This window comes from Elgaria multicarinata, chromosome 13 (assembly GCF_023053635.1).
Source record: "Elgaria multicarinata webbii isolate HBS135686 ecotype San Diego chromosome 13, rElgMul1.1.pri, whole genome shotgun sequence".
NCBI lineage: Eukaryota > Metazoa > Chordata > Lepidosauria > Squamata > Anguidae > Elgaria > Elgaria multicarinata.
Window position 1 is genome coordinate 19,950,614 of NC_086183.1, and position 288,358 is coordinate 20,238,971.

Sequence of the window (288,358 nt, forward strand, 5' to 3'; positions counted from 1 at the left end):
AAGTTCTGATTAAAATGCAAGCCAAATGAATTTTTCCCACCCCTAATCTTTACGTCTGGCATTAGTCTTATAAGGAATGAAAACTGAATGGAATGTGTTCCCTTGCAGAACAACCTACTGTACATGTTACCTGCAGATGTGGACAAGGGCCAGTTCTACACCAAGCAGGATATAACACTTTGGAAACGGTATATGTAACGTGTCCTGAGACCGAACAGTTGTCAAAAACCATTATAAACCATTATAAAACAGCAGTCTAGATCCTGCCAAGGTAGCCCCATGTAAGGGTGCATGTTATTTCATAGAATCATAGAATCATAGAATAGCAGAGTTGGAAGGGGCCTACAAGGCCATCGAGTCCAACCCCCTGCTCAATGCAGGATCCACCCTAAAGCATCCCTGACAGATGCTTGTCCAGCTGCCTCTTGAATGCCTCTAGTGTGGGAGAGCCCACAACCTCCCGAGGCAACTGATTCCATTGTCGCACTGCTCTAACAGTCAGGAAGTTTTTCCTGATGTCCAGCTGGAGTCTGGCTTCCTGTCACTTGAGCCTGTTATTCCGTGTCCTGCACTCTGGGAGGATCGGGAAGAGATCCTGGCCCTCCTCTGTGTGACAACCTTTTAAGTATTAGAAGAGTGCTCTCATGTCTCCCCTCAATCTTCTCTTCTCCAGGCTCAACATGCCCAGTTCTTTCAGTCTCTCTTCATAGGGCTTAGTTTCTAGACCTCTGATCATCCTGGTTGCCCTCTTCTGAACACGCTCCATTTCAGAACAAATGGAAAATAAATAAATACCACCACCCTAATTTGTTCTGAAACAAATACGTTCTGAAATAAACATTTACACATGGCTTCCATATGCATATCTACCTGTAACGTATATCTGGCCCTTTCATGTCGAATTTCACATCTCTTGCATTTCATACAGGCCCCTAACAACCTGTAGTTGTGCTTACAGGTAAGAACAACCAGGCTGGGGGAAGAAAGAAAGGAAATGAAGACCACAACTGTTTTTGGGCCCAGAGGCAAGGCCTGGCATTCCAGCAAGGATCTGGTCTTGGACAATCTGTGCACTTTCAGAATAACGATCTGGCCTTTATCAACTTGAGGAGGTGGGAGAAAACGATGCCGAACGATAACTCACACCGTTCACATGACCACCGCTTGGTGCATCATCATGGAGCATTGAGGTGGGTTGGCCCATGCTTGTATCCCCAGTGCCTGTCCATACATTTTTAAAAAAGAATGCATTTTATGCATATTTTTCAAATGTACATCTGCTGTCAAAAGCATTTCTTTTGGTCAGCGAATCACATTTCAAGCTCAGGGATGTATGGACTTTGACCACATCTGAGGCCTTATTTGGCCCAGAAGGTGAGAAATGGGTAACACCTGATCAAAAACAAACTGAAACAACTTTCTCAAACATTCATACTTCGTTGGTAAAACTACTTCCCAGCCCAGACAAATGGTGGCTAACATTGGATACATTTAGTGAAAGACAGATCTGTCATTCGTGATCTCACTGACATTGTTGGGTGCTGATGTCAAGTTCATTCCATTTATGCATAAGCTTTTGATACACGCGCGCGCGCATACACACACAAGTTCCATACACATTTTTGGAATGTATGCATTTTTGGCAATTAACATATGCATGTTTACATTGCTAAAATGCTATTTGTGTGCACATATATAGGCATTTGTTGTGCAAATTTTTGTGCACATTTTCCATCAGAAAGCTCGCAGAACTGCAGATTTTGGAACACAAGCTCTGCCCTAGGTCACTGAAAGGCTCAGGAGGTGCAGGAGGAAAAACTCAATGAACAGAATTTTTTGGCCATCCTTAGGTACGGCTACTTATCTCTCACAAAGTGCAGAGCGGCTGGTGTGGTGTGTCATTGATCAAGTCCCCACTGGCTTAGCTTTGACAGCGAGGAAGCATCAGGTACATCCACAGTATTCAGGTGTCCGCAGTAGCATCTGTTCCCCAAAGATGGGAGAAGAAAAGGGGAAAAAACAGAAGACCCAGCACTTAAAGTCCCTTTCTCGGTTATGATCCAGATGCCACAATGAAAAAGAGCAAGGAAGATGGTGAAAAAACTTGGGTGGGGGAAAGAGAGATGTTGGTGTTGGAAAAATTACTTTTGAATCTGCCTTTACTTACGTAGAAAAACTGTTCAGTGTATAGCACAAAGAGGTTCATTAATTTCAGCAGGTTTTGTGGTTCTTGAAGCTTTGTTATTTTTAACATGTTCTGCCATCTGGAAATGAAAATTCAGTTGCTGGAAACTGAAAAGAAAAGAAAAGCAGATAACAGTTCCAGAACCGGGGGTGGGGGGGGGTTATTGGCAAATAATAATAATAACAACAACAACAACAACAACAACAACAACAACAACATGATGATGATGATCATCATCATCATCATCTTTGGCTATTGGGTGATATAGAAATAAATAAATAAATAAATAAATAAATAAATAAATAAATAAAATGATAATGATGACAAGTTTTTAAATTAATAATGTTAAAACTTGAGAATTTATGCAGGCTGGCAGCGCTTTCCTGATGCCAGAGAATTGATACACACTCTCCATTTTGCCCGTTTTCAGAAGGCAACACTTTCTCATGTAGAATAGGGATGTCAGAAGAATCCGTTTTGGGGGTAGAGCCTGGCAACTTTTCACCCTCTTGATGCCCCTCCCCTCACCACCACTCTCAGACTCTGGCTTGATCGTTTGCAAGTTGGCCTGACTCGGTTGTGCTATTCACGGCCGAGGTTTTGTGCAAATTGGCTCGCAGTTCTGTGTAAAATTAAAAATTCGTCAAAGTTCCCAGGTTTCAGAAACTATCGCACAGCTTGGCTTGCGAACTGAAGCCGAGCCGAATCTATTGTGGGGATCTGCCAGGCCCAAATGGAATCCGAGCTGGGTCCATGGTGGGAATCCTTTGGGCCCCAAAGGTTTCCCCGCAAGGAACAACCCTAGAATAGCAACCAAATGCCTCTGGGACCCCCACATGCAGCATTTGAAGACCATCGCTCTTTTCCTGCTGACGTCCCCGCCCCATCTCCAGCAAAAGGCACTGTCCTGAATACAAGCGTACAGCTTCCCACAAGAGGGACCCGCAACAAAAGCTTACAGTATCAATTAATCCAGAACCAGCCCAAGACATTTTTTCTGCCTGAGAAAAAGGGCAAAGTTCTGCCCCCTTGCCATACTCTAGGCTTGCCACGTAGACATTGTCAAAACAGAGGAAATGTGTAGCCGAGAGAGAGAAGAAAGGAGGACACTGATTTGCATAAAATGTGTATATGGATGGATGCAAATTAAGACATAATTATTACAATTTCAGAAGAGATACAATACATCTCATCACGCCATAGGGTGGAAAATTGTGACCGGGTGACCTGTGTGGTTACCTGCACAGTCTGCTATCCAGGTGCTAAGTGTTGATGGGCAACTCGAAGACTCCTGCTCTCCTTTCTTAACGTTCTTTAACGAGGTTGCCTTCAAACAGAGGACTGTCCTCTGTAAAAAGTGGACATATGGCTATCCCACCTCCCCTTCCCCCAATTCCACATACAGAAGCTGACTGGGCTAGTAATTGAATCCTACTTCAGTCCTGGTGACAGAATAATGTCCTCTACCTCATCTGTAGGCAAGAGGTTAGCTTAGGGGACAGAAGACGGACCCTATATCTTACCCAGCTCTGCCCTTCAACACCTGGTTGCAGCCCCCTATGCTCCAGCATCTGCCTGAGGCAGTTGCTTCACTCTACCTCATGGTAGGGCCGACTCCAACTGTGCTCCTTTGTTCAGAATTTCAGCCAGCTAGGAAGGCCCTTTTCAGGGACACTGACTCTAAGCCAAACCTACCTCACAAGGTTTTTGTGAGGATAAAACAAATTGGGATATAAATGTAATTTTAAAAAGCCCTAAACAACTTGGGACCAGGATACCTGAGAGAGTGCCTTCTCCCTTACCAACCTGCCTGGTCACTGAGGACTTCCGAGGGTCTGCTCCTGGTGGTTCCACATAGATCCATCCTCCGATTGGAATCCACCAGGGAAAGAGCCTTCAGCATGGCGGCGCCCCTCATGTGGAATTCCCTGCCTCTGGAGGTCAGGCAGGCTCCGACCTTGTACTCCTTTCGGCGCCTCCTGAAAACATCTTTATTCCAAGAAGCCTTTCTTTAATATGCAGCCTTGGATTTCTGTTTTTGCTTCTTTTAAATTTTGTTTTAACTGTTTTATTCTGTTTTTATTTTCATTTTACCTTGTACACCGCTCCGAAATTTTTCAATGGGGAGTGGTATATAAATATTCTAAATAAATAAATAATAAATAATAAATAAATCGTGTGTGCAAATTCCATGCTGAAGGAGCCTGAGCAGCATGGAGGAGGGTCCCAAAGCCTGAGCCGCTTGCACTTCCTGCTCCACATTCATCTGAAGCTTCTCTCGAAAGGCCCTGTTTCCCAGCAGGGTTAAGTCTTGGGGTCCAACGTCTCCTTGCTTTGGAAGCCCCGCCCCTGCTCGCCCCACCCCCTGGACGTCCCACAGCTCATGCACCTCTCAACAGCATCAAAAGAACTGCCCTCAGGCCTGCAGCTTTCATGCCTGGCGCTGCGAATCCCTCAGAGAAGCAGAGATTGGATCCATTCCCAGCTTCGTCTCTGAGTGCAGGCCGGGCCTTGCTGCTTCTCCCCCGCTCCCCCCCCCCCTTTTCTCCCCAGGGGCTGGCTGTTCATTTCCAACCCCCATAAGACAATGCCCTCTTTTGCAAAACAAAGAAATTATAAAGCGCACAGGACCATATGGTAAAATATAGCCAAAGCCGTCGATGTGGCCAATTTTCTGTATGTTACCATATGGTGCTGCGTATTTAGCAAAAATATAACTTGACTGTTTCTCTTTCCATATGGGGATTCTTTTGCCTTAATTAATAACATTGAGGAGAAACGCTTTCAAAGGCTTCCAAGATTCTTGCAAATGGAATATTTTCTTCTTTTTTGATGACGGAAACACGCCCCCGTCAAGGCCCTCCAAGTCACTGGGAACGTGCCCTGCAACCCTAACCCTTCCTTCCACCACCACCCTAACTGCCTGAGGGGCAGCATTAACAGCCACTGAGAACCTATCACAAGCTCCAGGCCCCCTGAATACTGTGGGGAAAGGCAGCGCTGGTGCCAGGCTTTGGGGCTCGCTCAGGCAAGACACTCTCCATGGGTCTCTGCCACCATCAAGCACCCAGTCAGCAGTTGCTGCTGCCGCTCCTCATGGAACAGGATCAGAAGAGGGGAACCAAGATGATACAGGGACTTGCCAACATGCCCTGTGAGGACAGGCTGAAGGAATTTGGGATGTTCACTCTGGAGAACAGAAGACAGGGGGAAGACCAGCGTTAGCAGTGTTCAGGTACATAAAAGGGTGCCACAGGGGAAATTATTTTCCTTGGCCACAGAAATTAGGATCCGAAATAATGGGCAGAAGTTCCTTTGAAGGGAAAAGGTGGGGTAAGTCCCCAACTTTTCTAATGCACAGCTTTTGGGAAAAGCCTTGCAGTGGCTGCAAATTGGCAGCTGCATCATATAACCAACACAGCACCAATTTGCAGCTACTGCAGGGCTTTGAAGACATGCAGTATAGGCAGCCCCTGGGACGGATGTAGAGAAGCCACCATTGGCACCACAGGGCAAGAATGCACAGTTGCTGGTTGGACATCACAGGCAGGTTGGAGTATAATCTGTGCTTCGCCTCCTCCCCTCTTAACATATTGGCACCGTAACTCTCTCTCCACCTAACCTACCTTGCAGGGATGTTGTGAAGTTCATGGGCAGAAGTTACAGCTACCTAGGCTTCGATTAAATATAAGGAAAAACTTCCCGACAGTAAGATCTGGAACAGTCTATCTATGGAGGTTGTGGGTTCTTCATCTCTGGAGGTTTTTAAGAAGAGGCTGGACAGCTACCTCTTATGGATGGTTTAATTGGTTTTCCTGCACCTTGCAGAGGGTTGGACTAGATGATCGTCATGGTCCCTTCCTACTCCACAATTCTATAATTCTACAATCATTTCTACAACCTGCTTGCTTGCCAGGCAAAGAGCCAGCAACTGCTGCTCCTTATCACCACTGCAGTTTCCTTCTTGGTCAGCTCGCTCTCTTCGGATCCGAGCGAGAGGCGGATGGAGAGGTTATATACACACGCACCATGAACTTCACAACATCCCTGCAAGGTAGGTCAGGTGGAGAGAGAGTTAAGGTGCCAATATGTTAAGATGCCAGCTCTCAATCTGAAGGGCAGTCAGAAAGCTGCTCTCTCTTTGACGTCATCCTCAATTTGAAAGACTCCCTGGTCCACATTCGACTTGAAGATACATTTCTTTTATTTATTTTTATTTATTTTATCAAATATATATCACCTTTCCTCCAAGGTGCCCAATACCACATACACAATTGTCTCCTTTTCATCTTCACCACAGCCCTGTAAGGTAGGTTAGGCTGGGTGTTGATGACTGGCCAAAGTCACCCAGTGAACTTCATGGCTGACTATTGGACTTCAGAGTCAGATCTACACCAAGATCTGACTTTTTTCTTAGTCCAACACTCTAACCACTACACAAAAGTGGCTTGCTAAAAAAATGCAAAGAATGTGCATGATGACAATATGCACACATTTTTGTGTGGACAAAAACATTTTTTTTAAAAAAAAAAACCCACACACCAATCTGATTTAGCACTGGAAAATTGAAAAGCTGAATGAAATGAAGTTTGACAGGTACAGATACACCCATCCCTAAGTGTACATTCCCTTCTTGCTAAGGTAGAATGCAGGTTGCAAGTTTCCCCATAGGGTCAAACTAGAGATGATGTTTAATGTGTACATGCACAGAATATGCCAAGTTCCCCCCCCCCCAAACACACACACATACACACACATACACACACTTTTCAATAACTGCCATGATTAGGATCATGAAAGCAATAGGACAGGAGGAGTTTTTATCACTTCCTTCCCCCCACCACCACACACACACTGTGGTTCCACAATAAAATGACACCCCTAAAGCTACATATGGCAACAAGAAGCCAGCTTCCATTGGTCCCAAGGGTAGATTCCCTTCTGTGGCAAACAGCACATGGGGGGAGTGGGATTGTGATGTGGGAGGAGGGCTTGACCCTCCCCTCCCCTCCCCTCCCCCTCCCCTCCCCCTCCCCCTCCCATTCTTGGTCAGCCCCTCCAAGACTGTTAATTAAAAGGGGAGAGAGAGAGAGAGATGCTAAATACATCTACACACTTAACTAGGGTGACCATATGAAAAGGCTCCTGTATTTTTAACAGTTGTATTGAAAAGAGAATTTCAGCAGGTGTCATTTCACCTGGTGAAATTCCCTCTTCATCGCAACAGTTAAAGCTGCAGGTGCCCTGCCCTCTTTTAAATCTGCTCACTCTAGTATAGCTCCTGCAGCTTTAACTGTTGTGATGAAAAGGTAATTTCACCATATACAAATGACACCTGCTGAAATTCCCTTTTCTATGCAACTGTTAAAGATACAGGAGCCCTGTCCTCCTTTCCATATGGTCACCCTACACTTAACACCATGTCCAGTGGTATAGCAGAACCAGGGTTTGCAGGGACACCGCACTAGCACATTTTTATTAGCAGGGACAGAGACATCCTCTGCCATCCCATCCCATCCCAGAATTCCCTGTTCCTTCTGACCATAGCAAGGGAGGGCAGAGAATATTTTCCCCCTTGGTCTTCAATGGGCAGTTAAGACGCATGAGCTTTACCATAGACCAACTCCTGGTGGAGGTGAAAACGCCTAGAACCGGTTTGTTGACACAGGTCGCCACAGCGGCCTGCATTTTGGGCCTTTCCTGGGGGGACGTGGCTATGGGGACTCTCCTTCAGGAAGTGGCTATGGGGACACTCTTGATGAGCGTCTGCACTTCAACATTCGCCACAGCACCAATGACCTTACCTTTCCCACATACACACACACATACACACACATGTAATTAATCTCCTGCAAATCTGCAAGTTACAAATGTAGTGCCAGCACCTGCTTAGGAGGGGTCTTGGGAGGGGGTACAGTTGGATGCTTTAGGGGGCATGAAAACCAGCATTTATGCCACTGTCTTATGCTGCTAGCAAAGGGTAAGAATAGACTCACCTGTCACGTTTGGCCAAACTTCGACACAGGTTGCAAATGGGGGCCCAGCCGTGATGCAGGCAGCAGTTCTATATATAATTAAAGGGGGGGGAGGTGTGGGGGGAAGGTTGGGTTTTGTTTTGTTTTTGCTGCAGACCTTTATTACTTTTGGAGCGATTCAAGTTCTTAACATTGCTGTTCTTTGCATCTGCACTTTTGCCTCTATTCTTGCTTTGCTTTCATTTTCCTTTTAAAAAAATAAATATATAAATAAATCTATAAACCGACGGTTAGGGGTTTTTTTTCTTCCTGCATTCATTTGCCTATATATAGAAGGGTTTTTTTAATTATTATTATTTTCTTCTTCTCGTCTTTATTCTTTGGGTCTATTTTTGTTTCCTTGTTTCCGTTGCTATTCTCCTACAGAATTTTCAGGTACAGATATCAAATCCACAATGAGTCATTTGCCCGGAGTCTACTTCTTTTTTCTTTTCTTTCTTTTTTTTAAAATGCTCAAAATGGGCCACGGCACTGCGGCTGGATAAGATTGTGTTGTGCCTTTTCTCTACTCACACCTTGAAATGAGTTTCCTAGAGCATGTGCTTCTTAGATAACACCTGGGTTTTCTTCTAGAGAGCGAGGAACAGTGGTGGCTAAGGTCAACTGACCTGAAAAAAATGAAACAGCCCAGCTATTAGAAACCCTCCACCACCCTTGTCCACCACCCTGGGCCAGTTGCAATAATAATAATAATAATAATAATAATAATAATAATAATAATAATAATGCCTTATTTAAAAGAAATTTTGAGCTAGTTGTCAAAGATGTCCATTTATCTTCTTCTTCTTCTTCTTCTTCTTCTTCTTCTTCTTCTTCTTCTTCTTCTTCTTCTTCTTCTTCTTCTTCTTCTTCACCTCCTCCTGCTCCTTCTTTTTAGTAAAGACAGGTTAGTTTATTTCTTTGAGCAAAGGTGGGAAGCAGCAGCATTTAGCATGCATAGTTGATCAGTGTCCAATATTTCATAGTTGGAACTAGAATCAGAGAAACAGAACTTTATAGAGTTGGAAAGGTACTTTGGAGATCATAGTAAAGCTCCCATGTCCTGCTTTGGGGCTATCTAGAGGCATCTGTTTGTAGGACACACGATGCTGGTTAGATGGGCTTTGTCTGATCCAGCAGAGCTCTTCTGATTTTACCTCTAGGATTGGATTCAGGTTCTGTAAATTGGATGAATGGGTGAATGCTTTTGAGACTTAAATCCCATTGATTTCAATGGGAACTAAGTTGAAGGAAGTTAGCTGGGGTTACGGCAACCACTTACGCATCACCCAAAAAGAGGTTACAGATTTTTTATCAAATTTGTATATCCTAATTTATATTGATAGATGCAAATTTGGAAATAACTACTACCATTTAAACAGAGATGCAATGCATCTCGGCATAGTGTGGAAGACTGTAAGCAGTTGATGGGAAATGAGAAGAGCTCTTATAGTTTTTATCTTTAAATGAGACTTGGGCTGGAGTGGACAGTGCTCTAAATAGAGGACTGTTTTCTGCAAAGTTGGATTCATGGCCACCCTAGCCCTGAATGCAACCCAGAACCTCTATTTATAGCCAGCCTTCAGTGCCCTCTGGTTCTCATGACTCCAATGACCCACGTAACACAACATGCCCCTTCTTGTCATATTTAAAACAAATTTTATTCATGAAAATATGCTGTACAATGCACTATACACAGTTCTTTACATTGCCACATACACAAAAACTAGAATAGCACAATCAAGAAGGTTACATTGCGTACAATATATGTGTGGTGAGAGATAACAGCCTGTTGAAAACCCCTAACCCCCCCAGGAGTCTGTACAGTTATAAATACGAGGAGGGGGAAAGACACATCGTTTTTTAATGGTTGTTGTCCTTGTTTGAAAAAGTTTGGTTTGGCCCAACCTCTTTGCAGAGCCTGCTGGCATAGAGCCACTTCCCCCCTCTCTGTGGGCCTGCCGTTTCTGATGAGAAGAGCACATCACGGGCCTGGCATGCGGTCCCACCCTAAGCAACTGTGCACTAGGCTAGGTGGTGTGAATCGGTTCTCCTGGGCAGGGCTGCGAACAGCAGGCAGGGCAGAAACACCAGGCCTGGGGTGCTAAGTCTGTGCTTGGTTCATGGATGGAGAGGAGAGGAGTCATCAGTTCCTTCCTGCCGGATGAGCTGTGTTTGAATTGGCAGTGCTGAAACTGGGGAATAACTCAAAAGGTATTTGCTCCTTACAGTGATTTACACACACACACACACACACACACACACACACACACACACACGCAAATAGATGGCATCCTACCGACTCTGGTGTGAGATAACTTTGCACTGCAATTGTTGGAATCACAAAACCTCCAATCTCAGCATCCACACAACACTGTTCGTGCCCGTTCACACAAAATCACTGCCTTCCTTTTGTTTGCCTTTTACCATCCCAAAAGCACATTAATTAATCAGTCTTGCCTGGAAACACATCCTTTGGCTTAGAAGTTCTGCCCCTCTATTCCATTATTTCTAAGACACTACGTTGTGTGAGGGAAAGAGAGTCTGTGCATGCCCCGGAGCACACTTTTCTTTGCGTTTGAAAATTACTTTGGCAGAGCCTTGGCGCCAGCCGTATTATGCAAGGAGTTGGGCAAAGAGATTTTTTTAAGAAGAGGGGGTTGGAAAGACACCCAGGTATGTGACTGGGATATTGGCTCTTTTGCGGCAAACCACTGGTCAATGCGCAAAAGATTAGTGACACAAGTGGGAGTCTTCCTAGTGAGCAGAATAAAACCATCTTTCTATTGAAGAAGAAATTTTCATTGTGCCCCACAAAGAAAAAGGTGTGTGAGTTAAATTTGGATTCAGGGAAGCAAACGGGGGGTCACACACCACCTAAATATAGGCATTTTAAAGAAAAAAATGAATTGTTTATATAGGGGGAAAATAATTAAGTTTTAATGGGGGGCTTTAAAAAATAACAACAATTTGGCTTGAACAAGAAACTGAGCCCATGCCACGCTTCCCTTTTCCCTTCCCATCTTGGTGTCCAGGCCACAGAGTCAGAGGCACATCATTTCTGGCCACGGAGCACCCGGGAAGTCTCGCTTGCTTGGCGGGGCCAGTAGCAAGCTGTGGAGTTTTACGATTGTCAGCCGCTCGCTATCTTGAGGTGTGCGTGGCCTTGAGTGGAGGATGGACCACTAGCTTTTGTCCATGGCTTTGGAAAATGGGAGGAAGGAACAGCCTCCTAGCCTCAGGTGATATGGAAAGACCAGGTGGACTGAAGGACCATCAGAGTGGTCAAAGTTGCATTTGTTGGCCAGTTTGGTCACTGACACTCAAGTTAGGGAGAGGATCCATAAATCACCATCTCCATTCCCAAGGCCATAACTGATTCTCACCTCCCTGAAACACCTCATTGTTACGGCTGCCTCCATGATTCATTTTCAATTAGAGGAGCCGCCATCTTGATTGCTTTTGCTTGTGAGGAGCTGGGAGCTCTGGCACAGATTGCCACACACATTCATGTCCCAACTGGGATGCCCTTTCCACCTCCCTCTGTTACCCTCTCTTCCTCCTCAAAATGGCAGCAAAGGATTAGTTGGCACGTCTGTCCCCAACCCTTGCTCCACATCCCAGGCCCTTGGCACTGCACTGCACTTCCACAAAAAGACGGTAAACACGACGCTTAGCAAATATGACGCCATTGCACACACAACGACCTTAACACACCACAAAGATGGCTGAGGAAAGAGGGCACTTCCTGGGGGCAGAACCTCTGGCCAAACCTGCCGTACGGCCAGATGACATTCTTAGAAGGCAGTGAGGCTGACGGTCTTCTACCTGGAGATGGCCTCTCATATCTTTTCTTCAAGCTCTCTATGTTGACACTTTTCCCTCCTTTTGCTGCCCCTATGCATTCTACAGTCCTCTCACAACAACCTGGAGTGGGCAGATGTTTTGGACCAATGGGCACATTTGGCAATTGTCGTGGGCGCCACCACAAAATGGGTTCACCACAGACAAAAGCCTCGATCTGCAGCCACCCACCATCTTTATTTCTGAAGAAAGTCTCTGAGCACACGGGGCCCGGAGGCATTCGTGGGGGCAAAAGATGGAGGCAGCTTGAGGCTTTCACTTTGCTTTGAAGCAATCCCGGCTGCCAGTAAGAAACATTATTTAAAAGTAGTAATAATAATAAAGAGGGAGGAGTAGAGCACTTGGGCAGGCACCAAGGAAGGGGTCCGAGGCTCCACTGCTTCCCACGGTCAAAATGACACCTATCTCGGCCAAAAAACAGAGAGGAGGGGGGTCAGGAGGTTACAGGCTGTGAGCCGGCACTGAGAACATACCCCTTTTACACAGACTCCTTCCTTCCTTCCTTCCTTTCACCCCATCACTTTAAGATGGATCCACCTCCAGTGCCATTTTTGGTGGAAAGGTGGGTATAAATCAAATAAATAATAGTAATAATAATAAGTGTGCGCGCATGTGTGTAGAAGATCAACAGTGCAATCTTATGCATGTCTACTTAGAAGCAAGTCCCAGTGAGTTCAATGGGCCATATTCTCAGCTAAGTGGGTACACAGTTGCAGCCTAAAAGGGGATAGTTAGGAACAGGCGTCCTCCTCCCCACCTCCCTGCCCCTCCTCAAGAGACAGTCCTTGGTAAGCCGTTGCTCACAGGCGGACTGGCTCCAAAATTCTCACTGAGCATCCTCACGAAATACATTTGGGGAAACTGAGGCTGATGTTATAAAACAAACTCATGAGCCAGACCAAATAATAAAAAAGAAAGAAGGGGGGGGGGAGAGAAAATCACATTCATAGTTACAAACAAACGAACAGAATATATAGAATCAAAATATATTAAATTCAGTACATGATCCAGCAATGTAAACATTTATAAGTGGCGAGCCCATGTGATTCCTCCTGCTCCGATTTTTTTTTTTTTTTTTAGCCTGTATCAGATTCAGGCATGGAGCAAAGAACGATGGCTAATCAAACTCAGACCCTGCCAATCTCATGGGTAAAAGGTCACACACACACACACACACACACACACACACACACACACACACCTTCTCCAGGAATATAGTTTATGAATTGTAGCAGAATAGTGTCCCATGGCTGAATGCCTTCTGATACCTGGCCCAGGTGAGAATCACAATGTGAGTGGGAGGGACAGAATAAATGAAGGTGCAAAATAAATAGATTAAATGTGGGAAAGCGGAGGGTTTCTCTCTCTCTCACTAATCACAGATGGTAATTGTGGCATGTACGCAAAGCCCAAGTCTGAAATCTTTCGGTGGCGGCATCTCACTTTATTAGCTTGGCACAGAATGCCTTTAAATTTCATAGGCCATGTCTATTCCTGCCTACTGATAGGAAGGCCTTGGGGGGAGGATGGGAAAATTTAGGGTGGGGGAGGGATGCCTCCCTCCCTTGAGGCACATGATGAAAAAATGGGAACTCTGGGGGGAATGAGGGGGGGGGACTGATTATGAAAAATATTGTCTTTCCGAATGCTCAGTGAAAATTGTATCAGTTACATTAGAGCAGTCTTCCCCAACCTGGGGACCTCTGGATATGTGGGACTACAACTCCCATTGCACTGGGGTGATGGGAGTTGTAGTCCCACACATCTGGAGGACCACCACCCCACCACCCCCAGGTTGGGGGAGGCTACATTCGAGGGAAGCTTGTTTCCGAATATTTGGGTTTAGAAACAGGTGTCTTTCTGCATTACAATATTGAGGTCTACACAGTGGCCCCGGTCGAGTTGAAGGTCATGGGAAACAAGCTGAGTGGAACAACTCATGGTCCAAGATACAGATCTGCATCGCTGCGCACATCAAAATACACACCCAGCCAATTGAAGATGCACAATCAGCATTACAATGCAGACATTGAAAGCGTATGCACCAGCCATGTGCCCAGAAGGCTCCTTCCTTCTGGAGGTGGGTCTTCCTTCTTGGTTTGGAGTAACTACTTCTAGCTAGTTCTAAGCCAAATCCTTCCTTTTTGTTTGGCCCAATGCTGGTGGTTTGCTTTTGTTTTGTTTTTCAATTTAACTAGGAAAAACAATAACATATTTAAATGCCATGGGGAGATTGAACTGGATGGGTCAATTTCACCTAAACAAGATGGGCCAATGGTTCTAATATGGAACTGGAAGGGCCAGTGGTCTCAATCAGCTTGATGCATTCAACTCAAAGAGAACAGTAAAGACCTAAGTGATCTAACATCCAAAGCCATTCAGGGGCCCAAAGAGGGGAAGCCCTGCTTGGCCACACCTGGGCTGTCATCAGACATGGATTGCATGCTTCCAGATTTTTCCTCTACAGGCTACAAAACACCCTTTCTTCCTTATTATTGCAAGGTGAACATTTCAGGAAGCCAAATAGCCAGGTTCAAATAGCAACAAATCAACCCAGGGATGGCCCTACCATTAGGCAGAGTGAAGCAGCTGCCTCAGGTGACAGATGGGAGGCGGCAGCAAGGTATTGGAGGAGAGACCTGGCAGCAACGTGTCCTGCCTTAGGCTATCCTGCTTCCTTCAGGTGTAGGGGAGGTTGCTGTCCCATTGGCAATGTTGAAGATTTAGCTGCCAGCCCATTCAACTTTTGTACACAGAATGGGAAGGGCACCATCTTGTCCTTCACCTCAGGTAGTAAAATGTCTTGTGCCAACCCTGAATAAACCAATGAGTGAGATAGGCAAGATCCCAAGTGGAGGCTGACAGCTGCCTCTGTCGAAGAGCTCCACAATGTGGAGACGCTCCATCTTGATCTAGCACCGTTTTCTCCCAAAACATCATGGACATCTATCCATCACCTGTCTGGGTAGAAACCGGGCTCTCTTATGCTGGTTTGGGCACCCTTCCTGTGCACGGAGAGAGACCGACTCCCTGTTTTCATCCATCTTTCTTTCTCTCAGTCTGTCAACCTTCAATCACAGAGCTACTTTGTATGTGAAGAAACATCTCCACATTCTCGATTATCTATGCACAGTCAAATTCCAGGACCAGGTTTTTGGAAACGACCCACGAGACTCCCTTCTCCTCTTCCATTCCTACATTAATTTGCCTTTCAGGCCTGCTGCATTTTTCCCACCCCACCCCACAACTCTGGATCTTCCCCTAGTTTAGATGCAAGCCATTGCTCTTCACACCAATGGCATTGCATTAGCCATGTTAGGTATTCCTTGACAAAGAGTGCGCATACAACCAAAATGAATAATCACCACCGTCCCTTCACATCTCCGCCTTCCTGCTTACCCTGCAAACTTGCCAGGCCAGCAGTGGCCATGTCAGACCTGGGGCTAGCTCTAAACATAGTACCGAGTGCCATTCATATGTGCAAAACCATGTGCATTTGCACGCTGCAGCAGGCCCGTGTCAGCGCATGTCCCAATGCTGTGCACGCGCACATTTCACACCACCAACTGTATGTCACTGTTGCAAGCACAGAGCACAGAAAATGCCATTGTCAGCAAAGCTGGCTTTGATCAGATTGGCTCAGCTTCCCATTCTAACCCCCAGGTACTGAGTGTGGCAGCTCACAGTGTTGGCCACCTGGATCCACAGTGATTGGAAACTTTTCACTTCTGCACCAGCAATGCCACAAGTCAGGGTGATCCCCCTCCCCAATCCGATGAAGGAAACCCACATAGATTAAGTGGGAACAACTAGACCAGGCGTAACTCAGACTAAAAACTAGCGAAGTTCCTCCCCGTTGGTTCTCACTCTTGGTGGCCGGTGAGTGTAACAAGACTACGTAGAGGTAGGGGAGGAGGGGCTACCATATAAAAGAAGGGGATCCTTAGCTACCAGGCTTTGCTGTAAGGTAGCCCAGATGGGCAAAGATTGGGAAGAGCTCAAATGAGAGTTAAGGTGCTAGGAAACCAATTGGGAATGGAACTAATGGTGGGGGACAGGACTTCCATTTCATTGACGCCATCTAGGCCAACGTGGAGGCTTGGTGATGGTTCTAGACTGCTCTTTGGGCCAACCATCACCTGTTCTCCCCTTCTGTGCAATAGTGCAGGCGCCCCAGGAGGGAGAGAGGGGAGGCGGAAGAGAGGGGGCGGCAGCTCTGCAATTGCCATGGCTAACTTGTGCCTATTGCACACATCAAAGACAGATCCGACTTTACTGCACAATACACCTGGTACGAGCGGGAAGCCGCCAGTACCTGTCAAAACATTTCACCCTACACTGTGTGTGTGTCTGTGTGTGTGTGTGTGTGTGTGTGTTGAGTGTCGTTGTCAAGTTGAAACAGATGGCTCTAGCCTGGCTGAACAAATGAAGGCAAAGAAAACAAGAAAGGCAACGGGGGGAGGAGAGAGAGAGAGAGAGAGAGAGAGTTTGTTTCCATACACCCCTCCACCCCATGCCAACTGATGGGTCAGAGTTGTCTCTGGAGGCCTCACCCAGGCACCCAGCTCTGATTGGGGGGCTGCGGGGCGCTGGGCAAAGTGGCCATGTTGAGACCGTTTTGCGGCGGGAGAGCCGAGTCAAAGTTGAAGTCCATCTCGTCGCTGTCCATAAAGTCGTTGAGGATGATGGACTCCACATCACACTCCAAGCTCCCATTGAACATGTCCAAGTCCAAGTCTGCGGGGAATCTGTCCTGGCCCAACACGGGGGTGTGCATGGCTTCTGGGTAGGGTCCCTGCAAAGAATCGAGCAAGCTCATGTGCGCCCCTTGGTTGTTGACGTAGGAGTGGAGGTGGTGCCCATGATGGGGCATGGCCACCATGCTGCAAGTCTCGCTGGGCAGGCTCATAAGGCTGATGGGAGAGGGTAAGGCACTGTTGTGGAGAGCAGGGTGGTGGCCAGCTGGTGACGGGTGGTACAACGCGTTGCTCTTCACCAGGGAAGCGGCATGGGGAGGGTAGGGGACCAGACCTATCTCTCCTCCGCCCCCTCCCCCACACACCAGGGAACTCTGTCTGTGGCCACGGTGGGGAGGGGGCATGCTGTTAGCTGGCGGCATGTGCGGCTCACCCTCTTTGTGTGCGAACGAGATGGAGGAGAGCAGGTCCTGCAACGAGGCATTGCGGTAGGAGTTCATGGGCGCAAAGGTGGCCTGCTTGTTCTCCTGGATGGTCTGCATGGGCAGGCGGCGCATGAGGCTCATGGCAGGCTGGCTGTAGATGGTGCCGCAGTACGTGTTGCCTCCCCCTCCTGCTCCTCCTCCCCCTCCTCCTCCTCCCCCTCCCCCTCCAGCACCCACACCGGAGCACTTGGAGTTGAAGCTGAAGCTGGAGTTCCTCTGCCGAAGGCCCCCGGCGGGCAGCGGCTGGGTGGGGCTCATGTTGTAGTTGTCCTGCAGGTCATCCAGGAGGCTCTCGCCGAGACTCTCGTTGAGGTTGATGGTGCCAGTGAGGTCAGTCAGCCGGGGCATCTCCACGGAGCAGCGGGCGTTCAGGGAGGGGGACATGGTGCTGGACGGGCTGGGGTACATCAATGGGGAAGATGGAGTGCCGTCCTCCTCCTCCAGGTCATCCGGCTCATGGTTGGCCATGATGGGGGAGAGGCGCCCGCTCAGCGTGCTGGCCGAGGAGTTGGCCCGTGTCCGGAAGTCAGCCCAGGCATCGTACTCCTCGCTGGCGTGGGAGGCGGGGCTCTCCGACCACTTGGCTTGCTGGCTGGCCGGGCTCTCCTCTCCGCGCTCCTGGGCGGCCTGCAGCTGCTTCTTCTTGCTGGCCTTGCCCTTGATGCGCAGGAACTTGCTGTTGTTGTCCATCGAGACGGCCCGCCGACGCGGCGTCTTCCCAGTCTTGCCACCCTCGGGGTTCAGCATCCACCAGGAGCTCTTGCCGGTGCCTTCGTTCTGGACGCGGATGAAGCGGGTGTGCAGCGACAGGTTGTGCCGGATCGAATTCTGCAGGCAGAGCAAGACACAAAGAGCGAGATCCCATCATTGCCTGCCAGGAGCAGCAGCCCTCCAAACCCCCTGCATGGGACTCCTTCCTCCCCACATGGTCTCACAAATCCACCCACCGGGCTCGTTAGATTTGGGGGGGGGGGCAGGGCCCGCACATTTTCAACCTTATCTTTGCAATCTTAGGGGAATGAGCTGAAGTTCTCAGGTGGATAAATTGTTAACTCTATGCCAGTTTCAGGAACATTAGGGGGTAGGCCTAAGATTGATCTAGCTGTAGTGGTAAATCTCTGGGTAATCTGCCGTGGGTTGGCAAGCATGTCTAACTCAGTTATTTAGCAAAGAAATTACCATCCCATCTGCCCTAATTTATAATGCTGAAATGAAGGCCAGATCCGCACCTTGTGTCAAATCCTTACAATCCCATCACTGTAATGCTATATCCCTTTTGTGCATTTATACCTCACAGGGCACATGTGGTGTTTTGGATAACGTGGAATGAAAAAGCAGGAAATTCAAGATAGAGAATTCAAGAGAGAGAAAACAATTTCTTCACACAATACATATCTCATACAGAATTCATTGCTTGGTAACCATTGGTTTACTGGGTTTTAAAAGAGGATTTGAAAAATACATTAGCCATGATGGAACTTCCAGAGTCAGAGGCAGTACACCTCTGGTTCAAGAAGTTCCTTTCATGCCCTGCTTGGGAGTTCCCTAGAAACATCTGATTGACCACTCTGGGCAACTGGACGCTGGGCTCTTCTTGGGTTAGATCCAGATTTAATCATACATAGAGTGGACCCATTGAAATCCATGGAAATTAAGTTAGTCATGACATACTTAGGTCCCATCGATTTTAATGGGTATGTTCTATATATGACAAAATCTGAATCCACATCCTTATGTTTTTAACCTGTTGCACCCCGACAAACTTTCTCGTAGCCATTTATACATCGCCAAAAAAGAGGGAATCCATCACCAAAACAGAAGACAAAAAGAGGATCCCAACCTGCATGTAATCTGCATGTGCTTAAGCAAAAAATGACCATCACAGCCCGGATCACTGTAGATGTCATGTTCATAAAGCATATTTTCTTCATATCTTTTGGACATCAAGTTTGGAATGAAGTTTTAGACAATATCCAGCAGATGAAAAGAATATCAACTTCCCTACAAACTCGAAAGTTATCCTGATGGGATATCTACAAGAAGCAGTCGGAACTACAGATCTACAACATCTGCTTACCTTGCTAACAGTGGCTAGAATATGTGTTTATGCAATATTGGAACAGAATAACCTGGCTTTATGGAATGGTTGAATTTCAATTTGAAAGCCAATTTCCCACATTGGCCCTACTCAGAAGACACATTAAGCCAAGGTAGTTAAGCATTTTGAGCTAAGCATGATGGCTTAGCGTGTCATGTTAATCATGACTTAGCGTGCCGTGTTCACAATTCCTAGCCACTGTGGCTACATAACCATGGTTTAAACACACTCACTAACCATTTGCTGCAAAAGGGTTTAGTGTGTTGTCTAAACAGGCCCAAAGTGTGCCCAAAGCATCTCAAAATAACATAAGGATAAATGTATACAAAAATGCTCACTGTTTATTAACTTTTGAGATAATAAATTGCAATACAGGATTCTATCTTATGTCTTTCTTTCTTTTTTACAATGTCACACACAGGAACATTTCTTTTATAAGTTTTATAATTTAAAATGCTGGAATATTGCTCTATGTTTTTCCCCGTTTACTTCTTCCCTTTCTTTCCTTTCGTCCTCTTCTTCCTTCCTCCACTTTTCTATATTTCTTTATATTCTTTGCAAGCTGTGAATTTATAAAATCTGGAAAAATTGCATATGCTAATTTATAGCTATAGATGCACATTTAGAGAAAGAATTACTATCATTTAAATAGAAATATGATCCATTTCACCATAGTGGGAAAGACAGTGACCAGGTGACCTGTGTGCCTACCTGTCCTACCAGGTGCTACCTGAGGATGGGCAATTTCTAGGCCTGTTCTCCCTCCTTTAACTTTGAACTGGACTTGGACTGGACACAGCCCTTCAAACAGACAACACCTTCAAATAGAGGATTACCCTCTAACAATCCTTCAGATAGAGAACTGTTCTCCATAAAGTAGGCCACATGGCCACCTTAACTCTGTTCTTAATGGCCCACATTCTAGTTCCCAGATTGTGTGTTTGCATTCCACATACACACAGAGACACTAGAATTCACAGAACTGTATTAGTTATTTGCTGCACCCGGCAGGAGTCACTGTTCAGTATTCAAAAGCTCTGGGTGGAGGATTGCAGAAACAGCCAAGCTATCCTATCCCGGTGCTGATTTACGTTATTTTGTTTTTCCGGGAGGGAAAACTGCCATCTTTCACTCAAACATCACGTCTTCGCCTGTTCAGATGCGCAAGCTAGTTGGCACCCCGGACGATCGCCGGGTGCCCCCATTCTCTGCAACGGAAAGGCCTCGCAGCGTCTCCCATTCCCATGGCAGACAAAGGCCCTCGCAGCTGCCGAAGCCACTGCTGTGCCAGGGCTCCCTGCCATTGGATACATTTTTGACACCATCCAAAAACAAAAACAAAACAAAGAAAAAAACTACCACGAGCTCAGATGCCGTGCAAATGGAGGGAGAGGAGGAGCCGCGGGCTCTTTCAACTCCCAGCAAGGCTTTTGATTCTAATGCCCGGCAGGCAGAGAGAGCCAGCAGGGAATTCGATCCATGACAAGCATAGGACGCTGGGAAACTCTTGCCTGTGACCTGTGGATTATTCCTCCGCTCCCATCCAAGGGAATTTTCCCATGGAATTCTCAGTGGGGCTCCGCACAGCTGATTAGCCCTGCAGACAATAGTGAGTGTCAAAGTGCCACACTGCCGCTGCTGCCACTGGATGGGGCCTGCAGACTCGGAGCCGGAGTGGGCAGGGAACGGGCTTTGCTTCTCACGAAGCTGCCAGTCCTAGCAACAGGCCCCTGGCTAGAGACAGAGAGATCAGTCCCCAAAGGTCAGGAGACGGAAGGACTATGTTGCAGTTGTGTAAATCAGGAGAGCGGGTAACAGGGGTCGGCATCGTAGGGCACCGGACAAGGCCCATGGTCAGGAGTGGGCCCACGGACAATCCCTGGGAGACTGCTGGCCCTACTGATCCTCCTCCTTGCTGTTTGCTGCCTTCAAGGGTCCCCATGTATGAATCGCCAGGAAAGAGGAAATGCATTACTGAAAAGAGGGCATGCATTTGCATAAGATTTGCATACAATTTGCATGCACTAATTGATATAGATAAAGGCGCATTCAGAAACCATTATTATAATTCAAATGGAAAGAGGGTACATTTTACTGTGGTGTGGAAGATTGTGACCTGTGTGTGCCTGCCTGCTCAGTCTGCTGTCCAGGCGCTAAGTGCTGATGGGCAATAAGCAACAGTCTTTGCCTTTCAGCCACACTTGGACAGAATCAGAGAATAGTAGAGTTGGAAGGGGCCTATAAGGCCGTCGAGTCCAACCCCCTGCTCAATGCAGGAATCCACCTTAAAGCATCCCTGACAGATGGCTGTCCAGCTGCCTCTTGAATGCCTCTTGGGTGGGAGAGCCCACAACCTCCCTAGGTCGATGGTTCCATTGTCATACTGCTCTAACAGTCAGGAAGTTTTTTCTGATGCCCAGCTAGAATCTGGCTTCATGGAATTTGAGCCCATTATTCTGTGTCCTGCACACTGGGATGATCGAGAAGAGATCCTGGCCCTCCTCTGTGTGACAACCATTCAAGTATTTGAAGAGTGCTATCATGTCTCCCCTCAATTGTCTCTTCTCCAGGTTAAACGTGCCCAGTTCTTTCAGTCTCTCCTCATGGGGCTTTGTTTCCAGAAACCTGATCAACCTGAATCAGAGGACACCTTCAAGTGAAGGATGCTCCTCCAACAGCGCTTCAGATAGAAGACCGTCCTCCATACAAGAAGACACATGGCCACCCTACTTTTAACTCACCCTGCCTGAGTGATTGAGCAGTGAGGAGAGAGAAAAAGCGCAGTCATTCCAACCACCATTTGCCTTGCCCTCTCATGTTGGTTGGTGGTGCGGATTGGGACCAAGAGGACAAGAAAGACTATGGGCAGCAATGTGGAGGGGGAACTGGAACCAGCACCAGTAGCGGCTTCGAGGGGGGAAATGGAATCTTAGCTCAGCAGTGCCGGCTCCAGGTTTTTGAGGACCCTTGGGCAAGGCAATCTCAATAAGCCCAATGGGCTTCAAGGGGGTTGCCTTCTCACCACCATGGTTACCAGTATTGACCTGCCTCCTCTTTCTCATCATTGTTACCACTTCCTTGCTGGACCAGCAGGGGACCAATGAGCAAATCATCTGCAGAACAACTCCTTCTCATCACCTCCACAACCACCAGCACCATTGTCTGGGGCAGAGCGACAGGCAGGTGAACAAGCAGGTTGCCATGGTGAAGAGAAGAGACAACTCCAGGGGTGGGGGGATTTGACAGTAAGCCCCTCCCTGGCTGGGGTGTGGGCCCTCAACAGGTGTCGGACCATGCCTACTCTTGACGACAGCCCTGCTCCTCAGGCATGAGGCTCACCACAGGGGATGCTACTGAAACTCAGCCCCATTACATAGTCAACTGTCTCTCCCCACTTCACCATTAGAAGCCACCACTGACATGAAACAAAGGTGCAGATGCTCCCTGCACAAGCAGAGGGAAATGAGGCAGTAGACTTGTACCATTTCAGACTGCAAGAGTGAGAGATTACATTTAGAAATGTTCCTCCCTTGTACCTAAACAAAGAAATGAATAAAACCCTGCAAGTGAAAAGCTAGCATATATAGGGAAAGATGTTGAGTGGTGCTACCTTTCTAATTGCAGGGAGTTATGAGGAACATCCAAGTCTGAAGTAGTTGGGTCCACCGAAGTGGTTGGGTCAGAACTCTATCAGCTCATTCCCATCTCTTTCCCCTGTATGGATTGACCAGGGACAGATCTACACCAAGCAGGATATTGGACTATGAAAGTGGTATGAAAGCAGTATATAAGAGGCAGGAACCGCACTATTGCTTTATAGCGGCACTGAAGTGCACTGACAACTGTTGGGGCCCATTGACACATGCAATATACCACTTTCATACTGCTTTCATACCGCATTCATAGTGCTATATCCTGCTTGGTGTAGATTTGGCCCAGGTCTGAGCTCCATGCACATTTGGCTGGTACTTGTCCCAGGAGGGTGAACTCACCACAGAGGGGCCACCATTTTCAACCACATCTTCATGGAAAAATAAGAAAGGGCGAGCCCAGCTCTGTCTCCCTAGCCTAAAATCCCGACCCTAAGTACATTATACAAAAGAATTTTCATGCCTCTGCTTATATTGCATATATGGATCCAATTTTCTTCTGATCGTGGGGAGCTAAGGAGCTAAGAACAGTGACTGCGGAAAGAGCACCCTGCCTGGCCTCACTCTGACTTGTGAGACTGTGCTGGGTATTTCTCCTGCTGCATCGTTTTCATCTTAGCATTCCTAAGGGCTAGAAACATGCTTTTAAAAAAAAGAAAAAAGAAAGAAAAAAATGGGCTTCTCCGGATGTTAAACTCTCCTGCTTGTGCTGGGCAATTGTGCAACTGTAGAATATGCAGAAGGAAATCACACAGAGGTCAAGGCAGCCTGACAATAGGTTTTGCGGGGAGGGCTGGATTGTAGGATAGCCACTTATGAATCGCCTATAAAAAAGAAAATAAAGGAAAGGAAATGTGTCCCCACAAAAGAGGCCACAGATTTGCATTTAAAAATTGCATGGGGTCTGGAAACAAAGCCCTATGAAGAGAGACTGAAAGAACTGGGCATGTTTAGCCTGGAGAAGAGAAGATGGAGGGGAGACATGAGAGCACTCTTCAAATACTTAAAAGGTTGTCACACAGAGGAGGGCCAGGATCTCTTCTCGATCCTCCCAGAGTGCAGGACACGGAATAACGGGCTCAAGTTAAAGGAAGCCAGATTCCGGCTGGACATCAGGAAAAACTTCCTGACTGTTAGAGCAGTACCCTAGGTAACTGATTCCAGCGATTGTGGAATCAGTTACCTAGGGAGGTTGTGGGCTCTCCCACAGTAGAGGCATTCAAGAGGCAGCTGGACAAGCATCTGTCAGGGATGCTTTAGGGTGGATTCCTGCATTGAGCAGGGGGTTGGACTAGATGGCCTTGTAGGCCCCTTCCAACTCTGCTATTCTATGATTCTATGTGCTCATTTATATGTATAGATGCAAATTTAGACATAATTGTTATCATTTAAATACAAATACAGAACTTCACACCATAGTGCAGAAGACTGCAGCCAGCTGACCCGTGTGGCTGACTGTTCAGTCTGCTGCCCGGATGCTGTTCGATGAGTCACAGCTTGTATGGTTCTTTACCTTTAAACTGGAATTGGAGAGGACAGCTCTTCAAATAGAGGGTGTCTTCAAACAGGGGACACTTCTCTGGCAGCCCTTTGAATCCAGGACTGTCCTCTGTAAAAGAGGATGCATGGTCACCCTGGGGGACTGCGAGCCTATTTAGCTGAAGACGTGTTTGTGCAGGTTTCCTTTCCTCTTTTTTCCTTCTTCCACAAATAGAGATCCTGCGTGATTTAGAGTTCTGTGGAACTCCAAAGCTGACATATCCCAACCTCTCGACAGATGCTGGCTTTCCATAAGGAGATGAGCCGACTGCTCTTTTCATCTGGAAGCAGGAAGTCAGCCTGCTGGGGCTGAATTCAGGGAGGGTGCAACTGTGCATGCACAGAGGGGACGGGATGAGGCGGTAAGAGGAAGCCCATGCCAAACTCGGCTGACGAGAAGATGGCAGAGGACGGGTCTGCAGAGAGTTGGTGCCCTGCCTTTGTCCAGAAGAATACTAATGAGCAGGCAGGCAAGTTCCAGGCCCCATATATCATATTATGTAATGGCTTACTTCTCTGCACTTCATTTATTTGGAGATTGCTCGCAGGCTGGCACCTCGCCAGCAGCCACCAAATCCAAGTCTACAGAAATCAATCTCGCGCTGACTGATTAAGCCGTGTTTAGAACTAATTGCTCCTTCGTGTGTGGGGAGAATAAATTATGGGCTTTCATCTCGGCATCTTTAGAAATGCAACGGCAGGTAGGGTCTGGTGGTTAACCCCTTCCATCCCAAGCAGCCAGCTCGCTGGGACCAGCGACACCTGGAAAAAGGAAGCGTGCAGAGGCCCAGGTACAGGGGCTAAAGTGGGGAGGGTCCCGGGTGCTGGCTCCCCACTCCCCTGCCCATCCCAAACATCCTTGGCTTGGCTGCTCTCCGAAGCAGAAGGGAAACACGCTGCCTTTCTCTCACGGAGGGCAGAAACAGCCCTGGCATTTCTACCAAGTTAGAGTCTTTGCCCATCGAGTCCAGTATGGTCTACTCCACCTTACCCCAACCTGGGCATCCTCCAGACCCATAAGACTACAAATCCCATCATCCCCAGCCAGCATGTGTTGCAGTCCAATATGTCTGGCGCATGCCAGGCTAGGGAAGGCTGGTCTACTCTAGGGAGCAGCAGCACTGGCAGAGGTCTTCAACCTACTTGAACCTTCCATACACGGAGATGCCAGCGAATGACCCTGGAAGCTTCTGCATGCAAAGCCTGTGCTGGAACTCTAAGTGATGGTCTTCTGGTGTGCTGCCCCCCATCCTCTCCCCCGCCACCTCATCCCTCACTACATCCTCCTAACTTCCAGGTCCAGACACCCAGGCTAGCTTCCCCTGGTTGGAACACTCTTACTTGCTTTGAACACCCTGCTTTCAGTCACGTTCCATATTTGCTTTGCAATGTGCGATGCGCCGGGTTCAAAATCTGCTCTGAGAGGCTAAGAACTACGCGACAGCATTGCGGAGATGACAGCACACCCAGACAGCAGACTGCAGGAGGAACTGCACGGGGGCTCCGTATACCTGCTGGATCTGACAATGAACCAGCGAATTCGAACTATAGGAACATAGGAAGCCACCTTAGTATAAGTCAGACCGATGGCCCATCTAGACTAGTGTTGTTGGCACTGACAGGCAGTGACCCTCCAGAGTTTCAGGCAGGATTCTTTCCTAGCCCTACCTGGAGCTACCGAGGGATTCTGCAAAGAGCATCAGACCAATTTCTCAGACTGAGACATCAGCCTGCCCAGCACTTTCCTCTTGGAGAATGTCTGGAGCTGCTCCCTGGAGTGCCACCTGCCCCACGCCTAAGAACCTCTCAGAGCTATGCATGGGGCAGAGTAGGTTCTCTGGGAAACCAGCTGCTTACATGCTGCGGCAAATTCTGTACCAGAAAAGTGCCCGGCGAGGCTCTGCAGAGAGGTCTCCCTGTGAGGGTTCCTTCCTCATAGCGAGGCACTCTGGGTCGGGTGGCATTGGAAATGGCCTGTGCCTCAGTAGCTCAGTGTGTAGTTTTGCAAATTCCAAAAAAAAATCAAATCTTGATTATATAAGCAACAAACCTCTGTTTAAAAGTTTGGGTTGATAAAGGTGTTGTATTCCATGTCTGCTTGTTTTTTTCAAATATATTTTAAACTTTATTAATTTCATTAATTGTAGCTCCTGAGGAAGGATTACAACTAATCCGAAACGTTGAGCATTTTGCATATGAACAAGAATTATTAAAGATTTTAACTATTCTCAACAGCACCAGAGCTAGTCTCTTACTCTTTATCTATCTCCTCAGTAGCTCAGGCTATCTTCAGGGCCACCTCACCCAGAATGCCTCGCCAGGAAGGACCCTTCATGGTGAGTATGGCAGTCAGGTGGCTGATGCCAGGGGAGAAGCCAGAAGAGTGGAAGATGTCACTGGCTGGCGGGCAGGTGGGCAGAAGGGAAAGAGGATCAGGTGGCAGGAGATAGGTGGGTTGGAGGTAGGTGGGTGGTGGTGGTGGGAGCGGTGGCTAAAGGGAAAAGCAAGGAGGAGGAGGAGGAGGAGGAGAGAACAGTACATAAGAACAAGAGAACAGCCATGTGGGATCAAACCAAGGGTCCGTCCAGTCCAGCATTCTGTTCACACAGTGGTCAACCAGCTGGAAACCCACACACAGGGCATGAGTGCAACAGCACCCTCCTACCCATGTTTCCCAGCAACTAGTGTACATAGGCATGCTGCCTCTGGGAATGGAGGCAGCATATAGCCATCAGAACTAGTAACCATTGAGGGCCTTCTCTGCCAGGTAGTTGTCTAACCTCCTTTTAAATAGGCATGTGCTCCGCTCCGATTAGAAGCACAGAAGCAGGAGCGAATTGGCCTGCTCCGCCTTACCCAGAGGCAGAGTAGAAGCGGACCGCGGACCCCTAGAAGCAAGGCAAAGAGAAGCGCCCATTTTTCGGAGCTCCTCTTTCAGGCGGACCGCTCCGATCGCCATCTTGAAACATTTCGCCCATAGGATTGCATTGCGGAAAAGAATCGGGGATAACTGGGTTGTTTTTGAAGCTATCATTCTGAAAATTCTTGTGCTTAGACAGTCGTGGATGGGGGTCATTTTGAGCCTACTCTCACCTCTCTGTGTCGTGCAGTTTGCGTGCTATATTTTTTAAAAAATCGGGTAAACAAACATTACAAACAGGGACAGCGCGGGTCAAACGGCTTTTTTTTTTTTTTGAAGCGATGACAGGCACATTCAACTCCCAATCCTGATCACTCATCAAGCATCCTCCAATCCCAGCGTTCGAGGGGGGGACTAAGGCAGAGGCACCCTCAGAGGCAGAGCTTTGAGCTGCGTCTTGTGGGTTTGGCGTTCGAGGGGAGAGGAGCTAGTTTAGTTCGGTGCTGCTGCTGCTGTGTTTGGAGAGATAGATTTAGGATTTAGCTTGGCGCGCGCGTGTGTGTTTTTTTGCATCTTTTTGACTTTTTGCTTAGTTTGCTCTGTGTTTTTCCCTTACTTTGATTTAATATAAACTTTATTTTTAAATTTTGGAGTGTGTGTTTGTTTGGTTGGTTGGTTGTTCCCCCCCCCCTTCCCTCTCTTAAAGGCTGACTGTGTTTCATCTTCCTTCTTCCTTCTATATACAAAAAATACCAAAAAAATACCAAAAGAAATTTATTCTCTATTTTTTCTCTCTATTATTTGGACTGTGTGTGTGACTGTGTTATTGTGTGAGTGTGCTGTGCACTGTTTGTGAAGTGCAACAGCCACAGATTGAGCATTTCAAATCCTGTTTGGGCAAAGCATACACACACTTCTTGTCCCATTTCCCTACATATAGTATATTCTTCTTATACATATTATTATTAATATTAATATTATATTCTTATACATATTATTAGTAGTATTAGTAGATTCTTATACATCTTATTTTTAATATTCATATTAGATTCTTATACATATTATTAGTAGTATTAGTAGATTCTTATACATATTATTATTAATATTAGTATAATATCATCATGAGAAGAGGGAGCAGGCGCATGTCTGTGGCAGGGCATGCTGAAAGCAGTGGTCAAGGGAAGGCTCAGGCTGGCACCAGTAAGCAGGCTGCCTCTCCTGCTGTGAAAATCAAACGGGCAACTCCTTGGCTGGCTGCTCCGCAACAGAAGCAGGAGAAGGAGCAGGCAGAGGCAGTCTCTTCTGCAACTTGTGCCCGGCGTTCTCTTTTTGAGGGTGGGAATGGGAAAAGTGCCCCTTTACAAGAGGCAGGTGGCATTAGAGGAGGAGGAGGAGTATCCCCAAGTCCTTCATTATCGTTTGAGCCCACGAGCCTGCTGCTGGACCTGTCCTCCTCCTCGGTGACCGACTCGCTGGGATGGCTTGTGTTTGCAATGCGTGACTAACTGCAGTGCTGGCTTAGAAACCAGCCATCACTTCCTTGTGCCCCCAGAAATGCCCGCAGCCTGCGTGCCTGCCTGCCCGCCTCCCCCGGGGTGCTGCTGTGGTGGGGCATCTGCCAGGACTGACTCCTCGCCTGCTCTGCCTGCCTCTCTACCCGCCTGGTGCCTGGGAGATGGGCTTTGCGGTTCGTGCCCAGCACCCTCCGGCACGCTTGCTCCCAGTCGTCCTCCTCTGTGCCCCTCAATGCATAACTGCTGGCTTAGAAAGAAACAACCAGCCATCTTTGCCTCACTTGCTCCTTGCGCCCGCTTACGGGTTGGTTTGCTATGCGTTAGTGCTCAAGCCATCCTTGCGGCACTACAATGCATGCTGCCTGCCTGCCTGCCTGCCTGCCTTCCCTCCCTTCTCCCCTTCCCACCTCGCAGGGATGGTGTCTTGCTTTGACTCAGGGGAGAAGTCCTTCCTGTGCTCACTTAGACTTTATCAAGTTCAAAAATCCATTTTTCAAGTGTGGAAGAAGATTTAGGGTTATCTCATGGCATGTTGGGATTTCCTTTCAACTGGCCCCATTGAGCTGTCTGCATTGCAACTTTAAATCCCTGACATACTGGAGTGTCCGATTTTCAAAACTTCCCCTAACATCAGGGGATGATGGGATTGCCTTGAAACTTGGCGTCCATGTGGAAACATGGGTAAGCTGTCATGGGACCAAAGGATAGGTTTCTGACGTGCAAATTGACGTAGTTGTAGAATGGGACTTGATTTGGGGTGAGTTAAAAGGTTTAAGCCCCGCCAAAAATCAGGGGATGATGGGATTGCCTTGAGTCTGGGCGTCCATGTGGACACATGGATAAGCTTTCATGGTGCCGAGTTTGAGGTTTCTAACGTGCAAATTGACGGAGCTATCAAAAGGGGTGTGAATGGGGTGCCCGATTTTCAAAAATTCCCCAAAAATCAGGGGATGACGGGATTCCCTTGAAACTTGGCGTCCATGTGGACACTTGGATAAGCTATCATGGTACTGAGTTTGAGGTTTCTAACATGCAAATTGACGTAGTTGTAGAATGGGACAATTTGGGGTGAGTTAAGCCCCGCCAAAAATCAGGGGATGATGGGATTGCCTTGAGTCTGGGCGTCCATGTGGGCACATGGATAAGCTATCATGGTGCCGAGTTTGAGGTTTCTAACGTGCAAATTGACGGAGCTATCAAAAGGGGTGTGAATTAGGGTTATGGGTGGTGCGTTAGAGGTTAGAGCCCCGCCAAAAATCAGGGGATGATGGGATTGCCTTGAGTCTGGGCGTCCATGTGGACACATGGATAAGCTTTCATGGTGCCGAGTTTGAGGTTTTTAACGTGCAAATTGACGGAGCTATCGAAAGGGGTGTGAATGGGGTGCCCGGTTTTCAAAAATTCCCCAAAAATCAGGGGATGATGGGATTGCCTTGAAACTTGGCGTGCCTTTGTATACATCCATGAGGTGTCATGGTGCCAAACTTGAGGTTTCTAACTTTTACAGAAAAAAAGTTGTATACTTTTTTAGCTTTCAGTGCAACCCTATGGGGGGGGGAAACGGAGCTCCGATTCGGATCCGGAGCTCCGGAGCGGAGCGGAGCGGACACAGGCGGAGCGGGGGCGGAGCAAAGCGGGCCGATCCGCAAATCACGGATCTGGAAGAGAAGTGGATCGGGGGGTCCGTGCACACCCCTACTTTTAAAGCCATCCAAATTGGTAGCCATCACCACATCTCATGGGAGTGAATTCCACAGTTTAACTATGTGCTGTGTGAAGAAGTCCTTCCTTTTATCTGTCTGGGATCTCCCACCAATCAGCTTCATGGGATATCCCCGGGGGCTCCAGAGGTAAATTGGCAATCTATGAATTCCTGTCGGTATCTTAACTACCGAATCATCTAAAGGAGAGCATTATATATAGTTTGCTTTTGGGATAAGATGCATTTACAATAATGGAGAAAGATGAAATGAATTTAAACAACATCGCCAATAATGAGGATACCCTGGTCACATTATTGACTACAATATCAATCAAGCATCAATAATATCAAGCATTAACCCTCCTTTATGAAGCAGAGGCTAACTCTTTGAAAGAAAATTGCATTCCATTTGTTTTGGACTACCATCCTGATTATGATAGTTACCTTATTATATCCTATTGTGCTCATATAACAGACGCTATTAATTCTCCACCATGCATCATGTTCAGAAAACCACCCGATTTACGCAAATTACTAGTTAAAGCAGCACTTCGACAAGGTATTTGCAACCCAGGATCACACCAATGTAAATCACCTTGTTGCATGACCTGCAGTTACCTCCAAGAAATGACTTCTTTTAAAAGCACAGTTCCTAACAAAACTTATTGTATTAGACAATCAGGAACATGCACTTCCACTAATGAAATGTATTCAACTGAATGTAAAAAAAAAATGATAAAAGAATATTGTATATAATATGTAGGAAAAACTACAACAGGATTTCTGTAACCACAAATCTGCAGTTCTTACTTAAAAAACAAAACCCTACAGCAGCCTGTTGCAATATATTTTATCTCACTACACAAGGTCTCATAGACTTACAACTGAACAAAGAAAAGACACTGACAAGCTCGGCTGAAAGGAAAAATTCTGGATATACAGACTCAGAACTCTTAATCCGTATGGCCTTAACCTGGGGGCAATACATAAGCTTTATACCACTCACACCTCTTCCCTTCCTCTTAGGAATTTTCATCTTCCAGTGTTTTAGAGCATCATCACACAGGGGAAGATCGTGTTCCTTACCGTTGCTTCTCAGCACTTCCTCATTCTTCGGGGGGGGGGGGGAATGAAAGATGAAGTAAACAAAGAACACATGGCCCATTCAGAGGCTGTTTTTATCACACAGATTTTCCTGCACACAGCAGGAGATCGTGGCACGTTCCATTTTAAACAAAAAGTCGGATTAAAAGAGGTCTACTTTGCAACGGAAAAACAAGCGGAAGGAACGGGAGGCGCACAGAAGGCGTACGGCGACGTCTAAAGGATGCGCGCATGTCCGGCAGTGGGCAGTAAGGAGCGTGTGGTAAAACGCTTGTCTGATGAACCTTTTAGGCTGCCACTCTTGATATCTTGTTTTTGCAGGGCCCCTGAGAATGAGCAACTTCAACTAGTTCAAAATATTGCAGCCAGGTTGGTCACCAGTACACCTAGGGGTGAACATATGACTCCAACATTAAAATCACTCCACTGGCTGCCAATTAGTTTCCGGGCGAAGTACAAAGTATTGGTCATTACCTTTAAAGCCCTAAATGGTTTGGGTCCAGGTTACTTGTGGGATCACCTCCTCCCATACAGTCCGCCCCGCACACTCAGGTCCTCTGGGGAGAACTTACATCAGTCAGCCAAGACTAAGCTAACATCAGTTTCCCAGAGGACCTTTTCTTCTGTCACCCCCAGATTGTGGAACGGCCTGCCGGAAGAGATTCATAAAATTATCTCTCTCTGTGATTTTAAGGCAACTTTGAAGACTAGCCTTTTCCGGCAGGCCTACCCAGATCAATGTAAAATCAAGAATTTTTAAGATGTGTTGATTCTTGTACTGATGTTTTTCCCCGCCTCGATCCAAAGGGAGAGGCAGGTAAGAAATAAATAAATATATTATTATTATTATTATTATTATTATTATTATTATTATTATTGAGTATCCAAAGTGTGTTGCACTGAATACATTGAAGATTCAATGAATACATTGAAGATATAAGTTCAATCGCAGCTTTTAAAGCTCAGCTAAAAACTTTTCTTTTTCCTAAAGCTTTTAAAACTTGATGTTGTGCGGACGTTATACTGTTAGTTTTACCCTACCCTGTGCCTGTTTACCGTACCCATTGCCTGTTTGCATTCTCTTCCCCTCCTTATTGCTTTACTATGATTTTATTAGAATGTAAGCCTATGCGGCAGGGTCCTGCTATTTACTGTTTTACTCTGTACAGCACCATGTACATTGATGGTGATATATAAATAAATAAATAAATAAATAAATAAATAATAATAATAATAATAATAATAATAATAATAATAATAATTTGTGTCCTTTTTTACAGAGAACAGAGGACAGTTCTCTCTTTAAAGGGCTGCCACAGGACCACACTCTTTTTGAAAGTGTTCTCTATTTGAAGGGCTGTCCAGTCCAAGTCTGATTTAAAGATAAAAACAGTTGCCCATCACCAGTTAGCACCTGAGCAGCAGACTAAACAAGCAGCTACACAGCTCCCTTGGGCCAGATCTACACCTTGTATCAAATCATTACAATCCCATCATGGTAACACTATATCCCTCTTGCACATTTATACTTCATAGGACACGCAATGAGATTTGTTGCAGTATTTTGGATCATGTGGAAGAAAAAGCAGGATATAGCACTGTGAAAGCAGTATATGGAATGTGTAATGGGCCCCAACGGTTATCAGTGCACTTCAATACCGCTATAAATCAGTAATGTAGATCTAGCCCTGGTGGCAGTCTTCCACACTGTGGTGAGATGTACTGTATTTCCATTTAAATAAAAATTTCTAAATTTGCATCTGTACATATCAATTAGCATATGCAAATTTCGGTAAAGTATTTTCTCTTCTGTGGAAATTCATAGGTAGCCACCCTAGAAGGCAGCAAACAGCAAGCAGGAGGATCAGTAGGGCCAGGGATTGTTTAATGGGCCCACTCTTGACAATGGGCCTTGTCGGCTGCCCTATGATGCCGACCCCAGTTACCCATTATCCTTATTAACACAACTGCAACATACTTATTTCTAAATTGGTATCTACAGACATCGATTCGAGACATATGCCACAGCAGTATGGTGGCCACAGACAGAACGCCCCTCCCTCCACGCCTGAAAGGAAACACTTCGCCCAAAAAAGAGGACACACATTTACATTAATTTTGCGCATGCAAATATAATGCAGAGAATCAACTTTAGAAACGGTGACTCATTTACATCGGAATACGATACATCTGTCACCACAGTGGGGAAGACGATGGCCAAACAACCTGTGTCAGTGGAAAGGGAAACGCCACGAGGAATGCCAAAAAGCAAAAAGCAAACGGAGAGACAAGGAGGAACCTTTTTCTTTCATTGAAAGCAACAACAACAGCATCCTTTTTATCTTGTCCTTTGCTTTGGGCTTCTTTTGGCATTCCAGGCCCTCATCTATACAACAGCGGGATTGCTCCTGATTAAATATAAACCTGATTTTTCGTTGATTCAAATGTAGGTAAAGAGTGTCACACTGCAGCAGCAACACCGATTTATCTAATATATATATATATATATATATATATATATATATATATATATTTGTAGAGTAGTTATAAATGCGCATGTGCGCATTGTCACATTATGGGGTATACGATCCTACGGAGGCAAATGAAACGATATAGCTTTTATGCGGAGCTCCGCAAATTGATATAACAGCTAAACCAGAGGGGGGGGGGGAGAAACGAGGCTGCAGAGGAGGATGGCAGCGCGTTTCTGCCTCTTTGTTTATGCGGAGCTCCGTAGGATCAGATAGTTCAACCTAAAAACGGGACGGAAAAAAAACGAGCCAACCCATAGGTGGGAACGCGGGAAAGCGGCCAATCACATTCTCCTACCCTCAAAGCTCCGCCCGCCTGTCAAAATGCGAGTTAACTCCCCCAACGACACATAACCATAATGCGGAGCAAACTCGGACATGATCGGATGCGAATCGCGGATGCGAATATGCGCATTAGCGCGTTTTAAAACGCAATGTTACTGCGAACGGATGGCTGACTCGTGTGTCCTTAAATGAGAATATGCGCAGCTACGTCGGGGTAAACAAGTCGAAGAGACAAGCCCCAGGTGACCTATGTGCCTGCTGCTCACTCTGCTGTCCAGGTGCTGAGTGTCGGTGGGCAACTTTGGAGGAGCCCCAGCTCAGTGTGACAGAGCACCTGCTTTTCATGCGGAAGGTCCCAAGTCTGACCCCCAGCATCCTCAGGTAGGGCTGGGAAAGAATCCTGCCGGAGATCCTGGAGACCCATCACCGGTCAGTGTCGACAATATTAGGCTAAATGGACCAAGGGTCTGAACATAGGCAGCTTCCTGCATCCATAAGTTCAAGATTTGCTCTCCCTTCTTAGGGCTCTTTATCTTTAAACCGCACATGGACTGGACAAGCCCTTAGGCTTCAGGCCCGTCCCCTGTGAAGTAGGACACACGGCCAGTCTATTTAGCAGTGGTGCCACCGGGAACGGAGGGCCATTTTGCTAGCCCTCAAAGGGCTCGGCTCCTTGAGGAGGTCTCGTGCCAGCAGTCAGCCCCGGCAGCGCCATTGTTCTGACAGGATGCAGTGAAGGCCTGGCTCTCCCGGGCTGGCTGTCAACACAATCAGCAGCATCACAGCCATGCGCTGTGTGCATACTACAGCCGCCTCTCCGAAGCAAGGCCTCTTCCAGCCCTTCCGGCGCATGGCTCACCTCAGCTCCACTAGGGCCGGCCTTTTGCAGTCTGGCACCGGGAGGACTACTACTCCTATCATCCCAGCCATGCTGGCAATGTGTGCGTGTGTGTGTGTGTGTGTTGCAGTTGCAGCCCAACACCTCTGCGAGGAGCCAGGCCAGGGAAGGCTGCATTAGAGCTCTCTCCCACTTGTCTGGGGGAACATTCCTTCAAGGGATGACATACCCAGGCTCTGGCTGATTCTTGGAAGCGATGACCCTCCTGCTTGCCCTGAATGTTCGAGGGGAGCTTTCCCGGTGTTCAAATTAAACCAGCCATGCAATGAGTTCATTTGAGAATAGAACAGAGATTTTAGAATACTGTGGACATTTCTGGCCACCACACCTAAAATAAAAAGCCATTGTAGAGCTGTGGGGGGGGGGGGGATGCAGGGAGTGGCAACTTATTAAAATTAGAATCAGATAGGAAAACAACAGTAACATACTGGGGGACAGATTGCACCAGGTTTCTGAAAAGGTGGCCCACTTTGCCTTCAGAGCAGCAATTTTAAGGAGAGAAATTTGTGATAAGCTGATCTGTATTGATGAGTAAGCCATTACAGTTGGGTTTTAACATTGTTTTAAACTGATGTGTATTTTACTTTTGTTTCTATGTGTTTCTTTGTAATGGTTTTTGCGACACAAATAAAATTTGCCTTGTTTATTGTTACAACAGTAACATTAAAAACAGTATGCTGCAAGAAAGTATGCTTAGGATCGCAGCCTTATTTTCACTTTCCAGTTTATGCTTCAGTTATAATTTGCATGTGAAAAGCGCCTTTAATTTGAGTAGACCCGGGGGTGCAGGAATGAGAGAGGACAAGATACTTTTTCTAGGGGGCTGCTCCCCACCCCCCACCCCTGTGGCATTACACCCCACAAGTCAATTCCAAATGTATGTCTGCAGTTTGTAAGTCTGTGGTTTTTAGAATGTTGGCCTGAGTGGGCGGAGTTAGAATGTCTTGGGAGGGGCGAGGAGTGATATATATAAGGGAATGACTGAAGGGATTGTGAGTTCTTGTTCTTGTTCTTTTCAGGAAAGCTTTTCAGGGAGACTTGTTAGGTACTCTTAGAGTCTGTAGTGCTCTCTGTGTTTATGGTACTTAAGTTCTTGGAAATTTGAGAGTCAGTGTAGTGAGTGGTGTCTTTAGAGTGTGGTGTGCACGTAGTGGAAGTATATTAATCAATACTGATAATAACGAAAGTTCAAGAGTGATTGTGTGAGAAAAAGGAAAGCGCGAATGTGAGAGTGACAGGATTGTATGGAAGGTTTCAAAAAGGTTTTTAAATGTTGTTATTTGAAACAAAGCTTATGAACTTTTAAAAATAAATTTTGATTGTTTGTTTTAAAACTACCACAAAAATCCCACGTGTCTGTTTGGCGTTTATCATCTTAAGTTTACACATTCAGCACCCACTCTGACAATCATTCACCTAAGCAGATATAACTCACAGCGCATTATTATATATATTAAAATCCATTCTCCATTTCAAACCCCTTTCTCCACATAGTTTGGAGGAAGGTGGGCTTTATCCCTTGCCTCAGGCGTACCAAGTGGTGGTGCTTGGCTTGAGCAGGGAGTAGCCTCGGCCAGGTCTGGTGTTCAGAGCCTGTGTCGCCCCATAAGAAGTGGTGGCAGACGGGAGGTCTGGTGTTCAGAGCCTGTGTCGTGGCATAACCCCACTCTGGCGCTGTCTATGGGAGAGGAACTCTGGGCTAATCTAACACCTGAAGCCCTTTTGCTGCGGAAGAGGGATGCTTCCAGATGCTCCCCGCTTCTGTGATCGCCAGTCACGGGGCACACGGAAGTGATGCTTACTGCAATTGCAGGAGTGCCGTTGCAGGAGCACGTGTGCCCAGTAGTGCCACTTGCGCATGTGGATCGGTAGAAGTGGGCAGTGCTAGGCGGATGATGGGCACAAGTGCTCCTGCCAGCACTGCGCGGTGCCGTGTCACACCTGTCTAAGGGGCAGAGGATTGGGGTTTTTTTTAACGAGGCATGAGGCATGTGCAATGAGCGCAGATCAGCAGGACCATATGGGAGCATGCAAACTCCATTGAATATGCGCTCCTTTGCAGAGCTGTGGGGCATGTCTAGACGAGAGAGCTGGAGGGGTATGATCTTGCGATTTTATGATTATGAGACCGTCCCCCTCATCTACACGCGGCGCATGACGTCCCAGGAGGAAGAAGACGTTGCGCCTGCCATTTTGCTTTGTTTTTTAAATCGGAGAAGAGTGAAGGAGCGCTTCTGCGCAAAATGTGAGCTGGTTGGTGTGTGTGTTTTTTTAAAAAAAAAACAACTCCCACTCACCCCACCCCAACTTCGATGGGCTCCCAGCTCCTTACGTTTACTCATGAGGAGCCGGGACAAAAGCATGATGGTGGGCCACATGTCCCGCGGTCTCAGGATCATCCCAAGACCATGGGGAAAATCAAAATAAAAGGATAGGGCGATATCCCGGGCCGACGGAGGGATTGTCCCTCCCTGCTCCCGGGATGCCCTGTGCATCACGTGGACACACAGGGACGATCCCGGGACGATCCCAGGGATATCGCCCCATCTAGCCATGCCCGTGGTTGTATTTAAAACCAAAACCAAACAAACTCGGCAATGAAACACGCTGATACCCATCCAAAATATGTGGCGGAAATGGCGGACAGGTCCACTCCCACACACCTCCGATCCCCATGGCCCCTCACAGCTGATTAGCTGTTTGCTGTGACCGCAACTTGCAACGAACAGAAACAACATCACAAAGGGGGGGGCACACTTCCTTTGGAATGGAAGCGAGAGAGAGAGGGAGAAAGCAAAACAAAAGCAGTCAGGGATATTCAGGAATAAATGAGAGGTGGAACCGACATCACTCCAGGAACAGGTGAATATCTTGTGCCCCATTAGTGAAGATTGCAATACAATCCTGAAATAAATGGCTGGTGTAGACTCCCCCACTCTAAGAGAGTTGCATATTTTTTTCTTTCCTTTTTTTTTACTGAACTTCATCATCTGGGGGAAAGTGAAGAATGTGTCTCCAGACATAAAAGGGTGTATAGCACAGACGCTGGGCACTTCTTTCAGTGAATAACCTCTACAGAAACCACTTATATTAGGGTGACCAACTGTCAGGATTTCCCCGGATTTGTCCTGGTTTTTGTTCTTTCCATGGTGTCAGGGGGGATTTTCTATAATTTTCAATAATGTCCTGGAATGACACACCTTCCCCTTTAAGGCTGCCATTAGCATGGCAGGAGGGAGTGACATGCTTTCTTCAGGCACATCATTCCCCCACCCCGAGCTCCAATTGAGGTCTTAAAGGGGAAAGTGGGTCATTCGTGGACATTATAGAAAAGGCCCCAATTGGAGGGGATGGTGGTGGTGCAGAATGAAATCCTTTCCCCTCCTCCACTCCAATCGGGTTCTTTAAGGTGGTGGGGGAATAACGTACTTTCTGCAGGACTCAGAAAGCTGCTTCCCCCCACACACACTAGGGCCGGATCTACACTACTGCTTTAAAGCGCTTTATAACAGTTATAAAGCGCTTTAACTGCTTTAAAGCGCTTTAAAACTGTTATAAAGCGCTTTAAAGCAGTAGTGTAGATCCGGCCTGAGTGTCCTCTTTTTTGGTTTCCCAAATATGGTCACCTTGACTTATATAAAACAGATTACATGGCACGTATGTTTCTTCTTGGTACTCCCACAGGCTGCATTCGGACAATCATTAAGCCAAGATGCCCACAAGTCCATAGACGCAGCCCTTTCGCTCCTCTCTTTTCCATGAGCCACGATTAAACCAGGAAGCCTCTAATTAACCGCAGCTTTCCATTTCATCCGCACTGGGCAATGGTGGTTAGCAGCTTTGGAACAAGCCATGATCTTAAACCACAGTTTGTAGTCGGTTTAGGATCCTGGCTTGTTCTGAAGCTCGTAACCACTGTCATCTGGATCATACAAAATGGGAAAATGCTGTTCTTTAGAGCTTCTGGGTTAAATTGTGGCTTGTGCAAAGGGAGGAGCAAAGGGGCTGCCTGTGGAAACGACAGGCTTGTGCTTAATAGGTGAAAGAAGAGTCCTCTAAACTGATTCATAATGTGATGCAAGTACTCTATGCTTCACAAAGCAGGCGTGCATGAAATGCTTTGTCATTACTTCATACTGTTCTATTCCTGCCCGCTTTCACTTCTGACAGACAGACACAGACACACACACAGACACACACACATTTAGTCATGTGAGTTTTAGTAGCTGCCTTGGGGCCTGTCTGAGCAGGTGAGGCAGGAGGCCAGTACTAGCGCAGAGGGGCAAGCAAGGACAGGAGGGCAGACCCAGGTAACGTCAAGGCCTTCCAGAAGCTTCTCTGACCTGAAATTCCCTCGGAGCCAGAGGCTGGAGGGAACTGTCGCTCAAAACGCCTCCGCGGCCATGGCTCAAGCTCCTAAACCCACACACATTTTGCCTTTTAAAGGCAATTCTTGCAAATTAGACATTTCAAAGGATTTGGCATAAAAATAAGAGAGAGAGAGAGAGAGAGAAAAGAAAGCAGACTTAGCTTGGCACCAGTAGGAATGGAGAACGGCTGGGCCAGGCTCCTAGAGGAGGAGGAGAAGGGGAAATGCATCCCCCGCCCTACCGCCCTTGAGTCAGGGCCCACTCTCAGTTCCATGACTAACAGTTCGGCGGGTGAAGGGAGGTGGCTGCCCTGTATTCATCAGCACAGAATGGGATGGAGGCCGCAGCAGCCCCGTTCTTCAAAGGAAGTTCATTAAGAGACGGCGGCGATGGCAATTAAGGCCCGGCTTGGCACAGCCAAGGAGCGCACGCTTGTCTCTGGCGAAGAGCTGCATAGGTTCCGGCAGCTGGACCAGAAGAGAGAGCGCAGAGGTGGGAGTGGTGAGGACAGCAGGCTTCATTAACGGAAGGGAAGAAGCCAATTTGCGCTTGGCACCGCATCCGCCGTGCCAAGACATGGGACGCTCTGGCCCTTAAAGGCAGCGCTGGAGAAGCTTTTTATCTGGGGACGAAGCGACATTGCGTTCCCAGGGCCATGGTGCAATTATTATTATTTTTGCGGATCTAATTGGCAGCTTCTTGCTTGGGAGGCTTACTGACTGAGAGAGAGAGAGAGAGAGAGAGAGAGAGAGAGAGAGAGAGAGAGAGAGGCTTTCCGAGAAAGCACCCACACGTAGCTCCCACAGCACCCTCTAGCAGCTCGTGGTTTGCTGTCAGATGCTACCTAGACAAATGCAGGAGCGAACGACCAGTTTCACTCCCCTGTGATCTTTTGCTGGATGCAAAGCAGCAGCTGTGTGGAGGGAGGGGGGAGAGGGAGAGAGAGAGAGAGAGAGAGAGAGAGAGAGAGAGAGAGAGAGAGAGAGAGAGAGAGAGAGAGAGAGAGAGAGAGAGGAGTCCTCTAAGGTTTTGAGCTAAGGGCACCTCGACTATTTTTAATCCCCAGGAAACTGCTTGGAGCTTTGCAGCCGCACTTCAAGACGCCGCGTGGCCGTCTCGTCTGGCTCTAGCCCATCCCAGTGATTCCGCTTCACCATAGCGGGAGGCTGCCATGTGAGAAAGTATATGGAGAGAGAGGGCAGCCCGAGTAACTCAAGCTGGGAGCCGGGTTCAAACGGCAAAGCTCCAGCTGCAGCTGAGATGAAACTCTGCACAATTTGCTTTTAAAAGTCAGCAAAATGTCGGGATTCTGCTTTTGAAACGTTGGTTGTTTTTTTCAGAACGGGCTTTTGGAATTTGACATCGAAGGAAGAGTTTTAAAATACTTCTATTGGTTTTAAAGCGCTCAGCCTCGCCTTGTGAAATTCAGTGCTGTACCGTTTGGTGCGTGGTTGCTTTTTTAACCACAATCCAACAGCATATCCAACTGGACAAGGACATATGGAAGTGTCCTTTCCCATATGTTCCTGCCCGATTGCTAAGGCCATCTTCAGAAGCTCTTCTCTGGGTGCTGTCGCCCACAATGCTGCAACTGGTGGCTACCAGCGAAAGGGCCTTTTCAGTAGTGGGCCCCATCTGCAGAGTGGCCTTACCAGGAACATCTGCCTGGCATCATTACTGGACGCATTTAGATACTGGGTTAAGGCTCTCCTCTTCCAGCAGACATTTAATTTCTAATCTAGTGCTCTGATTAATGACTGTTGACAAGTTTAATGTTTTAATATTTTAATATATTCATTGTTATACTTATTGTTTGGGGAGGGGCATTTGGAATCCCCCTTTCCATTGCGCTGCTGCTCCAATCAAATTTTAGAGTCCCCCGGAACTGGTCTTAAGTAAACGCAGAAACAGATCTCTAGTACCCCATGTAACCTGGCTGAGAGCCAGCATGTTGTAGTGGTTAGAGTGATGGGCTAGGAGTGGTGAGTTCCAGGTTGGATTCCTCACTCATCCAGGAAGTTCACTTGGCGAACGTAGGCTAGTCACTATTTCTCAGCCATACCTACCCCTCAGGGTTGTTGTGATGATTAAATGTGGGAGGGAAAGAGAACCATGTACTTCTTCATGAGAAGAAAGGCAGGATATAAATAAGGCAGTTTGTATTTCTGGAGTACAGCTTTTGGACTGGAGTGTTCAGGAGCTATTGGCCAATCACACACATACACAAAACAGGACATTTATCGCAGCTGCTTTTGTTGTTCACAATAAATGCTACACTTGTGTTGTGGGGAGGGAAAATACCTTTCCAAGAGGCAGTGGTTCCATTGGAGAGAGAGATTTTTTCAGTATTGAAATGGCACTGGCAAAATATTATTCTCTCCCACCACCAGCACACGCACACACGCACACACACACACAAACACACAAACACACGCACACAGAGAGAGACTACTAGAGTCACATGTATCTTGATTGCTTATGTGGAGGGCAAGTGGCAAACCACCTGTGGCATTCCATGCGGTTAGTGAGTCAACTTCCCCTCCTGGCACGGTCAGGCCCATTTTGCAACCTTTTATTTATTTATTTATTGTATTTATATACCACCCCATAATCGAAGCTGTCTGGGCGGTTTACAACAGTTAAAAATGGTAAACATTAAAAAGTATACAAAATTTAAAAAACCATCAGAAACATAAAAACAACAGTATCCATTTAAAAACAACAATTCTGGAGTCCATTAAAAACAAACTTAATGTTGTTAAATGCTGTTGAAATGCTGTTAAAACGCCTGGGAGAAGAGAAAAGTCTTGACCTGGCGCCGAAAAGATAACAAAACTTTCAGTTGTCATACCTACTTATTTTTATGCTTTATTTTTAATTTTGTGGAGGTGAAATACTCTGATGCAGGATGAACCAGTGACCTAGTGAGGTTGTGGGCTGTCCCACCATAGAGGCCTTCAAGATGCAGCTGGACAGCCATCTGTCAGGGATGCTTTAGGGTGGATTCCTGCATTGAGCAGGGGGTTGGACTCGATGGCCTTGTAGGCCCTTCGAACTCTACTATTCTATGATTCCATGCTCAAATGCAGGAGCGGTCACCTAGTCTATTAAAAAGACAATGGTGAGCATGAATATGACATTCCTCTTTTTCCTCTACCCTGCAGCAATGCCCTACCCACCATTCTGTAAAGCTTTTGCTGACTTATGTTCTCCTGTTTTAGTCCTGTGATGTGGGTTGTTGTGTAGTTGTTTTACTCCTGATGGTGTTTTTTGTGTCTTTGTAATCTGCATCGTATTTTATCATGCTGTGTTGTTAATGTTGGAGATATATATATATATATATACATATATAGATATAGATATATAAAACGCGTACTGTAAGGTGACCATATGAAAAGGAGGACAGGGCTCCTGTATCTTTAATAGTTGTGTAGAAAAGGGAATTTCAGCAGGTGTCATTTGTATATATGGAGAATCTGGTGAAATTCCCTCTTCATCACAACAGCTGAAGCTGCAGGAGCTATACTAGAGTGACCAGATTTAAAAGAGGGCAGGGCTCCTGCAGTTTTAACTTTTATGATGAAGAGGGGATTTCACCAGGTTCTTCATATATACAAAGGACACCTGCTGAAATTCCCTTTTCAATACAACTGTTAAAGATACAGGAGTCCTGTCCTCCTTTTCATATGGTCACCCTAGCGTACTGGATTGTATCGATCTATTGTGTTTTTGTTGCAATAGTATTGTGTTTTAACTGAATTGCACAACAGCTAGATAATTTATGTTAGGAGGGGTTTCATAAATGCAACAAATAAATGAATGCAATTTCCCCAATTTGGGGAGGAGGGCGAATTGCTCCCATTAGGAGCAGGTGAGGGGTTGTTGATGTTGTTGTTTTCCAAATGCAAAAAGCAGGTGCAAGGTCCCGGATGGAGACTGGGAACACAGTGGTAGCAATGATGACAAAGAGGATGAGGAGCAATGGTAGAGTGACCATATGGAAAGGAGGACAGGGTTCCTGTGTCTTTAACAGTTGCATAGAAAAGGGAATTTCAGCAGGAGTCATTTGTATATATGGGGAACCTGGTGAAATTCCCTCTTCATCACAACAGTTAAAGCTGCAGGTGCCCTGCCCTCTTTTAAATCTGGTCACTCTAGTATAGCTTCTGCACCTTTAACTGTGGTGATGAAGAGGGAATTTCACCAGGTGCAACATGCATACAAATGACACCTGCTGAAATTCCCTTTTCTATGCAACTGTTAAAGATGCAGGAGCCCTGTCCTCTTTTCCATATGGTCACCCTAGGCAATGGCAGCTGGTGACAATGGCAATGAGAAGGTATGTTCTTTGAGGAAGAGGGCCCATGGATGGTTTCTTCCCTAAGGGCCCTCCAAAACTTGGAGCCAGCACTGGACATGGTCTGTAGTTGGTCCTGATGTGCACACCCGCACATTTGTTTGTGTGCATGTGTGTGGTCCTCTGTACATGGGGAGCCTTGCAACAGGAGGGGTAGTGGAAGAGGAGGAGGAGGCCAAGAGCACAGAGGAGCTACGGTGCTCTATCAGGTGACCAACATGGTGCCGCACCTCTCCCAGGAAAGAGGGTGTCCACAGGGAGAGAGATGGCACCCGCCATCCCATATTAAAAAGCCAGTTTAATAATCAGAGCACTAGATTAGAAATTAAGTGTCTGCTGGAAGAGGAGGGTCTTAGCCCAGCATTTCGATCATCCTTCCTACGGCAGCTCTGACTGGCTGATGCAGACCCTCAAACACACACACACACCCCACAGGGTGACATGACACTGAGAAGATGGGTGTGCTTCTTCATCAGACATAGCAATTCTTCGGTCAAGTGAGTTTGCTTATGCAAAAAAAAAACCCAAGAAACAGTTTACATGGAGCCAGTACGCTGCCTCGGTTAAAGAGGGCAGCAGCACACCAGAGATGGGGGGTCGGTTAGCCGGAGGGACAGGCTGCTGGATAACAAACTTATTCCAATAAGTCACCTCATACCTCAACAAGCCCCCACCCACCCTTTGGCAAGCCAAGGAGGCCGCCTGTTCTCTGGTTTCGGGCAATTACAGCTCCCTTGCCAGCCGGGTAGGCACAGGCTGGAGAGAGAGAGAGAGAGAGAGAGTAATCACTCCAGACATGCGGGAGGCTGCCATGCCAATTGGCACCAGGGGAGCTGTGTGCCAGGGTGACTGCTGCCACCCCCCCACCCTCCCTCCCGCTGCCCTGCCTCCCTCCCTCTCCCAGCACTTTTCTCCAAGGAGGCTCGCTGTCAAGGGAAAACAGCCAGTGTGAAATCAGTCTGATTAGCAATTAGTCCCATTGTAAAAGGATTAAGTGGAGGGCGGGAGGAGGCATTGTTCTGATGAGTGACTTGACTATCAATTTGCATCTGGAACGAGCTGCCCTTGATGCCATTTCTCCCCCCAGTGTCCTTTTGACCATCGGTCCCAAGGATCAGGCAGGCAGGCAATCACGCAATCGGCCTGATGAGCCCAGAACCGCTCCTCCATGGGCACGAAGGGAGCAGGAAGGGAGTGGGGAGGGGAGGGGAGGGGAGGGGAACCTACCCACCCACCCATCCGTGTTGCAGCTCTGTGCGTCCAACAGTGTGGCATCGTGTAAGCACCTGACCAAGAGTGTGGGAGGGGGTCGGCTTCTCTCTCCCCAGATCACAGGTCCAAGTGGGGAACCACCTGGCCTTTGCCACGTCAAGAGTCCGAGAAGTTTCCTATGCTTTTTTAAAGACGCTGTGGTTGTGCTTTTTATATTGTATTTTGTATTTGTGTTTTCAGACTGTTGGTTGTTTTATTACGCTTTTTATGTTTTTAATTTTTCTGAACCGCCCAGAGAGCTTTGGCTATTGGGCAGTATAAAAATGTAATAAATAATTAATAAATAAATAAATAAATAAAAACAATTTCTCTGCCATCACCAGACAGGGGCAGCTTCCATCCTTCAGGGGCATGTACTCGAACAGCGAATAATATCGACTTCTCTGAGCGGTTAGCTCCTTGCTTTCATTGAGCCTTAGAACTGGTGCGTTCCATATCATGGATTAACTGGAGCTATCCCACCCCCAAATCTCCACCCCAATATGATGACCGAGGAAGAGCATCTCTCTAGATCCTGTCCTTTCTCCCTTGCTGCTCCTTATGCCTGAATTTTAGTCCCCGATAATCACTTTGGTGCCACCTCTCGCTCGCTCGCCCCTCAAATCAGTTGTCAGTTCCAAACCCACATTTGGTTGGGGCAAGGGAGAGGAACCTTCTCTTTGGTCACACCCAGGTGTTGCAACTTCCTAGCTAGGGAGGCTCATCTTACCCCCTTCTTCATGGTCTTCCTCCACAGCATAAAGACCTCCCCATTTAGGAAGACGCCGGTGCTTTATGAATTGCCTACCAGTGGTGAAATGCGGGTGGCGAGGTGTCCTACATTACGGATGGCGCCATATGAATAGCAACGACGACGACAAAATACGGATGTGCAGAATTCATCTCCCTTGACCACTGATTTGCCGCAACCCAATCCGGTGCCTGATCTGGACACAGCAAAGCTTCTGTGGTCAGAGAGCAGACGTCGTTTCGAGAAAAGCTTGAGCCGCAAGCAACCTTCTTTTCTACAAATTAAAAACGGCTTGAAAATGGCCTGCCTCAGCTCCACATGGCGTTTCTTTGTGGGGCTGCAGAAGGCCTCATAATTCAAGTGTCATGTTTCTCTCGCATGTTTCGCAAAGGCCTTTCCAAATGATTTATTTTAAACACACGCACCTTTTTCTTTCTTTCTTTTTCTCTGTGCTTGTCCACTTTGGGGCAAACTCCCTCCCATTAGAAATAAACGGAAGAATATTCTCGAGAAGTATCCAGGATTGAAAACAATACCGCCGCTATTATCACACACTGCCTAAATCTATAACGCCTCGTTCAGTTCTGGCAAAGGAGATTATAGCGCTGGGAAAGGTACAGAAAAGGATAATGAAAATTATCAGCTTGGGGGGGTGGGTGGGGTGGAGTTGGAACACCTTTTCTATGAGGACAAAGGCCTAATTTATACCTGCAGCCCTTTGGGGAGTGGTGAGGGATGATCAAGGAGTTTACTGCGCCCGTGATCATCCCTCATGGGCCACACGTCAACAAGTTATTCCAAGATTAAAGCAGAGCCATCCCGGGGTGAGGGTTGTTGTTTATTTGCTACTGACACCTGCGCAAGAGCAGAGCTGCGATTGTGCGCAAAGCAGTGATTTTTTTTAAAAAAAATGCTTTTTAAAAAAACACACACTTTGTGCTGGAAGATGCCGAGAGCCACGCAAAACATGGGGAAAACGCGCTCCCCCTCACCCCTGATACCCATTGGGCTTCCCCTGTACAGCTGCTTGCCTGTTCAATGAACCCTACTCACGAGGAACAGCAACGACCTCGGGAGGGTGGCCCACACCGGCCACAGACCTCAAGATTATCCCAAGACAGGGGAAAAAATGTGACAAATCCAGTCAACAATATCCCGGAAAAGCAGAGTGGTCATCCCTGCATCATCCTGGGATGAGCTGTACGTCATGGGGCACCTCGATACTATCCTGGGATGAATGGCAGGCGTAGATTAGACTAAAGCATCCTTCTTCTTCATTCTTTTTAAAATCTTAAACAAAGATTGCTGAGGGGGGCAGAGTGAGAAATGCTAGCTGGAGGTTTATAAAACTATGAATGGTGTTGAATGAGTAGATGGGGATTATTTTTTGCCCTCTGCCATAATACTAGAACTCAAGGTCATGCTGCCAAAAAAAAAAAAAAGGCAATAGATTCTGAACAGATAAAAACAAAGAGAAATATTCCATAGGCAGTTAACTTCCTCCTCTGTGTCCCACCAATGCGAGACATACATTATGGTGGGATGTGGGAAAGGGCTTTCTCAGTGGTGGTACCCTGGTTGTGGAATATTCTCCCCTTGGAGGCCCGACTGGCACCAACAACTGGCTTCATTTCAGCACCGAGTTAAAACACGGCTTTTTGTGAAAGCCTTTGAAGGCTAAAATTCTGCAAGGTTACGCATGCGTTAAATTGTTTTAATCGTTCCTATTGCTTTTAAATTTTTCTACTGGTTTTAGTTTGTTAATGATTTAATACATTTTTTAGCTGTGCATACTATTTTTTTTTACATTCTTCTGATTTTATGTGTATGCTGCCCTGAGATCCTAGTGATATAGGACGGGATACAAATGTTTTAATAAATAAATAAATAACCTTATAGAGGTCACCACTAGGGGTGTGCACGGACCCCCCACTCCGCTTCACTTTAAGATCCGCCATTTTCGGATCGGCCCGCTCCGCCCCGCCCCCACTCCGCCTGTGCCCACTCCGCTCCGCTCGGAGCTCCAGATCCGGATCGGAGCTCCGGTCGCCCCCCATAGGGGGGGTTACCGGGCCCTGCCGCCATCGCCGCCCATGCGGCGACAGCGGCAGAGCCCGGTAAGGAGGAGGGGGGCCTTACCTGCCTCCGTCCGCGGTCCATCGCCGTCTTCAATTGAGCCCGCGGTTCCACCAGGAAGTCTGGGCCGCAAGTGCGGCCCAGACTTCCTGCTGGAACCACGGGCTCAATTGGAGACGCTGACGGACCGCGGACGGAGGCAGGTAAGGGAGAGGAGGGCGGGGGGCGTTACCGGGCCCTGCTGCTGTCGCCGCATGGGCGACAGCGGCAGCGGCAGGGCCCGGTAAACCCCACTTACCTTTCCGGCGGAGCTCCGGATTGAGGTGAAGGATCCGCCTTCACCTCGATCCTCTTCGCCATGCTCCGCCGGCCCCCCAATCCTCTTCGCCTCCGCCTTAAGGGCAGGCAAAGCCCCCCGCTCCGCTACTGCTTCTCCGGTCCGATTAGAAGCGGAGCACATCCCTAGTCACCACCACAGAATGGGCTGATCAATTACTTAGGCCCACATCTGGTCTGACTGGGTGGCGAGCTGCACTCCAGAGTTCCCCAGGTAGCTGTATCCCTTCTCTTGGCTCCACCTCTTTTCTCGAACAACCAATCATTTGACAGTTTCTCGGCTTTTCTGCTATCCTCCCTCCCCTCTGCATTCTAAGTGACTGAAATGCTCTCCTAAGGCTTAGTGAGAAGCAATCAGAGCTTTAAACTAAGATATGCCAGTACTCTTTAGCTCTGCCTCTTTTAACTTCAGCTCTGCCCACCACTGGAAGGCAGCCCCTGAGATCTTCCCTGAAATGGAATTTGGCCCTTGGACTCAAAGAGGTCCCCCACCTCTGACTTAGGGCCAAATGACTGGTGGTGTGGTCCACATGGTTTCCTCTCGAGTGTAAGTTGGGGGGGGGGGAGTCTTTCACAAATAGCCAGTGCAGGTGGGTGAGGACTGGATCGGGAAGGGGATAGGGAGAGTTTTAAGGCTTTTCCCACCCTTTGCTGCAGTCCTGGTCCAGGTCAGTCTCCCCCCTGCGCCTGCTATTTGCTCCAATTGCACCTCTCCTATGCAAATAGTGGGAGGGAGAGACTGTGGGGTGAAAAGAGAGAACTAATCACACAGCTTCCTGACTGTTAGAGGAGTATGACAATGGAACCAGTGGCCTAGGGAGGTTGTGGGCTCTCCCACACTAGAGGCATTCAAGAGGCAGCTGGACAGCATTCTTTCAGGGATGCTTTAAGGTGGATTCATTGAGCAGGGGGTTGGACTAGATGGCCTTAAAGGACCCTTCCAACTCTACTATATGATTCTATGAACCCTGAACTCTTTGAATGAAGGATGGGGGAAATGTAATAGCGGGTGTGTGCTATGGTGAGAGAATCACATTTTCCCATGTACAAAGATGAGGGAGCATAGACCAGCGCTGGATTGTGGGGGAGGGGGATGCTATACTGTGCAGCATTTCAGCACGACGCCTCCAGACGGGCTGCGTCGAAAGGGCAGGAGCATCTGGGCATTTATTATGATTGAAACACACTCGCTGGTAAGGGTCCAAGCGAGAGAGTCAAGAGCAGGAGAACCCAACAAACCTGTCCTCAACTCACACGTAGGACCAGCCGGCTGAAATAAACATTGGCACATGCAAACTCACACACACACACACACACACACACACACACACAAACACACAATCTCTGCAGCTGGAAAGGCAAAGACTAAAGAAAGATGTAAAGGGAGGTTGAGAACGGAGACGTCTCTCTGCTCTGTGAGCAAGAGGCGCTTTGCCTTCCCAGTCTCCTGCCTCGTCCACGCAGGAGAAGTCATCCCAAGTAGACAGCTCCCCTATCCCAGCACACAGACACACACACACCCTGCACAAGTCTGGCGGCTGCACACAGCGGGCTCTCGTAGCTCTCCAGCACCACGTGCTTGTCCTGAGATGAACCGGTGGGAAGCAGCTGTTGGTCTAGACGGAGGGGGCCCCAGGCTGGAACTGCGCGCCTGACGCTCTTCCCCAGCCAGCCAGGAGAGCGCACGTTCACACTCTCTAGGATTTTCTGCTGGGCGGGGAGTCCGAGCGGTGGCAAAGTTGTCAGGGCTGCAAAGGTGGGCTTGACAGATGGCCTGTGGCGGACGCTGCAGCAGAAGGGGGGTCGGGTTGCTTCCCGAGGCTCACTGTGGGTTTTCAATCAGACCTCATTTTAACTAGAGTCCCTGTGGAGTGTGTGTGTGTGTGTGTGTGTGCATGCTTTAATGGTGCAGTGCAGCTTCCCCAACCTGGGGCCCTCCAGATGTGTTGGACTCAGTAGAGGCTGGTGGCTCTGATTTGGGTGTTTGTCAGAACCAGCCAGAACTCTAAAGGAGCTAAAGCAAGTTGCTGGACCTATTTTGGGGATAGCATCTTGGATAGCTGTGTTAGAGTTTTGGCAGGTTCTGACGGAAACCCAGAATGGATCCACAGCCCCACCGAAATCAGAGCCACCAGCCTCCACTGGTTGGACGACAACATTTGGCCGCTCTACCCTCCTCACATGGATCCCTTCCCCGCCCCCCACCCGTCAACTCCCAGAAAACATACAGAGAAAAATGCATCTCCCCCAGATCCCATGAACCAGACATAAAACTGGGTTGTCATGCATTGCAAACACGTTTAGCACCAAACAGAATAGGCAAAACAACAGCAACAACCCAAACCTTAGGGTCAGGCTAGAGAAGTGTTAAGGGAAGGCGATATTTGTTAAACAGCAATAGAAATTGTGGCAGCACTTTCTATGGGAAGCAGTGATGTCAAATAGCCCAGCAGTAAGTGCAATAGCAAGTGTGGCAGCCCTTTCAATGGGAAACAATTAAACGCTATAGTCCAGGACTAAGTGCAACAGAAACTGACAACGATTTCAATGGGGAGCAATGATATGCAGTAGCCCAGAACTATGTCCACTAGGAAGTTCATGATCCCCTTCGATGGGAAACAATTTAGTGCAATAGCAAGCGTGGCAGAACGTTCAATGGGAAACAATGGTAACCTACAAGCTTGCACCATGAACAAGCTGGTCAGTGAGAGGGAGATATGCACACTGACGTTATGATGGCAACTGATTGGTGAACTAACAATTCAGGAGATGCCCTTCCTGCTTCCCCCCACCCTTTCAAATCGGTCTTGGTGGATAATTATCCCAAACCGGTTCAACAAGGCAGTGAAAATAATTGGGAGGGTTTTGCACCCCCTGGCCTGGTCAGTCCATACAGTACATTTGTAAATAACCTGCTTATTACAAAGACCTTGCAAGTCAATGTTCTTCCCTCCAAAGGTAAACAAAGCCTCTAAAGGCTGCCCTGAACTTTCCCCCACCTGGAGAAAGGGAAAGGGAAACAATGAGAAAACCTACAAAGGGCCAAGTTGGAATTGCCCTGGCCAGCACAGGACTGTTTTCTGAGCGCTGGTAATTCTCGACTCTCTGGCAATTCTGTGCAAAGGGCCAGTCCTGTGTTGATGCTCTCCACGTACGGATGGGCTCACCACATAGCGTTAAGACTGGAGGGTGGTGGATCCACTCTGGGTTTTAGTTAAAACCAGTCGGAACTCAAAAGGAACTATCTAAGGTGCGGAGTGGATTCACAATCCCACTGACATCAGAGTCACCAGCCTCCACTGCTAGTGTGGGTCTGGCTCCATGTTTGAGTCCCTTCCGACAAAGTGCCCTCAGATAGGCCTCCTCCAACACGGGTGCCACCCACCCTCAGAGGGCTCACCAGCTGAATGGAGGCGGCACCAACCGGGCTGCAATCTGCCCCAGGCGTCTGGGAGCCAGATTGCCTTTTTAATTACCCACAATGCCTCTGTGGTGGCATCCCTCTAGGGCACTGTGGGAAATTTAAATAGCAGGTGCCACACAGACCCAGCCATCTGGCACAGGGATCAAGGATGCTAGAAGCAGTGTGCGTGTGTGTGTGTGTGTGTGTGTGTGTGTGCTGGCTGAGGTCTCAGCAGCTGCAAATGTGGGCCCTGAGACCACGGTTATTTCTTCAAAAAGGGCCAATCCTACAGGGAAGCTTTATACCATAACTGAGATTCATTGAGAATTATTTATTAATTATGTGTATATTTAAAGCTTTTTTTATCCTCAGCCAAAACAAGGAAATCCTTGCCTACAGGCTTACAATCTAAAAAGACACGACATCAAAGGAAAAAGGGATACGGAGGGAAGAGGAAATATAACAAGTGCTCTTTCAGCAGGTCTGATGGAATTCCCCCACTTCCCCCTTTGCTTCAGCCTTCTAACATGGCTGCTTGTCTATCATTGCTTGCCTAACAACCACCGCAGGCTAGGGTGACCATGTGACCGGATTTGCCCAGATTCATCCGGGTTTTTGATGGCAAATCCGGGAGGGGGAGGGGAAATCCGGATTTTTTTTCCCCAAAGCGCAGCTCTAATGGGAATTAACAAAAATGCTTATAATGCCATCATTTTTTAAGATAAAGACATGCCACTTGGCACAATGGTAGCTCTTCGGAAGGGGTTTAGTCACACCAAATTTGAAACAGATCCGTTCATCCATTGATTTTTTAGGAATTTTTTAAAAATTGAGGTTTTAAAATTATTATTTTTAAAATCGTCATTTTTAAAGATAAAGAGATGAAACTTTGTACCATGATAGGATTTAGGTAGAGCTTTAGCCACACCAAATTTGAAACAGATCCATTCATCCATTGATTTTTTAGGAATTTTTTAAAAAATGAGGTTTTAAAATTATTATTTTTTAAATTGTCATTTTTAAAGATAAAGAGCTGAAAGTTGGCACCATGATAGCTTTTAGTTAGAGCTTTAGCCATACCAAATTTGAAACAGATCTGGGGCTAGTAGCAAACCCTGTTAACAACAACAGCAGCTTGCAATGAGTGAAGATACAGTCAGAAAAGATATTTGAGGGAAGGGGAGAATGTAACACACAGAGTATAGCAAAAGCTTCAAAGTACAGCAAAACCTACAAAAGTAGGAGTGAGTGAAGTTAATTTCAGATACATTGAATCTCTCACTGGTTCTTTATTTCAGTGATTTTAACATTAAGATGTTATGTAGAAGAGATTTGTCTTAAATGTGTGCTGTAAAATCAGACATGTGACCATGGCTATGTTCGGGTGGGCACGCCCCCTTGGTACTGGACACGGCCCCTTGGGGCGACCATGTTGTCCTCCTTTTTGGTTTCCAAAATATGGTCACCCTACCGCAGGCCTAACCCTTCACTTCCAGCCAGCCACCAAATGAACCGCTATGCAGGTTATCTGAAGCAACGCCTCCTCCCATATATGCCTGCCCGGACCCTAAGATCATCTTCAGGGGTCCTTTTCCATTAGAGTGACCATATGAAAAGGAGGACAGGGCTCCTGTATCTTTAACAGTTGCATAGAAAAGGAAATGTCAGCAGGTGTCATTTGTGTGCATATCACACCTGGTGAAATTTCCTCTTCATCACAACATTTAAAGCTGCAGGAGCTATACTGCAGCTATACTGTGACCAGATTTAAAAGAGGGCAGGGCACCTGCAGCTTTAACTATTATTATTATTATTATTATCATTATTATTATTATTATTATTATTTATTTATTTATATAGCACCATCAATGTACATGGTGACACCTGCTGAAATTCCCTTTTCAATACAACTGTTAAAGGGACAGGAGCCCTGTCCTCCTTTTCATATGGTCACCCTATTTTCCATAAGCCCCTGCCAGAGGAAGTGAGGCAGGTGGCTAACCAGGAGGAGGGCCTTCTCTGCTGTGGCACCCCAGCTGTAGAATGAGTTCCCTAGAGAGGTTCGCCTGGCACCTGCATTATACACTTTTCAACGCCAAATGAAGACCTTTTTTTAATCTCCCCAGCATTCTAACATTTTATCATCTTCAACTTTTAACTTCCCTGTTTTAAATCTGTCTTTTATACCTTTGTATTGCTGCTCGGTTTTTATTCTGGTTGCACTTCTACATTGTACTTTTCTATTGTGTTTTTACATGGTGGTGTAAGCTTTCTACTTTGCGTTGGACTTTATGGTTTTGATTTTTGTGAACCGCCCAGAAAGCTTCAGCTATTGGATGGTACAGAATTGCAATAAATAAATAAAGATTGGCAAGAGCACTGCAGGCCTTCGGGGGTTGTTTTTGGCCGAGGCAGCTTCAAGCAGGCCTCAAGAATGGCTGTTTGGTTTCTAGAACCGAGGCATTGATGGCACTGATTGATCCGTAACTGAGAAAGCGGGCGCCCACGCAGGGTCTCTCAGCCGCCTGCACATCAGGGCACATCAGCGCTGCCGGCCTCTGTCCTGATTGCCAGCCATGGGCTTAACAAGGCTATTCTTGAGAACACCCCTGCTACGGCTGTGCTGGCTAACAAGAGCAAATGGTGACAGGTCGCTAATGAGTTTCCAATCGCAAACCCAGACGAGCCCTCGACGGCGGGCCTAATAACGTGTGCTGCTGGAGGGTTAATTGCCGTTTGTTTTTTACACTATATGCACACACATGGCAGAAGGCGCTGGAGACAATAGCCAGGGACACACGGATCCGGACCAGCTTGGACCTGCATTCGGAATGAGGGGGCTTAAAGGTCACGTCCAATCCGGCCGAGGGACAGGAGAGCGCAAGACTGGCGCATGCGTGTGTGGGAGACAATGCATGTTGCGGGCTCTATGGCTAGCCCAGTGGTTTTAAGAGCTGGTGTTGGCTTGTGTATTGATGGATTGCATTTGTATACCGCCCCCTAGCCAAAGCTCTCTGGTTGGTTTGCATAATATTTAGACGCTAAAAACAATATACAAAAATTAAAAACCGCAAAGACGTACAATATACACATACATTTAAAACCACTCTAACAACTTTAGAAACGATGAGCCCAAAAAAACCCGCAAAAAACCAGACCCAGACTCATTTCATATTGCTAAATACCTGGGAGAAGAGAAAAGTCTTGACCCAGTGCCAAAAAGATGACAATGTCGGCGCCAGGCAGGCCTCATCAGGGAGATTGTTCCACAGTTGGGGGGCCACCACAGAGAAGCCCCTCTCTCTTGTCGCCATCCTCTGAGCTTCCCTCGGAGCAGACACCCGGAGGAGGACCTTAGACGTTGAACATAGTGTTCGGGTAGGTTCATGTCAGGAGAGGCGTTCTGTCAGGTATTGTAGCTTAAGTACCTGAGTTATGTGTTGGGTCTTGCAACAAAGTGAGAGTCCTCACTCTGGTGTCTTCCAGGCAGGAAGGGAACTAGGAAACACTGGAGAAAAGATGCCCTGCATCAGCGGGCAGTGTGGCTGGTACACTGAAAATATCCAAATGCCAACCCACCCTCCCTGACTTTGTAACCTGGTTAAGAGCTTCGCGAAGAGGGTGTGTGTGTTCAGCTCAGCACTAACAGAACCTACTTATCACCATTGACATTTCTAGCAATCCTGAAGTTGTCAATCACCATGACATGAGATGAAGCCCCAGAACGCGGGATCTCTAAGTGGATGGAGTGGGTAGTTGCTGGGAGAGATTCTCGGCCAGCAACTACTTTCTGTTGGCAACTGCGGACTGTTTCCCATCACGCTGGCGTGGGGACGTATGGTGAAATGGAAGGATTTCATCACTTTTCTTTCCGCCATCACCACCTCTCCAGAAAAGTGTGGCTGCCAGTACTTGTGGGAAATCAAGTGAAGTCACAACCCCCTTCTGGTTCGAAATAAGGAGAACATTTACACTTGGAGAAACTCTGTCCCGCTCTCTGCCCTTGATTAAGGAAGCATATCTCTGTTCCAACTGACTTGAGAACTGAAGGGCAGCTCACTCTGGCCTCATCCATTGGCCAGGAAGCCAAGGAACTTTGGAAACCTGCATCTCTTACCTCCTGGGAAGAAAATCATGGTAACAGGGTTGATTATTAATCATTGGAGTATTAGTCTATACAGCAGACAATGTTTTCTGCTGAAAGAAATTCTGATGATGCTTCCTTCTCCCCACTAAAGAACTCCTTAAACTAAAGGACAGGCCGAAATGTGTTGGGCTTCTTGTCAATAAATCTATTTTTCATCCTGAGCACTTGTTTTTCTCCTTTGTGACCTATTAGGTTGTGAGCTTCCAAGCAGTGGTGGTCTTATCTTTCAATATATGTATAGCACTTAGAAAAGTTTGGGCACTTTATAGTAAGTCTCACTCCACCATTGGAGACATGTTTGGTGGGGGCATGAGAGAGCGCTGCTCAGTGGCTTCTCGGTGGCTGCTCCCAAGTTCCCTCCCAAGGGAGGCTACTTTATTCACATAGGCCTTTGGCATGTAAGCTGTTCTGTTGCTGAAAAGGTTTCTACTGAGTTGGGTGTTGTTTATTCCTTTTATTGTTGTTTTTCTGCTTTAATTGTATTTGTTACATTCTTGCTTAATTCTGCTTTTCTTTTGTTATTGTTAACTACCTTGAGTGCATTTTTTGGGGGTGGAATGGTGGGATATAAATCAAATAAAACAACAATGTAACTGCCCGGACCCTAAGGTCATCCTCAGGGGTCCTTCTCAGTGAGCCCCTGCCAAAGGAAGTGAGGCAGGTGGCTACCAGGAGGAGGGCCTTCTCTGCTGTGGCACCCCGGCTGTGGAATGAGCTCCTAAGGAGGTTCGCTTGGCACCTACATTATATGCCTTTAGATGTCAGGTGAAGACCTTTTTATTCTCCCAGCATTTTGTCTATAAATAAATTTTAACTTGGTGTTTTAAATTTGTAATTTTGCATTGCTGCTGTTTTTATCTGGTTGAGCTTTTAGATTGTATTTTATATTATGGTTTTATACTGTTGTTTTATACTTTGAATGGCTTTAATTTTTGTGAACCGCCCAGAGAGCTCCAGCTATTGGACGGTATAGAAATGCAATAAATAAATAAATAAATAAACAAACAACAACAATGTGAAAAGATGAAGAACTGATGCAGCTGATTGTCCCTGAAGTCTCTCCGATGGGAAGAAGAAACTGCAGGTAGGGTTTAAGCCCAATGGATTTCCGCAGCATTTCCAATCCAGTAAGCAGACTGCACCAGATTTTTATTTTCATTTTTAAAAAAGAATTTTGTTTGTTTGTTTGATTCCAGGGGGGGGGGGGGAATTGTGCATTTTCCTCCAGCTTCCGCCATTTGCGCAGATTGTAATTTGTGCAGGTTTTGGATTTAGAAATGTGCGCAAATGTTGTATATTTTTTTTAATAAAAAGTATTGCAACTTTTGTACAAGGTCAACCCATCCACTAGTGTAGCCCCTCAAAGGGCGGTGTAGTGGCTAAAGTGTTGGACTGGGAGATAAGGGTTCTAGTCCCCACTCAGCCATGGAAACCCACTGGGTGACTTTGGGCCAGTCACAGACTTAGCCCAATCTACCTCACAGGGTTGTTGTTGTGAAGATAAAAATGGAAAGGAGGGTTATGTACACCACCTTGGGTTCCCTGGAGGGGGAAAAGGTGGGATATATAAATGCAATAATAAAGGCATAGTGTCAATAGTCTGGTCAGTTTCATCCTTTTCATCCCACATTACTTTGTTTCTCTCAGCATATTCCATGCTTCTCAAGCAAGTTCTCAATTTCCCTCCTTCATTTGGGATATCTGGCCGTGGTTGTTGCAAATGGGTGCTGGGGAACGGGGGGGGGGGGGTGGAACCTACGTCTGTATTAAAAGCACTTGCTTGAAACTTGGCCAAGTGTGCAATGGAAGCGGAGTAGCTCCAAGTGTCACGTTGCTAAATAGGTGATTGGTTCCCTTTGCCCACGAGCAGGTAATTTCTGCTTTGATGCTGACAGCAAAGGGAGGAACCTGAAGGGAGTGCACATGCTACAGCCATTTTAAAATCTGCAAATCCACGTGTTAGCTTGACTTGTTACAGAGAAAGTCAACACCACTGGTGGGGAAACAGAATGAAATCTAGAGGGCCGAGCTGGGGAAATCTCTCAAATTTTCACTCCACCCCCCAAAACAGAATTCTCATATACTCCTAGGGTAGCGCCACCGGGCAAGGGGCAGTAACTTTCTCTCCCATTTTTATTGTGCTCTTTGTTCCAAGGGCCCATAGGAACATGCCCTGAGCTAAGGGCATGGAGTTATGGGACTGACTCATATCAAAACATGCTTTTTGGGCTGGAAAAGGAGGAAGACGTTTTGCTATGAAACTGCACTTACAATGCTATACATCATACTATGACGATCCTGATCCTGATGCAAAATGGAACTAAACTCACTGACGTTAATGTTAAGTCTTCCTTCCTACAGGCCAGCCGTCAAATTTTGTATTTGTGCTCTTTGACAAAGTTCAAATTGTGTGTTTATTTTGTGTTTACATTGCATTCTTTGGAATTATGCATGAATCTCGGAATAAGTGATGTCATGATTTGCAATTCATGACTTTGCAATTAGCGTCTTGTGACTTGCTCATTTTTGAAGTCAGTACAAACACTTCATTGACTTGAATGCAGAAATCAGTTAATTCAGAGCTCCAAATGACTTGACTGGATATTACTAAGTGTTAAGCAGATATAAGTGAAGATGAACATGAATTTTGCATTAACTTTGAGCTTCACTTAGAATCTTAACCAAGAGCCAATCAAACATGGAGTTGCATTAACTTTCTTTCTCATTAAAATGTTACATAGGCAAAAACTATACCAGGCAAAACCTCCTCGATCTTCTCAATCATCCCAGAGTGCAGGACACGGAATAATGGGCTGAAGTTACAGAAAGCTGGACATCAGGAAAAACTTCCTGACTGTTAGAGCAGTACGACAATGGAACCAGTTACCTAGGGAGGTTGTGGTCTCTCCCACACTAGAGGCATTCAAGAGGCAGCTGGACAGGTAAGCTTTAGGGTGGATTCCTGCATTGAGCAGGAGGTTGGACTCAATGGCCTTATAGGCCCCTTCCAACTCTACTATTCTATGATTCTATTATTCTATAATTCACTGCCTTGTGCAAATATTACAGCACATCCTCTCAATGTCTAGTAATGTCTATTCAATTCAAGTCTATAAGATAGTAGCTGTATACCGCTAGACATCAGAACGCCCTCGGCTAAATCTAAAGTAGGAATATATGGCTAAAGTCTTTCCACTCACATCAATGGAAATTCTGCACTGATTAACAAATTAACAATTCAGCCACATAGCATGAGCCAGAGTACGAGTCCTACAAAGGAGCAAAACATTAAAGGACTGTCCGGCTGTAATATCTAGACATCTAGTTCAACATTCTGTCCCCAATAGCACAGCAGTTCTCAAACTTTTCCTCCCTGCAGACCACTTGAAAGCTGCTGGGACCACTTCCTCAACATGTGGTGGTTGTTCTACATATCAAAACCATATCTTAATAACCTTACTCTTCCCTCTCGAATGCAACGGATGTGCCTGGTTCATTGAGCAAAGTTCTGTGAAGTCAGGTGTAAATGAGACATCACAGGCTAGGGCCTTGTTAGCCTGTTTGATAATCCAGCCCTGGTCGAAACTGCCTCAGTTTCCATCATCATCACCACCACCACCACCACCATCATCACAAGAAGAAGACAGCAGCTTGAACAGGCAGGCACACAGGTCATCGGATTACGGTCTTCTGCACCACGGCGAGATGTATTGCATCTCTGCTTAAATTCTGGCCCTGTGGGGAAGAAGAAGGACCGAGGGGACAGGAGCAGGCAGAAGTAACATCGGGGCCTGCTCCTGCTGGACTCTTCCCCCCCCCCCACAGGGCAAACTGCCATCTTGGCCCTGTGGGGAAGAAGAAGGACCGAGGGGACAGGAGCAGGCAGAAGTAACATCGGAGCCTGCTCCTGCTGGACTCTTCCCCCTCCCACAGGGCAAACTGCCATCTTGGCCCTGTGGGGAAGAAGAAGGACCGAGGGGACAGGAGCAGGCAGAAGTAACATCGGGGCCTGCTCCTGCTGGACTCTTCCCCCCCCCCCAGGGCAAACTGCCATCTTGGCCCTGTGGGGAAGAAGAAGGACCGAGGGGACAGGAGCAGGCAGAAGTAACATCGGGGCCTGCTCCTGCTGGACTCTCTCTCTCTCTCTCTCTCTCTCTCTCTCTCTCTCTCTCTCTCTCTTTCTCTCTCCTCCCTCCCTCCCTCCTTGACTCCTTTTCCTTGTGTGTCATGTCTTTATTAGATTGTAAGCCTGAGGGCAGGGACTGTCTTTTTTTGCCAAGTGTAAGCCGCTCCGAGAGCCTTTTTTGGCTGAGGAGCGGGGTATAAGTATGATAAATAAATAAATAAATAAATAAATAAATAAATTCTAACAATTATTTCTAAATTGGCTTCTATACATATTATTAAGCATATGAACATTTTATGCAAATCACTCTCTTCTTTTGTCCTGTCTCTTGTCGATACATTTTCCTCATTTTGCTTGAGGTTTAAGTGGCCGCCCTTCTCTGGGCACTCATGAGGTGGACATGAGAGTGAAAGGCTTCTCCTGTATATTGTCTCCAGCACCTGGTAGACAAAGCTACACTGCCTCTGACTATGGAGGTTGCATTGAGCTCTCAATGCTAATAGCCATGGTTCAACTTTTCTCCCACGAATCTGCCTAAGCCCTACTTTTAAAGCCAAGCGGCCACCAGCACAACTTGTTGCAATGACTCTGTTCATGGACTATGCAATGTGCAAAGAAATCCTTCCTTTTGTCCAAGATGGATCTACTGCTGATCCCATTCACCCAATGATCCCAAGTTCTGATGTTACTGGAGAGGGAGAAAAACTTCTCTGTCTCGCTCTCCACTTTCCCCACCTAATGCATCATTTTACATATCTCAATATGACGTCCCACCTTGGGGCCAAAACTGCACATTACATCAACTGCATAGGGCTGGATCCAGACATAGTCATAGTTAAAGCAGACCCATTGAAATCAATGCGACTTTAAGGGCCTTGCTAGACCTACCTGAAAATCCGGGCATGTGGAGGGGCCAGCCTGCGCTACAAGTAGCGCGGGCTGTTGCTCCTATCCACATGTCAGACGCAATGGGCTACAGGAAAGCCCTGTCGTGTCCGCCATTTTGTTTTAGGCTTAAAGGGCCGGGTGCTCAGGAGCACACCACCGGCAACGGTGTTGTTGTTTTTTAAAAAAGCGGGTTCCCTCCTCCCCCCTGCCCCCAATTTCTCCACCTTGGCCGCGGTCCCCCCCCACATGCACGATCCCCGCTTTCCCCCCCCATGATCTCCGGTCCCCCCCACGATCCCCACTTCCCCCCGCAATCTCCGCTTTCCTCCCCCGCGCGATCTCCCCACCCCCAATCTCTCACCCTGCCCTGATGGGCCCAGCGCTCCTGTGGAGCGCTGCACCCCATCCGCCGCTTTTCCCAGCTACTCACAAGTAATTGCAGTAGCCGGGAAAAACAGCGGACCAGTCTACACGCCCACGGTCTTGCAAGCGGTGCCGGTTATCCCGGGCCAAGAGAGGGTTACCCCTGCCTGAGCCCGGGATCCCCTGTGCGTCATCTGGACGCACAAGGGCTGGGCCAGGGCTCGCACCGGGCTAACCCATCGTCTAGCAAGGCCCTCAGTCTGGGTCCTACCTCTTGCTATTGTGTGATTCATTTCTTAACTACAAAGAGGGGTGGTACCAAGACAGAAAGGGCTAGGGCCAGAATACCAACATATTTTCGCTTATATCTCTTGCTGCCAGTAACGAAGCCTTAGAGGAGGCATTTCAACTTTTTACAATGAAGGAAAAATCCATGCCAAAGCCAGGAAACCACCAAATGGTTACTGGGCTGAGGCAAGAGGAAGGGGGCATAGCTATCTAGGGAACCCCACAGGGCCTAATTGAGACCCTGGGCAAGGCAGATTTGGCTTGTGGACCTCTGAGGTTCAACACCCCTGCTTTACTCTCTCGCTGTGGGTCCTGATGAAAATGCACACGCACACGCATGCGCACGCACACATTCACACCCCGAAACTGCAGTTTGCATCAGGAGAGAACCTGCCATTGGGGCCAGAGCAACTGGCGGGAATGGGGGAAGTTTCATCACAAGCCCAGGCTAGATCTGGAGTGTCTTCAGACAGGTGGAAATCGTGTTTCCTTACCGTCACTTCCGTTTCTTGCTTTCTTCCGCATTGGGAACGCGCTGAAATGACACCGCGAAAGAGAGCAGAGACCACGTGGCCCATACAGATCAATGGGAACAGTGCCCTCTAGTGGGCATTTAATAGCACAACTTCCCTGCTCATGGCAGGAAATCCCAACAAATACAATGGGTTTTTTATATATAAAATGGCTTTTCTGTGGATTAATTTACAATGCTAAAACCAGGAAATAGAGCGGGAGATTTGCAGGAGGATCCCTGTGTTGTTGAAATGACCCGCAAAGCTCCGAGAGCAGCCAGTCGTGAGCATGCGATGAAACTCTCGCTGAAGTTCTCACACTACTACTTTACAACGGTATTGCAGTGCACTGATAACTGTTGGGGCACAATACACATCCCATTTACCGCTGGTATTTCCAGCTTTTTATTCCCCATTATCCAAAATACCACAACAAATGGCATTGTGTGTCCTACGATGTATAAATGTGCAGGAGGCAGATATAGGGGTTCATCAGGCGAACGTTTTATTGCACGGTCACTATTGCCCATTCACGGTTTTTCGTGCATCCTTTAAATGACGTCGTCCGCCTCCCGTGCACCTGATGCTTCTTCTTGTGTTTTTTTTCCATCACAAAATGGACCCCTTTTAATCTGATTTTTCCTGGCAGAGGGGAACAGAATGTGCTGCCATTTCCTGCTGCATGCAGGAAAAGCAGTGCAATGAGAACGGCCCCCAAATGGGCCACATGATCTTTGTTTACTTCCTCTTTCTTCTCCAGGAGGAAAGAAGAAGCCATGTGGGACGGGAGCGGGGGGGGGGGAAGAAGCAACAGTACAGAACCGCTATTTCCTCTCCGTCTGATGATGTTCATAGCGTTACCATGATGGGACGGTAATGATTTGACACAAGGTGTAGATCTAGCCCCAGAGAGAGAATTGCTTGTTCTTGCGTGTACACATGTCCCCTAGTATTAGGTTTGGAGTCACCAGGACCGGGTATGCGTGTGTGAGAAGAAAGCCCTGTAGGCAGATGTCCTACTAAAATTATCCAGGGGCTGGAGCATCTCCCCTAAGAGGGAAGGTTACATCAGCTGGGATTGTTTAGCTTGGAGAAGAGGAGGCTGAGGGGAGACATGATAGAGGTGTACATGGTATGGAGAATGTGGATAGGGAGACATTTTTCTCCCTCTCTCAAAATACTAGAACCCAGGGTCATCCCATGAAGTTGATTGGTGGGCGATCCAGGACAAATAAAAGGAAGGACTTCTTCACACAGCGCATAGTTAAATTATGGAACTCACTACCAAAAGATGTAGTGATGGCCACCAATTTGGATGGCTTTAAAAGGGGATTGGATAAATTCCTGAAGGCGAAGGCTATCAATGGCTACTAGCCCTGATGGTTGCGTGCTATCTCTAGTATTCAAGGCAGTAAGCCTGTGTGAACCAGTTGCTGGGGAACATGGGTGGGAGGGTGCTGTTGCACCATGTTCATCCCTGGCCGATGGCTGGTTGGCCACTGTGTGAACAGAGTGCTGGACTAGATGGACCCTTGGTCTGATCCAGCAAGGCACTTCTCATGTTCTTAAACTTCCCTTCCTAAAGTGGGACACAGCGTGTTCCGGTTGAAGGCATTCCTTGGGAAAAGGGGCCCTGAATTGTCTGCCTCAGGCCTGCTTCCTTGGGCTGCCCTAGAAGGTATGCATTTCTGTGCCAGAAAACAGCCAGAGAGAGTGAAGCCGGAGGGGAGCTGCCGCATTTAAACTATTCAAGTCCTGGGCTGATAAATCTGTCCTTTCATCCTTAATTAATTCTCTAACTCCCCAGAAATGCTGCTCTCGCTGTGATAATCTTTGCTCACAGCGGCACAGCCTGGGCCTGGCGTTCCTGCGTAATCCATTACAGCAAAAGCTTTATGGAAGAAGAAGAAGGGGGCCAGAAGACACGGATGCCTCCCCAATATCCCTGCGCTGCACCTCCTTCCCCACTGCACTGCCTCTGATGGCTCTGTGCTGCTAGCCTTGCATCTCCTGCTCAGTTACACAGCAAGTAGGGCTCAGCTCAGTTTGTAGGCAAGCATTTTCCGTGCAAAAACAGCAGCAAAATAAAAAAAGGAGTTTCAGGGAGCCCAAAACGTCCCCACCTTAAAAAAAAGAAAAAAAAGGAGGGAAAGGTCCTTATTTTATTTTTTTTGCGCAGTTTCACTCCTGTTCACTCCTTCTCTTGCCTGTTGCTTTGGTGTATTTTTTATTTTTATTTTAAGGCTCTTTGTAACTGACATTATGATGTCACAGCACCACACAGCCAATCAGTTTGGGCTACAAGATGACATCAAGACACCAAACCCTAGGGAGGCGATGTTGCCTGCCGTCACTTTGAATGGGAGAACAGTTTTACTCTCTTTCATAGCCTCCTCCTTCAGCCGTAGAATGAGAATGGTTCGCAGAGATTTTCATGTAATGCACCCTGTTGCAGCTCAGCCTCCCTGAGCTTCAGAAAGCCCAATCAGAGCCAATGTTTCCTTCTGTCACTCGGCATGGGCGAAGAGTTTTGCCCTATGAACTCCCCACACTATTGCTGACATAGGGAGGGTGTGTTTCACTGGGGTGTGTGTATTATTATTATTATTATTATTATTATTATTATTATTATTATTATTATTTATTGCATTTTTATACCGCCCAACAGCCAAAGCTCCCTGGATGGTTCACAAAAACTAAAACCATTCAAAGTATAAAACAAACAGTACAAAACATGATAAAAATACACATTAAAAACTGATTAAAAACATAGAATCATAGAATCATAGAATAGCAGAGTTGGAAGGGGCCTACAAGGCCATCGAGTCCAACCCCCTGCTCAATGCAGGAATCCACCCTATCCATATTCATCTTATGAGCATCACACACGCACACACATTTCAGCTTAAACCATAACAGCATCAGCTTAATGGAGCCCTTCCTGCACAACCAGGGGTGGGCAACCTGCAACTCGAAAGCAGACTGCCTAAATCCATGTGGCTCTCAGCCTAATTTCAAAAGCCCTCTGGGAGCAATCGGTTGGGACCTCCAGCAAGAGCAATCAGTCTCTTTTCTTGCAGCCTGCTGGGCAGGAAAGAAGGGGCAAAAAGAGAGAAGGGGTGGCAGAAAGAGAGAGTAAGTGTCCCCCACCCATTCACTATGAGCTCTGGGTTCAACTACCTCTGGCTTCAGCTCTGCCCATTGCCAGCCTGTGCAGTCCAACAGGTCGCCCCCTCCCCCAATAGAATGCATTGACCGGGGTTGGGGGGAACGGTTCCCTGCCCCTGTGCTATTTATTTATTTATTTATTTATTTATTACATTTCTATACCACCCAATAGCCGGAGCTCTCTGGGCGGTTCACAAAAATTAAAAACATTCAGAGTATAAAACAACAGTATAAAACCATAATATAAGATACAATATAAAAGCTCAACCAGATAAAAACAGCAGCAATGCAAAATTACAAATTTAAAACAACAAGTTAAAATTTATTTATAGACTGTTAAAATGCTGGGAGAATAAAAAGGTCTTCACCTGGCGTCTAAAATAATATAATGTAGGTGCCAAGCAAACCTCCTTAGGGAGCTCATTCCACAGCCGGGGTGCCACAGCAGAGAAGGCCCTCCTCCTGGTCGCCACCTGCCTCACTTCCTTTGGCAGGGGCTCGCAGAGAAGGACCCCTGAGGATGACCTTAGGGTCCGGGCAGGTACATATGGGAGGAGGCGTTCCTTCAGATAGCCTGGCCCCAAGCCGTTTAGGGCTTTAAATGTTAATACCAGCACTTTGAATCGGGTCTGGACCTGGACTGGCGTGCTAGAAAGTGCCGAAGCGGTGCTAAGCGGTGGCACCTGTAGGCGTACACAAGGGGTGTGCCGGGTGTGCCCAGGCACATCCTATTGTCTCAAGCAATAAACACTGAATTGAAGGGGCCTTTGAGTAGGAATCCAGAGGGGGGATCGCCTCTTTGCCGGGAGCTGCGCTTCAAAGAGGCCAAGAGGAGGGCCCCAAAAGCTATTATCGCCTGATAAGCCCCTCCAGCCAGTGTCACCACCACGCCCCACCAATGCTGGGGCCTGAGAAGCTTCTCCTCATCCGCCCCCCCCCCAATAACTGCAATGGCCCTCCTGTGCTCAGGCAAGCCGTACACAGAGTCAGGCATCAGTGTCCACAGTGTTTAATAAACAAATGAATAAAAATAATGCCCTTTATGATTGAGTATTCAATAGATGTTGGCCTTTGAAAAGAAAATTGCCTGGGTGCACACCCTAAGGAAATGCGCTGTGCACGCCTATGGTGGCACCTGTGCGATGGCACCTCCTCAGCTGTCCCAGCCTTCCTCCGAAGCAGAGCTCCACCAGCTGACGTGCCTGCTGGCTGAAGAGGAAGCCCACTGCCTGGACTAATACTTTAAACCAACCTCAAGTCGTGCATTAGCCCCTGCACTCCAGGAGGGTTTTCTCTGTAGCTGTTTCAATGGAAGCTTGTGCCTCGGGGTCAGTGCCTCGCCTGATCCAGAAGCGACCTGACGGCTTGATAATTGAACCAAATGCCCATTAGGGGCCTGATGGAGCGCATCAGTGACCGGGTTTCTCTATGGCAGGTGGCCGACACACAGAGAGAGAGCCTGGTGTGTCTCCTCGCAAGCTATCCTATGTGTCAGTGGCAGCTTGGCCGGAACGTCTTTCGGCTCGTTGTGCATTCTGGCCTGCTGTGTGCTCCATACACACACACACACACACACACACATCCATACTGGTCACTTGGGAACTTGGCCCACATCTCATTAGTGCGCTTAATGAGCTGTAGACTGCCAGCGCATGACAGGCAACCTTTGCCTAGGTGAAACGGAAACCATCCAGTCTGGATGAGGGTAGGAGAGGACGGATTGTGGATGCTACCACTCGGCTTCTCTCTCCAGCTGGCCAAGGATGTTGCTTATACTCTCACTGGGAGTGAAGCAGGGAAGGCGGATCTCTGGAGTTCAATATTAGCCCACTAGTGAATGGACCCAGCTTTGTCATTAGCTCTGAAGAAGACTTGCTAAATCTTGGGCTTCAGCTAGTTGAAGGGGGTGAAAGGGTGACGATCTCACAATTTTATGATCACGAGATCGTCGCCCCCGTTTACACGCAGCGCGCGACATCGCGGCCACCATTTTGTTTTAGTTTTTAAAGGAGAAGGAGTGCACGAGCGCTTGTCTGCAGAACAGTAAGTTTTTTAAAAAGTAATAATAATTTCTCTGCTCCCCCCACCCCATCCCCGATGGGCACAGAGCTCCTGAGGAGCTCTGTGCCCCGTGCCCAGCTCCTTGCGGTTACTCGGGATCAGCCCAGGACCGTGGAAAAACCAGCCTAGAAGGGTAGAGCAAAATCCCAGAGAAAGTGGGGGATCATCCCTCCCTGCCCCCAGGATCCTCTGTGCATCATCTGGATGCACAGGGATGATCCTGGAGCGATCTCCGGGATAAGCCCTCATCTAGCCATGGCTGGTTGAATCTTCCCAACTGGCACTTATGAACTAAGAAGGTTGCTACTAGCTTCTTCAGAGCTTTATTTTAAAAATAGATACTGAAAAACAAGCATCTAGCCCTGTAAAAACACTAAAATCCAATAAATAATTACAGCTAAAGTCACATTATATATCCAGCATAATGGAATGCTTTTAGCAGAAAGCAAGGGAAAACAAATGAGTCTTTAGGGCTCTTTTAAAGGCCTGCCGTGATTGGGTGTGATGTACCTTGATTGACACAGCATTCCACAAATGTGGAACCACCACCAAATACACCCTCTCCCTCCTGTCTACCAACTTAGTTGTCCTTACAGGCTGGCATGTAAGCAAGGCTTCAGGTGCAGATCTGAAAGTGTAGGCAGGATGATAAGGGTGAAGACGATCTTCGGGTAACCAGGCCCCAAACTGTTTAAGGCCTTAAAGATCAGTGCCCAGCACTTTAAATTGGGCCCGGATGCAAACTGTCAACCAGGGTAACTGGTGCAAACTATGCGTCGCACGATCTGACCGCACGAATGCCTGGGCGGCTCCATTTTGCCCCATTTAAAGTTTCCAAACCTTCTTTAAAGGCAGCCCGATGTCTTGGGGAGCTACGCTTCCTATTTGAATGAGCAAGATCCAAAACAAAAAGATCTGCGTGAGAGATGGAGGGAGGGAGAGAGGGAAGACCAATGTGCAAGGTTTGACGAATCACTCTGCAAGTTGGTCTTGGTTTGATCTCTTCTGTGTTGTGAGCCACCATGAGTGCCCTGTAATGAGGCAGAAAGGTAGAATATAGCACTGTAGAAGTGTTGGAAGGGGACTTGGTGGCCATCTAGTCCAACCCCCCCCCAATGCAGGCTGGTGGCTCCAATGTCAGTGGGGCAGAGAAGCCGCTCCACGTTTCAGTCAAAACCAGTCAGAACTCTAAGGAGCTGTCCAAGCTGCACAGCTAAAGGAGCTGTGCAAGTATTCACAGCCCCACTGGCTTTGGAGTCACCAGCCTTCTCTTCCCAATGCAGGCTCTGCAATGTAAGGCGCAAGTATTATATCCCTGGCAGATAAGCGTCCAGCCTCTTCTTGAATACCACCTTAGATTTAATAAACAAATACATGAACAAACCAATGAATAAAGCCAGAATCTTCCCGCCTTCCCATTGTCCATTTGCTGTTCCCTCCCTCAACTCAATTCTCCAGTGGCCCTAAATCAGCAGACTCTTCCATTCTAGCCTTTCGGGCAAGTTGCAGTGGTTTCCCTCCGAGAGGAAGAAGGGCCATTCTCTCTCTCTCTCTCTCTCTCTCTTTCCAGATTTGGCATAGTGGCAGGTTGTTTCCCAATCAGTCCAAGCTTCTTCCTCCTCCTCCTCCTGACCACAAGCCACGGCAGCTATTTTCAAACCGACAGGATAACTGGATGACGCAAAGTCAACCACACCAACCGCCCACTTCGCCCTGCCCATTCCTTTCCCACTCCCAGGGCACAGCCTGCAACGAGGGGATAAAAAAAAAGCGGAGCAGCAATGGCACTGGGCACCGGTGATAAAATACACCAGGTGTCGCACTGCAGGATGGAGGTGAACATTCACCACCTTTGAGCAGCCTCCAGCTATCCAGGGATCTGACTCTGTGAACTACGTGTCTCTTCAGTCATGCTGGGGGAAATCCTGGTTGGCTAAAATAAACCTGCAGCTATGATGACAGGTAAGTGGCTACTAGTCCTGGTGGCTATGTGCTACCTCCAGTATCAGAGGCAGTAAGCCTATATTCACCAGCTCTGGGGAATATGGGTGAGAGGGTGCTGTTGCACTCATGTCCCTGGTCGGCAGCTGGTTGGCCACTGTGAACAGAATGCTGGATTAGATGGACCCTCGGTCTGATCCAGCAGGGCTCTTCTCATGTTCTTACATTCTCAATGGCTACTAGTCCTGATGGCTATGTGCTACCTCCAGTATCAGTGGCCTGTATATACTAATTGTTGGGAAACATGGGTGGGAGGGTGCTGTTACACCATGTCCTGCTTTGTTGGCCCCTGGTCGACAGCTGGTTGGCCACTGTGTGAACAGAGTGCTGGGCTAGATGGACCCTTGGTCTGATCCAGCAGGTCTCTTCTTATGTTCTTATGTTCTGAAATTATACTCTCAGGAGATCTTAGCAACAACCAGCTGTTTGAGGAATGCAAGCTACACTCGTAGCAACTGAAACACACATCACCAGAGAGAGAGAGAGAGGGGAGACACGCCAGATGAACTTGGCAGCCACATTCTGAGCAACCATCCAGAAGAAAGCTGTCCAATCAGGAATCCACATTCCTGAGGTAAACTTTAATCACATTGGGCCTAGGCTCAACTCTCCCTGGGATATTTCCAGAGCTTTATCCTAGGCTCCGCCTGTTATTCCTGCCCCTTGCTTCACCCTGCCAACATTGTTAGCTTTGACAGGAAAGCTACTCTACTGCTCCTTGGGGATGTTTTTGAGGATAAGCTGAACTCTTACCCAGAAGCAGTCGGTGCCTGCTGTAAACACACACACACACACACACACACACACACAGAGAGAGACACACACATGTATTTGTAGCAGCAAAAATGTTCTTCGAAAGGACAACAAAATAATAATAATAATAATAATAATAATAATAATAATAATAATATTTAAGACTTTGCTCCAAACTATTGCCAGCTTCAGGCTTCGGGGGGCCTTTGCATAAGACACCCTTAATTACCCCTCTCCTTCCGTGAGTCTACCATAGTAGTAGTAGTAGTAGTAGTAGTAATAATAATTTAATTTCTTACCCACCTCTCCATTTGGATCGACAACAATAAGTATAAAATACATAAAACTGAATTAAAAACATAGTATACATTATTAAAACATCCTCAAAACATTCTAAAAACATCCTAAAATTCCACTGGATAGACCTGCCGGAATAGATCAGTCTTTATAGCTTTCTTAAATGCTAAAAGACTATTAAGTTGACAAGTCTCCTCCAGCAGGTCATTCCACAGTCTAGAAGCAGCCGAAGAGAAGGTCCTCTGGGTTATACTTGTCAGCCTAATTTTGGCAGACCGAAGTAGATTCTTCCCAGAGGACCTGAGTGTTCAGGGCGGATTGTACGGGAGAAGGCGGTCCCACAGGTAGCCTGGACCCAAACCATGTAGTGCTTTAAAGGTAATAACCAACACTTTATACTTCCCCCGGAAACTAATTGGCAGCCACTCACCACCATCATTATCACCAGCTGCTCTTGTTCCTCATCCTCTCTTTCATCATGGCTACCACTTCCTTGCTTGGAAGGCAGAGAGCCAGGCCTTAGCTAGACCTAAGGTTTATCCCGGGATTGTCCCGGGGTCATCCCTGCCTGCTCCCGGGATCCCCTGTGTGTCATTTACATGAACAGGGATGACCCCGGGATGATCTCAGGATAAACCTTAGGACTAGCTAAGGCCCCAGTGAGCAAGTCAGCAGGGGCAACTCCTGCTCTGCCTCCTCACCATTCCTGTTGTCCTGTCAAAGCAAGAGGCTGGTGAACAAGTAGGATGCCAAGTGAACGGGAGGAGCAAGTCCAGGGGGCTGAGGCGAGGTCCCTCGGCACGTGCCCAGCCATGCCAACCCTTCACAATGGTCCTGCTCTGAACAATCACAGAATCACAGAGCTGGAGGGGGGCTTGTATGCTATGTCGTCTAACTCCCTGCTCAGTGCAGGAAGTCTAGAGAAAGAGCATCTCCAGGGGCTCTTCCACACATCGTTCTCAGGGCGCTTCCATCCGCCCCCAGTGCACCCCGAGAACGATCGTGTAACTTGCCTGGTGAAGAGACGAGGAAGACACGTCCTCGCCGCCGCCGGCACCCAGCTTCCTCCGCGCCGGCCAGCTCGGAGAGCTCTTTTTGAAGAAGGTGGGCTTCCGCCGAGCTATTCGGCCCGTCCGGCGCGGAGGAAGCTGGGTGGTGGCGGCGGCGGTGGCGCCGGCGAGGACGTTGTCTTCCTCGTCTCTTCACCAGGCAAGTTACACGATCGTTCTCGGGGTGCACTGGGGGCGGATGGAAGCGCCCCGAGAACGACGTGTGGAAGAGCCCCAGCTGACGGTTTTCCCGGCTTCTCCTCCCCAGGTTGACAGATGTGGTAGTCCGTTGCAGCAAAAACAACTGCAACTCATTTCTTTCCAAACTCGGTGCTATTTTTCTTTTCTGTCCATCTATACACCTGTCACTTCAAGATCACATTCCATGCATCTGATGAAGTGGGCTCCATGGAAGCTCATTCCACAATATATATGTTCTTTTTCAAGGTGCTGCAAAACTCTTTGTTGTCTCAGCCTCTCCTTAAAGGCCTCCAGCAAGGGTGAAGGAGCCCTCCCTCTGCTAGCAATTTGCTTCCATTGTCAAACTGCTGTTACGGTTAAGACGTTTCTTGGAATGCTCAGCCAATATACCCTCCCACTGGTCATCTTGGCCCTGTGGGGAAGAAGAAAGAGCAAGGGGACAGGAGCAGGCAGAAGAAACATCATGGCCTGTTCCTGTTGGACTCTTCCCCCACCCCCACAGGGCAAACTGTCATCTTGGCCCTGTGGGGAAGAAGAAAGAGCAAGGGGACAGGAGCAGGCAGAAGAAACATCATGGCCTGCTCCTGTTGGACTCTTCCCGCACCCCCACAGGGCAAACTGTCATCTTGGTCCTGTGGGGAAGAAGGAAGAACAAGGGGACAGGAGCAGGCAGAAGAAACATCATGGCCTGCTCCTGTTGGACTCTTCCCCCACCCCCACAGGGCAAACTGTCATCTTGGCCCTGTGGGGAAGAAGAAAGAGCAAGGGGACAGGAGCAGGCAGAAGAAACATCATGGCCTGCTCCTGTTGGACTCTTCCCCCACCCCCACAGGGCAAACTGTCATCTTGGCCCTGTGGGGAAGAAGAAAGAGCAAGGGGACAGGAGCAGGCAGAAGAAACATCATGGCCTGCTCCTGTTGGACTCTTCCCCCATCCCCACAGGGCAAACTGTTATCTTGGCCCTGTGGGGAAGAAGGAAGAACAAGGGGACAGGAGCAGGCAGAAGAAACATCATGGCCTGTTCCTGTTGGACTCTTCCCCCACCCCCACAGGGCAAACTGTCATCTTGGCCCTGTGGGGAAGAAGGAAGAACAAGCGGACAGGAGCAGGCAGAAGAAACATCATGGCCTGCTCCTGTTGGACTCTCTCTCTCTCCTACCCCCCTACCCCCTCCCTCCCTCCTCTTCCTTGTGTGTCATGTCTTTATTAGACTGTAAGCCTGAGGGCAGGGACTGTCTTTTTTGTTACATGTAAGCCGCTCTGAGAGCCTTTTTTTGGCTGAGGAGCGGGGTATAAATATGATAAATAAAATAAATAATAAATAAATTAAAAGAAACGTATAAGTGTGCCCTTGGTAGAATGGCCACTTGCCAAAATAGAAGGCAGGAGAGAGAACCTCTTTGCACAACATCTGTATATGTGGGAGCACCTCTCCTTATATATGCCTGCCTGAGATTTGAGATCTGTTGGAGGAGCCCTCCTCTGCATCCCCCCCCCCCAATGCAAGACATACCTTATGGTGGGACATGGGAGAGGGCTTTCTCGGTTGTGGCACCCCGCTTGTGAAATACCCTTCCCTTGGAGGCCCAACTGGCACCAACACTGGCTTCATTTCGGCACCCAGTTAAAACATGGCCTTTTATCAAAGCCTCCAAGGGTTAAATTCTCCACGGTTGCACACAGTTTTAGTTGTTTTAAATTGTTTTTACTACTTTCAAAAAAATTCTACCAGTTGTAATTTGTTAATGATTTAATACATTTTTAGCGGTGTAAATTATTTAAGTTTATATTGTTCTGATTTTAGCTGTGCACCGCCCTGAGATCCCAGTGATAATAGGGCGGAATACAAATGTTTTAATAAATAAATATGCTAATTCATATAGATGCACATTTGGAAATAACGACTCTAATTCAAATAGAAATAGGCTACATCAGTCACCATAGTAGGAGCGACTGTGGCCAGAGGACCTTCTCTTCTGCTGCTCCCAGACTGCGGAATGGCCTGCTGGAGGAGATTCGTCAACTTGACAGTCTTTTAGCATTTAAAAAAGCAATAAAGACTGATCTATTCCGGCAGGCCTATCCAGTGAAATTTTAGAATGTTTTTAGGATGTTTTAAGGATGTTTTAATCATGTATGCTATGTTTTTAATCAGTTTTTAATGTGTTTTATATTCACTGTTGTTCCCTGCCTCGATCCAAGTGGAGAGGCGGGTAAGAAATATATTATTATTATTATTATTATTATTATTATTATTATTATTATTATTATTTGTGGGTTCAGTCCACTGTCCAAGTACTAAACATTGATGGGCAACTTCAAGGACCCTGCTCTGCTCTCTCGCTCTCTCTAGGGTTCTTTAGCTTTAAACCGGACTTGAAACGGGCAGCCCTTCAAACAGTCCAACATTTTAAACAGCTGCACCTTTGTGCAAACAACACGCTTACCGTGCCAGTTGCGAAATGTGCAGTTGCGTGTAAATTGCCACTTTCCCCTGTTAGAGACCCAGAAGCAGGACTTGCTCATTTCCTGGTCGCTGCTTCCAAGAGAAACCAAGGGAGAAACAGCAAGGTGAGCATTAACACTTCACAACCGAGGCAGTACCTGCGTGTGTGTTTGCTTGCTGGCTTTTTGACTGATACCTATACCGGAGCCAAAATGTAACCCTAGGAACCACCCTAAAGGAAGGGTTGGTGCCACTGGAGGCTGGGGGCTTTATTATTATAATTATTATTGATTTATATAGCACCATCAATGTACATGGTGCTGTACAGAGTAAAACAGTAAATAGCAAGACCCTGCCGCATAGGCTTACATTCTAATAAAATCATAGTAAAGCAATAAGGAGGGGAAGAGAATGCACCAAACAGGCACAGGGTAGGGTAAAACTAGCAGTATAAAGTCAGAACAAAATCAAGTTTTAAAAGCTTTAGGAAAAAGAAAAGTTTTTAGCTGAGCTTTAAAAGCTGCGGTTGAACTTGTAGATCTCAAATGTTCTGGAAGAGCGTTCCATGCGTAAGGGGCAGCAGAAGAAAATGGACGAAGCCGAGCAAAGGAAGTAGAGACCCTTGGGCAGGCGAGAAACATGGCATCAGAGGAGCGAAGAGCACGAGCGGGGGAATAGTGTGAGATGAGAGAGGAAAGATAGGAAGGAGCTAGACCGTGAAAAGCTTTGTAGGTCAACAGGAGAAGTTTATATTGGATTCTGGAGTGAATTGGAAGCCAATGAAGAGATTTCAGAAGTGGAGTAACACGGTCAGAGCGGCGAGCCAAGAAGAGGATCTTAGCAGCAGAGTGGTGAACAGAAACCAACGGACTGATGGGAGAAGAAGGAAGGCCAGGTGAATCTGCTCCGGGTTTCGGTCAGAACCTGTCAGAACTCTAAAGGCCCTTGGACAGGTCCTTTAGAGTTCTGACCAGTTCTGTCTGGATCCCAGAGCAGGTTGACCACCCCACTGGCCACCGGCCTCCACTGGTTAGTGTGCCGGATTACAAGAGCTTCGAAATACAGCATGCACGCAAGCCAGATTGCCCAAGAGGACGATTAGGAGCACGGTTTGTGTGTGCGTGTGCACATGTATCCACACGCCAAAGCTGCAAGAGCACGAACACCGCGGAGGGGAGAGAAATGTTGGCTCGGTGACAAGACGCATGTGTTGCAAAGATGATGTGGGGCGGGGAGGAGGCCTCATGAAAGCATATTTGTTGCATTCCACCAGCGACTGAGCCCAGGGAAGGACGCCTTGGCCCCGGTCCCTGTGTGAAGGAGGATGTGCCAATTCAGAGCCGTGCCAGCATTGCTGCGCCTTTGGCACAGAAACCGCAGGGCTTGCCGCTGCTCTAGTGGCCCCTTCCCCTGGGGAAGGGGTGGCTGGGGGTGGGGGTTGAGCGAATCCTCTCCTGCCAGCCCCAGGCACGGGCGTGCCTCACACCCGCATCCTCCCCGCTAGGAGCATCTCCGCCTCCCAGGACTGGGATCTTAGAGCAACCCTGGGTTAACCGTTGATTAGCAGCTGCCGCCGCCGCCGCTGCCGCCACTGCCTCTGATGAGCTGCTCTTCAGACGGGCAGGCAATTGACTGGCGGCTGATTAGATGCTTGAACGCAGCCTCCTAGTAGCTATTTTTAACCCAGCTGCCGGCAGGGCTCTCCCAGCCAAGACGCGGAAGGCAGCTCTAAAAGGGGGGCTTCCCAGACACCAGGGCTGAAAGCTCTCACCGAGCAGTGGGGCAGAGGGAGAGACAGTGGGCAAACCAGGGGATGCATCGCCTTTGGGGGGGGGAGGGCTTTGCCCCATGGCTGCTGAAGTTTGTGGGTTGGACCAGCACCAAAAAGAAAAAAAGAGCAGGGTTGGCATTTAAAGGACGTTTCTCTTGGAGTCGTGTTTTATTTTGTTGTGGTTTAAACTGGATTTGAGTTTGGTATTTTAGGGACATAGGAACCTGCCTGATGGCAAGGCAGGCCCATAGGGTCGCTCACACAACTTGCTAACCCACACTCAGGGGCTGAGTATGGATTGTTGTTGAACCGTGGGTAGTTTGTTGAACTGTGGGTTAGCGTGTTGTCGGAACCCAGGACAACCGAGGACAACCCAGGCTGTTCAGGGTGGCTTGTTAACCATGACCAGGCTGTTCAGGGTGGCTTGTTAACCAGGCCGTGAGGCTTGCGAACCACCCTGAACAATCCAACAACAAGGTTGTTGAGAAAAATAAGCCAGACTGCAGGAAGGTCCAATCTGGATCAGGAACAAAGGGTTAAAGCCTACCTACCTACAAACTATGGTCCCAATCCAGATGGGGGGAGGGGTCATGCATGCAATTTTCTTTTAAACAGCCATTCACACCACTGCTAATTTAGAGTGACCCTATGAAAAGAAGGACAGGGCTCCTGTACCTTTAAAAGTTGCATAGAAAAGGGAATTTCAGCAGGCGTCATTTGTATATATGGAGAACCTGGTGAAATTTCCTCTTCATCACAACACTTTAAGCTGCAGGTGCCCTGCCCTCTTTAAATCTGGTCACTGTAGTATAGCTCCTGCAGCTTTAACTGTTGTGATGAAGAGGGAATTTCACCAGGTTCTCCATATATACAAATGACACCTGCTGAAATTCCCTTTTCTACGCAACTGTTAAAGATACAGGAGCTGTGTCCTCTTTTCCATAGGGTCACCCTAGCTAATTGCCCAGATAGTATCACATCTGTTTTGGCCCTTAGTGGCAGTTCTAGGGTGGCCTTGGGTCCTTTCGCAGAGGAGAGTCCTCTATTTGAAGGCCTGCCAGAGGACCATCCTCTATTCAAAGGTGTTCTCTATTCTCTGTCCAAGAGCAATTTAAAATTAAAGAAACATCAGAACTGTTGCCCATCAAATGTGTTGCAGACTGATCAAGCAGGCACCCAAGTCACCTAGTCCCAGTTTTCTACATTATGTTAAGATGTAGGGAAGCTAAGGGACAGAGGCCAGGGGATGAAGGAAGACAAGAGGACAGGAAATGGATTGAGAAAGAGAGGCCTGGAGGAAGGCTAGGTGAAGAAACTGGAGTGAGGGGGAAAGAAAGAGGAAACAGGAGAAGGAGCTCATCAGAAAGGGAGCTCAGAAGAAACTTTACAGTGCTTAAGATGGTTGTATTCTATAGAGGAAGAGGAAGAGAAGTGGTAGGGAGGCTCGTTAAGAGACGAGCTAACTAAGAAAAGTGGGGGGAAATTAACAGTGGCCTTAAGAAGCAACTGGTGGTGGAATCATGGAAATGAAGAATGGAGGAGACAAGGAGGAAAGAGGGACTGGGCCAAAATTGCATGCAGGACCTAGAAACAGAAAGAATAAAATAAGCTAGCAAAGACAATGCCAAGGGGGCAGAATGCATTTCGGTCTAGACCCCAGGAAGAGAATTTTCCCAGCTGAAGCTGTTAATGTCACTTAGGGGATGGCTGGGTCTGTCCGATTCACTTTCAGCCACACTCATATATATTTTCTTTCAATCTCAAATTCTTTCCACCCTGTTTATGAAGAAAATTGTGAATTTGGTTAAGTTCCCACTAGCAGCGGGAAAAGAGCTATTAGGGGGCGGGTGGCAGAGTCAGGGCGTTTTGACAGCAGGAGGGGCAGGGCGTCCATGGGGAGGGCGTCCCTGTCCCCGGGTGCAGGGGGGGCACTTGCATTCCATGGGTCACAGATTGTGCACCCTGCTACACAGGGATTCAAAGCCAGACTTTTAAGAGCTAAGCCCTCAAAGCCATCTGTTCTGATGGATAAATCTGTCAGTTTCGCTTTCACCCACATTCACTTTTGAAGAAGAAGAAGAAGAAGAAGAAGAAGAAGAAGAAGAAGAAGAAGAAGAAGAAGAAGAAGAAGAAGAAGAAGAAGAAGAACCCCCACATTTTGGTAACTTCTTGTCCTTACTGTCATTATAGCATGGCGACTTGGCAATCCTAAGAGAGTAGCACAAGCCAAGAAGCAGTGAGTTGGGATGGGGAGATAAGAAATCACGCCTTGATTTGAATTCTTCCAAGTAAAATAAAATGCAGGCCAGCAGTATCAGTAGCTAATATGCTCCAGATGAAGGCTGGGGCTACCCAACACGGGGGACCCACATGGCAGTTGAGGCTGGTGGTTCCGATGTCAGTGGGCTGGTGAATCCATTCTGGGTTTCATTCAGAACCAGTCAGATCTCTGAAGGAACCATCCAAGGTGTGGAGCCCCTTTAGAGTTCTGACTGGTTCTGTCTGGTTGGGGAATGCTTGGGGTTAATAGGACTCTTTTCTGTGCAGACACGCATAGGATTGCACCTTAATTAGCCGAAACATTTGAAAATGCAGGGGCTGAGTGGTGTGTCTACAGAGGACAGAAGTCGGGTTGGCTTCACATTTGAAGAGGCCCTGGGCAAAGTCTCCTCTGATGAGCACTGGGGGGCTTAGTTGGTGGTGATGACTGGCTGAGTCAGTATTCCAAGCAGCGCCATCTTAATTTCCCACGGTGCACCCTGCATCGTCTTGCCCTAGGGCATTGTGGGAAATTTAAATGACACAGAGACCCAGCCACTTGACACTGCTCAGAGCACAGAATCAAGAATAAAAATAATAGTGAGGGGGAGGTTTATTGGTGGGCACGGTTTTGATGGTGGGGCACCAGCAACTTCCAAAGGAAGTGAATTGCCAACACCCATAGGGTACCCACAAGAGGAAATGCATCACCAAAACAAAGGACAAAAGAAGACATATAAAATTTGCATATGCTAATTCATATGTAGAGATGCAAATTTTAAAATAATTATTATTTAAACAAAAATATAATACAATGGAGTGGAAGATGGCGGCCTGCCTGATTGGTCTGCTGTCCAGATGCTCACTCTGGATGGGTAACAGCTCTTACAGTTCTTTATCTTTAAGCTAAAATTGGATAGGACAGCCTTTCAGAGGACACCTTCCAACACAGGACAGTCCTATGACAACTCTTTAAATAGAGGACTCTCCTCTGTAAAAGAAAACACATGGCTACTCCGGCTGGCCCTAGATGGAAGTTCAGCATTCTGCATGGTTCTTTGTCACTCCTCCAATGCCTTGCAAGAAAGCCCGGGGGGGGGGGACATTATGTAATATAAATATGGGTAAATGCCATTCTTTTGTTTAAGATATCCAGAAGCAAAACTGGCTTTTCTTTGTGCAGAATTCTGCATCTGTAGCTTTATTGTACGACTTTGAATTTATACAATGCAATCCCTGCTCAACAGCCTCTGTTCACACACACACACACACACACACACACACACACACACACACGGCACAGTTGTGACTTAGGGTCCCTTTGGGCACAGGTTACCATGCTGTGGAATGCACCATAGTTACCCAGCGTGATACTGGCCACACCTGTGCACAGGTTTTCACTGCACAGCTGTGAATGGGATCCTGAAACTGTGGATCGGGAAGCACATGTATTGACCTGTCAGCTTGCCTGGCCTGGGCTAGTGGGAAACTGCAGAGTACAGAGGAGCAGAGCACCTTCTCCACCCCTCTGGCCGAACATGCTACGTTTCCCTCCTTCCCGTCCCCGCAGGAGCCAAGATGTTTTGAGGGGGGGGGCTCACCGGCCTAGTTCTTTGAGCCTGCAGAATTTTAATTGGCGAACGTTTCTGCCTCTATTTTCCCCCATGGGTTCTTCAGGCAGCTGGAGCAGTGGGCGTCGGGAGAAATCCTGGCAGCAGTCGCCATGACAAGGACGAAATCTCCCAGAGCACCGTGGCGAAGGAGTTAACAGCAACACCCATGGGGGGGGGGGGGGAGGAAGGCCAGGTGCTTCCCTGTGGACATTGCATTAGCACCATGGCAACAGACCTCAGAGCTCCAAGCCCTTGCTACCGAATGAATGGTTGGCAGCCAACGTAACAGGCGGTGAAACCAAAGCTGGAGACGGAGGCCCCACGATCAGCCCAAAGTTGACAAGGTTCCCTACATTCAAAGGGGTCAAGAACCCAGCTGCTTTCTTGATTGTGTAGACCGGTAGCCTGCAGGCTGGGCCTCACCTCTTAATACCCCCAATCTCCTACTTTTCCATTGGTTTTTCCCCCTCTGCATGTTGAGCTGTCTTCTTTTCCTTTCTTTCTCGCCCACCCTCCTTTCTCTCTCATTTTCCCCTCTCTCTCTCCATATCCCTCCATCTTTCTGCATCACCCCTTTCTTAGAGCACAATCCTATGCATGCTTAAACAGAAAAAAAAGGTCCTACAATTCCCAGCATGCCCCAGCCAGCATGGCTATCAGGGGTATGTTGGGATTTGTAGGACTTTTATTATGACTCAACATGCATAGGTTTGTGCCCTTACCCCTTCTTGTTTAAAGAGACTGTCAAATGGAAATGGTGATTGCACCCCAGTGTGGCCTACTTTGCTAGGGAGGCAAGGTGTCCTCTTTTCCAGAGGACTGTCCTCTATTTGAACGTGTCTTGCCCAAGTCTGCTTTAAAGATAAAGAACCATAAATCCACAGCTAGCACCTGGACAACGGAAGGAACAGGCAGGTCACTTGGTCATGCATTCAACACGTGGTTGCAATATATCATATTTCTGCTTACATTACAATAATTGTTTCTAAATTGGCATATATCACATAAACTAGCATATGGACATGTAATTTAAACCACTATTCTCTTTGTCTTTTCTTTGTTTTGGGGGAGGGCTGATGCATTTCCTCTCTCTCTTTTTGCCCATTCATTGCTTCCCATGACACAATTTTCCATCCCTCCCCACCAGTTGAAGACCATTGGGCATGGTCCTGGTCAGCTGTGGAAAGACTTCAGGCCTGTGAGATTGACTTGGGATGTTATGAGAATGACCAGAGCCATGTGGCCCAGAGAGCTCCAGCTATTGGGCAGTATAGAAATGTAATAAATAAATAATAAATAAATGTGCAAAATAGTTGTTTCGGGGATGTGGATGCACAATGGAGCCAATCATCTACTTCAGCCCATGAGCCATACATTTCTACATGACGTGTCAAAAATACAATGCGTACAGTAAAAAAAAAAAAAAACATTTGGGAAAGGCCACAGCTCAGTGGTCAAGCACATGCTTTGCATGCAAAAGGTCTCATGTTCAATCCCTGGCACCTCCAGGTAAGGTTGGGAAACAGCTCTAATTGAAACCCTGGAGAGATGTTGCCAGTCAGTGTAGACAATATTAAGCTAGATGGACCAATGGTCTGACTCAGTATAAAGCCGCTTCTATGTTTTCCAGGGAGGTAGGAGACTCAATGTGTTTCTCAGAAAGGCTTTTTGGGGGGGAAGGGGAATAGAAGCTCTCCTAGATGTGGAACAGCTTTCCCCAACCTGGGGCACTCCAGGTGTGTTGAGCTACAGCTCCCATTGTCCCTAGCCAGGTCGTGCTGGCAAGGGGTTGATAGGACTTGTAGTCCAACATGTATGGATGACCCCAGATTGAGGAAAGCTGGTCTAGAGAAGCTCTGCCTAGCACATCCCGTAAATTTCATGCAATCCATTCAAGTATGACTTGGCTCTATGTAGGTCTACTTGTTATGTGATAATCCCCTCCTAATATTTATGTCTCATCCTGGTTTTCTTTGTTCTTTCTTTTTTTTTTTTTTGGTGTGTTTAGAGCTAAAACACCTGCCTTCTAATATAGGTACTTAGCTATTGCAAAACATTTCGCTCCAGTTCTTTTGGTCCTTGTCTCACTTTTCCTTCCTCCCCAGCCCCAATTGATTGGATCAGGGCTTTTCACCTTTTACACCTCACTCCTGGGCGTCCAGCTGCCGTCTAGCCTTCCTGACTTTGCTGTCTTCTGTTCTGCAAGCACCGCCTATTTTGCCATCTCACGTCTTTTCAAAGCCCCTCCCTTGTGTTAAGGTGGGGGGGGGGGGGAATGCACAACCCAGCGAAGTGAGTAGCGTCTGAGAAAGGCAGATGTCTGGCTGTGCACAAATTTAGCATGGTTAAAAAAAGATTGCTGTAAAAAAAAAAAAAAACCTCACAGAAGAGTCCCATCACCAGGAGGAGTATAGGAATTAAATATGTATTGCAAACAGTGTAGAATGAGGAAAGCTCGCATGTGAGTATGAGGGAAGGCCAGTTTAATGGCAGAAGGTCCTAGATTCAATCCTGAAATCTCCAGGTTTTTTTAAAAAAAAGAGATCAGTTACAGGTGATGGTAAAAACCTGGACGTCACCTGTGCATCAGAGAGGACCATCCTAGGTTAGATGGTCACACAGAAAACTGTCTTATACCAGATCTGACTAACAACAATATGCTACAGAGTGTTAGTGATTGTAAAAGAGATACACCAAAGTGGACACGGAGCTGGCCTTAAATGAAAGAGGGAATTCCCTTGATCATAGTTTGCTTGCTCTTAAATTGCATCTTAAACCTCCATCCGATCCGTGACTTTGGGTTGACATGGTCTTCTAACAGGAAGGCCCCTGCCTCTCACCTATTCTGAAAGAAATGAGAGTATTGCCAAACGATACTTGCAATGAGCCGGCCCTACCATTAGGCAGAAGAAGGTGACTTTCCCAGTCACCTAGGGGATGCTGTTCCTGAGACTGCTGGCCATTTCCCTCTGTTGAAGAGGAGAACAGTAGGTTCATGGCCAGCCCTCTACCCCCTAAACTGGCCTGCTCCCCTGAGGTATGGTGGAGGATATTATCCCATTCCCAGTACTGAAGTAAGATTTTACTAGCAGTCCAATCAGCTTCTGAATGTGGAATGTGGGGAGGAGGCACCAACTTGTCCTTCATCTTAGGCTGCACAATGTCTTGCACTGGCCCTGGCCCAAGCCACACAGACTCCAGCAGCCTGTTAAGAGCTTCCACATTTTCGTGTTTCTGCAGTCCCAAGAGAATAGCCCAAACAGGTTTTACCAGGTCTCTCACCCACCACCCTCCATGGGTCGTGGACTTGCATTTGGTGGGTTGAGTCACATGTTGTGCAACCCTGATCTAAGTGTTGAATGGACTAGGAAGGCACTAAAGTGGCCACTTATATAATACAAGAAAAACAGCAAATGCATCACCAAAAGACGGCTCTGCTTTGCATTATATTTGCATAAGCTGGTTAATACACATATATGCCAATTTAGAAATTATTATAATTTAAGCAGCAATACAATACATCTCACTACAGTGTGGAAGGCTGTTTATTTATCGATTTCTAAATTTCGAGTGATGCATATAAATTAGCATATGCAAATTTCATGCAAATCAACAGCCTGTTTCTCCCACCCCCCTTTCTGGCTATGCAGTCCTACTTTTTTGAGCAGTGTGTTAAGGGTCCACCCTACCTACTTTGGATCATCAAAGTAAAGTCTTCAATTCCAGAATAGCAATTACCACCAGCGCCATATGATCACGCAGGAGCTGAAGTTGTAGAGCTGAATTTCCCTCTCAGAGGACTCCGAGAAGCCCTGGGCTCTGTAATAGGCAGAGTTCTAATTACCCCCCTGTGCTGGTCACCAGAAACGGCGTGGAACATCTTGCCAAGCTAACGTGTAATTTTTGCATGAAATTACAGTATTCTTTCCCCTGGGTTCAATTTCCTCCACCCAGAGATCTTGCAGCATCCCTTCATTAACGCAGCCAAGCTCCCTTTTCCCACGAGGGGTCCGGGCCCTCCCCCTCTGCCACGCCCCTTTCCCTGAACGGCTTGAGGGCCATGGCTAGTCAGCGCAGGTGGAACATCAGGTGGGATACAGGGCCAGGGGCAGTGTGGCGATACCCACCTTTCTGTCCCTTAGGTATGTCTGGCGGTTTGTATGTCTAGCAAGCGCAGAATGTTTGAATGAGTGGGTGTGGCTAGTGATGCTGTGAGAAAGGGGGAGGGAGGAGTATAAATAGGTTGGCTGAGGGGATTGTGAGTTAGTTTAGTTTTGGTTTTAGTCTGGGGTTTTAGTGCTTCATGAGAGTGTTTGGTATGTGAGGAGTGAGAAGAGATAGGATTTTAAGGGACTTGGGATTGTTGTTTTAAATATCAAAATAAGCAGATTTGATCTAAATTTAAATACCAAAGATCTGTTCAATTTCAATAAACTTTACTTTGTGTTCTGTTACCACAAACCACGTGTCAGCTTGGATTTTTTACCTGCTATATTACACAGTGTGAAAGCATCTACCAATACACCTGCAGTTCAGTACCTCAACAATAGAACCTATTTTCTGAAACCCTTTACCTTGTTCCCACACATATAGGGGAAAGGTTGTGTCGTTTTTACCCTTTCCTCAGGCTTTTCAAGAGGTGGCGCTTGGCTTGAGAAGGGTGTGCTAGGCAAGGCCTTCTGTGTGAGGTCGGGGTCGTCGCTAGCAGCCTTAAGGAGGAGATGTAGATTCCAGTAGAGGCTGGTGGTTCCAAAGTCAACTGGGTGTTGCATCTGCTCTGGTTTAAGTCAGAACTCTAAAGGAACTATCCAGGGTGCTGAAGCCCAAAGAAGATTCACCATCTCACTGACATTGGAGCCACCAGCCTCCACTGGTAGATTCCCCCGATGGATGGATGAATACAGCAAAGTGGTTCTCCTGTGAGGAGAACCAGATGTGATGGATGGTGCACTCCATAAGCTTGAATGGTGCGGAGAGCCTCTTCCACAGGGCATGTGGGATATCTAGAGCAGCATATGCTCAAATTCCTTGAGTTAGCAGGGATGGCCCCTATTTTCTGGTCGCTATCCTCTGAGAGCCTTACCTGGTGGTCACATTAAAGATCTTTTCACCTCCAGGTTTTTAATTTCACCAGGTATTTTAACCTGAAGACCTTTTAGTGCGTTTAACTCTGATGTATCGCTGGTGGTGCTTGTATTTATTTTGATTTCATTGTAGGTTTTTGCTTTTTAAAAAAAAAAATCTTCTTTGATTTTTGGCTTCTTTTAACACTGATCATTTTTTTAAAAAAAATTGTTAACCAATCAGACAATGTCACTTACTGGGTGGTATGCAAACATTGTTAAAAAAAATTAAATAGAATTAATAAAATCACTGTCCCTCTCTTTTTCTGGGATTTGCCATTTTTAAAATGTTATTAGTGCCTAATTTCTTTTCCATCCCATCACATGCCATGACGGCCTATCCAGATAGTACTGATTGCTTAATACATTTAGGGAGTTACATTGAGTTTGGAATCAGAAAAAACAGATTAAACTTTCTGAAGTTTTTTTTATTAAAACAACAATTCCTTAAACTCACACAAATACAGCGAATGAGGGCAATTGAGGGCGGTGTCTGTGGGCAACAGGTTGCTGATTCAAGCCCCATCATAGCTTCTTGGCTATGTAGCAAGGGTGGCTTGTTGGGGTAGTTTTTTAACCCTAAAACAAACCATGGTTTCTGGTTGTTCTTAACCATCCCAACAAGCCGCCATTGTCGGGATTGGATGACACGAGATGCTGTGCTTGTGGTAAGTGAAATTATGTAAATTGGGCCGGTACATGCAGAGTGGTTAACAGGCTATAAAAAATAGGGGTGGGTGAGAATTTTGGTAGGTTTCATACATTGTAAGAAACCGTATGGAATTTTTCACATTTCTTCATAAACAGGGTGAAAAGAAGTTGAATTAAAAAAAATGTTTGTGATACAAAGAGAAAAAGGGAAGATCCATCCATCCAGACAGAAAGTTTTGAATGCTTAGCTTTTAAAGGTCTGGTTGGAATTCTTAGGTATTCATCCATACTGGTGATGATGAATTCTAGTTTTCACCTTTTTATTTCTGATTAGGCTCCTTATCTTTAATAGTTCCATGGCAGGCAGATACAACATTGTCTTCTCCATGCCAGGAACAGCTGAAGCTTTTGAATTTGGCCAATCCAGAAGGATGAGAAATTTGTTTTGCTGGTGTTCAGAACTGACCAAAATTTGCACATTCTTCATAAACAGGATGGAAAGAACTCGAAATTTTTTAAAAACCCAATTGAGTGTGGGAGAAAGCAGAACTGTCAGAATCATTTACTATGACGCATGTGTGCAGTAGTGTCTAAAAATAAAATGTGTTCCTTGCTTCAAGAATATTGTTTTTACCCATATGCAAATACATGCAAATTAATCTATCGATCAATCAATCAACTAAGCTTATATGATTAATCGTTTTACAGTACTTTAATCGGGTTGCAGCCCTATTAAATAACAATGGGGATAACAGCCTGATAGCTTTTAATAGCTTGTTAATTATCTCACACTAGTTTCGATATCCTATAACTCTCAACCTACATTGCACTTGTCTACAAGTGTATCAGTATTTTCAATCGTGAAGTCGAGTGCATATAGATGGCCATGTATCCTCTTTTACAGAGGACAGTCCTCTTTCGGAACGGCATTCAGAAGACCATCCTCTGTTTAAAGATGCCCTCTATTTAAAGGGCTGCCCTGTCTGTTCCGGGTTAGGTAGAAAGAAGGATAAGAATTGTTGCCCACCAGCAATTAGCACCTGAACAGCAGACTGAACAGGCAGGCACAGAAGTCAAAGCCCTGGTTCAGACAACATGGCAGCCCACTATGGGTTAATTAACCCTTGGGGCTCTGCGGTGCATACCATCCACCATTATGGGGCTTGCCATGGCTTGTTGACTCATGCGAATCTGGGCAGCAAGGATTATTAGAGGGTTAAATAATCCTCACATAACCCACTGTCTGTTTCAGGGTTATGTAAGGGTTGTTTAACTCTCAAATAACTCCCACTACCTGTGTTTGGATGACACAACAAGCCACGGCAACCCACAGCCAGGCCATGCATATTCATAATGGTGGCCAGCACACACGGCACCTCCTCATGGGTAAATTAATCCACAATGAGCTGTCACACCATGGAAACTAGTCTATTGTCTTTCATGCTATGATGAGATGTGGTGTATTTCTGCTTAAATTACAATAATTAATTCTAAAGTTACATCTCTGCATATACATTAGTGTATGGGAATTTCATGCAAATCACCATCCCCATTTGTCCTCTCTTTCAGCAATGCCTTTCCTCTTTGGGGGCAATTCATAAGTGGCCGTTCTAGACACAAATTGTAGGAAAGCCCAAATCCAGAGCAAGGTAGAGCATTAAAAGCCACAAGCCAGAGCGCTCTCTCCAAGCAAAACCTCTTGACAATTGTAGTTTCGCAAGATCTCGGTTGGGCTTTTGTACAGCAAACTGGAAATACAGGAAAGGGACAAGTCGGGTTGGCCTCAAAAGAGCGTCTTTGGTCCTTTGTCAGGTCTGGCAACAGCTGAGAGTTCCAAGCAACTGGAAACACCTAGAAAACTGCCTTATGCGAAGTCCTGCCAATGGTCCATCCAACTTGGTGTTGCCAATACTGACTGGCAAGTAGCTCTCCAGGATTTCAGGCAAGAGTTTTTCTCACTCCTACCTGGAGATGCCAGGGGATTGAACTTGGAACCTTTGGCCTCCAAAGCAGGGGCTCTACCCCTAACCAATGGCCTTCCCTCTGAACAGGTGCAATTGAGGGCAAGTGCAAAATCCACAGAACAAGTGAAGAGTCCAAAACTAGGGAGGGGAGGAAGCCTGCAGCAGGGTTGGCTCCAGGTTTGAAAGGGCCCAGAACAAAAGCCCTTGTGGGCTTAGCTGGTGGCGATGGCTGGCCACATTGGTAGTCTCAAGGAGTGTGGGATGGTTGGGCCTATTTGCCATTTTAATTTCCCACAATGCCCCTTCCATAGCATTATTCCCGGGCATTTTGAACATTAAAATATGCTCAGAGGCCATCCAGACTTCTTTTTTTAAAAAAAAAAAAGTGGGGGGAACCCTGCAGGAGGTGCCAGTAACTGCCCAATGATGCCTCAGATGCTAACCTAGAGATGTAGGACAAAAAGGAATAAGACATAATGGGGTGAGAAGCAACGCTAACAGAAGACCAGGCAGGCACAATCAAAGGATGAGAATTAGGTAGGCAGGTTTGGGAGATCAGATGCAGGCATTTTAGCAAGTACAGCCACTAGCCTATAATAAGTTAAAGAGAGCCTGCTAGATCAGATCAATGGTCCTTCTGGTCCAGCATTCTATATCCCACAATGCACAGCCAGATGCCTCCAAGAAGACCATAGCAGAGCACACAAAGGCAAAAGGTCTCTCCCCTTCGCTGCTCCCACCAACACCACTGCAACTGTTATTCAACAGCACCCTTACTCGGATTCTGGATGGCAGCTGCGATGGTTGATACCCCTTGATCAATCTTTCTGCCATGAATTTGTCTAATTCCCTCCCTTCGGAAGCCATCTAAGAGCCAGTCGGTCCTCCTTGCCACATCTCGTGGAAGCGAATTCCCTGAATTAATTAATATTATTTCCGATGTGAGAAAGTATTTAATATTGCCAGTTCCATTTCTACTGCCAATCAAAATCGATGCAACAGGTTGCTTAGGCTGGAAACAGATGGCCATTTGCTTTCGGATGGTTTTTGTTTTTTTGTTTTGTTTTTCTCCCAGGGAATCGAAGGTGGTTTGAGAAAGTGGTCGCTGTTTCGGGTGTGCACATTTCTGCCTCTGGTAAACGGGTTTGGCTGTGTATGTGTGTGTGTGTGTGTGTGTGTGTGTGTGTTATAAAAAGCTGTTTCAATACCCTACAAAACTCGGATGGACACTTGCACACACACACATACCAAAAGAGGTAATGCATCACTAAAAATTGGAATATAGTTTTGGATAAAAATTGCATATGCTGATTTATTTAGAGAGAAGCAAATTTGGAAATAATTGCTATGCTTTAAATAGAAGTACACTATAGCTCACCTTAGTGGAGAAGATTGTGACCAGATGGCTGACCAGGTGCCTGCTCAGTCAACTTTCCAAGGGCCATTTCAAAGTCCCTGTTCCCCCTTTCATATATATTCAACTTGAACTGGACAGCCCTTTAACTAAAGAACACCTTCAAAACAGAGGATGGCCCTCTGTCACCCCATCCAATACAGGGACTGTATTTCTGTAGGACACATGGCCCTATTTGCAAGATGTGACCATGGGCCAAAATAAGTACGTTTGTTCACCGTGGAGAGCAAAACTTTTCTCAAACCACTTTTGACACTTTTCATAATTACTGTCTGTTCCACCTGGCTGAGAACGTACAGCATAATCTGGTGGTTATATGGCAGGAAGTACAGCTTGATTGGCTCTCTGCAGTCCCCTGACTTTGTGGTTCTGGAAACTCGCTCTACAGAATTTGCTAGTTGGCTCATTGCCCCATGTCAAGCCTTATTCTATAGGTGAACAGGAAATCTGGCATACTGACAGATCTTCTGCTCACAGTTAATATTTTGGAAAATGCAAAACGCCAGACTTTTTTTTTTTTCATTCTGTAGAGGGCCATTCTACAGAATTCTACAGAGGGCCATTCAATCTAGGAAATGGTTTTGAATGTTCTAGAGACTCAGAGTACAGATTACCCAATTTGAGAAAATAATTAGGCTTTAACTGCTCAGGTCACATTTATCCTGCATTCACCTGGAATTCTGCAGGATTTCAGAGAATCCTGGCAAACTGCATGCCAACACACACGGTTTGTTCACTGCCGCTTGACTCCTCCTGCAAGTAAGAGTTATTCAACTAACCAGGAATTGAAAACTTTCTGTGTCATCCACACCGAGGATGCTGGCATGTCACAGACAAGCCAGGATCCATAACACAAGAATAACCCCTGGTTTATGATTTGGGCTTGTAAATGGCCAGAATCCCAGTTTCAGAGGTCACAGTAAGCTTTCAGTTCCCGGTTAATTTAGTGAATCTCTTTATAAAGTGTAGCTAAGTGAATGTAAAAAGGCAGCGTGCCCAAGCATGCAGGCTTGTTCACAATTACTATTCCATGCAAACTCAGCCACCGTGGAGTATTAATATCCCACTGTACGGAATTTCACATTCAGCAATCCAAAATACTGGGCGTGAGGATCTTTGCAGAAGAGAGGCAAGATTACTGGTATGTAATTTACACACACACACACACACTGAGTGCATGATATTCAACAATAATATCACAAATCTGCAAAAACTCAAACATTATATTCATAGTTGTAAAAAACAAACACCTGATCTACAGAAAATAAGTATACAGCACTTAGGAAAGGAAAGGAAAGGAACCTCTTGTGCAAGCACTGAGTCATTACTGACTCTTAGAGGGACACCAGCTTTCGCTGACGTTTTCTTGGCAGGCCTTATAGCGGGGTGGTTTGCCATTGCCTTCCCCGGCCGTTATTACCTTTCCCCCAGCTAACTGGGTACTCAATTTACCGACCTCGGGAGGATGGAAGGCTGAGTCGACCCGAGCCGGCTGCCTGAAACCAGCTTCTGCTGGGATCGAACTCAGGCCGTGGGGAGAGTTTCAGCTGCAGAAACTGCTGCTTTACCGCTCTGTGCCACACGAGGCTACAGCACTTACATGTATGGATATTTTACATTTAGGATTTGGAGAAATGTCCGATGAATATAAGAATAGCCCTGCCCACTTGCAATAAACTGTAGGAAAAGCATGATTTGGACAGTCCCATTTGGCATTTCCTTTTAAGAATTCAAACCATTTGGATGAACAGCAGAGCTATCTTTCAAAAACCATCTGAAGTGTCTGCTCTTCCCCACTTCTTTTTTTTTTTAAAGCTGAGAAATGTAACAGAACTATAGAAGAAAAGATTAAGCTGCAAAGAAAAAATGTTTCTAAAATGCTACGGAGGCATCAGTACTCAGGACAAGTATGCAAAGGGAACAGTCTTACCCCACGGGGATGGATTAGATTGGACTCAACAAGGTTTACGCCCTCCAGTTTCTGGGATTCCATACCAGATTTCCCATTAAGACAACAACAGCAGGCCTGAAGAATGTGCCAGAATTATTGCAGATTGGACAAGGATAAGAAAGGAGGTGGTGGGTCTGCGGAACTCTGCTCTTAGCTAAGCAATGATAATAGATATTTAATACAGAAGTATATTTATCTAAGAGCGTTTCCCCATTATACATCCTGTGAAGCTATTCAGACTGACTCAGTTGTCCACTTGGAACCAGATGGCCTCAACTTGTACTGTTAACTTGTCCTCCAAAATGGTAAACAGAGATCTAAAGGTTTGGGGGGGGGGGGTGTTGAAAAAAAAGGAAGAAAAGCTAAACTAAACTAAATTAAACTTGCATCTGAATACATTCTCTTCTACACTTCTTCCTCCAAGCGCGCTGGAGGCAGAGACAGAAATACCATGGTCCTGCTGAGAAAGCTATTCATTCACAAAGGAAAGGTTCAGCGCCATCCCCCTGGGAGTTTCTTACAGCAGAATTCCGGTCCAAAGGAGCTTGAGGGAGCAGCCACTCATTGGATGCTAACACGAACCAAATCCGTTTGAGGAAGGGCCAGCTTTATTTTCCATGATCCCAAGATCTACATTCCAGCTGGAATTCTTCCAATCTGCCACAGAAATCTAGGCACTAGGCCACCTAGAAGGTCATGAACGTCTCTTGAGGACCTGCAGAGGGGATGTTGCTCACACACACATACACACCCGCGGGTCCATTCTGCAGCCTCTCCAAATCTTACGATGCCACGTACGGTGCATAAACACACACGGCAGGGATGTCCACGGCCACCCGGTTACATTCCTTTCAGTCAGTGCGGAATGGAAAAGGAAGATATCAGCTTTGTTTTGTGTGTTAAAAATTGGGACCTGCAATAAAATGTTGTGGTGTGCATCCTTGCTCCTAGCAGGAGTGCTCCTGCTCAATATTCAAGACAACCAGTCTACAATGCCCTACTCCAGGATACTCTATGAAGTAAGTGCCCATGAGTACAGAGGATGGCCCTCTATTTGTAGGGCTGTCAGAGGACTGTCTCCTCCTTGAAGGCATGCTCTGTTTTAAAATATGGGTGGGGGAGAAATTTGTTAGGTTTGCGTTTTAACACAAACTTAACTAATTTCACACTTTCAAAATTTGCGCATTTTAGAATTTCGCAGTGGGGTTCTCAAATCCAAAAATGCATTAAAATGCATGTATTAGGGAAATGTGCACGCACAAAATGCATATATTAGTGAAAATAATATTCTAAATGGCATTATATTCAGGAAACCACTTGCAAAAATGTATATATTATATGCAAATACCTGACCTCTTTTGGCCTCTGTTTTGGTGATGTGTTTGCTCTTTTGAGGTGATACTTCATGGCTACCCAAATATTATAAGTTCATGCAAGCCAATCCCATTTTCTTTTCCAACTGACAGTCAACATTCAGGGATGCTATTGAGTTTTCTCAGCCATCATGGGGCATCTGTGGCGGAGGTTTTTTAAAAAAATATTTTCTACTTCTGCTCAAGGTTTGAAGTCAAGAAGACGTTTGGCACCAAGGTAGAGATCCCAATATCAAAATCACCTTGTTCCAAAGCTGGATAGAATCATATGGATTCTTCTGAAGGGGGCTGGGTGAAATTTCCTTTGTTCCCGAATTAATCTCTCTCACACACCATTTGTTGAATGGCCACTGGATGTTGTAAATCAAGGGTGGGCAGAAGATAAGATCTCCAGACATTCTGAGTTTCCAACTCCCAGAAGCCCCCACCAGCATGGCCAATAGTCAAGAATGCTAGGAGCTGGAGTCCAAAACAATTGGAGATTTATTTTCTGCCCACCCCTGCTGTAAGCAAACACCACGAATGCTAATGCTACATTGTCTACATAGGTCAGTATTGCCAGCTTTAGAAGGGAAGATGACCTTTTTGTAAATCGCCCAGTGAGCTGTGGCTATGAGGCAGCATGGAAATGAAACAATATGACACCATTTTAAACAAAAATAGTGGCTTGTTTGGGCCTCTGTGCACCAGTTACTACCCGGTGGCTCATCCAGGGTGAGTAAGTAGTGGGGGTCTGGCACGTGGGGCAGGTGCCGGGTTGTTTATCCATCCCTCCTCTTTAGACAGCCCCACATATTACACAACTAACATTTCTTTTCTCCCCCAACACCACTCCATGCTTTTCTACTGCATCTACATCACTGATATGTTAGAACAACAACAACAGAACAGTCTGCTAACCCCAATTTTTTTTAAAAAAAACCTCAATGTATGTGCAGTTTTGCATTATTCAAGGAAATCAGCATTATTACCCTGATGTACTCATCACGTGCTGCTCTTTGGGTGATCATTTGGGAGTTGCCCTGGACTTTCCCCGCAAGGTCTAGCCTTAGTTACAACACACTGCACCGATCTACATATCCAAGTGGGCACATGTATATAAAGGGTAGAAAAGGAACCAATAGTGAGTGCTATTAAGTGTTGTGCGGGGTCAGTCAGATATGTTTTGGGTGTATGAGAAAGTATGTGCAATTGATGTCATAGAATCATAGAATAGTAGAGTCGGAAAGGGCCTACAAGGCCATCGAGGCCAACCCCCTGCTCAGTGCAGGAACTTTCCCCGGAACAATCCAGTTACTTAAAAGGGTTCTAGTTTACCAGCAACTATAGCACAGAGGACTTGGGGAAGGCAGCCGCACAACACAACCATTTATTTTCCATCCTTCTGCTGGTCAGCAACTGCCACTGCTGGTCAGAGCTTCCTTGGACAACCACAAATGTCATCTTCTAGGCGATTACGATCCCCAGGCAACCAGGGATTCCAGATTCAGCACTGTGGCTTTGTGTGTGTGTGTGTGTGTGTGTGTGTGTGTGTGTGTGTGTGTGTTCTTTTCCCCCCCATCATTCTTACAATTCCCCCTTCCACAGTGACAGTACTCTCTCGCTAACCACCACTTGGAGATGAGTAAAGAAGGACGGAACTTCCTTTTTCTAAAAAGGACCATAAAAACCATATTGGCAAGAATCCACTAAACTGGGGGTGTCTACCCTCTTTTAGCCTGAAGACCAAATTCATTTTTGGAGACGCTCTTGAGGCCCACATTCCAGTGGTGGGCAAAGCCAAACGCCAACGGAGTGAGGCCAAAATGCCAAAAATGTCTACAGATGTTAGCTTAAAATGCTTAGTGCCTTAAGAGAGGCATTCCAACCTCTTAGAAGGGTGAGGGAATAGCAGAAAAGCAAGGTAATCGTGAAATGAATGCTGGTTGGAGGGAAAGTGTGGGGCTAGGAAAAGGGGTATGGCTTTCTGAATGAAATAATAATAATAATAATAATGATGGAACAACATTAAATACAAAAATTCTATAGAATGCATAAAACAGATTTAAAACATATAAAAACTGATACAATATTAACAATCAGACATCTTAAAATTCATCTGGGTAGGCCTGCTGGAAGAGTTTAGTCTTTATGGCTTTCTTAAACTCAGAAAGACAATTAAGTTGATGAAACTCTCCCGGCAGGCCCACCTCAGAGGGCTGGACTGGGATCTAAAACCCCTGCCCTGTTGCGGCTCTTTTGACATGGCCATGCTGGCTGGGGATGATGAGTGTCGTAGTGCAACACTTCTGGCAGGTGCTGATGCCAGGCCTGGGAGGAAGAGGAAGAGGATGAGGAAGAGGAAGAAGAGAAAATTCCTTGGATCTTTGCATGTGGAACCCCTAAACATGGCTTTTTCCAAAACCGTACACTACTGAAAACTTGCCAGCTATGCTATACCATGGTGTGTGTGTGTGTGTGAGAGAGAGAGAGAGAGAGAGCTTTATCACACCAGTGTTATACTGTGCAATCACTGTGAATTGCATGCAAAGGGCTCAGAGGTTTTCCACCTTATAATCTGCTTTGATTGTGAAGTACTCCCATGCATCCTGCCTTAATTGTGCAATAAAGCCAAAAGATTTGCTGTATTTAGCCCCTACTTGTTGAGCATATCTTCCGAGCCACCGCTGGGGTGCAGGAGCAGGATTTTAAAGAAATGCTTACATCTGTGTAAGCTTTAAAGATAAAGACACCAAAATTGGCACAGTAATAGATATTAGGGAGAGCTTTAAGCATACCAAATGTGAATTGAATTGGTCATCCGTGGATTTTTTATGATTTTTTTACATTTCCCCCCTTAAACTCACTTCCTGATATGCAAAGGATCGCTGTCGCCCGGTAGTAAAAACAACAACAACCGTGAAAGCTTAGCACTATGGGGATAATCCGAGGGAAGCAGGAACGTGGGTTGAAGCTTTAAGTGTGTGCATTGGCGAGAGGGGAATGCATACATTCAGATTGCTCTTTGTACAAGCCATGCCACATGAGCAAAGCCAGCGAGATCTTCCATTTCCTTGGCTGTGAAAAAAGTAGAAAGATCTCCTCGTGCACCCCCCTCGCAGCTTTCATGGGAAATCGAGGCACAAACAAGGGAGGATAACACACTGTGAGTCACAAACTCATCCCACAGCCTGGCTAGTATCCTGGTACATTCCTCCAGAGAGATCTTCTTATTTCCTGCTACCCCGCACAAACGCACGCATGCACACACACACACACACATCTCCCAAGCTTGCCCATCCTGAAACAGCCCTTCAGTGAGGTGATATGGAGTATAAAGCAGCTGCAGGGGAGTAGCAAAGGGCAGAGATCCATGAGAGGGAGGAACAGGAAGGAAGAGAAGCCATGTGGACCAGTGACAGAAGGGCAGGCACAGAGGTAGGAAACTCCTGGAAGGCGGCAGAGGCAGTAGAAGAATGGAGAAGAAGAATAGAAGGCACAGAGTGCAGGGGTGGCCGTGTGTCCTACTGTACAGAGGACAGTCCTCTATTTGAAGACTGGTCAGAGGATGGTCCTCTATTGGAAGACGTCCAATATTTGAAGAGCTGTCCAGTCCAGTTCGGTTTAAAGATGAAGGACCATAGGAAAAGAAAGCTGGGGGGGGGGGGTTTCCTGAAATTGCCCATCCATGTTTAACACCTGGCCAGCAGACTGTGCAAGCAGGTAACCAGGTCACCATATGCCCCACGATGGTGAGATGTTTTGTACTGCTATTTAAAATGCAGCATTTCTAAATTTGCATCTTCTACCCATATATTCTTGCATTCAAATGTTATACAAATTTCGGCCCTCTTTGGCCTCTTGTCCGGGCGATGCACTTCCATCGGTGGGGCGGGGCGATGCGTAAGTGACCCACTGGCCTAATAGAGATAGAAAGAGGCCAGAGGGTTGTCGAACCAATCAGGAAAAGAGAGCTGAGTGGGAGGCATAGAGATGGGGTGTGTGTGAAAAGACTGGTGCAAGCATTTGTTTGTTTATTACCTTTAAGTAGAAAGCTAGCCCACAGGAATGCTGCTGAACTTCCTTAGCCTAACTTGCTCATTTGGTTTTGTGCTTAAAAAACCCAGTGGCCCTGTTCAGAAGACACCTTAAAGCGCAGTGGTTAAAGCCTCAGCCAACGTGGTTTAAGGTGTCTTCTGAACAGGGCTAGTGAAACGTTCTGTCGGGAGCATTCAAACGTATGATTTATTTATTTATTTATTTATTTATTTATTTATTTAGAATATTTATATACCGCTCCCCATTGAAAAATTTCGGAGCGGTGTACAAGGTAAAATGAAAATAAAAACAGAATAAAACAGTTAAAACAAAATTTAAAAAGAAGCAAAAAACAACACCACAGAAATCCAAGGCTGCATGTTAAAGAAAGGCTTCTTGGAATAAAGATGTTTTCAGGAGGCGCCGAAAGGAGTGCAAGGTTGGCGCCTGCCTGACCTCCAGAGGCAGGGAGTTCCACAGGAGGGGTGCCACCACGCTGAAGGCTCTTCCCCCGGTGGATTCCATTCGGAGGATGGATCTAGGTGGAACCACCAGGAGCAGGCCCTCGGATGACCTCAGTGACCGGGCAGGTTGGTAAGGGAGAAGGCGATCTGTCAGGTATCCTGGTCCCAAGTTGTTTAGGGCTTTGTACACAAGTACAAGAACCTTAAACATGGCCCGGTAGCGAATAGGCAGCCAGTGCAGTTCCCTCAGCAGAGGAGTTACATGCTGGAAAGGGGCAGCTCCAGACAACAGCCGAGCTGCAGCATTCTGCACTAGCTCCAGCTTCCGGAGCAGCTTCAAGGACAGCCCCACATAGAGCGTGTTGCAGTAATCCAATCTTGAGGTTACCAATGCCTGTACCACCGTGGTCAAGCTATCCCTGTCCAAGAGAGGCCGTAGTTGGTGAACCAACCGAAGATGGTAAAAGGCACTCCGAGCCGTGGCGGCTACTTGAGCCTCCAACGATAGAAATGGGTCTAAGAGTATCCCCAAACTACAAACCTGTTCTTTCAGAGGCAGAGCAACCCCATCCAGAACAGGCAATGAGCCTGTCTCCCGGACTCGGGAACATATGATCCCCCTGCCGGCTCTCTGGACACAGTAACCTCCACCCAACTGCCGCAGTTTTCTACCACCTCAGTCTCCTGCATGTCTAGACAAGGGCAAAGCCCACACCTCGCCCAAAGAATGTATGCAAGTGTGACAACTAGCGGCCCCCAAATCCCTTCCATATCTTCTGAGCTCTGTCTGCATCCACACTACCCGAATGCTGGTCTGGTCTTGGTTGAGCCGAAAAGCAACTGGAACACAGCCAGTGACTGGCTGTCTTCCGGGGAGGGGGGGAGGTGAGACTCAGGAAATCCCCCTCACAATAGCAGAGCAAAGAACGGAGGAGAGCCATCAGATATTCCCTGACTCTGCCCTCCAATCTAGTCTCTATCTCCAGCCAGGCAGCTGTGCAAGGCTAGAACAACTAAACATAGCCCCCTCCTTTAGCCTGATCACAGGCTGAGTTTCAAAATTGACCTGCATTTAAGTGACTTGCCTACCCCACGGCAAGCAACGTTCCACCCCCATCAGCCTGGCTCAGAAGGATTTTTCCATAGCCCTCTGAGAGAGGGAGAGAAAGAGAGCTGCATTAGGAGAAGCAGGAATCGTGACTCAGAAGGTCTTAGGGCACAGCTAAACCCTTTGAAATGACCAGCAAAGCTACTTACGCAACAAAATAGGCGTAAACGCAGCTCGGCCGGCAGGGTGCTACTCTACTTGCTCACTGGGTGAGCAAAGGCAAAGGAGGTAGGAAAGAGGATTCCATCAGGGCTGCAGGTATTATTATTATTATTATTATTATTATTATTATTATTATTATTATTATTAATATTTACACCTCCTTTGTTAGAGACATACGACCCAGGTATATCCAGTTGAACAGTGGAAGTGGCAAATTATAGCAGGGCTTAAAATGAAAAAGAATTGAGGAGTGCTGCTGGATCTTGTCCCAGGAAAATGATTTCTGGGGTGCCTAATAAGTCTCTGCAGGCAGGGAACTCCAAAGCAGCCGAGACAGACTAAGAGTATGATTTATGACCCTTTCTCCGCTTCTGCCCCTCCGTTCCACTGAAAAGACCCTTGAGTTCTGAGGGAGCTTTTGGATGTCCTAACAGAACCTTCCCTGACCTGATGTCCTCTGGATGTGCTGGACTACAACTCCCATCATCCCCAGCCAACCAGACCATTGGGCATGCTGGCTGGGGATAATAGGAACATGTCTGGAGAGCACCAGGTTGGGGAAGGCTGGGTCATAGGGATGTCCGGATTTTGTGAAATCCATCCCACATGTGTTTTGAGGATGTGCTGGATCGTTCATTCTGGCATCCATTCACAGACGGATTTGAATTTTTTTTTTCCCATTTTGCAAAAAAATACGCAAATAAGACAGTTCACAAGAATTTATGTAATTTATGTTAGTACCTAAAATTTAGTAAATTGTACCCCCTTTCCATTCAACTTTTCCTAGCCTATATTTTCCAGCAGGCCATATATCTCAGCAGAAACTTGCATATTTTCCTGCGAATGAATTTGCATACATTTCAGGAAAGCAAATTTTTAAAAATCCGGAAATCTGCAGGTCGGGTATTTAGAAATCTGAACTCACTTTTGTCCATCTCGAATTGCTCCAGGTTCCCTGGTCATAATGCAACCACACTGACAAAACCCAGCTTTAAAATGGCCCTAAATCTGCTAAGGAGAGCAATGCTTCATCAAGCGTTGGCCAAGGAGGCCCCCATGCCTGGGTCAGGAGCCATTTTAGCTCCACGATGACATTTTTATCCTATCCTTCCTGCAATGAGTTTGTGGTACCCTCTCACCTCTGTTTGACATCAACAATCCTGAGAAGTAGGTCCAACTGAAAGTGACTGACTTTATGGTAGATTTTATGGCCGAGTGGAAATTTGAGCCCATATGTCTCCCTGATCTAAGGACCAAACTAGATGGCAGATTAAACACACGTTGTATGCAAAATCCCTCATTTTCAAATAGAGGCCCCGGGGGTGCAATGAGGAATGGGACCATGGGGAGGGGGTGGTTAACTCTCCCCCCCCCCCCGCTGCTGCAGTACCAATGAAAATTGATGTCAATAACAGCTTCCCTACTGCCGTTCCCTGAGCAGCTGAGGTAGGGCTGTGGGCCCTGATCCAGTTCCCCCCCCCCTCGGCACCCATGGCTGCTATTGAAACAACAAAAGCCAGTTACATTAAATCTAGGGTGATGAACGTCTTTCGGCTCGAGGGCCAGATTCTATTTGGGAGAAGCTCTTGGGGGCTGCATTCCACTGGTGGGCGGGGCTGAAGGCAAAGAGGGAGGAGCAAAATGCAACATGGGTGGGGCCAAAATTACCAGCATATTTCGCTTAAAGCTCTTACCACTAGTAACTTAAAAGAGGCATTTCAACTGTTTAGAAGGGGTGAACAAATAAATTGGAGAACCACCAAATTGTCCGTGGTTTGTGGGAAGGGCGTGGGTCCAGGGAACATGGTCTTTTGGGGGGAGCCCAAAGGCCAGATTGGACCCCAGGAGGGGCAGATTGGGATCCTGGGCCTTAGCTTCCCCCACTCCAGCTGCAAATCCATCCAGGCATTTAATGTATCATCTAGTTTGGCCCGGAGATTGCTGCACCACGGTCCCCATCTCCCTCTCCACCAGTGGAGGCTGGTAGCTCTGAATTCGGTGGGGCTGTGAATCCACTCTGGGTTTCAGTCAGTACCAGCCAGGACTCTAACGGAGCTATCCGAGGTCCTAAATCTATCCAAGCACCTTGGATAGCTCTCTTAGAGTTCTAGATGGTTCTGATTAACACCCAGAATGGATTCACAGCCACACCAAAATTGAAGTCACCATCCTCCATTTCACTCCACTTTACTGCTCCTCTCTGAGAGAGAGAGAGAGAGAGAGAGAGAGAGAGAGAGAGAGAGAGATGCAGACACACTCATGCATTCAATGTATCATCTAGATTGGTTCAAATTCAAGCATGCTAACTACTCGACATCACCACTGGCTCTCAGCTGACCCACTCGCACTAGAGTGAGAGAGCTGGAACCAAGAATCTCTCCCCACCCGCTCCTGTTCAGTGGATGGTGCCTCCTGAGGTCTTCTGAAGTCCACATTTTCAAGAGGGAAATGGGAAAGCTCCCTGATTAAGTGAGCCAATGCCCCACCTGCTTACAACTCCCATAGCCACAAGGGCTCACACCTCCACCTGAGCACTGAACTCATCCCATTGCACCCATGACCATGTAGCATGGGACGGAATGAGGGGGGGGGAGGCAGGCGGCAACCTTACAGGGGAACCGCTCAGCCCATTCATGCAATTACGCACCCATAAGGTGGCTGTTGTTTTCCTACAAAGCACATCACACATCTGCATAGATGCCAAATTCAGCGCCTCCTCCCCCCTCCCCTCCCTACCTGCCAGGCCTCGGCTTCCGGATTCTGCGTTACCCAGGAAACGGTTGATGACATTGCAACCACCTTAAAGCCAAGCAGGGAAATTCTCTGCTTTAGGTGTTAGGGATGCCTTCTGCTGTTGCCAGGGAAACGCAGAACCCCGAGATCAGGTCCTGGCAGGTTAGGCAAGCGCTGATGTTCAACGTGATGTCGTCCTTCTTTGTTGTTAACCTTGCACGAGCCATCTTCTTCTGGGGGAAACGACGGCAGCGAGACTGCAGCTAAGATGATGTGTAGTATGAGAGCAGGTTGAGGCGTCCTCATCCCATTTCTCTACTATAAAACTTGCCCTTCTGATCACCTGGGCTACTTATCCATCATTGAGCAGCACTAGGGAGGCACAGCGATTTCAAGTTTGAACCAGATGGCATAAATCGGGCACACGCATAATAGCCCTGGCTTGTATTGGGGTGCAGGGAGCGAAGGGGCACCTCTCTTTCCAGACCTTGACATCACACAGTGGAGGTTCAACTGTAAAGTTGGCAAGAAGAATTCAGTCATTGCTAAAGCAAAGGTTAAATACTCCTTTGCAGTCATGAACCCAGGGCTGACCCACCCACCCACCCACCCAAAAATGCACAGTGGCTATAACTGTGCAAACCAAGGAGTCAACCCGAACCTGAGCCAAAAAACACAACAAAACTTTATTTTATTTTATTTCCCCCTGATCCAGAGCAAAGCCTGAAGTCTCCGTTGAATTTGAACCAGAAGAGAATGTGGGGGTGGCAGAGAGGGGGGCAGGTTAGCAGTTCAGAATACGGGTCCAATCAAACAACAAGATGCCTAATGTTGCACACTCAACGACTCCACTAGTACAAGAATCACAATGAGCAGAAAAAGCGCAATCTGGGAGAATTTATATATGTTGCATTTGTACAGACGTCTATACCCTGCCCAGGGCCAGCCCTACCATGAGGCAGAGTGAGGCAGTTACTTCGGGCGGCAGGAGTAGGAAGGCAAGTGTTGGAGGAGAGAGTTGTATACCATGTGGGCTGTTCTTCACTCCCTATTGCTGCCACTACCTTCAGGAATGGCTGAGGACGCCGACCCATTGGCAGTTTCAAAGGAAGATTCAACAGCCAATCTATTCAATAGGAAGGGTTCCATCTTGTCCTTCACCTCAGGCAGCAGAATGTCTCAGGCCAGCCCTGAGCCTGTCCTCTTCAAGAGTTGAGCTTGGGCCACATTGGACAACAGGGTAGACATGTGTCTGACTTTACATAGGGCAATCCTCTATTTGAATTTTCAAAGGGAACTTTAGTTCAACTATGGTTAAAAGATAAATACACACAGGTCACCTGCTCACAGTCTTTTCCACTATGGTGAGATGTATTGCATTTCTATTTGAATGAGAGGAAGGGTTTCTAAATTTGCATCTATAAGTGTAAATCAGCATGTGTAAATTTCATGCAAATCCACTTCTATTCTCTTTTTTTGGTGATGCATAAGTGGCCACCCTATTGGACAGGAATCAAAATGGTGCCCAGCATCCCCTTTGAGACACAGGTCTGGCCAACAACGTACAAGTTAAAACATAGAGATCAACAACCTGCTTAAGGGTGAACATTCTTTGTTTCTGGAGTTGTATTGCATCTATTGAAAGATATATAATCTTGACATTAACTAATCAGAACGACAGTTCTGTGTTTATTGATTAAGTCCTTTCCTTTCCTTTCTCTTTAAAATTGATTTGGTTGCTTCTTTACCTATTCCAAATGCCCCTGGTTGTACAACCAAAATGAAACAGTACAAATACAATAAGCATTTCTTTCTTAAGTACTTAGAATTAGTGTTTGTTCATTTCGTGCAAGCTTCACTTCACTTATTGCTGACGCTTAGGACGCAGCCCTATGTCTGGGCAGAAAAAGTCCTGCAACTCCCAGTATTCCCTAGGCATTTTCCTGTCTAAACGTGCATAGAATTGTGCCTTTAGTGGTAACAGTTTTAGACCTCTTCGCTTGCTCTGCCCCATTGTGAAAATGAACCGCCCAGAGAGCTTCAGCTATGGGGCAGTATATAAATGTAATAAATCAAATCAACTTATAATGTGCCGTATATTTAAATATCCTTACGAGAACCGGAACTCTAACCTGCCAGTTTCATGCGCCAAAGCCGTTACTGAACCTATTATTGGCCAGAACTAAATGTGAACTGCAGTTAGGGCTGAACTGAAATGAAACCCTGAAAAGTTTGTGGTTTAATCCTGGTGCAAACAGGAAGCGTCCTCTAATTACTATGACATTTGTTGGCACCTTCTCCTACAAGTCCCCATGGTTCATTGGGCCCAAGAGAGTGGTGTGGCTGATCCCTGCAGCTTGGCGGAAGGAGAACAGACTCTTTTTTCTCAGCAACGTCAGCTGGGTGGAGATGTGGAGTTGGTGCCCAGCAACACTAAACCCACACAGGCTTGAGCCAAATAGACACACACACACACACACACACACACACACACACACACAGAGACTCACACAGACTGCAATTGCCAGGGAGTCCGTCAGACTGTCTCTGATTGCGCAACAGTGAGGCCGGCTACTGCACGCAGACACCGGAGCTGCATCGAACCAAAGTGGGATGTTTCCAGACCGGGCACAGAGACAAGCATGGCTAAACCGGGAGCATTGGAATGGTGGCCCGACCAACGGGTCACTTGGCACCCAGTTGCTGTGGGCAGCTCTGGCACCAGCTGAGTCACAGCATCGGAATAAATCCCCGGGTAACACAACAACTCAGATTTGCACGCATGTGACATCAGAGCAGCCGCTGGCCGTTCCAAGAGCAGCTGTGAAAATGACTCTTGGGCCTTGGATGAGCAACAGGGCCTGTGTGCAGCCCCGAGGAAGGTCCTGCAAGGTGAAGTGGACATTCCTGGAGCTGCTGCTGCTGCTGCTACCCCAGCTGCAGCTCCGCAGAGGAAAAAGAGTCAAACAGACACACAATCTAGCAGGGTCCCAAAGGATCAGAGCCGCAAGGCCTCAGAAGCCTTCTCTGTAATGGCAAAAATTACATCATCCAGAGGCCTTTCTGAGTTGTGTAGCACTAAAAAAAAAAGTTGGAACATGTTCTTCTATGATCCTAAGCAGTTGCTCTGCTCGACAGCTCCTTGTATCCATGAAGACATGGAAGGCTATTTTACATAGTCCTGGCACTGGGATTTTTGGGGGAGGGGGGGGCTGGAGCATGGCACCCTCAGTGGGCCTCCCCAACCTGAAAGTGGCAAGCCTGGCACACTCAGAATCCCCTTAGGCTGCATCCAATCTTCCCGGATACTCCAGAATTCACTTCAGAATCCAATATAAATTTCTCCTGTTGACCTACAAAGCCTTTCACTGTCTAGCTCCTTCCTATCTCTCCTCTCTCATCTCACACTATTTCCCCGCTCATGCTCTTCGCTCCTCTGATGCCATGTTTCTCGCCTGCCCAAGGGTCTCTACTTCCCTTGCTCGGCTTCGTCCATTTTCTTCTGCTGCCCCTTATGCCTGGAACGCTCTTCCAGAACATTTGAGAACAACAAGTTCAACCTCAGCTTTTAAAGCTCAGCTAAAAACTTTTCTTTTTCCTAAAGCTTTTAAAACCTGATTTTGTTCTGACTTTATACTGTTAGTTTTACCCTACCCAGTGCCTGTTTACCCTACCCTGTGCCTGTTTGCATTCTCTTCCCCTCCTTATTGTTTTATTATGATTTTATTAGAATGTAAGCCTATGCGGCAGGGTCTTGCTATTTACTGTTCTACTCTGTACAGCACCATGTACATTGATGGTGCTATATAAATAAATAATAATAATAATAATAATAATAATAATCCATCAAAACTGGAAATAGTGGCATTGTTCGGGTGGTGAGCCCAACCTTGCCACTCTCTGGGGCCAGCCCTGAGTTCATGTATGGCATGCTTCCTCCGTGGGGGTGGCAAATGAGAGAAGCATAGGATCTGAGAGTTAGAAGATACCCCTGAGGTCATCTGCTGCTCCAACCTCCTGCTCCATGCAGGATGCAACTGCAGCATCACTGGCAGACCCAACCCTCATGCACCATCATGTGTCCCCATTATGAGAGTGCACTTTCACGCACTTGGAAGAGAGGTTATCATAGTGCGAAGTGGGAAAGTAAGGGTTCAAGCATTAAGGTTTTCATTCGGCCAGATGATCAGACAGCCAAATCTTAAAGTTGCATATCCACAGGATAGCAATAGGATACTGTGGGCATCCTCCTCCATGGGCAGAGAGGGAGGCCCACTCTCAAAGAGGGGGGTCTGCCCAGAGAGGCCCTCCCTTGGCAGTGGCAGAGCTTTCTGCCACCGTGCGTGCACTGCAGTTGGTGTTCCACCATCAATAACGGGGGAAAGGGGGACAGTCCAGAGGCGGAGAGGGACTTTGCAGTGGTGGCCCCCCAATTACGGTATGATCTCCCCGATGAGGCTCGCCTGGGGCCAATATTGTTATCTTTTCGGCGCCAGGTCAAGACCTTTCTCTTCTCCCAGGCATTTAACAGCATATAACAACATATGCTAAAAAAAATTAATGGACCCCAGAACTGTTGCTGTTTAATGGATACTGCTGTTTATACTGTTGTTTTTATATTTTGATGGTTTAAAATTTTGCATACTTTTTTAATGTTCACTGTTTTTAACTTCTGTAAATTGCCCAGAGAGCTTCAGCTATGAGGTGGTATATAAATTTAATAAAGAAATAAATAAAATAAATGGAACCATTGGATCCAAAGCCCCCTCATTCCCCAGACATTCCCATGGCATGGGTGGGAGGGAACTAGACCAGTCCAGAAACTGGCATAGTGAACGACCCTTGCATTGGAGGCTATTGAAAGGAAGTTCTCAACAATCCAGTAAAGAAAAAAGTGAGCAGGCAGACAAAAATTCTGTTCCCTTCCTCTGCCCTGAATGCTAGTCTAGCAGGGCTTAAGAAGGGACAGTTTTTCCTTCCCCCACAGATGCTCCTTCCCCCACGCTCAATAGGATTGCTCTGCCTACTTTCAAACTGCGACTTCAATGATACTTAAGAAAACCTAATCTTCCATCCCAATCCTTAGGGCTGTACAGAAAGCTCCATGCCTGCAGTGGAACCTCTGAGCTCCCTGCTTCCCAGAAGAAGAGTTCCCCCATGCTGCCAGAGAAGTTAACCCTGAAACTGGACTTTAGAGCTCTTGATGGTGAACGCCAAAGAACAAAAGTCTGCGCTCGAGACAAGCTAGAGATTTAATTCCTATAGATCTGGGTCAGGGTGCTGTAACCTGAAGCATTTCCAGTCTAGCATCTCATACTAGCAAAATTTTAACAAGGTATCCCCCAAAGGCAAACATGGAAAAAAAAATAAAGGCAGTGACTTATCAAGGACAGAAGATGTGCTGAGTAAAATAAGGACACTCGAAAAATATGAAATCCTGTAAATCAGGGGTGACGAGCCTACCATCCTCAGGATGTTATGGGACTACAGCTCCCATCATCCCTAGCAATTGGTCATACTGGATGGAGCTGATGTGAATTAAGCCAAACAACATCTGGGTAGCCACAGGAGCCCTATCCCTCCTTTAAAGCCAATAGCATGGGTGATTAGGAATTTTTTTTAAACAAAAACAAAGTAGCAGAGTATAAATTTGAATTTTTGGTAGCAAATTTGAGAATTGGTTTAAGAGCACCTCCACCCAACCCAATTTGTCGCATTTCCGCTAATGCAATTCAAATGAGCCCCAAAGTAAAAACGTGTGCGGCATGCCGGCCCAATAGGTGCTGAAAGGCATTCCAGGGGAATCAGGGAGAGTCTTTGGTGAAAAAACACAGCTGTCCAGTTGAGGTATGTACATGCAAGTGACAAGAAAAGGATTTCAAAGGAGTTGCACAAGGGAGTCAGGTGCGAGTGGTGGAGCGCTGCATGTGACAGTGTTGTAAAAGGAACATAGAAAGTTGCTTTACACCAGGTCAGACTATTTGCCTCTATGCATCCCAGTACTATATTGTGTGGCAGGTGGTGCCCATCTAGGATCTCAAGCAGAGGTGTCTCCCAGCACCTGACATCTCACTGGAGATGTCAGATATTTAAACCTATGGCACTGTGCATGCAAATCAAATGCTCCACACTCAGGTATGCAGTCCCTTCTCAACCTTGCTGATGCTGTTTTATTGTTATAAATGCTGTCTTAAGCTTTGGCTTGACTCTGTGTGTGTGTGTGTGTGTGTGTGTGTGTAATCATGCAATTGTGCTGCTTGATTTTAAATACCATTACCGGCCTCAAAAGCTGAGCACTGCCAAGTGGGAGAGAGATGCGTTCATAAATACATAGATAAAACAGAACAATTCAGGGCTGCAGTTAGGATGGGAGAAAAGACAGTCTCCTGTTTCCCACTTCCTTCGGCCAGCAAAGGTGTCCCCAAACACCCCCACCCGAGGGTGCTTCCAAATAGGGAATCCTTCAGGGAATCAGGACACTGATTCCATCCAGTCCATGGCTACAAGCTGCACAGGGGCTACTCCAGTCCTTGTCCCCATCCCTGTTATGTTGAACTTAAGACTGGGGACTGGATGGGGGAGGTAGGGTTTATTATTAATTAATTAATTAATTAATTGCTTTATATCCCACCTTTTCCCCTGGTTATTACCTTTAAAGCCCTTTAAAGTCCTACATGGTTTGGGTCCAGATTACTTGCTGGATCACCTCTTGTACAATCCGCCCCGCACGCTCAGGTCCTCTGGGAAGAATATACTCCAGTCAGCCAAAACTAGGCTGGCAACCATTACCCAGAGAACCTTCTCTCTTCTGCTCGTAGACTGTGGAACGGCCTGCCGGGAGAGATTTGCCAAATTAATAGTCTTTTCGAATTCAAGAAGGCTATAAAGACTGATATCTTCCGGCAGGCTTACCCAGTCAAATTTTGAGATATTTGACTGTTATTTTAATATTGTATCAGTTTTATATGTTTTTAATCAGTTTTATGTAATTTACAGCATTTGTATCTAATGTTCCTCACCTCAATCCAGAGGGAGAAGGGGGTAAGAAATATTATTATTATTATTATTATTATTATTATTATTATTATTATTAATCCTCTTCCTCTCCATTTTATCCTCACAACAACAACCCTGCGAGGTATATTGGGCTGAGAGTCTGTGACTGTCCCAAAGTCACCCAGTGAGCTTCATGGCTGAGTGGGGACTAGAACCTGGATCTCCCAAATCCCAGCCCAACACTTTAACCACAACACCACACTGGTTCTCAGTGTGTCCTACTTTACTTAGGACAGCCACCAATTTGAAGGGTTGTCAGATGCACTGGTGCAGCGATGGATGGACCTCAGGGCTGAACCTCCGGGCCCCAAAGCCAGGGTGGTGGCAATTGATTAACCACCCAGAGAGCAGAAAGTACCCCGCCTCGATCCAGAGGGAGAGGTGGGTAACAAATTATTATTATTATTATTATTATTATTATTATTATTATTATTATTATTATTACCTGGGCATGGTGACCAACCCACACCCCGCCAAGTCTGATGCCGCTTCCTGCTGCATGTTTGCTTTCTTGTTTTGCTTTTAAACTTTTATCATCAGGATGGCTGGCTTTGCATTTACATGGTTACAGATGCTCTTTTTATTATTTTTATTTGAAATATATAGTGTCCTTTTTTCTATGACAGAATGGTGCTTATTCCCAAGCAAATGTGTTTAGCATCAGGGCAGCAGAAGCAATCCACCTACAGGATCAAGTTATAGCAAACAAGAACTACCAAATATACATCATAGCAAACAAGAACTACCAAATATACATCATAAAAGATAACAATGTAGAAACAGACCTATGCAGGAAATGCCATCAGTTCCAAGAAACAATAGACCATGTAACAGGAGGATGTAAAATTCTGGCAGGACTGGACTATAGGGACAGACACAATACAACTGCAAAAATAATTCAACAACAACTGGCCATCAAATTCAACCTCATCAAACAACCTACACCATACTATACATACTCACCCAAAACAATCTTGGAAAATGAAGATCATAAAATATTATGGGACAGAACAATTCATACCGACAAAACAATACCTTGCAACCAACCAGACGTAACGGTCATAGACAAAGAAGAAAAACACACATATCTCATCAACACAGCAATACCAAATGACAAAAATGCTGTTGAAAATGTTGTTGAAATATACACCTCTGGCCATGGAAGTCAAAGAACTATGACAAGAGGAAATGGTCACAATTATTCCATTAGTCACATCAGTCATCGGCATCACATCAAAAAGCTATAGAGAAAACCTTCAGAAATGGCCTACCAAAATACTGTACATCCACACCAACATCCAGAAAGCAGTTATAATTAAAACATGCTCAATTGTCAGGAAATTCCTGAATCTGTAAAAGACAGCATGACTTGGCAAAGCCCGTCATGTCCATCTAGAAAAACCTCCATGAGCGAGAAATAGATTAATAATTAATAATAATAATAATAATAATAATAATAATAATAACAACAACAACAACAACAATAATCCACTTCATTCCTACTATCAAGATGGTGCTATGTTATTAACAGGGACTGGCTGGCGAGATCACATCACGCCAGTCCTTTTCCAGCTTCATTGGCTGCCAGTCCAGGTCCGGGCCCAATTCAAAGTGCTGGTATTGACATTTAAAGCCCTAAACGGTTTGGGGCCAGGTTATCTGAAGGAACGCCTCCTCCCATATGTACCTACCCGGACCTTAAGATCATCTACAGGGGCCCTTCTCCGTGAGCCTCTGCCAAAGGAAGTGAGGCAGGTGGCTACTAGGAGGAGGGCTTTCTCTGCTGTGGCACACCGGTTGTGGAATGAGCTCCCCAGAGAGGTCCGCCTGGCGCCTACAGTGTACTCCTTTCGTCGCCAGCTGAAGACCTTTTTATTCACTCAGTATTTTAACACTTAATTTTAACTTAAATTTAAATTTTACTGTTTTAACTCTGTATTTTAATCTTATATCAACTTTGCTGTGTGGTTTTATCCTGGTTGAGCTTTTTATACTGTATTTCGTAATTGTGTTTTAACCTGTTGGGTGTTTTATTGTGGTTTTAATTTTTGTGAACCGCCCAGAGAGCTTCGGCTATTGGGCGGTATAAAAGTGTAATAAATAAATAATGTTTATAATGTGAAACTGCACATGTTCAGAAGCATTTCTTGTTTAATAATCAATGTTGGCTGACAGTTTTTTGTTTTTTTTTGCTTTGCTTTGCTTTTAATGCATGAGGGATGCAGAAGCAATTGTAAAGTATGGAATGGAAAGAAGGGATGAAAGAAGAGAAACGTGAGTTGTGTGCTTCACAGTTGAAGCGATGCACATGGCCAAAGGAAGCTGCCTCGATCCGTCTAGCCCAAGATTGTCAACAGTGATGGACAGTGGACCTCCAGAGTTTCGGGAAGGAGTTCTTCTCAGCCTTACCTGGAGATGCCTGGGATTGAACCAGGGACCTTCTTCATACAAAGCAGATGCACCACCACTGAGCCATGGCCCAGAGAGCCATCTAAAGGGGGGCACTCATAAAACCATGACACCCAAGGTCTAAAATGATCTGGCTGTCCCACTGGTAAGAGAAGAGTCTTCTGTTTGAAGGGTTGCCCCAGTCCAAGGCAGGATCTACACTACTGCTTTAAAACAGTCTATAACAGTTTTTTCAACTGTTGGGGCCCAGGACACACTCCATATAGTTTTCAAAATGTTTTCAGACTGTCATATCCTGCTTGGTGTAGATCTGGCCCAAGCCTGGTTTAAAAATAAGAAGGGAGTGCTGGGCCTTGAAACTGCCTGTCAAGAGTCGTTAGCACTTTTATAGGCACATCGGTCACTTGGGTCTCATCTACACCAGCAGGATATTCCACTATGAATGCGGTATGAAAGCGGCATATAAAAGGCAGGAGCCACACTACTGCTTTAGAGTGGTATGGAAGTGCACTGACAATTGTTGGGGGCCATGGACACATACCATATACCGCTTTCATACCACTATATCTTGCTTCGTGTGGCTCCTGCCTTTCATATTCTGCTTTCATAGTGGAATATCCTGCTTGGTGTCGATTTAGCCTTGGTCACAGCCTTTGCCACTATGGCGATTGCATTGTCTATCTTCTAGTAATCATTTCCAAATTTGCATCTATCTAAATCTGCAAATCCATGTCTTCTTTTCAAGTGATGCATTTCTTCTTTTGGGGGTGGTGTGCAAGAGGCCACCTTACAGGGGCTAGTAGGGAGTGGGGGGAGGGCCCCACACACAGACCAAATCATGGATGGCACAACTGTACAAAACCCTACACAACCTCCAGCTTCTTCTTTGTGAAACTGCTTCCTGCATTTAGCTCCACTTTAGCCTCGACTTCTGACAGAGCAAAGCCAAGAAGCTGCCGTCTGGGTGCAGCCTTAATGACACCTGATTATTATAAATATATTTATAATAATAATAGTAATAATAATTAAAACCCGCTCCAGCACAGACAGGCATTGCCGGCAGCCCGACGTCCGCAGAGGCCTGGGCACAGCACCAGCCGCGCTGCCTGCTATTTGACCCACCGGCTGCCGCCTCCGCCTGCCCAGCGCTGACCTAGAACTGACAAAACTCTCAGCCTCCTCCAGCCTCAGGGGGGCCTGGGCAGCTTGAATGGAGCTCATTATGCAGACGATTAGGCATGGCAAGCAAGCAGAGCCCCCACCCCACCCCCCGGGCTGAGGAGCCTCTCCCAGCCGGGGTCAGAGCCGGTCTGCCAAGGAGCCGGCTTCCTCCCGGCTCCGCTGCGGAATGTTCCAAGCGGCAGCTCCGGTCCAGGCCAGGACACAATGTGCTAACTCCACTCCCAGCACGCTGCACCCAGCAGGAATGGCCTCCTCCTCCTCCTCCTCCTCCTCCTCCTCGCGCACAGGGAGAGCAGCCAAAGCCGTCACTCAGAGCAGAGGAAGCCGCCTTCTTCCAGGTCAGATGCTTTCTCCGTCTCCTCCGGAATTGCCTGCTCCAGACTTCCCCCAGTCTGCTGCTGTCCAGACATGTTGGGACAGCAACTCCCAACATTATCTCCAGCCAGCTGGGCATGGACTAAGGATGATGGGAACTTTATTCCTGCACATCTTCACAGAAGGACACCAGGTTGGGGAAGGGGGGGTCTGCTTTGACCATCAGCCGCTCCCTGGGGCCTCAGACAGAGGTCTTTCCTTCACCTGCCACCTAATCTCCTTCTTGCCCACCCCTGAGTTACATGGATTAGCAGCATCTCTGGAAGTTTTCAGACAGGAGTCTTTGGAGCCCTACCTGGAGATGCTGGGGATTGAACCTGGAATCTTCAGCAAAGGATGAGCTCTGTCAGCAGGTTATGGCTCCTCCCCAAAGTAAGACCTTCAGGCAGTCCAGCTTCAAGGCAGATGCAAACACTGAAAACTCACATTCACTCAACGTTCCCGTCTGTTTCCCCTGGCTTCCCACACGTGTCTAACATTGCCCATGCTCCTTGGTTGGCTCTTTCCTTTATTGCCAGGGCTTGGATTTCCATTCAATGCAGACCTGGGCTCTAGAGAAAAATGCCTTGGAGCGAAGGTCGTGTGCCCTCAGAGCATATGCAGAATGCACTCAGAGTACATGAAATCCATTGGTGGGGGAAGCCAGATTTGCCTCCTAGGCTGGACCCGGGTGACATCATGGTATGGAGGCAAGATGGGCTAGTAGTGTGTCTACCCCACCCATTTGATATCAAGATTGCAGATCCTTATCCTTTCTTTTCATACAAGTCAGGATCAAATGCTCCAGAGATTTTTCTTTGCAGCAGTACCAGGAGGGGGCAGTTGGGAATGGACAAATGTTATTCAGGCATCTGTGTGTGTGGTGCTTAATAAACCCACCCACTGTAACTCTGATTCAAATTGCTCTAATAAGAACATAGGAAGTGCCATGCTGGATCAGACCAAGGGTCCATCTAGTCCAGCACTCTGTTCACACAGCGGCCAACCAGCCATCGGCCAGGGACGAACAAGCAGGACACGGTGCAACAGCACCCTACTGCCCATGTTCCCCAGCAACTGGTGCACACAGGCTTGCTGCCTCGAATACTGGAGATCACACACAACCATCAGGGCTAGTAGCCATTGATAGCCTTTGCCTCCAGGAATTATCCAGCCCCCTTTTTAAGCTATCCAAATTGGTGGCCATCACTACATCTTGTGGTAGTGAGTTCCATAATTTGACTATGCTCTGTGTGAAGAAGTACATCCTTTGATCTGTCCTGAATCTCCCACCACTCAGCTTCTTGGGATGACCCCACTGGGTTCTAGTATTTTGAGAGCTCCATACCATGCATAATGTATTGAGTTGGGATGCAGGAGAGGCTGGCCCTAGGCTCTGGAACTCTCTGCCTAGGGACACCCGCCTACGCCCCCACTCTGATAGCTTTCCTTCACTGTGTGGGCAGTGAGCAAGGAAACTTGCTGCAGCTTTGCTTCATATTCTGGACATTCTGAGCTAGGCAAGGTGAGCCTGCTGGGGAGTCTTTCCTAGAAAGCAGCAGATGCTTCCTGCAGGCAGCAAGCTGTCGCCACATGCAGCCCTGAGCATCAGCTGCTCTGGCCCTATATTCACAGCGAAGGCGGCTGTTTTTGAGGGAAGTGGGAGCAACAGGGCTAGAGTTTGCTTCCAAAAAAGAAGGGGTCGGGTTTTGAACTTCCCTGAAAACCACATCCTTTGGACTGTGTGTGTGCGGCTACGGCTGTTCAAGCAGCAGTGAGGGGAATGTGCTCTCTGCACGAGCTCTGGAGTGCACGCCGCATGCACTCTGAGTGCATTCTGCATACGCTCTGAGCACACTCTACATGGACTTGAAACAAAGCCCTGTGAGGAGAGACTGAAAGAACTGGGCATGTTCAGTCTTGAGAAGAGAAGATTGAGGGGAGACATGAGAGCACTCTTCAAATACTTGAAAGGTTGTCACACAGAGGGGGGCCAGGATCTCTTCTCCATCATCCCAGAGTGCAGGACATGGAATAATGGGCTCAAGTTACAGGAATCCACATTCTTGCTGGACAGCAGGAAAAACTTCCTGACTGTTAGAGCAGTATGACAATGGAACCAGTTACCTAGGGAGCTTGTGGGCTCTCCCACACTAGAGGCATTCAAGAGGCAGCTGAACAACCAACTGTCAGGTAGGCTTTAAGAGGGATTCCTGCAATAACTAGGAGGTTGGATTCGATGGCCTTATGGGCCCCTTCCAACTCTACTATTCTATGATTCTTTGCCTCTGGGGCATGGTTGGGGGAAGGCAGTGGAGACAGGGGTGTGGCCCTTTGGGGACTCCCGGTGGGCCACACTTGGCCCACAGGCCTGAGGTTCAACATCGCTGTGCTACTATCATCCCCGTATTACTTTGAGTCCTGCCACGTCTCTGCCTCCCACCTCTCTATCCCACTTCCCTCCTTCCAGAAACCTCCCATTTCTGCCTTGGTGGTTACATCAAAAAGTCCTCGGAGGCTGCATTTGAGAAGCCTTGCTGCCACTATGCAAATTTACCATTCTGGATGGGGATGGTGGGAGTTGTAGTCCAACACATCAAAGGGAAACCAGGTCAGGGAAGGCTGCCACAGTAAATGTACAACTGGCCAGGTGCTAACTGTACCCCAGAACACCCACAAAAATATATGCACACATGTGGCCTTACATTGAGTCAGACCCGTGGTCCATCACGCTTAGTGTTGTTGTCACTAACTGGCTGTGGTTCTCCAGGGTTTCAGGCAGGATTCTTTCCTAGCCCTAACTGGAGATACTGGTCAGGGTTGGCATCAGGGGTAGGCATGATCAGACACCTATCATGGGCCCACACCTCAGCAGGAGTCCACTCACAAAAGCCCCCCTGGAGTTGCTCCTCCTCCTCCTCCTCCTCACCATCGCAACCTGCTTGTTCATGGGCCTCTCACTCTGGCTGAGACAACAGCAGTGATGAAAAGAACGTGCCGCTGCCCACTTGCTCACTGCCTGTCGAGCAAGTGGTAGCAATGATGAGAAAGAGGAGTAGGAGCAACAGCAGCTGGTGACAAGGGCGGTGAGAAGATAGACTCACTGAGAGAGGGGAGGCATTGGCTGTCTTGCCCAAACGTAGGAATGTCAGGAGCGCCTGGCTGAGTCTGGGGGTCCTACAGACTCCCCCGAGCCCACCACCCCAAGAGCCAGTTGGGCACATTTGGCGTGAGCGTGGTCCCGTGCGCAAGTGCTTGCAAGGCTCCTATGAGCGCTCAGTAGCTGACCGCCCCGGCTGCCGAAATTTAGCGCTTCACCCCCCATGTCAATGGCGGCCACGATTGATGCAGCAGCGGGGTGGGTGGGAGTGCTCAAATTCAGCAGCCAGGGCTGCTGAACACTCGCCAAGCCGAGCCGAGCCTCAAAAGAAGCTCACGAGTGGGTGTGACGGGCAAGCGTCCCCCGAGTCAGACATGGGTGAGTTCGCCCACCCACACCCAAGAGCCTTCAAAAACCTGAAGCAGGTACTGCTTGAACCTGGAGGCTTCTGCATGTAGCACATGTGCTCTACCACAGAGCTACAGCCCCTTCCATTTGGAGGTCTACCCTCCCCAGCAACGAGATCCCGATGCCGATTCACACCCTGACTCACACGCACGTTCCGACCGCGACTTCGTCAAGGACGCCTTTGCTCCATCGAGCCGCGATATTCCCACATTGCAGTGACCCAGCAGAATGCCAACCACACCATGAAAAGTCATTTCTTCCCTGGGGAAAGAACAATACCCCCCCACACACACACCCCTCCGCCCCCGGCTTATCTTTCCTTTCCTTTCTCTTCCTACGGGTCTGGAACTAACGCACACATTCCGTTTCTCCAGATCCTGCACTCCAGAGATTTATTCCGAACCGAGCACGCGGCACTTGAAGAGTTAAGGCCCCGAAGTGTGTTTCTTTGTCACAAACCCTCCCCGCCTCTCCTTTCACTGTGCTGCTTTTCAGCCTGGCAGAGAGAGAGAGAGCTTGGGGGGGGGGTCTTGCCTACATCCGTCTAGCAGCTAAACCCCTGTCGCCACGGGGGCATTAGCACCATTACTGCAGTCTGCTCCCCAGAGGAGAGTGAGTGGATCAAAGGGTTTTAGCTGCAGACGTCTCCTAGACGGATCTGGAGTGTCTTCAAGGCGGCCACTTGAGGTTACAAATGTACTTTTGGCCTGCAGCTCTCTGTGAAGTCAAAATTTCGCAGGGGCTTTATTCCTGTTAACCCCTCGCAGACAGCCCTGGAGTTCCTGTACAAAAGGGAAGACTTGGGGGTGGGGGTGGGGGGGTAGGGGGCTGAGCTAAGCTTTTTTGCCAGAAGCCAGCAGCAACTGTTCCCCACTCATCCTCCCCCCCACCCCGAGGCTTTTCCTGTGTGAGACAGACATGGGGCATTGTTGGTGTTGTTTGGGGGGGGGGATTGTTATTCAGCATCCCTTCCGACATGAAAATAGGGACTCTTGAAAAACCAGTGTATTCCCATGCAGAGGGACGCTACCTGTTCAGCCCCCTCCCCCGCGTTCTCCATTGCTGAAGGCTCTTCCCTGTCTCCCATGCACTGGCTTCTTTACTCCTGGACTGGCTTTTGGAAGCAGATGTATGAATTTAAATGAATAAATAAAATTAATAAGATATAACCCTGCGGTCTCCATAGGGGTCAATATGTCCATGGGTATCTCTCATGGTGCCCACTGGGCTCTCTGCCTCTCCTGATGTTTAACATATTTCTTAATATTTATTTTATCTTATTTTATTTTTTAAACAGCGAAGCGGGCATGCTGCGAAGTGAAAAGCTGCCTCGCGCACCACCTTTTGGGGGTTTAGGAGCCCAGGGCCACCTCTGCCATATGCTTAGGACTTTTCCGTAGTTACTTCTCTTTGAGTCTCACCCGTTCACCTTCTGGGATATAGATGTTTTAAGACCACTCATCGCAGCTGCCATTTTTTGAATGGGCAAACGCTCCCCCAGCCCACCGATCTCCAAAGGATCCCTGGATCCAGTCGTGCAAACAGATCTGGTAGCGCAGAATTGGTGTAGCTTACAAACAAATTCAGCTGGGTGTATGTGTGAAGATTTGAGGCCTACAGTGGGAAGATAATCAACTTGGGCCTTAGAGGCTTAGAGTTTTTCTGTTGGGAGGGGGTATCCTTGAGAGAAGTAGTTTCATCTCTCTGGTTAAGATCTATTTCCTTGGTTAAGTTTCATTTCTCCAGTTCACTTTCATTTCTTCAAGACTGAAAAATACTTTCTGCTTTGGAGGAAAAGGGTATAAGAGCCAGGGAAGAAAAACAGAGAGGATCAGAGCAAGAAGAAGGAGCAGCTTGAAGAAGTCTAGGTGCAGCTTAGGGTAAAAGAACGTGCATTTTTGCAACTTTTATTTTTCTTGTAATGCCATTTGTATTACTCAGCTTTATTGACTAAATACCTGTAATTGCTCATTTTAATATATTAATAAATTGTTGTGTTAAACCTAAAGTGTCTGGTGTGTCAATCACCCCACATCTACAGCCTAAACCCCATGTTACTGGGAAGGGAAAGGGAAAGGAAGGAAGGATGGACTCTTAAGAAGGCAGAGATTCTTAAGGAGTTGCTCAGGGGGGTCCAGGACACAGAAGGAACCCTGTCAGTGTTGGGGGCACAGAAGGGTAACACAGGCAGCAACCTTATACTGAGTCAAATCGTTGGTCCCACACCGGCAGTGGGTATTGTGCAACTGCTCTATCCAGGCATGGAATCTGGTACTGGATAAAGAATTGATGATCTTCTCCATTTTTTAAAGCATGTTTCTATGCAGAAGTTGGGTTATGTTGGCACAGAATGATGCTGGTTTAAAAACAGAAACAAACTCAGGGTGTACACTTCCCAGGTTGAAACACCTGTAAGAAGCTGGGCACAGGGGCCGCTCCCACTTCCTGTGGTCATTGAAGAAATGCACCACCAAGAAAGAGGACACCATTTTGCATAACATTTTGCTGATGCAAATCCACAGCTATAGCTGCATATTTAGAAATGATAACTGTTATTTAAACAGAAGTAAAAGGCATCTCACCATAATGGAGTAAACTCACTGGGTAACCTGTGTGCCTGCTCAGTCTACTGCCCAGATGCTGATGCCCCTGTGCACTAATCTGATGGTTCTTTGACTTTAAACCAGATGTGAATTTGACAGCCCATCAAACGGAGGACACCTTCAAATTGAGGGCTGTCTTCTGTGAGCTCTCCAGAAAAGAAGACAGTCTTCTATAAAGGAGGACACCTGGCCACCCAAAAGCATCCTGGCCCTATATTAAGTAGGCCATGGCATCTCCTGCTCCTCCTTCTCACCTGTACTCTTGCCTTGGCCGAAGGGTGAGACAGGTGAGCAAGAAGGTCACAGTTGGGACGAGGAGGAGCAAGCCCAGGAGGCTCTTGTCAGTGGGCCCCACCGGGCCGTGGGCCCTCAGCAGTTGCCCGGCCATGCCTACCTGTGATGCCAGCCTTGAACTCCAGCACCGCTTTTGCAAGTGGAAAAACCACTGTGGGGAGAAGGACATTTCGCAAGAGTAATGACGGTATCAATTATTCAGGTCCTGCCAGCAATCACAGCAGCCGGCAGCCGCTGCCCTCATCCTGCAGGCAGAGAGAGTCTGAATCTCAAGCGATCCCTCCACAAGCACGTGGTTAGGGGCCATTAACTTACTCAGGAAGAGGCTTGCAGGGCACACCACTGTTGCTGGCTTGCATCTCCTGCACTGCAGGGCAAAACTCCCAAACAGCGCTAGCTGAGTGAGTGGAAGGACGGGTGACAAGAGGCACATGCAAGTCAGCAGCGTTACGGCCACCCGCCCACTGCAGATGCCCCAGTGACCAGGGACAGTCCCGGTTTTACCTGCCTCTGGAAAACCACTGCCCCCTAATTTGCTCCTTGGGGAGGCCTTCTTCAAATTTTGTTGATCCAAGTCGCTCGATCCGCCATTCTCTTGGGGTTCTCAACTCTCTCCCCAGGATCATTTGAAGTTAAAGCTCCGAATAAGGGGTGAGAGGGAAGAATGCATCCTGTTGAATATGAAATGTGGATGCATCAGCACTGAGGCACCATGGGAAGCCCTGCCCACCATGTCTCATGGTGCGAAGGCTCATTTTGAGTTGTTGACACCCGGCTGTTGGGACAATTGTGGTTTTCAAGCACATCTTTAACTCCAATGTAGGGAAACGGGTTTTTTTTCCCCCTGTTCGCACAGGGGTAACCACACCCGTACCCTCTTTTCTTTCTCTTTGTGCTACCACCCTTTCTCTTCCGCTCCCCCTCACTTTCTTTCCACCACCCCTTTCTCTCTCCCCCTTCTCTCTTTCTCCCATCCCTTTCTCGTCCCCTCTTTCTCTTCCTGCCACCCCTTTCTCTCCCTCTGTTTCTGCCCATTGCTTTCAATGAGATGTGCACTGCTACGTGTGTGTTTGAATGTTTCCCATTGAAATAATAGGACTCCCTATTAACCTCCATTAAGGAATATGCCTGCCCATTAAGTCCATTAGTTCGTGCAGAAGTTTTTGCATCAAGCCACCCAATTTATTTATTTATTTCCCACAAAGGAAAGTACATTGAAGAGATTTGGACAGAAGTGGGGTTCAGTATAATCTCCCTTATTGGAAATTGAACCTGCAGATTACCACAGCTTCCCTAACTACAACTACATTTTATTGTGCCAGTAATTTGGATTTATCGATGCAGAATTTGTATTTACAAACACTCTCTCTCTCTCACACACACACACACACACACACACTTTTGCTGTGTCCAGCTAGAAAGAAAAACTCTCACAATCTCCTTTCAAGCCAAAGTGAGCCAACGCCAGGCTTGTGGGATCTACTCTGAGTTTTGCTTTCTTTTCTAGAACCCCAAGGTCCATTAATGAAAGCCAAGTGCAAGATGGGGGAGAGTCAATTACTACCACACTCCATGAGCCATTCACTATATATTCAAACACACACCTACATTCGAGTTAGCGTACATCAGAAATCCCATTCCTGAATCCAAGAGACCAGTAGAGCTATGCAAAGACCTGGTCAAAGGCAGCCAATGAATGCGCCCATTTTACAGGTGAGGAACATCGAGGCAAAGAGATAAGCGATTCCTACAAGGTCAGTCCATCACAGAGACAATTGCTTTTAAATGTCTATTTTCCTTGCTACTGTCAAGCTAACAGGAGTCAGAAATCCTTACTGATCTACAGTGGACCATTCCAAGATCTGCCAGTAGATCCCAGTTTACTTCCTACTCGCTCCTGCTTTAATACCTGCAAAACAAAATGACATGAAATTGCACCTGCATCCTCTCCAGCCTCTTCCTTCCTCCCTCCCCTCCCTCCAGGCAGGGCCGGCATCAACAGTAGGTGTGGCAGGGCACCCACAGACAGAACCTCCTGAGCTTGCTCACCCTCTTTATCATTGCAATCTACTTCTTCAGCTGGGTCTTGCTCTAGCCCAGACAACGGAGGTGGTGAAAAGGAGGCGAAGATGCCCCTGCCAGCTTGCTCACTAGCTCTCTACCCACTGAGCCAGCAAGTGGGAGCCAGATCAGTTGGTGGCATTGGTGGTGAGAAGGCAGACCCATGGAGGGAGGAACCCCAGGGAGCAAGTCTTCCAAGCCGTGGAGCCGCCAACGGCTGCCAGGCCATTGAAAATGTGCCATGCCTCGCTGGCGCACGAACCTATGGCAATTGTGTGTGCCTCCATCCCCTGGGAGTGGCTGTCCTACATGCACCTGAGCATGTGCAGGGACGGGACGGACTCGTTTGACAACCAGGACCTCCCCTCCTGCCGTGCCTCCATTCCTTGTCTTTAGAACAGGAGGTGCAGGCGGCACCGCGCAGGGCTTTTAGAAGCATCCCATTAAAGCCTGCAAAGTGCTCTGAGCCGCGGGGGCTGGACGGTGCCAAGAACGAGCAGAGGTCTGTTGCTAAATCAGGACGGGGCTCTCCAGCTCTTGACGGTATTTCCCAGAGCCGGGGAAAAGAGGAATCTGCCCAGGCAGGCACAAGCGCTGACCTTGTGTTCAAAATTAACCCGCTGCCACCACCATCAAGCCCTCTGCCTGACATAAATCTGAAGCTCTAACAGCTGGCTCGGGGCTTGGCAGGCAGCCTCTCCTTGGCTCACGCGCTCAGGCTACAGGATGGAAATTTCTTTCTTCTTCTTCTTTTTTTTTTTAAGGAAAAGAAAAAGAGGGGAAGGGGGAGGGGGAGAGCAGTCGAGCCAAGAGCGAGGCAGAGCAGCTCCTATTGCTGGGATTCCAGAGCGGCCTGGCTGGCTGTGAAGAGGGTGGTGGGAAACGCAGCCATATGGCCTCTGCTCGCAAGAGGTGTTCTGAGGACACGCCACTGAGCAGGGAGGCCGCAGTGTGGGGCTCTCCTCCTCCGTGCCTGGCTCAGGCCCTCTCTAGGAAGCAAAGCAGTGTGCTGAAGCCAGGGCTGCCCCGGCATGATTTGTGTGTGCCGTTCTTAGAGCAAAAGGGATACGCAGGAGATGGGAGATCAGCCATCAAGTGTGGTATAGTGGCTAGAGTGTTGGACTGGGAGTCAGATGACTTGGGTTCAAGTCCCCACTCGGCCACGGAGGCTCACTGGGTGACTTGGGGCCAGTCACAGACTCTCAGCCCAACCTACCTCACAGGGTTGTTGTTCTGAGGATAAATGGAGGGAAGGCGGATTACGTACGCAGCCTTGGGTTCCTTGGAGGAAAAAGGGCGGGATATAAATGCAGTAATAGAATAAATAAAAAGATCCATGCCCCCACACTCAGCACAGTCTCTCCTCTTCGTTTCAGCTCCCGTTGAAGCCCCCGACTTGATCAGCAGCGAGTCTGGCCAGTTCGCCGGTTTTTCCCCGGGCGTTTTGCGCGTTATTTTCTACCGCGGGTTCTGCTATTTGCACAAATCTCTGAGCGATTTGCGCACATTCGGCCATCATTTGTGCAAAGTCGGCTGTCCTTTGTGCATAATGCTCAGGAATTTGTGCAAATTTCGAAACCTGTGGGTGGGAGGATAGGCAAAAAAAAAAGTTCCCTGAGTTTGGAGAAGCCACAGAAGGGAGTGGGGGGGGGGGCAATCAAGGTTGAAGGCGTGGCACATGGGGGTGGACCCTTTTTTACACACTCGCACACACATGAACCCTTGACACCTCCTCTGGATATAATTTCTATAGATTTCAGTACAGCGTGTTTCCAACTAAAGTGGCATTAGCGCCAAATGAACCTACCCACTCATTTTCTGAACCTCTGCTTAGGGATGTATGAGAAATTTGTTTCAGTTTGCTTTTGATCCAGATTTACCCGGTGTGCAATTTCCAAATTGAAAATGGAGTCAAACACAATCTGAAGTCAAAGTCCATACAAAGTCTCGCCCCCTGAATGCATTTGGTATCATGGGTACGTGTGAAAAATACATATTTTAAAAAAATACATACTTTTGAAAAATGTGTACAGCTACGCTTTAATCAATGGGAGGAAAATGCATATATTTCAAAGATGGGAAATATGCCCAAATTTTCATGTGCAAAGCGGGGGGGGGGGGGAACCCAAGGATCGTAATCTGATACAGACTTGAGTTGGAGCAAGCTTTAAGATGGAATTCTGAGAACTCCTTGAGCTTGGGTTTTACTTATTCACTCATCCCTAACCCTGTTCCTCTATATTATTTTTTGTAGCTTGACAATGCTTCTCAGATTTCATTAACTGGGAAGGCTGTACTATATTTTGGGTGTAAGAATGCTTTGTAAATGGCTGTTTGAACTGTAAAGGTGTTTTCAGGTTCTAACAATATCATCTAGTTTTAGTTAACGATAATTTTGTTTTATTTTTAGTTACACCACTTTGAGTCAAGTGATTTATGAAACATTGTATTTCAGTGAACAAAACAATACATTCTACTATGGTTTTACAATTAAGTACAACTGCTTTGTCTGGGTAATTTTAGTAGAATAGTGGGATACAACTATTAGTCTTAGTAATAATAGTACTACTAATAGTATTTGCTTCTCTTGTTGTACATCTGTTTAAGTGCTGAAAGTATCACCAAAAAAACCTGTTAATAACAACCCTACATCTGCACTGAAACATACTTATTACAATTTCCAGAGGTGTAGTAGTGTTAAGTCTGTTAAAGCAAAAACAACTAAGCATTTTATGGCACCTTAAAGGCTTGGGGGAATCCACAGAGTAGGGTTGTGCTCTGCTCCGTTCTGGATCCGAAGTGGATCAGGGTGATCTGGACCCCCTAAATTCGGGTCCGAATTGGATCGGGAGAGGTCTGGATCAATCACGAGCTCCGGACGCCATTTTGGGTCAAACCACTTTTTTTTCCATTGACTTGCATTGGAAAAGAAAAATGCCTATAACTTTTTTATTTTTCAAGATACACATATGTAACTGGGCACCATGATAGCTGCTAAATAGATCTTTAGTCATGGCAATTTTGAAGCAAATCAAATCATCCCCTGAGTTTTAGGGAATTTTTAAAGCTTCCACCCGCCCCACCCCCATTTACAAAACTGCATTTATCTCCGTCATTTTTCAAGATACACACATGTAACTGGGCACCATGATAGCTTCAACATAGGACCTTAGGTATGGCCACTTTAAAGGAAATGGGATTATCCCCTGATTTTTAGCGAATTTTGAAGTGCTGTTGTCCTGAGATGCACTTTCATTATCTCTTTCCAATACACATATTTCTGAAGGATATTGTGGTTGAGGTTTAACTTTAAAAGATCACTAAAAATCAGAGCATGCTCCAATTTCCTTCAAAGTGGCCATGCCTAAGGTCCTATGTGGAAGCTATCATGGTGCCCAGTTTCATGTATGTATCTTGAAAAATGATGGTGATGAATGCAGTTTTGTAAATGGGGGGAATGCTGGAAGCTTTAAAAATTCCCTAAAAAGCAGGGGATGATTTGATTTGCTTCAAAATTGGCATAAATAAGGCTATTTAGAAGCTATCACGGTGCCCAGTTACATGTGTGTATCTTGATAAATAAAAAGTTATAGGTGTTTTTCTTTTCCAGTGTAAGTCTATGGGGGAAATCCGGACCTCCAGATCAGTTCAGAAGAGGTCTGGATCGATCCAGAGCGGTTCAGACCCAATCCAGAAGGTCTGGATCAGGATGCAGATCAGATCAGGGGGGGGTCTCTGCACAGCCCTACCACAGAGTGGGTTGGTTCCAGATCTAGGCATACCTACAGTAGACATACTGAAATGAATGGGACTTGAATTAGTCATGACTAATGTAAGTGCCATTGATTTCAGTGGTCAACTCTAATTATGACTAAACCTGGATCCAATCCATTAACCATACCAACTCCAATGTACCTAGGAAGGGCCTTACTGGATCAGGCTGTGAATGCATCTAATCTTCAACCTTGCAATTCCAATAGGGGCCAGCCAAGGGCCTCTGGGAGGCCTACAAGTCAACATGGATTAAAAACAGAGTGTTGCCCAGCACTGCAAAGCAAGATCCTGTTGGCTGGCTTCTCCAATGCCTCTTAAGACCCAATCTCTGACTGAAGTGTTCCAACAAGTCTGTAGAATCCATTCTAGTACGAAAAGGTCACCCCAAGGTATATGGGGATTTCCAACCAAATGTACCCTTGAATAAATATATTTTATAGCTTCATCCATATCTGGTCTAAACAGTAGACAAATCCTTCACGGTATGCTGGAAAAGCTACAAAAAGGCTCCTGTTAGAAGGGCCAGCTTCTGTTTTGCACTGTGCCTTGAACTGATCTGCTTGTGTAGAATCCATCCCCACCAATAGTTCACAAAAGCCTTGACCAGAGATTGGAGGCCTTTCTTTTTAAATAAATAAAATGCCAACAGTACAAGTCCCCGAAATGCACCAGGAGAGCCACTGAATGTCTTCACCCCCACCAGAAGCAGCGAGTGATCTGGACTCGGCTTCCTGTACAGGAGAGAGAGGCAACATCCCTCATTCCAGGTCATCTCAGCCTCATTATCTGGCTGTTTCTCTCTCTCTCTTTCCCCATTGTCTCAGAGACTGATACGATAATGGATGCCTTCAGACAAACTGACCGTAGACTTTGATAGCTCTCTTCCTGTCACCGTGCTACCGATTTGACACTTTGGCGTGGCAACCTTTCACGTTCCCTGCAGCCCCTGGCATCAGGGTTTCACTCTCTCCCCCTTTCCTCTTTTCTGTCCTCCCCACCTCCTGGGAGAGGCAGAGAGACTGCAACACACATATCCTCTTCATTTCCGCCTCTCTGTGCTACACTTTGCAAGTCTTCGCCTGACAATCCAGCTTTCCTAGGGACCACCTCCTCTCTCCCCCACCCACCCCCGGCCTGCTGTCAACCCAACACCACCTCCTGCCTTTGCCTTAGGCGCTATTTGCAATTGCACCTACTTCTACGCCGGGTGTCGGGGACAGTTATCCACCATATTGCAGGCGTCATGTGTGCTGATCAACAACCAGAGGCTGTAATGGCTAAACAATGAACTGGTTCATGACTCAGAAGAGGAAGCTTATTGGAGCTCAAGCTGCCTCTCCTACGGCACCCTGAGCTGCCAACCGAAGCACCCACTTAACCTTCCCCCTGCCAGCATTTGCTTCGGCTTCCATACAGGTCCCTGGAAGGAGAGGGGTGGGGTGGGGGACACCTGCAATTTCTTGGATGCCCACTAGGGAGGTGACATTTTCCTAGGCTCAGCATCCAGTGTGGTCATTGTTGCTGTTTTAGCCAGGCCAACTGTATGAATTTTAGTTCATTCCATCTGTTAATCAGCTGGTTGAACTTGCATGGGGGGGGGGGGAATAGCCACTGGGCAGTGGCTATTCCAGTAGGCTAGAGAACAAGCAGCAGGGAAGTGGGCCCATTGTCTCAGCTCATCTGAGAGACTAACTCCATCAGGCTGCTCTTCTTCCTGAACTGTTCTCAGCGGGTCATTACAAGAACTACTGTTTAACTTAAAAGAACTGGTGCCTGAGTTGGCTTTTTATTCCCACCACCATCTTTTTTCTCTGCCCTCTATGTTTCCATCATGTCTTCTTAGATGGTAACCCTGCAGGCAGGGGCTGCCTTGTTTTCACTGATGGTCTGTGAGCTGCTCAAGGAGAATTTTCAGCTAAAGGTTGGAGCAGAAAAGCTTTCAATACATAAAATAAATTGGGGGGGAGTAAAAGAGGAAAGCATACTTTGTGTTTAATTACACTGCTGTGACGCTCAGCTAGGGTGACCATATGAAAAGGAGGACCGGGCTTCTGTATCTTTAACAGTTGTATTGAAAAGGGAAGTTCAGCAGGTGTCATTTGTATATATGGAGAACCTGGTGAAATCCCCTCTTCATCACAGCAGTTAAAGCTGCAGGAACTATACTAGAGCGACCAGATTTAAAAGAGGGCAGGGCTCCTGCAGCTTTAACTGCTGTGATGAAGAGGGAATTTCACCAGGTTCTCCATCTATACAAATGACACCTGCTGAACTTCCCTTTTCAATACAACTGTTAAAGAGACAGGAGCCCTGTCCTCCTTTTCATATGGTCACCCTAGCTCAGCATACATTCTCTTTCACACAGGACATGAGGCCTCTATTAAGATGGCATTTGCAAGGTTCCAATTTATTACCAGGCTGGCCCCAAACATTTTGCTGCCTGAAACAAAGGACACTTGGTATTTTAAAAAAAAATTGAAAGAGAGCAAGTGCGTTGTAGTGCTTAGAGTATTGGACTAGGACTCTGGATCCAAGGCCTCTACTCAGCCATGAAGCTCACTGGGTGACTTTGGGTCAGTGACTCTCAGCCTAACCTACTTCACAGGGTTGGGAGCATAACACGGAGAGGAGGAGGGCTATGTAAGCCGGCCAAGGTTCCTTGCAAGAGGAAAAATCGTGGGATATAAATGTAATAATAAATAAAATGGTAGGCTGTGGGGCTGCAGTTCAGGCTTGATTGGCTGGTTGCCACAGCACTTTTGTCAGTGGCATCGCAGAAGAAGGACCTTTCTCTCTTACTCACACAGGCACGCATGCACACACCTGCAGCTAGATTTAAAAAAATAAACAGCTGAGCAGGCTGGGTGGCAGGGAGAGGCTGGCCGAGAAATGTGGAGCCATGGAACACACCTCGCCTGGGGCAGCCTTCAAACCAGGCAGCGCTTCTGGCCAAAGTAAAAAGGAACACGGAAACCACCTTACGAGCTGCCTCAAGCGAAGCCATTGGTCCATATGACTCCAAATTGCCGACTCTGGTTTGCTGCAGCTCGCCGGAGTTTCAGACAGGGCCTTTTCCATTCCTACTTGGAGATGAACCTGGAGCCTTCTCCATGAAAAGCATCTGTTCTGCCCCGGGGCTATGGCCCTCCCCGCCCTCCCTTCCAGAGCAAGAATCACCCACAAATGTAGAAAACCCTGAACACAAAACCCTGTACACAACTTAGACCAGACTGAGGCAAACAGAATTACCGTCTGCTATGTCACGTTGAGCAAAAGCATCTAATGTATACATTAAGAGGGGGAGACAGTCTGCATTTCATGCAACACAACCTACTTGAGCTTTTTCATATGCTAAAAGCTCTACTTCCCACGCTTTTTGAAACTGCTCCTGTTTTGCCAGAGAATGTCAGTTCTTATTTTTCCAGCCAGTGCTGGTTATCACCTTTAAATGGTTTTGGACTGGGATATAAAAAGAATGTCTTTTCCTATGAGAACCTGTCCATTCACCTCAAGTCATCAGCAGAGGTCTTTCTTGGCAACCCACTGCCATCTAAAGAGTAGCTTGCGAGGATGTGCAACAGGGCCTTTTTGGTAGCATCACCAAGGATCTCTCCCTACCTCAATATAGCCTTCAGTTACAGGGAAATGGGGGAAGGGGAGGCCTTGAGTAGTGTGCCTTGGTAAGAGAATAGGAGTGTTAACAGCTATGTCTCTATTGTCTTCAGTAAAATACTGGTGTGTTAACCATTTGTAGCCTGGTTTACTTCAGAAAGAAAATGATCAAGTGAGACCACACTAGAGGCATTCAAGAGGCAGCTGGACAACCATCTGTCAGGGATGCTTTAGGGTGGATTCCTGCATTGAGCTGGGGGTTGGACTCGATGGCCTTGTAGGCCCCTTCCAACTCTGCTATTCTATGACCTGCAACAAAATGTTGCAGTATTGAGTGTTCCTGTTCGAGGTTCCAGCTATCTAGTCATGCCTTCATCCAAGATACCATGTTCCACCCTCCCCCTATTTTCCATCTCTCCCCTCAACAACAGACAATCAGCATTTCATGGCCACCAAGCATACTCAGTCCTAAGCTACTAGACCTGATTTATTTTATTTATTTTATTTATTAAAACATTTATATCCCACCCTATATCACAAGGATCTCAGGGCAGCGTACAGATAAAATCATACATATAAAATAGAATAAATATACAATTCTAAAACAAATTAAACCATTACTACATTAAAACCAATATGAAATTTTAAAACAGTAAAATGACAGTTGTGTGCTGCCTCCAGTATCTGAGGCAATAAGCCTATGTGCACCAGTTGCTGGGGAGCATGGGTGGGAGGGTGCTGTTGCACCGTGTCCTGCTTTGTTGGTTCCTGGTCGATAGCTGGTTGGCCACTGTGTGAACAGAATGCTGGACTAGATGGAGCCTTGGTCTGATCTAGCAGGGCTCTTATGTTCTAAAGGAACATAAGTTTTCATTTTACTTTAGCAAACTTAGGGTTCCCCCAAGCCCACTGATACCTCCCTCTTGTGAGCAGGTGCTGCTGTTTGGGCTACATATGAATTTGCACTCAGGGAAAAAATTCACTATTCATACATTGGATAAGAAAGTCCACATTTATCCAACCTCTTCCCTGGGATTAGCACAAAATGAGAGGAACAGAGAAACCGAACCCCAAAGGTCAGAGGAAAAGGCATGAAAAGAGAGATGCCAGTCGGAGTTGCCTTCAAGGGTATATGAGGCAGGCCTTCTCCGGCACTGCAGCAGAGCAGCTGGAACTGAGTTAGAGGAGCCAGACTGAAGAGCTCCAGCAAGCAGCTGAGCTGGGTTTAACAGGTTTTCCAAGTACCGGTACTTGAGACGAAGACAGACATAGACAGACACAGACACACACACAGAGAGAGAGTGAGAGCGTGCATGGGGGATACTTGGAAGGCGGATACTTGGCAGGAGATGTGACAATTGAGGAGAGCAGTTAGGGGAAGCCCATGACACCGGCCATCCTCTGTACTGTGCAAAAGCTCCATTTCAGCTTTTCTTGCAGGAGGCAGCAAACAGCAACCTTCTGGGAGTTTCCGGGGCATCGGGCAAGCCTGCCTTCCAGCCATGGATCCTGGCTATTGGGTTGTAGAAGGAGGGAGCGATGGCAGCCATCTGGATGGCAATTTGGTTCCTCCTGGTAATCCATATGCTCCATTTCTCCCTATTTCCTGATACCGGTACACTGCTACGGCTGCAATCCTATACAAACTTTTCTGGCATCTCAAAGGAGTTTGATTCTGAGTCAACATGTATAGGATTGTGCTGGAAATCACTGTTTTGGTCTTTAGAGATGCCTTGATGCACCTTTTACTTCAGAAGGACCCGAGGAGAAGGAGGAGGAGAAGGAGAAACCTACATCTAATTGCCTTCTCTTGGGATGGCATTCCAACATCAAGAACCACACACAAGAATAGTACACATTGAGTTCTGCCAGAACCAGGCAGAACTCAAAAGGAGCTTCACACCTTGGATAGCTCCTTTAGAGTTCCGACTGCTTCTGACTGAGAGCTCCATCACACCTACTTTTCCACACACACACACCTGGTTTTCCTCCGCAGTCTCTAACTCCATTTCATTAGCGCGTCAAGCTAATGGCCCCTCTCACGTGGGTTTGGAGTATTGTGCTATACCAATGAAACCTCCCTTTCGCTTGTTTGTTCTCCCACTCCACTCTGCCCTGCCCTGCCCTGCCCCTTCTCCTTCCGCCTCCAGTTCATTGGTTGTAACACTGTGATGGGCATGGGCTCCTTCCCCCGTCGCTCTGGCTTTGATCTCTACTGATTTACCGACATGGTGCTGGAGGAGGAGAACCACCCCGCCCTCCCCTTTCGCCAGCAAGCGTTCTCCTTCAAAGCACACACACACACCCAACAGAGGAAATAGTGAGAGGACAGCACTACATGGGGGCGGAAGGGCGCTTTAATTCCATTTCAGGGAAATAATCCAGACTTCCCCGCTCTAGGAAAATACAAAAGAGGGGAAGGGAAGAGGCGGGGTGTCTGCAGGACAGGCACGACGTCATTTGAGTGCCATGCTGCAAAACCGCAAACCAGGCATGACGCGAGTGCGATAAAACACTGGTGTGGAGCCCTGAAACCTGGAGCAGATTCACTTCCCCATGGATATTGGAGCCACCAATTTCCACTGGAAAGGACCATAGTTCACTGGTAGAGCACACACATTGCATGGGGAAGGTGCCCAGTTCAGTCCCTGGCACCTCCAGGCTGTTGTTGCTGCTTAAATTATCAAGGAACAGCAGGTAATGAGAAAATCTTTCTCTGCATGAAACCCTGGAAAGCCATTGCTAGCAAAAGTAGAAATGTAATAAATAAATAAATAAAAGCTCTCCAGTTTTAAATCTGCTATTGCATTTTAAATCTATGCACTGCTGCTAGGTTTTACTCAGGTTGCGCTTTTATCCCGTAGTTTTAAACTATTATATTTTATGTTGTATTTCACGCTGTAAGTTTTAGAGCTGTGAAGGGACCCCCCGATCCACTCTGGATCCTCATCCGGACCTTCCAGATTGGGTCCGAGTCGCTCTGGATCAATCCGGACCTCTTCCAAACCAATCCAGATCCAGAGGTCCGGATTTTCCCCCATAGACGTACATTGGAAAAGGAAAACACCAATAAGCTTTTTGTTTTCAAGATACAAACATGAAAGTGGGCCCAGAGAGCTTCAGCTATTGAGAAATATAGAAATGTAACAAATAAAGAAAGAAATCATAAAAGCAGGCAATATCAGGCAGCTTTCCTCGTTGCCGTTCTTCAGGGTTCAGTTTCCCTGGCCAGGTTCTCCTAGAAGTTACACTGCAGGGGGCGGGGGGCACTTCTTTATCTATTATTATTATTATTATTAGTGGACATGCCTATGTGTGCACAAATACCAAGGCTTTCTGCAATGCACAGCCTGTCATTTTTATATTCCAGTATGGTGGTCGCTTATGCATCACCAAAAAAAAAACAAAGAGGGCAAAAGAGGACAATGATTTGCATGCAATGTGCATCTGCTAATGTATATGTATAGATGCAAATTTAGAAATCATTACTCTCATTTAAATAGAAATGTAATACATCTCTCCATAGTGGGAACAACTGTGGGCAGGTGAGCACTGTGCCTGCCTGCTCAACCTGCTGTCCAAGTGCTGACAACCGTTGATGGATGGACAATTTCAAGTTCCCTGCTCTCTTTTCTTATGATTCTTTATCGTTCAACCAGACTTGGACTGGACAGCCTTCCAGATAAAGGACTGCCCTCTGTAAAGTAGGACACATTAGCCACCCTGCATTCCAGGAAGATTCAGTGTGAACTGCTGATAACAAATTTTAGGACATATCTTCTCCCACATACACACACATCCATATTTGAACCAATACATTCTTGGCTTTTGAAACCAAAGCAGCAGAGTAAATGAAACACCATATGGATACAGAAGGTGTGGTAGAGCCTTCAGGAATGTGTCTGCGTGTGTTGGGAGGTGGCAGCCAGGCAGAGATCCTTAGCATAAGAACACAGGTATTACAGGCCTGCTTCTCTTTTCATCTGTACACTGCTGGAGTGTATGGTTCTGCACCTCCCAGAACTTGCCTTCATATGTCTCAGTATGTTCTCAAACGACAGGCTTACATCAACATTTTTCATCTACCAAAAGCAGTATTTCCCCCCTCCATAACCCCATGGTAAAATGTTCATGTGGAGAGCCCTGCCATGCAGTAGGGTGAAGCAACCTGCTTCAGATGGCACCATGGGAGGTGCAGCGGCGGGTGGGGAACAGATGAAGACAGTATTTGGTATCCGACTGGTGCTGCAATACTCTTTAAAGTGTTGGCCTGAGCAGGAATAGAAAGGAGGGGCTTTGCTCTGCTCTGGGAAGCGAAATGTCTTGGGCTGAGAACGCATATGAGTGTTCCACCACTACCCCAAAATAAATGCTAGACCTGGAAAGCGTGAAAAATAAATCAAGCCTATCTCGTTGAGGTATCTGCTCAGGCTACAATAGTTCTGTGATGCCCTAGAACTAGCCTTCCCTGACCTGGAATGCTCCAGATGTGTTTAGACTACAACCCTCATCATTCCCCAGCCAGCATATTTTATTTATTTATTTTTATTTTATTTTATTTATTACATTTTTATACTGCCCAATAGCCGAAGCTCTCTGGGCGGTTCGCATACTGCCTGGGGAGAATGGGAGTTGTAGTCCACATGTATCTAGAGGGCAGCAGGTGGAGGAAGTCTAAGGAAGCATTGGCATGATTCACTGCAATAGACCCAACTGGTGTGAAACTCTAAATCACATTCGCACCATGTATCAACCTTTCCCCCCCGCCAATCTCATGAATCTCCCCCCTCCACTTGCTCTGCCTACAAGCAGCAGCAACATAGGACCTGGCTTCAAGCCTGCCACAGTGAGGGTCTGATCCCAGAAACCTGGTTTCTGCACCAATCCAACCCTTGGCCCCAGGAATTTCCCAGCTTGATAGGCCTGTTCCATGCACGCCCATTCCACACATCTTCCTCCCATGCACTCTTCGTTACGTGTGTTCCCAGGCCTTTGGGCACTTTCCTTTCACTCACTCCCCGCCCCCCCCTTTTCTTTCCCACTCCCCTTTTTTTTAACAGAGCACATAATCCTCGTTTCCGGCTTGGCAGCAGCTGGGCCTGAGAGAGTCCTTCACACACTCGGGGCAGGCAATGCAGGCCGAGCGCTGCCAAAGAGCAGCCAGGCGGCTTGTCTGTGACTGCGAGCAGACCGCCGGGCCCCAGCCAGCTATCTGGGGCAGCGTTGCGTGCGAAGGCAGGCTGGCTGCTGGCGGCGCAGGAATGAGGTCGCGAGTAGGCCAGGGGACCGGAGGAATCCGCACACAGGGAAAAGAAGAAAAGGATCGGCCACTCGCCGCCTGGAAATTCTGTCTCCTCCTCTGCCGCCCGCCAGCCCCACCGGCCTCCTCCATCCGCCAAGTCCTCCCCAACAGTGGGTCTCCTTCCCGGCTGTGCTGGAAGGCCCAGTTTCTGTCAGATCTACCCAGACTAGAAGGATTAGGAGCGCGAATTAGCCGAGTTCAAAGACGACGCCACAGCCGTACGTGGGTCATAAGATTGCCAGGGCTTACTGGCGAGATGGAGGAGATGCAGGCCGCACCAGCTGCAGCAGCGGCGCTGCGCCCCTCAAGGGTAACCCTGGGAGACCTGCAGCAGGTGCCGCCATCGCTTCCCTCCCGTCTTTCTTCAGCAGAGCAAGCAGGTGTGGCTCTGGAAGAAGGGAGGCAGGTGCAAAGGTCTCCCCAAAGACTTTGGCTCCCCAAAGTGGCACAGGTGCCACTCACAAACACGGGGTTTCAGAGAGGTCTGGGGGGAAATGGTAGGGCTGGCAGCTTTTGTTTGCTTACACACCGCATCCCCTGTACCATCATAGAAGCCTTCCCAAAACTGGCACCCTATGGATGCTTTAGACTCCAAGTTCCATCAGCCCCAGGCAGCATGGCCAGTGGTCGGGGTGATGGGGCTTGTAGTCCAAAACATCTGGAGAGGCACCAGGTTGGGGAAAGCTGTGTTATGTAGCATCAAGGCCACATCTACACCAAGCAGGATATGACACTTTGAAAACGGTTTGAAAACTTTATAGGGACTGTGTCCTGGGCCCCAACAGTTGTCGTTGTAAAGCAGTAGTGTAGATCCTGCCCCTGTCTGCCATATAAAACCTTAGTGAAGAGTTGCCAACTGACCAAAGAAAAATGCCCCAGCCTGCTCCTATGCTGTTAACTGTGGCTTGATCTGCAGAAATCAGCAGGCCACATTTTCTCAGCATGGAGATGAAAACCGTCAGGAGCTAACGTTGGCAACATTGAAACGGTATCAAAAGGTGAAAAGCCGACAAGCCTAATTTAGCTTAAGAAGTGATGGGGGAGGGGGGGCAATGCTTAATTTCTGCATGTCAGCCCTAGGATGGCCCTGTGTCCTCCCTTACAGAGGGCAGTCCTCTACCTGAATGGCTGTCAGAGGACACTCCTATATTTGAGGGCATTCTCTATTTGAAGACTGCCCAGTCCAAATCTGGTTTAAAGATAAAGACGACCATAAGAATAAAGAGTGGCAGGGGGCTTGAATCATAGAATAGCAGAGTTGGAAGGGGCCTACAAGGCCATTGGGTCCAACCCCCTGCTCAATGCAGGAATCCACCCTAAAGCATCCCTGACAGGTGGTTGTCCAGCTGCCTCTTGAATGCCTCTTGAATGAGGCTGCCTGGACATCAAACTGAGCAGGCAGGAAGGTCACCTGGCCACAGTCTTCCCCAATATGGTGAGATAATTGTTTTTCTATTTAAAACAAAGGCATTCTTTCCAAATTGACATCTAAGAACAGCCATCCTGGATTAGACCAAGGGTCCATCTAGTCTGGTATTCTGTTCACACAGTGTCCAACCAGATGCCTGTGGGAAACTTACAAGGAGGACATGAGTGCAATAGCACACTTTTGCTCTTGCTCCCCAGCAACTGGTGTACATCGGTGCTAACTCTGGATGAGCAACCGTTTATCATTATCGTTAAACCGGAATTGAACAGAACAGTCCTTCAAACAGAGAACTGTCCCCTGTAAAACAGGGCTCTTAGCCATCAGCCTTCCCCAACCTGGTGCCAGCATGGCTGGAATTTTGGGAGTTGCAGACAAGCACATCTGAGGGGCACTGGGCTAAAGAAGGCTGCTATAAATATAATGGAAAGAGGGGAGAAAGTTGCATAGTAAAAGTCCTGTTCTTTCCATTAATTCCTGATTCAGATTCCAGCTGCTTCCTATGGGATCGTATAAGTCAACGAATCAGTAAAACTGACTGAGCCAAAGTGCAAGCAGCTTCTACTAATTATTTACTGAAGTATTTTTGCTCTGCTTTACTGCCCCACCATCAGGACCTCCAAGACAGCTATTCATTTATTTACGCCATTTGTATGCCAACCCATAGTAAAAGGACTTTGGGCAGCTTACAATAAACAAACCTCAATACAAGATAGAACATCAAATCATACAATCAAAAATGACATAAAATACCACGACAAAAGAAAACTCACACCGCCACCCAAATTAAAGACACTGGCCCCATTCAGAAGACACCTTAAACCATGGCTTTAACCACGGTGGTTAAGCCAGAAAACCAGGCTGTGTTCAGAAGACACCTTAAACCATGGCTTTAACCATGGTGAATAAAGCAAAAAGCCTTATTCACCCTGGTTAAACCTATTTTTTAAGGTGTCTTCTGAACACGGCCTGGCTTTCTGGCTTAACCACCATGGTTAAAGCCATGGTTTAAGGTGTCTTCTGAATGGGCCCACAGATGTTTAAATGAAGAGGCCCAGACAACGTGATTTAAAAGACACAGCCCCTGGTGTCAAAACGATCACGTGGATGGTGCCAGGCGGACCTCTCTGGAAAGGCTGTTCCACATCTGGGCTGCCACTACTACCAAAAAGGCCCTCTCTCTAGTTGGGAAATGCTGGGAGTTGTAGGACTTTTTCTGTCGAAATCTACATAGGAGTGTGCTCTTAATGACCAAAACCAGCAAATGAATAAGGATGAGAAAAAAAAATATTAGCAAAGTTGTAATAAACATAATAATAATAATAATCAGCAGATAAAACACTTCTTCTCATAGCCAAAGGAACAAGAATGCAGCCACTGTCCATGCCAAAACGGTACACTTTTTACTTGGCATCATTTTACTCGGGCTTGGAGCCAACTGATGCTCCAAGCCTGAGTGCCACAACAGAGAAGGCCTCGTCCCACATAGCCAACAAGTATGCGGAGGAACACAGCGCACAGCCTCCATCAAAGACTTGAGCAGAATTAGGTATTAGTCTTGCAAAAACATTTTTTTAAAAAAAAAGAAAGAAAGAACATATACTAGTTTCAAGTGGTGGGACATTGCTGAGCGAGAGAAGTAGCCTTGCATACATCTTGATTTGTTTTTCAATACTTCCAAACCTGACAGGCCATGGCAGGAGGAGGAATGTCTTACTCCTTGCCAGTGACATCACAGGCACTATCCAGTAGCTTACCCATGAGAATCATTCACAGTCCACTGACCAATAATGCTAACAGGGTGGAGATCAGGTTTATCCAGCCAGGGGTCAGGGGGTGGTATGGTCACATACCTGCAGGGGCCCCATTGAATGCCAAATGCAGGGACAGCATCAAGGGTAGCTATGGTTGGGCACCTGGTGAAGGCCCACACCCCAGCAGGAACCCACTGACAAAAGCTCCCTGGTCTTGTGCCTCCTCTTCGCCATTCCAATCTGTTTATTCCCCCTGCTTCTCACTCTGGCCCAAACAACAGTGGGGAGGAAGAGGAGGAGTCAGTGTGGTGTAGTGGTTAGGGTTTTGGACTGGAAGATCTAGGTTCAAGCCCTCACTCGGCCATGGAAGCTCACTGGGTGACTCTGGGCCAGTCACGAACGCTCAGCCCAACCTACCTCACAGAGTTGTTGCTGTGAGGATAACGTGGAGAGGAGGAGGATGCTGTACTTGGGTTCCTTGGAGGGAAAAAGGCGGGATGTAAACATAAGAAATGAAATGAAATGACAAGCAGTAGATGCCACAGCACCACTCGCTCCCTGATTCCCCGCCTCTCAAGCAAGCAAGTGGTAGCCATGCCGAGGAAGAGGATGAGGAGCAATAGCAGCTGGAGGCAACGGCGGCAAGAAAGTAGACCCATTGAGGGTGCCTCGTACAAGAGCCCTCCAAAACCTGGAGCCGGCGTTGGCCAAAAGGCCTCTGCTTCTGCTCACTGCTGCCACCTGCCTTCTTGCCCACCCATCCTTGCCCACTAGCACGTCAGAGGCCAGCAAGCAAAGGACGGCGGCAGTGAAGAGCTGCCCTCCTCACTCACTTGCTCACCATCAGCCAGCTCCCTGGCAAGGCAGCAGGCAAGCATGGCGAAGAGGAGCAAGCAACAGAAGCAGTTGGAAACGAAGAGGAGGTAGCCTTGTGGAGGGAGGAACCCCCACATGTGGCCATCTGGCAGACCCTAGGGGGACAGATATGCCCCCTCCCCCAGCCTAAGGCTCTGCACCGATAATCTAGTGCACTAGGAAGGCCCCCAATGAGGGGTTCATCCTAAGCAGCGGAAGCTGTTGGCTCTGATGTCAGTGGAGCCGTGGAGCCGCTCCGGGGTTCAGTCAGAACTCTAAAGGAGCTATCCGAGGTGCAAAACCCTTTCCCTCCAAATAGGTTGAGCTCCTTTAGCGTTCTGACTGGTTGCGACGGAAACCTGGAGTGGCTGCACTGCGTCGCTGACATCGGAGCCACCAGCCTCCACTGATCCTAAGGCAAAGTTGCCCATATCCCAAGACCAAATAGTGAACCTTGACTTCTCCCACACATGCATGCACGTACGTACGTACGTACACACGCACGCACACACACTCATACGCAAATTAAAAATAAATACAATGTGATGCTTGTACCCTCCCACGGCGATAGGGGCACATAAACCATCTTGCCTATTCAATTTGTATGAGAGCTGTCAATCAGAGCCTGCCTTTGATTCTCCACCAGCCACTGCTACCAGAATTCTGCAAAGGCGTCAGGTTCAGGGCTTCGGTTATTAATTTGGAGAGAGGCGGGTGTTTCTAGTATGCACAGTTATTGGCCCTCTCTTAATCAGAAAGAGTTACACAGATACCTAATCCTCGGGTTAACACAAAAGGATCACGCTCCACGGTGATTTACGTTGCTTATTAGCCTGGTGTCCCACAAGAAATTTAACCAATGGGACCTGCAATTAATACCTGTAATATAATAGACTTGATTATAATAACTGCTGCGATAATTGCATTACAGCTAAGAAAAGATGTGGAAAGAGGGGCCTGCAAAACAAGTCCTTTGTCTTTGCTGTTCGGTTCTGTCTCTGCCTTGCAGGTAATCACGAGCAACGCCAGGCAAAACCTCTTTTAATGGACTCTTAATAATGCTGTAATTTCCCTTCGCAGGGAAAGTTTTCCAAACAGTCAAAGATTCAAAACAAAGCAATGATTGCTCCTATTAGCATTAAATTCCACTTTGAGAGCGAGAATAAATCAAACCAGGGGATTCAATTCAAAGCAGAACTATAAAAAAAAAACCCAATAATGATTTTTTAATATTAATAAGAAAAATATATTGTTATGCACTCTTAAGCATTTAAACTTCTAATCCAATCAGTACAAAGTGCAGAGATAAATCAAGGCAGCAAAAAAAGGAACAGCTTCCAGGACGGCAGCAATAAAACAGCGGCTAACATCTCTGGGACTCAAGTAGGTTTGACAGTCTCGAAAGGAGGTGTGCAGGGGGAAGATGGAAGAATTTATGAGGCCATCATTTCCTAACAAGCCTGCTAATCCTCAGTGTCTCTGCACTAGAGAGCTACGAATTTGCAAAGCTCGAATTCCTGGAGGTTCACCGAATTCCACCTCAAAGCTCGTTCCGACTCATATCTATTATCCGCATGCAAGCTTTGTTTCTCACACAAAAATGCATGCATATTTTCGTGCACCTTTTCCCGAAGGTACGTATCAATTGTGCACATTTTTTAAAAAAATAGGCCTTTTCCTCCCATTGATTAAAGCAGGTTTACGCGCTTTTTGCAAAAGTATGCCTTTTCTCCCCTATGCTACCCTTCAGGGTTGTTTTGAGGATAAAATGCAGATGGGAAGAAATGTATTTATTTATGTATGTATGTATGTCGTGTCTAGACCGCCCAATAGCCAAAGCTCTCTGGGCGGATCACAAATATTAAAAAGTGTCTTGTAGGAAGGGCAGAACAAAAGTGAAAGAAGAAGAAGAAGGAGGAGGAGGAGGAGGAGGAGGAGGAGTGCATGTTAGAAATGCAACATGTGATCCATTATGACAATGCATGATCTTGCCTGAAGTTGCCTTATACTGAACCAATTCAGCACCAGCACTGACTTCGACTGGAATTCAGTCTTCAATAGGTTCTTTCCCAGCCTTACAACCAAAAATCCTTTTAACTGGAGATGCTAAGAACTGAACCTAGGATCTTCCACATGCAGTTTGCATGCTCTGGAACTCATCTATGCCACTCCACACCCACCCACCCTACGGAAGTGTAGAATTCTAACTCAAGAAGAACATGTGGCCCCTACAGATGACATGAGGTCACCACAATTAGTCTACTATGATCCAGACTAGTACAAGCACAAAACAAGAACTAGAAATGTGTGCAGAGCCAAAACCCGAAGCCCATGACCTCATCCACAGATTGCATGGCAAGCTACAAAACATAGAACATGTGACTGTGTAGCGTATTATCAGGGAATTCAGCATTTTTAAAATGGGCCATTTTCTCCTGGAACACCGGGTCAAAAAAGTGCCCATTTTACAGGTGGAGTAATATCCCAGTGAAATGTAATTTTCTAAATATTTCTGTGGTTTTCTGTTAGCGTGATACATAAAAAGTGACATACAGGGAACGTGGCACAAGTAAATGATTTAATACTGAGACCAAAAGATAATAACTAGGTAGGCTTGGTCTACCCTGCATTTCACCCTTGCCCCTATATACGTTGCAGAAACAGGTCAGGGATCAGGATCCAATTGCAGTTCCTACAATATGATTTTACAGAGGGCCCAGGGTAGAAAAACAGATTGCTTGAATGATAGGCACACATACATTTTCGCAGGAACACTATCCAACCCTTTTACCATAACACGTGCAGCATCTCAAAACGACATCCTTCCTAATGATGAACATCCAAATTCTACAAACTGTCCCTTCTACAAACCCACCCAAAAGATCACCCAGGAGGGATGAAAGCAACACCAGTTGCTGAGGAACATGGGTGGGAGGGTGCTGTTGCACCGTGACCTGTTTGTAGGTCCCTGGTCGACAGCTGGTTGGTCACTGTGTGAACAGTATGGTGGACTAGATGGACCCTTGGTCTGATCCAGCAGGGCTCTTCTTACTTTCTTATGAATATGCTTAACTAATTTGCAAAAGAACAGGGATACTTAAAGGTTGCAAGAGCTGTTTGGTTTGTCTCTTTCTCCAGACTATTTGCTTGTATGCATCCTTTCCACGTTATGTTTTCATACAGGGCAGTAATTTCTGGAAGAAGCCCTGTATGAAATTGTCAAGTCAAACCTATGGATGAGATGTCAGGATTGGGGCAGAATTAACCTCTGTGTAAAATATACAGTAGATTAAGTGCCCTGGCCAAGCAACCAAGAGTCTTGTAGTATCTTAAAAATGAACACGTTCATTACAGCACAAGCTTTCGTGGACCAGAGTTCACTGCGTCATGTGATGAAGTGGACTCTCGTCCCTGTATGCCATAATAAATGAGCTAGTCTTTACGGTGCCACAAGACTCTTTGTTGTTTTCGTTGCCACAGATGGACACAGCTGCTAACGTGACTCTGGAAACTGGCCAAATAAGAGTCAGTGCTACAGAGCAATTATCTAGGCTGAGTCATACATGGAAGTTTATCACTCAGTGGCTTATCCCAAAGTGAGCAGCAGGCAGCTGAATAGATGAACTGCCTCCATGAGCGGGTGGGGGGAGTAGCGTGGTCTTACGTGACATGATTCCCATTCCCACCCCGTCCCCGCAGCCGTGGTGTTTTATCTGTTTCGGCTGTTTCACACATGCGAGTCGTCCCTTGGTGCTGCAGACATTGAGTGAAACATGTGCATGTGTGAATGCAGCTGAGAAGTGTTCCTGGGCAGATCCACACAGAGGCTTCGGGACGCCCTGAAGGCGCTTTAGGGCGCCCCGAAATCGATGATGTACACCCTACCTTAACTGTTCCAAGAAGAGGCAGAGGAGGAGGAGGAGGAGGAGGAGGAGGCCCCGCATTGCCCCTCGCAGGGACGGGATGAAGAGTTGCTGCGCCCGGTGGCTTCGCCGGGGAATCAGCTGCTGCCCACCTACCCGCTGGCCTCCTTTTGCCGGCAAAAGAGCCATCCAGGTCATAAAGCTCAGCGGAAGAAGCCGGCGGCGGCTTCTTCCAACAAGCTCTCCGACCTGGGTGGGCCCGGGTGGCTCTTTTGCCGGCAAAAGGAGGCCAGCGGGTAGGTGGGCAGCAGCTGATTCCCCGGCGAAGCCGCCGGGCGCAGCAACTCTTCATCCCGTCCCCGCGAGGGGCGATGCGGGGCCGCCTCCTCCTCCTCCTCCTCTGCCTCTTCTTGGAACGGTTAAGGTAGGGTGTACATCATCGATTTCGGGGTGCCCTAAAGCGCCTTCAGGGCGTCCCGAAGCCTCTGTGTGGATCTGCCCAGCCTGTTTGAAGAGGGAGCCAATCCTGAACCATTAAAAAATGTCCGGCAGCACTACTGTTTCTTAGCGTCAGCTCCAGATTTGGAGCGGGAGGGGGCTTTGGGCAAGATGACCTCAGTGCCAATGTCAGTGGGGACGACAATCCGCTCTGGGTTTCAGACAGAACTAGTCAGGATGCTAAAGGAGTTATCTAAGGTGCTTGGATAGCTCCTTGGTTCAGACAGACGTTCTGACTGAAAGCCGGAGCAGATTCATCCCCCTACCAACATTGGAGTCACCAGCCTCCAATGCTCAGTGCCTCCTTCAATTGCCACCTCCCGCCTCTTCGCCATGGTCATCACTTCTCATCTGCTGGGTCCAGTCCACACCACTGCCCCAAAAGAGAAGGCAAGACAAGAAGAGACGGGTGCTCCTTCGCTTTGCTCTTGTCACAGCTCACATCTGGGCCGGCCCCAAGGGTGGGTGTGCTCAGGCACCCACCAAGGGCCCACATCTCACTGACTTGCTCCTCCAAGGATAGAGTACGCAGTTGCAATTCTGTATCAATTGAAGGCACTACTCATGTACTGCTAGAATGCTCTATTTATAACGATCTCAGAGCCAAATACATTCATCCGTGGTTAAAACCGTTCAAGGGAAGGCCATCCCTTGTTAAGGCTTGTTGCCTATTGTCTGATGCTGAGAAGTATGTATCTTTTAGAACTTCCAAATTCCTTGTCAATGCTCTACAAATACGTGCCACGAAGTCAAAAAGCTGAATGGAAAACTATTCAACTCTTAATGGTTTGTTGGTGGCGTTTTACATCGTATAGTATTTTATTCTGTATTTTATTCTGTGAGCAGTCAATGCCCCCTGCCTACTTGCCTGCTGGCTCTCTGCATGCCAAGCAAGGATAGTGGTAGCAACGTTTAGACAGCGGAGGAGCATGAGCAGCTGGTGACAATGGCAGGGAGAAGGTGGGCTCACTGGCAGAGGGGACCCACTGAGGGTGCCTTGGCTTGCCCCAGAGCCCTTAAACATCTGGAGCCGGCAATGGCTCGCATTCATGGAATGGGCAAGTGAACAGACAGCCACAGCAAGGAGGAGGAGCCACAGGGTGAGAGAGTTCTGGGAGTCAGCCATGGGCTTGCTGGAGTATGGGCCTCAACCCAAATATCCCATCCACTGACACCAGCCCTGACCAGCCCCATCTTCCTAGTTGTAGGGGAAATGAATAAATACCAATAATCCGTCCATCACTCACTGTAGAATTGCAGTGGCCTCTGTGGTGACGGCAGATTTAAAGGGTGCAATCAGAACTCACTAGGCTGCGCCTGCAAACTTCTAAACCTATCTTTGCAGCCTTAAGGACATTAGAAATGCTGTAGCAACCAATTCTTGCATTGGCTGTGAGTTGGACTGGGTGACCTTCGAGGTCTCTTCCAACTCTATGGTCCTGTTCAGAAGACACCTTCAAGCACAGCTATAACCACAGCGAATAAGGCAAAAAGCCTTATTCCACAGGGCTAAAGCTGTGGTTTAAGGTGCCTTTTGAACAGGGCCTATGATTCTGTGTTAAGTTACAGATACTGCTATAAGCCTTTATCCTGTACTATGGCATCATCATCCCTAAATTAGGTTATGCCTTCATGTCAATTTTGCAGAAATATCCTATAAATATATACAGCCAAGTCTTTTGCTAATGGTCTTCAGATTGGAGTACCAGACACAATGCTCCCTGGATCCCACACTGTAGCTTCTGCCAAGAGGGCAGACAGAGACTTTGATTTCTGACTCAAAGCTACTTCCTCATGCTATAGATCTTCCGTGGCCACATGATATAAGCCCCCTGCCAATTACATAGCTAGGACAAGTATACAGGAAACTAGTGCCATTCTGCTCTTTTTATTTCCTTGACTGCAGTTCTGTGCTCTTTGTGCTTATCAATAAACCTAAGTTCCTGGTATGTAAATACGTGTATTCTGATTTTGGTATTTTCTTGCTAAACATATCTCACCCACATTAATATCTCTGTCCTGAGTTTACCTTTAGGAGAGTTGGATGGTTAGAAACTAGCAGACTTCTTAATTCGTGATGTTACAGTTTTACCCCATCCTCACCTTTCTTCCATGTTGGAATGAAATGCAGCAGCATTAGTGGAGTTCCATCCAAATACTGACCGAACTCAGACCTGCTTAGCTTGCTGTATTACGTGGCTTCAGACCACACCCTGGGCCTACCATCTTTTACATGGTATCCCGGTTAGATCTTTCACTTTAATATGCAAGTGCTCCACTGCTCTTTAACTTAGCAGGTGTCGGCAGCTGTTGATCTTGTGCTTGAATGTGTTTGCGTGTAACTTGTGAATTCAGTCCCAGCAGTAAAGCTAGAATAACTAGACACACAGGTAATCTGGTCTATTAAGTGGTCTCTTGGGGTGCTAGAGTATGAAGAGAGATGCAGGGCCTCGCCCCAAAATGCCTATGATGTCAAAAACACTATGAGCAAGAAGCTGCAGAATCATACACACTACCCTTCTCATTTTGCCTCAATCGATTTCTTTATTATCTACCCCAGAAGCAGACCTTTCAACTCATTCTTGATTGTAAATTGTAAACCCACAATTTATGAATCATTCTGAGACAACCCACCCCCCCAAAAAAGTCAAAGTTCTTAAGAGCAGCATTATAGGCTATAATCCATCAACAAAATGCTTATTTTTGATTCATGAATTTGAAAAGCCCTATTTATTCCATCCTGCCGTGATCTATTGCCAAACTTGCCAAGTAACTGGATAATTGCACCATTCCTCGGAGGAAGGGACCAGGGTGTCCTGGCAAGCTGCAGTGTGCCCAATGCCTTTTGGGTGCTACCACACTGATAATCATCTTAATGACACCCCCCTCCAGCTTGTTCCCTACAGGATTCCAATGAGGTTTGCAACAGATAATGGCCCACAATTCACTAGTGACTCACTTTGCTAAATCTGCCAGACTTATCAGTTCATATCCACTGTGCCAAGCCCACACTAATCAAGGCACCACAACTAGCAAAGAACCCAACTAACAAACCAAACACCAGGATGATTCACAGTGGCATGAAACAACTCTATATATTCAAAAGCCATGAATGGTTGAACCACCATCCCTTCAAAAAATAATGTCTTTTAAATTATTGCTATATAAAGAATGTCTTGCCTTCTGGATTGGGCTTTTAAAAAAAGGACATCAGAAGAGCCACGCTGGATTAGATCAGAAGTCCATCTAGCCCAGCGTCCTCATCCCACAGTGGCCAACCACACGTCCCCAATGAAAAGCCCACAAGCAGGACATGAGTGCAACAGCACCCTGCTGCTGCTGTAATTCCAAAGGACCTGGTTCCCAAAGGCATGCTGCCTCAGATCCAAAAAGTAATATGTAATAACCACCATGACTAGTAACCAACGATAACCTTATCCTTCCATGGATTTGTCTAATCCCTTTTTCAAGCTGCTTAAATGGGTGACCATCGCCACATCTTGCGGTAGCAAATCCCACAGTTTAAGTCAGCCAGGGGTGGGGAAGATTCTTTCTGTTGAGGGCCACATTCCCCGGGGGGTGGGGAGTTATCTGTCAGAGGCTGCATGCCAGTGGTAGAGATGAGCTGAAGCCAGCAATAGGTGGGTTGGGCGAAAGACAAATGAGGGCAGGGCCACCCTCTCTCTCCCACCCCAGTTGGCCCTCTATATATACAGCATCTGCTGCCACTTCTCTCTCTCTCTCTCTCTCTGTGCCACCTCCATTTGCCCCACTCTGTCTTCTGTCTCCCCTCCCTCTCCCTCTCTTCCACCCCCATTTGCCCCACTCTCCATCTGCTGTCCCCTCTCTCTCTCTGCCACCTGCATTTGCCCCACTCTCTGTCTGCTGCCCCCTTTCTCTCTCTCTCTCTCCCTCCCTCTCTCCCCACCCAGCAGGCTGCCAGAATGGACAGACCAGCCTTGCCAGAGATCTGAACTGATCCCTTGCAGAGGGCTTTTGAAATTAGGCCAGGGGGCACATGTTGCCAACCCCTGAGCTATGCACTGGGTGAAGAAGCACTTCCTTTGCCCTGTCCAGAATTCCCACTATCCAGCTTCACTGGGTGACCCTGGGTTCTGGCATCTTCTTCCTCCACTCTATGCATAATTCTACACACCTCTCTCATGTCTCCCCTTATTCCATTTCCCCCCTTAAACCAAGTGTGGGGAATCTAAGGACTGGGGGCCAACCCTGACCCATCTAACACACACCCATCTATTGGCCCCATGGCCTTTCCCCCACCCACTAACGATTTAACCAATTCCTGTCTTTTGTGCAGTCTTTTCCCCATTCTAAAAGGTTGAAATGCCTCTCCAAAGGCTTAGTTACGGGCAGCAAGAGCTTTAAACTAAAATATGCTAGTATTTGGTAGGGTGACCATATGGAAAAGAGGACAGGGCTCCTGTATCTTTAACAGTTGCATAGAAAAGGGAATTTCAGTAGGTCATTTGTATGCATACAGCACCTGGTGAAATTCCCTCTTCATCACAACAGTTAAAGCTGCAGGAGCCCTGCTCTTGTTTGTATCTGGTCACTCTGGCTAAAAAGGGCAGGGCTCCTGCAGCTTTAACTGTTGTGATGAAGAGGGAATTTCATGCATACAAAGGACACCTGCTGAAATTCCCTTTCCTATACAAGATATGGGAGCCCTGTCCTCCTTTCCATAAGTTCACCCTAGTAATAAGTTCACCCTAGTATTGGGGGTATTTTTGACCTCACCACTTTTGCCTTTAGCCCTGCCCACCACCAGAATGTAGTCCCAAAGAGCTTACCCGAAATCAAACTCAGTCCTCCGGCTGAAAGAGGTTCCCCAATCCTGTTCTAAACTAAGAAGCCCCAAACATTTTTCCACATCTCCCAGTTATAACTTTGGCCAGTAGCCAAGAGGAGAAGAGTGGGGGAAGGAACGCACAACCCCAAGGTTTGGGCAAGTTCATTGCTAAACTACAATTTAGCAATATATTTGAACTGGGCCCTCTAAGTACTGCCAGCTTCATTCCAACATTAAGCTTCCATTAAACATTGTTTTAAAAAATATTAAAAAGGAAATTATTACAATTAGATTAGTACCACACTTACTTCAAAAGCCAGCCCAGGACAAGCTGCTACAGGGTAAATGAATGCAGAAGCTACACCAGTGTGTTTGTTTGGGGAATGAGGTTGCTCAGGTGAAGGGTTACACACGCATCAGAGTACCCCTAATTCCTCTGGGAAATATTTAATCTCAGGCTTCTTGCTGTGACAAAATAACACCACTCTTCTTCTGGAATTTGTCCCCGAAATTGGCAAATTCTGGCAATTTGCGGGATCACACCCCAGCTAATTATAAATCATTTAAAACATGCAAATTCAGAGGCCAGAAGAGGCTTTAATCTTAGTTCATCCACCACCAGCTGCTCACAATCTTCTCAAATGGAAGTCATTTCAGCCAACAGAAGTTAAAGATGAAGTGTAGTAGAGGTAAAGCTATATCAACGAAGCCAAACAGCTAATACCACTATTGATATTTGGAACAGATCAGAGTTCTGGTGAACGGCCAAAGTTATAACTGGGCAGTTGGGAGTAATTTAGTAAGCAGAGAGAGGGAGGGACAGAGGGGTGGGGAGAGAAAATGAGAACAGAAACACACATGCATTCACAGGAACATTGCTAAGCTTAGACCCAGGGGCACTGCCTCCAAATCCATTCCCCAGAGCTCTGAGTATCCATTGGCACCAATAGACCTTTTTTTTTCTTAGCTTAATTGCCATACAGAGGACAGTTTTGAAGGGGGACTGCAGCTGGGGAAGGAAGGGTTAACTCTCTCCTCCCCACATTCTGCAATACACACATGCGTGCACATACACACACACACAATCTTTCCCTGCATAGCAATTAAGCTTCTTCTTTTTTTAAGTCCGTTGGTTTGGGATGATCTGGGATAGGGTGCACATAGGGGGGCCCATCTACACCAAGCAGGATATTCCACTAGGAAAGCGATTTATAAAAGGCAGGAGCTACATTACTGCTTTACAGCAGTATTGAAGTGCACTGACAACTGTCGGGGCCCATGGACACATACCATATACCACTGTCATAGTGTTATATCCTGCTTGGTGTAGATGTGTCATGGGGCCCAACAGTTGTCAGTGCACTTGAGTACCACTATAAAGCTGTAGTGTAGATCCTGCAGTGCACTTCAATCCCACTCTAAAGCCGTAGTGTGGCTCCTGCCTTTTATATACCGCTTTCAAGCCTCTTTCATAGTGGAATATCCTGCTTGGTGTAGATGAACCCTTAGGTGAAGAATTTATTTTATTTGAGACTATTCAAATGAGAAATGAATTGGTGGGCTTTGCCGCCTTTGAAATTTAAATATTTTTCAAACTGGGGGGTTAGGAGATCTGGGTTCAAGTCCCCACTCTTCCATGGAATCTCACTGGGTGACTCTGGGCCAGTCACAGACTCTCAACCCAACCTACTTCACAGGGTTGTTGTTGTGAGGATAAAATAGAGAGAAGGAGGATAACGTACTACTACTAATAATAATAATATTATATAAAATAAAGCATGGAAATGTTTTTTTTCCCTAAAGTTGCATTTCAATGTGTACATTTGGAGGGAGAAATGCATTTTTCTAACACGCTCACAAGTTCAGAAATGTATAAACATTTCTTGAGTTGCGGGGAAGCACCCCTGCTTGCGTTGGTGCCCTGGATTGTGAACAGGGCACAATTCACAGAATTTGTGGACAGAAATGGTATTCTCGCATGTCCCTAGCATGGGTACAATCCAGCCACATGGTGTTATTATTTAATGCAATTCTTTCCTGGTCAAGTGGATAGGCTATCTGTTGGGACATTTTCTCTGCTTGGCTTGGCTACGCAGATAGTCTTAATCGCCTTAAAAGATGGCTGCCACTGCCTTACCCAACAGCCCTTTTCCCCCTCGGAGGGAGGCCGTAATCTGAGCCACTCCGAGGGTCTAAAGAGCCAAAGAAGGATCCTTTTTGTCGAGCGCTGGGTATCGGAGGGGCTGGAGGGAGCTCAAGGCAGCTTTTGAAGAACTCTCAGTGTCTCCGGGAGCTTGCAAAGCAGGGGAGATGGAGACAGAGAAGCCGAGCAGACACCTTTGATTTGTTCAAAAAAGAAAGAAAGAAAAGGGTTCTTAGAAGCCGCCTGCCACCTGGAGTGATGCCAGCACTCGGGACGCTTCTGAAGCAGACATGCCAAGCTGTAATTGCAGACAGACTCGTTTAAAGCAATGAGACATTTATTTTTAACTTGTTTTAAGGTAATGAACTGATCTCCAGACTTCAGGTTCAGAAGTTCACTGCCCTTCCCCCCACCAAGCCCTATTTCATCTCTCCCCTCCCCCCCACACACACCACCGTCACGACGTTCGTGCATTTCTCACCCACCCCATTGCCAGTCACGTTAATGGGGAGTGGATCAGTCCTCTCTCTCCTCTCTTCTTTGGGGCTGGGTGGAAGCCTGCCGGCCATTGCACTGTTCAACCTCCCTTTTCAAGGGTGGCCATGTGTCCTACTTTACCCAGGACAGTCCTCTTTTTTGAAGGGCTGTCAGAGGGCAATCCTTTATTGGAAGGGCTGTCCCATTCCAAGCCCATTTTAAAGACTGAGAGCATCATCAGATGGGGGGAAATCGTGGTTCCCTACCATTGCTTCTCCGCCCCTGCTCCTGTCCCATGATACTTCCTCTTTCTACCCAGAGAAGAGGAAGTAAACAAAGACCACATGGGCCTTTCAGGGGCCATTTTTATCATGCCGCTTTTCCTGCAAACAGCAGAAAATGGCACATTCCATTTAGAAAACAACAACATTGGATTAAAAGGGGTCTATTTTGTGATGGAAAACAGGCAAGAAGGCGCAGGAGGCACACGGGAGGCGAGTGATGACGTCTAACGGACGCACAAACATCCGTATGTGGGCAGCAGCAAGCATGCATTCAAACACTCATCTGATAATGCTCAAAGTATCCTACAAAGAGCAGCAGGAGATTTGGCCGTTCCCATCCATAGTTTACAGCACCTGGACAGCAGACCAAGCTGGCACAAAGGTCACTTTGTCACAGCCATCCCCATGATGATGAGATGGGCTCTGCTTTTCTATTAAAATTATATTCGCTATTTCCAGATTTGCATCTGTACCTCTAGATCACCAGATGCACATTTTATGCAAACCTGAATCCTCTTTTGTCTTTTTCTTCTTTCAGCACTACTGAAGCGGCCGCCCTCTTCTCTTCTCTAAGCATCCATCTTACTGGCTGGTTTTGCCGCTGGAAGAATGAGCAATGACTCCTTCTGGAGTCCTAAACTGGTCTCAACCCTACTTCAGTGGGAAGTCTTGGCAGTCTTTTTGAGTCCAGAACCAGTCCCAATCATTATTTTGTTGTAGAGTAATAAAAGCAACAACGTACAGAATAAATAAATTCCCAACTGACCCCAAACTAATTTTTGTAATGGTATATAGGAACAACCAGCCTTTTTTTGGTTCCTGATCTGGCCTTGAGACCTGAATGAGATTGAAGTCTAGGACCTAGGTGAAAAGATGGGATCACCTGGAAAGGTTCTTAGCTTTAATAAATGATCATGGGCAAATTCCTTTGCTCTCCGTACCATGAGGTCAATGCTATTTTGGTTTTACTCTTTTTTTCAGTTACACATTTTTATAGCACTTTCCAGATTAAAAGCCCTCAAAACTATATTACACTGTGATCAGATCTACTTCAAGCAGGATATGACACTTTGAAAATGGTTTGTAAACTGTATATGGAGTGTGTCCCGGGCCCCAACAGTGGTCACTAATGTTATAAACCATTTCAAAGCAGTACTGTGGATCCTGCCTGTGTCAGCCCTGCCCACTTATCTGTCCCCAGACTCTTTATCAAATGTTGGTGTTAGAAACGTAGGAAGCTGACTTCTAATCATATACACCAGTTGCTGGGGAACATGGGTGAGGTGCTATTGCACTGTGTCCTGCTTGTGGTCTCCTGGTTGACAGCTGGTTGGCCACTCTGTCTACAGAGTACAAAATTAGGCATGGCATGGAGAATGTGGATAGGGAGATATTCTCTCTCTCTCTCTCTTCATCCCATGAAGCTGATTGGTGGGAGATTCAGGACAAATAAAAGGAAGGACGTCTTCACAAAGCACATAGTTTAACTATGGAATTCACTACAACAAGATGCAGTGATGGCCACCAATTTGGATGGCCTTAAAAGGTGGTTGGATAAATTCCTGGAGGAGAAGGCTCTCAATGGCTACTAGCCCTGATGTTTGTGTGCTACCTCCAGTATTCAAGGCAGTAAGCTTGTGTGCACCAGTCGCTGGGGAACATGGGTGGAAGGGTGCTGTTGCACCATGCCCTGCTTTGTTGGTCCTTGGTGAGCAGCTGGTTGGCCACCGTGTAAACAGTGCTGGACTAGATGGGCCCTTAGTCTGATCCAGCATGAGCTCTTCTTATGTTCTTAATCAAGTTAAGCCATTGGTCCATCACACTCATGGTCTTGATCTGTAGCAGGGGTGAAAAATCTCAGGCTTAGGGGCCAAATCTGGCTCTCCCAGCAACTGGTGTACTTAGGCATGCAGTCTCTGATACTGGAGGTAGCTGATAGCTAATAGGGCTAGTAACCATTGATAGCCCTATCTCCATGAATTTCTCTAATCCCTTTTAAAGACATCCAAAATGGTGGCCATTTTTACATCAAAAAATGCAATAGTTGTGCGAAGAAGGACTTCCTTTAATGACGTCATTAAATATCCTTCTTGAGTTGCAAAATTCTGAACAGATTGCGCTTGACAGGGTGAAGCTCTGAAAAAGTTAGTTGTCTCCTCCAAGAAGATGAGGATTATCAAACCTTGGCCACTTAATTGGCCTTCCTAAGGAAATGGAAATATATATCCTTGCTACCCTCAGTGTGTGTGTGTGTGTCAGAAAAATGAAATACACGTACTAAGTCGTTAACGACTCTAGCTAAAATCAAGAAACATGCCCCTGCCCTCAGGAATGAGAAGCCCATCATTATACGAACTTGAAAAAGACTTTATCCTGAAATGGATTGCAACTGGTGATGCATAGCTGGATATTAATGTTGTAGATTTGCATGTGTTAAGATTTGCATGTTTTGCTTAATTAAAAAAACACATGCAAAGGTAACAGTGTTGACCCTAAACAAAATTCCAGAATATGCATGAGTGTAATACCTAATAGTATTATTGTCTTGCTGATCTTTTGATTGGGCTAATAAAGGAATTACACTAATATGTTGTTACTGAATATGTTAGTACAATGTAAGCATTATTGATATATTATTGGGTCTTTGTATTTTTGGTGTTGATTACTGTGCCGGAAGAATCCCATGGGAGCGGGGGGGGAAACCATGGAAAAAGCTTCCATGCTGCTGCTCTGTTGCCTTTGTGAGACCTCAGTGCCTTTGCTATACACAGCATGTAACAAAATCTGAGGTTAATGTCCCAGGAAATCTCCTTATTGCTACATCATGGCTTAATCCCCCATCCCAGTAAAACCCACAGGGTGCAAGTAGAAGCTAGCTAGCCACCTCGGGGATTCCTCAAGAGGATTTTCCAATGGATAATGAAGGGTTCTAAGCATCAGCCAGCCTGTCTCCATCAAATCCCCTTCCCAACCCACCCACCTTTCTTGCTTTTCCCTTTGCTATGAAGGCAGCCAGGTAAACAGACCAAGACGCTGACACCCTCGGGTCCTGGCTAACAGCTCTTGAGGCAGGAGCTCAGCTGGGCTACTGCACACGGTTCTTAGCCCCTTTCTGATGCAGTGAAGCTCTAATGCGCTAGAAAAGTAATGTGGCGAGGTTAGAATTTCAAAAGAAAACAGGCACACAAATTCCCAAGCTGAATATCTGCTAGACAGGATGCTATGGAGATGGGCGTTCTGAAATGAAGAGACGCCACTATGGTCTACATAATGTCAGTTTCTGGGATAACAGACATAAAACTTCCTTAAAATGAGACATGTCCCTCCCAGGTTGTCCAGCCCACTCCAGCCCTCCACTCATCCCCAAGCCACATGGGAAGATCGAAGATTGCACCACAATGTTGGCATGATGACAGCAGCTTTTGAGTTCATCACATATCTCTGTAATTTCTGAAAAACCTGTGCTCCTAGGGAACTTGCAAAAAGATGTCTCTGCTGTGACTATGAAATGAATTTTCCCAGCAAAGATATCTTGCTTCTTGTTGTAATGCAAAGTATTGGGGGGGAGGGGCTTGGTCCTGAATGGGCAAAAGACCTGTTAGCTTTACAAAAGACCCACTCCTGGTGCAGATAAAAGGGGTGTCTCTATGGCGCCGCTTTGGATCAGCTCAAAAGCCCACAGCATCGCTGCTGCAAGGCCAAATTGATAAAGCTAGCCGGGGCAGAAGGGAGCAGAGGCTATCCACCTGGAAAAACCGCAGCTCTGGCGGCCGCTCTGTTATCAAGGCCCCTCCTCCTGTCCTGCGTTCCCATGCTTACCCAAGCTATGCCCACTGGATAACCTAGGGTGACCATATGAAAAGGAGGACAGGGTTCCTGTATCTTTAACAGTTGTATTGAAAGGAGAATTTCAGCAGGTGCCATTTGTATATATGGGGAACCTGGTAAAATTTCCTCTTCATCACAACAGTTAAAGCTGCAGGAGCCCTGCCCTCTTTTAAATCTGGTCACTCTAGCTCCTGTAGCTTTAACTGCTGTGAAGAAGAGGGAATGGGCATGTTTAGCCTGGAGAAGAGAAGATTGAGGGGAGACATGATAGCAGTCTTCAAATACTTAAAAGGTTGTCACACAGAGGAGGGCCAGGATCTCTTCTCGATCCTCCCAGAGTGCAGGACACGGAATAACGGGCTCAAGTTAAAGGAAGCCAGATTCCGGCTGGACATCAGGAAAAACTTCCTGACTGTTAGAGCAGTGCGACGGTGGAATCAGCTACCTAGGGAGGTTGTGGGCTCTCCCACACTAGAGGCCTTCAAGAGGCAGCTGGACAACCATCTGTCAGGGATGCTTTAGGGTGGATTCCTGCATTGAGCAGGGGGTTGGACTCGATGGCCTTGTAGGCCCCTTCCAACTCTGCTATTCTATGATTCTATGATTCTATGAATTTCACCAGGTTATCCACATATACAAATGATACCTGCTGAAATTCCTTTTTCTATGATGATGATGATGATGATGATGATAATAATAATACCCTATTTCTTCGATTCTAAGCCGCACTTTTTTCCCATATAAACATCTCTAAAAATGGGGTGCGTCTTAGAATCGCGGGTGTGTCTTAGGGTTTTTTTTTTCTGTTGGTGGTACTGAAATTAGTGTGCGTCTTACAATCGATGGCGTCTTACAATCGAAGAAATACGGTAATAATATTTCTTGCCTGCCTCTCCATTTTGATTGAGGCGAGGAACAACAATAAATGATAAAATACATAATACTCAATTAAAACATAATATACATTGTTAAAAACATTCTAAAAAACATCCTTAAAACATTTTAAAAACATCTTAAAATTCCACTGGATAGGCCTGCCAGAAGAGATCAGTCTTTATAGCTTTCTTGAATGCTAGTATGTTAAGTTGACGAGTCTCCTCCGGCAGGCCATTCCTCAGATACAGGAGCCCTGTCCTCCTTTTCATATGGTCACCCTAGATAACCTGGTTATGCTTTATCCTGGTTGTGCTTTTTATACTGTATTTTGTATTTGTGCTTTTAACCTGTTGATGGTTTTATTGTGGTTTTAATTTTTTTGAACCGCCTAGAGAGCTTCGGCTATTGGGCGGTATAAAAATGTAATAAATAAATAAATAAATAAACCTGAACCGATGACAGGAAACAATGGGGTGACCTCGAAGCAGAGATAAAAGTCACAGTAAATTGAGAGTTTGAAAACGCGCCATTTCGGGGTGGAGAGAAATCTCGACGTGGCTGCTCCGTTTAAACAATGCAGCACCCCTGGGCAGCCACTACGGAGTTAATAGAGCATATAGACGCCCACGAAGACTGCTAGAACCGGTTTGTTGCAGCTGCCTGCACTTTTGGACTCTCCTTTGGGGGGGGAGCTGTGAGGACTGCCATCATGAGCCCCTGCACTTCAAAATTTACCACTGCAAATCGCAGGGAGTACAGAGTAGGTTCGTGGCACGGACTTTAGGGAGAAATAGTTGACAAGGGTGTGAGGGATGAAGGAAGGTATATGGGGTGGCAAGGTATGGTGGGGGAAACGAAAGACAGTTGCCATGGCAACCGGGGGAAATTCCACCCATCATAGTCAGGGGCACTTTGTTAATTGTGAATGAGAATAATGCAAAGGATGACTGAGCAGTACCACAGGAAGTGAAAAAGAGACCTTCTGGGGCGGCGGAGGGGGGGTATCCTCTCTTTTCTCCTGCTCACAGCAATGTACCAGTCATTCTAGAAATCCTTATTTTCCCACCCCCAGACATTATGGTAAATCCCTGCCTTGCAGCTACACCTTTTGTTCATTTTTACTCTAGAGTAGGTCCAAGGATCCAATGAAGACCTTAAAAGCTCACCGCTTCCAGACACACACACACTAGGATCCAGACATTACTTTAATCCGTGCCTCGCAGATATGTGTTTTGTTCATTTTCACTCTAGAGTAGGTCCAGGGGCACCGATCCAGACCTTAAAAGCCTCCCTAAATCCCCCCCCACACACACACACACACACGGATCCCAATCCAAATTACTCCCCCTGCACCTACTCTAGAGTAAAAACTCAGAGGCGGGGACCATCACTGCTAGACACAGATTTAAAGTAATGTCTCTTTTTGGCCCAGAGGCGGAAAGATGCCGTGTGCCTGGGGAGCACCTGGCAAATGGGTCCTCCTCATCCTGGCAGGGTACCACAGCCCTGCTGAGCTATAAATATTGCATGCTGGTATTTCCCATCCATCACACACACCCCAACACACACACACCACCCTCAGTCTCCCTCACCCCGCCTCCCCTCAGCCTTTTCTCCTCTAGTGGGTGAAAGCAATCTTTGTGCATTGCTTTCAGTTCTCCTTGCTGGCACACCGCCAAGGCAGCACATAATAATGAACAGATGCTGTCCAAAATGAGCTTGAGCAGCACATGGGCCAAAAAAAAATTAAAAAATATCCCTGCTTCTGAGTGTCCTTCCGTAACCTAAACTGCCTTTCACCTCGGCTAACGTGCAGGCACCTTCAGCGGGAGAAAAGGCGCAGGGGCGAAGCAGCTGGCTAATTAAAAGGGATGGGGCTGGGAAGACAGGGGCCCACTGCAGATCAGGGGGAGAGGGTGATGTACTGAAAGACCGATATGGGTAACAGCCATCGTCTAAAGCTTCATGCTTTCAGCCATGCGGGGCACAAGCAGCCAGCAAGGCTTGGGGGAGGGAGAAAAGAATGCTAAACTCGTGGGGTGAGGGGTAGCTACAGTGTTACGTTGGGGGAGATCTGGGTGCGCCTCATTGCTCAGCTCTGAAACGCGCCTCGGCTTTCTCTCTCAGCCTGTCCTACCTCACAGGGCTGTTGAATCGAAAAACGGCACGGGTGGACTACATGTGATGCCATGCGTTCCTTAGAGCACCAATGGGCAGAAGGCAGACCTCCAGATGTTTGGGGCTTCAACGCAACTGCAATTTCCCTGTCCTCCTTTAGCACTCCCTTAACTCCATCATCCCTTAACTCTGATCCTGGAGATAGCAAATAGCCATCAGGATTAGTAGCCACTCGTAGCCTTCTCCAGGAATTTGTCTAACCCCCTATTAAAGCCATCCAAATTGGTGGCCATCAGTACCTCTAGTGGTAATGAATTCTGCAGTTTAACTATGTGCTGTGTGAAGGAGGCGTTCCTTTTACCTATCCTGAATCTCCCACCAATCAGTTTCACGAGATGGGCCCATTAGGTTCTAGTATTATGGGACAGGGAGAAAAATCTTGGAAGCAAAGAAACTGCTTCCCTAGCTGGTTCCCTGTTTCTGATATATTTAAAGAATTCTTTATTGTTGGACTTGATATTAGTGATATGCACTTCAAAATGCTTCTTTGCATCTCTTATTGTTTCCTTTCATCTCCTTTCTGCCAGCTTGTGCTCCCTTTTATTTTCCTCACTTGGGCAAGACTTTCATTTTTTGAAGGAAACCCTCTTTTCTACAATAGCTTCTTTGACACTGCTTGTTAACCATGCTGGTGAGCTCTTGGACTTGGTACTACCTTTCTTAACCTGTGGAATACATTTTAGTTGAGCTTCTATTATTGTGCTTTTCAGTAAGCTCCATGCATTTTCCAAGGATTTAACCCTCTTGATTCCCCCTTTCAACTTTCTTTTCACTAGTTCCCTCATTTTAGAGAAGTTTCCTCTTTTGAAGTCAAGTGTGAGTGTGTTGGATTTCCTGGGCAGTTTCCCACTTAAGTATATATTGAATCTGATAGCACTGTGGTCACTGTTACCGACTGGTTCAACAATATTTACATCTCGTATTAGGTCCTGGGCAGCATCACTTAGGATTAAGTCCAGTGTTGCCTCCCCTCTGGTCGGTTCCATGACCAACTGTTCCAGGGCACAGTCATTTAGGACATCAAGAAATTTAACCTCTTTGTCATAACTGGAATATGAATTTGTCCAGTCAATGTGAGGATAACTGAAGCCACCCATTATTTCAACATTTCCTTGTTTGGAAGCCTCCTTGATTTCATTCCTGATCTCAAGGTCACTCTGAGCATATTGGTCTGGGGGACGATAGCACGTTCCTAGCACTACATTAGTTTTGGGGACCTGCATTGTCACCCACAGCACTTCTGTGGAAGCGTCTTCCCCATTTAGGTGCTCTAGTCTACTTGACACAATGCCCTCTTTGACGTTGAGCGCAACACCGCCCACAGTATGCCCTTCCTTGTCCTTCCTTTAAAGTTTGTATCCAGGAATGACCGTATCCCACTGGTTCTCAAAAGTCATGGCAGTGAAATCCACAAATTACGTATTTTTTGATACATCCTTTTTATCTGTCCTGAATCTACTGCCAATTAACTTCACTGGCATGGTTTTTAAAAATAAATTTAATAAAGTGCATGGAAATCCTATGCACACCTACCTGCGCATAAGCCCCTTCAAACACAGTGGGATTTCTTCCAAGTAAATGTAAATAGAATCATGCTATTAGTCTTTTCTTTCTCCCCCCCCCCAAAAAAAAATAAAAAGCGCTCAGTGGTTCAGTTTTTCCTTGTACAACGGATGCTGTCTTCAAATATTTGAAGGGCTGTCAATCAGAAGATGAAGCAGAGTTTTTCTCTGTTGCTTCAAAAAGCAGGACTAGAACCAATGGGGGTGAACGAAAAGGAAGCTGATTTCAGCTAAACCAGAGGTGTAGAACCCCAGTCTGGTAAGCCAAGCATGGCCCACGTGCAGTTTCAGTCTAGCCTTACGAGTTTCCCCAGTTGGACCCAGGCCCTTCCCCCAACTGACAGTCATTCTGTCATTTCCTAGCTTTTTCAGACTTCTTCCCCCATTCTAAAAGGTTGAAATGCCTCTCCTAAGGCTTAGTTACTGACAGTAGGAGTTTTAAGCTAAACTATGCTGGTATTTTGGAATGACCCCTTTGCCTTTGGCTCCATCCCCATTTTGTCTTCAGCCCTGCCCACCACTGGAATGTGGCCCCCAAGAAAGAGGTTCAACACCCTTGAGCTAATCATTAGGAGAAAAGTCCTATGGGTAAGAGCTGCTCAACTGCAGAACAAACTACCCAAGAAGTGGTGGACTCTCCTTCCCTGGAGGTATTTAAGGAGAGCTTGGGTGGTCATCTTTCAGAGGTGCTATAGTTGCATTGAAAACCCTGCATTGAGACCAGATAACCTCCAAGATCCCTTCCAACTCTATCGTTCTATGGTTCCCCGACCTCATCAACTCAACATTCTCTACTAACAACATCACAGGGAGGAGTGAACTGCCTATCATTCAGCCAGAAGCAGCTGCTCCAGGCAGAACGTGGTGACTTTCCATGTTCCACCTGTTCAGATTTGCCTGTGGATCAAGTCTGAGTTATCAGTGCTCTTGAGTTGGTGTAAAAGGCCTTTTTAAAGTAGTTTTCCAAATGCCAGGGAATCAGTTTTTCAGCACTCCCACTAAGACGCTATAGAATGAACCATCATCATTATTATTATTATTATTATTATTATTATTATTATTATTATTATTTTGCAGCATGGGGGGGAGATTTGACAGTGCTCCTAGCCCATAGCATCTTAAATGTAGTTTATATTCCAGCAGTTATTAAATAAATAAATAAATAAATAAGCAAAGAGTAGAGCAAGCTGTTCATTTGCAGCTTGTCCCTGGGGTTTAATAAAGCTCTACTCACTGCTGTAGTATCATTTTTATGCTATCATAAAGCTGGACCATTTAGCAGGTTTGTGTTACTTCAGCAGTTAGCACTGCATGAAAAGCAATTCCAGAAAGGTGAAAAGAAAAAAGAAGAAAAGAAAGTATGAGGATGAGAACCTTCAAAAGAGCAGGGGGGGGGATATAAAACAGAAGGGAGGGAGCAGCCAAAATGTTCTTTGATCAAATCCTCCTTTCCTAAAGCCCACTGCAGAGGAGCGCCCCAAATTCAGAGGGAAAGAAGAATGGGCCGCTCCTATTTCAACTCACCATGGCCAATAAAAGAAAAGAGGACATATCTACTGAGGGTTCCTCCCTATACAGCAATTTCTCCCTCTCCCATAACCGCCCAGAGAGCCCTGGCTACGGGAGTGGTATATAAGTATAATAAATAAATAAATAAATAAATAAATAAAACTAGAACCTAATGGGCTCATCCCATGAAGCTGATTGGTGGGAGATTCAGGATAGGTAAAAGGAAGGCTTCCTTCACACAGGGCATAGTTAAATTGTGGAATTCATTACCACTAGAGGTACTGATGGCCACCAATTTGGATGGCTTTAACAGAGGGCTAGACAAATTCCTGGAGAAAGCTATGAGTGGCTACTAATCCTGATGGCTATTTGCTACCTCCAGGATCAGAGGAAGTATGCCTATCCACATCAGTTGCTGGGGAACATGGGTGGGAGGGTGCTGTTGCCCTTCTTGGTTCCTAGTCGACAGCTTATTGGCCACCGTGTGAACAGAATGTTAGACTAGATGGACCTTGGTCTGATCCAGCATGGCTCTTCATATGTTCTTAGGTTCTTCAGATTTCTACCCCACTTTTTCTCATAGAGACTCAATGTAACTTGCAAACAGGGTATTCTTGAATGTTTTGAAACTCTCCGTGCTCTGTCTCCAGATCCACTTGCTTTTGCTTGAGGGCCTACAGAGGTTTAGTTTGCTCCCACTCCAATGTGATTGAGTTGAAGGAAGAGCTCCTAGGATCCAATCGTATTGCTGAGGGGACAATCATAAACCAAGTGCACTCTGAAAGTGCAACTTCCCCAACATGGCAACCTCCAGATATGTTGGAGTGCAGTTCTCATCATTCCCATGGCCACTGTGAATTGCAGCCATTGGCCATGCTGACTGGGGATGATGGGAGTTGCAGTCCAACATAGCTGAAGGGCACTAGGTTCGGGAAGGCTGTTGTACTGATTAAAGTGTCAGTCCAGGATTGGGAAGATCCAGTTCAAATCCTCACTCATGGGAGATCTTAAGGCAGCCACTTTCTCTCAGCCTAGCCTCCCTCACAGGGTTGCTGTGAGGATTAAATTGGGATGGGGAGGAAAAGACCATGTACTTTTTAATGTATTTTCTCATAAAGTATGCATTTCTAAATGCAATTTCTCTCAAAGTACACATTTATAAACATACTTCATCCTAAAATATGCATTTTTATATCCATTTCAGTACGTTTCTTAAGCCGAGAAACGCATCACAAAATTCAGTAAATGCTAAATTGGAAGGATAACCGTGTTCCAATCTGCATTATCAGTCTGAAAAGTTATGTCGGAATTTGCAAAGAATGAATTCTGCAAGCACCCCCTGTTGCAGGCGTGAGCACACCTCTTACGAAGCCTACAAACCCAGTTCACACATGCATGGAAGTCATGATTTGTCATCTCTTGATGATTCACAGCTCAATGTGTGAATGGACTCCTTGGAAAGCATTCTTACAGGTGATGTGAAGTGAAACGAAAATTCTATGTGAGGTGTTTCTTGCTAGGAGAGCACATTGACTCATGCCCCTCCCCATTCTGAAATCATTAGGTGATGTATATGCATCACTTGAGACAACACATGGTTCTTTGAACGCAGGAAGAACCTCCTTCCTCATCCAGGGATTGCCATTTTCCAACCTGGGGCAAAGTGTCTGCATCTGTGAAACAGGCAAACTGAAACTCAATCCAGACAAGATGGAGGTACTGTTAGCGGGTGGTTCTTCTGTCCGGCGAGGTGATGTTTGCCCTGTCCTGGAGGGGGTTGCACTCCCCCTAAAGGATCGGGTCTGTAGTTTGGGGGTGCTCTTGGATCCAGAACTGTCACTTGAGGCACAGGTGAACTCAGTGGCAAAGAGCACCTTTTATCAGCTCAGGCTGATATACCAGCTGCACCCTTATCTGGACAGAGATAGCTTAGCTACAGTTATCCATGCTCTGATAACCTCTCGTTTGGATTACTGCAATGCGTTATACGTGGGGCTGCCTTTGAAAACGGTCGGAAACTTCAACTGGTGCAAAACAGGGCAGCAAGGTTATTAACAGGGACTGGCCAGCGAGATCACATTACGCCAGTCCTTTTACAACTTCATTGGCTGCCAGTCCAGGTCCGGGCCCAATTCAAAGTGCTGGTATTGACATTTAAAGCCCTAAACGGTTTGGGGCCAGGTTATTTGAAGGAACGCCTCCTCCCATATGTACCTACCCGGACCTTAAGATCATCTACAGGGGCCCTTCTCCGTGAGCCCCTGCCAAAGGAAGTGAGGCAGGTGGCTACTAGGAGGAGGGCTTTTTCCGCTGTGGCACCCCGGTTGTGGAACGAGCTCCCCAGAGAGGTCCGCCTGGCGCCTACACTGTACTGCTTTCGTCACCAGCTGAAGACCTTTTTATTCACTCAGTATTTTAACACTTAATTTTAACTTAAATTTAAATTTTACTGTTTTAACTCTGTATTTTAATCTTATATCAACTTTGCTGTGTGGTTTTATCCTGGTTGCACTTTTTATACTGTATTTCGTAATTGTGTTTTAACCTGTTGGGTGTTTTACTATGGTTTTAATTTTTGTGAACCGCCCAGAGAGCTTCGGCTATTGGGCGGTATAAAAATGTAATAAATAAATAAATAAATTTATTACTAGATCAAACTACTGTAACATGCTCTACGTTGGGCTGCCCTTGAAGACTGTTCAGAAACAATAATTAGTCCAGAATGCAGCAGCTATAATAATAATAATAATAATAATAATAATAATAATAATAATTTATTTCTTACCCACCTCTCCACTTGGATCGAGGCAGGGAACAACAATGAATATAAAACACATTAAAAACTGAATAAAAACATAGCATACATGATTAAAACTGCTCCTAATTGCAGTGGGCTATCTAAACCTGTACTTAAAGAGCTGTACTAGTTAAGCATCCAGCATCCTGGCAGAATTCAAGTGCTGTTGACCTTTAAAACTACCATGCTCTATGTCTTGGGTATTCGAAAGTAATCTCTTCCCATATGTGTGTCTGCCTACTGTCCAAGATGTAGCAGGGGGCTATAAGATCTAGAACATGGGTGCCAAACCTCTTTCAGCCCAAGAGCCAAATTCAATTCCAAAGAAGCTCTCGGGGAGGCCCACATTCCAGGGGCGGGCAAGCCAGAAGGAAGCAGGGCCAAAATTCCAAAAACACCAGTATATTTTAGAGTAAACCTCTTACTAACAATGAAAAAGCCATAGGATAGGCATTTCAACTATTTAGAATGGGAAGGGAAGGTGCAGAAGCTGGGGAGTCACTCAACAGATTGGTGGTCAGAGGAAAGAAGTGGGACTAGGAGAAGAGGGGCAGGAGAAGGTGTGGGGGGCATATGGTGAACTCTGGAGGGCCAGATGAGGACAGAAGGAAGGCTAGCCACCAATTTGGACAGCTATAAAGGGGGTTCGATAAATTCCTGGAGGAGAAAGGTATCAATGCTACCTCCAGTATCCGAGGCAGAAAGGCTGTGTGCACCAGTTGCTGGGGAACATGGGTGAGAGGGTGCTGTTGCACCATGTCCTGCTTTGTTGGTCCCTGGCCGACGGCTGCTTGGCCACTGTGTGAACAGAGTGCTGAACTAGATGGGCCCTCAGTCTGATCCAGCAGGGCTCTTCTTATGTTCTTACCCATGAGCGAAAAACTTCTCAGCATGCCTGTTGTGAAATCCCCTACTCAGAGAAGCCCAAACCCACCTGGCAAACTCCATTCCTAGGTTTAGAAAGCTGGTGTACACAGCTTATTTTCAATGGGCATTTGCTCTGCCGGATCCCAGCTTGAGCTAGACGTAGCTGCTATTAACTGGAGAATCTACTTCAACTCTCACCTGGTTTGTTTGTTGTTGTTGTTTTATAATTTTTAATTGATTGCTGTTTTATATGATTCCATGTTATGATGCTGTTTCTCATAAACAGCATTGAGAGCTTCAATTTTGAAGTGGCCTGTGCATTTAGGAAAAAGTATGGTAATATTCCCACCAAACTATGGCTCCACAATTCAAGAAGGATGCAGACAAGCTGGAGCGTGTTCAGAAGAGGGCAACCAGGATGAACAGGGGTCTAGAAACAAAGCCCTATGAAGAGAGACTGAAAGAACTGGGCATGTTTAGCCTGGAGAAGAGAAGATTGAGGGGAGACATGATAGCACTCTTCAAATACTTAAAAGGTTGTCACACAGAGGAGGGCCAGGATCTCTTCTCGATCCTCCCAGAGTGCAGGACACGGAATAACGGGCTCAAGTTAAAGGAAACCAGATTCCGGCTGGACATCAGGAAAAACTTCCTGACTGTTAGAGCAGTGCGACGGTGGAATCAGTTACCTAGGGAGGTTGTGGGCTCTCCCACACTAGAGGCATTCAAGAGGCAGCTGGACAACCACCTGTTAGGGATGCTTTACGGTGGATTCCTGAATTGAGCAGGGGGTTGGACTAGATGGCCTTGTAGACCCCTTCCAACTCTGCTATTCTATGATTCTATGATTCATCTTAGAGGCGAGACAAAAGCCAGGAGACGTCCAAAGTGCCAGCTCCCAGAAAAGTGGTGGGCTTTCACTCAATCCCAGCCATCACCAATGACAAGACGTAAGACAACAGCTAGGACCGGGCATTGTGCTTTCCCTTCATACTATAAGACTATGAGAAGAGCCATGTTGAATCAGACTAAGGGTCCATCTAGTCCAGTAGACCATTAACTCAGTGGCCAATCAGCTGCCTATGGGAAACCCCCAAATACAACAGGAGTGCAACAGCACTCATGTTCCCCAGCAACTGGTGTACAAAGGCATGCCACCTCCATATAATGTAGGCATACTGTAGTAGGCATACTGCTAGAGGCCCTAAAGAGGAGATCTGGCTGCCACCACCATCCTACACCAGTATCCAACCACTGCCACTTCTGACCTCATGCAGCTCCTTCCCAGCCACACTGCTGTTAAGGATGAAGCCTGCCTAAAGCTCTTCTTCTGCCACCAGGGAGATCGTTGGCAGCATGAAACACTGGGGAAAATATGTCCATATATGGAGGGGTTCAGTTGTCACTGCTGCTGAACTGACTGGCTGCAGAATGGGCTAACCATGTCCTGGCAAGAACGGGGTGCAATCCCAAGCCAATAAAAAAGCACATGTCCTATTTTCAGCAGACCAATGCAATAGGAGCAGCTTCTCAGCTGAGCTGGATGGATGGGGAAGTTATTTCAGAGGGCCCTTCCTGCCTAGTACACCAAGCTCTCACAGGGAAATAATCTGTTCTGTCACCACCCAAAGGCATAGGAAGCTGCCTATTCAGACCCTTGGTTCATCTAGCCCAGTAGTGTCGACACTGACTGGCAGCAGCTCTCCCAGGTTCCAGGCAAGCATTTTTCCAGCCTTACCTGGAGATGCCAGGGATCGAAGCTTGGACTTTCTGCATGCAAAGCATGTCCTTGACCACTGAGCTACAATGCTCCCTCCCAGGGAAAATGCAAGCTTGGCAGGTGGATTTTCCTCAGGACCATGGAATAGGGGGGGAGAGTTTAAGTAATGCTGAGCTAAATGGACAATAGTCCAACCTGGTATAAAGGATCTTTCTAGGTTCTTATGACAAAGGCTGGGATTTTCCTGCTTGACCACATGACAGGCTGCCATCTTGTTCCATACCACCTGTCGACAAGTGCACCACCTGTTGGATTGTCGTGGCCTCAGGCACACAGGCTGAGGGAGAGGCATGGGACGTTAGATTCTGTGGTCCCCCTGGTAAATTCTGGAGGGATGAGGGAGCACGCTGTTCCTAAAGCTGGGATGGGGAATGTGCAGCCCTCCACATGTTGTGGGCTGGGGATGATGGGGTTGCAGTCCAACACATCTGGAGGGCACAGAGTTGGGAAAGCTATTAGTGGTTGCCCAAGCACCCCTTGCTGTGAAGTGAGGGAAGATCGGAAGCTGCCTTATACTGACTGAGACCATTGGTCCATTGAGTCCAGTAGCAGCGGCTCTTGACTAGCAGTGGTTCTCCAACATTCCAGGTAGCATTCTTTCCTCACCCTACCTGGAGAAGTCAGGGATCAAACTTAGGACCTTCTGCATGCAAAGCAGGTGCTCTATCACACTGAGCTAAGGCCCTCCCCGAGGAAGGAAGGAAGGAAGAAAAGAGGATGGTGACATCAATGCCAGAGAAGTAAACAACCACTTTTGGGTTAATGTCCATATTACAAAGTCACATAAAGCTGCCTGACACCATGATGGACTATTGTCCACTCTGACTGACATGGGCTCTGCAGGCTGTCAAGCAGAGGTCATTTCCACTACCCAATCTTTTTGACTGGAGGTGCCAGGGATTGAACATGTGCTCCACCAATGAGGCCATTTCTACACCTGCTTTCCCCCCCCCCCCGGGATCATCCCTGTGCATGCAAATTTCACACAGGGGATCCCGGGAGGAGGCAGGGATGAACCCTCCATTTCCTGGGATAATCCTTCAGTGTAGAAAGGGCCTGAGCCACAGCCTTGCTCAAGAGCAGAAGGAACTACTGCTGGATGACCAAGGAAGTTGCAACAGTAATTATAACTTTAAATCAGCAGGCGCAACCCTAGGCGAACGAGTGCTCCTCCCCTAGCCCTTGAGAGGACACTCCTCGGCTTTAAGCACTATGCCACCTCGCTGGCTTCTAGACTTGCCGCAAAGGAGCAGTCCCTAAGATGTAGGAGAAGAAGTGGGAAGTCTTGACGATTAAGGTTTGTTGGCACTGTCAGGCTGACATCAAAAAGGCATCCACCAGCTGATAGCTTTATTGTTATATTTTGGATGTCAAAGTAGCACAAAGAGCGCTTTAAAATGCACCAGAGCTGCTGCTCCTTTGACAGAGGGTGTTGGTTCCCCATTAACAAGTAGAGCGCATGAGCTGGAGCAGAAAACTTCAAGCGCTTTGGAATTGATAAAATAACAACTCCCTAATTAAGCAGAACTGTCAGTCATCGGGGCCTTCTGTGCAGCATCGGAAAACAGCAAGCACTCCTGCCACACATGTGCAGCACAGCAGCACCAAAAGCCACAACAGGATGCGTGGGGGGGGGGGGAGTTATATAAAGCCCAGGGCTGTGACCCACAACTATGGGATAGGCCTTCCTGCTAGGACAGCGTTACAGTCACAGCAGCGCAAGGCGTCAGGACTGCTTGTTCCTCAATCTAAACACGACAGGCTAATCACGTCGGCCACCATCCGCCAACCCACAATTTCAAGGAACGTCCCCTAATGAAGACAGTGGGATTACTCCAAAGAACTGAGAAGAGACACCATCATGAAAACTCACAGGGCCTTTGCTTCCCAGTATATAAAAACAATCAGTAATGTGCCAGCCTCCCCCAACCTGGTGCTCTCCAGACGTGTTGGACCACAACTCCCATCAACCCCAGCCAGGAGGCTGGGGTTGCTAGGAGTTGTACACCAACCCATCTGAAGAGTGCCAGGTTGGAGAAGGCTGAATAAGCCCATACTTTGGGGTTTGGCTTGGTGATATGTTTTTATCCCATTCTTCTTCCAAAGAGTTCAAAATGGCACAGAGGAGACTCCAATCCAGCTACTAGCCAAGCCCAGAACCTCTTAGCTTCAGAGATTTATTACTGATTTATTACATGTATCCCTTTTCATCCTAGGAGTGCAAGCTGGCACACAGAAGGTTCTCCCACAACTCCCCATCTTATCCCCCAAACAACCCTGCGAGCTAGGTCACCCGTGAGCTTCAAGGCTGAGCAGAGATTTGAACCTGGGCCTCTCCCAGCATTTGCCCAACTCTCTAACCCAGGGGTATTGAACCTCTTTCAGCCTAAGGGCCAAAATCAATTTTGGGGAGGCTTTCAGGGGCTGTATTCTATCAGTGGTAAGGTGACCGTATGGAAAGGAAGACAGGGTTCCTGTAACTTTAACAGTTGTATAGAAAAGGTCATTTCAGCAGGTAATTGTATGCATGCAGCACCTGGAGAAATTCCTTCTCCATCACAACAGTTAAGGAGCCCCCTTTAGCTAGAGTGACCAGAAACAAAAGGGGACAGGGCTCCTGCAGCTTTAACTGTTGTGATAAAAAGGGAATTTCTCCAGGTGCTGCATGCATACAAAGCACACCTGCTGAAATTCCCTTTTCTACACAACTGTTAAAGATACAGGAGAGTGTCCTCCTTGTCTTAAGGTCACCCTAACCAGTGGGTGGGATCAAAATGCCTCCCAAAAAGCAAGGTAGTTTAGCTTCAAGCTTTTAATGCCAGCAATGAAGCTTTGGGGTGGAACGGGGACACAAACTACACAAAAGCTGAGAAACCTACAAAATGATAGGTGGTTGGAGGGTAAGGGAAAGGGGTGTAGCCATGGGGGTTACCCCCAGACAGGACCCAGCAGGCCCAATTCGGCCTGCTCTAACCATTATGCCACACTGTTTCTCCATTAAATGCCATACGTTGCTGCAGAAACTACCTTTCACTGGAAGCTCATCCCACAGGGTTCAAACACTCTATAGGGAAAAAGAACACACACAGAGACAGAGAGGACCTTTTACAAAACACTGACTGGAGCAGCTTCTCTGCAACTTTGTCCTCCTCCTCCTCCTCTCTCACACAGCACTGCAATCTCCTGCCCCATCAGGCTTACAACTGATATCAGTTTAGTTCGGTTCACTTGCATCAGGAGTTCTTACTAACCAGCTTCTTTTTCCCTCCCCTCCCCTCCCCTCCCCACACCCTACAAAGCAGCTCCTCCCTCACCGAGACAGCGAGTGGGCTGCACGCAGCCATATTTCAAACCTAATTACAATGCAATGCTAGGTTACAGCCAGGCTGTAACTAATGCAGGACAGCGAAGCGAGAGAACTACATTTCCAGGAGCAGAGCCTGCAATGCCCCCACCTCTGCCTGCACTCCTGTTGGCCCTTGCCAAGTTCCGTCTAAAAAACCCCTTCCCCCATGAATGATGCCTTTAAAAGCATAAACATGTGCCCCAGTGAATAATACATCCGCGTTAACTGCACACAAAAAAGATGCTATGATGTATGTTAAATGGTGCACGGGAGCTGAAGCTCTCTATTGGTTTTAGGAGAGAAGATTGAGGGGACAAGTGGGAGTTTTAAATCTTAAATTCTGAAAAGCCCACCTTTGAAAAGAGCAGCTCGTGGGAGGAGGGAGTTCTCTTTCATTTCCCTCTTCATCACATGGAGAAATACTCTGGAATCCTCACTACCAAATCCTCTTCCTGGATGGCAAGATACTGTATGTACTATACTACTGACCTAGGGAGCAGATGATTAAAGATGAGGACTCACTATCGGGCATGTCTCAATGCCAGCGTACCCATGCAACACAGAGAGAGAGGGAGAGAAAGAGAGGGAGAGGGAGAGAGAGGAGTTGTGTGCAGTGAAACTTTTGAGAATTGCAATGCTTCTGAGCCTCAGATGCAAGGAGGACGAACAAGTCCCTCACAAGAAATGGAAGCATCAGCACTTGTTACTCAAGACTGATAAGTACCCCCAGCATCAGGCTGTATGCAGGAGAAAAAGGAGAAAGTCTTGGGGGGGGGGGGGAATTTTGTCTCCAGCTGTGGCAATGCAGAGGGGGAGAAGAGATTTAACTCAAGAAAGTAGCTCCAACAGGCAGCAGAAAGGGGTGGTATGTTGCAGAGAGGTTTACTGGATGATGGTGTGGGGGGAGGAATTATAGATGCACTTGGAGTGTGGCGAACAAGTGTGAGGATGGCACACTTGCTGGGTGGACAGCAAGTATGTGGAGGAACCCATTTGGGGCATTGTGCTAGAATTTAAACAGGATACGGACTATTTCTGCAAACTTACAAAACAAAATCAGCAGCGGCTTGCCAGGACCAATCACAAGGCAGGTAAATTCAGCAGCCATGCCCCATCACCAAAGACAGCACCAGACCAAACAGGTCTGAGCATTAAACTTTGGAAAGATGTCCCAATGCTGCACCAGGATCCCCAGGACTCAGTTTTGGAATCCTCAGTGCAGTAGCCACAGTGCAGGCTTCTCGCCAGCCAAACACACATTTATAGTCCTGCAACGATGTTGCGAGCCTTGAATAAAGGCACCTCTTTAAGGTTCCTGAAAGGAAGGGGATCATTTCTCTTCAGTGTGAGGTAGCTTAAGAGTGTAACAAGAAGGCCATCGTTAATGCACTGTGTTGCATGTCCTGTTCAGATAATTTGGTAAATTGATTATTTTTCCCCCAGTATAAAATATCACTACATTTGGGGGCAGAAGGAATTGCTCCCCAGACCACATTCAGGCCAACTCCTAATTTCCAAGGGACCCCCAGGCAAAGGACCAATAGGGTGTCAACATCCCCCTGCAATGGAGTTCCAGATCACCCTAGGTGCACTGAGCTGGGGCAGCTCCTGCCACCTCCACTTCCTCCTCCACCTCATTCTACATTGCTGCAGCTTCTTTCTTTGCTACTCACCCCTTCCCTTACCAGCATCAGTGAATGCTAAAAAAGGGAGTCATTACTTTTCAGCACATCCCTGGCCCTTCCCAGATCAATCAGGGCAGGGTGTGAAGAGGCAATATATGGTGGCCAGTGGCACTTGTGCCGAGACTTTGTTGGAAAAGAGGTAGTGGCAGCAGATCATATGGTCAGCACCAGCCAGTACTTGGGAGGGAAAGAGTGAGAAAGGGAAGAGGACTACAGTGGCGAGAGAAGAGCAAGGGGCAGCAGCAGTTGGTGGGCCCCTCTGCTAGGGCCAGAGCCTTGGCACATGCCCAGTAATGCCAGCCACTAACACTGGACCTGGTCATATCAGCTATCTCCTTTGCCAATTGTTGATTAGCCTGGCCCATCTACACTTTCACCCTCCTGCTACAGCAGCGATGCTTCATGCCATAGTATGGACCATGGAGAAATGAAGCCACATCAGCCTTAAGTGACAAATATCGCCCTCACCGCTCCTGGCTCAATCTTATTCCATTCTTATCATTGCTGCTCTAAAGCCACAGTGTTTTCTGGGCAAGTTTGTCCATCACATTTCCCTCGAATTCAGATGGAGCTGTTGAATTCTGTGCCCTAGTTCCCAATTAGGACCCTCCACCTTTCCGATGCAAGCAACCATCTCACCAGCCATCAAACCTGAATGTTTCTTGCTATGCATTTGGGAAGCTAAGCTTTCCCTGGTTGGTTTCCCCCAGCAGTTCAGGGCACAGGGTTAGGAGTGAGAAGACATACGTGTGCCATCTAAATTTAGGACTGTGGTTTCCAATCTTGGCTCTCCAGATGTTGGACTACAGTGGCCACCATCCCAACCCAGCATAGCTAATGATCAGGAATAATGGGAATTGGACTGACAATATCTGGAGGCCCAAGGTTGAAAGCCACCATTTTAGGGGAAGCTACCATAGAGAATGCCTTGATAAGACAGGAATGCTGATGTGCAAGGAGCTTCCACCTGCTGGGCAGTGACTTCTTGATTCTTCAGGGTCTAACATCAGGAGCATTTCCTTGGCTTTCATGCTTCTTTGGAGGCTTCAAGGTGCACATCTGGAAGGGTCTCAAAAGAGGAGACGCTTTGGGCATCACCAGGCCTGCTATCCAAGCACGGGCCTTGCCCAGCACACCGTCACCAATGTAGTTTGGTGTGAAACATAGGAAGCTGCCTTATACAGTGTCAGTCTATTGGGTCCTTCTAACTCAGTATTGTCTCCAGAGTTTCAGACAGAGGTCTTTCCTGGCCTTACCTGGAGATGCTAGAGATTCACCCTGCATCCCTCTGCATGCAAAGCAGGTGTTCTACCACTCACCTATGGCTCTTCCCCACTAATCATTGTACCATCGTGACATCAGCAGATGATAAACAAACATACACCGCAAACCATTCAGCATCCCAACTAGGGCCACAGCACTTCTCCAATGATGGACTGGTTTCCAGGTTCTGCAGCTATGGAAGCCTTTGGCTGGTGCATTCCTTAAACGATCACTTTAATGTGTCACTTTCAAAAAAAATGCATGAGGCAGAACTTCATAGCATTTCAAAAATAAATATTTGGGGCTGTTCTTTGGATGTACGTCACTTCCTAACATCTCAGGTGGAACCTGGTCACCTCCGCTACACCATTCACCATCACCGCATGCTACATCAGGATATCAAAGGTATCAATACACCCTCTGGACTCGGTCCACCTCTATAGCCCAGAATACAAAAAGCGTTCCCATATTCTTCTGTCACAATGGAAGATCTGTTCACGAGACTTGGTACCTAGGTATCTGAGAAGAAGGTGGAGTGGGGGAGAAAGCCATCTTGTTTGCCATGGCTGAAATAGAGCCACCTGTAGCATAATATCAGATGAACCGTCTTAAGAGGACCAAAGCTGACCACTTCTAAGAATGTCCAAACAGCTTTGATTTGGGAGTGACGAGATTCAGTTTTGCAGAACTTCACTGATCCAGACAAATAGCCCATGCAAGTCTCCCATATGAAAGAGAGAGAGTAGCATGGGTTGTGAAGTCCACATGGCTTCCCACTGCAAAGTGCTGCAGCATCTCTGAGGGAATGAAAGTTGCGCATGACAGTGCCAAACCAGGAGCCTGGAAAACTGACCACCAATGGAACATTGCAGCTCCGGAAGAGACCCATGCGTGGTTGTACGTGTTTCCCTCCCCTGTGCAATGCATACCCTTTCCCCTGCAACATTTAACATTGTTCTTGCCACATCCAGCCACTGTGGAAGTGTGGAATTCACACACCGCCGGACTCTGTTTTGGTTTGGATGAAAGGAAAAGAAATTTTCTGCAGAAGAGTCTCACTCTAATTTGCCCCACTGAGCATTAAGGTACTTTATAATTTAAAACATTTGTTGCCAGGGGGGCCACAAGAAGTAATCATAGCTAACTACCACCTTGGAACTCAGAACAAGCAATGGCAAAGGTCCACAACTCTGTTGTGGACTCCTTGTGCAACTTTGGGCAATATATGTAGAATGCTTGTTTTGTCTTACATACACAACCAACTACCCAGTGCAAGGCTGCCACAGATTTCAGATGGGGACTTCTGGACCCAAACATGACAGAAACAGTCTGGATACACAATCCATGTGACACTGCTAATAAGGGACTACCATTAATTGCAGTTGGGTTTATGCAGACTCCTGTTCAAGACCCAAGAGAATCTCCGTAACAGCAATGCTTGTTCAGAGGCAACAAGCTACTGCAGCCCAGATGCTGGGAGGCAAACAGTGGGAGGGGGGTATTGGCTTCACACCTCACTTGTGGGCTTCCCAGAGGTATCTGGTTGGCCAGCATGGGGAAGAGGATGTTGGACTAGTGGGTGATGTAATGAGAAGAGTTCTGCTCCGCTTGAGACTGGCAAACGGCTGCCAGTCAGAACGAACAATACCAAGCTAGATGAGGAAATAGTGTGACCTGGTTTAAAGTGTGATCCCTATGACTGGACAGACCCTTGCTCTTTAATCCTGCAGGGCTCTTCTAGTGGAGGCTGGTGACTCTGATATCAGTGGGGTGGTGAATCCGTTTCATTCTGAACCAGTCAGAACTCTAAAAGAGCTTCCTACCTTGGATAGCTCCTTTAGAGTTCTGGCTGTTCTGACTGAAATCCTGAGCAGATTGTCTGCCCCACTGGCAGCAGAGTCACCAGCCTCCACTGGGCTGTTCTTATGGTCCATAAGACCCACAGTCCCTGAGCACCCAAATGCATGCATCCAAATCTTGATTATTCAGTGATTCACAAGTAAATAGGGAAATAAAGAGGATGTGGAGGGGAAATGCAGGTCCCAAAAATGCGCACGAGATTAGCCCAAATGCCAGCACAGGCCCTACCTGAATTAACACACCGTTCAATTAGGAAAAGTAAAAAGAAGATGAAGCAGACGTGCCTCCTTGTTAAAGCATCACCTTATGCTTACAACATCCTGTCTTGTTTTTTCCTCTTCCTGAAGTAATCACTAGCATGATAAGGTGTGTGCAAGCAGCATGGTTTTGTAAGCACCTATTTCTTTGCGCTGGGCAGGGCAAGAGCTCAGTGCCTCTCTCACCGGGCTGAAAAAGTAGAGCCTTTCCCACCCCATACTCACACACACACACACAGTTCTTTGTAAGCTCAGGGAGCACAGGCCAACTCTACACTAAATCACAATAAAAAGGGAATCGATTACGGGTGACAGAAATATTTAACAATCCAAAGGCAACAGCCTGGAGCTCAGCCAATAGAGGCAAATCCGGAGGGGCGTGTGTCTTACTCTGTCTGTGTAAGACTGGCAGACAGAGAGATAGAGAGAAGAGGAGAATGGAATCCACTCCCCTTCTCCCCCCCCCCGCCCCACATGCACCACCATCCAAATGCCACAAGCATTAATTGTTGGTCAGTTCACATGTGGAGGAGAACCTCTTTCAAGGGCACCCTTGCTAGCAGACAGACTCCTACCAGACGCTTAGCAGTCTCCAAAAAAGAAAGACACAGCATTAATTCTGCAAATAATTGGCTATTTCATATAAGACATCAGATGCAGGCAGAAGCAAGAGAGAGAGAGAGAGCGCAAATCTGATTTTGGCTCAATAAGCAGCCATGGTCCCTTGTATGCAGCATGAAAGACTGGCAGAGTTTGTAACTAACACGTGTGCAGCACCTGATCAGACTTCCAGTTTTCAACCTTACAGGACCTAAGAAGACCTCGAACGGGTCACATACACACTGAGCCACTTAACACTTGTCCCAATGGCTCTGCCCGCCAGTGCCATCTTTAGTGGCAAACGACTAGTGGGGGAAATCACATCTCAAGTCCTCCCTGGGGTTACAGCCGGTCCAGCAATCCACCCGGCATCTCAGACAGACACAAAACAGGATCTTACAAAACCATCCCCAGCCCATCCATCCGCCACCTACATTGGAAGGCAACCCCTGGCATGTCCAAGCGATGCTGTTCCAATCAACTACATCAGAATAAAGCTCCCAAAGCGCTTCTACCTCCCTCCATTTCTCCCAGACAGACAGGTGCCACTTAAATGCAAGAGGAGAGGAGGGGGAGTTGTGCCCCCTCCCAGGCTCCCTGCTGCCGGGCTTTGGAGAAGAGGAAGGAAGGATGGTAGGTGGGCCTGGCAGCTGAACAGGTGGTGCCCATGCTGCTGTTATAGTGCTCTGCTCTCTCGTTCTCTCTCCCACCACCACCAATGAAAGAAAGGGAGCACTCCCATCCACTCCACCTAGAACCGATGGAGAGAATTCTCCTCTTCTTCCTCAGTGGCGTACAGGAAGAAAAACGGCCTCCCGGGATGAGGCTACCTTGCCCCAATCACAGGAGACACAGATCTGCCCTCCTGATACAGCTGCAAGGCTTGAATGGAGGTCTGGTCTCCATACAAGACCCTGGCAAAACTTGCCGGCTCCTTCGGACAAGGGCCATGGCTCTGCCCTACCACTACGGAATAGAAACGAGGGCCACAGACTCTTGATTCTGGAGCAGCCACCACAACCGGGGGGGGGAGGGAGGGGGCATTTGCAAACTCTGGTTCAAATCACCCCTTTCCAAACCAGGTAAAGGGGGTGGGGAGGGGGAACCACCGCCATTTCAACATCCTTGAATTCAACTGTCCTGCAACACAGGGAGTAGACAGGCTGAGAGGTAAAGGGTGCTCCTGGGCAGCTAACCCACATTACACATTCTGGAGTCTACCTCAACCCAGGAAGGCTGAGCAGAGGCATGCACACGCACACGCACACGCCAAACTTCCCCAGCGCCTCTTGCAAACTAGGGCTCTTGTTTCTCTATAGGGAAGGCGGGGTAGGGACAGGAGGCGCCAAGGTACCTTCCAACCAGCCGAGCTGTTGCTGTCTCCTTTATCCTTAAAGTAGGGGACATATCGGACCATCCAGTCGTAGATCTGCGAGAGGGTGAGCCGCTTCTCCGGGGAGCTCTCGATCGCCTTGGTGATGAGATCCGCGTAAGACAGGTTGCCCCAGGCGTTGCGCCGCGAGGTCTTCGCCTTGCGGAGCTGTCCAACGTCGGCGCCCAGAGAAGGCAGCGCCGGGGCGGCTTTGCCGCGCTCCGCCGCCACTCCGGCGTTCTCGGCGCCTTCCGTGCCGCCGGCCAGCGGGTGCTTGGAGGAGCCGCCGCCGCCTGCTGCTCCGCCGCCGCCGCCGCCGGCCGCCGCGGCTCCATCGTCCTCTTCTCCCGGGAAGTCCGGGTGAGGCAGCGGCCAGGTGCAAGAGCGAGGCCGGCTCTGGGGTTCAAAATCCGGGTCGATGTCAACCTGATGCGCTTGCAGCTTCTCATCCATGGTCCTCCCCCGCCCCCCCCACCCCGCAGCCGCCTTCTCCGCCGCTTCTTTGGCGTCCTTTTCTCCAGGGGGGGTGGGGGGCGCCTCCTTTGTAAATTTCCAACGGAAGGCTCGCGGGCGGAGACGGGCGAGCCCGGAGCAGACGGCGCTTTAGGAAGCGGCGCTCCACGGCGGCAGCATCGCACCGAAGTGGGTCGAGGAGAGACAGCGAGCGAGGGGGGCGGGATATGGAGACGCTGCCTCGCCGGGTTTGGGGAGGAAGGTGCGTCGGGCGGGGGGGGAGGGTGAGCGGTAGGGAGGGGGGAGAGAGAGGGAGGCTGGAGTCCACCTCACACCCGAAGGAGTCTCAGCTAGACGGGCAAGGAGCGGCAAGAGGCGGCCGCTTCCTCCATGGAGCTCGGAGGAGGGGAGAGGCGAGGCGCGGGGAACGCCCGTTCAAGCAACAGATGAGCGGGAGGAGCGCGCCGGGCGCCGGCAGCAGCCGCGCGGCGTGCTTTCGAGGGGCGAGGGTGTCCTCCGGCGAGCCGGCGCAAAGAAGAGCCAGCCTGGGCGAGCGGGGGGCTTGGCGGTCCAGACCAGTTCAGCCCCGCCGGCGGGAGGACGCGGGGAAGGCAGGCAGGCAGGCAGGCAGCCACCGGCGAGAAGGGTCGGACCCAAAGGCGGATAATCAAGAAGCGTCCAGGCGCCGCGGCGATCCGGCGCTAAGGTGCCCGGAGGTGCGGGGCCAGCGCTGGCATGGTCTCTCCCTCGGGGCGGGCGGCGGGGGGGGGCGCGTGTCTCGCTCGCTTTCGTTTCCACGCCGTCGAGCGGGCAAGGCAGGGCAGGGCGGCCGCTGGCCAGGCGGGCAGGTAGCGCGCGCTCGCACGCCCGCACCTGGCACCTGCTGCTGCGGTTCGCCTCAACGCGGCAGACGCCCCCTGGTCGTCATGGTCGTCGCCTTCGCCTTCTTCTCGGCCACCTCGTCGCCGTCCTGCTTCTGTTTCTCCTTCTTCTCCTCCTCCTGCCGCTGCTGCTGCTGTGCTCGTGCCGCCCCGAGCGGGCGCCGCCTCTCTCTGGGGACCCGGCGGGATGGCAACATGCTGAGGAGGAGGAGGAGGAGGAGGAGGAGAGAAGAAGCGGCGGCGGCGGAAACAGCGGCGGCCGCCACTCTCGCTCGCCCCTCCGCTTCGGCGCCCTCTCTTCACCCAGCCCCGCGAGCGGAGAGCGCCGGGGACTGGCACACGCGCGTGCACACACACACACACACACACACACACAGAGCGTAAGAGAGAGCCCGCCGGGCGAGCCGGCTGCACCTCAGGGGGTGAGGACGTGGGGTGGGGGGAGAGAGAAGGGGAGGGCCGGTCCGGTTAGCTCGCTAAGGGGAGGAAGGCGGGGCCTCGCGCAGCACCTTACACGAGCGGAGGAGGAGCGCCAGCCTGGCTGCTTGCTGGCTTGCTTGCCTGGCCTTCCTGGCTGGCTGCAAGAGAGTCTCGTCGGCTCCCTGCCCGGCTGCACAGTCTGGACGCTCCAGCCAAAGCACATGATCACAACAAGCCGGGCTTTCCCCCTGCTGTTGCGTGAGCTGAGCTCCACTGACGCGCGACGGAGGGCAGGAGCGAACCCGGGCAGCGCTCGGGTCAAGAGAGAGAAAGGAGTCCGTGGGGGGGGGGGGACTACATTTTTTTTTACAGATCCCTTGCAGCGTCCTTCCTTCCCTCCCTCTCTTCCGAAATCCTATATACTCCACTTTTCACCCTTTCTCCAGCAGCACCTATTTAGGGCTCCAGTACAGCACCGCCTCTGCATGCCCCTTGCACGCGTTTGGAGGAGTCCCGTGCCATGAGCCACACGGCTTGCTCAGGTGTTACAGTCGTGCAATTAAGCCCAGACGCCCTCTTGACCCGGAGCACAGGCAGCTCGGGCTCCTTCTCCCAATGCGGGGGAAGCCGCAACCCCGCTCCTTCTTTCCCAGCTGCCCCTCTCGGGTTGTTGTTGTGGTTTTTTTTGGGGGGGGGGATTTTTATGTGTATTTATTTCCCCTCTAGATTGTTACACACTGACCTGACCCGAATGCCGCCTCCTGATTGGAAGGAGCGCGGCACAGGGCCCTGACTTCTGCGCTCTCCTATTGGCCCGATCCCAGCCGGCGTTCCAAAAGCGGGGGGGGGGGGGAGAGAGAGCGTTGAGGCAGGGAAAGCGCGTTTGGCGGGCGAAGGGAACCTCCCTCTGTGACGTTTGCGCTTCTTGATTTACCCGCGGGTAACCCTGGGCAACGAAGCTTGCCAGCCGGGCCGCCGCGAGCGAAGCCACGCCCACCTCCTCGCCCATTCATCAGGGGCGGTGCACGAGGCCGCGCCCACTTTGCTTGCACGGGCTGCCCCTTGCAAACTTCGAAACCGGCTGCGTGTTGGCCACGCCCACTCCTCCAAGCCGCGCCTCCTGGGTATTCCCTCTACACTCCTGCTCTTTTTCCACCTGGAGCCAGAACGGATTCCGACGTGCGATCTAGCCCTGCCTGCTTTCTACACACTCAGAGGAAAGCCCGATCCTGTTTGCATTGACTCAGAAGTAAGTCCTACGGATTTCAATGGGACGTACTGCCAAAGGACCGCGCTCATCACATTTCAAAAGATTTCCTGTTTGGTTTTTCCAGGTATAAATTAATGTCTGAAGTGAGAAGATCTCAGCAGCAGTATCAGTGATTAGATAATATATTTAAATAATAATAATAATGATAATAATAATGATAATTTCTTGCCTGCCTCTCCATTTTGATCGAGGTGGGGAACAACAACAAAACGATAAAATACATAATACTCAATTAAAACATAATATACATTGTTAAAAACATCCTAAAAAACTTCCTAAAAACATTTTAAAATGTTTACACACACACACACACACACATACTTATTTAGCATTTTCTTCTAATCATGAAAGTAGCCTGGGCATTCATCTATATGCCCCCCTTTTCGGACATTACGGTGAACATATGAGTAGACTCCTTGCTTGAGTAGTTACTTAACGGATTTACCAACAGTAGAAACATTTACTCCTGCAAAAACTGGTGCTGACTTCATGTTACCCGACCTATTTGCGTGCCTGTGTAGAGTTAGGGTGTTAGGATTGGGACCTAGGAGATCCAGGTTCTAGTCCCCACTCAGCCCATAACCTCCCAGGATGAGTTTGTGAAGATAAAATCAAGAGGAGGGGTACCATATAAGCCGCCTTGGGTTCCTTGCAAGAGGGAAAACAGGATATAGGTGTAATAATATTTTTTCTAAATAATCCTCTCTGGCAAACTTAAATCTTCTGAAAGTCAGTAGAGGCCTTCCCACCCCCCCTTGCAAATACCAAGAGAGGACAACACACACATACACACCAAATGCCTTCCGATTACCCTTCCAACGTTGTATCTCTTCTAGTGCATTTTGACTTCAGGCTTGCTTTATTTGGAGCAGTGGCCTGTCAGTTCTCTTGAATGAAACCCTGTTAATATAAGTCTAGGGCAAAAGGGTGGGGTGGGGTGGGGGTCTGTGTATTTTCCATTGATGCTTATGGTTGACTTGGATTTTTTAAAAAACAAAAACAAAAAATGTATTCATCATTGACTGTAAGTAGAAAAACCAAGAGAGAACAATGATTCCAGATTAATCAGTAGCAGACAATTGCATCTTCTTATATAAACACTGTTACCATCTTGTAATGGCTTCAGACCCTCACCACAGATCAGAAGGAAACTAACTAGTGAAAGAAGAGTTTGCCAGATGTTCTAACAGCTGGCTACTTTGGGACCAACTATTATATTGAGAGAGCCTAAGTGTGTCCATGGCCCCTTGGGCACGAGCTGGCTCCTCTCTAATCTTCTTTATCATCTTCTACTTTTGTGCCTGTTGACACATTATGGTAAAACAACAAACATAGATTACACCTCTGGAATTTTGCCAGGGGGTCCTCACTTTGAAGCGGCTGTTCCATAAAGCCTTCTTGCTGCATAAGTGGTTCCAGGGTACATTTTGTTGTCATAATATCCTTTCAAATCTGGCCATGGTTGCCACCCCTGTGGGATCGATGTGAGCACTCCCCCCCTCCCATTTCCTTTCTTTAAGCATTTTCTGGAAAAAAGAGATATAGCAGTAGACAATTCATGGGTTGTATATTGTATACATTTTTGTTATTTTAACCAGTTTTTGCAGGCTGTCTTGGGAGGGCTTTGTCCTGCAACAACCGCATATGCGTTCATCCAAGAAATAAAACCTTTAAAACCTGGAAGACAAAAAATTAATTAAACAATATTGCAAAACTCCACAATCATCATAAATGGTCGAACCAGAATTAGTATATATTTTTGTGAACCGCCCAGAGAGCTTCAGCTATTGGGCGGTATAAAAATGTAATAAATAAATAAATAAATAAATAAATATATAGGTGCAGCAAAATCCAGCTAAATGCTTCAGGGGAGATGAGTGGGGTGAACCTTGCACCTAAGCAATCAAATCCCAGTACCCTTTAGCTGTGGGATGCGGGCAGTGAGAGACCAATCCTCAGTAAGGACTTTATTCCCCCAAAGTAGTGGCCCAAAGGGATTGCTCCATTTGATGTCACCCCTTTGGTGGCGACCAGGTGCCAGTGGCAAGCCCAGCGAAAAACAGCACCCGCTGGAAATCAAAAGATATGACATTTCCAAGGAGTTGGGGCTTCAGTTGATGCCACAGAGTGCCCTAGCATCTCCAGTTAAAAGGGCCATATGAGCAAGCGATGAGAAAGCCCTCTGCATGAGAGGCTGTGGAACCACTGCCAGTCGAAGTAAACAATAGGGCTGTGCAGGAACCCCCCAGCCCACTTCGGAGCATCTGAATCTGCACTGATCCGCTTCTGCCCGATTCAGGTCTGGTCTGACCTGCTTCAGATCCAGATCTGAAGTGAGACCTGAACATGCAAAGTGGATCAGATGTTGCAGTTTCCGGGGCGCCTACCAAGCAGGGAAAGCCCCTCCTCCACTCATGCCTCCATGGAGGATAGACAGCTGCTGGGTGTGAGTGGACGGGTCAGGTATTCCCACAGGTGGGCAGGGGCAGCCACTTGGCATCATCCCAGATCAGGCCAAAGCACTTCAGACCCAGTCCAACCTGTTCCAACCCATTTCGGCCTACTTCTGTTCAGGATTTGGATCTGGACCCGAAGTGATACTCTATCATAGCTAACCCTACTGCCACTGTTTTGGGAGAAGGTATTTCAAGTAATCAATCAGAATCAGATTCGGACCTAGAGGAGGAGGCGCCGGACACCAGCCAGCCTGTACCAGTGAGGAAGGAAACTTTCATGGGCGATTCGCCAGCTGGGAGTCAGCCCTCTCCAGAGCTTATCTCCTCAAGGCCAAATCCTACACTCTCAGTGGGAAGTGAGCTTTCTTCTGGAGGAGAATGCCCCGACAAGCTAGCTGATGCTAGGGTCCACCAGAAGCTAAAACGCACAGAGCAGAAGGAAGGCGTGAGAAAGTCAGTCCAACTAGGATTGCACCAGAACCTGCCTCCACACCAGGCTCTCTGAAGTTATGGGCATTTAGGAAGGGGCTTCCTGTTCTCCTTTGTTAGACAATTGTCTCACTTAGTTTGCATAGTTTTGCCTAGGGGGAAGTTTCCAAGAGCTTAGACTCTCTTCAGGTGGAAGAGACGTTTGTTGCTTAATAAAAGCTTTGTGGATTACCTAGCAGGCCTCGTCATTTGTCTCCCATTAAAAGCAGGAGCTTTCTGAAAAACACGACATACACAGCCCTAGTAAACTCTACTGCACTAGGCAGGCCAATGGCCTGACCTGATCAAAGGCAGCTGTCTATGTTCCTGTGATTCTCCCCAGCTGGAGTGATGGCAGCACCAGACTGGAGTTGCAAACAGATCAGCCAGTCCTCATGCCAGACCCAATGCAGGGATGTCCATTGCTGGGAAAGCTGGTTCTTTTTTGGCACAGTGGAGTTCTGCACCATGTATGTGAACTGAGCTTTGGGCTTTCCCCAAACCCTAGGAACTTTTTTGTGCATGTAGGTTGGGGGCGGATTCTGCAATTTGCACAAATTTCTTAGCTATTTGTGAAAATTCAGACAACTTGAACACATGACACTTTTGGTTGCAGTTTGCTTGATTGGTGGAAACGTGGCCATAATCTGCAGAAATTGCTTGGAAAATTTGAACAAATTACAGACCCCCCTGCCCCCCGCCCCAAAATGTGTGGAATTCCCAGAAAAAACTGCAAGCTTCCCCAGATCGCTGCAAATTGAAGTCTAGGAAAGCAAGCCTAGGAAAACTTGTCAAACTCCACCCCCACCCCCAACTAGATGTCTCCAACATCCTGACCCCAATGTCTTGGCTGCCTAGCTGATCTCCGTTTGTGGTGAGCAGCAACCCCAGTTAAAATCAGTAAAGAAAAAAAGCAGCACCTGGAAGTCGGTTGCAACCTGACTTCATTGTAACCCCGAGGCTTCCCCTGTTCATGAGATAAGAGTCCGGGCCAAATATCTCGGCGGTGAGTGTGTGGAAGCAGCTTTTCCTGCCCAAGTACCTCCACCCCCAACCTTCCCAGGGTTGGACAGAGTTCTTGCAGCACCCCACGTCATCTCTGCCTGACACTTCCGGGCAACCGCTCTCTCTTTCTCTGGTGGGAGTAGACAGAGCGTTTGGGCTCCAGTTATCTTTGGCAATGAGAAGCTGGTCTTCCTCGGTACCGCCGGAGGGATGAGCCCTGCCAGGTGTGAAAGGTACATTCTTGGTGCATGTCGTCCCAGCTGTTTACGGCAAGCCAACTCCGGGAGCTCTTCTGTGTGTGTGCTGCTGAGCAGGTTGGGCTGAGGACACGGAGGGAGTGTCAGTTCTTTTGAATGCCGAGCACCTGGGCTGGCAGCCGGCCAAGGTGCCTTCTGAGCTGAGGCCTCCTCCAGCCCGACTGAGCAAAACGAACCAGTAACACACACACACACCGGATGCAGCAGGTTATGAGAGAACGGTGGGGCCAGGACAGTGCTGAAACCTCCACAATCGGTCACAACACTAATTCTAAGCAGCAGCCAGGACTTGGGCATAGGTTTATTTATTTATTTAATACATTTCTATACCGTCCAATAGATGAAGCTCCTAAGTGGTTCACAAAAGCAAAAAACACAGAGGACAGCGTAAAACGATATAAAATCTCAAAGCTTAAAACTACAATGTATAAGCACAACCAGAATAAAACCTAGCAACAACACGGAGATTTAAAATACAGATTTAAAACAGTGGAGCTAAAAGACTAGAATGCTAAAATTCCTGGGGGGGGGGGGAAAGGCCTTCACCTGATGCCGGAAAGAATGCAACGTAGGCACCAGGTGAATCTCTCTATGGAGCTTATTCCACAGCTGGGGTGCCACAGCAGAAAAGGCCCTCTTTCCACCTCAATTCCTTTGCCAGGGGCTCCTGGAGAAGGACCCCTGAAGATGGTCTTAGGGTCTGGGCCGGTACATATGGTAGGAAAATTGTGACGGGGGCACCATTTCCACTCTGTCTATTCTTTAGCCTTGTTGTCATCTTAAAAAGAAAAAAAAATAATAATTAAAAAGCTCTAGTCCAGATCATGGAGAGTCTTTTTGATTTTGGCTCAGGTATAAAAATGTCTCAATCCAGGAGCACCTCATATTTCCTGTTTTATGTCAAAGTGTTGGTTTTAAAGTCCTAAGGGTGCGAATCTATGCATATTTAGACAGAAAAAAGTCCTTCAACCCCCAGCATTCTTCAGCCTCCATTCTCTTGGCTTTTAGAAAGGGTGTGAAGATGCATCTTTTTAATTTAGCCTTTTAAATTATGTAGCTGTTTAAGTATTTTTAATGTTCTTGGGGGGGTTAAATTGTGTTCAGGTCTGATTGTTTTAAACTGATGTACACTGCCTTGATGGCTTTTTAGCAAACTGGGCAGTATATAAAAGTTAATAAGAAATACATAAATTATGGCCTCAGCTAGACCAAGGAGTTTTATGGCAATGATCTTGAAATTTTATGATCACGAGATCGTGGCCCTGGTCTACACATGGCACGCGACATTGCGCCTGCCATTTTGTTTATTTTGTTAAAACAGACCGAGCGCTCTTGCGAAAAATGGTGAAGGTTTTTTTTTTAAAAAAAAAAATCCCTGCTCCCCCCACCTTTCCCTCTTCCCTCGATGAGGAGCTCTGTGCCCCGTGCGTGGTTCCAAGCTCCTCGCGGTTACTCGCGAGGAGCAGGACAAACTGCTATGTCCAGCCGCACGTTCAGTGGTCTCGGGTTCGAGACCGCAGAAAAAGTGGGCTAGAAGTGTAGGGCGAGATCCTGGGGAAAGGGAGGGATCATTCCCCCCCTGCTCCTGGGATCCCCTATGCGTCATGTGAATGCACAGGAATGATCCCGGGGCAATCCCCGGGATATCGCCCCGTCTAGCTATGGCCCATGTCTTGATTTTCATTTCCAAGTAGCTGAAATGTAATCATTTGGGGGGTGGGGGGTGGGGAGAGTTGATGCTTGTAGAAATCAAAGGATGGGGAATCTTCGTATGCCATTCAGAATATGTTCTGCTTCCTGCCTATTAACTTCTCCACTTAAGAACATGTCCTGCTCATGTGATACAGATGTACTTCTGGAATCTCCAACAGAGATGTTGTAAAGCCTCCTTCTTTCAGCACATCTCTGGTCCTAGAGCTTTGTACCAAACCACAAAATAACTGCCTTCAGCTAGAGGAAGTACGTCATCTGATTACCATATTAATGACCAGCATGACATAAATAGAAGATAGACAAGTAGGACGTGCAACAAAACATAAGGTGGAGTGCTCCTGTTCAGGGTAGGGATGTGTGAATCAGCAAAATCCTAGTTCTCTAAATTCTACCTCGTAGCTCATTCTGCCCCAAGCCTGTATTGTGAGTGTCGCTTTTTTTCTGCCTGAAAATTTGTGCCTATCGTAGCGTTCTATGTGGGGCTGCCCTTGAAGCTGCTCCGGAAGCTGGAGCTAGTGCAGAATGCTGCAGCTCGGCTGTTGTCTGGAGCTGCTCCTTTCCAGCATGTAACTCCTCTGCTGAGGGAACTGCACTGGCTGCCTATTCGCTACCGGGCCAGGTTTAAGGTTCTTGTACTTGTGTACAAAGCCCTAAACAACTTGGGACCAGGATACCTGAAAGAGCACCTTCTCCCTTACCAACCTGCCCGGTCATCCGAGGGCCTGCTCCTGGTGGTTCCACATAGACCCATCCTCCGATTGGAATCCACCAGGGGAAGAGCCTTCAGCATGGTGGCACCCCTCCTGTGGAATTCCCTGCCTCTGGAGGACAGGCAGAATCCAATCTTGTACTCCTTTCGGCACCTCCTGAAAACAGCTTTATTCTAAGAAGCCTTTCCTTAATATGCAGCCTTGAATCTCTGTTTTTGCTTCTTTTAAATTTTATTTTAACTGTTTTGTTCCGTTTTTATTTTCATTTTATCTTGTACACCACTCCAAAAATGTTCAATGGGGAGCAATATATAAATATTCTAGATAAATAAATAAATAATCAGTTGTGCACATATTTGAAATGTGCACATTCTAAAAATAGGGAGAAACTTCACAAAAAGTAGTTTTCGGTCAGTTGTTGGAGGTAATGGGATTATTTCGCAATGATGCCTCCTGTTAAAAAGGCAATGAGCAGAGAAAAAAAGAAAAGGCAAAACTGAATTAGTGTTTCCCAGTCCCACACATGAACAGAATAATAAAAGGAGACCACACTCTTCTTCAGTGAAAGAAAGAACAGAGTTTTATTCACAAATATTCAAGACAGGGAGGAACAGTGCAGAGTTTCAAAGGAGTTTTCTCAGTCCACTTTATGTTTCGTTAAACAGGCAGGAGCAAGAGAGCAAACATACGTGCTCTATGCAATGGTGGAAGTCAGGGGGAGGGAGGGAGGGAGGAGCAAAAGGAAGAAATCACAGGAAACCACATTGTAAGCTATAGAGATCTTAAGGCTAGCTGTGGTCAAAATTCACAAGAACTAACTAACTGCAACACTGCCCCCTTCCAGTAACTTGCAGACATGGCTATAGTATTCCCAGTAGGAGGAAAGGGGGTGTGAGGGCAAGAGGAGATAGACAATCTCGGGAAGCCCCTCAGAGCTGGATTATGAGCCCACAAGGGCTGGATTTGGCCTCTGAGTCTGAGCTTCCTCATCCCCGCTCTGCAGGTTTCACCTCCATCATATTGCTATTGTCCTTCAGAACCAGATCTTGTGCTCAATCTCAATTCTGCTAAGGGGCTGCCCAAAGCTTCAGAATCGGAACCAATGAGCAATCACTGGAGGAGCAGAAGACAACACTGGCCTTGTAATGGTCGAGGGAAAGGAGGCACGGCCCTCTTTATGATTTGTCCCCAGGGTCTGAGGTTCTACACATGCACGGTCTTAGAGATTGTGTTGTGGAGCAAGCCAGGGGGGAAAAAAAGAAATGGCAACCACCAGTGGGAGTTGCCCTTTGTGTGTGTGTTTGTTTGAGCAGAGGCAGCTGCCATTGTTTTCCCAAAATGCTCTGGAGCAGCAGTGCATCCTGGGCATTCTGGAAACTAGCATGCCTCTTGGCGTCGCTATCACATATGGTGCCAAAAAAAGAAAGGAAATTCAAATGGAGGGAGGGGTGGGAGGAAAGAAAACAGCCATGAGTAACAAAATGCGTGACATTTAAATGAATGACTAATGATGAATGCAGTTTTTTTACAAATGAAGAACTAAGCAGAATACGAAAATGAAAGAGAGAGAGAGAGAGAGAGAGAGTTCTGTACCCCAACTTGATTGGTGCAATCTCAGAACCTGGGAAGGGGCTGACCAGGGTTTCTAAGTGCCTGAGTAGAAGGGCTCCCCTTGGTAGCTCTCCCTCCCCTCTCCACAGCTAACAGAAGATGCAACGATAATGCAGACTGTATTCACATTTGCACAATGTGTATAGTTTACAGAAATTAGGTCACCTTTTGGGGGAGAGGGGAGGAGGCGGAGCGCAGATTATACTCCAACCTGCCTGTGATGTCCAACCAGCAACTGCACATTCTTGCCCTCTGGTGCCAATGGTGGCTTCTCTACATCCGTCCCAGGGGCTGCCTATACTGTATGTCTTCAAAGCCCTGCAGTGGCTGCAAATTGGTGCTGCGTTGGTTATACGATGCAGCTGCCAATTTGCAGCCACGGCAAGGCTTTCCCCAAAAGCTGTGCATTAGAAAAGTTGGAGACTTACCCCGCCTTTTCCCTTCTAAGTGAGGTCACCATGTGACCTCACTCCAGCGTCAAGCCGGGGGTGTTCTGGGGTGGATGGTGACCGGTAATTGATCGCCGGAAGCCTAGCAGAGGGCAGGGGGTGGGCCCAGTGAGCTGAACGGCCGCCGGAAAGCCTGCGCTGCCTCCTGCAATTTAGATTACCCGCCTCCACCCCGCAGCAGCGAAACAGCGAGGTTTATTAGCAGAATGGCAGCAACGTGGCGCCGTCAAAGCAGGGCCCCAGTCACGTCAGCTGATGATGGCTTTCCACTCAACACAGCCTCTCTGCTTTCGCCATCCTTTCTGTGCCCCCTCCCCCTCCCCTATGCCCTTGCTCTACCCGTGCGCCACTGAATGGCCCGACACCCTCTCCCCCTGTAATTTGGCTGGTCACTCCCTCATGATCTCATCGCAACGCTATGCCATTGGAACCGAGTCAGACACCTGCTATGCAGGCCCAGGGTGTAATTAGCAAACCGCACTGCAGGAGCTTGGGAGAGGAGATGGCACCCAGTGCAGTGGGAGAGGCTGGAGCATGCATGGTAGGTGTGTCAGCTTGTGTTCTCTTCGCTGAAATCGCAGGTCCTCAATTGCCTGGTTAGGGGGAAGGGGTGGGGCAGATGAGCGCTTCCTTTAATATACATATAAATGTTATGCCAGGGGCAATTTTGTTTCCTAATGATGGTTTGTATTCCTTAAGAGGCAGGTGGCTGCCAATCACTCACTTTCATATTCCCCTGAACGTGCTTTTTCGGCAGCTCCCTCCAGCCAGGGCGGTGGAGTGGTTAGGGTGTTGGGCCAGGATGAGGAGATGCAGGTTCAAATCCCCACTCGGCCATGAAGTTCATTGGGTGATGGTGGGCTACTTGCTGACTCCCGGCCTATTGTGAGGATAAACTGGGGTGGGGGTGGGGGGACACCAATGCCGCCTCAAGCTCCTTGGAAGAAACGTGAGACCTTAGTAAATGTCGCCATCATCAACATCCGGTCTGAACCAATGCTATAAAGGAAGATGCTCCATGATATGAAGGAAGAGCAATGATATGGAGGAAGACAGATGTACAGTGAAATTGTGCTCCCTCCTTTATTATAAATTGTCTTGAGCGTGTCAGTGTATATCAGCCTTCCCCAATCGGGTGCCCTCCAATTGGCTACAATCTCCATCAATCAGGGAGATTCAGGGATGTTCAGGGTTGCAGGCCAACAGAGCTGGCGAGTGCCAGTAAGGTCCATAACCTATGCAAGGGGAACGGATGAGATATTCTGCCTTTAGGAACCACGGAATGCAAGTGATGAAGGCAAACAGTAGAACCGGATGCTGCCTTGATTACAGCCAGATTAGACGACTGTAACACGCTCTCCATAGGGGCTGCCTCTGAAAACTGTCAAGAAATGGCAGCCAGTGCGAAATTCAGCAGCGAGATTGCTGGTGGGAATTCGGGTTTCTGACTGTATGAAGCCAATACTATATTATCTTCACCGGCATCTCCATTGATTTGTTTCTCGGCACAATTCAAAGTGCTGGTTATCTGTGAAACCTAGGAACCTGGCTACACACTCTGACTGCACACTTAGGAGGAAAGGGAGGCAGGATCAGGTGCTATAGCTCAGGGAAAAGCATGTGCTTTGCACACAGAGTTGAGGCCATGGCACCTCCAGGTAGGGCTGCAAAAGACGCCTCTCTGAAACTGAAGGAACGCCTCCTCCCGTATGTACCTGCCCGGACCCTAAGGTCATCTTCAGGGGTCCTTCTCCGTGAGCCCCTGCCAAAGGAAGTGAGGCAGGTGGCTACCAGGAGGAGGGCCTTCTCTGCTGTGGCACCCCGGCTGTGGAATGAGCTCCCTAAGGAGGTTCACTTGGCACCTACATTATATGCTTTTAGACGCCAGGTGAAGGCCTTTTTATTCTCCCAACATTTTAACAATCTATAAATTTTAAATAACATGGTTTTAAATTTGTAATTTTGCATTGCTGCTGTTTTTATCTGGTTGAGCTTTTATATTGTATTTTATATTATGGTTTTATACTGTTGTTTTATACTTTGAATGGTTTTAATTTTTGTGAACCACCCAGAGAGCTCCGACTATTGGGCGGTATAGAAATGTAATAAATAAATAAATAAATAAATAATAAACTCCAGTATGTCAATAATGTAGACCAGACTTCCCCAAACTTGCACTCTCCAGTTGCAAAAGATTACAAGTCCCATCATACCCAGCTGGCCATGCCAGCTGGGGATGCTGGGGGTTATAGTCCAATGCATCTAGAAGGTCCGATTTCAAGGAAGTCTGATGCAAATAATAGGAATTAGATGAGTCAATGATCTGGCATGGCTTCAGGCAGCTTCTGAAGTTCTAAACGTAGTTTTAGCATCTTGTGCTTGTTAAAGATTCTTGCTCAGGCAATCCTGGCCAGTGGAGCCTGGTGGCTTGAATTTCAGTGGGGCTGTGAATCCATTCTGGGTTTCAGTCAGAACCCCTCAGAACTCTAAAGGAGCTGTCCAAGTTACTAAATCCTATCTGCAGTATAGGTTCATGACCTTGGATAGGCCATTATAATTCTGGTTGATAGTGACTGAGCCCAGAGTGGATTCACGGCCCCACCAAAATCAGAGCCACCAGCCTCCACTGACCCTGCCTGTATGTCCCAGTTAAGCAACAGAGAGAGATTGCTATCCATTATGGTTTGGCTAATCCACTTTCTTGGGAGGAGCGCGATTCAAGGAATCAGCCTCATTTAGAGATTCCATGTTAATAACTCCTCTAGGCTGTATGAAGGCTTTGCGCAGGTGGCGAACGACAGATCTACCTTGACGCCAAGCATTGGCATAAGAGCTTTGGCATGGATAAATCTGTCAGTTTGGGTTTTTCTGTTTCTCATTTTTCCAATCTTATATTCTGATCATCCTGAAATTTGAGAAGTTTTCCAGTCATAAGTTTGGTTTGTCCTGAGCCTTGAGATACATATTTTTTATAGTTTGTATCTCAATTTATATGCATACATGTGTTTTTGTGTACATGTTTGCCTGAGATAGATCCATTCATTTGGCAAGCAATTTAATGCATTTTTTCATGTTGCTTTCATGAATATGCACACATGTGTGGTGCGTGTGTGAGCGTGTGTTTTGATTGGAGAACTCCATTGCAAAATGTGGAGATGGGCACATTTCAAAGGGCAACAGAATTTCAGTTTGCATATTGGTTCGAAAGGACAAATTTAGGTAAATGCGAATCAAACAAATTTCTCCCCCATACCTAGTCGTGTTTGTGTATGTAAAACAAAAAGGGGTGGTGGTCATTGTCAGGGTTTGGCATCCTGGGGGCTGTCTTCATGGTGCCAAGTTGGCCCCGCCTCCCTCTCAAACCCCGCCCTTTCCCTCTCCCGGGGCCAAGGGGTGAGAGGGGGGTTTCTGGGCGGCCATCCAGGTCCTGGAGCAGCTTCCGCCCTCTTCCTGGTGGAAGGAGACCAATTGCTAGTCACCTTCCACCAGGCATCGCACCCAGGTTGACCTGTTCTGGTGATGTGTAACCAGACACTCTGAGGAGGTTCTAGCTTCCACCCCTGGCATCTCCAAGTGAAATGATCAGGTCAATAACAGGAGTGTCTCCTACCAGGATCAGTTAGAACAACCTTCCCCAATCTGTTGCCCTTCAGATGTGTTTGGACTACAACTCCCCAGCATTCCATGCTAGCTGGGGCTGCTGGGAGTTAAAGTCCAAAACATTTGGAGGGCACCGGGTCAGGGACGGCTTGGTTAGAAGGGGTATGCAAGTTCCTAGTCTGAGGGGCCTGCATTTTTCTGTATCCAGAGAGCCTGGTCTGCTGATGTGTATTACCTGCAGAAAAAGACAGGCTCAGCTCCCTAGAGTTTACAGCCTAGCCAAGCACGACATGACAAGAAACCTGGTGTCAGAGGGAAAATGCAGAAAGGTTCCAACCTTTGAGCATAGGGAGAGAGGAGCACCTCTCCCGCGAAGGTGAAGTTGACAGCAGTGGTGTTTGTTTTACTTTTCCCAAGACATTTCCACCTGGGGACACGATCTGTCATGAGTCTCAGATCCTGGGAAATTGCATCCCGCTAAGGTGTGGCACACGCCCTTCCTTGCTCTCCAGAATTTCGTTTTGGGTGGGGTACCAGAGTTAGAAAACTCCTTTTCCTGTGCGGAATGTCACAGCCGTGATGTTAATCAACGCTTTGATTTATCTGATGGAAGAGCTCGCTCAGGGGAGAGGGAATAGATTGCACCTTGGAAGCATTTGACTTTTTTCCCTCCTCTCTCTCCCCACCCCCCTTTTTAAATGAAAAGCAAAACCGGCTGCCACCTCTCAGACGGGAGAAGTTTCAAATGCAGTATAGGGTTAAGAGCGCTAGAAAAATCTAGCACAAAGCCATCATTGCGATTTATTGCAAGAAAAGAAAAACCAATAACCTAGAATTAGCAGATGGCTTATTACAATTAAACTATATTAAAAGTATTTTCAAATTGTTTTTAATGACTCTGGGAGGAATACATTAGAGATGGACAAATCTGACAGTTTCTCTTTCTGCCTCATTTTATCCCCACCCACCCCCACCCCATTTGAGAATCTTGGTAAGTTCTTATTGGGGGAAAAACAAACGGAATGAAATTTGCACTCATCTGCACCAGCCAAATTCAGTAAGTCCAGTTACTCCCCAGCAAGGGAGGTTTATGTTGTACGCAGGCCTGTAGCCAACCTAAAAGTTGTGGGAGGGCAAAAGAGTAAGGGGGCAGTTCAACTGCTTTGCAGGCCTTTTAAAGTCAAAATTGTAAACTGTTTTTGAATTCACAGAATCATAGAATAGCAGAGTTGGAAGGGGCCTACAAGGCCATCGAGTCCAACCCCCTGCTCAATGCAGGAATCCACCCTAAAGCATCCCTGACAGATGGTTGTCCAGCTGCCTCTTGAAGGCCTCTAGTGTGGGAGAGCCCACAACCTCCCTAGGTAACTGATTCCATTGTCGTACTGCTCTAACAGTCAGGAAGTTTTTCCTGATGTCCAGCTGGAATCTGGTTTCCTTTAACTTGAGCCCGTTATTCCGTGTCCTGCACTCTGGGAGGATCGAGAAGAGATCCTGGCCCTCCTCTGTGTGACAACCTTTTAAATATTTGAAGAGTGCTATCATGTCTCCCCTCCATCTTCTCTTCTCCAGGCTCAACATGCCCAGTTCTTTCAGTCTCTCTTCATAGGGCTTTGTTTCCAGAACCCTGATCATCCTGGTTGCCCTCCTCTGAACACGCTCCAGCTTGTCTGCGTCCTTCTTGAATTTGTTTGCAAAAAAAAATTAGGGGGCAGAGAAAATTTGGGGAGGCAGGGGCCCCTAGCGCTCCCCCGCCCCCGCAGCTCCACGTTCTTGGTTGTACCTGCCTGGCATGCTGCTGTTAAAGATGAGAAGCCTGTAAGTAAAGAAGAAGAAGTGGCAGCTGTAATTCCCCACTGACGTGGTTGACTACACAGGGATTCCAAGCCAGACTTTTAAGAGCAGCTTGTGGCGACGGCTACTGGTTAAAAACAGGAAGGGGACAGCTCTATCAATGGTCATTAGGCATGATGGCTAAATTCATGGGGCAGGCAACTTGGAGCCCTCCAGATCTTTTGAACTACAGCTGCATTGGACTGAACACAGTGGAGGCTGATGGCTCCGATTTTGGTGGGGCAGCGAATCCGTTCTGGGTTTCAGTCAGAACCAGCCAGAACTCTAAAGTGCAGAACCCATTTGGGAGAGGGGGGGGGTCTGGTTCAGCACTTTGAATCAGTGGAGGCTGGTGGTTCCGATGTCAATGAGGCTGTGAATCTGAACTTTAAAGGAGGTATCCAACGTGCATCAAGAAATCCCTTGTATAGAACACTTAGAGTCCTCACTGGTTCAGACTGAAACCCAGAGCAGATTCACTACTGCACTGACATCAGAGGCACCAGCCTCCACTGAGTGAACCGCTCGTCAATACCTCTGGACTGGATCTCTCTTGAGTACTTTGTGGATCACCTATTGGCCGTTCTTCCTGGCTGAGCCCTGTTCAGGGCAGTGCCCTGGGCCTCTTGCTACCTGCATTATCTCTGCTCATTCCTTATCTCTGTGGAACTCCAAAGGATCTCCACCTTATTGTTCTTGTTCTGTTAGTCATGCCTGGGCTTTGGGAATCCTCGTATAGCAGCCATATGGATCCGAGGCCCATGGGGCAGTGCCTACTTGCTGAGTGTATTTGTGTGTGCTCATGGAGTGTGTGAGCATGCAACCCTGGTTGCATCTGCTTCCTTGCGCACACACACACACCAGGATTATGTAATATAATTATGTAAGATTTCTCAGCACTGAGCTAGGTTTAAATTTCCAAATTCAAGACTGGTGGTCTATCCACTGGTCTTTGTTGATTTTGCAGAACAACAACAACAACAACCAAAAAGTTTCATGTGTGTTTACATAAGGTAAACCACTGAGAACTGGATCCTGATAATTTCCAAAATTGGCAGAAGAAAATCATCCAGACTCCCTGGCTGAGAATTTGATGTAGCTTAGCCAAGGCAACATCTTACATATTCTCTTTACTATGACACCTTTGCTAATAGTTGGTTTGTTGATGCTGTTAATGCCTGAAAGCTCAGTTCTACACACATGCACACATGTATGCACACACACACACATACACACACACAGGAAGAGACACCTGACCCCACACACATACCCACGGAGAGGAGGAATAGTTCAGACATGCATGTACTAGCCATGGGTTTCATAACCCTTTTTTGATTACTCCTGTGTGCCTTGCCACTGAACGTGTGAATGGCCTCCACTGAAAAGCATCGTGTTTATGGAGAAAATGCTATACGTTACCAGTAAACTCAATTCTCCAAGTGCCCCTGCTTCTGCAGCCAAAACAGTGCCACCCACCCACAAGTGCAAGGCAGGGCGGGGGGGGGGGTATCAGAAGGCTTGGAGGAACTCCAGGGTTTGCAGAAGAACGCAAAAAAAGAAAAGCCACAAAATCGGCTACAGCCACACAGAAGGCTGAATGTCCCTTGGGAAGCAGAACTGTGAGAAAGGAGCAAATGGAATAGAAAAAGCTCAGGTGGGGGAGGAGGCATGGCTAGCCAGAACCCTGAATGCTCCACACTGCAACATTTTTTTGCAGATCTCCTGCTTGTTCCACCTAAAACTGGTCTACAAATGCAAGTGAGTGAGGCAGTAGTGGACAATAGCACTTTAGGCTGCAGAGATGCCACTTTTCAATGCTCGATGATGATGATGATGATGATGGTGATATATCACCCCATAGCCGAAGCTCTCTGGTCGGTTTACAAAAGATTAAAACATTAAAACAAAGATTTGTTTGTTTGTTTGGGGGGGGGGGGGTAAAACACAGAATAGCCTCCAAATATAACAAAAGCTAGCACATTTGCAAAAAGGGTTGTAACCCAGCCGAGTCCCCTGTTTGCTAGTTTTTCTTGCTTTTCACATAGGGAAGCATTCAAAAATGTAACCCCCACCAGCAGCCAGAAGTGCTACAGCCCATTCTACCACCTTATTTTTTGGCATCTCTTTAATCAGACATTCCTCATTCTCATAGACGAGTCGCCCCCTTGGTGCAAAGGAGAGAAATACCTGAAATGTCTCTGTGGGATCTCAAGATAGCACATGTATAATGGTAATCAGTGCAACTCCAGGTTTTGAAGAGCCTTTAGACAAGAGACCCTCAATGGGTCTTTCTTATTTTATTTTTTTACATTTCTATACTTCCCAATAGGTGAAGCTCTCTGGACAGCTCACAACAATTAAAACCACAAAATGCAGAATAAGATGCATTATTATTATTATTATTATTATTATTATTAATAATAATAATTATTATTAATTTATTTATATAGCACCATCAATGTACATGGTGCTGTACAGATTAAAACAGTAAATAGCAAGACTCTGCTGCATAGGCTTACAATCTAATAAAATCCTAGTAAAACAATAAGGAGGGGAAGAGAATGCAAACAGGTACAGGGTAGGGTAAGCAGGCACAGGGTAGGGTAAAACTAACAGTATAAAGTCTGCACAACATCAAGTTTTAAAAGCTTTAGGAAAAAGAAAAGTTTTTAGTTGAGCTTTAAAAGCTGCGATTGAACTTGTAGTTCTCAAATGTTCTGGAAGAGCGTTCCAGGCGTAAGGGGCAGCAGAAGAAAATGGACGGAGCCGAGCAAGGGAAGTAGAGGCCCTTGGGCAGGCGAGAAACATGGCATCAGAGGAGCGAAGAGCACGAGCGGGGCAATAGTGTGAGATGAGAGAGGAGAGATAGGAAGGAGCTAGACTGTGAAAAGCTTTGAAGGTTAACAGGAGAAGTTTATAGTGGATTCTGAAGTGAATTGGAAGCCAATGAAGAGATTTCAGAAGCGGAGTAACATGGTCAGAGCGGCGAGCCAAGAAGATGATCTTAGCAGCAGAGTGGTGAACAGAAACCAACGGACTGATGTGAGAAGAAGGAAGGCCAGAGAGAAGAAGGTTGCAGTAGTCCAACCGTGAAATAACCAGTGCATGAACAAGCGTCTTGGCGGAAGAGACAGACAAAAATGATCGAATCCTGGCAATATTATACAGGAAAAAAACAACAAGATTTAGCATTATAAACATTTAGCATTATAAACATTTTAAAGTTTAAAACTACAGGATAAAATAAAAGTTCTTTCAAAAATAAAAAAATAAAAATAAAACCTAGCAGCAATGCAGAGATTTAAAATGCAACAACAGATTTAAAACAACAGAAATGGAAGAATCAAATGCCTGGGGAAATGAGAAGGATTTCACCTGGCGCTGGAATGAGTACAACATGGGCACCAGGCAAGCCTCTCTGGGAAGCTCGTTCCATAACTGGGGTGCCACAGCAGAAAAGGCCCTGTTCTTGGTAGCCACCCATCTCATTTCCTTTGGCAGGAGCTCCTGGAGAAGGACCGCTGAGGATGATCTTAGGGTCTGGACAGCTACATATGGGAGGAGATGATCCTTTGGGTAACCTGGCCCCAAACTGATTAGGGCTTTGAATGTTGTTACCACTTGCTTGACACACAGAGAGCCAGTGAATGAGCACATGCGAAAGTGACATGGGCCAGAATTAGCATGATCTATCCATATCCAGCATTCAATTTCTGCTCTGCAGATTCACACCTTTCCAATCCTGCTCTCTGCCCCTGGCGTGCTTTTTATGGGTTGCTTTTAATGTTTTTGCTATGGTTTTTATTTGATAATGGTCTTTATTTTCTGAATGTTTTATAAAACGCCTTGGCTGGCTTCAGAAAGGTGGTATAAAAATCCAAAACAGTGCATAAAATAGCCCCCACTTGCAGGGTACACCAGTACTAATATTCTTATCAATGTAAGTGTGGATGCTGAACACCTTGTTCACTGGATCCAGAACTACCTTCTTGTTTCCGATTTAAAGTAAATGCCCGCACTTAGCAACGGACTCTCCTAACTCAAGTCCATTAGACTTATGTGATCACATCTCAAATGCACAACTGTGGATATAAACCTTAGATTTCATTCTCCCTCATATACAGAGTTCCATGATTCTCAGACAAAGGCATGAAAAGAAAGCTTACCTGCTTCCTCATTTATATGGGCATGTTATGCATGTGAACAAAATAACTGTCGTCATCCCCTTTCCCCCCCCTCCTCCTCTTTCTTCCAGCAAGTTTTTATCAAGATGGCAAACTTTCATCACTGAAAATGAATTAGCCATGGAGACGCATTCAGATAACAGCATAGTTTCCTTTGATCAAATTGTGGAAAGGGGGAAATAAGCCCAGCATCAAAGGTATGTAAGGAAATGTATCCATTTTGGCTTCATGGTGTATTTTGATAATCAAGGCGGCTCTCTCCTCCTCACCTAATCACCCAGCCATTCTGGGGGTAGCAGGAGAGGGTGCATTCCCAACGAGGGCGTTCGCTTGAAACCAGACTCTCACTTCTCACAGAGTGCCCCCTACAGTTTAGAGGAAGGATTATAGCAAAAAGGGTCAAACAGATAGGAGTTGCAAAATAGCATATCTGGGAGAAAGGAGATCTTCCAAGTCTTCTCCCTAATGCTAACTTTCTACATGCAGGGAGCAGTGTGTGTCTGTTTCACAGGAGGGACATGTGTGTTTTCCCCAACAACAGTTTGAGGTGGTACAGTCCTCTCCCTGATACTAGCTTTCTACATGCAGGGAGCAGGGGGTGTGTGTGTGTGTGTTTCACAGGAGGGGCATGTGTGTTTTCCCCAACAACAGTTTGATGTGGTACAGTCCTCTCCCTGATACTAGCTTTCTACATGCAGGGAGCAGTGTGTGTGTTTCACAGGTGAGACGTGTGTTTTCCCCAACAACAGTTTGAGGTGGTACTGTCCTCTCCCTGATACTAGCTTTCTACATGCAGGGAGCAGTGTGTGTGTGTGTGTGTGTGTGTGTTTCACAGGAGGGGCATGTGTGTTTTCCCCAACAACAGTTTGACATGGTACAGTCCTCTCCGTGATACTAGCTTTATACATGCAGGGAGCAGTGGGTGTGTTTCACAGGTGAGACATGTGTGTTTTCCCCAACAACAGTTTGAGGTGGTACAGTCCTCTCCCTGATACTAGCTTTCTACATGCAGGGAGCAGTGTGTGTGTGTGTGTGTGTGTGTGTGTGTGTGTGTGTGTTTCACAGGAGGGGCATGTGTGTTTTCCCCAACAACAGTTTGACATGGTACAGTCCTCTCCGTGATACTAGCTTTATACATGCAGGGAGCAGTGGGTGTGTTTCACAGGTGAGACATGTGTGTTTTCCCCAACAACAGTTTGAGGTGGTACTGTCCTCTCCCTGATACTAGCTTTCTACATGCAGGGAGCAGTGTGTGTGTGTGTGTGTGTGTGTGTGTGTGTGTGTGTTTCACAGGTGAGACATGTGTGTTTTCCCCAAAACAGTTTGACATGGTACAGTCCTCTCCCTGATACTAGCTTTATACATGCAGGGAGCAGTGGGTGGGTGGGTGAGTGTGCATGTGTATGTGTGTGTGTATTTCACAGAAGGGAACATGTGTGTTTCCCCAACAACAGTTTGAGATGGTATAGTCTTCTCCCTAATACTAGCTTTCTACATGTAGGGAGTAGTTTGTTTGTGTGTTTGTTTGTTTCACAGATGGGAACATGTGTGTTTCCCTAATTAAGTCAGGGTGCATCTGAGCATGCACTTGGCCCAGGACAAAAATCCAAAGCAAGAATATAAGAAGAGCCATGCCAGATCAAACCAAGGGTCCATCTAGTCTAGCATCCTGTTCACACAATGGCCAGCCAGCTGCCCATGGGAAACCCACAAGCAGGACTTGAGTGCAACAACGCCCCTACCCATGTTCCCCAGCAACTAGTGTACATAGGCATAATGCCTCTTATACTGAAGACAGCGTATAGCCATCAAAATTAGCAGCCATTGATAGCTGCCTCCTGCAGGAATTTGTCAAATTCCCTTTTAAAGCCATCCAAATTGGTGGCCATCACTACATCATGTAGTAGTGAGTTCCATAGTTTAACTGGTGTTCTTTGGAGCTGGAGAGACAGAGGGCAGGACAGATATTCAATACTCTACTGAGATTGTCAGAGATGGCAGTGGAAGATCATGTCATATGCTGGAGCAAGTGTACCTGGTTGTGGTGGGGTTTCTCTGCCACAAGTGGGTGGGAAAGAGGCAGAGTGTCGCCACCCCATTTGCCCCAAATTTAGAGCCACCTCTGGGCGGGCAGAATAGGAAGGCAAACCAGACACTTGGTCAGTCCTTTCTACTACAGTGAGATGAACTGAATTTCTATTTCAATTATAGTTATTTCTAAATCTGCACCTATACATATAAATTAGTACTGGCAAATGTCATGCAAATCATGGTCCTCTTTCGTCTTCTTTTTGTGATGCATGTCCTCTTACTTTGGCTACCTTGGCATTGCTGCTGCTGCTGCAGTTGCCCTTTGCAACAGCCTGGAACAAAGCACACACACATAAAAAAAACAACTCTAGGAACCACAGAAAGTAACTGTGCTCCTGCCATTGCTAATGGTGAGCCCCACCCCTGAGAAAGGCTTGGAGAATTTCTCCTCCCCCTGGAGAAATGCAGTAAAATGCCCATCCCCTTCCATTTGACAGCCCACAAATAGGGTAGAAAATTTCGAGAGGCCCATTTGCTCCCATTTGCTCACAGATTTGTCTCACGACTTGTATGCATCGTTGCTGCATTACCCATTCTCTGGCAAGAGGGTTGCACACTGATAACCTTGCCTTCTGTGCCGGAAAACCGGTTCTCCTCCGCCTCCGCCACCACCACCATTCTCTATTTCCATTTTTCGAACGTTTCCAAACCCTCTCTCTCTCTCTCTCTCTCTCTCTCTCTCTCTGCTTCACATTTAGATTGGAGGATGTATGTGTAGGGCATTGGGGGTGGGGGAGGTCTACCAAAGAAAAAGGAAAAGAAACATCTCCTGGAATGTGCCGTAATGTTCTCTTCCCTCCCTCTCCACTCCCAGGCTTGGATCCTGCCCAGTATTTCTCGGCAAGCTGGGGTGCATGGCTCCTTTCCCAGTAGCACACACTGGATACGTTGTTTTCATGAGCCTCCCTTGGAGCAGGAGCAGGAATCAAGAGTAAAAAAAAAAACCCAAATTTGCATGGCCAGCATGCTTTGGACAGGCCATCTGCTTGAGCTCAGTGTCCAAGCTGAAATTGCTGGATGGCTTTGAAGGTCACCAAGCAGAGAGAATCGGAGAATTATTTCTGCACATAAACAACACCTAGAAGTGAGGAGGAGGAAACCGGCAGTACACACACAACTCCCATATGGTTATTAAGCATGCACATTAACACATACATTATATATTATGTATACATATATACATATGCATACAGTACATGAACTCCTTCTGGGGAACATCCAATAGATACAACACACTTTGCGAGAACAAGCACAGTGGAAACACTCTCCATATTATATATAAGCAAAATCTGGCAGGCGACGGCACCCATATAGGATAAATATGCCATTAGCTGAGCTCTATAGTCCCAATCTCAGGATAGTCATTAAGCCAACAGGGCTGTGGGTAGGGATGTGAGGATTTTGTTAAATCCCTTCTCTCTCTGTTTTGCAGATTATCAGATACCTTTTCTTTTCATCGTCCACTCATTGACGGAACGGGATTATTGTTTAGGGATGTACAAGAAATTCGTTCCATTTGCAAATGCACATTGGCACTAAGTGTGAATTTGTGCAAACGCCACACAAAAGTTGTTTGGGTTTGTTTGTTTTTTAAAAAAAGCTCCATAAATTGATGGAATCTTCACAATTCAATGGGGGAAACAGTCCACTGTGGAATGCGTCGGTTGGATTCATAGTAATCTAAGCTAATTTGAATCTTTTGCTATTTCCTTATTATTATTATTATTATTATTATTATTATTATTATTATTATTATATTTATTTGTATCCCGCCTTTTGCCCAATACTGAGCCTCAAGGCGGCCTTACAACATTTAAAACAAATACATTTTAAAACCTAGGAAAAGAAATGTACAAAAAATTTAAAAATTACAATATTAAAACATTAACCGTTTAAGATACATGACAATTTTACAAGTCCTTAACATAGATGGGGGACCAGATTATTCTCCAAAGGCCTGCTGGAACTAAGAAGTTTTTGCCTGCTTCCAAAAGCACATCAAGGAGGGAGTCGGTCTAGCGTCCCCAGGAAGAGAGTTCCAAAGCACTGGAGAAGCCACCGAGAAGGCCCTCTCCCATGTTCCCACCAAGTGCGCCTGAGAAGATAGTAGGACTGAAAGAAGGACTTTCTTCTAAGGGTTTGCTTAGCCATCCTTAACTGCGTGCATGTTTTTCCTATGCAAACGCCTCAAGGCAAGGGACACAGATCAGAGATACGGGTTGCCACTGTATCAAATCATTACGAATGCGGAACAAAAAGCAGGAAATAATACTATCAAAGTGGTATATGGAATGTGGATTGTGACCCATCAATTATCAGTGAACTTCAATACTGCTATAAAACAGTACTGTAGATCTTGACTAACAGAGCAAGTGTGTGTGTGTGTGTATGTGTGTGCATCTTTGTTCAGTGCGCCTGAGAAGATAGTAGGACTGAAAGAAGGACTTTCTTCTAAGGGTTTCCTTAGCCATCCCTAACTGCATGCATGTTTTTCCTATGCATACGCCTCAAGGCAAGGGACACAGATCAGAGATACAGGTTGCCACTGTCATGCATCTTTGTTCAGAAGCAGGGATGTGTATGACAGGAGTGCAGAAGCTCAGACCTTGGACCCAAATTTAGCCCACCTGGCATCTCAGCCCAGCCCTCTCAAAACCTTATCCATGATTGTTTGGTATGTTTTTTGAAGTTAAAAATAGGCTGGTATTTTTTTGGCCCCGCCTTCCAGTGGAATGCAGCCCCCAAGGGGGTGGAGCCAAGGGAAAGGGGCGTGGCCAGTTGGGGACCCCTGGAGGGCTGAATTAGAACTAGCGATGACAGAGAAATCCACAACGGAACCAAATGAGATTGGATTTTTATGAATCCAGCCCCCAGATTCCACAACAGACTGTCTTTTCCCCTGTTGGGCAGAGTCCATGGACTTGCGGACCATTTTCCTAACCTTGGGGACTTTTGTCCAAATTTTGTCATAGAAAAAAAAACACATTTTTTTTAAAAAAAATGGCCAAAAATTTACATTTCCCCCATAGGCTAAAGTGTGATTTGTGCATGGGTGGCGGGGGAGGGTTTACATATCTGTGCATGTGCTAATTTGTGCAAATTCAGAACCAATCAAAACCCATCCAATTCTGTTGATGGGCAGATGACAGAATGAAAGGCGCCTGATAAGCAGCAAAACACAGACAGAACTAATTTTGCACAATCCATACATCCCTAGTTAGGTCTCAAGGCAGGCCAGTTTTGGCCCTCAGATGGAGTTTCTGCCAGCCATCGCCCCCAAAATGTGGCATTCTAGGATGGGGGCAGGGACACCCTTGGATCTGGTGGATCCAAAGCCACTCCCCCAATTACCTCCTCTGGATTGGGATGCCCCTGGACCCTTGACTTAATCCAGCCTTGAGATAGTATCAGAAATTCCACACCCATTAGTTGCAATGGGAAGATTTAAAAATCCAAAAGCAAAGCTCTGCTGGAAACCATGATTTTAACACACACACACCCAACTCCAGCCCTGGCCAGTAAGAACAGCAGAGCCTTGCAAGTAGTAGATTTCCCACCATGAATCTCTCTCTCTCTCTCTCTCTCTCTCTCTCTCTCTCTCTCTCTCTCTCTCTCTCTCACTCACACACACTTGCTCTGTTAGTCAAGATCTACAGTACTGTTTTATAGCAGTATTGAAGTGCACTGATAATTGATGGGTCCCAATCCACATTCCATATACCACTTTGATAGTATTATTTCCTGCTTTTTGTTCCGCATTCGTAATGATTTGATACAAAGTGTAAATTTCGCCTTAGTCAAACACAGGTTCCATTGAAATGAAAGGGACACAGACATGACTAATTTATCATTATCTACCCATTGGATCTAGGGTGGCCTTGTGTCCTTTTCCTTAACATACGCATTCCGTATGCACATGGCTGAAATATAGGCATTTAAGTATGCAACATTCCCTAAGGTACATGTTTTTATATACAGCTTCCCACATTTATATGCAGCTTTCCCTAGCATACACATTTTTGTATCCAATTTTTGAGCCAAGAACTGCATCACAACATGCATATCCATCTGGGAAGCATGAATTAGTTTTAAAAAATGGAGCCTGAAAGTCAAATAGCTTTCTCCTCCATCCCAGTCGCTTCACCCTTGGGAGAAGTAAAGATAGGGAGAAAGAAACCTTTGCACTGCCCTAATACATACAAATACATGTGAATCCCTTTTCAGAGAACAGTGAGTGTTATGTTTAAAAACGGGAAAGCATTAATACCAAGGCTTTTTTAAAATATATATATATAAACATCCATGAAAATAGGGCAGAAACTTGTCTAGTTTGGGAGAGACATTTTTTGGAAAACAGAGGGGCGGATTGCAGCACTGGGCGAAGAGGTTTGCACACTTAACACGGGTGCAGAATTCTATACTGCTTTGGAGGCTCGAAGCAGAAAGGGGATTTCTATCTGTCTGTTCATAGCATCTGAATCTAGAATGAGGGCAGGAAGATAAAAGGGAGGAAAAAAATGGCTCAGCACGACGGAAAATTACAGCCGCTTCTTTGAAACGCTCAGTGTGTTGCCGTGCGTTCCCTTCAGAGTCCTGGATCTGGGCTCACGAAGAAGGCCAGAATTTGTCCAAGGATATTTTTAAACGTCGATGCCTTGCCTTCGGAATGAGGCTCACTAGTGAGACATCTGAAAAATCTGGCCATCCAACATTCCTGAGGTTTGGGCCAAAGGACCTGCTGACCTCAAATGAGAGGTCAGTTCATAAAGTACGCTCAGTTCCCTGACAAATATCCAAGGAGAAGGGAGGGGTGGGGAGGAAGCAAAGGATATGAGGGTTCCCAAAGGCCCTGAAGGAATGTTATAGCTGCCACAGGCACCCCAGAGCTTATCAAAATGGAAGCGTCTTTCTCTTCATGTGGTTATTAATGTGCAAAAAGGTGTCATTTCTGAGACAGCCGGAGACTCGAGACTTCGTCCAAGTGAAGGCCTGCGCTTCCCAGTCCAGTTGACATGATGGTCTGAAAGCCAAGGCTGTAATGAATCAATATGCTTATGGGCGGGGAGTGGAGGGAGGAGAAGCTTGCCACAGATTTCGGGCTTCTTCACCCGAGTGACTGGCCACTCATGGAAGTTTGCGGGTCCTTTTGATGATGTTGGCAGCCTCCAGCACATCTCCCGTGCCTTCCCCTGGTAATTCTGCTTTTTTAAAAAAACACGGTGATATCCCAATTGTACTGATATATCTCAGGATTTCCTACCAGGTACAGGGGGAAGTTGTGCTACAAATCACCCCACTAGAGGGTGCTGTCCCATTCAGGGCTATGAACAGTGAGAGGAGGGGATGTTTGGCATTATAGACCATGTGGCGGCCCCTTTCCAGACATGTAATGCAGCCCCATTACAATTCTGCAAGAGAAGCAGGAAGCAAAGCCCCGGTAAGGAAATGTGATTTCCTAAAGAAGCCCTTCTTCTCTACGCTGAAGTGGCCTGAGTTCAGGCTTCACTTGAATTGAGCTGGCTGAGTTCCCTTCATGCTGGCTGTGGGTTTTTGAGGTCCCATGAGAAAAACACCCTCAATGCCCCCCTTCTTCAGTCAGTCTACCCTCTCCCCCCCCCCATTGCCATCAGCGGTTCTTGCTCCTCATCCTCCTTCCCATCATGGCTACCACTTGCTTGCTTGACAGGCAGAGAGTCAGCAAGCCAGGAGGCCGTGGCATCTAGTGCTCTGCCTTTTCACTACAACCATTGCCTGGGCCCATTGGCTCTTGTCACTCGGCCCCTGCTGGGGTGTGATCCCTTGGCAGGCACCCAGACATGCCTATCCTTGATGCCAGCCCTGGTTGGGTCAAGTCTTATCTGTGATGGAGATGCAAATCCACCAGGCAGAGAGCCAGGCAGTGGCATCTACTGCTCCTTCTCACCACCTCCATTTGTCTGGCTCAGGGTGAGAGGCGGGTGAAGAAGGAAGTTCTAATAGTGAAGAGGAGGAAGAACTCCAGGAGGCTCTTGTAAGTGGGATCTTGCTAGGGTGTGGCCAGCCATGCCCAGCCATGCCTACCCTTGATGCCAGGCCTGGTTCCCTTGCCTTCTGGCCCCAACTAGCATCAAACTACTTGCTAGCCTTCCCTTGCAACCCTAGCCATAGCTAGACGGGGCTTTATCCCGGAGTGATCCCCAGGATCGTCCCTGTGCATCCACATGATGCACAGGAGATCCCAGGATCAGGGAGGGATGATCCCTCCCTTGCTCCGCCCCAGGATCTCGCCCTCCACTTTGGCCCCATTTGGTCCCGAGCTGAGCCCGAGACCGTGGAACTGGCCGGGTGCTTCAGGTTAACCCGTCTCCGTGCGATTCCTCACGAGGAGCCAGGAGCTGCGCCCATCAGGGGTAGGGTGGGGGGAGTGGGGAAAGTAATATAATTTTTTAAAAAAATACCACTTGTGCACAAGCGTTCGTGCGCTACTGCCCCTTTAAGTTTTTTTTAAAATGGCAGGTGCGACACCTCCCCTTCTGAGGTTGTTGCGCATCACGTGTAAACAGAGGAGGGATCTCACAATAAACACAATGCGAGATCTTCCCTCCTCCATCATGGGCTAGCCGGTAGGTCTAGGTAAGGCTCCTGTTGCCGTTGCTGTTGTTGAAGCCAAATGCTTTCATTCCTTGGGCAGCTCAGCCATCTCGGTCTTCCTAGAGGCAGGTCATTCTCACCATCGCTTGGCCCACTTTTTTGCCATCTTTGGGATAGGGTAGCCACTTGCACATCACCCTCCAAAGAGTAAATGCATCACTCAAAAACAAAAAGACGACACAGGAGGATATAGATTAACCTAACATTTGCATCTGTTGGTTTATATGTTGAGATGCACAGCTGAAAAGAATTGATATAATTTAAATAGAAATGCCAAATATTTGACCATGGTGGGGTAGGCTGTGACCAGGTGAGCCGTGTGCCTGCCTGCTCAGTCTGCTCTCCGGGTTCTAATGCCAGTTGATGGGCAATTTCAAAGCCTTCTTGGGTGTGTGGTTTTTTAGTATATATTTAAACTGGACTTGAACTGGACAGTCCTTCAAATAAAGGATGACTTCAAACTCGAGGACTGTCCTCTGGCAGCCCTTCAAGTAGAGGAGTGTCCCCTGTAAAGAAGTACATATGGCCACCCTACAGGTGACATGGTTGGTGATATCTGCAGAGATCACTGGGGGGAGGGGATATCTAAGCATGGTTGTTGTATTAGTCTCCTCCAAAACTGAATGAACAAACAAATCAAATCAGAGGGTCCAAAACTGATTGACAGTGGGCCGAACTAGACCTGACATGAAAAGAGTCTTGGCGTTTCATTGGAAGGTTTTTAAAATGCAAATTGCACCTGCTTTGGTAGGGAGGGGTGATCATTAATGGGATTAAAGCAGGCCTAGAGAGGGAATTAAACTCTGCTGTGATTCTGGGTATAATCCCTTCCTATTGACACTAAGGATGGATTCTACAACACACCCACGTCACCTACCAAAGCAAATACCAGCTTCAAAAAGGGATTTTTTGGTCTGGTTCTAGATTGGTAACGAACAGTGCCCATTTTACAATCAGTCGTGCTGCTACATGGGTGATGTGTGGGAGAGAAAAGCATTGGGCAGACCTTGTGTTCGGTAAAAATACAGAGCAGAGTATCCCAACCTGTTGCTCTTCAGTTGTTTGGGATTACAAGTCCCAGCATTCTTGACCATGGGACATACTGACTTGCAATGATGGGAGTTGTAGTCCAACACCTTTGGAAGTTACCAGGTTGGGGAAGGGGTGCTCTAAAAAAATACAGGCACCTCTGCATATCATATTCTCCATCCTGTCCTCATGGTTTAGGCCCCCTCTAGGCCTGCATTGGGAGAATGGGAATTTCACTTGCACTTTCTGCCTCCTTAGGGAGGATGTGGCATTAAGACTTGTGAGCCTTAACTCCCAATTTCTCTGCTTTTTGGTGCTTCGATGAAAGCTGCAGAGCCTTAACATTGTTTTGTGAACTGTAAGGTTGTTTTTGTTTTTAATGAACTTATATAGAAAGAAAGAAAGAAAGAAAGAAAGAAAGAAAGAAAGAAAGAAAGAAAGAAAGAAAGAGAGAGAGAGAGAGAGAGAGAGAGAGAGAACGAGAACATTTACTGTTAGATTTCAGATAGGAGGCTGTGGCCAATGAGAAAAAAAGGGTATTAGGGCTGCCAGCTGACCATCCCTCGCTACACAGATTGCTTGTTAATCGACAGAGGCGTTTGCTTATATTTTCATTAGCAGGAGCTAATGGATGAGAGATGATCTCCTGATAGCTGTGTGAATATCTTTCCATTTTTGAAGGAGTCAGCCATCACTAGGGTGACCATATGGAAAGGAGAACAGGGCTCCTGTACCTTTAACAGTTGTATTGAAAGGGGTGTCATTTGTAGGCACGCAGCACCAGTGAAATTCCCTCTTCATTACAACAGTTAAAGCTACAAGAGCCCTGCCCTCTTGACCAGGTACAAAAGAGGACAGGGCTCCTGTAGTTTTAACTGTTGTGATGAAGAGGGAATTTCACCTGGTGCTGCATGCCTACAAAGGTCACCTGCTGAAATTTCCCTTTCAATGCAACTGTTAAAGAAACAGGAGCCCTGTCCTCCTTTCTATATGGTCACCCTAGTCTTCAGAGCCAGGAAAAAGTACCATGTCACACCTCCAAACTGATAGGAGCTGGGCGGATGGATGTGTGAAAAGGAGCAGTTGGCAGTTTAGGGAAGTGGAGAAAAAAATGAAGTGAGAGTTTTTGTCTGGAGTTAGCTGAGGCTGCAGCATTGGCAGGGAGGCGGTTGGAGCCGCTTTCTGGTGAGGGATTCTTCCACCTCATAGGAGTGCTGACTTTGCCTACAATTATGCTCTGCCTGTCTGCTTGCTTGCTTGTGAACAGCAATGCAAATATTACAAAAACACCATAAAACTCCATGTCCAAGAACTCTGCGTCTGGAGGTTTCTGCTGCTCAGGACAGTAGTAACAGAAGATATTGGTCGCCCGATAAGGAATCTCAATGGTGTGTAGGATTGGCTCACAATAAATGAGGCAGACACCCCATTTCTTCCCTGATAGTCTGGAAACTCATTAGAAGGGGCTAATGAAAGTGGGCTTCAGAAGTAGCCAGATCTGTTTAAAGTTCTCTAATTGTTTGACCATTTTCATGCCAACTTAGATGCAACACTATTCATGCAAATTAACATTTTTGTGAATTGCCTTTTAAAAGGAAATGGCAAGCATGGGGGCTTGATCTGAAATTCTCTTTTCAATACAACTGTTAAAGATACAGGAGCCCTGTCCTCCTTTTCATAGGGTCACCCTAGAAAAGGGAATTTCAGCAGGTGTCATTTGTATATATGGAGAACCTGGTGAAATTTCCTCTTCATCACACCAGTTAAAGCTGCAGGTGCCCTGCCCTCTTTTAAATCTGGTCACTCTAGTATAGCCCCTGTAGATTTAACTGTGGTGATGAAGAGGGAATTTCGCCAGGTTCTCCATATATACAAATGACACCTGCTGAAATTCCCTTTTCTAGGGTGACCATATGGAAAGGAGGACAGGGCTCCTGTATCTTTAAACAATTGTATTGAAAAGGAAATTTCAGCAGGAGTCATTTTTATATATGGGGAATCTGGTGAAATTTCCTCTTCATCACACCAGTTAAAGCTGCAGGTGCCCTGCCCTCTTTTAAATCTGGTCACTCTAGTATAGCTCCTGCAGATTTAACTGTAGTGATGAAGAGGGAATTTCACCAGGTTCTCCATATATACAAATGACACCTGCTGAAATTCCCTTTTCTATGCAACTGTTAAAGATACAGGAGCCCTGTCCTCCTTTTCATATGGTCACTACTGGAGCATAATGCCAAATTGTACTCCCATATCCCAAGATTGCCAAATCTGGGGGGGAGGGGTGAAGAGCCATTGAAAGAACATAGGTTCCGGTAACAGCATTGCATTATTATTATTATTATTATTATTATTATTATTATTATTATTTATTTATATAGCACCGTACCGTACATGCAGCTGTGTCATTCATTTTCAATACTATCTTATTGATTTCATTTTTTAAATTTAATTTCTACATTAATGTTCTCATGACACTGTTTTTACTCACACAGAAATCTACTCAGTTGAAATGAATCTTTCCAAGAGAATGTTGTGAAAATGCACCAGCTTTCTGTGCCAGCGTGTGATAAAAGCCAACTACCAAAGGAAGCTATCATTCCACGCTCTGATTAAAAGAGGTGTGTTGCAAAAGATACACACACACAGAGAGAGAGACACATAAAATAAAAGGATTTTATTTCTTTTACTTCCCTTTATGCTAGGACAATGCTCTTTATTCTACTATTCTAGCCAACATTTATACCTTATTTATATGATTATTAATATGATTATTATTTATATGATTATGATTATTATTTATATAATTATTAATAAACAATGTTGGTTGTTTTATTATGGTTTTAACTTTTGTGAACCGCCCAAAGAGCTTCGGCTATTGGGCGGTATAAAAATGTAATAAATAAATAAATAAATAAATACCGCCTGATAGCTGAAGTGCTCCGGGTGAGACACAAAAATCAAACCCAAAAGGTACAGTATAAAATATGGAAGGTTAAGATATTTATTTATTTATTTATTACATTTCTATACCGCCCAATAGCCAAAGCTCTCTGGGCGGTTCACAAAAATTAATTAACCTATGGCTGATTTCTTGGCTATCTGATGGATTGTTTCACCATCTTGATTGCTCATGGCAAATGCAAATTCATGTTGTTCTGTAGAAATCCAAAACCCCATGCAGAGGGAGATGCGTCAGTAATCATCTATTGAAATCAGAGGACCTAGTCCAGTATAAATGGGCAATGCCATTTATGGAAGGTTATAGATATGGAAGGTTATAATCGTGCAACCAGAATAGAACACATTAGATGAATTCCTGGAGGAGAGGGCTGTCATTGGCTACCAGTCCTGATGGCTGTGTGCTACCTCCGCAATCCAAGGCGGTATGTCTATGTACAGTAGTTGCTGGGGAACATGGGCAGGAGGGTGCTGTTGCACTCATGTCCTGGAGGGGATCTACACAGCGTACGGAAGGCGCACCCCAGCGCCTTCAATGCGACCCGAAAGTGCGTGTGTAGATCCTGCCCTGGAAGAGGCGGAGGAAGAGGCGGAGGAGGAGGCGGAGGAGGAGGAGGAGGAGGAGGAGGAGGAAGAGGCGGAGGAGGAGGAGGAGGAGGAGGAGGCGGAGGAAGAGGCAGAGGAAGAGGCGGAGGAGGAGGCGTCCTTGCCGTCGCCACCCACCTCCGCGCCGGCCTCCTGATCAGCCCGGAAGACGTGCTGGGGCTGGGGCTGGCCTGGGCAGGGAAGGAGGAGCCTGGTCCGCGGCGGGAGGGGGTCTCGCCCCCCACCCCCGTGGCTGGGATGAGGCCGGTGGGGAGGTGGGTGGCGGCGGCAGCAAGGACGCGGCCGGATTCCCCAGCCACCGCCTCCTCTGCCTCTTCCTCCGCCTCTTCTAGCAGGATCTACACGTGCGCTTTCGGGGCGCACTGCAGGTGCATGCATGCGCCTTCAGTACGCTGTGTAGATCCCCTCCTGCTTGTGGGTTTCTGGCTGACAGCTGGTTGGCCCCTGTGTGAACAGAGTGCTGGACTAGATGGACCCTCGGTCTGATCCAGCATCAGGGCACTTCTGATGTTCTTATGACTTGTGCCGTTATTTTTTTAGAACAGTGCAGAGCTTCGGGGAAGAGAAGAAATTGGTATGGCATACACTGTGCTAAAATTCAGTAATAGCTTTTCAGTGTATAGCATTTCCAAAACCACAATCCAGCTCCCTCAGGAGTACTTGCAAATGCGACAATAACACAACACTTACCTGTGGAGGGGGAGGGGGGAGGGATTAAATGCTTGTTGTATTTTTGTCACTGCGTTTCTCCCCTCCACCCTTATGAACCGGTGAGTTACTTTCATGTTCTTGATCCTGAACTAATGAGCAGCCCGTGAATCTGCCATGCAGTCTCTAATTGTCAGTGAATTTCGAGTAGAGGGTTGGGGCATGCTGGGAGGTGTAGGCTTTTTTGCTGTCTAAACATGCACAGGATGGCAGTTTTAACGTACGTAATGTGTCACGAGATGTTAATGAACTGCCAGAGCAGCTTTCCCAACCTGATGCCCTCCAAACAGGGTGGACTGCAGCTCCCATCAGCCCCCACCAACATGGCCATGCTGGCAGGGGACGCTGGCAGTTGAAGTCTAGTGCATCTGGAAGACAAGAAGTTGGAGGGGGCAGTACCAGTAGCTCCGCAATTGCTGATCTCGAAATCCTCTGTAAAATGCTGAGTTCGAGCGGATCTGATATTGCCGAGGTTAGGCTCACAGGCTCAAGTCACTTGATCTGCCATGATTTGAACTCTGTACAGAGAGCTAAAATATGGACGTGATCGACGCATGGAGTGGGATTATGCCAACCATCTCCACTCCCCAATCATTGGTGGCTTCTTCTGGAAGCACATAACCTTTCTTGGCATGATCTGTACCCTGCCCAGACCAGGCGTCAGCACCCAGCACCTTTGGAGAGCTCAACAACCTGGTAAGGACCACAGGCAATGTAGATGTTAAAGCTCTAAATGGTTTGGGTCCAGGGAACAGCCTCCCAGTGGGTGAAAGTCACCAGGCATAGAGATGTATGAGAATGTCGGTATTGCTCGCAAAACAAGCATTCTTCATCTGAATCTCCACATGCAAGCATGAATATGAAGAGGTGTCTGCCGAAAATATCCACAAATTATTGAACACGTGCCTGCGTTTCTCTCAATCCCGATTCCGAATTTGATTGGCACACATTTCCTAATTTGCGCAAATTTCCTCCTGCAGAAGGAATCAACTCCACTGTAGTCTATGGCGGGAAATCGCACAAATTAAGAAAGTTGCGCAACTTTGGGGGGAACTTGTGCAAGCACCCTGTTTGATTGCTGCTTGGTTTGCACACTTTTCCCTTTCGTCCAGAGCGAGCAGCAATGAGAAATGCCAGTGGGAATCAGGCACGAGATGAGCGGTGAGACGGTGATCAGAGAATCCAGGAGGTCCCGAACATCGCTCATTCACCCAACCTTAACCAGGTGAGGCCCTGCTCCAAATGCCAGTGCTGACTGAAGTTTGGTTGGCCTACACAAGGGGCAGGGTCTTCCCAGCAGTGGCTCTGTTTCATGGAGTTCCTCTATGGCACAGTGAAATTCAACAGGCCTGGTCAGTTGCGTTCTTCAAGAAACAAACAAAGATCATTCTGCCTTAGTGTGTGCACACATATGGTAACTAAAAATGTCTTTACAATGCCAATATTTATTTACTTAAAACATTTTTATTCTTCCTTCACCCTGTTCGGGTTTCAGTGTAGTGTTTATTTCCAGCCCATTTCTGATAGGATGGCCGTTGCAAGTGGACGCGGAAGCATAGAATAAAACCACAGACGCAAGAGCTTGGGTTAAACTAGGGCCTCTTTATTAATAATTAGGGTAGATTCATCCCTCCCTGGATCTGCATGTGAAAGTGTGGGAATCAAATCCTTATCTCAGGCTATTTGCTTGTCTTATGGGCGAGCCACTCTCCCATGCAAGGAGTCGGGAAAGCGGCTCCTTCCTTATATGTAAGTGTGAGGAGACACACACCCCTACAACACCCCCACCCACTGCCATAAGGACAGCAAGTAGGTGAAGATAGGAGGATCTCCAAAGGCATACCGTATCCTGACACGGGAGCCACGTAACCCCAGAGGAGCAGGTCCTCTGGCTATGCCAATCACCAAAAGGTGTCAGAGTGCTCACCGTCCCTCTCTAATATATGCAATCCCTGCACATCCCTGCTGCCAATCAAACTAATTATTTATTTATTTATTTATTTATTTGTCATATTTATACCCCGCTCCTCAGCCAAAAAAGGCTCTCAGAGCGGCTTACACCTAGCAAAAAAGACAGTCCCTGCCCTCAGGCTTACAGTCTAATAAAGACATGACACACAAGGAACAGGAGTTCAGGAGGGAGGGAGGGGGGAGGAGAGAGAGAGAGTCCAACAGGAGCAGGCCATGATGTTTCTTCTGCCTGCTCCTGTCCCCTTGCTCTTTCTTCTTCCCCACAGGGCCAAGATGACAGTTTGCCCTGTGGGGGTGGGGGAAGAGTCCAACAGGAGCAGGCCATGATGTTTCTTCTGCCTGCTCCTGTCCCCTTGCTCTTTCTTCTTCCCCACAGGGCCAAGATGACAGTTTGCCCTGTGGGGGTGAGGGAAGAGTCCAACAAGAGCAGGCCATGATGTTAATTATCTACCCTCTCACATAAGACCTCCAGTATGGAGTAGGCAAAAACCATGAATTGGGGGGGGGGAATCCTACTCCGCTCCCCCTCCAAAGGCAGCAACTGGCTAATCCCATACTAAAAGGAGGATGGGAGCCGAAATCGAAGAGACCGATGCCTCGAGCGGGCTGCCTTTTATAGGCTCGGCCCGGCCTCCCTTACATGGGTCACATTTTTCACGCCATGAGGGGTGCCTTCGTTCTGCTCCTCCCCCTCACAACGGCCAGCTTCCTGCCCAAACCGTTAGGCTGGGTGGGGAACGAATTTTATACATTGCCAAAAAAGTGAAAATGCTTCACCCGCCTGCCCTCCCCATGCAAAAAGACAAAAGAGGATACAGATTGTCATCTATGCTTATATATATATATATATATATATATATACACACACACACACACACACACACACACACACATATATGGGATGCAAATTTGGAAAATATGATACCATTTTAAATAGAGATGCCATACATCTCTGCATAGTAGAGAAGACAGCAACTAAGTGCCCTGCCTGCCCACTCTGCTGTCCAGATGCCAACTGTTGGTGGGCAACTTCAGTGCCCTACTTCCCCTTCTGGTGGTTCCTTATCTTTAAACGGGACTTGGACTGGAGTAGACAACACTTCAAATGCACTTCAAATCTGAATGAGAGCACAGGCATGTGATCATCAAAAATGTTTGCAAATTGACTAACAATTTGCTCTTGTTCGATTTGCACAAATTTCTCCCTTAGACTGAATCAGCCCCCTTTAGTCTATAGAAGAAATTTGCATACATTTAGGATATTTGTGGAAATCGAACAGAGGGAAGTTGTACAAATTTCACCTTCGATTTCCACACAATTTGTGCAATTTCTCCATTTGCACAGAGCGAGCCGTGATCAAATGGGTATCAGGCACAAGATGAGCAGTGAGCCAATGTTCAGATCTTGAATATGATCTTGAATATTGCTCGTTTGCCCATCCCAAAGGGGGTTCTGAGGGCTTTCCTTGAAGTGACCTATCTGAATCCACCTTGAGGCAGTGCAGAACCAGGGGATATGACAAGCGTGCCCTTGCATACTGAGATGCTGTGGGTAGTCACTAGAGAGAGGGCCTTCTCATGGGTGGCCCCCAAGTTATGGAAGATCCTCCCTAGCAAAGTCTGCCTGGCAACTACTTTAATATCACCCACTCAACAAATATCCTTTTCATTCTCACCAGCTTTTAAATCTTTTTACATCTGTATTGCTATGGTGTATTAAGGTGGTTTTTAATCCTGTGATTTTATAAAACCTTTGTCTTGCTTGATGCCTCCTATGATTTTAGCCTCTCCTTTGTTTTAAATTGATTTTTTATTACTGCGCTGCTTTTCGATTTTATGTATATGGATGTTGGGATTTTATTTGTGCCTTTGTTTTTCTTACAATGCCTTGAGTTCAATTCGTTGTAGAGTGACTAATGAACTGAATGAATGGACAAAGCAATAAATAAATCAGCAATTAGACATTAAAATCCTTAAAGAAAGGTTTTATATGGTGTTTATTTGTGTTATAATGGAGATGTTATATGCTCACTTTAGTGTGTGTGTGTGTGTGTGTGTGTGTGTGTGTGTGGAGAGAGGGGGGGAAAGGAGGAGAAAAACTGTTTTTGATTTAAATGTGAAATGTATATATTTTCTTCATTTTTAGATCCTGTTAGCAGCTCTGATGGCTTTTTTAAAGCCAAGAAGGGGGATGTAAATCTAAATAAATAATGGTGAAATCCTACACATGTTTAGACAGAAAAAGGCCTACAACTCCCAGCATTCAGCAGCCAACAGAATCTCTAGATATTCAGTCTCTGAAGGTGCAATCCTGGCTCTTTTGGCTGGGGAATGATGTAGGACTTATTTTCCACTGCTGAAATGAAAAGATGTCTAAGGCCTGGGTAAAAGCCAATAAAGAAGAAACCAGACATATCCTTTGGGAAGGAGCTGCCACCACAAAGGCCCTATCTTCTAGTGTTCATGAATCTTATTAATTTTGATGTCAAGCCTATCAGCAGGGCCTACAAGGTCACTCTTAAGACCCGGGCAAGTTTGTACAGGTGCAGGTGGTACTTCAAATACCCTGGCCCCAAACCAATTAGGGTTTTAAAAATCACTACCACCACTTTAAATTTGGCCCAGGAATGAACAATGCAACTGGTACAATATTGGTACCATGTGTTCCAAACAAGTGGCTGCAACAAGCACCCATTCTGCTATGTTCTGTACCAGCTGGTATTTCCAAACTATCTTTAAAGGCAGCCCTTTGTAAGGCCCATATTTTCGGTTGGACCAAAGACTCTGGACAGGTTCACACATCATGGCGGGTTAAATAACCCATGATGAGCTGTGGTGTGTGCCGGATGTGTGCAGTTGCCATTTTGAATATCCACCGCTGTTCAGGGGAATCAGGAATTGCGCCATGTCAAGAAATAATCCATGGGTTATTTGAGGGATAAACAGTTCTTGTATAACCCTCAAATAGTAGTAGGGTTATGTGAGGGTTGTTTACACTAGGGGTGTGCACAGACCCCCCGCTCCGCCCCGCGGGCCAATCCGAAAATTTCGCGCTGCTCCGCCCATACTCCGCTCCTCTTCGCCACGGAGGTCCGGCTCCGAATCGGAGCTCTGCAGTGGAGGGGTGTGGTGCCAAGTAAGGCCAGGAGAGGAGGGCGGGGTGTTTACCGGGCCCTGCTGCCTTCGCCGCCCATGCGGTGATGGCGGCAGAGCCCGGTAAGGGACCAAGGGGGAGGGGGCCCAGACTGCGGCCCAGACTTCCTGGTTGAACCGTGGGCTGAATTGAAGAAGCCGAGGGGCCGCGGATGGAGGCAGGTAAGGGAGAGGAGGGGGGGTTTACCGGGCCCTGCCGCTGTCGCCGCATGGGCGACAGCAACAGCGGCAGGGCCCAGTAAACCCCACTTACCTTTCCGGCGGAGCTCCGGATCGAGACGAAGGATCCACCTTCACCTCGATCCTCTTCGCCACACTCCGCCGGCCCCCCAATCCTCTTCGCCTCCACCTTAAGGGGAGGCGAAGCCCCCTGCTCCACTTCTAATTCGCCGGTCCGATTAGAAGCGGAGCACATCCCTAGTTTAAACCTTCAATAACCCACGATGGCCGGGTTTGCACAACAGGGCGAAACCCCCAATCACCTCGATTGGGGTTGCCAACTGGCGGAAGCACATGATCCCAGCTCATCATGGGTAAAATAACCCACAATGGCCCAGCCACGTTGTGCAAAGTGGCACTCTCTATTTTGTGGGTTTGGCTGGGGATTTTACTGCCAGCCCATTGGTCCATCCACGTCTGCTCTGGCAGTAGCTCTCCAAGGTGTTGGACAGAGATTGTACTCAGCCCTGATCTGAGATCTCTTTAGAGCTGAAGTTGCCAAAGGTCAAACTGCACTCTCCCTTAACAGTTTTCAGAACAAGGATGCAAAACAAGGTCAAATTATGCATTAAACACAAAGTGTATTTTGGCCACGAGTCCCATCGATAGCAGTTTGTGCAAACCTCTGAGTCAGGTTTTGAACCTCTTTCAAGGCAAGGGCAGAATTCAATTTCAGAGATGGTCTCAAAGGCCATATGGCAGTGGTGGATGGCGATGAAGGTGACGTGGCGTGGGGCCGAAAGATCGACATATTTTAGCCTAAAGCTTTTGCCGCCAGTAACTCAGCTTTAGGAAAGGCTTTTAGCACTTTTAGAATGAGGGTGAGAACTGTGCAAAATCTAGAAAAAACACTGAACTATCAGTGGTCAGGAGAAAGGTGGTAAGGGAAGAAGCCAGGGTAGGGATGTCCGTCACTGGGAAATCCAGAAATTTTTTGGTTTGCCAGATTTCTGCAGTGCACCCAACCCAACTTGCATTTGCAAGACAAGCCACAGTTTTTTTTCCTGAAATCCGGGGACTTTTTCATTTTTTTTCTAAAATAAAATTCATTTAAAAATCAATTTGCACAATATATGCACATTTCAGCTGCCATTTGCGTCATTTGCCCAATCACGGCCAAATTTTGTGGCAAAGACACAAATTGTGGCTGAAATTTGAGCAAATTGGTTTTTACACAAATAAATAAGTAATTAAAGACATGCCCCCAAAATCCACGAACTAGCCCGACTTCATTCAGATAGAGTCGGGCTAGCTCACGGGGAAATGAGCCAAAGTCTGGGGGAGGGCCGAGCTGATGAAATCTTGATGAGGTCCACCCCCTGGACAGATAACTCCAACATCCCTACCCCCAGTTGGGTCAGATTTCACCCCCAGGAGGCAGATTTGGCCCACGGGCCTGACATTCTACACCCTTGCCCTGAGAGTTCAACCACACCGACTTTGTGGTCTGCCCCCTGGCTCAGGTGCACATTGACATGTCGCCCTTCTCCAATGGATCATGGACGCAACTTGTTGGAGGGAAGTCCTGCCTCAGCCTGCAGCTGAGGCTCAGCTGGCCCATAGATGAAGCCCAGCCCAGCCGGCAGCCATGCCCTGGCATCCAGTGCACTGTTAATTTCGGTCGGAATTATCTCGAGCGAAATCTCAGCCGAGCCCTTTGCCTGAAGTGAGCATTCCGCCGAAGCAATCTAGCTTGACAATCTGCACCAGGTCTGCGCAAGCTGCCGCCCGTGCAGGATTTGCATGTGACTTGTTCTTGCTCTCACAGCTGTGTGTTACTTAGCAACCTAAACAGCAAAGGGGTTTTAGCTGGAATTTAAGAAAATGAATCGTTGGGCTCTTTTCTTTTCTTCCCCCCCCCTCCATGCGATCGCATGCAAAGGTATTCAAGGCCACAACAGGAAAGTCTGAGAGGCAGCACACATCCCCAGAGACTAGAGAGAGGAGGGGGGGAGGGAGAGAGAGGTGCAAAACAATGCTCATTTGGTGGCAGAGTACAAACAGCTTCCTCTTGAAACCAGCCTCTCCATTTAGAATGTGCAAGTCTGCCCTGCAGTAAAATCTTGCAGCATGGAGTGATTCCATTCACTGTTCAAACTCAGTTAGCCCTTCACCCTCTCACCCAGTTTTTCATTCACAGCAATCAGTCAGCATCCCATGGCACCTGAGCATGCTCAGTTTTCACTGAGCTGTTTTTTTTGGGGGGGGGTGCCCCCCTTAGAATTTTTTAAAGATTTTTTTTACTGTTTCTACTAACCTTGAGGTATCCCCCACCCACCCCACCCCGAGCCTGCTGATTGGTCCCTCTTCAGATTGGCTGGTGGCATTTTGGCTACACAAGCAACGGCACTCACCGCCTGAGCGTGGGGAAAAGAGGGACCGACTGCGGAGAAAGCGCAGGTGAGCAGTGGTGTAGTAGAGCCTTGGCCCTCAGGGAGGCGGCGTGGGCACTTTTTTGTCAGCAGGGACGCTGATGTCATCTGCCACCCCCTTTGGAATTCTGCTGTTCCCTCTGAGTAGCTGAAGGGAAATGAATGTCGGTCAAAAAAAAGATATTATCCGCTGTTGTCATGCAAAGTATTTGAGGGGGGGGCTTGGTCCTGAGTGGGCAAGGATGACCCATTAGCTTTACAAAAGACCTGCCCCTGCTGGAGATGGAAACTGCTAGAACTTGCTTTGTTGATATGGATCTAGGTATGCACGGATTTTGTAACATCCATTCCATTTTTCTTTCAAAAGTCCTACATCTCCCAGCATTCCCCAGCCAGCATGTGAATGCTTCTTGTCTCTAGAGCACGTGTACCTAAATACACAGGCCCATGAACGTAAAGACACCATGCACACTGTGAGTCACTAGCCTTGTTATCTTCTTTCAGATTCAAGTGCTCTCCCCAGAGACTCTAGAAATGTGGTCTCTGTTTACCAAATGATATGGGACATGGGAGCTTTTTCCTCTGTGCAACTTCCTCTCCCCCCCCCCTTACTCACCATGTGGTATCAGGAGTCCCACACTGGCTATTTGTGAATGAAAAATGCTTCATTCAGAGGCATTAATAGCATCGCATGCAGTTTGGTCCCGTGGGGACGTGTGAATGCCTCTAGCATGCATGTGTCTAAATGCATGTGCATGAACGCTTAGGATGCCATTGCATGCCCTGCAGCTGCTCAGTTATATTGGAACTGATTATGGGCTTCATCCCACGTACCCATTTCCCTCGAATTATCCCCACAGTGTAAAGCTGTCATTGTTGTTGTTGTTGTTGTTAGCTAAATCACACCCCGGGTGGCAGCACTCCTAAGATTTTTAAATTTTGTATATTGTTTTTAAATGTTTTATCTTATGCGAACCCCCCCCCCCAAGAGCTTCGGCTATGGGGCGGTATATAAATGCTGCTATTATTATTATTATTATTATTATTATTATTATTATTATTATTATATCCTTTGCATACCAGGAAAGGGTTTATGGGGGAGAAATGTAAAAAATCAACGGATGACCCAATCCGATTAAAATTTGGTATGCTTAAAGCCCTCCTTAATATCTATTACTGTGCCAATTTTGATGTCTTAATCTTTAAAACTTATGTAGATGTAAGCATTTGTTTAATTTGTATTTTAAACATATCAAATTATCCTCCTGCGCCACCAGTGGCTGCTCAGAGAACAACAAAAGGTTCGCTCCTAAAGAGGTAGTAAAATAGGTTGGTTCTTTTATATATGAAGCACAATTAAAGCAGGATGCATGGAGTGCTTCACAGTCAAAGCAGATTATAAGATGGAAAACTTCGGAGTCCTTTGCACGCAATTTGCAGTAATTGCACAGCATAACCCTGGTGTGATGAAGCTCTATATCTATTGGAAGACAGTTATATTTCATGTTTCTCATTTCATGTTTCACCTCTGATCACTCCGTGATTTGGGGAGGATTTTGTGCAGGGCTTTTTCCTCCATTCTAAAAGGCTGAAAGGCATCCTTGCTGTCAGTAAGAGCTTTAAGCTAAAAGCCGCTTTTTTAACCCAGCCCGCTTTTTCATTTAGCCCTGCCCATCACGGGTAGGTGTTCCTGAAGAGTTTCTCTGAAATGGAATTCAACCTTCAGGCTGAAAGAGCTTCAAACCCACCCACCCACCCGCCTTAAGCGGAGTGGAGATTTCAACCATGTGTAATTGGCCAGGGATGGGGTGGTTGGGTTCCAGGCTTTGAGACATGAAAAGTGCGCCCCTCTTTTCACGTCTCTAGCAGCAATGCCAGAGAAACACCCAAGAGGACCCTGGAGACTTCCTATGGACATGAGTGGAAGAAGTGGTTTGAGTTGCCTGCACAAAAGCCCCAAAGCCGGGGCCCTTTGTTTTCTTCCTGGCCGTACATAAGCCAGGCACTGCGAGAGATTGCCTTGGCCCGGGCTATTCCTAGTTCTCGCTTGAGCAAGGAAGATAGGGAAAAACCAATCCATGCCAAAGCTTGTGCTGCCCTCTCTCGCGAGCCACAGCTCCAGCCAGCCGGACCTGGCGACTTATCTCTCGGCTGCTTTATTGATTTACAAAGGGGAAACGGGGATTATCGGATTGCTCAGCAGAGCATCACCCTCGCTGTTCCCTGTGAGGCTGGCAACTTAGCGTGGTTCAGTGATGGGAACCCTGGCCTTTGAACGCGACAAGTATTTACATGGCTTCTTGGCTGGTGGATGGCAGGCCCATCTGTTTATCTGGATTGGGGCCTGCTTGCTCTCGCTCAGCTTTGGCATTTTGCCCTGGAGCCTCAACACCAGGCAAGAGGAAGTCTGTGTAATGCCATACACAGCCTATGTGAACAGCCCTGTCCTTGGAGAGTGAACAAGTGTCATGTTATGGCTCAAGATTCTGTATAAGAACAAGGGAAAGATTGATGGATCGGTCTGTTTCCGGTTCTGGTCAGTTTCACATGTTCACATTCATTACTCCATTCTTTCCTATTTCTCCATCAATGTATGCATGTGTGTACGGGGGCGGGGAGGTTAAAGAAATAAACAAGAAAACTGTGTGAAAAGCTGCATAGATAGCTAGATTAGGATGACCATATGGAAAAGCGGCCAGGGCTCCTGTATTTTTAACAGTTGCATAGAACAGGGAATTTCAGCAGGTGTCATTTGTATGCAGTCAGCACCTGGTGAAATTCAGTCTTCATCACAACAGTTAAAGCTGCAGGAGCCCTGTCCTCTTGACCAGATAGCTGGTTGGCCACTTTGTGAACAGAGTGCTGGGCTAGGTGAACCCTTGGCCTGATCCAGCAGGGCTCTTCGTATCTTCTTATGTACCTCCATTAACTAAGCCTTAGGAGAGGCAATTCGACCTTTTAAAATTGGGGTGGGGGGTGGAACTGTGCAAAAGCTGGAAAAACTACCAAATGATAAATGGTCAAGGTAAAGGGACTGGAGCAAGGAAAAAGGGGCATGAACATCTGGGAAGGTTTGGTCCCCAGGAATCCTCAATTTGGCCTGAGGTTCTGCACCCTAGTATATACATGTGCACATGCACACAGACTTGATTGGGAAACAATTTAAGAGAAGTGTTGAATTGAGAAAATACCAATATCAATTGCATTGAGGTTTCTCCACTTTCAGAATGGCATTTGATATATATTCTTTGTTAAATACCATTGTTCATCAAATACTTTTATTTTGTTTCACAAATCAGAAAAGTGCAACCCTCCCATTCTCACTCCTCCAGGAGACACCAGCCCTGTTAAAAGTGCTCTGGGCTGGAACGTCCCACTTCCTGGGCGAGTGGGCAAGAAACATTGGCCGCCTGCTCCGGCATGAGCAGCAGGCCCCTCTTTTGAGCTCAGCGTTCTGTCATGAGCAAGATGCTCTGAGTCACTGGGTGGGACTCTTCCCACTGCGATCCGGCTGTCTTTGCTCCACGCTGCTGGTGGGAGGGAAGGCTTCAAGCCCAGGGTGTGTATATTAAGCCACAAGGGTGCAAAGTCTGGAAACGTTCTATGCCATCGATGTTCCTCAGGGGCCCAGCAATCTGCGTCCCAGTGAATAATGAGAGCTCTGGGCAGCTCCATGCTACTTTATGATACAGGGGGGTGGGGAGTCTGCAGGCAGGGAGTGGTTCTCCACTTTCAGCCAGGCCATGGGGTTTATAAGTCACAGGGGGTGGGAAAAAGGCAAAGCCGTGGAGAGCTCTACCCAGCGCACGTAAGAAGCCTCAAGCAACTCCATGCCCTTCCAGCCATGCTGTGGTGATGCCCAGGGCATTTTGTGAAATCTCTTCCGTTTGTGTTTCAGGCTCCTTTTTACAAGAATCTTGTTCTATTTGCACTCATTCTTGCACTCTCTGTGGGGCTGCCATTAAGGCTGCTCCAGAAGCTGGTTGTCAGGAGCTGCCCCTTTCCAGCATGTAACTCCTTTGCTGAGGGAGCTGCACTGACTGCCTATTGGCTACCAGGCCAAGTTTAAGGTTTGGGTCATAGTGTACAAAGCCCTAAACAACTTGGGACCAGGATATCTGAGGGAGCGCCTTCTCCCGTACCAACCTGCCCAGTCACTTAGGTCATTGGAGTGCATACTCCTGGTGGTTCCACATGGACTTATGACCCGTTTGGAGTCCACCAGGAGGAGAGCCTTTAGTGTGGTGGCCCCTTTCCTTTGGAACTCCCTGCTTCTGGAGGTCAGGCAGGCACCAACACTGTGCTGCTTCCAGCGCCTCCTGAAAACAACTCTTTTCCAGGAAGCATTTCTCAACTGACCAGCCACCATTTTTATTGGCATTCTGTTTTAAATTGAACAATTTTAATTTGCTAATTTAATCTTTTTAATGTTTTGTTCCTATGTTTACCACTCCTGAATCTAATTTAGATATGAAGTGGTATACAAATATTGAACATAAATCAATAAATTTGCATTTGAGCTAATGCACATTATCGCTAAAGCATAAGAACATAAGCATAAGAACATAAGAAGAGCCCTGCTGGATCAGACCAAGGGTCCATCTAGTCCAGCACTCTGTTCACACAGTGGCTAACCAGCCATCAGCCAGGGACCAATAAGGCAGGACATGGTGCAACAGCACCCACCCACCCATGTTCCTCAGCAACTGGTGCACACAGGCTTATTGCCTCGAATACTGGAGATAGCACCCAACCATCAGGGCTAGTAGCCATGGATAGCCTTCTCCTCCAGGAATTTATCCAATCCCCTTTCAAAGCCATCCAGATTGGTGGCCATCACTACATCTTGTGGTAGTGTGTTCCATAATTTAACTATGCGCTGTGCGCTGTGTGAAGAAGCAAATGCGCTGTTGCGCCTTAGTTGATCGGATTTTTATTACTCGTCATGCATTTGGATTTTATTTTCTTTGTGTTTCATGCTGTGCACTGCTGTCCTGCTTGGGGGCTTCTTGGAGGCATCTGGCAGGCCGCCGTGGGAGACAAAATGCTTTTGGTCTCATCCAGTGAGGCTCTTCTTATCATGAGAGCCTGACAGTGGGAAACTGGGATTGCAAGAACCGTTGAGTGCTGTTGGGATTCCGTGTGATTTCTTCAACTGTTCTGTTTTTAATACTTTTATTGTAAGCTGCCTTGTAAGTGATTGCCCTAAAATGTGGGGTAGATTTGTTTAAAAAATATATATATTAAAAAAATCCTTTTGACACCAATTAGCATTTCCACCCCCCTGAAGGCTCTTCAATAAATGAATTAAACAATCTTTATTTACAATCGACAGACCATTAGTAGAACATATTATATATACATATATTAATACATATTAATAAAATAGAAAGATATGAAATCATTAAAAAATAAACCTGAACAGTAAATTTGTTAGGACACAGAGTATGATCAACCAGTCATAAGAGGCCAAGTGAGGAGAACCAGGTTCAGGAATTTGGCCCCTTGCTTGGTAATTAATATGTTGCTACCCTGGAATAAAATAATCGTAAGGGACTCAATAATGCAGCCAGGGAAAAACTGTGTGATGGGATATATTAGGTCTTTCCTGGCCTCTTGATAATGACTACATTGAAACAGAATGTGCAGCGTGGACTCAATGTTGCTCCCCCTTCTGAATGTTTATTTTAATTACAATTTTAAACTTATGTATTATAACTTGTGTGGCAAGTGGGCATCACCTTTTTATTGGAAATATTGTATTGATTGTATAATTCGATGGTTGGGGGGGTGTTTTCTCTCTCCCTCCTTTTACTGTAATTGTGGCTAAAATCTACACAGGTTGCCTAATAAACATATTTATTTATTTGACTCAATGTTGTTACGGGGGCAGCTGAAAGCTCTTCAAAAACTGTCTTGACCTCCTGTCATAACGGGCTCAAGTTAAAGGAAGCCAGATTCCAGCTGGACATCAGGAAAAACTTCCTGACTGTTAGAGCAGTGCGATGGTGGAATCAGCTACCTAGGGAGGTTGTGGGCTCTCCCACACTAGAGGCCTTCAAGAGGCAGCTGGACAAGCATCTGTCAGGGATGCTTTAGGGTGGATTCCTGCATTGAGCAGGGGGTTGGACTCGATGGCCTTGTAGGCCCCTTCCAACTCTGCTATTCTATGATTCTAGTCACCCAGGGTCCTCATAGCTCAGTGGCAGAGAGCATATTTTCCACACCGAAGGTCCTCGGTTCCATTCCTGGCATCTCCAGCTAGAGCTTAGCACTTTTCCCAGGAAAAGACTCCTGAAATCCCAAGGAGCTGCTGCCCGTCAGTGTAGTCCATTGTTCCCCAACCTGGTGACCTTCAGATGTTTGGCACCACAGCCCCCATCATCCCCCAAACAGCATGCTGGGAGTTGTAGTGCAAAACATCTGGAAGGCACCAACTTAGGGATGGCTGGTTCAGACAAAACGGAGGAAGGTTGACCATTGGGCTGACGCAGCTCCAGCCAGCTGCCCTGCCCGGGTTCTGTCCCCAGTTCACCCACTGCCAACGTGGGAAACGCCTGACCCAGTTTCACGGCTCATTAGCAAGTCAGGTTCCTCATGAGAAGCCGGTTTTCTGGGATTCTGATCCTAGCCCTGATTAATTTCAAAGGATTACACAACTCCCCTGCGTTTCCTTGCATGCCAGTGCCACCTCCATGCAGCCTTGCTGCCAGCCCTTGTGAAACCTACCTAGTGCAGGCAGATATATCGATGACAGTAATGCCCAGTGGTATTTGTAGTGGCAGCTTAGAGCTGGCAGGCCTCGGGGGGGGGGGCGGTTGCACAGCATGATAGGATTACGATTCATTGATACCCACGGGTCCCAAAGGCAACGATCCGACCCTCATTCAGCCCGGCTAATCCTGCTCAGCATTTTCTGCAAGCGAGAGGGAACCCGCTTGGATTCCAGCAGTGCCAGGCAGATCAGATTACTGTTCCAGCTGGCAGAGGCGGCCAGCTTTCACTCCCACCGACAAGGCCCCTAGGGGACGGAGAAGCTGTTTGCTTGCGGGGAGGTTTGAAGGGCTCTTCCGTTCGTTGGAGCTGCTCTACACTGAAATGCCATGGCGAGGAAAGAGGGCCAGCCAAACGAGAAAGCACATTGAACCTGCTATAGATCCATTGGCTTGCTCTTCAAGTCATGACATTACATAAGAACGTAAGATGGGACATAAGAAGAGCCATGCCGGATCAGACCAAGGGTCCATCTAGTCCGTCACTCTGTTCACACAGTGGCCAGGGACCCACAAAGCAGGACATGTTGCAACAGCACCCTCCCACCCATGTTCCCCAGCAACTGGTGCACACAGGCTTACTGCCTCGGTTACTGGAGGTGGCACCCAACCATCAGGGCCAGTAGCCATTGATAGCCTTCTCCTCCAGGAATTTATCCAACCCCCTTTTCAAGCCATCCAAATTGGTGGCCATCACTACATCTGGTGGTAGTGAGTTCCATAGTTTAACTCTGCGCTCATCTTTCTTCAGCCTGCTGCCTTCCAGGTGTTTTAAACAATAATTCCCAGGATTCCTGACAACTGGCCATGCTGGCAAGGGCTGATGAGAGTTGAAGTCCATAACATCTGGAGGTACCAGGTTGGGGAAGACTTTCTGTTCCCCACAGTGGCAAGCAGGACATGAGTGCAATTGCACCCTCCCACCCATGTTCCCCAGCAACTGTTATGAGAGGCATAACGCCTCCAACACTGGAGGTGGTAGCCATCATGACTACTATTATGTAGCACGTGGAGAACTTGGAGATTGGAGATTGGACAGCTGGGGAGAACTTTGGAAGCAACCTTTATCTTAGTAACCCTCTTCACCTACAAAATGTAAGAACAGTCTGAAGGTTACCTTGTCCTGCAACTCCCAGGCCCGTGCAAATCATTTGTTGACTCACAAATTAGCTTTCTTCTTTTTTTTTATGAGGGAATAAATACACTTAAATTCTAACAAGATTGAAGGCAAGGTATTGGCCTTGTAGATCGTTACATTTTTAAACAACAAGAAAAAAGGTACAAAATAACTCTCCCAAACAAAACCAAAAAATGTGGTGGGGGGGAGATTTGTTATAACTTTCAGGCAGTTTTACATCTTGTGATGTGTTCCCTGGTTCACCTCTTGAGATCCTGAATGACAAAATAACTGGCAAGCATAGTAAATGGACTGAGGGAAATTCATTTTGAAAGAAGAGCTATGGAAATGCAGATCTTTCTTTCTTTCTTTCCTTGTTTCTCTCCTTCCATTCCATTTTACCACCCTTCATCTCTCACCAAAATATCACTTAGCCACCCCGCTTCCATTCTGACAAACTACTGAAAGTTCATTTCTGCCTGCTGAATCCAGCGTTGCCAACTGTTTACTGTTTACTGAAGCCTTCCTGTTGCACTTTTCCCTGTCTCTTCATCACAAGCATGGAGAGGAATGTTAGAAACTGCTCGTTGCTGCAGATCACACCGCTGGAAAAGGTGGAGCAACGGGAGCTGCTTGAATAGTTGGCAACCCAAGTTCCAATAGCTGGTCGTACCCTGGCTTCTGAAGCAGGGTGTGTTTGAAAACTGACCAGCAGTGTTTCATAGAATCATAGAACAGTAGAGTTGGAAGGGGCCTATAAGGCCATCAAGTCCAACCCCTTGCTCAATGCAGGAATCCACCTTAAAGCATCTCTGACAGATGGTTCTCCAGCTGCCTCTTGAAGGCCTCTAGTGTGGGAGAGCCCACAACCTCCCTAGGGAACTGGTTCCATTGTTGTACTGCTCTAACAGTTTTTGTGTTCAGTTTACTCTTAACACACTGGAAGGAAAGCGAGTAGATCCTAAAGATTTTTTAAAAAAGGTATCTGCTCTCCATCTCACAAGACAAAATAGGGATCAGTTACTTACCAGGGGAAAAAGATAGGGAGGAACTATCCTCAAAAGTAATGGTAGTTGGAAAGGAGGACATGCTGTATTCTGCACCTACTACGCTTGTGGATACTTGCAAGTCAGCATCAGAGGGACGCAAGCCAATCCACACCCAAATTCAGCCATATTTGTGACCTTCCACGTCCCCTGCCCAGTATTGCCCCCTGGTGGCTTGATAGAAGGGCTCTCAACTAGGGGTGTGCACGGACCCCCCCGCTCCGCCCAGTGGGCCGATCCGAAAATTTCGGGTCGGCCCATGCCGCGCCGCTCCGCCCATGCTCCGCTCCTCTTCGCCGCGGAGCTCCGGCTCTGAATCGGAGCTCCGCAGTGGAGGGGAGTGGCGCCAGGTAAGGCCGGGAGAGGAGGGCGGGAAGTTTACCGGGCCCTGCCGCCATCGCCGCCCGTGCAGCGACGGCGGCAGAGCCCGGTAAGGGACCAGGGGGGGGGGCCTTACCTGCCTCCGTCCGCGGTCCGTCGGCATCTTCAATTGAGCCCGTGGTTCAACCAGGAAGTCTTGGCCGCAAGCGGCAGAGCCGGGTAAGGGACCAAGGGGGAGGGGGGCCTTACCTGCCTCCGTCCGCGGTCCGTCTGCGTCTTCAATTGAGCCCGCGGTTCAACCAGGAAGTCTGGGCCGCAAGCGGCAGAGCCCGGTAAGGGACCAAGGGGGAGGGGGGCCTTACCTGCCTCCGTCCGCGGTCCGTCGGCGTCTTCAATTGAAGACGCCGACGGACCGCGGACGGAGGCAGGTAAGGGAGAGGAGGGAGGGGGTTACCGGGCCCTGCCGCTGTCGCCGCATGGGTGACAGCGACAGCGGCAGGGCCCAGTAAACCCCACTTACCTTTCCGGCGGAGCTCCAGATTGAGGCGAAGGATCCGTCTTCACCTCGATCCTCTTCGCCACGCTCCGCCAGCCCCCCAATCCTCTTCGCCTCCGCCTTAAGGACAGGCGAAGCCCCCCGCTCCGCTTCTAAGTGGAGCACATCCCTACTCTCAACAGGATTTCTTGGGCAGCTTTCCTGGGTATGCTTTCAACTTTCAAATTGCTGGGTCTCTAATAGTTTCATCCCATGTACCAGTTTTCCTCGATTTATCCCCTACAGCGCTAAGTTGTCGGCATTGTTGTTGCTACCGGGCGGCAGCACTCCTAATGATCCTTTGCACACCAGGAAATTGGTTTAAGGGGGAAATGTAAAAAAAATCATAAAAAATCAAGAGATGACCCAATCCAATTCAAATTTGGTATGCTTAAAGCTCTCCTTTATTACTATGCCAATTTTGATGTCTTTATCTTTAAAGCTTACACAGATGTAAGCATTTGTTTAATTTTTCTTCAAATCCTGCTCCTGCGCCCCAGTGGCCGCTCGGATGATACGCTCAAAAACTAGTATCAAAATACGGCGAGTCTTTTGCTTTTATAGCACAATTAAAGCAGGGTACTTCACAATAAAAGCAGATTATAAGATGGAAAACTTCAGAGTCCTTTGCACGCAATTCACAGTGATTGCACAGTATAATGCTGGTGTGATAAAGCTCTATAGCAGCCTGGAACTCAGCAAGTGCCTCATCTGCTAAAGCTGGCTGCCCTATAGGTGGGGCTATAGATGAAAGGTCCCCATTTCAATCTCCAGCATCTCCAGGTAGGGCAGGAAAATGCCCCCTGTTTGAAACCCTGGAGAGCTGCTGCTCTTCAGTGTAGATCCGCCTTTCCCAATCTTGAGAAACCCCATCATCCCCAGCCAGCATGGTCAATAGTCAGGGATAATGGTTGTGCTGAACATGCTGCCCACTTAGTTTGCTTGCTAATGATTGTGCTTTAGCTTTGCTTTTAAATGTTTTAGCTATTTTTAACAAGTGAGTTTTTGTATTTGTGATGATGTATTTCAATCTCTGATTCTGTGTGAACCGCTTAAAGATGCCTTTAGATATAGGAAGCCATTGATTCAATAAATAACAATGGGAATTGTAGTCCTACAGCTGGGGACTCAAGGTTGGGAAAGGCGAAATATTGAGTTTGGTGAGTGAGCCAATGGTCTAATTCGATAACAGGTCTCTATATCAAGACAGACTGTTGCACCATCTAATCCAGTATTGGCTACTCTGGCCTCCCCCAGCTTGGTGGCTGGGGCATGCTAGGTTGTAGTCCAGCCTACCTGAAAGGAATCAGGTTGGGGAAGGCTGGTATACGCCAACAGGCAGCAAGTCTCCAAGATCAGCCTTCCCCAACTTGAGTTGGACTGCAACACCAATGACCATGCTCCTTGAGGATGATGGGGGTTGTAGTCCAACACATCTGGAGGACACCAGTCTGGGGAAGGCAGAGCAGGACGGGCTCTGCCAATCCCCGACCCTGCTATCTGAGGTCTTTAACTGGAGAGAGCAGGGACGGAACGTAGCAACTTCTGCACACAACGAATGTAGTATCATGTCTATGAGCGTGTAAGCAGAGACAGTCTTGCTTTTAATCTCAGTATAGTGCTTATAAAATTCTAGGGTAGTAATATTACTAGTACCAACCGTAGTAATAGTAGTAGTAGCAGCAGCAGTAGTAACAATAGTAGTAGTAGTAAGAAGCACACAACCTGCACACAATATGCCCAAGATCTGTTCATAGCAAGAGGTTCTGACCTTTGGTACATGTCCCCTAGGAAAGGGAGAGGAAGAAATTCCTCTGGACAGGCCCTTTTGCATTCACAGCAGCAACCTGATGGGTTGATCCTGCCTTTCGTTTTAATGTTACAGCATGTGTGGGGCCAGGAATGGCTGGTGCAGGAACACCCGGTCATTAGTCTGCAGCTTTCCTCATCGGGGTTGCCCTGTGCAAAACACTGGCAAGCAATCTGGTCACACTGCAGTGCTAATCACGGCCCAGGGGATTTGCCAAGCATGCTCAGCTGCCAGCAATCATGGGTGTGAACCCTAACTGCCTCCTGGGTCACTTTAATGAGGGTGTTACTCCGGATAGAACAACCAAGGCTGGGCCTTTCCATCACATCACCCATTCCACCCCCAAAGTCCCCAAGGCTCTTTAAAAAAGCTACAAATAAGCTTTTCCCACCCCCGTGAAGAGCATCCCCCCTTGAGAAAAGGAGGGAGACCAGTTTAATGCACAGCAGAAAGGGTGGGCCTAGAAGTGGGGCAAGCAACGTCTACTTGAGTGAGTTGCAATTGGGGCTACTACTGCTTTAAACCAGGTGTGGAAAGAAGGTAGCCCTCCAGATTTTTTGGACTTCAACTCCCAGTATTCCTGACCATTGGTCATGCTGGCAGGGGCTTCTGGGAGATGAAGTCCAAAACACCTGGAGATCTACCTTCTGCCCACCCTGGTTTAAAGAGGTGTGAATTAATGAATCTTAAGCATTTTAGTTGACTATTCAATCCATCAATTAACTCTGTGTATGTGGCTAAAACTGATATTTCTGAAGGAAGAGGCACACTTGGCTTGTTTCTAGATGACTAGGGTGACCATGTGCTCTCTTTTGCAGTCCTTTATTTGAAGGCCTACAGGAAGCTATCCTTTATTTGATTTTTAATATATAAATAATCAATAAATTAATTCCAGTGTAAAGATTAAAAACCATAACTCTTGCCATCCACGCCCCCATCTTCACGAGCATGGGAGGAAAGCTTCACACCTGATTCAGCCACTTCAGATAATTTGGGCTGCAACTTCCATCATCCCTGACTATTAGCCATGCTGGCTGGGGCAGCTGGAAGTTGTCATCCAAACACCTGGAAGGCACCGGGTTGGAGAAAGCTGCTCCTTGAAGATGGATCTGGCTTCTCTCTCTCTTTCTTTCTTCTTAATGCACCTGACAATCGGAATTTAAAAAGGAATCCAGCCACATTCTTCATCAGGGCCTTCATCACCCTTCCTACACCTGGGGTTACAAGTCAAGCCCTACAATCTCCCAGTAATCCACCTAGTCTTTGATCATAAACTTAGAGGGGCTAGAGACAGATTGTCACAGTGTCACAGCAGGCAGAAGCAGGAAGAGAACGTCCTAATAATGACTTTGCTGGGGCAGTTAGATTAGCATCAGGGCTAGATCAACAATTAGGCTAAGTATGTGGGAGCGCACTAGCTGAGCCAGGACAGCAGCTACTGTTTAGGCATCTAGGAGCACTCTGGTGTGGGGCATTTGCTGCTCCCCAGGCTCAGAAGATTCTGAAAGCTCATTCGTCACATACCAGAGAACAAAAGGAATATTCCATCTGGATATTAAAGCTTGGACAGGCAATGAATTTTGAGAGGATGGGGAGGTCCTCTTTGCTGCTTCTTGTTGAACAGAAATGCACATTAATTTTTATTTTCTGTTGCTTTATTGAAACTGGCAAAACCAGCACTCCCAGATCTTCATAACGTTACAATAACGCGCCAGCAAAAACTCAAAATCAAGGGCCTTGACAGTGCAACAAGTGACAGTGGACTGAAGAGGGTCATTGTTTTTATGACACTGCTGTTGCAAATACCCATGGGAAAGTGATCAGCTACAAACCTACTACCCAAAACCTCAAGCCCGGAAGAAGATCAGTGTGGGTTGGTGAATCCACTCTGGGTTTCAGTCAGAACTCTAAATGGATTTACCTAAGGTGTGAAGCACCTTAGATAGCTCCTTTAGAGTTCAGATTGAAACCCGGAGCGGGTTCACCACCACCCTGACATTGGAGCCAACAGCCTCTACTGGAGCAGATTTTATTTTTATTTTTTCCCCCAAAAGGGCACTGTTGTTTTTAGTTCTTAAAAAAGTCCACGCCTGAGCAGATAAGTAATTAAGTGTGTGTGTGTGTGTGTGTGTGTGTGTGTGTGTGTGTGTGTGTATCTGGGGATGGTGTGTGTTGTAGTCCATCACATCTGGTGGGGCCCAGGTGGATATTAGCACTACACTTTCCCACAGTGATGCCCCATGATTTATATTTCAAGGCAGATTTATTTAATTTTTACAAATAGTTTTTCTTAGAAAAGCCTGTCCTTCCTCTCTCCTGCATCAGAATGAACATCTCCCAGGTTCACACCCTTAAGGCGCAAACAGTCATTATCTTCCTCCATGTCAAGACCCCCACGCTTCCCGACTGGAAATAGCCTGATCTGTCCAACTGATCACATGGCAAAGAATCCATACCACATGGGGTGGTTCTGTATTGCAGCTCCCATTGGGATTCAGAGGAGAGACCATCACGTAGCAATGGAGCGCCCACTTCTGATGTCCTGAAGCAATCATGAAAGAGAGAGCGTTGGCATTGTAACCCGTTAATGAGTTTTGCAACAGGAACACACCTAAGCTTGAACTGCTCTATGCATGGCAATGAATCCAATGTCTATGGATGAAGTCTACAGGAGTTACTTACTGTACGAATTCTGTTTTCTTTCCCTGCCTTAATGAAATAGGATCTCTAGCCAATTAAAACAGTGTTATAAAATCCTGCTGGACGAGGACCAGGCCTCCACATGCAGCAGAAGGAGGTGATGAGAGCCCTGAGGGGGTAGAATGAGCCATGCCATTTCAGACTATAGGTTAAGCACTCCCCTGTGTAAATACATACATAAATAAATGAACTTCCCCATAAACAGAAAAATAACAGAGGAAGGAGCTGGGTAGTTTAGAACTTTCCTCCATTATATGCTTTTTTTAAAAAAAAAACTTGTCTTACATAAGAGGGTTTAAAAAAAAAAAAACTTGCAACCTGAGGTGGTACCATCCACTCTTACCACCTCACCATTCTACCACCTCATTGTGCTACGTGTGTAGAAGAGGTGTATGCTACCATGCTGATGGCATTGTTTCAAGAGGAAACAGGTTTTGTGTAAAGATGATAACGGGAGTGAGGCATCCTATATTTTAGCTTTCCCCAACCTGAAATATGCGCTCCAGACGTTCTGGACTACATGTCCCATCATCCCTAGAGGTTTTTGTTTTGTTCCTTGGTAGCTCTCACATCACTAGGATCTCCCCCAAAGGAGAGACATCTCCTACAATGTTGCAACAGAAATGATCCATTCGGGTACATTGTTACCACCAGCAGATATAATTTCCCCCAGTATATTTGAATACAGTATTTTCACGATTTGTCTACCGTTTCCTGCTCATAACAAACTGCTGAGGTATGTTAGGCTGAGACAGAGAGCAAATGGCCCAAGGTCACCCAGAGAGTACCATTTGTAGTATCTACTACCAAATTGGAAAAGTCTGGGTCAGATATTTCTGTTGGAATGATTATAGAGGAGTAGCTAAGATTTTTCAAAACATGGTTAAAAGTTTGTAAAAGTCCATAGATGAAATTCAGAAATATTTGTTTGTTTATATCTTATAAAAAAAGCATGGAAAATGGAGATAGAAAAAACTTTGGCTCATTCCTCAAGAATTGGATTCTAAAGGTCTCTTTAAAATCACAGTGAAGATAACAATATCAAGGGAACACACTTCCCCTACCTTAGTCTGATGAGTCCCTGGCAAAACCTCAGTCTTCTCAGCCTTCCAGAAATCTAAGGTTGCAAAATCAGGTGAGGAGCGTTTAACAATCCAGCCAACTCTGGGGGTTGGGAGGAAGCTAGCCACACTATAGGTCTTGTCAGTTGTCATAAGACTTAAATTGGCTTTAGCTCCCTGCTGAGACAACATCCTCCTGTAGTTGTCCTAGTAGGACAGAGTTTCAGACAGCAATTGGAGCTATCCAAGGTCCTGTTCTCATCTTCCCTTTCCATAAGAGGTCTTCTGCTTTGCCTTTGACCAATGTGAGTTGTCTTCACATGCCTTGACCAGACTTTATATTCTTGGTCTGACTCCATCATATACTGGATTCTTCTCCAAGCTTCAAGTACCCACAGACTGTGACAACTGAGCAGGCTCAGTGGGCATGGAATGCTGACTAGCTCTTTGAGGGGAAAGGGAACGGAGTATCCTTGAAAAAGGCATTGCTGGCTGGAACCCTGAACGGGAACTTTATGCAGCAACATTTTGTGCCAGATCCCATCTATTCTTTTCCTATTTACCTTTGCCTCAAACTTCCTCCCATCCCTCTATTGTCCCTTCCACTGGGACAAAGAGCAGCTTTATTTGTTAATCTGTACAGTGCCATAATGTCCTTAGTATATTATTATTATTATTATTATTATTATTATTATTATTATTATTATTATTATTCCAGCAATAGCCTGAAAGTGCCTCATGCTGATGAGCTGTGTGTCTGGTGCCAAACCACTGCACATAAAATAAGATCACAGGAACTTTTATTGCCTACAGAAACAGTGCAGACCATGAATCACCAGGAAGACACACACCATGCTCCGAGGATTTATGGTTTTTAAAATCTATGGATACTTCAGTCGCTGTACTAAAATGATCATTAAGGCTTTAGTGACTCCATCCTGTAAAATGCAAAGCACTCCGCTTAGAAACCAATCTGTGTACAACAGAGAGATCAGCGTTCTTTTCCTTTACATCATACAGCAGATGACATGACCATGAAAACCATAACTGGCTTGGAGTCCTTTATTCCTAAATCCGTCACCCACCCACCCTCAGTTGAGTGGTCAGAGAGTTTCCAGGATCAGAGAAGGGATTATAACCGGAAGCTCAGATTGGGAACACACTCTGGATAGGGTGGTCATGTGTCCTCATTGTTAAAGGACTGCCTTGTATTTGAAGGCCTGCCAGGAGACAGTCCTCTATTTGAAGGTGTCCCCTATTCAAAGGGCTATCCAGTAGGGATGTGCTCCGCTTCTCCTCGGACCAGAGAAGCAGGAGTGGATCGGGGGGCTTCCTCTCCCCTTAAAGCGGAGACGAAGAGGATCGGGGGAGCTGCGGAGCGTTGCGGAGCGAATCGAGGGGAAGGTGGATCCTTCGCCTCAATCCGGAGCTCCGCAAAAAAGTAAGGGGGGGTTACTTGGCCCTGCCGCTGTCGCTGCCGCCCATGCGGTGATGGCGACACAGCCAGGTAAGGGGGGGTCTTACCTGCATCCGTCCACGGTCCCGCAGCTGCTTCAACTGAGCCCGAGCTTGGTCTTCCTGGTTTAGTCCTCGGGCTCAGTTGAAGCAGCCGTGGGACCGTGGACGGATGCAGGTAAGGGAGAGGAGGGAGGGGGTCTTACCTGCGTCTGTCCTGGCCCATCCCAGCTTCACTAGAGCCAGCGGCTCAACCAGGAAGTGTAGGCCGCAATCGGGGCCTACAGTTCCTGGTTGAGCCACAGGCTCTAATGAAGCTGGGATGGGCCGGGATGGACACAGGTAAGGGGGAGGAGGGAGGGAGGTCTTACCTGGCGCCACTCCCCGCCACTGCAGAGCTCCGATTTGGAGCCGGAGCTCCACAGCGGAGCGGAGCGGCCCCTAGGGGGATTGAGGTGGGGCGGAGCGGGCCCAATCTGCAATTTATGGATCGGGTGCAAAAAGGACCAGGGGGTCCGTGCACACCCCTACTATCCAGTCCAAATCCAGTTTTAAAATAAAGCACCATGCCTGCTACGCATTTAGTCATTGATTTATTTTATTAACTGCATTTCTACACCGCCCAATAGCCAAAGCTCTCTGGGCAGTTCATAAAAATTAAAACCCTCAAATACAGCTTAAATGCATCCTTCTGGATCAAAGCCCCGACTTGGCTGCTTTTCTTTCAAAATACATTGTCCTGTTTAAAAAGAAAATAATGGTCCATGTTTTAAATAAGAACCAAGATGTGCCCCCCACCACCACCAAATAGTCTATTTTCTTGTCATTCCCCACCACCACCACTACCAATTCCTTTAGGACTTGCTACCCATACATCTTAACCAGGTCCCACAATTTCAGAGATATATTTAGATTTCTGAATTAATTCATATTCCTTATGTCACAACACCCCAGTTCAGATACTGTGAGTGAATGCTAAAACTATTTGAGGATGATTTTCACATCCAAATATAAAACAACTGGAGTTTTCATGTTTTGGATGCAAAACTAACTTGTTCCACAGACAGGTTTTTTTGTTTTTTTTAAAAAAAATGACATTTCTGGGTTGAAAGAGGGTCCAGAATGGGAAATTAGTACATTATTTCTGTTTGACAGCTATAGTATCCATAAATGGATTTAGAATCTTTCTATAGACAGCTTCAGTTATTCAGCAGTATGGAAACGTAATGAATAAATAAATAAATATTGAATTATATTTATGAAACACATATTAATAGAAATTTCTAAGTGATGTACAAAACAATACAGTAAAAGATCGTAATGAAATTCAGAGCCAGTGTGGTGTAGTGGCTAAGGTGTTGGACTGGGAGTCAGGAGATCTGGGTTCTAGTCCCCACATGGCCATGGAAACCCACTGGGTGACTTTGGGCCAGTCACAGACTATCAGCCCAACCTACCTCACAGGGTTGTTGTTGCGAGAATAACATGGAGAGGAGGAGGATTATGTATGCTGCCTTGGGTTCCTTGGAGGAAAAACGGTGGGATATAAATGTAATAAATAAATAAATAAATTCTGTGTAATATTATAGAAGACAAGATTACCTTACTGGGGTTGCTAGTTGGAAAAGGTATGTTTTTTGGTAAGGACTAAAAGACCAGAAGGGTTGGTGCTTGTCTAATTTGTATTGGTAGGGAGTTCCAGAGACTAGAGGCTATGATACTGAAGGCCCTATTCTGAGCCATCATGGACCAGTCCTTTGAAATCTTCAGCATCACTACAGTGATGAGCACAAAAACCTACCAGGCAGGTAGAGGGGTCAGGTGATCTCTTAAGTAACCTGGACCTGGGTTGTTTAGAGTTTTCTTCTGGGATCAACAATGTGGTGTCTTTAGGCACCAATGCACCCACAGATGACTATCTTGGCATCTGTCAGACTTCCCTGGTCCTCCTGTTTTTTAATTTTATTCCTTAAAGCTTTTTGTATTATTATTTTTAAAAAATGGACTGGGAAACTGGCCTGCTGTAACATGAAGGGTTGACTTCCAGAGTCATTTTTGGTAGGGGTGTGATCCGCTCCGATTAGGAGCGTAGAAGCAGTAGCGGATTGGCCTGCTCCGCCTTACCCAGAGGCGGAGTAGGAGCGGACCGCGGACCCCCTAGAAGCAAGGCGAAGAGAAGCGGCCATTTTTCGGAGCTCCTAGTTCAGGCGGAGCGCTCCGGTCGCCATCTTGAAAACATTTCGCCATAGGATTGCATTGCGGCAAATAATCGCGCATAACTAGGTTGTTTTTGAAGCTATCGTTCTAGAAATTCTTGTGCTCAGAGAGTCGTGGATGGGGGTCATTTTGAGACCACTCTCACCTCTCTGCGTTGTCTGGGTCGCGTGCTATATTTTTGTGAAAATCGGGTCAACCGCGCGGCTCAAACGGCGTTTTCGGCTTTTCGCCCATAGGATTGCATTGAGGGAAAGAATCGGGGATAACTGGGGGGGGGTTAAGCTATCATTCTGAAAATTCTTGTGCACAGAGAGTCGTGGATGGGGGTCATTTTGAGACTACTCTCAACTTTCTGCATCGTACGGGTCGCGCGCTAGAAGTTTTTAAAAAATCGGTGGGAAAAATACCTTTTTCAAAGGGCTGAGGGGCAGAGTCAGCTCCCGGTCATGATGATCCCAAAGTTGGAGGAGGGCATAGGCAAAACAGGTAACTTGGGATTCTGGGAAACTTCTCTTTCTTCATCTGAACGGGCTTTTCCTATATATATCATATACTAAGCCAAGAATAAGAGATAGAAACACAGCACTGCTCCCCACCCTAACCTTGGTGAACAACTGAATAGATGTGGTGCAAGGGGATGAGCTCCCCTAGGGCATCTCATCGTGGACGTGCCCCCACTCTCTCCTGCACTGGAAGGCCATTAGAGCCTTCCAAAGAGAGTAAAACGGTGGAGCAATGCCTATCATGAGTTGAAGTGAAAGGTCACTTTTCAGTGGTGGAGCAATGCCTGTTATGAGTTGAAGTGAGCATTTTACTTCCTCTCAGAGCTGTCGGTGGCTGTCTTGAACTGGCAGCTACTTCCCCCTCCCCCGGGCACGTCCCCCTATTGCTGGTAAAAGACAGATATAGCCTTTTTAAAAAAATTCTTCTTGCTGTTTATAGAGCAACACTGCTGCTTTTAATTCCACCCCTCCTTTGTTTATTGATTGATTTATTCCATTTTATATGCATTACTGGCTTATCCTTGGCTCACTTCCTTATGCCCCCAGAAATGCCAGCTGCATGCCTGCCTGCCTTCCCTCCCTCCTCCCCTGCCCACCTCGCAGGGATGTTGTGTGTGGAGTGCCCGATTTTCAAAAATTCGCCAAAAATCAGGGGATGATGGGATTGCTTTGAAACTTGGCGTGCATGTGTATATCCCCATGAGGTGTCATGGTGCCAAACATGAGGTTTCTAACTTGAACAGAAAAAAAGTTGTATAATTTTTTAGCTTTCAATGCAAGCCTATGGGGGGAAACGGAGCTCCGGATCCGGATCCGGAGCTCCGGGCGGAGCGGAGCGGAAGTGGGCGGAGCGGGGGTGGGGCGGAGCGGCCCGATCCGGAAAATGGCAGATCTGCAAGTGAAGCGGAGCGGGGGGTCCGTGCACACCCCTAATTTTTGGGTTCAAAGTTGTGCCTTTGTATTTTGGAATTCAGACCCTGCCTTGTACATAGGTCCTTGGACAAATTATTTTTCTTTTAGTCTCATGAGTTTGCATTCTGGGAGATGCGTGTTTTGTGAGCAGCCATTGCAGCCATTTTCTGAGAGCACCCATGATGCTTTCTCAAAATTCCAATTATGCCCCCTGACCCAAAAAGGTTGGGGACCCCCCAACTCCCCTCATGTATTCTTTCAAGTCATGGGAGATTCATCTGACTGATGCCCCTTCCAATTCCATGTACTATAAGCTTTCTTCAAGACTGAACAACTTTCTCCAACACCAGTGATGGGACAGCATCCTCCGACCCAACTGAAAGCAGCAGGCTGGTTTGTGGGGAGGGAAAGCCACGTCGCACCCAATTCTTTCCGCCGACACCTTGCTATCACCTTCCAGCACTTGCCATCTGAGGCAACCGCCTCACTTTGCCTCACGCTAAGGGCGGCCCTGTCTGAACCCTTCAAACATCACATTCTTGAGGAACCCTGTTGGATGCTCTTGAACGGCCACCACCTAACAGCTCTGCGGTTGTCACACCGAAAAAGCAGAATCCGGATCGCCCAAGAGAACTCCCATATTCTGTAACTGTCCTGAGTTGGAAGAAGGCAGTATTTACGTCATTGCATTCTGCTGCTCCATTCGGACTATTTAATTAACCCTGTAAAAAAAAAACCAACAATGACAACAACAACAGCAACAACAACAACACAATACAAGTGCAGTCGGTTCCTGGTTCCTGCCATACAAGCAATTAATTGTTATAATTATTTCCAGACCGTGCTAGCTTCCAATCTCACCCAAGCGTGCTCCCAGCCCACCTATCATCTCTGCTTTGATTCTCTCCCCAATGCGTGTAACTCACTGATTATTACTCTGGGTGTGTGTTTGAAAGCAAGACAGCCTGGACACTTGAGGAGTCAGCCATGCATAAGGCTGACACATCCAGCTTACAGGGAGAGCAGTGGCACCGGGCAGAGCTATCCGAGGGTGGCCAGTCGGAGAATCGCTCTCAAGGCAGGGGGCCGCAGCTCGGAGGCTGACAGCTCCGACCCAGGGCTTTGAAAGGCAGAGAAACAAAGCCACCGAGTTGGGCTCGGAAGTGGAGCATGACGAGAGCGGCTCGACATGGCATTTACGGTAGAGGTGTGGGACCTCTTTCAGCCCATGAGCCAAATCCCGTTTCGGAGAAGCTCTGGGGAGACACATCCCGGCATTGGGTGGGGCCAAAGGGAAAAGAGGTGGGACAAAAATATACACAAACAAAAAGTCCGGCATATCGTAGCTTAAGGCTCTTATTACCAGGAACTAAGCCTTAGGGGAAGGATTTCAACCTTTTAGAATGGGAAGAAAAAAGTGCACAAAAAATGGGAAATCACCAAATGATTGGTGGTTAGGGAAAAGGAGGTGGGACCAGGGGAAAAGGACACCATCATCTGAGGAATTCTAGAGGGCCAGATTTGATGCTGGGGCCAGAGGTCTTCTACCCCTGCTTTATGCTGTTCCAACAGAAACCATTCCTGAACGTCACCCCATATTCCAAATAACTTCATGGCACTAAGAGAGGTTGTTGACATAGAGTGGAGATGGAAGTAATCTTTTAAGCAGGGTGACCATGTGAAAAGGAGGATAGGGCTCCTGTATCTTTAACAGTAGTATAGAAAAGGGAATTTCAGCAGGTGTCCTTCGTATCTGGTCAAGAGGGCAGGGCTCCTGCAGCTTTAACTGTTGTGATCAAGAGGGAATTTCACCAGGTGTTGTCTGCATACAAATGACACCTGCTGAAATTCCCTTTTCAATACAACTGTTAAAGATACAGGAGCCCTGTCCTTCTTTTTATATGGTCACCATAAGATAGATATAAAGATAGACAGAAACCATGGCTAGACGAGGGGATGAAAGGGTGACGGTCTTACAATTTTATGACTGCAAGATTGTTGCCCTCGTTTACACGTGGCGCGTGACATCGTGGCCACCATTTTGTTCTGATTTTTAAAGGAGAATGAGCACACGAGCGCTCGTCTGCAAACTGGTGAGGTTTTCCCCACTCGGTTACTTGTGAGGAGCCGGGACAAACTGTGACGGTGGGCCATACTTTCTGCGGTCTCAGGATCTTCCCGAGACCATGGAAAATCTGCAAAAAGAGGGTAGGGTGATATCCCAGGGAAAAGGAGGGATCATTCCTCTCTGCTCCCGGGATCCCCTGTGCATCATGTGAGTGCACAGGAACGATCCCGGCATGACCTCCAGGATATCACTCCATCTAGCTATAGCCAGAGATATGGTCACCCTACTTTTAAGTGTGGTGGATGGGATTTGAATACTGATGCTTTCATGGTTCTGAATATTATTATTATTAATAATAATATTTATAAAGCGCCATCAATTTTCATGGCGCTGTACAGAGTAAAACAAAACAAGACAATCTGCCATATGTCAAGTCTGTTGTCCAGCTCTGTGGAAAGCAGCAACTGGGGTGTAATTCTGGCAAAGTAAGTGAGGGCACAGTGGGGCAGAGACAGAAGGCATGATGAAGGTCAGGCAGTGGATCCAGCAGGGAAGACCAAAAGCAACAGAGGAAGTGTTGTAGTAAAAAAAAAACAGCTAGTGGTCAAGCACTGGACTGGGTAGAGGAGAAGCAAGGCCCAGAGGCAGGAACATGGTCAAGGATAAGCTATCAGTCAGCTGCTGCATTGACTGTGAAAATCTTAACAAGACCTTCCACTTGCCTCCCCATCTGGCTGTGTAGTCTGCTGATTTTCTGGCCTCCATGACAATCATGAAGGCACATCCCTTCCACCCCCCAACCCCAGCTGTGCCTTTAACATTTACCTTTAATGGTAATTGACTAAGTTCCTTGTGGGAAAGGCAAATGAAGAGAACAACCAGAACCACAGTCACAGAAGGGGGTGCTTGGTGGGCAACTTTCCCATTCTGTGGTTACTTGTGGCTCACAGGGGAAGCAGGTGGGGTTTGATGGAGTTGGATTAAGGCAGGTAAAGCAAAGTCTGGTAAGCAAAGTCAAGTACCGGCAGGCAATGTCAGGTTAAGCAGAGATAGTAGGATGACCATATGAAAAGGAGGACAGGGCTCCTGTATCTTTAACAGTTGTATTGAAAAGGAAATTTCAGCAGGTGTCATTTGTATATATATGGGGAATCTGGGGAAATTTGCTCTTCATCACCACAGTTAAAGCTGCAGGTGCCCTGCCCTCTTTTAAATCTGGTCACTCTAGTATAACTCCTGCAGCTTTAACTGTTGTGATGAAGAGGAAATTTCACCAGGTTCTCCATATATACAAATGACACCTGCTGAAATTCTCTTTTCTATACAACTGTTAAAGATACAGGAGCCCTGTCCTCCTTTTCATAGGGTCACCCTAAGAGATAGTCCAATCAAGGTAGATAAGTCAAGACACAACAGTTAACATCAAGCTAGGAACCCCTAAGCAACAAAAAACAGGACCTTGAATGAGTGAGTCCTTTTGGCTGGACCACTCTCCAACTGGGACAATAGGAGGATGTTGTTTCAGCAGGGAGCTAATTCCCACTAAAGCTTTATGTAGGATGATAAGACTTGTAGTATGGTCAGTTCTACCCCTCCTGGAACAGCTGACTGGACTGTTAAAGGTCCCTTGCCTGATTTTGCGGTCTTAGGCTTGATCTACACCAAGCAAGATATAGCACTATGAAAGCAGTATGAAAGGAGTATATAAGAGGTAACAATATTGAAGTGCACTGACAACTGTTGGGGCTCATGACACATACCATATACTGCTTTCATACCGCTTTCATAATGCTATAGCCTGCTTGGTGTAGAACTGGCCTTAGCTTTCTGCAAAGCTGGGGAGATGAAGATTCTGCCAGGAACCAGTGTACTCTTGCCATAACATTTCCAGCTACAAGCCTGAGGACCATACATTCCAGTCCTTCCCATATTGTGGGGGTTTTGTTGACAAATGACCTGTGCATGTTACTATTAGACAGCCATCATTTCCCTCTATCAGGTATGATAGTCTCCGGAACTGAATTTCTGAACCAACTGAAGGTAACGGCCAGATTATTTTAACTGGGGAAGCCTCAGGGATAATCCGTTGGCATTTGATCACATCAAAAAAGCATTGGATCCGGAAAGCTGGCGGAAATGGATAAGATCCCAGATAGTGCCTATAAATCAGGTGTGCTTGTTATTTCTAAGTAGCTGTAATTCAGATGATCTGGCAATGCAGCATTACTTGGGATTGGTTGACTGAAGGCAGTTCAGGAATCTAAAATATGGCTGACGAGAAATTATCTTGCAAGCAGCACGTTCACTTTATTGAGAATAGGAAGCAGAGGCCCATAAATCTTTCAAAGCACATTTCAGGTATTTTTACAGCAGGCGTGTGCAATTTATTGTATGTTTTCAGGGAAAGGGGATAATTTAAAAGAACACTGTCAGGGGCACTTTATTGCTTGTATTTATTTTTTAATCTCCTTTGTTTGCAAAGTGTTCCTTGGCAGCGAAGAAGGAACTCCTGACTTGTGAATGGGGCAAGTTCCGAGGTTGTATTTCTTCTTGGCGTTTTGTGGCAAGTCCAGAGATAACGTGGTTAGGGTGTTAGCATCTGAAATTCTCTGTGACAAGCAGGTGGGAACGTGGCCATTTGGTTTGACTTCTGTTTCATTATTCCATTTGTTTCCATTGTAAAATTATTTATTTATTTATTTATTCAGAGTATTTTTATCCCGCACTTCAGCCAAAAAGGCTCTTGGAGTGGCTTACAATTGATCAGTAAAGAAGACAGTCCCTGCCCTCAGGCTTACATTCTAAAAAAGACATGACACACAAGGAAAAGGGGATGGGGAGGGAAGAGGGAGAAAATAAAAAGAAATTAAGGAGACTGTTCAGGCTGGTGGGAAGGCCCTGCTCTCATCTCCCAATGGAGGGGCAGACCAACAGCTCCTTCTTCCCCACAGGGTGAAGATAACAGTTAGCCCTGGGGGGCAGGGTGCAACTGAAGTAGGCTCCAATGGTCTCTGCCTGCTCCAGTCTCCCTCGTTTCTTCTTCCCCCTTGTAAGGAGTAGACCTTTGTTCATGTTATTATAGTTATGCATATGCATGGATTCCATTTGGTTTCCCTATTGTTCTCCAACAGTCATCTATTTAATTATTCACACGTTTGTTTTTTGGGGGAGGTGTGTCATTTTTTAAAAAAAATAATAATTTGTCATTGTTCTTCAACAGCCATCTGTTTCATTTCTTTAATTTTAATACGTCATTTTTTAAAAAAAATAATTTTAATATGTTAGTTTTTAATTTTAATTTTAATATGTCATTTTTTACTTTTTTATTTTGTCATTGTTCTTCAACAGTCATCTATTTCATTATTCACACATGTTTGGGTTTTGGGGGGAGGGGTGCCATTTTTTAAAAAAAATAATGATCGTTTCTGTTGGTGGCTCATTTTTGCTACCATTCCTAGTGGTCGCTATCTTATTTACCCATAGTGCCTTGGGCTTTGCAGCATCCTAGAGACAGAGTGCTTGGGTTCGTACAACATGCTCACCCGATTCAGCAGGGTCCCCTGACTCTATGTAGCATTTTCAGCAGGCTGGAGGGGCGACCGTGGGAAGGAGGGTGTGGGGAGGTCCACTTAGGCCAGCACTCTGGACCCACCTTAAATCTCGATCCAACCCATTGTGTTTGATCATATACTAGGATCCAGAGCTTACTCGTTTGCAGTGCTGTTCAGGTATTTTCAAGATGGGAACAAGGGCCCACCATAGCTCAATCGGAGAGCAACGGCTTTGCATGCATAAGATTCCAGATTCAATGCCATCACTTCCAGCTCAAAACATAGGGAGTTGCTTTATACTGAATCAGAGCCTTGGTCCATCCAACCTAGTATTGTCAACACTGACTGGCAACAGCTCTCCAGGGTTTAAGGCAGGAATCTTTCCAAGCCACGCCCAGAAATGCTGGAGATTGAGCCTAGGACCTTCTGCATACAGAGCAGGTGATCTATCGCCAAGCTTATTTATTATTATTATTATTATTATTATTATTATTATTATTATTATTATTATTTAATTCCTATACTGCCAAATAGCTGAAGCTCTCTGGATGGTTCACAAAAAATACTTATCACAATACAACATAGCAAAAACATCATATTATTAACTCTGTAATGTACAACATTTAGAACAACTTAAACAGCTAAAACAGTTACAGTAAGATACTGGACCTGATAGAAACAGCTGACTTAAATGCCCTAGCAAATGCCATCCAATGTCTGGGAGTAGAGGACACTTAACCTGATGCCCAAAAGGTGGCAGTGTTGGCACCAGACAGACCTCAGCAGGGAGAGCATTCCATTCTCAGGGGGGGGGGGACACCACCAAGCAGGCCCTCTTCTTTGTTGCCACCTTCCAAGCCTCCCTTGGAGAAGGCACTCAGAAGAAGGCCTCTGATGTTGATTGTGGTGCCTGGGTAGGTTCAGGAGAGTTATGGTGCCTCAAGAGAGGGAGGGGGGGTGAGAAAGATTTCTGTCAGAGACCTTGGGTGGCTGCTGCCCATCAGAGCAGACAGTTCTTGGCTAGATGGATAAATTGTGAATCTAGAATAATACAGCTTCCTATGCGAAACTTGTTTATATGTTTAACATGACAACTCATTAGATCAACACTAGGGTGACCATATTTGGGAAACCAAAAAAGAGGACACCTAGTGTGTGTGGGGGGAAGCAGCTTTCTGAGTCTGCAGAAAGTACGTTATTCCCCCGCCACCTTAAAGAACCCGATTGGAGTGGAGGAGGGGAAAGGATTTCATTCTGCACCACCACCATCCACTCCAATTGGGGCCTTTCCTATAATGTCCACGAATGACCCACTTTCCCCTTTAAGACCTCAATTGGAGCTCGGGGTGGAGGAATGATGTGCCTCAAGAAACATGTCATTCCCTCCTGCCATGCTAATGGCAGCCTTAAAGGGGAAGGTGTGTCATTCCAGGACATTACTGAAAATTATAGAAAATCCCCCCTGACACCATGGAAAGAACAAAAACCAGGACAAATCCGGGGAAATCCTGACAGTTGGTCACCCTAATCAACACATACCAAGATTCATACAAATGAATGCAGTCACTGACCCTCCTCCCCACATCCCTCCATATTTGTAATAGCGTTCATTTGGTCATGATTGACTTCCGTACAGTTGACAAAGCTCCTATGCAAGCCTATGGCTTGTGTTCATTTCTACGGGCTTCCAACTAACAATGTCTGATTTCCCATCTTGCCTTCTTCCGTATGCTGCCATTGGAAAACTGGAGCTCACAGTGGGCTCAGCAATTAGTGGTAGCAAAGGAAATATAAGGCAAAAAGAAAACACAAGTATTGCTAATAAGCTGACACATTAAACAATGAGTCATGCTTCCATAAGGAGCCCGACTCAAGTTATAACCCTAAATAAACAAGCTGTGAGAAACAGTTTACAAACTCGGAATGTGTTACTTATTTAGCTGCCGTGGAGAAGCTGTGATCTGAACCCTGAATTGTAGTTAAGCCTCTAAAGCAATGTGCCGCGTGGCATTTTCTAGAGCTCAAAGAGCGGGCCTGTCAGAGTCTGCCTTGGCAGTACAGTAAAGAACTGCTATGGTTTCCAGAAAGAAAGAGGAAAAAGGCATAGGATGCCTCTGCACCAGGGGCAGGCAACCCCATGTCCTCCACTGCAAGTCCCATCATCCCCAACTGCCAGCTATGTTGACTGGGAGCCAATGGGAGTTGTAGTCCAAAATATTTGGTGGACACCAGCTTGTCCACCCCTCCTCGACACTAATGGTGTGGTCTTAAGCATGTCTGCTCAGAAGGAATTCCCACTGTGTTCAACGGGGCCTGCTCCCTGGTGAAGGGTGCATTGGATTGCAGCCTTGGAGGTTTCAAACTACTTTCACCATCCCATCATCCTTTGACAGAGTTTGGGAAGAGCATTTTATTGAAGGTACAAAGATGATGTTGCTGTTGTTCTTAGAAATTCTCCTTTATAGGGCAGGATCTACACTACGGTTTTATAACAGTTTATAATGGCATTGACAACTGTTGGGGTCCATGACATGTTCCATATACTGTTTTCAAACCATTTTTACAGTGTTATATCCTGCTTGGTGTAGATCTGACTCAGAGCTCCTGTGACCTGGTTCCCCTCGGAAGAAGCCAGGACAATGACAACACACAGGGATTCTGATGGAGGCAGAAATGGGAAAGTAGAACCATCCTCCTGGGAGTAACCATGTAGTAACCTCACACCTATCAGCCCCTGGAACAATAAAAGGTGCCTTCTACCATATTTGTTCATCCACCCCACTGTTGTCTGCCCTTCCTGGTCTTCCAGGATGGATCTACCAGAATACTACAATCACCATCTGATGCCTTCCTCCAAATGCCTCTTCCAAGGGAAGTTTGGAAGATGGCAACAATGGTCAGGGCCTTCTTGTAGTGGACCCCCAATTATGGAACACACTCCCCAGTGAGGTCCACCTGGTGCCAACATTGTCATCTTTCCAATGCCAGGTTAACACTTTCCTCTGCTCTCAGACATTTGATGGCATACAATGAGACTTCTTAATATTAGTTGTTTCTCAGCTCCTGATATGTTATTCCTAAAGAACATAAGATCACCATCTGATGGTGATCATAAGATGATGAACATAAGATCACCATCTGATGCCTTCCTCCAAATGCCTCTTCCAAGGGAAGTTTGGAAGAAGGCAACAATGGTCAGGGCCTTCTTGTTGGTGGACCCCAATTATGGAACACACTCCCCAGTGAGGTCCACCTGGTGCCAACATTGTCATCTTTCCAATGCCAGGTTAACACTTTCCTCTGCTCTCAGACATTTGATGGCATACGATGAGACTTCTTAATATTAGTTGTTTCTCAGCTCCTGATATGTTATTCCTTAAGAACATAAGCAGAGCCCTGCTGGATCAGACCAAGGGCCCATCTAGTCCAGCATTCTCTTCACACACCGGCCAACCAGCTGTTAACCAGGAATCCACAAGTAGGACATGAGTGCAACATCACCCTCCTGCCCATGTTCCCCAGCAACTGATGTACATAGGCATACTGCCTTTGATACTGGAGGTAGTATATAGCCATCAGGAGTCTTCTCACTGAGATGAATTCATAGAGAGGAGAGCTGCTTAAGGACTGTCTACCCAGTCATCCTACCCAGCAACTGAGATCATTGATGGGAGAGGCTTTCTTCCTCCCTTATTGCATTCAGGTTGCAGTTGGTAGGGATGCTTGGGAAGCCTTTCTCAATTGTCAGAGTCAATGTCAGCACCTGGCCCACTTGGGCAGATGCCAGGGCCCAGCCCTAAGGTGGCCATTTATGAATCGCCAAAAGAGAGGAAATGAGTCATTCAAACAGAGGACCAAAGAAGACACCAGTGGAGGCTGGTGGCTATGATTTCAGTGGGGCTGTGAATCCATTCTGCAAAATAACAACAACAGCCCAAATATGCACATTTCCCCCAGAGGCTAAAGTACGAAAGTTCACATTTCAGGTTAATTTTTGCATTTGGGTGCAGGGGGTTCCTTCATTTGCGCAAGTGCAAATTTGCACAAATGTGAATTTGCACAGATTTTGGAAATTGGAAAAAATCCGATTCCGTCAATGAGCCAATGACAGAATGAAATGCAGACGGATTTTACATAACCCATAAACCCCTAGCAGCTTGTTGGGTGCCGTGGGTCTACTAGAGCTCCTGTTTGGTACAACTCCCTGCAGCCAAGCTAGTCCACTTGGTGCCCTCTGGATGTTTTGGACTATAACTCCCATAAGCCTGGTCAATGGTCAAAGATGCTGAGATTTGTAGTCCAAAACATCTGGAAGGCACCAGGTTGGTAATAGGTAAGTCTGATCTATGTGCTATGAGAAAGAGCGACATCGTGAAGATGTGGGGGGGCATTTAACAGACAGATGAGGAGAACACAAGTGAATATGTCAGTGGTGGGTCCATTCAGGGTGCTGGGGCCATGGCAGCTGCCTGAGGATTCTGGGTAATGATGCCAGCCGTTTGGGGGGGGGGAACTGGCATTGTGCTGAAAATTTCAATTATTTTATTTTCAGCATTTGGGGTGGTAATGAAAACTCTGGTGAAAGAGGCTGGAAGAGGTGAGGATTTCAGTGAATTTTCTCCTTGGGGAGGGGAGCAAGGTTCCCACATACCTTTTTAAGTGTAGGCTGAGGGAACTTCTTTCTACTTTTTTTTTAAAAAAAATTACAAACCCTGGTACTTGCAGGAGCCCAGAAGTTCTTCCTGAATGCTTATTGGAGAGGGAGAGGTCATGTGGTCTCCAATAGGCATTCAGAAAGAACTGCCAGGCTCCTCCAAGTGCCAGGGGTGGGGATTTTTTTGGGGGGGTTAAGTAGAAAGAAGACCCCACCTCAACAAAAGGTATGTAGAAATTCTGTCCCCCCTCCCCAAGGAGAAAATTCTCTGAAATTCTCCCCCTCCCTGCGAAAGGGGCAGGAAAAAAATCAATGCCTCTTTCACAGGGAGAGAAAAGGTTCCCAAAAACAGGGGACAGGATTCGGCACAGCACTAGAGAAAAAATACCCAAGCCTGAGAACAGTTGAGATGGAGGCACACATCCTGGCCATCTTGACTCCTCCAGCCGAAAATAGCAGACTGTCCAGAAGAATCTACAGCTCTCTGGAGGAGATAGGAAGAGAGGGGAGGGTGATGGGGGGAAATATTTCCTAGTCACTGATCTCAAACTCCTTTTTTGCAGTGGACAGTTGATTAAAATTGGAACAGCAGTCCACACTTTTCGTCTACATTTAACGAACGCCTTGATTAATCCCACTGATTCACCAATAGGCGCATTCAGCCCTAATTAACACGAAAGCAGGGACATCCTCTAGGTGCATTTCTCAAGATTACATTAATTCAAGCATGCAAATTACCTGTCGCTGTATCACTCTGGGCAACGAAAGTTTTATCCGGGCACTTTTGTCACTTGCCCTTAAACCTAGAAAATGCCACTTTTTTAAGCTGGTGAAACACATTTACTTGTTGTAAAATGATAAACGCTTTTTGGGGTGTTGCTTCTTTAAATAATGCAGCTGTTATTCATTCTTAATGCTGTTCCAAGCACAATAAAAAAAAATGATATCGAGAGAATTGTAGAGCTGTTTAATTTCCACCAGTTTTGCCAGTACAGAACACACACACACACCACTTTTTAACATTGCCACAGCAATGCACACGTCCCTGCAGCCAGGGCTGTCCTTTAACTGCACCAGTACAACATTTATTTGCACACCACATATGCCACATTTATGGTGTATAATGCATTGGAACAATTCCTCCCCCCAAAAGCAAACATTTTTGGTTTGGTACAAGATATAAAGAAGTAAAAGGATGGCCACTTAGGAATTGCCACAAAAGAGGAAATGGCTCACCAAAAAGTACCAAAAAGGATGTTGTTTTGCATTTGCAGTGTATAGTTGCATAGTTAGATATAATAAGGATCACAATTTAAAGAGAAATGCACCATTGTGTGGAAGACTGTAACTATGGCCAGATCTACACCAAGCAAGATATAACACTATGAAAGTGGTTTGAAAAGGGTACATGGAATGTGTTATGAACCCCAACAGTTGTCAGTGCACTTCAATACTGTTATAAAGCAGTAGCGTAGATCCTGCCCAGGGGCCCGTCTACACTTGTCTAGATGAAACGTAACAAGTTGGCAGAGATGACGTCAGCAGTCACGTGATGCTGTTGTTGTTACGTTTCTTCTGACTTTTAAAACCGTTCCACTTTCTGTTAAAATCGTTTTAAAACTAACCATGTGCCCCAACCTTTCGTTGTTTTCAATGCCGTCTTTCAAAGTCATGTCTCGTGACCATGGTCTTTGCTTCCTGATTAGGACAAGTGAGGGCTTTTCTAGACGAGGGGAGGGAGAGCTGGCACAACGCGATGAGGGGGAGGGGGAGGGAGGGCGGTGAAAGAGGGGACAGAGGCTTAATTTAAAAAAAAAACGCTTATCTTTCGGGGCGCACGTGGCCCCTTTAAGACGCTGCAGGGCTTCCCTCGTCCCTACGCGTCACCCCGCCTCCCTGCCGGCTTATCCCGGCAGGTCTAGCTCAGAGTCACCGGAAGAAGGAGGTTTACTTCAGAGCTAATGAAGAACGTTCTAAAGAAGTGTGTGCCCGGGTAAAACGATAGAAGAAAAGGTATTTCGATTGACTGGGCTCAAGTTGCATTTTGTAACGTAGCAAGGGAGGACGCAACAATGCACTTAAACAACGGTGTAATGAATAGTGTAGATCCTGCCCGGGAGACATTTGTGCCTTCTTGTTCAGTCTGCTGTCCAGGTGCAGTTGATGGGGCAACTTTAAGGCCCATCTCTTCCTTATGATGGTTGTTAATCCTTAAACTAGACTTGGATTGAACAGCCCTTCAAAAAGAGGACTATCCTCTATAAACAATGACAACTGGCCACCCTCGCAAGAAGCATATAATTGGAACCAAAGTCCTGGAAGACTGCAGACATCACAAACAATGGGGAATATGGTGTTAGAGCCCTCCTCCTAGGGTCGGCCCCAGAGTGAGGTAGTTGCTTCTGGAAGCATGCGCTGGAATAATAATAATAATAATAATAATAATAATAATAATAATAATAATAATAATAGAATATTTATTTATTTGTTACCCACATCTCTCTGGATCGAGGCGGGGTATAACACAAATGAAAACACCATAAAATACATATAACTAATTAAAACATTTAAAACTAATACATTATTTAAAACAGCACCTTATTAAAAAGGCATCTTGAAATTCAACTGGGTAGGCCTGCCGGAAGAGATCAGTCTTTACGGCTTTCTTAAATTCTGGAAGACTGTTACGTTGACGAATCTCTCCCGGCAAGCCATTCCACAAACTGGGAGTGGCAGAAGAAAAGGTCCTCTGGGTAATAGTTGTCAGCCTTGTTTTTGTTGGCTGGAGTAAATTCTTCCCAGAGGACCTGAGTGTGCGGGGCGGATTGTACAGGAGAAGGCGATCCCGCAGGTAGCCCGGACCCAAACCATGTACGGCTTTAAAGGTGATAACCAACACTTTATACTTTGCTGAGAAACTAATTCTCAGAGAGCCCAGAGAGCGTCGGCTATTGGGCGGTATAAAAATGAAATAAATATATAAATAAATAAATAATTGGCAGCCAGTGAAGAGATTTTAAAACTGGTGTAAGATGGCAGTGAGATGTTGCAGGACAGAGTTGTGTGTCTTTTGGGCAGCCCTGTGCCCCCTAAGCTAGTCTGTTGCCTTCAGGGGCAGTAGAGGATGCTGTCCCAACACCAGGGCTGAAGACAGATTCAGGTGCTACTCCCATCGGCTTTTGTACTTACGATGGGAGGGTGCGCCATCTTGTCCTCAGCCCTTCAGGGGCAGGGCTTTTTCTCCTTGCCCCTTGTCACAGAAGGTGAAAGCTACTTGCACAAACTGGCCATGAAGATGCGTTGCGGGGCTCACCCCATTTGCCCTCCTGCCGGCTAACAGCATCTCAAGTTGCAGTCACGAACAGGTGGCCGTGTTTATCTTCCATCTTCGACAGCTTCCTCTGCTGATTTCTGTGCATGAAGCACCTGCGAAAGGCACCAGAGCAGGCCTAGCCAGTTTTCTTCCTTTGAGTCGCCCCTCTGCCCCACCCCCAGCTAGCTGGCATCCCAGCCCAAGTGCAAAGATTGCAAGCCCTGTATCTGCAAATGCAAATTGTGACCAAGGCATGCCACACCTTGCCCAGGCATGGGCATCACCATTGAGCAATAATCTCTTGATTGCACTCTGTGGGAGGGATTGGGTCCATTTCTCTCAAGGAGTTTCTGTGGAGCTAGCGGTACAATTCTCCCAGCTTTTCCTGATCAGGAGGGCCAGCCCTAGGTTTGAGAAAGTGGTGCTCTTGGGTACCTCCTGGATCCGAGGCAGTAAGCCTATATACACCAATTGCTGGGGAACATGGGTGGGAGGGTGCTATTGCATATGTGTCCTGCTTGTGGGTTCCTGGTTGAGACCTGGTTGGCCACTGCGTAAACAGAGTGCAGGGCTAGATGGACCCTTGGTCTGATGCAGCAGGGCTCTTCTTATGTAGTGGAGGCTGGTAGGTCCGATTTTGTTCTTACGTTGTAGAGGCTCGTAGGTTGGATTTTGATGGGGCTATTTTGATTCTATTCCGAGTTTCAGCCAGAACTCTAAAGGAGCTATCCAACATGATGAACCCTGTCCCCCAAATATATGTGATTTTTTTTTTTTTAAGAAAAGAAAAGAAAATCTGTGTTTTCCCTATTTATTTCTAATTTCTTGTAGGCCTTCAATTTTCTAATCCTGGGGGGAGGGTAATAAGAAAATAAACCAAATACCCTTTCACTTTCTAATAAATCTCATTATTATTATTATTATTATTATTATTATTATTATTATTGAAGCCCTGACTTCTGTTTGGTCTTTTTCTTCATCTCCAGCAGGCGACTTTTCACCTTTTCCTGGGGGGGATCTACACGATTGCTTTTAAAGCGCTTTAAAGCACTTTGAAAACGTTTTGAAAACTGTATATGCATTGTGTCCTGAGATCCAACAGTTGTCAAAACTGTTATAAAGCACTTTAAAGATCCCCCCCTGGTTCAGTTCACACCAAAGCATTTTCTCAAACTCTTCCTTTTTCTGCCCCCACCCTCACCCCAATCCTCAGGGCATTTTGTTTTCGTTTTGGATTTTTTAATTTTATTTATTATTCTTTTGCTTTTGTTTCTTTTTCTGCATAGGAACCTTCAGGAAGTCAGTCTGGTTGCCTTAAGAGTTTTGTTGGGGGGGGGGCGCTCCGGTTCCCTTGAGGCATCCAAGCGGCATGAAGCAGGCAATCAGCCTCCGGAGCGCATAAAACACTCGGCGCTCCATCCCTGAGCAAACAGTACAAAGCCGCGCAATGGGCAGCCTCCCTCCCATAATTACTTCAGCACACACCTTGGGTCTTAAGTACATGGTAAGAAACAGATCAGCATGAGAGATCTCCTTATGGCTCACCTGGGAATCGTTGTTATCAACGACTCCCGCTTTCCCAGTCAATGATGATTTACTCTGATATGCTCTATTGGTTTTATTGAGTGAAGGTGGTGATACCTGGAGAGAGAGAGAGAGAGAGATGTGACTTGCACAAGCGCATGGGGACAATTGCAAGCTAGCTTCACTCAGAGGGTGCGCGTGAGGCTGCCTTTCTTCCCCACCCCACCCCCGGCTCCCCGTTTAAATTGCACCAGAATTATTTGTCATGTTTTATGCACCCATCTGCTTGCTGTAGTCTCTCAATAAATCAGGCGCGGCTGCTTGCATGCGCGGTGCGCTCTCGTGCACGTGTCTGCTTTCCATGTAGATTACTTATGATGAGAGTCTAATTAGACCCAGGGAAGCCTGCCTACTGAGCAAGCCTGGGGAGAACTTAATTAAAGTCAATGGAGAAAATTATAGGTGAACGAAAAATTAGGGCAGCAAGAAGAAGACGAAGGAAAAGGGGGGGAAGAGAGTGGGGGGGACAGAGGGAGAGGCGCACGGAGCTGCTAAGTGGGAGGAGGGGGAAATTTGCTTGAGTTTCCCACACCAGAGCTTGCTTAAAGCGGTGAGACACCAGGCACAATCCGCCAGGAAGCTCTCCCTGAATGCCTACACTCCAGTTGACTCTATTTACTCGGGATTACCCTTGTTTTCTGGTATTCATCCCAGTAATTCATTGTCATATTTGGCATCTCAGGGATGCTTTGTTCAAATGTTGATAGTGTGAGCTGCAAGAGAGAGACAGTGTGGCGTAATGGTTAGAGTGTTGGACTGGGAGTCGGGAGATCTGTTTTTGAGTCCCCCACTGGGCCATGAAGCTCACTGGGTGACTTTGGGCCAGTCACCGACTCTCAGCCTTAACCTATCGCACAGGGTTGTTGTGAGGATAAAACAGAGAGGAGGGAGACCATCTAAGCCACCTTGCAAGAGTGGAAGAGGTAATAATCATTTTAAAAATACAAAATAAAGAGTTATCGTTCTTCAAGATTCATCTCCCTCCCCAGGATCTTTGAATCGAGATGGGAGAAGGGAATGCCTCTTGACGCCAGTGTGCCGGTGCATCCATGTATGCGCACTGATGCTCATGCACAGAGCAACACACAATGCACAGCCTGCCATGTTGCATGCTGCATCTGCTGTGCAATAATTGCGATGGAACATCGGCAGACAGTGATGCTTTCCTGATATAGAGAGCCAGCGTGGCATCGCGGTTAGAGTGTTGCGATTCAGGACATCCGGTTTCTAGTCCTCACTCGGAAATGCAGCTCACTGGGTAACTCTAGGCCAGTCACTGGCTCTCAACCCAACCTACTTCACAAGGTTGCTGTGAGGATAAAAGGAAGTGGAGTAAGAGAAGACTAGGGGTATGGCTAGACCAGGGGGTGGAGGGGTGTGATCTTGTGATATGATGATCGTGAGATCCTCCCCCTCAGTCTACACGTGGTGCGCAACGTCCCGGGAGGAAGAAGACGTCACACCCACCATACATATTTTTATCGGAAATGAGCGCAGGGGCGCTCCTACGAAAAAGGTGAGTTTTTTATTTAAAAAAAACAGCTCCCCCCTCCCAGCCCCGATGGGCACGGAGCTCCTGAAGAGCTCCATGCCCCATGCCCGGTTCCCGGCTCCTTGCGGTTACTCAGGAGGAGCTGAGACGAAAATGGGACACCCGGCCACACATCCCGAGACCACAGGAAAAGTCAGGATTAAAGGGTATGCCAATATCCCGGGGAAAGGGAGGGATCATCCCTTCCTGCTCCTGAGTTCCCCTGTGTCTCATATGGGTGCAGAGGGATGATCTCGGGGTGATCCCCAGGATATCGTCAGGTGTAGACATGCCCCATGGAAGCTGCCTTGGGTTCATTGCAAGAGGAAAAATGGAGGATATTGTTGCAAAAATAGATAGATAGATAGATAGATAGATAGATAGATAGATAGATAGATGGAAGCTTATCGATCAGCAGAGGACAAGCTGTTGCAGAGGAAATGATGAGAACCTACAGCAGATGGCGTGAAGCTTTCAGCAATGTGCAATAAAGCAGAGGGAATTCGGGCCATAAACTTTGGTAGGAGAATAAGGGCACAAGTCAGTGCATGTTTAGACAGGAAAAAAGCCCTACAACTCCCAGCATTGCCCAACCAGCATTCTGTGTAAACATGCAGAGGATTGCACCCTAAGGGCTGTAAGAAGTGGGGATGATTAAGGAATTTGATCTATGTGAATTCTTATCTGAACAGACTTTATCTGCACCTCCCAGACTAATGCACAGAACAGAGTGTAGCAATAGACCAGCTTTCACACTTCCTGAGGGTTCTGATGCCATCCTCAGCAACAAAAATGTATCGAAATACATTTTCAGAGGCATACTTAGGGAGAGGAAGCATTCAGAAATGTGTGTTTTGGGAGAAAATCTGTTTCAAAGTATGTATTTACATTCCTATTTAAATGCAAAATGTTGTGTGGATTTTTGTAAAAGAGAGAGAGAGAGAGAGGAGAGAGAAACCCTCACCGATTAATGAGAGAACTGTCTTATGGCTGAACTAGAAATAGACTAATTCACCCGTCCCTATTTAGAAATGTGTTCCTAATTACATTTGCAAAGTGTTAGACAGTATGTGAAAGTCCCACTGAAAGACGCTTGAGCTACATTAACAGGGGGACTAGCTCCAGAGTCTGGCAAAGTTGGGCATTTGCTAGGGTCCCCAAGACCACCAGAGGGCCCACTGCCCTAATGGGGCTACCATTTCCCATTTGCACATCTTGCATAGAGCACCCAAGAAGATCCATGAGAGCTGCCAGTTGGCATATCCTATGTCTTCCAGAATGGGGAGTGGGATGGACATCTCAGGTGCTGTGCCCACAGGGCCACGCCCCTGCTAAAACATCCTAAAACCAGCAAGGTCCATAAAAACATGGCCGTTCAAGAGAACATCCCAGTGAAAGAGGACTGGAGGAATAAGGTTATCCTGTGGCTAGTTTTAAAGCTGCTTTCGTTCTTACAAAGCTAAGCTGCAGCATCAGACAATAGGCAACGCATAAATCTGCGTGTTGTTGAATGAATGCCAGCTCGCTCTCTCGCTCTCTGTCTCTCTCTCTCTCTCTGTGCCCTGGCAGGGTTCTTGTGCCTTGAGCAGTTGGATAAGGAATCTGGCAGGTGAAGCTTTCCCATCTCCATGGAGGAAAACCTTTCAGCTGTTACATCTGCCTGCCACGCAATCGTTAAAGGCACAGGAGCTTGCCAGCATGTGCGTGTGTGTGGTGTGTGCGTGTGGTGTGTGTGGAGGGAGGGAGGGAGGGAGGGAGATGGCAAATGAAAATGCAATGACTTTATTTGTTTTGGTTACACCACAATGAAGCGGCCCTTGGAGTGAGCCTGAACTTTTCTAGGACATAGGTTTGGTCTTGCTTCTCAACTGGTGCATCACCCAAAAAGTGGAAGACAGTGGGGATTTGCATATCATTTGCTTGCATTAATTTCTATGTACAGATGCACATTTAGAAGTTCTTATTGTATTTCAAATAGAAAAAAAACAATGCAACATTTCAGAGTGGGGAAGCCTCTGACCAGGTGACCTCTGGGCCCTGCTCCTCCATCATGCTATGACTTCAAGGCCTCTGATCTGATCTCCTTTCTGAGGGTTCTTTATTTTGAAATCACATCTTTAAATATAACCCAGAATTGGGGATGTCTTCGAGCTCCATCAGACGAGCATTTTATTGCACTTCGTTACTGGGCACTCACAGATTTTCACTGGTCCCTCTCATGATGTCTTCTGACTCCCAAGTGCCTCCCACCCCTTCGAGCCTTCTTCACGTGACAAAAAAACACCCCAGTAAGTCTGACTTATTTTTAAAGGTGGAAGTTGCCACTATCTCCTGCTGTGTGCAGGAGAAGCAGCGCGATCAAAACGGCCCGCTGAATGGGCCACGTGCACATTATTTACTTCCTCTTTCAAAAGAGGAAGTAATGAGGAACAAATGTGCAAGCGGAGAAGCAACAGTAAGCAAATGTGATTTTCCTCCGCTCGATGACACTCTTCAAATTGTTGAGGTATTCAAATAGAGGACTGTCCTCTACAAAGTAGGACACCCGCCCACCTTACTATCACATTGATATCTTATTCGCCACCTCATCCGCAATTCATGATTTAAGAAACAAAAGGTCTCTGAGGACCATGTTAGGGTGTGTAGGGTGGCCATATGAAAAGGAGGACAGGGCTCCTGTATATTTTAGTTTCATAGAAAACAGAATTTCAGCAAGTATCATTTGCATGCATGTTGCACCTGGTGAAATTCCCTCTTCATCACAACAGTTAAAGCTGCAGGAGCTATACTAGAGTGACCAGAGGGCAGGGCACCTGCAGCTTTAACTGTTGTGATGAAGAGGAAATTTACCAGGTTCCCCATATATACAAATGACACCTGCAGAAATTCCCTTTTCAATACAACTGTTAAAGATACAGGAGCCCTGTCCTCTTTTTCATATGGTTACCCTAAGGGTGTGTATTTTACACTATTTTGTTTTTTTAAAGAGCATGACCGTCCTCTCAAGCACATATAATTCTATCACACCCACCCTTTCATGCCTCCATTGCTGAGGATCCAGGTGGCATCGGTTATTCTGGATCAATTAACCTGGAGAAAAGGCACATGAGCTCATATTACCTGTGGTGTAAATTGAACAAGTGGGATTCAATCAATGTTGTTCTCCTGTATCCATTAGGCTGTGATTTATGTGCTGGCTTCACACGGCGTTTCCTTAATAATGGTTCCTCTGTGAATTATGGCTCCTTGAACTCTAGTATTGTTGATCAGAAGATACCTCTGCCAAGCCTGCAGATGGAGTGGGTGGGGGGTTAAATAGAAAACTCCAGGACTAGGGAAGCTTTGGCTTATGGAAGGAGGGGGACCTTAGCAACCTCTTATGTCTATGTGTGATTGTTTTATGTTGACAAACACGGTGAGGTTTTGACTGGAGTCATGTTATGCTGTCTTTGGAAGAAATGCAGGTGGGGTGGGTGTGAATGAGTAGAAGCAGTGGTGTAGTGGAGCCAGGACTAGCAGGGAGGCTGTATGGGCACTTTTTTATTAGCAGGGATGCTGACATTATCTGCCACTTCCCCCTCTGAATTCCTAGTTCCTTCTGAGCTGAGCTGCAACTCTCACAGTAGCTGGGAAGAAATGAATTTTCCCAGCAGATAGATAGATAGATGATTGATAGATAGATAGATAGATAGATAGATAGATAGATAGATAGATAGATGGGATGTGCTCCGCTTCTAATCGGACCGGCAAATTAGAAGCGGAGTGGGGTGCTTCGCCTCCCCTTAAGGCGAAGGCGAAGAGGATTGGGGGGCTGGCGGAGCGTGGCGAAGAGGATCGAGGTGAAGGCGGATCCTTCGCCTCGATCCAGAGCTCCGCCGGAAAGGTAAGTGGGGTTTACTGGGCCCTGCCGCTGTCGCCCATGCGGCGACAGCGGCAGGGCCCGGTAAACACCCCCCTCCTCTCCCTTACCTGCCTCAGTCCGCGGTCCGCCGGCTTCTTCAATTGAGCCCGCGGTTCAACCAGGAAGTCTGGGCCGCACTTGCGGCCCAGACTTCCTGGTTGAACAGTGGGCTCAATTGAAGAAGCCGACGGACCGTGAACGGAGGCAGGTAAGGCCCCCCTCCCCCTTGGTCCCTTACCGGGCTCTGCTGCCGTCGCCGCACGGGCGGCGACGGCGGCAGGGCCCGGTAAAACCCCCCGCCCTCCTCTCCCAGCCTTACCTGGCACCACTCCCCTCCACTGCGGAGCTCCGATTCAGAGCCGGAGCTCCGCGGCGAAGAGGAGCGGAGTATGGGCGGAGCGGCGCAGAGCGGGCCGATCCGAAATTTTCGGATCAGCCCGCGGGGCGGAGCGGGGGGTCCGTGCACACCCTAGATAGATAGATAGATAGATAGATAGATATCCTGTTCCATTGCAAAGAATCTGGGGATGGATTTGAACCGGCAGCTTAGACACAGTGGGTGGGTTCACACAACATGTTAACACACACTTCAATGGTTGAGTATGTATTGTTGGTTGAACCATGGGTTAGCGTGTTGTCCGAACCCAGGACATTTTCCACAGGGTGGCTTGTTAACCATGCCACGTGGCTTATTTTTCTTGAACAAGCCACTTTGTTCGGGGACAAGAGCTTTTCCCTGCTGCAAAAGCGAAGGCTCAGAGATCAGAGGGAGCTTCCCTCTACATTCAAGTTACTGGGGAACAGCAGTGTGTGCGGGGGTGGGCATTATTGTGGGGGATCCCATAGGTCAGCCTTCCCCAAAACGTTTTGAATTACAAGTCCATTCATCTTGGCCAATAGCTAGGGATAATGGCAGTCCAAAATGTCTGATCAGGAGAAGCTGGTATTGATTGGCCACTATCGGGAACAGGGCGGCCTTTCGTCTTATCCTGTCATCTGGGGTTCTTTTGACTTTCTTGCCTGTTAGGATACATTTCCTAAAGGGATGGTCAGAAATCAAAATGTCAAGTTGCCATTATGGCTGTGTTTGCTCGGTGGGTGGAGGCTGGTAGCTCCGATGACAGTGGGGTGGTGAATCTGCTCCAGGTTTCAGTCAAAACCAGTCAGAATCCTAAGGGAGCTGTCCAAGATGCAAAGCGCTTGGATAGCTCCTTTAGGGTCCTGAATGAAACTTGGAGTGGATTTACTGCCCCACTGACATCTGACCGCTTCTAGCTCCCCCTCTCCCCCCACACCTTTCCCCAAACAAGAACTTTCACACCCCGTCTTGCACCTTTCTGGAATTTAGCTCACCATCTCCCAGAGTTGGCACCCTCAGCCATTTTCTTCAGCCTTATGCTTCATGCAAACTTCATGCAAACTGGCTGCCAGTCCAGGTCCGGGCCCGATTCAAAGTGCTGGTATTAACATTTAAAGCCCTAAACGGCTTGGGGCCAGGCTATCTGAAGGAACACCTCCTCCCATATGTACCTGCCCGGACCTAAGGTCATCCTCAGGGGTCCTTCTCCGCAAGCCCCTGCCAAAGGAAGTGAGGCAGGTGGCTACCAGGAAGAGGGCCTTCTCAGCTGTGGCACCCCGGCTGTGGAATGAGCTCCCTAAGGAGGTTCGCTTGGCACCTACATTATATGCTTTTAGACGCCAGGTGAAGACCTTTTTATTCTCCCAACATTTTAACAGTCTATAAATAAATTTTAACTTGGTGTTTTAAATTTGTAATTTTGCATTGCTGCTGTTTTTATCTGGTTGAGCTTTTATATTGTATTTTGTACTATGGTTTTAGACTGTTGTTTTATACTTTGAATGTTTTAATTTTTGTGAACCGCCCAGAGAGCTCCGGCTATTGGGCGGTATAGAAATAAATAAATAAATAAATAAATAAATAAATAAATAAATAAACTGCAGGGGCTGAGTCCTTGTTTCTGGCCGCGCTTGCCTCTGCCAGGCCTCAGAGGGAAGCTTTTAGAAAAGAAAAGCAACAAAGGCCAAAAAAATAATAATGCCAGGTCAAGAAGCCCTCCGTGGCCATGCCTGACAGCCAGCCACTGATGGGCAGAGCCATGCTGTAATGGGAGCGTGCAGCAGCAGCAACCCTGGTCCCTTTTGATTTATTGGCAAGGCCGGAAGGTGTTGCATTAGGTTAAGTATTAACAGATCTCATGAGCCTCATTAGCTGTCCTCTTTTCACTCTCAAACCCAGGAGTTACTGCTCCAAAATCTATAGACTTGGCAGCCACTTGGCCGACTCCCAGGTTTTCATCGTTCCGTCTTTAAGGTTAACCCCCTGCAAGTTTCGGCGCTCTGCCCAAACGCCTTCCAGGTTCTGCTCTGCAGATCAGAATGTATAATACGCTTGAGCCGCGTGCAAGAAAGACTTGATGTTGCAATGCCGTTCATGCTGCGCTCTACAACAAGCAGACCGGGCACGGATACGGGAGTGAAACCCAACACTGAGGCCCTGGTGATGGGACTGGGTTTGGATTTCTTTCATTTTATTTTGTAAGGGAGGGTGTGTGTGTGTGTGTGTGTGTGTGTGTGTGTGTACCTCAAAATGGGTACCATAAAAGCTGGGGTTTAACTGAACAAGAAAACTGGGCCACTGAGCATGTCATGAGGTTAGCAAGTTGGACCAGGCCACTAACTGCATGGCTCCTTCTCTTTCTCTTCTCCTGCGGCCATTCTTCTGCACTCCTGTGAAATGCAGAGAAGTCTCTGCCTGGGATGTGTGCATTTTGGTTCTACTGATATGAAGCGTCAGACGGCATGGGCACAAAACAATTGCTGCTGGCTATCAGGCACCCTGGTTCCTCCTTTCTTGAAGCTCTAGCCAAGGCATAACCAAGGCATCTGCCTTCCATCTGGCTAAACCGTGGCTTCTTCAAATCTGTTCAGAAGGCCTTTCCAGGTTCCCAACTGTAAAAAGAAAAAAAGGGGGGGAATGGCAGATTTTGTTTGATTTATTTATTTATTTATTACATTTTTATACTGTCCAATAGCCAAAGTACTCTGGGCAGTTCACCATCAAAACCATGGAACACAACAGATCAAAACATATAGAAGTTCAAAAGTTTAAAAATGCCAGATGAAACTAAATATAAACCCAGCAGCAGTTACAGCCCAGGAAAAGCCTGCATGAAAAGATGTGTTTTCAGGAGGCATTTAAAGGACGTCACATTTTCTGCCTCCCGACCTGCATGAAGGAGGGTTTTCCAGAAGATGGGTGCTGCTACAGATGGTCCATTCACACGTGTAATGTTGCATAAATGGCCCCTTTACAGCTGCCATTTATGTAACATTACCTTCCCAGAAATCCCCAAGCTGCCGTCTTTACACAAAATGACAGCTTGTTATGTGCATTGCTCAAGCACCCAGCGAACGGGTTCATTAAGTGGCTGCAGTTCAGTGAGTAGGGTCCGGGAGGATGAACGGGGGGGGGGGAGTCTGTTGGACTCCTTCCCCCTTTTGGACTCCTACAAGATCCCTAACTTCAGGGCTCCAGGGGCCAATTTCAACCCCCCAGAAACCCCAGAGGGTTGCACCACCACCATCTGCAACAGCAAAACAATTAGCGGGTTGCCATAAATTGTTTTTGCCACTGCTTCCACCACCACCACCACCACCACCACATCAACAAATTCAGGGCTGGCGGAGGACAGCAAGAGCTGCACTTAAGGCTAGGAGGACCACATGCGGAGCACGGGCCGTGTGTTGCCTACCACGTTTGATAGCATACATTTCATCCCAAAGGACCCACTCCTTCTTGGTTTGTTTCTCCTTTTCAAACAGTGCAGCAGAGAGCATTGCGGAGCACACAAATGTGACAGACAGCAGACAGAACATAATCTTCAGCAATGGATAATGGGGCAAGGATGGTGGATTATCCTTGGTATGAGGAAAAAAAAAGGTGTTATAAGCATGGGTCTATTTTCAGCTGTGAATGTCGGAGGGATGCTGTTTGGTTTCTCACCCCCCCTCCCCCTGCTTTTTTAAAAAAATAACAGACTGGAAAGGTCTAAAAATTGGATATTGCTGAATGTTTCCCTCGGTATTCTGGCCAGTTGCCAGCAACTGCTTTTTCTGTTAAGTTGTGTTATGAGGCAGAATGATAAATGCAAAGCAGTGCATCATTCTCAGTGGCGCCTTCTGCAGTGCTCTTGCGGTTCCAATTTTGTGAAATTTCCATTAGAGATGGTACTCTGGGCAAGGGGTACTGGCAGCCACCAAGGCCTGTCGGCTGTAACTGCAACTCACCACCATTTTGTCCATGCAGCCTCCGCACGTTGTTGTTTTGTTCAGTCGCTTCCGACTCTTCGTGACTTCATGGACCAGCCCACACCAGAGCTTTCTGTTGGCCGTTGCCACCCCCAGCTCCCCCAAGGTCAAGTCTATCCCCTCCAGAATATCATCCCTCCATCTTGCCCTTGGTCGGCCCCTCTTCCTTTTGCCTTCCACTTTCCCTAGCATCAGCCTCTTCTCCAGGGTATCCTGTCTTCTCATTATGTGGCCAAAGTACTTCAGTTTTGCCTTTAATGCCATTCCCTCAAGTGAGCAGTTTGGCTTTATTTCCTGGAGTATGGACTGGTTTGATCTTCTTGCAGTCCACGGCACTCTCAGGATTTTCCTCCAACACCTCAGTTCAAAAGCATCTATCTTCCTTCGCTCAGCTTTCCTTATGGTCCAGCTCTCGCAGCCATAGATTACTACGGGGAATACCATTGCTTTAACTATGCGGACCTTTGCTGTCAGTGTGGTGTCTCTGCTCTTAACTATTTTATCAAGATTTGTCATTGCTCTCCTCCCAAGAAGTAAACGTCTTCTGTTTTCCTGGCTGCAGTCAGCGTCTGCAGTAATCTTTGCGCCCAGAAATACAAAGTCTGTCACTGCCTCCACGTTTTCTCCCTCTATTTGCCAGTTATCAATCAAGCTGGTTGCCATAACCTTGGTTTTTTTGAGGTTTAACTGCAACCCGGCTTTTGCACTTTCTTCTTTCACCTTTGTCATAAGGCTCCTCAGCTCCTCCTCGCTTTCAGCCATCAAAGTGGTGTCATCTGCATATCTGAGATTGTTAATGTTTCTTCCTGCGATTTTAACTCCAGCCTTGGATTCGTCAAGCCCAGCACGTCGCATGATGTGTTCTGCATACAAGTTGAATAGGTAAGGTGAGAGTATACAGCCCTGCCGTACTCCTTTCCCAATCTTAAACCAGTCTGTTGTTCCGTGGTCTGTTCTTACCGTTGCTACTTGTTCGTTATACAGATTCCTCAGGAGGCAGACAAGATGACTTGGTATCCCCATACCACCAAGAACTTGCCACAGTTTGTTATGATCCACACAGTCAAAGGCTTTAGAATAGTCGATAAAACAGAAATAGATGTTTTTCTGGAACTCCCTGGCTTTCTCCATTATCCAGCGGATATTGGCAATTTGGTCTCTAGTTCCTCTGCCTTTTCTAAACCCAGCTTGTACATCTGGCAATTCTCGCTCCATGAATTGCTGGAGTCTACCTTGCAGGATCTTGAGCATTACCTTGCTGGCATGTGAAATAAGTGCCACTGTCCAATAGTTTGAACATTCTTTAGTGTTTCCCTTTTTTGGTATGGGGATATAAGTTAATTTTTTTCCAGTTTGATGGCCATTCTTGTGTTTTCCAAATTTGCTGGCATATGGCATGCATCACCTTGACAGCATCATCTTGCAATATTTTAAACAGTTCATGTTAAATGTAAAACAACCAGTAGCTGATAGGGAGGCCACACAGAACCAGTGAGTTGGAGGGGGGCAGGACAGGCCCTATCATTAGGTAGAGTGAGGCAGTCACCTCAGATGGCAGAGTGTTGGGGGAGAGAGCTGTGGGCCATGCGGCCTACCTTACATCCTCTAAGCTAGCCTGCAGGCTTCAGGTGTGGTGGAGAATGCTGCCCCGTTATTAGTGTTGAAGAAAGGTTTCACTGGCAATCCTTCTTTATGCGGTCTGCGGAGGGGGCGAGATCTTGACCTTTCCCTCGGACAGCAAAATGTCTTGGGTTGGCCTTGAAGAGGGCCTACAAGGTCCCCTCCAAAGCCCTTTGGATGTCATTGGGGTACAACTCCCATGAGCCCTGGTGCCCTCCCATCAGCCCTGGACAGGATGGCCAATGGTCAGAGATTATGGAGTTGCAGTCGAACAACATCTGGAGGGCCATAACTTGCTAACCTCTGCTTTGGATCTTTGAAGAGAGCTATGAATTCTTCTCCTGGCTAAACATACCCAGATCTTTCAACCTTTCCTCCTAGGGCAGGGATAGGAAAGGTGCATGCTATTGGACTGGAACTCCAGTATTGGTTATGCTGGCTAAGGTTGATGGGAGTTGCAGACCAGGAGGGCCATACATTTCCAACCCCTGTCATAGGACTTGTTTTTTGTACCCCAGACTAGGGATGGACATACGTTGTTAAATCCATTCCATCTGTGTTTTGCAGATTGTTGGGTGTGTTTCATTCCATTGTCTGCTCATTGACAAAATTCATTTCTTTAATTGATTTTCATTCTACTTCTGCTAGTGCACATTAGCACTAATTCACACTGGCACTATTTATTTATTTATTTATTTATTATTAACGCATTTGTATCCCACCCTGTATCACTGGGATCTCAGGACAGCATACAGATAAAATCAGAACAATGCAAACATAAATATACATAGCTAAAGAAAAAAGAAAAAGAAAACAGTTTACAAATTAAAGCCAGTAGAATTTTTTTAAAAAGCAATGCAAACAATTAAAAACAGTTAAAACTATGTGTGACCATGGAGAATTTAGCTCTCAAAGGCTTTGATAAAGAGCCGTGTTTTAACTTGGCGCTGAAACGAAGCCAGTGTTGGTGGCAGTCAGGCCTCAAAGGGGAGGCTGTGTTCTGCAACCGGGGTGCCTTAGCATCTATGAAAATGTGTGCATTTATGAAAATGCACACATGCACCAGTTCCAAAATGTGCATTAGGCAATGTGTTTTGGCACTAATGAGCATTAGAACAAATCACCCCCCAAAAGTGAAAAAATGCTCCATAAGTGCATGGATCCACATAACTTGGAAGAAGCTGGTCCACTGCAGAATGCACAGGTCAGAGTCATAGAAATCCAAACTCATTCGAATCCGTTGCAGGTTTCTCTGACATCCTGACCCCACTCACCCTGGTCAGCTTTGTTGCCCTGATGGATTGGTGAGAATGGAAAAAGTGTGAAAAATGAACAGCTGTAGAACATGAACATTGTGCAAACAATTCCCAAATTTGTGCATATTTCCCCCTTAGACTAAACTATGGGTGATTTAAAATGTGCACATCTTGATAAAGTTCTGCATGTTAAGAAAGTTGTGTATTTTGAGAAATGTGCACATTTTGAGAGCATTGTGCATTTTGAGAAAGTTGCACATTTTTTAAGTACACGTTTTGTGAACGTGAAGGCAAGTTCTGGAATTTGGGGACGTTTTCAGAGAAAATGCACTCCCATTTGCGTTTGGGATTGCAAACGGAGCAATTTCGAGTGATTTGCGAACTGAGGCCTCATCTACACCTAAGAGGTCTTCCGGGACGGGGGGAGGGGGAGGATCCCAGGCTTACCTGCTTCCGTGATCGTCCCCCTGCCTCTAAACACCAGCGTGTCATCACGGAACTGATATGAGATGTTCCTGGCACAGCATTTTTTGCAGGGAGACATTCGTGCAATTGCGCAATTGTGGGGCCCCAATCCAGCACCTTAGTAAGGGTTTTTTTAAAAAAAAAAACTTGGAAAAATTTGGCACCCCCAACACACCGAAAGCCATCCCAGGGATGGCAAAAATGGTCCCCTTGATGGGCACAGAGCCCCCCATACAGCTCTGTGCAGATTTGAAGAGCCCCGCTACTCACAGGTAGGAGGGAGGACCCAGGAGCCCATGCCACACTGCCCACAGTCCTCGGGGTTGTCCTGGGACCATGGGGAAAAACTGAGATAACCGCAGTCCTGGTTATCCTGGGACAACTGAGAGGTCATCCCTGGTTTATCCCGGGATCCCTTGTGTAGGGTGACCATATGAAAAGGAGGACAGGGCTCCTGTATCTTTAACAGTTGTATTGAAAAGGAAATTTCAGCAGGTGTCATTTGTATATATGGAGAACCTGGTGAAATTTCGTCCTCATCACAACAGTTAAAGCTGCAGGTGCCCTGCCCTCTTTTAAATCTGGTCACAGTATAGCTGCAATTTAGCTCCTGCAGCTTTAACTGTTGAAATGAAGAGGGAATTTCACCAGGTGCGACATGTATAAAATGACACCTGCTGAAATTCCCTTTTCTGTGCAACTTTTAAAGATACAGGAGCCCTGTCCTCCTTTTCATATGGTCACCCTACCCTTGTGCATCATTTGGATACACAGGGACAACCTCGGGCTGACCCCAGGATAAATGGCAGGTGTAGATTAGGCCTGAAACAAAATTCTCATACATTCCTATCGATAACCTTTTAAAACCATCCAAATTGGTGGCCCTCACTATGGGCATGTCTACACCAGCCCTATATCCCAGGATCGTCCCGGGATCATTCCTGTGAATCCAAATGCCACAGAGAGGATCCCAGGAGCAGGCAGGGACGATCCCTCCATTTCCCTGGGATAACCCTTAGGTGTAGAAAGGGCCTACATGTCAATTGGTAATCTCCACTATGTTGAGTTGTATTTTATTTGAATTTAAGTTATAGTTTTGTTGTTTATTCGTTCAGTCGCTTCCGACTCTTCGTATTACCAAATTTGCGTGTGCACAGGTACTATACACACATATATATTTATGCAAATTCAATACAATTTTGGCAATGCGCAAGTAGACACCCTCACATGTCTCCACAATCCACGATGGTTCAGTGATCTCTCAACCTATAGAGAGATCTATATACTGTATTTCGTAATTGTGTTTTAAACTGTTGGGTGTTTTACTGTGGTTTTAATTTTTGTGAACCGCCCAGAGAGCTTCGGCTATTGGGCGGTATAAAAATGTAATAAATAAATAAATAAATAAATAAATAAAGTGGCCAGTTGTTTTTTCCCTTTGGCCGTAAGTTTCCAAAGATCGGCACACAACAGGCAGCGTGTTGTATGGAAGGTTCATGGAAGAACCGGCTCTTGTTGTGCCTTTCTGAAGCATGCGTTTATCTTCATTAGCCCAAGTAATTCATTAGATGGCCTTTCTAACATTCAAATCAGAATGGAGAATATTAAAAAAGTAATTATACTTTTCAAAGTTCGGCTGGATGTGAAAATTGTATGCAAATCACGGTCTAAATCAGGGCGGCATATCTTTAAGCAGATCGAGAAGTTGCACAACCTTCGTCAGCATCATTGATATGTAATCAACCGAGATGTATCACTCCGCTCCTTACTTAGGCAAATTTTAATGGCAATATTCAAGTAGGTAATTGGTATTTATCACAATGGCTGATGTGAAGAAGCTATAATCTTGTTACAAGTGGAACTGGACTGTCATAAATCAACTCGCTACAAGGTTACAGCACGGCATTGGCATGTTTCACTTTCCAGATGCTTTTAATCACCTTTTTCAACCTTAACCTCATTTTTTAATACAGGCAAATCGTCTTCAGTTTTTTTGGACTCTCTTTCCCTAGGTGTCAGAAATGGAAGGCCTATTTAGCAAGTGTCTGGGACTCATATATAAAAGTCCCAGACTTTCTATATATATATATATATATATATATATATATATATATATATATATATATTCATACTGTCCAACTGCTTCTATTTATGGGGGACAGTTCCTAATTTGTAATGCCTGGTAAGTCACTGTTACAGGCCGGTGGTGGAGATGTGCCTTGTCAAAATTTAATTTCTCTGAGTTGTTAGCATCATCATTCTTCAAGGTTCAGCTCCCTCCTGAAGGGTTCTAGGCTCACAGAGTTAGAGGGCATAGGGTGGCCACTTCCACATTGCCAAAAACAAAAAGAGGAAATGCATAAAGGAAGGAGAGGACAAAGAAAGGACTCTGATTTGACTAACATTTGCACAAGTTGATTTATACATACAGATACAAATTTAGACATAATTATTGTAATTTAAGCGGAAATGCAATGCCTCTCACTATAACAGGGACGACTTGGAACGGGTGACCTGGGTGCCTGCATGTTCAGTCTGTTGTTCAGCTGCTAAAAATTACTGAAGTGCAACTTCAATGCCCATGCTGCTCTCCCTACTTAGAATTTTATACAGTACATATACTAGCCTGCAGACCATCTGCACACTAATACTTTATTTCTCAGTATAATACTTTTTGGGCTTTTCCATGGGCACGAGGCCGACAGGGAGTCCATTGGACTCCCTCCTCCCAGGCCCGCCCTCCCAGCTGCCTCCCCCCCCCCCGCTTACCTGCTCACCAACCCCCAAGCTTTTTTCTGGGCTCCCCCCTCACAGCCACACACACACACACACACACACACACTCCCAGCTGTATTTATATATCCTGTTGCTTAACCACACAAAGTTCTTCTCATAGCGTGGAACCTACAGCATACAAAGTTCTTCTCATAGCTTGGAATATCCAGTGTGTCATAGCTCAGAGTCTTCATGCCCTGCAACACCTTAGCATTTTATATACATTATATAGATGGATCAACACCACTGCCTGAATTTTTGAACTTTCCTCATGGGTGTGGCAAAGGGTACTGTCATGATGAGTATCTGCACTTCAGACTTTACCACAATGCCACTACTTCAGTGACGGTGGTTACATGACAGCGTCCTGAAGGCAACATGTTAGCTTAGGAAGTAGGGATGGACCAAGACGTTTTGCTGCCTGGGGCCAAGAACAAGATGACATCCCCTCCCATTCCTTGTACAAAAGCAACTGGACTTGCAAACAAATCTGTCTTCAACACTGATGATAGGACAGTGGCCTCCACTGCGCCTGGAGACAGCAAGCTAGCATGGGGTGTGCAGAGCTGGCTGACATGATGCACAGCTCCCTCCTCCATCACCTCACTGCCGCCACCCAGCATCTGCCACCTGAGGCATCTGCCTCACTTGATCTAATGGTAGGACCGGCTCTGCTTGGAAGCCTGAATCCAGCACTTCTTTCAGTTGTGTGTCAGAGGCCTTGCGCTGGGTGCCAAGGCTGCCGCAGCTGAGACAGGTGGTGATTGGAGATAGGGCCTCTAGGGTAGCCACTTGTGCATCACCCAAAAGAAGAGGACCAAAGTCCCCCAGTTACACCAGAATCCAGTTTATATGCTTGGGGCAGCAGCTTTTGCTTCCCACGTGCACATGGACGGCTAGTCTTCTTCTGCCATGTCACAGCCAGGCAGACAGCAAAGAAAATCGCACAATATTATACGGTCTTGCTAAGCGCTTCATAAGAGGCGTTTCTAATCCATGCTAGGAAGCCTACCCCAAAGCCTGAGGTGGGATATAGAGATGTAGACAGCTACATTTCTTTTTGGGGGATTTGATTCCCCTTCTCCGTCTGACAAAGAGCTTGGCCTCTCTACCGGTGCTGGAAGGTTTGGAGCACACACACACCCGGTGTCTTTGCAAAGGAAGGGATCCAGGTTTGCTCCGAGGCATCTGCAAATAATTTTGTGATGGAGATTTATCAGATCATTCCATTGGAGGAAGTGGCGGTGGAGGGGGGAGGGAGAGAATTGGAGGAAGCGAGGGAGGGAGGAAGAGAAAACAGATTCGAATGCTTTTGCTAAGGCCCTGGTTAGCAAAAGAAACATGGTCGTTCAGACAGAAAACAGGAGTCTGTCCTGTATGAAAATTACTGCTGGTGAGGAAAACTGGTTTTACCGAACATTCATGAAACAGTAATTTGAGGAGACACACAGTTTTATGGAATAGCTCCACCCAACTTTATTTTGCTGACTCTTCTGCACATGTACTTGGGAATGAAGTCCCATTGAACTCAATGGGGCTTCTCGTTATTTATTTATTTATTTATTTATGTACAATATTTATATAGTGCTCCCTATCCGAAAATTTCAGAGCAAATAGAATCAAAGAGGAAAAAAACAGAATAAAAACATTGTTAAAAATGCATTTTAAGAAACAAGGTTCAGATAAAACCAAGGCCGGTCATTCAGGGAAAGCTTCCTGGAACAACAATGCTTTCAAGGGGCACTGATTGGCAGCTGCCTGACCTCCAGAGGCAGAGAGTTCCATAGGGAGGGGGCCACCACACTGAAGGCTCTTCTCCTGATGGACTCCAGTCAGACCATAGGTCCATGTGGAACCACCAGGAACATGCACATTAGACCGCCACCGAGTCCAACCTGCTCAATGCAGGAATCCACCTTAAAGCATCCCTGACAGATGGTTGTCCAGATGCCACTTGAATACCTCTCGTGTGGGAGAGCCCACTAGCTCGGTAGGTCATTGGTTCCATTGTCATACTGCTCTAACAGTCAGGAAGTTTTTCCTGATGTCCAGCCGGAATCTGGCTTCCTGTAACTTGAGCCCATTATTCCATGTCCTGCACTCAGGGATGATTGAGAAGAGATCTTGGCCCTCCCTATGTGACAAACTACCCCTGCCTTAATAGGGCAAGCATATAAACGTGAGATATTTCAGCCATCTTTACAGCAACCCTGCAAGGTGTGTTGCTAAACATAGAATAGTAGAGTAGGAAGGGGCCTCTAAGGCCGAGTCCAACCCCCTGCTCAATGCAGGAACCCACCTTAAAGCATCCCTGACAGATGGTTGTCCAGCTGCCTCTTGAAGGCCTCTAGTGTGGGTTCTCCCTACCCACTCCAATAAGCCTAATGAGAGGCCTTTAAAAGCTTTGGGTCTGCTTTTGAATAAGGCATTGATGGAGCCTGCAAGACATTCTTATTTAATTTTAGGATGTTTTAAAATGATTTTAGGATGTTTTTAAAATGATTTTAGGATGTTTTAACAATGCATATTATGTTTTAATTCAGTTTTATGTGTTTTATATTTACTGTTGTTCCCTGCCTCAATCAGAATGGAGAGGCGGGTAAAAAATATTTTTATTATTTTTATTATTATTATTATTGTTGTTGTTGTTGTTGTTGTTGTTGTTATTTTTGTTTTTGTTGTTGTTGTCACTATTTTGGTAAAAACACAAAACAAAACAAACCCAATTGAAACAAACGATTCTGACGCAAGTGAAACAAGTTCGAAATGATCTCATTTCAAGCCAGCCTGAATAAATAAATGTGACTCAATGTGCAGGTCACTGTGTTAAATACATGTGTATAGGATAGAGTGGCTAGTTGGTCATCAAAAAAAGAGGACAAAAGAGGACATGAATTTGTATGAAATTTGCGTAAGTTAATTTGTAAATAATTACTATTTATTTAAATATAAATGCAATATATCTGATCGCAGTGGGGAAGACTGGGACCAGGCCCATAGCTAGACCTAAGGTTTATCCCTGGATCGCCCAGGGGTCAAACCTGTTCATCTAGGTGACACACAGGGGATCCAGTGCTCAGGCAGGGGCGAACCCTGGATGATCCCAGGATAAACCTTAGGTCTAGCTGTGGCCCAGGTAACCTCTGTGCCTACCTGCTCAGTCTGCTGTCCAGGTGCTAACAACTGTTCCTGACCACCATTTTGAATTCTTCACAGTGCCCTGTACTTAGCATCATTCTAGGGTCATGTCTACACCAGCCCTATATCCCTGGATCATCCCAGGATCGTCCCTGTGCATCCAAATGCCACACAGGGGATCCCAGAAGCAGGCAGGGATGATCCCTCCGTTTTCCTGGGATAACCCTTAGGTGTAGAAAGGGCCCAAGTTATTATGAGGGGAAATGGCAGCCTCCACCCCCAAATAATGCACAATTTACACAACTGCAACCATAAATAAAAACAATAAATGAAGGAGAAGTGCCTTGATGGACCAGACCAAAACGTGTCTTCACCCAAAATTCTTTTCCAGAATCCCAGCAACCCAGAGGCAGTAACGGAGCAAGGCAACACTATCAGCCTTCTGCCCATCTCTGCTATACAGCACAACTCAATTCTTCTCAAGTGAAGACATTTTCTCCCCCTTTGTGCTTGTAGGATAGGACGTTTCAAGGGGCTAGAGCACATTGAGGGTGGGGAGACCTCGTAACTTGTCTTTGCTTGATCCGGGGGTTGGGGGGGTGACAGTTGAGCTTGACGTCGCAAAAACAAGATAAAAAGAATTCATCAGATGACACTGCATGTCAGGTCGTGTCACAACATAATTAAAATGTTCAGTATTGTTGATGAAGCCGTTGCCATCAGTTTGGAGCAACTGATCCAGTTGGCAGAAAGTGCAAGCTTGCTATACAGCTGGGAATATCTCAGTGAGAAAGCATCTCTCTCTCTCTCTCTCTTTCTCTCTCTCTCTTCATATTCTACTCACAGCATTAAGCCTTAATCCCATTAGAAGATTTGTAGCATATCCATCCTTCGATAGATAGATAGCTACACAGCCTGACGGGTTTCTGTGTAGATACCTGAACCTCATGCAGTGCAAAGCTATTTGAAAAAAACCCCGATATTCTTCCAAGCTCCCACACTTTACTTTCTCCCACCTCCATTTCCTGGAGCGCATCTCCCCTCTGCAACCCACCTCACCCCCCTGCAATTTCAGTAGCAGATTTTATAAAGTGTTCATGCTGTCGGGAATGCTTGGTGATATTCCGTTAACTTGCTGTTTGAACATTCCAGCACTATCCGTTTAAGGCCAGCATCTGGCATGTAGCAACGAGATGGCTGATCAAATAAAATTAGGAAGGTTGATACGATCAACCGCCATTAAGAGCCAGCACCAGGCAGCCTCCCCGTACAATATGGAGCAAGACATCCTACAGGGTATTCATTAAATAAAGGGGAAATCACATTCATAAGATGAAATGCAGACCTCCAAAACAGCTTGGCGGGATTGGCATGGAGGAGTTGAGGTTTTCAGGAGGCGAGTGGCATCTTAAGAATATGGACAAGGAAGTCCAGGGCCAGATCTCCACCAAGCAGGATATAACACTATGCAAGTGGTATGCAAGCGGTATATGGAGGCAGGATCTACACAACTGCTTTATAGCAGTATGAAGTGCACTGACAATTGTTGGTAAGGCTGTGCACGGAACCCCACCCCACCCCCGATTCGTTTCAGAGCCCCTGAAACAGCCCCAATTCACCTCGGGGTGCTTCGGGGGTTGCCTGCCTCGCCTTGGGCAAGGACCACAATTGTCTCAAATTTCAAAGCAATCCTATAAAAATTGCTATAGGTACAGCAAGTTAAAATGAACACATTTACTCCTTTCACTCCAATGTTTAAACATGCATATCATTTATATCTTTCACATTTTGGTGAAAAACACTAATGTAACCGTCAAGGTTCCTTTCATGTCCTGGACCCCTTGAACAACCCTTAAAGGATCTCTTGCCTCCTTAAGAGTCCCACCTTCCTTCTTTTAACCTTCCCCTTAACAGAAACATGGGGTTTAGGCTGTAGACGTGGGGTGATTGACACACCAGACACTTTAGATGTAACACAAGTTTACTAATATATTTAAACAATTAAACATATTTAGTCAATAGAGCTGAGTGATACAAAAGTCATTAAATGAAAATAAAAGTTGCAAAACCCCCGGTTCTTTTACACTAAGCTGCACCTAGACTTCTTCAGGCTGCTTCTTTCTGCTCCTCCTCATACTCTGGTCTTTTCTGGCTCTCCCCTAGCTAGCTCTATCCCTCTTTTATACCCTCTTCCCCCAAAACAGGAAGTACTGTTTCATACTTGAAGAAATTAAACTTAACTGGGATATGAATATTAACCAGAGAAATTAAACTACTCCTCTCAGGGATGCCCCCTCTCAACAGAAAACTCAGGCTTCTAAGGCCAGATTTTATTACCTTCCCTCTATAGGCCTCAAACCTTCGCAGTAACCTTTTCAGGCTTGTTGGGGAAGGCAGTCCTTCAGTGGTTTGGTGACACATTCTTTGCAGTTCATGCTCAGTTCAATTCTGGAGCTAGAATGTTGTCAGCACTCCAACATTTGCAGAGGGGTTCTGTGTTGCAGAGGGAAGCTAGTCAGTAATGTACACATGATCCATAAGGCAAGACAGGGCCAGGACATGGGGCATCTTTCCTGAACGCTGTCCTCCCCATCTAGATCCAGGCCTGAAGAAACAAGGAAAAGTCTGGGTGCATGGAGGGTAAGTTGGAAGAAAGAACAATTTGTGACACTTCACAACATAATTACTGATCGCAAAGCATATCTGTCAAGGCATCAACCTTAGCTTCCAATTTCCTGGCTTTGTGGAATTTGAACCAACAAAAGAGAGCTTTAATTCGGATCTTAAACTGTGTTTTGTTTTGTTTTTGTTTGTTTTTTGACAATTAAATAAAGGTCATAGCCCTATTATTATTATTATTATTATTATTATTATTATTATTATTATTATTATTATTATTATTTATATAGCACCATCAATGTACATGGTGCTGTACAGAGTAAAACAGTAAATAGCAGGACCCTGCCGCATAGGCTTACATTCTAATAAAATCATAGTAAAGCAATAAGGAGGGGAAGAGAATGCAAACAGGCACAGGGTAGGGTAAACAGGCACAGGGTAGGGTAAAACTAACAGTATAGAGTCCAAACAACATTAGGTTTTAAAAGCTTTAGGAAAAAGAAAAGTTTTTAGCTGAGCTTTAAAATCTGCGTTTGAACTTGTGGATCTCAGATGTTCTGGAAGAGCGTTCCAGGCGTAAGGGGCAGAAGAAGAAAATGGACGAAGCCGAGCAAGGGAAGTAGAGACCCTTGGGCAGGTGAGAAACATGGCATCAGAGGAGCGAAGAGCACGAGCGGGGCAATAGTGTGAGATGAGAGAGGAGAGATAGGAAGGAGCTAGACCGTGAAAAGCTTTGAAGGTCAACAGAAGAAGTTTATATTGGATTCTGAAGTGAATTGGAAGCCAATGAAGAGATTTCAGAAGTGGAGTAACATGATCAGAGCGGCGAGCCAAGAAGATGATCTTAGTGCTTGGAACTTAGATAAAGTTAGATAAAAGTTTTTTAATATATATATATATATATATATATTAATAGTACTAATCAGAAATATTTGGGACACTTGCAATGCAATCATAGCAGTCTCACTGTGTTCAATGGAGCTTACTCCCAAGTAAGTGTGTATAAGATTGCAGTTTTAAGTTTCCAAGGGGTTTATGCAAGCAGAGTGATGCCAGGTCAGGGGAATTGTGGGGCATTGAAAGGGTGGCTAGATCCAGCCAGATGACAGGACAGAAATAGCAGTCTGCAAGGTAGGTATCAGCTGATGCCAGATTTGGAGATGGCATTGCAATTATTTAGATTATTCGGGAGAGATCCCTGTGCACATTGCCTTTGTCTGACCTGGAGCCTGCCTGGACATTGATGTAGAAATTTTGAAAATTATAAACTATACAGCAGCAGAGAGAAAAAATGCCTTAAAGTTTAAGCTTTTAGGGATATAGGAAGATGACTTTTTTTTCTTTCTTCCCTACCCTTTGCCAAGAAGCAGATCCATAACACAGTTAAGTCTTAAGACACAGATTTTTAGCTCTGGGTTCTATTTTCATGCCTGAGACTCAAATCATCTTAAATGCTCATATTTCTCCCTACCTGGCTCCTGGATTGGGCTGTAGGTTATCTATTTACCTATCTGTGTAGGTGTTTTATCATTATTATTATTATTATTATTATTATTATTATTATTATTATTATTATTTCTCGGTGAATTACGTCTGCAAGGCAGTAAAGTGTTATGTATTCACAAGCCCCATAATCTTTAAAAGCACGGTGATGCATGCCTCAGATGAAAAAAGAGCCTCCATCCAGTATGTTAATAGACAGCATTAGGGCAATAATGAAAAGCACTTGAGACAAGTAAGCCCCTATCAAACGCTGAGTAATAGGGTTGCAAAGAATGAATCATAATGCACCTCCTCTACACAAGGATATTAAGATGTCTGCGTTAGTGCAGGGTCTATTCGCTCTAACAGCTGCCTCATTTCTCTGATTAAAATAGGAGCAGAGACGCGTTCTTCCCTTCGATCACCTCTTCACCCAGCAGCTTTCCCTCCTGCACGCACAGACACGCAGACAGCTGCTGAAATACGGACACATCCTCAGGACGGCTGGACATGCCTTGGAGGCTGGTGGCTCTGGTTTTGGTGGGGCTGGGAATCTATTCTGGGTTTCAGTCAGAATCATAGAATCATAGAAAAGCAGAGTTGGAAGGGGCCTACAAGGCCATCGAGTCCAACCCCCTGCTCAAAGCAGGAATCCATGCTAAAGCATCCCTGACAGATGGTTGTCCAGCTGCCTCTTGAAGGCCTCTAGTGTGGGAGAGCCCACAACCTCCCTAGGTAACTGATTCCATTGTCATACTGCTCTAACAGTCAGGAAGTTTTTCCTGATGTCCAGCTGGAATCTGGCTTCCTTTAACTTGAGCCTGTTATTCCGTGTCCTGCACTCTGGGAGGATCAAGAAGAGATTCTGGCCCTCCTCTGTGTGACAACCTTTTAAGTATTTGAAGAGTGCTATCATGTCTCCCCTCAACCAGCCAGAATGATAAAGGAGCTGTTCAAGGTTTTGAAGTTAGCGCCTTACATGGCTCCTTTAGAGTTCCGGCTGGTTCTGGCTGAGAATGGTTACACAGCCTCACTGAAATTGGAGTCACCAGCCTCCACTGCACACAGGCTACCGTTTCTTACAGAAGGCATCCAGAACCTTAGTGTTAAATGTGGCTGTCTGGGATTCCACAACCTGCCCCCTTACCCCCTTTTCCTGACCACCCATTGTTCGATGGCTTTCCAGCATTTGTGCAGGGTTTTCCCCCATTCTAAAAGGTTGAAATGACTTTCCTAAGACTTGAGTGACTGGCAGGAAAAAGCTTGACATTAAAATAATAATAATAATAATAATAATAATAATAATAATAATAATAATAATAATAGTTACCCACCTCTCCTTCTGGGTCGAGGTGGGGCACAACACAAATGAAAACACCATAAAATACATATAACTAATTAAAACAGTTAAAACTAATACATTATTAAAAGCAGCACATTATTTAAAAAAAAGGCATCTTCAAATTCAACTGGGTAGGCCTGCCAGAAGAGATCAGTCTTTATGGCTTTCTTAAATTCTGGAAGACTGTTAAGTTAAGAAGAAAGAGCAAGGGGACAGGAGCAGGCAGAAGAAACATCGGGGCCTGCTTCTGTTGGACTCTTCCCCCACCCCCACAGGGCAAACTGTCATCTTGGCCCTGTGGGGAAGAAGAAAGAGCAAGGGGACAGGAGCAGGCAGAAGAAACATCATGGCCTGCTCCTGTTGGACTTTTCCCCCACCCCCACAGGGTGAACTGTCATCTTGGCCCTGTGGGGAAGAAGAAAGAGAAAGGGGACAGGAGCAGGCAGAAGAAACATCATGGCCTGCTCCTGTTGGACTCTCTCTCTCTCTCCTCCCCCCTCCCTCCCTCCCTCCTGAACTCCTGTTCCTTGTGTGCCATGTCTTTATTAGACTGTAAGCCTGAGGGCAGGGACTGTCTTTTTTGCTAAGTGTAAGCCGCTCTGAGAGCCTTTTTTGGCTGAGGAGCGGGGTATAAATATGATAAATAAATAAAAAATAAATTAAAAAAAATAAGTTGACGAATCTCTCCCGGCAAGCCTTTCCACAAACTATTCTGGGATTTGGGGTTCTTGGCCCTGCCCCTTTTGCTCTCAGCCACGGCCACCACTGGAAGGCAGCCCCTGATAGCTCCTCCAAAATGGAATCCAGCCCTCAGGGCAAAAGGAGGTTCCACGTCCTTGTCCTACAGTTACCACTTCAATGGCTGAGAATCCACAGGGCCGCGTATAACTTTCTGTGCCTTAGGGCATTCGGGGGTCCTCCATGTCCCCACCACCACCAAAAGCCACCACTGATGTTCGGGGCATTGCAATTGTTTGTCATTTGGGGACATTCCCTTATTTAGGGCCCACACTAGTCAGCCCTTTTTTAAACGTTGGTTTGTTGACATGCCTTGAGGTTCTATGGGACTGTTGAACAAGGGCCTATTTGTGCACTGCCAAGAAAAGAGGAAACACATGTCCAAATAAAGAGGGGAGGCACAGAGTGAAGCAGAGGATGGACGGTTGCTCTCCATGTCACCCACACCCCATTGCTGCTTCTGCCACCATGTCCTCTTCACCCCATCACCACTGCTGAACCCCTTCACTGTGTTGCACTGCTGCCTCTACCTGGCCTCGGGCTCGCTCTGAGGATCTCCTGAGAGTGAGCCACAGGGTGAACTGGTCCTGCTGGAGAGCTGCATCAGCCAGAGAAGATGGATGGCCTGGTTCTTCAAAGAGCCAGACAGGTGCAAGTTCCTGGCTCTGAGAAGGCCCTTCCTCAGAGCCAGGAAGTATAGGAGAGTTGTCCTGGTAGATTGCTCACAGTACAAGCAAACTCATGGGACATAATGCCTGGCTCTGAGAAAGGACACCTCAGAGCAAAGCATGTGGGTCTGTCCTGCACTAGACACTTTCTCTGGCCAACACAGCTCTCTGGCAGGACCAGCCCTCCCTCTGGCTTGCTCTAAGGAGATCCTCAGAGCAAGCCAGAGGTAGGTGGTGGCAGCTGTGGCGATGAGGATGGAGAGATGTAGCATTGGTGATAGTGTCCGGGCAACATGGCAGCAGAGGTACATGTGTTCTCCTACCTCAGGCAATGGAACAGCTTGTGCCAGTGTTGTGTATAGATGCAAATTTAGAAATAATTGCTATAATTTAAATAGAAATGTCATCCCTATAGTGAGAAAGACTGTGATCAGGTAAGCTGTGTACCTGTCTGCTCACTCTGCTGCCCAGGTACTGACTGCAGATGGGCAACTGCAAGACTCCTGCTGCTTCCCCTTCTTAGGAGACGTGATAGCACTCTTCAAATACATAAAAGGTTGTCACACAGAGGAGGGCCAGGATCTCTCCTCGATCATCCCAGAGTACAGTACATGGAATAATGGGCTCAAGTTACAGGAAGCCAGATTCTGGCTGGACATCAGGAAAAACTTCCTGACTGTTAGAGCAGTATGACAATGGAACCAGTTACCTAGGGAGGTCGTGGGCTCTCCCACACTAGAGGCATTCAAGAGGCAGCTGGAGAACCATCTGTCAGGGATGCTTTAAGGTGGATTCCTGCACTGAGCAGGGGGTTGGACTCGATGGCCTTATAGGCCCCTTTCAACTCTACTATTCTATGATTCTATTATTCTTTCTCTTTACTAGGCTTGGATAGAACAGTCCTTCAAATAGAGGATATCTTGGTATAGAGGACTGTTCTCTGATGGCCCTTCAAATAGAGGAATGCCCATTGTAAAGTGGGAGATATGGAGTAGTATCCAATGTTGGTCATGACCAACTTCACTCCCATTCATTTCAATGGGTCTACTCTATGTAGGGCTAACATTGGATACCACCCATGGCCACCCTAGCAAGCTGAGGAATGGACTCCCCTATTTTGAGCAACCCCTTTGCTGCTTTAAAATTCTCCAAGAATCGAACCTGCCGCTCATTGACCCGACCCTTCCACCCCACCCTGCCCCTGTTTGTGCCGTCACTAGAAGCAGCCTCAAGCTGAGAGAAACCCCTTTGTGTCATGTGGAATGTGCGTTCTGCCAAACTTGCCAGTGCAGCTGAATGGTGCAAGCCCAACGCTGAACAACCAAACAGATGGCGCACTCAAATACAGGAGGCCCCTTGTAATGGAAAAGATGAATAATTCCAGGAGACATACCGATGCCAGCTTTCGGAACACTTGGCTCGCTTGCTATAAGAATCCCAGAACCTGGAGTACTGCCTGACACAGGATGGAGTCTTAATCAGCAATGCCATCCCACGCAGCAAAAGACTGAGGACAGAGAGAGAGAGCACTGCTTGCGTTGGGGAGTGGGGGATTGGGGGGTAGTGAAGAGAGATCCAATTTCAGCAGGGTCACCAATTCCAGCCAGAGACTGACATGTGAATTCCATAGGTTAACATTTGGAGCAGGCACGATTCTTGCTCTGTCTGAAGACATTTGCACATGAAACACAAGGAGCCCCCGGGGATGTGGGGTGACAGGAGACAGCCAGGTGATCTGTCACCATAAATCATGCACCTATGCTGCTGTTCCAGCTGTGACTGATTCCTGTCCCAACCCCTAGCAGAGAACCAACTGGACTGCGGGGGTTCATCATTGCCATCAGAGTCAGAAGTTGGACTGGGGAATGTGGAACCCTCCAGATGTCTAGAAACAAAGCCCTATGAAGAGAGACTGAAAGAACTGGGCATGTTTAGCCTGGAGAAGAGAAGATTGAGGGGAGACATGATAGCACTCTTCAAATACTTAAAAGGTTGTCACACAGAGGAGGGCCAGGATCTCTTCTCGATCTTCCCAGAGTGCAGGACACGGAATAACGGGCTCAAGTTAAAGGAAGCCAGATTCCAGCTGGACATCAGGAAAAACTTCCTGACTGTTAGAGCAGTGCGACGGTGGAATCAGTTACCTAGGGAGGTTGTGGGCTCTCCCACACTAGAGGCCTTCAAGAGGCAGCTGGACAACCATCTGTCAGGGATGCTTTAGGGTGGATTCCTGCATTGAGCAGGGGGTTGGACTCGATGGCCTTGTAGGCCCCTTCCAACTCTGCTATTCTATGATTCTATGATTCTATGTTTCTGGGCTCCACATGCCTGATGTTCAGGCTACCTAGAAGACCGTATTCTTCCATAGGAGCTTGCCCAGGCCTTAAGATCTTCAGGAGAGGCCTTTCTTTCAGTACCACTGACTTCAGAGGCACGTTTGGTGGGAACACGAGAGACACCCATCTTGCTGACTGCTTCTAGGCTGTGGTAATCCTTGCCAAGGGAGGTTAGGTTGGTTCCTTCACTGTTACCTTCTGCCAGCATGCACAGATACTGTATGTCTATTCAAGCATGTCTTTGATGTGTAAGCAGGTCTGTTGGGTTGGGTGCTGTTTTTAATTCTGTTTTTGTTGTGTTTTTAACTGTGTTTTTTAATGTATTTGCTTTTATTAGCATGCAAGTTAGATTACTACAGTGCCCTCTATGTGGGGCTGCCCTTGAAGACTGTTCAGAAGCTGCAGCTTGTGCAAAATATGGCAGCCAGCTTAATGACTGGGACCAGGAGATCTAAGCATATAACACCAATTCTGGCCCACTTGCTGCCTGTATGTTTCCAAGCCTGATGCAAGGTGCTGGTTTTAGCCTTTAAAGCCATGTATAGCTTGGGACCACAATGCCTGATGGAGCACTTCTCCCAACCTAAACCTACCCAGACACTACAATTAACATCAAGGCCTTTCTCCAAGTGCTACCTCCAATGTACATTGATGGTGCTATATAAATAAATAATAATAATAATAATAATAAGGTAGGCTTGAAAGGTGGCAAAAAGGAAGAGGGCCTTTTCAGTGGTGGCCCCCTGTTTGTGGAATTCTCTCTAAGACTGTCCACTACTCCCAGACATTTAATGGTATATGATGGGGGGCATTAATGTCACCTGTTTGAATAGGTCTAGCATTTTATTGAAATCATTTTTAGCTGTTTAAGTTGTTTTTAAATGTTGTATTTATAAAACTTTATGTTGTATTTTTATCTTGTGAATTGTTGCGAACCGCCCAGAAAGCTTTGGCTATTGGGCCATATAGAAATGAAATGGATAAATAAATATTATTTTAATCACGTTTTTATTTATCTATGATTGTAAAATCAAATAACTAAATAATCCCTGACTGTTGTCCATGCTGTCCACCAACTTCTGGAGGCAGCTGGCTCCGATGTCAGTGGCGCAGTGAATCTGCTCCGGGATTCTGTCACAACCAGTCAGAAATTTAAAGATGATATCCATGATATCTCCTTTAGAGTTCTGACTGGTTCTGAATGAAACCCGGAGTGAATTCTCTGCCCCACTGCCATAAGAGCCACCAACCTCCACTGCCACCACCATCACCACTGAAAAGAATCCCTAGTGCTTATTTACATAGAATCATAGAGTTGGAAGGGGCCTATAAAGCCATCGAGTCCAACCCCCTGCTCAATGCAGGAATCCACCCTAAAGCATCCCTGACAGATGGCTGTCCAGCTGCCTCTTTGATGTCTCTAGGGTGGGAGAGCCCACAACCTCCCTAGGTCATTGGTTCCATTGTCGTACTGCTCTAACAGTCAGGAAGTTTTTCCTGATGTCCAGCTGGAATCTGGCTTCCTGTAACAGGAGCCCGTTATTCCATGTCCTGCACTCTGGGAAGATCGAGAAGAAATCCTGGCCCTCCTCTGTGTGACAACCTTTCAAGTATTTGAAGAGTGCTATCATGTCTCCCCTTAATCTTCTCTTCTCCAGGCTAAACATGCCCAATTGTTTCAGTCTCTCTTCATAGGGCTTTGTTTCCAGACCCCTGATCTGGAAAACCCCTATTTGCATTCCACATTTCTGCTGTTTAAACTCAAAGGAGCTAATGGTCTGGTTAAAATCGCCATCATAAAACGTAAGACAGCCAGGGGCGGTGCCGGACTATTTTGCACCCTAGGCAAGGTGAGCTACTTTCACCCCACCCACCCCCCACAAAAAAATAACAACTTTGATTTTTAAGAACATATGTTTCCTGGAAAAAATAAGAAGCACAAAACTTGAAACTGCTAAATTTATTTTAAAGCACAAGAAATACGTCGTGCCAATGATAGCAAACAAATTGGAAAGGAACGTCTATGGGTCTAAAATGTGTTATTTAATAGGAATATCCCCTCCAAATCATCCCCCCAACTCGTGCGCACACACACACACACTCAGCATCACTCACTCCAAACAAAAACATGAATGAACACATGCATTCACTCAAAGACCCCATGCATCCCATTCACCCATACATTCTCTCTCTCTCTCTCTCTCTCTCTCTCTCTCTCTCTCTCTCTCTCTCTCTCTCTCTCTGTCTCTGTTCTGGGCGCGTTCTGGAAGTCCGAAGGTGGAGCTGCCCCACCCACCCCAGCGTCCCTGGCTTCACTTCGGCTGGGCGGGCACGGGGAGCCATCTTGCCTGCCCAGGCCCAGCTGAATCCTCAGGCCAGCCCAGCTCACAGCCAACGCGCGTGAGTGCTGCGCTGTGCCTGGCGCCCCTCTTAGCTTGGCGCTCTAGGCGGCCGCCTGAGTGGCCTCTATGGTAGCACCAGCCCTGAAGACAGCCAAAGCAAAGAAACAAACAAACCACCAATAAATGCTCACCATTAAGCTTATGGGGCCTGACTGCCAATCTACGCCTAAATACCTGGGAGTAAGCTCCATTGAACTCAGTGGTGCTTGCTTCGGGCTGCAGGGGTTTATTCTGTAAAAACCATTGAGCTTTGAACAAAAGATCTTCAGTCAGCTGAAATGCAGCCTTGAGCCTTTACACCCTTGCCAAGGAGTGTTTCCTTTAAATGGTGGGGTGAAGAAGGGACTCCAGCAAAGGAAAGGAAAGAAGGATGCATCCTCTGGTATGTATTGTTTCAGCTTTTCTGCAGGGTGAGGCCAAGCCTGGCCAAATGCAAATCGGAGGCTGAAGCTGAGAAAATGACGGCTCACCTGATGTCTGTAGCCAGCAGGCTATTGGCAAGCGCTCCCCATCACACATTGGAACCTTTCAGGTTCAACCTAGACCTGCAGGGAACCCACCATCTGGTGACTGCGAGGAGGGAGACAGGGAGAGGCATTTGGATTCACCCAAAGTCACTGCAGCCCCTGCCTGCCAACGAAACACTGCTTGCACTCAAGAGCCAGGCATTTCAGGAAAACCCGATGGCAGCGAGGTTGTCCCCAGTCATGCTTCGGAACACGCTGCCAGATCCCATCACCCCAGGTTGGTGCGCGCTGCGAGAGCTCCATTACGCGCAACGGGATGACATCAGTTGCTGCCAGCAGGGGTTCTGGCCTCCTGTTCCAATTCATATGGTAGCAGAGACATCGCGCGCCAGGTTTATGAGAAAGCTCAGCAGCGTGGGTGCAAAACTGGGCACTGAGCGCACTTGAAAAATCTGGGGCCCCTTTGCATTCCAAAAACAGTGGTGGATCCGCTCCAGAATGGCACTGATTTTCCCTGAAGTTCTTTCTTGTTTACATATATAATCACACATTAGAAGAAATTCTCTTAAAGGGGAAAGGAAAGAAATAAAGGGAGCATCTTGCAGTAAGGGTGGAAACCAAAAAGGTGACAGATTTTGATTTTCCATATTCCTTCCTCCTTCCCATCAATGCTGGAAGGGGGGTGTACACTGAAGAGGAGTGCGGTCAAACTAAATGATACATAAAATTTTGGAATGCCAGCAGAGGTTGGTGCCTCTGATGTCAATGGGGCAGTGAATCCACTCTGGGTTTCAGTCAGAATCAATCAGAAACAAAGCCCTATGAGGAGAGATTGAAAGAACTGGGCATGTTTAGCCTGGAGAAGATAAGATTGGTGGGGAGATATGATAGCACACTTCAAATACTTGAAAGGTTGTCACACAGAGGAAGGCCAGGATCTCTTCTCAATCATCCCAGAGTGCAGGACACGGAATAACGGGCTGAAGTTACAGGATGCGAGATTCCGGCTCGACTTCAGGAAAAACTTCCTGAGAGTTAGAGCAGTATGACAATGGAACCAATGACCTAAGGAGGTCGTGAGCTTTCCCACCCTAGAGGCATTCAAGATGCAACTGGACAACCATCTGTCAAGGATGCTTTAGGTGGATTCCTGCATTAAGCAGGGGGTTGGACTTGATGGCCTTATAGGCCCCTTCCAGCTCTACTATTCTATGTTTCTAGAACTCTAAATGAGATATCCAAGGTTTTGAATCCCCCCCAAAAAAACTAGCTTCAGTACCTTGGATAGCTCCTTTAGAGTTCTGACTGCTTTTGACTGATTCCCAGCCCCACTGATGTTGAAGCCACCAGCCTCCACTGGTGAATTCATTTAACATGTCTGTGTTTTTGTTTGTTTATTAAAGAGTCCTGTGGTACTGTAAAGTAACAAATTTATTACAGCATTTCATTTAATCACTATTGTGTGAACATCATTTGTTGTTGCTGTTTTAGGTTAAACAAAAAAAGAGCATTGTAGCACAAATTAAAAGATTAAGAACGTTTTAAAAATAATGATAAAATGGCTCCCACCAGAAAGAAAAAAACATTGTGAAGTTGTGTCAGCGATGAGATGAAGATTGACCTATCACCACACACATCAACTGAGGCTATCTTCACCTCTAATAGCACTATCTGCTGGAGTAGATGGACTTATTTATTTATAAATCCCTCAAATACATAAGTAATTAAATACGGCCACCTACAGCTGAGGAAATAGGGCTACAATCCCAACCTGTCAGTAATCGCTGGATCTGTGTCCGGCTGTTCCCATTGAGGAACCAGTGAATTGCAGACAGCAGACATTTCCATGAAGGACCTTCCAGCCCTGGACTGACTCCGCCCACCTAGGCTGGCCATTGGATCCTTCTGGGCAGGAAGGAGTATAAAGGAGTTTCCTGTTTCAGCTGAGCCTTACCTGAGCAACATGGTCCTTCTTTGTTCAGGTGTGTTCCTGTACCCTTGGTTATTTTCAGTTCTGCCTCCTGGTTTGCCCTTCAGACCTGATCATGACTACTATTTTGTCCTATGACTTCTATTAGAGATAAAGCTGTCTTAGCTGTGGTGCTAAGATATGTGCCTGGGTGCATGGGTTAATTTCCTTCAGGAACCGGGCAAAAACCATACCTGCTCAGATATATCCCCCAATGCACATTATTTATTCAATCTCCATTCCATCATGGCTATCTATATTATCAAAAGGGCCCATTTTTTAATTTTATTTTTTTTATTTTTTACTGAGGCTTTTACTTTTTAAAATAAAAAAAACTGAAATGACAAGAATCTTCATGAAAACACTCATTTAGATCCAATTTTCTTGTCATTCTTTTGAAAAGGGAGAAACAGCCAGTTTCCTTTCAGGTTCTTTCATGGGATGCATTCGTGTGATTAAAAGTTGAGCCTTTTTATTTTCCTTTCTGTTAAGGGTTTTTAAAACTTCAACTTAATTCAGATTGTATATGCATCTATTGGCTACCCTAGAAATGCAAATGCTTTAGTGCATTTCAGCCAACCTGCCCTCAGCTCAGAATTCAAGGGCTTTGGAATGCAGCTTTTTGCACCGTTCAAATCTGTGTGGAACAAATAGCCACCAATTTAACCCCTGATGTCAGTAAGCGCATGGCCTCTGGTACTAATCTCAGCAAGCAGACAAGGCCATTGGGGGTAAAGTGCTTCTACAAGAAATCTAGGGCTTAGGGCTTCTCCACACAAGGTTTATATCATGCGATCAAGATTGATTACTCACTGAAGTTTGCAGTTCCTTTTCACGACATAATCATCCTCCGGAACCTGTCCCATCATTTTTTAGCTTTATTCCACCATGATTTAAATCACTGAAAATGCCGTAATAAATATAAACCCCCATCAAAGAGGTGGTGTATTTCCAGAATTGCACAATATCACTGCAATGTCGCAGCGCCATCTACTGGCTGTCTAAATGGAACATGTGGAACTTCCCCACAAAGGAAATGGCCAAAAGAGCAGGGGAGGCACGCATATTATGCCAATCAAAGCCTACAAAGACTCTGGAAGAAGAAAGCCTGGTAAGTTTTGCTTTAATGTAGAGAAGCCCTTAGGCCATTTGGGGCTAGATACCAGCCTTTTTCATATTGATCAGAAACACCCTGGAAGCAGTGGAGGCTGGTGGCTCCAATGTCAGCAGCTCTCCGGGGTATCAAAGCAGGATCATTCCTAGCCCTCTCTGGAGAAACTAGAGACTGAACCTGGGAATTCCTATATGTAAGACATGTGTTATAGTAGAAGTTTATTATTTGCAGTCCACCAACCACAAACATACAGAATTAAAACAAATTAAAACAAATGCATAAAATACATATTGGAAATAGAGTACATAGAAATTTAAGAGCAACATCGTGAAGCAGTCCTAGATGGTCTGATCCAGATAGCTACGTGTGTGTGTGTGTGTGTGTGTGTGTGTGTGTGTGTGTGTAGCAGTTTGCTCTGCCACTTGCCTGCAGCAATTACCGTAAGGTAGGGGCAGCAGAACATATCCTAGACAGTATAGTCAAATTCTGAGCCCTTCCTCTGTGTGCCACCTCCAAGGGAGGCTAAGAAGGTGGCAACAAGAGAGAGGGCCTTCTCAGTGGTGTGTCGTCATCGTCCCCTCCCCGGATTGTGAAACATACAGTGGCCAACCAGCTGCCCAT

General features: G+C 46.8%; 1 protein-coding gene across 1 annotated transcript; it reads right to left on the bottom strand.

Annotated features, from left to right (window-relative positions):
- Positions 1 to 16,159: 16,159 nt before the first annotated feature.
- FOXO6 (forkhead box O6) lies at positions 16,160 to 175,371 on the bottom strand. Its single transcript, XM_063140728.1, has 2 exons — positions 174,901 to 175,371; positions 16,160 to 18,073 (listed from the first exon to the last, which is right to left on the bottom strand). Exons 1-2 carry the CDS (start codon positions 175,369 to 175,371, stop codon positions 16,613 to 16,615), a joined length of 1,932 nt encoding a protein of 643 aa, XP_062996798.1. The 3' UTR covers positions 16,160 to 16,612.
- Between the last annotated feature and the right edge of the window lie 112,987 nt (positions 175,372 to 288,358).

What these genes read in the sequence shown, in the direction of transcription:
- FOXO6 (XM_063140728.1), bottom strand. Translation starts at nt 175,371, where the DNA reads ATGGATGAGAAGCTGCAAGCGCATCAGGTTGACATCGACCCGGATTTT. An exon ending in ACAGCTCGGCTGGTTGGAAG is followed by an intron (nt 18,074 to 174,900) that starts GTACCTTGGCGC and finishes CTCTGCCTGCAG; the next exon opens with AATTCGATCCGGCACAACCT.